Source organism: Pleurodeles waltl, chromosome 5 (genome assembly GCF_031143425.1).
Source record: "Pleurodeles waltl isolate 20211129_DDA chromosome 5, aPleWal1.hap1.20221129, whole genome shotgun sequence".
In the NCBI taxonomy this organism is placed as follows: domain Eukaryota; kingdom Metazoa; phylum Chordata; class Amphibia; order Caudata; family Salamandridae; genus Pleurodeles; species Pleurodeles waltl.
Genome location: NC_090444.1, coordinates 814,212,050 through 814,500,407, shown reverse-complemented (window position 1 = coordinate 814,500,407; position 288,358 = coordinate 814,212,050).

Below are 288,358 nucleotides of genomic sequence, written 5' to 3'. Positions count from 1 at the left end.
TTTTTTGCAATTGTTGCCCTAAGTGGGAAGCGTATGCCCAAACACGGGTCCAGTGCTCCCCATCCCACTGGAGTCAAGCTAGCCTGGATGATGAGGGGTGGTGCCCGAAACCAGGCCCATGATGCTTGTTTCCAGTTCAGGAAAGACCTGGCCTGACAATTCGGGCTGGACTGTTCCCAGGGGGACAGGGTCAAAACTGATTTGCATATGGCTAGGTCTAAACTGGAATTGCATTGGTAGCAAAAAACCAATGGATTTAGGCCCAGATCTCTGTACTGGAGGTGATTGTTTGACATTGTTCAGCATTACGTCCCTTAATTGTTCTTTTTGCAAAGGTTGCCCTAAGTGGAATGGGTATGATCAGACATGGGTCCCATGCACTCCATGCCACTGGAGCCAAGCTAACCTGGCTGATGAGTGGTGATAACCTAAAACCAGTTCTAGCATGATTATTTCCAGTACAGGGAATACCTGGCTTGGCAATTCAGGCTGGACTGTTCCCACGAAGAACAGGATCAAGACTGATTTTCATATGAATGGGTCCAAACTGGAATGGGTAGAAAAAAAATGATGGATTTAGGACCAGATCTCTATACTAAGATGAATGTTTGACATTGTTCAGCATTTCGTTCATCACTTGTTCTTTTTGAAATTGCTGCCCTAAGGGGGACATGTCTGTCCCAGGAAAGTGCTCTGACGGGACCACGTGATCACTAGCCAATGGGCTTTTGGGTCCCCTCATACCTAGTGATGAAGTTCCTGTGCTGTGTGGTATCTCGCTATCCCAGAATGCCACATTCTTGCCCCTCTTAAGATGACATGAGTCAGGAGTTTGGTAGACCACCCTAGAGGTGTGGCTGCCTGAAGGCTACATGCCCATGGTAAAATCAGTTTGGGGGTGTTTCCCCTCTCTAGCCCTGTATCCATGCTGTCTACAGGAACAAACAGCATCCTGCTTAGGGATGTTGGGTCTGGGTGGCCCTTCAAAGGTAGCTTCCCCTTAGAAGCTCACCTCTGGGCTAAACCCACAAGTGGCCATCCTGGCATAGGAGGTGACACCTCACTGCTTTTGGCACTGCTTTTGTTCTTGAGTCTGGGAGTTGTTCACACATCTCCCCAGGAGGTCAGAAAGGTGTTAGTGTATATGTGCCTTTGGGAGGCTACTTTCTAAAAGTTGCCACCTTTAATGGTGACATTAATTGTGACCCGGTCATCAGATCAACTTTAATGCCATGTTTAATTTGATATCTTACTGTTCCTAGGTAGTTAGTACCATTCAGGAGTTAGGCATGCTGGGGTGCCAGCCGGTAACCCTGTGTATGACACTAACTTTGTTGCAGTTAAGACATATTGTAAACAAATGTCTTACTTAATAAAATATAGCTCCGTTCCATATGAATCTATACTCTTTCGTATTTCGTTTGTGGAGACATAAATAATGTTTAGGGATAGAGTGGCTTTGCATTGTTTTCAATGGCAAAGTCAAACTGGAAGGCTGGGAGCCATTTTGTACCTTGTTACACGAAGAGTGGGACAACCAGTGCTGCAGCCGTGAGTGAACACTCTGTCTTACATGCCCTAGGTAGCCGGGGTATCACATAAGAGGCACTTATAAATAAGTCAGGCCTTTCCAATAGGGTGTGTGCATTCCAACATGTAATGTGTATGGGGTTAAAACACTGGCAGTAAGGTCTGGTTAGCAGGACTCAGTGGACTCTCAGATTTGAAAAACTAGCAGCATCAGTCCAGAAATGTGGAGGGTTGAACATTCAAAAAGAAGCATTTCCTTACGTAAAACGGAACCTCACCGTAACATCTTTGTTTGTTTTTAGTGAATATATATATATATATATATATATATATATATATATATATATATATATTCACTTAAAAAATCTAAGATTACAGGCACATTCTAGTTAGGTTCTGAATTTACTCTCACAAAACCTTAGAAATACAGCATTTAGTTATTTCAATTCCTCATCAATGTTAAGACTCATAGGCTGCAGTGTATTGAGGCCAATGATCAATCTTGATTCTAATCTCCTTAATTCCAGAACTCTGTTTTCTCCTCTTTCTCTGACTGGAATTCTATCCAGAACCACAAATATTACCAGATCTGTTTTCTGACCATGACATTTCTTGAAATGTCTGGCTACTGGATAAGTTTTATTATGGTGACTCTGTGACGGAGATTCATTATTCACACTTGCAGTGAGATAGATGCCTCGCCCGGCTGGAGTAATTGTTTGGACAGATTTATAAGGGGTCACGACCCTGTCTCTGTCTGCCACGATGCTGGAGAAGGACATGGCACTCCTTTTCTCTTATTGGATTTATTGATGTCCCTTGCCCGCTCTGTCTGTGATCGGTGAAGCTGATTCTGGGCAACTCGCCTCGATAAACTTTGAAGGCATGAGGAGCCTTCATTATCTTCAAACAGAAAAGTTTTTTCAAGATGCTCTGAGTATTGGTGAAAGGCAGGAGCCCTCATAGTTCAAGGATGAGGTGAGTGAGCCCTAATTACTTTGCACGTGTAAGTTTTACTTCAGAAGGGGCAGCGGATAGACACTGAATGTGTCTTATAGTGTGAAGTGGAGACCCTATAGGCAAGGGAGCCAGTCTATTGCAATTAATTGGTAGCCTACGAAAATGGTAGAATGGCAACAGTTAAAGAAGCTAAGAGACGTGAAGTGGCACATAAGCTATTTGAGAGCCTTAGTGCTCAGGAGGGGGCAGTCAATACTTTAAGCAATCATGGAAACAGTGCCTCAGGTAGTAATAATCAACAATGGTGGGACCAGTTATGGAAACACTCCAAAAAAGAGCAATCGAAATGGTGGGAAACAGAAACACTGCAAAAATATCTGGACTGTCATAGGATACCTAGAGGACTAAGGATATTCCAGGCTCCAACATCCATGAACCCTGATCCAGATCTGTTAGAAGAATGGGTAGCCAATATTCATCGATGCAATGTGAATATGCCCGATATCCTGATCAAATATGCTTGGATTGAAAGGGAATTCCTGCTCAATGAAATGAGTGAAGTGAAGACAAAGTTATGAGAGTTTTGCTCCAAAGAAGAATTTGATAAGGAAATGATGAAGATTGACAACAGTTTGGATAAAGCTGAGGAAGAAGTGAAAATAAAAAAACAACAGAAATTCTACAGAGATCAAATGGATTATGATAAGGGACAAATTCTAATTTTCTCCAAAAAATACAAACAAATAAGGGTTTCCCAACCAAAAAAAAAAAAGAAAAAGAATACATATGTCTAAATTTGACTTCTAATCAAGGAGCTGATAATTCAAATATAAAACCCACAAGTGAAGTTAACTCAGACAGTCAGAATGAGCATGAAAGTGATAACAGTGAGAGCAATATCTCGGTTCAGTCAATGTCTGGAGGAGTAAAAACTCAAATTTTAAAGGAATGTGACCTCTTGGCACAGGGCAGATTGGCAGGTCAATCAGGAAGAGGCAATCGTGGAGGTCACGGAGGAAGAAATTCATCCAGAAGAAATGAAAAGAAAAAAAAAAGTACACAGCTCCATCGGCGTTTTAACAAGGGGCCAATTGACATCGAAATGAATGAAGAACTAACTGTGGTTAATTTCTCGGACATCAAACTCACTGAGTCGTAAATTCAGGTACTTTCTCTGGGACTTTCTTTCTGTCCGACAGCCTCCTTCAATTATACTCAGTGTAGAATTTACTTTTTCTATTTCTTTAGAAAGTTAAAATTACTGAAATGATTTGCTACTACAACCCAAATGTTGGGGAAGAGTAACTGTTAGAAATGGGGTCTTTGGTTGGCAGTCAGGTTACCCCCTGTCCAAGCAAAGACCCTCACTCTAGTCAGGGTAAGTCACCCACAATCCAAATTATCCTGTGCCCACCCTCTGGTAGCTTGTCACTGAGCAGTCAGGCTTAACTTAGAAGGCAATGTGTAAAGTATTTGTGCAATAAATCATGCAATGACACAGTATAGCACCACAAAAATACACCACACAGTGTTTAGAAAAATATATAATATTTATCTGGTAAGATGCAGGTCAAAATGATGAAGATTCAATAAGTATACGTTGAAATATCACTGTAAAAATGATAATAAGTGTCTTTAGTCTTTAAAAAGCAACAAATGTCTCTTGCACGCACAAAGTACCTGGTTTGCGTTCAAATTCTCCGCAAGGGACCGCAGAGGAGGAAATGCGTGGAAAATGGGTGGATGTGCATCGATTATTCCAGCGCACACAGACAATGCATCGGTGAGTTTTCACGCAGGGCAGCCTTTGTGTCGATTTCGGGTATGTAGACTGGGATCCTCTACGGGTTGCGGGGTTTTCAGACACCCCGGGGACGATGCCATTGAAATCCTGGGCGTGCAGGACGAAGTCACAGGGGTTGCATCGATCATATAGGCGTTGTGTGGAAATTTCTGCCACACGGCAGATGCTGCGTCGATTCCCCTCAGGAAGTCGGGCTATGTCATTCCAGTTCGGTTTTGCGTCAATCTGGTGGGCAGTGTGTTGAATTTCCATTCGCAACGGCTCTCATTACAACCCTGGCGGTCGGTGTTAAAGTGGCAGTAATACTGCCAACAAGCCGGCTGTAAAAAAAATGGGATCACGACCACGGCGGAAACCGCCAATACAGCCAGCCACTTTAACACTCCGAACGCCACAGCGGTAGCAACAAACACCACGGTGGTAACCACCAACAGACAGGCAGAAGACAATGTACTGCCCACCCCATCACAACCCACCAATCCGCCAGCTTTTCCGGGGCGGTACCAACGCCATCAAAAGCACGGATGAAACAGGACTTGGAAGGGAAACCACTCACCTCTCGACACTCAACGAAGAACCAGGACGTCATGGAGCCCGAGCTGCAGGTCCTGCACATGCTGGTCTACCTCCTCATCTACCAGGAATACAAAAGGTGGCGGCGATGACCACGGTGAGTACTGCACCTAGTACACAGGGAATGGGAAGAGGAAAAAGAGAGTGACACAAACATGCAACACGCAACACATGCATCAACATTACATTTACACCCTGTAACCACTTGGAAGAACGCAAGGACCAAAGGAATTGAGTTAAACAGTGATATTTTAGAAATAGGCAGATATGTGTAATAAATAGATAAACAGTATATACAAAAATATACAATATATACATAAGACGTACATGGTCCATTCAAAATGTCCGTGGGCCACTGGGCCAAAAATCATGGGCCAATCCCACACTTGACTCCTGCCTCAAAACGGAGAGAACACTGCAGGGGCATCAGGTCGGAAATAGACAGGCACCTCAGGGGGTTGGGGAAGTGGGGGCATCTCAGCCGGAAGATGGAATAACGCCACTGGTCCTCGAGGGGGCTCCATGCCAACTGCTTGGTCCTGGTGAGTGCAAAGTCAGAGTCCCACAAGTCTTTCAAGTGGGTGGTTAGCCCACTGCTTGATCCTGGGGAGTGCAAAGCCACAGTCTCAGAAGTCTCTCAAGTGGGTGGCTTGCCCACTGCTTGGTTCTGGGGAGTGCAAAGCCACAGTTTTCCAAGTGGATGGCTGTAGGAGGCTGGCCTGGCTTGTAGTGGGTACCAGAGGTACTTACACCTTGTGCCAGGTCCAGTTATCCCTTATTAGTGTAGAAGAGGTGTTTTTAGCAGCCAAGGCTGATAGAAGGTAGCTATGGCAAAGCAGCTTAGGCTGAACTAGGAGACATGTAAAGCTCCTCCTTTACCACTGATGTCATATGCACAATATCATGAGAAAACACAATACACAGAAGTGCTAAAAATAAAGGTACTTTATTTTTATGACAATATGCCAAAAGTATCTCAGTGAGTACCCTCAGTATGAGGATAAGTTATATACACAAGATATATGTACACAGAGCAAAATTAGGTAAGTAATAGCAAGAAAAGTAATGCAAACAGTGTCGAATTACAATAGATTGCACTAGAAGCACATATGTATAGGGGCAACACAAACCATATACTCTAAAAGTGGAATGCGAACCACAAATGGACCCCAGACCTATGTGAGCTTGCAGAGGGTTGCTGGGACTGTAAGAAAACAGTGAGGGTTAGAAAAATAGCCCACCCCAAGACCCTGAAAAGTAGGTGTAAAGTGCACCTACTACCCCCTGAGAGCACAGAAGTCGTGATAGGGGGATTCTGCAGGAAGAACAAACACCAGCAATGCAACAACAGTGGATTTCCAGACCTGAGTACCTGTAAGACAAGGGGACCAAGTCCAATAGTCGCAACAGTGTCGAGAGTGGGCAGGAGCCCAGGAAATGCCAGCTGAGGGTGCAAGGAAGCTGCCACCAGATGGAAGAAGCTTGGAGTTCTGCAAGAAAGAAGAGAGCTAGGGAGTTCTCCTTTGGAAGATGGATGTCCCACGTCGCGATGAAGCTTGCAGAGGTGTTCCCACGCAGAAAGACCACAAACAAGCCTTGCTAGCTGCAAAGGTTGCAGTAAAGGTTTTTGGGTGCTGCTGTAGCCCAGGAGGGACCAGGATATCGCCACTTGGAGGAGGAGACAGAGGGGGCGCCCAGCAACTCAGGGAGCCCTCACACAAGCAGGCAGCACCCATAGAAGTACCTCAACAGGCACTTGGAAGGAAAGTGAACCGGAATCCACCCGAAGTCACAAAAGGGAGTCCCACGACTCCGGAGGACAACTCAGAAGGTTGTGCACTGCAGGAAGGAGTGTCGGGGGCCCAGGCTTGGCTGTGCACAAAGGAAATCCTGGAAGAGTGCACAGGAGCGGGAGCAGCTGCAAAACACAAGGTACCCAACAATGCAGTCTAACGTGGGGAGACAAGGACTTACCTCCACCAAACTTGAACTGAAGAGTCACTGGAATGTGGGAGTCACTTGGACAGAGTTGCTGAGTTCCAGGGACCACGCTCGTCAGGATGAGAGGGGACCCAGAGGACCAGTGATGCAGTCTTTTGCTGCCAGCGTTAGCAGGGGGAAGATTCCGTCGACCCACTGGAGATTTCTTCAGAGCTCCTGCTGCAGTGAGGAGGCAGGCTACCCCCAGAGCATGCACCACCTGGAAACAGTTGAGAAACCCGGCAGGATGAGGCGATACAAGGTTGCTAGTAGTTGTCTTGCTACTTTTTTGTGGTTTTGCAGGCGTCCTGAGCAGTCAGCGGTCGATCCTTTGGCAGAAGGTGAAGAGGGAGATGCAGAGGAACTCTGGTGAGCTCTTGCATTCGTTATCTGAAGAATTCCCCAAAGCAGAGACCCTAAATAGCCAGAAAAGGAGGTTTGGCTACCAACAAAGGAGGATTGGCTACCAAGACAGGTAAGAGCCTATCAGAAGAAGTCCCTGACGTCACCTGCTGGCACTGGCCACTCAGAGCAGTCCAGTGTGCCCCCAGCACCTCTAAATCCAAGATGGCAGAGGTCTGGGACACACTGGAGGAGCTCTGGGCACCTCCCCTGGGAGGTGCAGGTCAGGGGAGTGGTCACTCCCCTTTCCTTTGTCCAGTTTCACGCCAGAGCAGGGCTGGGGGATCCCTGAACCGGTGTAGACTGGCGTATGCAGAGATGGGCACCATCTGTGCCCATCAAAGCATTTCCAGAGGCTGGGGGAGGCTAGTCCTCCCCAGCCTTTCACCTATTTCCAAAGGGAGAGGGTGTAACACCCTCTCTCAGAGGAAATCCTTTGTTCTGCCTTCCTGGGCCAGGGCTGCCTGGACTCCAGGAGGGCAGAAACCTGTCTGAGGGGTTGGCAGCAGCAGCAGTGGAGACCCCGGAAAGGTAGTTTGGCAGTACCCGGGTACTATGCTAGAGACCCGGGGGATCATAGAATTGTCCCCCCAATGCCAGAATGCATTGGGGTGACAATTTCATGATCTTAGACATGTTACATGGCCATGTTAGGAGTTACCATTGTGACGCTATACATAGGTAGTGACCTATGTATAGTGCACACGTGTAATGGTGTCCCCGCACTCACAAAGTCTGGGGAATTTGCCCTGAACGATGTGGGGGCACCTTGGCTAGTGCCAGGGTGCCCACACACTAAGTAACTTTGCACCCAACCTTCACCAGGTGAAGGTTAGACATATAGGTGACTTATAAGTTACTTAAGTGCAGTGGTAAGTGGACATTATTTCACGCAGGCTGCCATGGTAGGCCTTTGTAAGAATTGTCAGAGCTCCCTATGGGTGGCAAAAGAAATGCTGCAGCCCATAGGGATGTCCTGGAACCCCAATACCCTGGGTACCTCAGTACCCTATACTAGGTAATTATATGGGTGTACCAGTATGCCAATGTGAATTGGTAAATGTAGTCACTAGCCTGTTAGTGACAAATTTGGAAAGCAGAGAGAGCATAACCACTGAGGTTCTGGTTAGCAGAGCTTCGGTGAGACAGTTAGGCATCACACAGGGAACACATACAGGGCACAAACGTATGAGCACTGGGGCCCTGCCTGGCAGGGTCCCAGTGACACATAGACTAAAACAACATATATACAGTGAAATATGGGGGTAACATGCCAGCCAAGATGGTACTTTCCTACAGTACCCATGTTCGGAACAGTGTACCCTGATGTGATATGTATAATTGTTAGGGGGCTGTATACTGGACCGTTTATATATCATAATAAACCCCCATGCCCCTCTTTTTTTTAAGGCGATAATACATGGCCAGCAGGAACTTTTATGCTGGGTGGAGGGTGTGGTGGCCTATTTTTTATGAGGGGTAGGACTTGTGGGAGCTGAGGGTGGAAAGGACAGGAGGGAAAAGGTTTTTTTGGGGGTATGTTGAGTTTGGGTGAGGGGTTGAGCCTGTTGGGGGAGGAGAAGGTGAGACTTTTACGCATTTTAAATCAATGGGTTTGTTTATCGTCATGCACATCTGTCTTTGCATTACTGATTTAGAATAACATCACACAGAGTTAAAGAAGAAGTGCTACCAGCACAGGGACAGTGGCTGTTCTTATCTGTGCATGTCTCATCTCAAACCAATTGTCCAATTGTGCCCATCACATTCCACTTAATATTTTCCCACCTGAGATCTCTTTCCATATGGGGTAAACTACTCCATTTAGCTTGCCTTATCCAGTCCAGAACCCCTTTGCTGACAGAGTTCTAAAACAGAATATGAGTGACTATACACAACATCCCACCATTGCTTGATGAGGCTGAGCGGCATCCACCCTCTGACTATCAATAAAACTTGTATACAATTTACTGCCCTTGTCCTACGCTCTATAAATAATAACAACAAAATATCAATATCCCATCTTCCCAAGAGTTTCTTTTTCTTACCAGAGTAGGTAACAATTAGCAACATAGGCCCTCAAAACAAACCTGGCGGTCAGTGTTAAAGCGGCGGTAATACCGCCAACAGGCCAGGCAGTTAAAAAAAATGGGATCACGCCCACGGCGGAAACCGCCAACACAGACAGCCACTTTAACATCTCAACCGCCACGGCGGTAGCAACAAACACCGCAGCAGTCACAGCCAACAGACAGGTGGAAGACAATGTACCGCCCACAGTATCAGTAGGCACCAAAACAGTCTTCGGAAGGGAAACCACTCACCTTTCGACACTCAACACAGAACCAGGACACCATGGAGCCCGAACTACAGGTCCTGCCGATGCTGGTGTGTCTGCTACTACACCAGGAACATCAAAGAAGGGAGCGGCGATGACCACGGTGAGTACTGCACCCAGCACACAGGGGAGGGGGGGAGGAAAAAGAGAGTGACACACACACGCAACACCCTCACCCCCACCCTCACCCACAACACCATACACACAAACACATGCATCAACATTACATTTACACCCCGTAACCCCCTGGAAGAACGCAAGGACAAAATGAATTGAGTTAAATCAGTGATATTTAGTAAACAACAGTGTATACAAATATTTACAATACATACAGAGGACCATACACTGTCCTTTGCAAATGTCCGTGGACCAGTGGGCCAAAAAAACAGGGGCGAAGCCCACACTTGACTCCTGCCTCAAAACGGAGAGAACACTGCAGGGGCATCAGGTTGAAAACACACAGGCACCTCAGGGGGAAGGAGAGGGGGGCACCTCAGCCGGAAGATGGTACTACGCCACTGCTCCTCGAGGGGGCAACATGCCCACTGCTTGGTCCTGGGAATTGCAAAGCCACAGTCTCTCAAGTCTCTCAAGTGGGTGCTCTACCCACTGCTTGGTCCTGGGGAGTGCAAGACCACAGTCTCTCAAGTGGGTGCTCTGCCCACTGCTTGGTCCTGGGGAGTGCAAAGCCACAGTCTCTCAAGTCTCTCAACTGGGTGGTTTGCCCACTGCTTGGTCCTGGGGAGTGCAAGGCCACAGTCTCTCAAGTGGGTGCTCTGCCCACTGCTTGGTCCTGGGGAGTGCAAAGCCACAGTCTCTCAAGTCTCTCAACTGGGTGCTCTGCCCACTGCTTGGTCTTGGGGAGTGCAAGACCACAGTCTCTCAAGTGTGTGCTCTGCCCACTGCTTGGTCCTGAGGAGTGCAAAGCCACAGTCTCTCAAGTCTCTCAACTGGGTGGTTTGCCCACTGCTTGGTCCTGGGGAGTGCAAGGCCACAGTCTCTCAAGTGGGTGCTCTGCCCACTGCTTGGTCCTGGGGAGTGTAAAGCCACAGTCTCTCAAGTCTCTCAAGTGGGTGGTTTGCCCACTGCTTGGTCCTGGGGAATGCAATGCCACAGTCTCTCAAGTGGGTGGTTTTCCCACTGCTTGGTCCTGGGGAGTGCAAGGCCACAGCCTCTCAAGTCTCTCAAGTGGGTGGTTTGCCCACTGCTTGATCCTGGGGAGTGCAAGGCCACAGTCTCTCAAGTGGGTGGTTTGCCCACTGCTTGGTCCTGGGGAGTGCAAGGCCACAGTCTCTCAAGTGGGTGACATGTTCCACTGGTTCTGGAGGGGGCTTTGTGCCCAATGTGCTTCATCCTGCCAAGGATAGGGTAAGTGGATGCATATCTCCACTGGTTCTGGAGGGGGATTTGTTCCCAGTCTGCTTCATCCTGCCAAGGAAAGTGATAGTAGATGCATATCTCCACTGGTTCTGGAGGGGCCTTGTACCCAGTGATGCTGCACCTGGAGTGTGGCAGTTCCCATTCCCTCACCTGGGTGTCTGGGCCACAAGATGTGCAGGGAAGAGGTAGCATGACACACCATGGGCGCAGAGCCACACTCCATCCTGCGGCGACGTAGGCTGCAAACTGTTGGTAGTGCCAGTGCTGGTGGTGGTGCTTCAAGTGATGGATGGCGGGTCCAGGCCACCTCCTGCATCCCTGGATGCCTGCCCACTGGGGATGCTGCTGATGACAGATGTAGTGGCACTGGCTGTGCATGAGGCGGTGCAGATGGCAGTGCAGGTGGCGGTGCTTGCGGTGGTGTCTGTGGCGGAGATGCTGCCAGTGCAGACCGTGGTGCAGGTGCTTGTAGTAGTGGAGGGAGAGACCAGGCCGTCTCCTGCAGCCTCAGACGGCTGCCCACTGGGGATGATGCTGCTGACTGTTGTTGTGGCAGCGGCGGTGCAGGTGGAGGTGCAGGGTTGTTGTGGCAGCGGCGGTGCAGGTGGAGGTGCAGGGGGCTGTGCAGGTGGCAGGGCAGATGGGGGTGCAGGTGGCAGTACCTACAGCGGTGCCTTCCGCAGTACACGTTGCTGTCCTGTCAGTATTTATGGTAGTCACCAGTCCCTCACGCGGAGTGTCCGAGTTCTGAAGTGCCTTTCCCTGGGTTTTCTTGCCCCTCCCCGCCTTGCCAGACGCTGTTGGGACCTTGGTACTGGCAGATGTAGTTTTGGAGGAGGCCTTGCTGGTTGGGTCCTGCTTTTTGGCCATGCTGCTTGCTGGCAGCCTCTTCACCTTGGCAGGTGGCGGAATGGGATGCCGTCTTGGTGTCTGAGGTACTGGCCTGGGATCTTGACACCCTGGGCTGAGAGGAAGGATGGTGAGGGGAAAGCGTAGGGAAGAGGTCAAAGTTAGCAAGGTAAAGTTTTTTAGACACACTGGGACGGGAAGATGGAGAGGGTTTTGGAGTGGAGGAAGTGGGAGTGGTTGAAGGAGGTGTCTATCTGCTGAGTTTGAGTGAAGTGCATGGGCTGGATGCCATTGTGAGGTGGATGGCTGTTGGGTGGGTGGGTGCTTGCGTTTGTGTACTTTGGGAGGAGGGGTCACTGACACACTGGGAGAGGACACAGGGGACGTGTGCATGATTGTGGGGGTGGTGACTGCTCGTGAGGGGTGTGTAGTGATGGGTGTGCTGGTGATGGATGTAGTGGATGAGGATGTAGTGCATGCAGGTGTGAGTGGAGAAGAGACTGGGAGGGGGGTGGACGAAGAGGAGGAGGGGGACACAGTGGAGGTAGTGGATGTTGATGTGTCTGCATGGGCATGGTGCTTGTGTGAGTGCCTGTGAGATGAGGTGTGGTGCTTATGTTTGCCTGAGCCACTTTTGTGTGTTGATTTGGGTGAATGCTGGTCTGAAGATGTGCTTGAGATAGGCTGGTGTTGAAGGGATTTCCGACTGGGTAGAGGAAGTGGGAAGGGGGAGGATAGACACCGGGACAATGGCTGCCATCAGTGCTGAGGCCAGAGCCTGAAATGCTCTCTGTTGGGCTGCCACGCCAGAGTGAATGCCCTCCAGGTATGCATTTGTTTGTTGCAAATTCATCTCAACACCCTGGATGGCATTCAGAATGGTTGACTGCCCAACAGTGAGGGATCTCAGGAAGTGAATAGCCTCCTTACTGAGGGCAGCAGGGCTGACTGAGGCAGGGCCTAAGGTGCCTGGGGCGAAGGAGATGCCCACCTTCCTGGGTGAGCGGGCACGGGAAACACGCTGAGGGGCTGCTGGGAGGGCAGTGCTAGTGGGGGGTGGCAGCTGTACCTGTTGTTGGGGTGGGCACAGAGATGTCCGCCACTGTCAGGGAGCTTCCATTGGAAGAGGAGTCACTGTCACTGGTCTCCCCTCCTGTCCCCGTCGTGGTGCTCCCCTCACCCTCCGTCCCACTGGTGCCTTCACCCTCAGTGGATTCGCCTTCATGGGCCATGTGGGATGCAGCTACCTCCATCGCCAGTGCCTCTGCTCCTCTGCCAGATGATGCTAATACACACAAGGACAGGGTGACAAAACAAAAAGGCGGGGAGAAACAGAGGATACACTTGGTCAATGACAGCAATACCACTACTGTTGACGTACACAACACACAGAGAGCAGCCCTATGCACTAGGCCATGCCCAACCAGTCACCAAGGTAGTCACAAGCCCATGGGTGTCAGGGAGGCCAGATCCTCGGGGCCTGCGCACGTTCCCAACATGTCCACCACTAGACAGCTCCAAAACTCTAATAGAATATATCACAGAGCCTGAGAAAGTCCGAGTGGGGGAAAAGGGGATTAGGAAAGGAACAGCTGAGAAGGAGACCTGTAGGAAGCAAAAGGGTAAACAACACAATATCACAATATAATCACATTGACTTTCACTAGACTATGGTTCTAATCATTCTCATACTGTAGCCATGGATAACCTAAGAAGTGACTATAACTAGACCTCAAGAAATCCAGGTACCTGGAACAAAATCAAGAATGGTTAATACAATGGCCCATATTTATACTTTTTGACGCAAAACTGCGCCAACGCAGTTTTGCGTCAAAAAAATTAGCGCCGGCTAACGCCATTCTGAAGCGCCATGCGGGCGCCGTATTTATTGAATGACGTTAGCCGGCGTTAGCCGCCGGCGCTGTCTGGTGTGCGTTAAAAAAAACGACATACACCAGGCAGCGCCGGCGTAGGGGGAAAATGGCGTATGGGCGTCCAGAAATGGTGCAAGTCAGGCTGAGGCAAAAAATTCGCCACAACCCGATTTGCGCCATTTTTTTACGACGCCCATCCCCCATTGAAATGACTCCTGTCTTAGCAAAGACAGGAGTCATGCCCCCTTGCCCAATGGCCATGCCCAGGGGACCTCTGTCCCCTGGGCATGGTCATTGGGCATAGTGGCATGTAGGGGGGCACAAATCAGGCCCCCCTATGCCACAAATGTTTTTTTTTTTAAATACTTACATGGACTTACCTTAATGTCCCTGGGGTGGGTCCTTCCATCCTTGGGTGTCCTCCTGGGGTGGGCAAGGGTGGCAGGGGGTGTCCCTGGGGGCTTGGGAGGGCACCTCTGGGCTCATTCTGAGCCCACAGGTCCCTTAACGCCTGCCCTGACCCAGGCGCTAAAATCCGGCGCAAATGCGGGTTTTTTAGACCCGCCCACTCCCGGGCGTCATTTTTGCCCGGGAGTATAAATACGACGCATATGCATCGCAGTCATTTTTTAAGACGGGAACGCCTACCTTGCATATCATTAACGCAAGGAAGGTGTTCACGCAAAAAAATGACGCTAACTCCATGAACTTTGGCGCTAGTCGCGTCTAACGCCAAAGTATAAATATGGAGTTAGTTTTGCGTCGAAATTGCGTAAAAAAAAACGATGCAATTTTGGCGCAAACGGAGTATAAATATGCCCCAATGTTTTACATGAGCTTTTCATGAAATATCACTTACTGTCTAGAATACCTTCTAGAATAATGTTTCAGAACAAACATTGCATTTTTACATGAGGACAAAAGCTATCTGAAACATTCCCTGGAAACAACAGGAACTGCACTAGGAACTTAGGCCCTCATTCCAACCCTGGCGGTCTATGACCGCCAGGGTGGAGGGCAACGGAAGCACCGCCAACAGGCTGGCGGTGCTTCCAGGGCCATTCTGACCGCGGCGGTAAAGCCGCGGTCAGAAAAGGGGAACCGGCGGTTTCCCGCCGGTTTTCCCCTTGCCCAGGGAATCCTCCATGGCGGCGCTGCTTGCAGCGCCGCCATGGGGATTCCGACCCCCTTCCCGCCAGCCTGTTTCTGGCGGTTTACACTGCCAGAACCAGGATGGCGGGAACGGGTGTCGTGGGGCCCCCTAACAGGGCCCCATTAAGATTTTCACTGTCTGCTTTGCAGACAGTGAAAATCGCGACGGGTGCTACTGCACCCGTCGCACCCCTGCAACTCCGCCGGCTCCATTCGGAGCCGGCTTCATTGTTGCAGGGTCTTTCCCGCTGGGCCGGCGGGCGCCCTTTTGGCGGTTGCCCGCCGGCCCAGCGGGAAAGTCGAAATGACCCCCGCGGTCTTTTGACCGCGGTGAGGTCTTTGGACGGGGTTACTTTGGCGGGCGGCCTCCGCCGCTCGCCAAAGTTAGAATGACCCCCTTAATGTGCACAAAGAAGGTCGCACTTTGAATTAAGCATCTTCACGGGAAATCAAAAAGCTCGGGATAAATGTGTGCACCTCTACAAATACTACACACCAAGGTTTTAGGTGCCATGAAATGATCGCGCACACTGTAGCTGATCTAAACATCAAGTTTTACATGTTGGAAGAGAATCGCGCACACTGCTGATTCGAACAAGAATATGCAAGTTCCATAAAATGATCGCGCAAGCTGTTGCCGCTTTGAACATCAAGGTTTACATGCGGGAAATGAATTGCGCACACTGCCGATTCGTACAAGAATATGCGAATGCCATGAAATGATCGCGCAAGCTGTGGCCGATCTGAACATCAAGGTCTACATGCGGGAAATAAATCGCACACACTGCCGATTCGAACAAGAATATGCGAATGCCATGAAAGGATCGCGCAAGCTGTTGCCGATCTGAACATCAAGGTTTACATGCGGGAAATGAATCGCTCACACTGCTGATTCGAACAAGAATATGCAAATGCCATGAAATGATCGTGCAAGCTGTTGCTGCTCTGAACATCAGGGTTTACATGGGGGAATGAATCACGCACACTGCTGATTCGAACAAGAACATGCAAATGCCATGAAATGATCGCGCAAGCTGTGGCCGATTTGAACCTCAAGGTTTACGTGAGGTTAATGAATCGCGCACACTGCTGATTCGAACAAGAGTATGCAAATGCCATCAAATGATCGCGCAAGCTGTTGCCGATCTGAACCTCAAGGTTTACATGCGGTAAATGAATAGCGCATACTGCTGATTCGAACAAGAATATGCAAATGCCATGAAATGATGCGCAAGCTGTGGCCAATCTGAACATCAAGGTTTACATGTGGGAAATGAATCGCACACCCTGTCGATTCGAACAAGAATATGCAAGTTCCATGAAATGATCGCGCAAGCTGTTGCCGCTTTGAACATCAAGGTTTACATGCGAGAAATGAATTGCGCACACTGCCGATTCGAACAAGAATATGCAAATGCCATGGAATGATCGCGCAAGCTGTGGCCGATCTGAACATCAGGGTTTACATGCGGGAAATGAATCGCGCACACTGCCGATTCGAACAAGAATATGCAAATGCCATGAAATGATCGCGCAAGCTGTTGCCGATCTGAACATCAAGGTTTACATGAGAGCAATGAATCGCTCACTCTGAAAGTTTTACGATTAGGCCCAAAACTCGAGAGTCTTTGAGAACGGGGTCGGGGGCCCAGCCCTACTTCTGCCTTACCGCCCTGCTCAAGGATCACCAATACAATGCGGGGCAGGCCTGGAATGTCAAGGTAGGCCTCTGGAACAGGAGCTCAGGAAGTTGCTGCTGTTCTGCACCGGGACCTCTGAATAGTGAGCATGTGGAGCTGGGCTGACTCCCTTATATAGAGTCTGGCCCAGCCCACAAACCACACCCAGTCATGCTGCAGGGAAAGCTTCTAGAAGGTCCTAGAAAGGGACCACACCCTAACACACTCAGTAAGCCTGCAGCAATACCTTGCAAATGAACAGGTATTGCAAACATCATTAATAGTGTTTTTCAAGGTTAAAGTCTTCAATGCAAACGGTTAACATACTGCATATAAACACAATTCATGAATTATGCTCCTGCATAAAGGCTGGGTTTTTGCATTTTTGTCACCCGAAGAGCGCGCACTGTCCTGATGTTGACAATGGGGTACAATGGCTAACACCAGCATCTGCACACCTGGCACCCACAGGACCTTGCCCAGTAGTATATACCCACTTACACCATTGGGTTTGGAGTGCTTCAGAGCCTGCACACAAGGGACCTACACTGTCATGATAGCCCTGGCCTAGGGTCACCCACAGCCCACATACACACCCCAGCTACCTCCTAAAGCGCTCAAGGTCAGGAATCAAAATCTGTACTCACCCCCTTGTGGCTGCTGTGATGCCCTCAAGCACCCATCCAACTCCAGATAGGCCACCGCCAGGATGCCGAACATCAGGGGGGACATGGTGCGACAGGCACCCCTTCCACATTGGGAGGCCAGCCCCAGCTGGGCCTCTGCCGTTTTCTTGGTCCAGTGGCACAGGTCCTCCCATCTCTTGCGGCAGTGGGTGCTTCGCCTGTGATAGACCCCCAGGGTCCGCACCTCCTTGGCGATGCCACGCCAAATACCCTTTTTCTGGTGGGCGCTGACCTAGAGGGAAAAGACAGGAGGAAAGGAAATTACTCACCCATCCAGACCGGCATACTCATTGCCCCCCAGTTCCCACCCATGCCGTGACGCACATAAACTGACCACCTCTCATGCAGCACAGAGGCCAGGACGCCTCAGCACCCCCCAACATGTGGCTTACATCCACACCACTCAAAACATGCATTGCCCACACCCCATGCTCTCAGTGTACTCACCTGTTTGTCTGAAGGATCGTAGAGTGATGTGTACTGAGGTAGGACCCCATCCACTAGTTTCTCCAACTCCTCCGCAGTGAAGGCAGGGGCCCTTTCCCCAGACACTCTAGCCATTGTCGCTTCCAGACTCAGGTCACAGCAGCACTTGCAGTGTATGTCCTCTCCTGTTGATGGTCAGGTAGCAAGTGAGTGAGTTGTTAGAAAATGTCGCTCACGTCCACGGCGGTGCGTACCGTCGGCATACATCACCATTGGCTCATGGAACCCATAGGGCTCAATGACAACCAATGCGATGTTGTGCTGCTGTCATCGACTGCCTACCGCGACGGCGCACAATGCCAGCGCACTTACCTCATTTCCACTTGTCCTTCCTCACAGGTCAGACAGGTGCCATTTCAGGGGGGCACATGGCATGGCACCTAACTGTGTCACAGCAGACATTGGCCCATCAACTGACTCTCGACTTCACATACCGCTTCTGTGACCAAACTTCAGCAACAGTTGTGCATTCAATGTGGAAAAATGACCTTCTGCTCACCGTGATCCTCCGTAGGCTAAAACCGCTTAGGCAGATGATGAGATGGCAGCATCCTTCCGTGTACAGACCCCTGGTGGACCTGTTGACAATGGAGAACAGACACATTATCATCACATACAGACTTGATTGTGCCACAAATCAAGAACTGTGTGCCGGATTGGAGTCGGACCTGATGTCAGCTATCCGCCAACCCACAGGAATCCCCCCTCTAGTGCAGGTTCTGTCAGTGGTTCATTTCAAACAACAGTGGCCATGGCATCAGGAATGTCTCAGCCAATGTTCTGCAACGTGTTGACCAGAGTGTTGTCTGCCCTGCTGAAACACATGCGCAGCTACATCGTATTCCCCCAGGTGGATAAATTGGCCACAGTGAAAGCTGACATTTATGCCCTGGGACATATACCCAACATCATTGGTGCCATAGGTGGTACACATGTGGCATTTGTTCCCCCCGGGAAATGAACAGGTTTACAGAAATAGAAAAAGCTATCACTCTCTGAATGTGCAGATGGTGTGTTTGGCGGACCAGTCAATCTCCCACGTGAATGCCAAATATCCTAGCTCTGTGCATGACGCCTATATCTTGAGGAATAGCACCATCCCTTATGTGATGGGGCAACTCCAGAGGCACCGGGTGTCGCTAATAGGTGAGCCCAAGATCCCCACCCACTATAGGAAGGTGTCTGGGTATGGGGTTGTCCCTAAGGGTTAGTGTGTGTCTAACAGTTGTCCCTCGATATTTACAGGTGACTCTGGTTACCCCAACCTCTCATGGCTACTGACCCCTGTGAGGAATCCCAGGACAAGGGCAGAGGAACGTTACAATGAGGCAGATAGGTGTACAAGGAGGATTATTGAGAGAACCTTCGGCCTCCTGAAGGCCAGGTTCCGGTGCCTCCATCTGACTGGTGGATCCCTGTACTACTCACCCAGAAGGTGTACCAGATCATCGTGGCATGCTGTATTTTGCACAACCTGGCCTTGAGACACCAGGTGCCTTTTGTGCAGGAGGATGAGCCTGGAGATGGTCTTGTGGCAGTGGTAGAGCCTGTGGACAGCGATGAAGAGGAGGCAGATGAAGAAGATGTGGACAACAGAACAAACATTCAACAGCAGTACTTCCAGTGACACACAGGTAAGAGACTGTCAGTCAAATGTACATTACAGTAACCTTTTGGACATTGTACATCGCATCCTCTTACCCATTGTCTATGGACACTGACTGTTCCTTTTGGAATCACTATTTTCAGATCTGTGTACCCATCCTGGTTACTGCTATATTTACTGCTGCCCACCAAAGGTCATCCTGTGGTATATTTCACTGAACATAGATGTTGCAATGCTTTGATAATGTTGTAATAACACATTTTTATAATCATTACACTGACCCCAGTATGGTTTCTGTTTCAAGGGTGTTTATTTTCTGTGCAAAATAGTATGGGGGTAAGTGCAAGGGGCTGGGGTGATGGTGGAGGAATGTCCAGTTAGAGTGTGGTCTCTTGGTATCACAGGTGCATTGTCCAATGGGGCATTGGAATGGGAGCAATGGCAGTTCAAGGTGGACAGGGTGAAATAGTGGGACAGAAGGGTGACAATCAGGAGAGTCTTATTTCCTGGCGGGGGTCTTGGCAATGTTCTCTGCCTTCTACCTGGATCACAGGGACCGTTTGCGGGGTGGTTCTCCTTCTGCAGGGGGTGGGGTTCTGGTGGCCTGTGGGTCCTGTGGCGGGCCTCCTGTCCACTAGCGCCGGCGGAGGTGGAAGACTGTTCCTCAGTTTGGCTAGTGTCAGGGGCCCTTTGTTGTGCCACTGCCTCCCTCATGGTCTTGCTAATGTCAGCCACCACCCCTGCAAATGGTGACCAGGATGGTGTATATTTTAGTTAGGTCCTCCCTCGATCCCCAGGTACTGTCCCTCCTGCAGCCGCTGGGTCTCCTGCAACTTCTACAGTATCTGGCCCATGGTCTCCTGGGAATGGTGGTATGCTCCCAGGATGTTTGGGAATGCCTCGTGAAGAGTGTGTTCCCTGGGCCTGTCCTCCCCTGTCGCACAGCAGTCGTTCCAGCTTCCCTGTTGTCCTGTGCCTCTGTCCCCTGAACCGTGTGCCCACTGCCACTGACCCCAGGTCCCTGATCGTCCTGTGTTTGTGGGGTTGCCTGGGGTCCCTGTAATGGTGGACACACTGCTGATTGACGTGTCCTGGGGACAGTGACATGGGCCCACTGGGTGGGTGCTGTGCTGGTGTTTCCTGAGGGGGGAGGGTCTGTGGTGGGTTGGGACTGTGGCAGAGTACCAGGGGGCCCTGATGGGCCAGGTTGGTCATCGTGATCCAGGCGTGCAGAGCTGCTGTCATCACTGTGGGCCTCTTCTGGGGGTGGGGCTGGATGTAGCTGGTACCTCCTCTCCGGTGACGTTGGGTAGGGGTCCTGTTGGGATGCAAATGCATTGTTAATGTATTTGTGTGTGCCATCTTGTGCAATGGGTGTGTTTCCCCTGTATGATTGTGCTTTCCCTGTCGGCTTGGCCTTGTGTGAGTGGTGATTTTGTGGGCTGGGTGAGTCTCTCTATTGGGCATGCTGGGATGATGGGTGTCCATGCAGGTCTGTGATGGGGGTCCATGCATTGTTGCATGCAGGGCTTGGTATTGGGATGGGTGAAGTGTGATGGTGGGGTATATGTGAGGTGTTGGAATGATGGGGGTGACGGTAGGGGTAGGAGTTTGGGATGGCATGCAGGTAGGGTGGGGGATATAATAGTTAAGACTTGCCTTACCAGAGTCCAGTCCTGCTGCTACTTTTGCGAGGCCCTCAGGATGCATGATCGCCAAGACTTGCTCCTCCCATGTTGTTGGTTGTGGGGGAGGAGGTGGGGGTTCACCGCCAGTCCTCTGTACAGCAATCTGGTGTCTTGAATCCACAGAACTTACCTTCCCCCATAGGTCGTTCCACCTCTTCCTGATGTCATCCCTAGTTCTGGGTTGCTGTCCCACGGCGTTGACCCTGTCCACGATTCTCCGCCATAGCTCCATCTTCCTTGCAATGGACGCCTGCTGCACCTGTGATCCAAATAGCTGTGGCTCTACCCGGATGATTTCCTCCACCATGACCCTTAGCTCCTCCTCTGAAAACCTGGGGTGTCTTTGGGGTACCATGGATGTGGTGTGAGTGATATGTGTGAGGATGTATGAGGTGATGTGTGGGGTGATGTGTTGGGGTGTATACTGTGATGTGTGTGGATGGTGTATGGGTGATGATGTATTGTTCCTCTGATCGAGTGGGTGCTCCTTGCTTGTCTCTCTGTGCTTGGTCTCTTTTTTTTTTATTATAAGGGGTTGTGGGTGATGTGGGTGTGTGTTTTATAGTGGTATGAGTGTGAGGGTATGGTGTGTGTATGTGTGTCAGGTGTGTGTATTTTGAATTGTCCAATGTGGTGTGGTTTTGTAAGTGTGTGTGTATTATGAGCGTGGCAGTGTGTCCCGCCAATGGTTTACCATGGTTGAAAGACCGCCGCGTTGATTTGTGGGTCGTGATACTGTGGGCGTATTCCTGTTGGCGTAATGGTGTGGGCTTTTCTATCGCCAGTTTATCACTGACCTTTGGTGTGATGGACTTGTGTGGGTGTCTGTATTGTGAAGGATCCTTATATGTGGGTCATAATACCTGTGGCAGATTACTGCTGCGATCACAGTATCTTGGCGGCCGTCGGCACGGCGGTAGACAACATTTACCGTCAGGGTTGTAATGAGGGCCATAGTGTTGAATTATTTACTAAAGTAAGCATAATGAACCCCTGAAGTCTCAAGAGGAGTCAGGAGGACTCAGTAGAAGGTTACTTCAATAGAATACATGGGGAGTAGATTGTGGAGAACAGTGCTCATTACCTATCCTTTGACATACATTGTCTCTACACTATGATTGAAGTCCCTTTTATAGATGGTAGGAGGAATGGAGTCAAAAGTCAATTTTGATGCTAAATACCTCCTTGAACAGTTGGTGTTGCTTTAACTAGATCCGTCCCACTAAGTGTGAGAACTGTGGATGGTGGAACTTAACACATAACTCATCTGATTACGCAATCTAGGGGAAAAGGGTTAGGATTTTTATGAATGATGGGTCGGAGGAATTAGAGAACCATTAGAGATAGAGAAACACACTATTCATCAAGTCAATGACATTTTAGATAATGAAAGCAAACAGTCCTTCAACCTCAAACTCCAAAGTTGTTTAAACTATTTATTACTGATGGTTTGAAAAATGCAAAATAGGGAAGACTTGCACAGTTCAAAGAATAGTTATCCTTGTAAGAGGAAAAAATATACTGTATACAAATGAATGGTGCACCTGCCTTCTCCTGACATTACCCTGCTTGGGTGGAGGGCTGAACCGCAAAGCTGGTGCACCATGGAGTATTGACCTTACACATGAAATGACCTATGAAGTGCAGAAATAAAATGTCAATATTGGAGGTTAAAGGTAAGCATGATGGTGCCTGAGAAGCAAGAGGGCATAGGCTACTGCAGGTATATGCCATTAACTAAGAAGTTTGAAGAACCAGTTTCTAACCACCAATTACAGACAACTAGTTCCATGTACGCGGCTGATCATTGTAACAATAACAGCATTTTTTCTGCATGCAGTAAGGCAGACCACAAGTTGATCACTTAATTAGAGTTTGCCATTTTGATGCAATTCATTGCATTTTCCTAATCAACTCACCTCTCGAGTTCACAGGGGTAGCCCCCTTGGAGCCGTTAAGGCAGATACTAGGCAATGTTCCTTATTCTGGTTGTTTTCAATGGTACTTTCAAATTAATTTCATCCAAAAGAGATAGATCTATAGTGTTGATAAGAAAATGGAAAAAATAGCTATTAGTAATTTTAGTTTAATCTTAGTAAAAAACTGACTGGTCTCAGAAGAACCTAGAGATGATGGACTTAAGTTACTGAAAGGAAAATGAAAACATATATATATATATATATATATATATATATACACACTATTGTCTGAAAGGCAAGCATTGATGCCGAATGATCCACCCCAAACAGTACATTATCAAGTGTAGCCGACCAGACCCTCCCATCAGCTACAACAAGATTAATTATTTATTTGGTAATACAAATTAGTGCAAGTAAGATACCTGTGTGTGGTGTCCCTAGATCTATGATTTCTCAATGGAAGCAGTACACAATATAGAGCAGTCTCAGTTTCAAATCTTTACTGACAGTTCAGAAATAGATCGAAAGAAAGGATAGGGAAAGGAGACGTCTTGTTATTCAACTTACTGTTAGGAAACAGAGGCTTGCTATTTCAGCAGACTGACTTAATTTCCTCATTTCAAAGTTGTGAGAAAGTAGCTTCTTTCTAGCATGGTTACCCCCACTTTTGGCCTGTTTGTGAGTGTGTGCCAGTGTGTTTTTATTGTCTCACTGGGATCCTGCTAGCCAGGACCCCAGTGCTCATGGTTAAAACCCTATTTGTCAGTGTGTTTTGCCTGTCTCATTGGGATCCTGCTAGCCAGGACCCCAGTGCTCATAGTTTGTGACCTAATGTGTGTGTTGTCAGTAGTGCTTAACTGTGTCAGTGAAGTTCTGCTAACCAGAATTTCAATGCCAATGCTCTCTCTGCTTCCAAATTAGTCACTATAGCTTAGTGACTTAATTTACCAATTCCAATTGGCACACTGGACCCCTCCTTATAAGTCCCTAGTATATGGTACCCAGGTACCCAGGGCATTGGGGTTCCAGGAGATCCTTATGGGCTGCAGCATTTCTTTTGCCACCCATAAGGAGCTCAGACAAATGCTTCCACAGGAATGCCACTGCAGCCTGCGTGAAATAGTGCACACACTATTTCACAGCCATTTCACTGCACTTAAGTAATTTATGAGTCACCTAACCTTAATTTACTGAAGGCTAAGTGTAAAGTTACTAAGTGTGAGGGCACCCTTGCACTAGCAAAGGTGCCCCCATGCTATCAAGGGCCAATTCCATGGACTTCGTGAGTGCGGGGACACCATTACATACGTGAACTACATATAGGTCGATACCATTATGTAGCTTCAGAATGGCAACTCCGAAAATGGCCATGTAAGGTGTCTAAGATCATGGAATTGTCCCTCATTCCAAATCTGGTATTGGGGGGGGGGGCAATCCCATGCATCCTGGGGGCTCCTCCATGGACCCCCAGTACTGCTAAACTAGCTCTCTGAGGCTTGCACTGCAGCTACAGCTGCTACCACCTCACAAAAAGAGTTCTGGCCTCCTGGGGTCTGGGCAGCTCATCGACAAAGCATTTCTTTTGGGGAGAGGGTGTTACACCCTCTCCCTTTGGAAATAGGTGTTACAGGCTTGGGAGGGGTAGCCTCCCAGAACCTCTGAAAATGCTTTGAAGGGCACAGATGGTGCCCTCTTTGCATAAGCCAGTCTACACCTGTTCTGGGACCCCCAGTCCCTGCTCTGGCACGAAACTAGACAAAGGAAAGGGGAGTGACCACTCCCCTGTCTATCACCACCCCAGGGGTGGTACCAAGAGCTCCTCCAGTGTGTCCCTGGCATTAGCCATCTTTTTTTCCAAGGTGAGGGGACACTCTGGAGATCTCTGAGTGGCCAGTGCCAGCAGGTGGTGTCAGAGACCCTCCTCATAGGTGCATACCTGCTCAGGTAGCCAATCCCCCTCTCAGGGCTATTTAGGGTCTCTCCTGTGGGTTCCTCTTTGGATTCAGCTTGCAAGTTTCCCCCAGAATCCTCTGCAAATTCTGCTTCAGCTTCTGACCGTCGGATCAACCGCAGACTGCTCCAGGAGCCGCTGTAACTGCAACTAAGTTTCCAGAAAGGCTACTGTGATGCTGCAACTTCAGCTCCAGCCAGCAACTGCAACAGATTCCAAGGTGTGCATGCTATGAGGACTCCCTGCCTTCACCCTGCACCAGAAGAACAGAAGGAATCTCCTGTGGAGTGACCGAGTCACTTCCCTGCTCCAGCAGGCACATTCTAAGATGACTACCAGTTCTCTGGGACGCCTCTCCTGGCGATGAGCGCACTTCATGGAACACAGGTGGTGGACCCCATTGACCCAGACTATCCTAAGGTCCAGCTGTCCAAATTTGGCAGCGGTAAGAGCTTGTCTTCCCGGTTTGTGACAGTACCCCTGTGCACCTCATCATCTCTAGCTCCTGAGGCCTCTGTGCACTATTTTCAAGAATCCTTCATGCACAGCATGGCCCAGGTCCCCAGCACTCTATCCAGTGACGCACAACTCGCTGATTTGTTCTCCGGCATCGTGGGACCTTCTTTTGCAGTGCTGCAGCAATCGCAATTTGCACCTTCTTTGTCCCCTTGTTCTGGGACTCTCATGGGTGTTTCCAGGTCATCTGTGGGTTCCCTCTAATGTTGGGAGCCCCCTCTCATTCCTCAGTCTGAGTTGAGGCCCCCAGGTCCCTCCTGGGTCCAGGCAGCACCATTTTGACGCAAACCGCGACATTGCTTGAACCAAGGCTTGTTGGATGAATCCAGAGCTGCAACTTGACTGCATCCAACATCTCGACTTGGGACATCTTTTGCGTCATGCAGAAACCCACAGCCATCTTTTTGGTGCTCTTCTGCAGACTTCTTCTAACCGGAGAATCCTCTTTTGCACCATCTTTTAGGTTAGCAGGGGCTCCTGTCCTTCCTGGAATCTTCTGATACTTCTGGACTTGGTCTCCTCTCCTCACAGGTCTCCAGGTCCAGGAGTCGACCAATTGTTGCTTGCAGTCTTGCTTGGTTCTTGCAGTAACTCTTATCACGACTTGTAGTGCGTCCTGAGGAAACTTTCAGTACTTCACTCCTAAATTCCTGGGCTCTGGGGTGGGGTATTTTATTCACCCTTGTGGTTTTCTTACACTCCCAGTGCCCCTCTACACACTAAACTTGCCTAGGGGGTAATTTGTGATTCGCATTCCACTTTCTTAGTATATGGTTTGTGTTTCCCCTAGGCCTATTGCATCCTATTGCATTCTATTGTATTTTCTACTGTTTGCACTATTCTGTGACTATTTACTTACCTGATTTTTGTCTCTAGTGTGTATATTGTGTATAATACTTACTTCCAGAAGGAGTATTGCCGCTAAGATATTTTTGGCCTTGTGTCACTAAAATAAAGTACCTTTATTTTTGATAACACTGAGTATTGTCTTTTATTGTGTATAAGTACTGTGTAACTATAGTGGTATTGCAGGAGCTTTGCATGTCCCCTAGTTCAGCCTAAGCTGCTCTGCTACAGCTACCTGTAGACAGCCTAAGCTGCTAGAACACTGACTACATTTCACTAATAAGGGATAACTGGACCTGGTAGAAAGTGTAAGTACCTGGAGTACCCACTACAAACCAGGCCAGCCTCCTACAAAAGTCAACAGTAGAACCAAAGGTTGAACTAGTCTTTCTCAACTCTTCTTGCTCAGTCAGCCCGGGCCATGTAATTGCTGTGTCCTCCTTGACTGACTATCTGTGCATGCATACTGGACCTCTCTATCTTAGTTTTTTATTTACAATAGGAATTGTGAGTAAGCCACGCACCAAATACAAATTAACCCGTTATGTGCCGTGGACGTAATGGTTACATCCTACAGCACAGTGCTCATCTGCCGAGGATGTAACCATTACGTCCTCGGCACTGAGCTCAGAGGGAGCTCCCTCTGTGGGCTTCCCTCCCACAACCCCAAGGAAGGGATGGAAGGGGAAGCCCTTCCCCTTCCACCCCCGACCCCCCCTGAACCCCCAGTGACGTCTGATGACGTCAGCGCACATTTGTTTTTTTGTTTTTTAGAGGTGGGGAGCAACCCCTTAGGCAAGGGTCGCTCCCCTGGGGGGCAAATTGTATTTAGGCCATTTCTGCCCCCTTGGGGGCAGATTGGCAGATTTTTGTTAGGCCAATCTGCCCCCAAGAGTGGCAGAAACCACTTAGACACCAGGGATTGGTGTGTGTGTGTATGCGTATATTTCTTTAGGGGGGCAGCCCCTTGGGCAAGGTTCGCTCCCCATGGGGGCACATTACTGTTTGCCATATCTGCCCCCAATTAGGGCATTTGGGCCTATTTGTGGAAGGCCCATCTGACCCCAAGGGGGGCAGAAAGCCCATCAGAGACCAGGGAAGTTATTTTTTCCAAACTAAGAGGGTGGGGGTATGGCCATACCCCCGCCCCAAATAAATGGGGCCAATTACCCCTGATCCACACCCCAGGGGGCAGAAAGTCTACTAGATGTCAGGGAATTAAAAAAAATATATATTGGGGTGGTAGCTATCAACCAGTATGGGCCTGGTTATGCCCCCACCCCAACTGAAGGGGGCAACAGTCTTTCAGCTCTCCCCCACACTCTAAAACATCGTATCCCACAGCAAGCAAGAAGACATTTCATTATTTGGGGTTTTTGTTTTACATTTTGCCCATGAATGCTTGGCTAACTCTCAAAATCGTCCCACTTGGAATGGTGAGGGCTGCATTTTATGGACTTTGGGACGCTGCCATGTAGACAAATCCGCAAGACCTAGACACATCTGAAAACTAAACATCTGGGTGATTCCAGGGTGGTGTTTCACATGCACCCCACACCATTTTTGTACCCACAATGCCCTGCAAACCTCCAACTTTGCTGGAAATCACACATTTTCCCCACGTTTTGTGATGGAACCTTCCAGAATCTGCAGGAATCCACAAAATTCCTACCACCCAGCATTGTCTCATCTATACCGATAAAAATTCTGCTGCACTTGCCAGCCTAAAAATGTTTTTTTGCAAACTGCCCTTTTGGACCCCATTTGCTTCCCCCTCAATATCAACATATTTTTGGCTCTTCCCTTTCACAAGCACTTGGCCCACCTACACAAATCAGCTATCATTTTTACCGGGAGAATGAGGGGAATAGTGGGTGGTATGAAATTTGTCCCAGTGCGGTGATCCCACACAGAAATGTGGGAAAAATTTGATTTTTTAGCTAAATTTGAGGTTTGCTGACAATTCTGGGTAAGAAAACATTGGGGGATCCACGCAAGTCACACCTCACTGGACTCCCTCGGTGTCTAGTTTTCAGAAATGTCTGGGCTTGGTAGGTTTCCCTAGAAGGCTGCTGAGCCCAGGTCCAAAAACGCAGGTGCCCCCCGCAAAAACAGGTAGTTTTGTATTTGATCATTTTGATGTGTCCAGATAGTGTTTTGGGGCGTTTCCTTTCGCGGGGAGTAGGCCTACCCTCACAAGTGAGGTACCATTTATATTGGGAGACTTAGAGAAACGCTTGGTGGAAGGAACTTTGTGGCTTCTCTCTGATTCCAGAACTTTCTGTCACCGAAATGAGAGAAAAAAGTGTTTTTTTGCCAAATTTGGAGGTTTGCAAAGGATTCTAGGTAACAGAACCTGTTCAGGGCCCCACAAGTCATCCCATCTTGGATTCCCCTAGGTGTCTAGTTTTCAAAACTGCGCAGGTTTGCTAGGTTTCCCTAGGTGCCGGCTGAGCTAGAGGCCAAAATCCACAGCTAGGCACTTTGCAAAAAAAAGCCCTGTTTTCTTTGTGAAAATGTGATGTGTCCACGTTGTGTTTTGGGGCTTTTGCTGTCGCAGGCGCTAGGCCTACCCCGACAAGTGAGGTACCATTTTTATTGGGAGACTTGGGGAAACTCTGGGTGGAAGGAAATTTGTGGCTCCCCTCTGATTCCAGAACTTTCTGTCACCGAAATGAGAGAAAAAAGTGTTTTTTTGGCCAAATTTTGAGGTTTGCAAAGGATTCTGGGTAACAGAACCTGGTCAGAGCCCCACAAATCACCCCCATCTTGGATTCCCGTAGGTGTTTAATTTTCAAAACTGCGCAGGTTTGCTAGGTTTGGGGCAGTTCCTGTTGCGGGGGCTAGGCCTACCCACGCAAGTGAAGTACCATTTTTATCGGGAGACATGGGGGAACACAGAATAGCAAAACAAGTGTTATTGTCCCTTGTCTTTCTATACATTTTTTCCTTTCAAATATAAGACAGTTTGTAAAAAAGACGTCTATTTGAGAAATGCCCTGTAATTCACATGCTAGTATGGGCACCCCGGAACTCATCTTGTGGCCATTTTGGAAATACAAAGGTTTTCTTGATACTTATTTGTCACTTTTTATATTTCAGCAAATGAATTGCTGTGTACCCAGTATAGAATGAAAACCCATTGCAAGGTGCAGCTCATTTATTGGCTCTGGGTACCTAGGGTTCTTGATGAACCTACAAACCCTATATATCCCTGCAACCAGAAGAGTCCAACTGACGTAACGGTATATTGCTTTAAAAAATCTGACATCGCAGGAAAATGTTGCAGAGTAAAACATGGAGAAAAATGGCTGTTCTTTTACCTTAATTTCAATATTCTTTTATTTCAGCTGTTATTTTCTGTAGGAAACACTTGTAGGACCTACACAAATGACCCCTTGGTGAATTCAGAATTTTGTCTACTTTTCAGAAATTTTTAGCTTTCTGTGATCCAGCATTGGTTTCTTACCCATTTCTGTCACTAACTGGAAGGAGGCTGAAAGCATAAAAAATAGTAAAAATGGGGGATGTCCCAGTGAAATGTCAAAATTGTGTTGAAAAATTGGGTTTTCCAATTCAAGTCTGCCTGTTCCTGAAAGCTGGGAAGATGGTGATTTTACCACCACAAACACTTTGTTGATGCCATCTTCAGGGAAAAAACCACAAGCCTTCTTCTGCAGCCCTTTTTTCCCTTTTTTTTTAAAAACAACATTTTTGCTGTATTTTGGCTAATTTCTTGGTCTCTTTCAGAGGAACCCACAAAGTCTGGGTACTTCTAGAATCCCTAGGATGTTGGGAAAAAAAAACAAATATGGCGTGGGTAGCTTATGTGAACAGAAAGTTATGAGGGCCTAAGCGCGACCTTCCCCAAACAGCCAAAAAAAGGCTCGGCACAAGAGGAGAGAAGGCCTGGCAGAGAATGGGTTAAATGTAATTAATTTTTTTAAGCAGTCCTCCTGAATGTAATGTAATTTCTGTTGTATTGTCTTAAAAGTAGAGTTTGATCTCAAACTCGGGGGGGATCATCCTTGGATGTCAATTCACCAAAATGCCCTTTGACCTCCACCTTCACTCACACACACATATTTACACATACACACAAATTCCCACTTACATACACTCTCCTATAAACACACTGTCTCCCGCAAGCACGCACACAGCATGCATTTAAAAGCATTTTTTGCTTAGCTCAGCTGCCATGGAATAGCATATTCCAGGTAATTGTACTCCATCTTCATTACACTGATAGTGAATAATAAATTATTATTCACTATTAGTGTAATAAAAAAATTGACATAAAACAAAGAGAGCAGAACCCCAACTAATGCCCATAAGGACAAGCTGCCACTGTGTTTCTGGCACTGAATTTGCCACCTCTGAGGTCAGGGGTCACAAAGGCAGTGCTAGGGGTTGCAAGGGGCATCCCAGGGATCACAGCTGCAACCCCTGGTGACCCTTAAATGACGTCTGTGGGGTCATCCAGAAGATAATCACTAAACATGAGATGTCAGACCAATTTAACTTGTCATCTTTGATTATTTCTGGAAAACTTTAAACCTTTGGCATGAAGTGTTTGTCCATTTTAATCATCACCCATCTCTCCAAAATTTGATATGAGAAACTGGTCTTTTTGACTGTGATAACTGTGCCAGCTGCACTGAAGACACTGGCTACTGGATATGCAATATACTTTATTGGAAGCCTGCTCAGCTCTTGCGGCTGTGACCTCTTGCCAAACCAGTAGCCCAATGGGCCTTGATCCAGGTACACCTCTGTTGGGTTATCCAGATAGTTGTGGACCATCTTCTGAATTGCCATTGGTGCTGCCACTTGCTGTGTCTGCACCTCTGCACTTGACTTACGTCCTGCTGAATGAAACCAACACATTGAGGAGACTGACTGTGAATTTGAATCAGTTGTTGCTGTGGGTTTTGGAGTAGCTGGTGATGGTGTTGGTTGCTACTGCAGACTCTATGAGCTAATAACACCGCCCTGTGTGGAGGTCGCTGCACTTTGAATTTGTTGTTGTACTTCTCCTAGATTAGTCGCTTTATTGGTGAGACAACTCTTGTAAAATAAGGCATCTGTTTCAGTAAACACAATGAAAGTGGACATAGCATTTTTGGATCTTGGATCCAGTATCATGGCACAGATTTAGCCTTTGGAGGACACAATCCTTTTTTGCAGCTTTTGATAAGCATTCAAGCAAAGGATTAAGCTTTCCACTAAAGGGCCTGCTTCTTATTGACATCAGTGAATGTTTGCTCCTCCGTTGTCAACTGATCCTGTTGCAGATGCACCAATGGGATTGCTTGGAACATAGTACTATCTTTCTTGCTGACTTCACATGCCATAATCTTGAAAGGAAGTAGCATTCATAGCAGGCACTCCAATAGCTCCCATTTGTCCACCTCCATTGTCATCGCTTTGGAAGTTGCATTCCCTCTCCTTTGAATTACATAATCCTTAACAGAGTTGTACTGCTCAAACAGGTGTTCCAGCATGTAGTAGGTTGAATTCCAACATATTGGCACCTTGTGTGTGAGGGCTTTTTCTGGTAGTTTATTAGCACACTGACAATCCTCAACTGCTTCTGGGCTTTGAAGGAATTATTGAAATGAGTGCATGTTCTTCAGAAGGAGGTCAGTATGTTGCTGACTACCTCTTCTTTTTTAAGAAAGTCCTGCCCAATTAAATTGATGCAATGTGCTAAACACAGGACTATCCATCATCAACAATGGCTTTCACTATGTCAGTGCCATTGGCAGGGTAAAAACTCCATTTGTGAGACTTCTGGGTTTAAGCTATTCATAAATCTTGGTATTAAACTCTTTCTCAATGTTGGTAGCTGAATGCAATTTCTTCATGGCAAACATTACAACTATTGCATGTTGCCAAACCCTGAATAGTATCATTTGCTATGAGAACAGCAGCCCAACTTTGCCTAACTCCCTCGAAAGAGAATCAGTGTGCAGTGTTGTACATGCAACATGTTGCTTGACAACTGGTCTATATGTTAGTCATGAGGTGGGTGAACTGAACAGTGCTATGCTTCCAACCAATTTCAGTACTTTAGCGTGCCGCACTGACATAGCGTACAGGCAGAATAGCTCCAGCTGGGAACCTTCTATTTTGGGCAGAAAGCCACCACAAATTCCAGGAGGTCCACTCCTTCCATAAAAGAAAATTGGAGGAGGGCAGAGGCTAACATTCTAGCCAGCTTCTTGTTGTAGAAACTGGGGTTTTCAAGGATCTGATGGCACGGCAACTACTTGGAAAGGACAGCCTGAAAAGTAGGCTGTTATTATTGTGGTACTACTGCCACAAGCAACCTAAGGATACCAGCAGGAGGTAGGCTGCTTGGGCACCTTGAGGTTAAAATTGCTATATCCCGCTGCACCTTGTGCCGTGTAAAGGTTGCTGGGGGTAAGAATTGTATACTATTTGTTAGGCTTACCGGACTACTTTGTGTGATGCTGCTGCTGGAACCCTCCTCTTCTTCTTCCATGAGACTACATTCTTCTATCAGTTCAACTGTTGGTTCTCACTCACAACCAGCAGCTATGTATTAATGTCTACATCATACATGACTGTTTGTATAACCCATTAAGTGCAGGCGCTGGCCACTGGCCGACGCCCGCACTACCTCCCTGGTGGGGGTCTCGACCTGTGGCTGACACCAGGGAGGGGGTTAAAAATTCCTCAGATGAAATGCACCTGAGAATTTTATTTTTATTTTTGTCTAGGAGATGTGGAACAACTTCCGCGTCTCCCCCGCCCCCCTCCCGCCCCTTTGTGACATCAGCGCACCACGAGGCGCGCTGACGTCACATTTTTCCCCACCGGGGCAGCAGAGGAGCAGGTAAGCGTCCTCTTAGTACTCCAGGGGGGAAAAAAGGCCAAAACAGCCTCCCCATATGCCAGGGAGGCATTGATGGAAAGGGGAGCCTCTCCCCTTTCTATCGATGCCTCCCTGGCACCGTTTCCTGGCCATGGATCGCAGTGCGGCTGCGATCAATGGCCAGGAAATGCCCCTAGACACCAGGGATCTTCTTTGGGGGGGGTCGGCCTCCTTGTACATGGGCCACCCCCAGTGGGGGCACTATTTAAAGAAAAAATAAGTTTGGGGGGATATTGCGCCCCCCAGATAAAAAAAAGGTTACATTTAAAAAGAAAAGAAAAAAAAGGTGGGGTCGGCCCTGCTAACATGGGACAACCCCTGGGGGCTCTAAAAATAATCTAGTTTTCCCTGGGGGGGGGGGGGTGATCAGGCCCGCCAGGGAATATAAAAAAAAATAGAAAATGTTGGGGGTCAGCCCTTAGGCTGACCCTCTATAGGGCCATTTTGTTTTTCATACATGTGGGCTTTGCCAAGGGAAAGCACACTTGTATGAAGAAAAAAGTTATGTAGAGAGTTAGTGTCTCTCTCTCTCTCTCTCTCTGTATATATATATATATTGGGACGGCGATGGGAAGTTGCTTTGCTCCTAGTTATGCCTGTTTGTTTATGGGATGGTGGGAAACACAATGGGTGATGACAGATGAAAAGATGAAATGGTTCCAACATATTATATTTTGGACACGATACATCGATGATATATTTATGATATGGGAAGGTCCAGAAACACTATTATATGATTTTCTAAACTCATTACCAAACAGAGACCTGAATTTACAATTCTCATTTAAAGTACACAAACAGGTGATGGAATTTTTAGACATAGAGGTCTGTGTAAAAGATGGTACATTACACACAAAACTGTTCAGGAAAAGCACATCAGGCAACAGCATTTTACATGCAACAAGCCACCACCCTCCCAATGTAAAATGGAGTATACCCTACGGGGTGTTGTTAAGAGCCAAGAGAAACTGCAGTACCCCACAAAGTTTTGAGGAAGAACAATTAAGAATGACAAAAAGATTTAGATCTAGATCTAGAGGCTATTCATACAGAGTAGTAAAGAAGGCATGTCAAAAGACAGCAGCAGTTCAAAGGGCGGAACTATTGATTCCCAAAAAGAGATGTGAAGGAACTAACACTCCAAGATTTGTGACAGTTTTTAATGCATATTCCTCAGAAGTTAAAAAGATTCTCATGAAATATTGGCATCTGATCAAGGCTGACAGAACAATTGGGCAGTTAGTTAGTCGTACTCCTTTGATAACCTATAAAAGAAGTAGTTCGCTAAGGGATATTTTGGTACACAGTTACACAAGGAAAAACAAAGAAACTTTCTTAGGCAAATATCAAGGTTTTTATAAGTGTGCTAAGTGTAAAGCCTGCAAATATAGTTCAAATCGGAAGCAATATGAGCTACCGACGGGCAGCCGAGTGAACATCAAAAAGTATATCAATTGCAATTCAGATTTTGCTGTGTATGTAATAGAGTGCCCATGCGGATTACAATATGTCGGCAGCACAATTTTTCCACTAAAAAAACGCATTCTTGAGCACTGGAGAGCAATATTGAATAAGGATGTAACGTATCCAGTAGCAAGACATTGTAATCTGGCACATGAGGGGAAAGTCGAGAAAATGAGATTTTTTGGCATAGACAGGGTCCTTGCCACTCCTAGAGGAGGGGACAGGTTAGACATGTATTGCAAGAAGGGCCAAGGAAGAAGACCGCGAAGGTTGAAACGCGTTGCCCTATGTTTCTGCTTCATGAAATTGTTTGAATAAATGAAGACCATTATATTTTTGTAAGGAGTGCCAGACTTTGATTTTTATATATTGTGTTTTTGGAGAAATATAAAATGGGTCCTGTGCCCATTAACTGAGCACCAACCTCGACAGGCGAGCCCTGGAAGGAACACAGGATTACCTTTGGCTGATATATATATATATGTATATTTATATATATATATAATGTATAAATATATGTATACATATATATGTGTATATATATATATATATATATATATATATATATATATATATATATATATTTATTTATTTTTCTTTCATATGTTGTTTTCCGGGAGCCACAATTGGCCCCCCAGGGAAACCTCACACACACACATATAAAAGTGATATCTATATATATATATATTTATATATACATGTATATATATATATATATATATATATATATATATATATATATATATATATATATGTCTGTCTTTTGTCTTGTGACAGTTGCCGTAAAGTAGCGCAGATGGTTTATTGTCCTGCTGCAAAGGATATACATTTATATGTATTTAGCTGAGTGGATTAGTAACGGCAAGTGTTACCTGCGCATTAAAACAAATGTTATGCGAGGGTGACTATGGAGATATGAGAGGCACTTTTGCTGGGTGGTACTAAGGGAATTAGAAGAGGAGGTAATGGGAGGCAGAGCACCAAAAATGACGGTCGCACTGGGTGCCACCAGTGCTAAAGGCTGTGATGATGGGTATGTGGTAAGGTGAAGGAATACATTCTTTTTTGTTTTTTTTCAGTGTTTTCAGAGAATCTGCCGAATTGGAGAAAAAGCGAAGGTAAGGTGACAACATTTCCTATTGGACACATCAAACATACCCACGAGCAATTTTGTGACTATCTGGCTTCTACATTGGCTAGTAATTTAGAGGGACAGTTTAGCCAGTAGCAGGGATGGCGTCTAGTTGGATGACTGCTGATCAAGCCCTAACTTGGATTGTGGAGGACAGTTCTGATGTAGGCTCAGAGACTGAGACAGCAGATACTGAGACTGCATTTGAGGGAGAGGACAATGGGGCAGAACCAGGGAGTGATTTTTCAGTCGTCAGAGTCCCATCCGACAACACCTCTTCCAGTGAGTCTGAAGGAGACAATGACGACAGCCGCGCTGTCCCTTCGCAAGCACATTCTGTGCAGCGGGACAACATTGGGTTAGCAGAACCCTGAGTGCAGGTGCATGCGGCTGCAGGCACAGAGAGAGTGCTCTCTTGGCAGCCCCCTATTTAGTTCAGCCCCAAATTCCACCTCTTACTGGTGACGCTGGATGTAAAGTTGATACAGCTAAATTTTTACCAGTCGACTACATCCATCTATTTTTGGATGTTGACTTCCTTCAGGAAATTGTGCAGCAAACAAATTTGCGTGCAGACCAATTTCTGTGGGAGCGTGGAGGCACTCTAGGGCCCCATTCTAGGGCACGCCAGTGGGCTCCCACTTCGCTGGCGGAGTTGAATATATTTTTGGGCCTTACGCTCAAAATGGGGTTAGTGCAGAAACCCACCTTGCTGTCCTACTGGACGACTCGCACGGTTTGGGTAACTCCCATCTTCACACCATACATGAGCAGAGATCGTTTTTTGCTACTGCAGCGCATGCTGCATTTCCATGACAATTCTGCTGCATTGCCCCGGGACCATCCAGACCATGACAGGTTGTTCAAAAATTATTTTTGTCTGCCAGGTTTCCAGAGATCTACACTCCTGGAAAGAATATAGCAGTCGATGAGTCCTTGGTCCTGTACAAAGGACGGCTGCTTTTCAGACAGTACATTGCGAGCAAGGGAGCTCGCTATGGCATAAAGCTGTATATGCTGTGTGAGAGCTCTTCTGGCTATGTGTACAGCTTGAGAGTGTATACAGGGAAGGATTCTAGCCTAAACCCTGTAGGTTGCCCTCCCACATTAGGGGTCACAGGTAAGATTGCATGGGAACTTGTCCAGCCACTTTTTCACAAAGATTATAACCTTTATGTGACAATTTCTATACAGGAGTAGAGCTGTTCAGTGAGCTCTACAAAGCTGGCACTGTGGCCTGCGGTACAGTTCGTCGTAACCGCAAAGGATTCCCGCAGGAGCTTGTTTGCAAGAAGCTTCAGAAATGAGAGAGTACTGCATTGCGTTCTAACGAACTGCTCGCAGTCAAGTTCTTGGATAGACGTGATGTATAAGTGCTCACTACAATTCATGATGAGAGCACTTCCCCCATCACGGTTTGGGGTCAGATGGCTGAAGTCCACAAGCCCATCTGTATCCTTGAATACAATAAGTACATGGGCGGAGTGGACAAGAACGACCAGGTTCTTCAACCATACAATGCATGTCGTAAAACTCGCACTTGGTACAAGAAACTGTTTACCCATCTTATTCAGATGGCAACATATAATGCGTATGTTATTTACCGTCAGACAACCACAGGAAGACTCATGACTTTCCTTGACTTCCAGTTGTCTGTAATTGAAGCAGCAGCAGCCTACACCTCATATTTTCTGGAGGATGTGGCAAGGCTGCAGGAGCAACACTTTGATGATCGCATTCCTAAAACACCCAATCATCCATGTCGTCGATGTAAAGTGTGCTCGAAGCATGGAAAGCGGCACGAGAGTCGCTATTACTATCCACAGTGTCCATCACAACCAGGCCTCTGTATCCCTAGTTGCTTTACTTGTATCATACTAAACCAAAATTCTGGGAAATCGACTGAGGTTGAGCTGCCGTTGGGTAATCCTTTCAGTGGCAGTGCATGGATACTGAACGTCCATGGGCCACTGCTTCATTAGGCAAGGAGCCACAGAATTGTACTTCATCTACTTCATCATGGACTTCCTTTTGGACTGCTTGAGAGCTAAATCCACCGTCAGAACGTGGTAGGTGTTCTGTTCAATTAACGTGCATTATATTCCCCTTACTGTATATACTAGTGGACAGAACATATGCCACATTGTCACGGAGTACCCTTTCTTGACCAGCATGTCTACCTTATTTTCAACTGTAGATACGCTCACTCAGTTCGAGGAATCACTTTGTACGGCATACTTGGAAACCCCCAACTTGCATCAACAAACTAGTATAGGTTCACTTGGCAATTATACAGGATTAGTCAGGACTCTGATGAGAACACATACATAAATGGGTAAGGAAAGCTTATGGTAGGTGTGCCTTCACAGGGATATTGCACAGGTAGAAGGCAGATATTAAAGGTAGTACAGATGTACCTCATCTACACCTATGGATTCAAACCCATTGGTGCCATCCCAGCACTGAAGGAGAATGACTTGTATAGGTCAGTGTTGGACCTGCTTTTCATGTTCATCCTCCATCAGAACTTAGTAGATGCTCAGTTTGCTGTATAAGTGCATTACAGTTACATCACTGCACATAATGTTGGCTGGGACATATGCTACGTTCTCATGGACTCCCCTGTGTGCCAAACATTACCCTTTTTCATAGCCTATGACCTTCTCTTTAGGGAACATCATGAGAAATCCCCAGCATGTCCCCCTTAGTTTCAAAGGTAGATATGCTCACTCAGTTCGAGGAATCGCTTTGTACAGCATACTCGGACACCCTCAACTTGCATCCACAAACTGGAAGGAGCTGGATTTAGCACAGTGAGTGTGTTAAAGGCACATGAAAAACATGTCTTCCTGAGCCTCAGGTGGCTGTCACAGGAGTCATTAGTAAAGGTTCATTACACATGCATTTGGTAATGTTAAGGAAGAAGGAGGCAGTTACTTGACAGGTGGTAAAATGTAGTCAAACTTATTCCGTTCTGTGGCGTGTGAATGTGATGGGCCCTTCTCTGGTAGCGGTAAGTGAATGTGAGTGCATTGATTGGTTGGATTGGGCCCGTGGCGGTGGTATGAAAAGGTTGTTTGCTGTGCGTGAATGGCGTGTGAATGGACCATAAACAGGTTGGTGCCTGAACGCTGCTTTATGGCCCACCTTCAGAAGGCTTGGTTTCAATATTCAGATATTTTGATAAGTATTCATGCTTTGAAACCATAATCTCTGGAGGTGCTAAAACCAACCAGTGTGAGTGGTGGGTTAACTTTAACAAACTAGTACCAGGGGAGTCCAAAGGTGTAGGACTTGCGTGGCTCTCACCAGTTTTCCTTCACCCAGAATCCCCTTGAAATCACAAAATGTGCTTAAAAAACACATTTGCCTTGCATTCCAATGAGCAGAAGTCCTGGATCTGCAGGGAGCCACACATTTTTTACCAGTCAGCGTTCCACTAAGTCTCCAGTGAAAAACTGCCTCACTTTAGTGAGTGGGCAAGTGACCACAACAGGGAAGTACCCAAAACGGATTGTGGAGACATTAAAATTACCTACCACAAAACAGCCTTGTTTTTTAAGACAGTCACCTAAGTATTTGGTCCTGGGCTCGGCAGCCATATAAGGAAACCTACCAAAACGTTTTATTACCCAGAATACCCTGCAAAAGTGAAATGTTGATTAAAACCACTATTTTTCCTTTCTTTTTTGATCACAGAAACTACAGGGATGTGAAGGGATCCTAAAAATTCCTACCACCCAGTGTTTCTCCACTTGTCCTGATAAAAACACAACCCCGCTAGTGTGCCTGCACCTAGTGCCTGTGTCAGGAATGGATCACTCCAGGGTTAACAGTGGCCCTCATGCAAGGACTACCATTGACCCTTGTGTGATCCATTCCTGTCACGGGCACTAGGCGTACTCACACAAGTGAGGTACCATTTTTATCGGAAGACTTGGGGAAACGCTGGGTAGGAGAAAATTTGTGGCTCCTCTCAGATTCCAGAACTTTCTGTCACCGAAATGTGAGAAAAAAGTGTTTTCTTGCCAACTTTTGAGGTTTGCAAAGGATTCTAGGAAACAGAACCTGGTGAGAGCCCCACTAGTCACCCCATCTTGGATTCCCCTAGGTGTCTAGTGTTAAAAAATGCAAAGGTTTGGTAGGTTTCCCTGGGTGGCGGCTGAGCTACAGGCCAAAATCCACAGCTGGGCACTTTGTAAAAAACAGCTCTGATTTCTTTTGGAAAATGTGATGTGTCCACGTTGTGTTTGGGGGCATTTCCGGTCGCGGGACCTAGGCCTACCCACACAAGTGAGGTACCATTTTTATTGGGAGACTTGGGGGAACGCTGGCTAGGAGGAAATCTGTGGCCCCTCCCAGATTCCAGAACTTTCTGTCACAAAATGTGGGAAAAAAGTATTTTTTTTGCCAACTTTTGAGGTTTGCAAAGGATTCTGGGTAACAGAACCTGGGGAGACCCCCACATGTCACCCCATCTTGGATTCCCCTGGGTGTCTAGTTTTAAAAAATGCACAGGTTTGGTAGGTTTCCCTAGGTGGCGGCTGAGATACAGGCCACAATCCAAACCTAGGCACTTTGTTAAAAACAGCTCTGATTTCTTTTGGAAAATGTGATGTGTCCACGTTGTGTTTTGGGGCATTTCCTGTCGCGGGCACTAGTCCTACCCACAAGTGAGGTACCATTTTTATCGGGAGACTTGGGGGAACACAGAATAGCAAAACAAGTGTTAATGCCCCTTGTCTTTCTCTACAGTTTTTCCTTCCAAATGTAAAACAGTGTGTAAAAAAAGATGTCTATTTGAGAAATTGCCTGTAATTCACATGCTAGTATAGGCACCCCGGAATTCAAAGATGTGCAAATAACCACTGCTTCTCAACACCTTAACTTGTGCCCTTTTTGGAAATACAAAGGTTTTCTTGATACCAATTTTTCACTCTTTATATTCCAGGAAATTAATTGCCGTATACCCTGTATAGAATGAAAACCTATTGCAAGGTGCTGCTCATTTATTGGCTCTGGGTACCTAGGGTTCTTGATGAACCTACAAGCCCTATATATCCCCCCAACCAGAAGAGTCCAGCAGATGTAACGGTATATTGCTTTAAAAAATCTGACATTGCAGGAAAACGTTAGAGTAAAACAGAAAGAAAAAAAAAGTTGTTTTCAGCTCTATTTCAATATTTTTTTCTTTCAGCTGTTATTTTCTGTAGGAAAACAATGTAGGATCTACACAAATGAACCCTTGATGAATTCAGAATTTTCTTTATTTTTTCAAAAATATTTAGCTTTCCAAGATCCAGCATTGGTTTCGCACCCATTTCTGTCACTAACTAGAAGAAGGCTGAAAGCACAATTTTTTTTTAAAATGGGGTATGTCTCAGAAAAATGCCAAAATTGTGTTGAAAAATATGTTTTTCTTATTCAAGTCTGCCTTTTCCTGAAAGCTGGGAAGCTGGTGATTGTAGCACCGCAAACCCTTTGTTGACACCATTTTCAGGGAAAAAAACACAAGCCTTCTTCGGCAGCCCGTTTTTCCAATTTGTTTAAAAAAAATTAAATGTTTGCTCTATTTTGGCTAATTGCTTGGTCTCCTCCTGGGGAAACCACAAACTCTGGGTACCTTTAGAATCCCTAGGATGTTGGAAAAAAAGTACACAAATTTGGCATGGATAGCTTATGTGGACACAAGGTTATGAAGGCCTAAGCGCAAACTACCCCAAATAGCCAAAAAGGGCTCAGCACGGGGGGAAAGGCCCAGCAGCTAAGAGGTTAAATGGGACAGTTGGCCTCCAGAACCTTTGTGCCCACCTGGCTTACCACGCTGAACTTGTGGCAAATGGAGCATATTGAAATTTATCCTCATGTGGGCTAAGCATAAAGAAGTCCCAAACTGTAGATGAGAGTTTGTTATTGTGTTAAAGCCTGGATTAGCTAGCTGGTTCTATTGTTTGCCTTTCTATATGACATGCCATGACTGTGGTAGGGGTGGTGGAGGTGGCGGCTTCAGGTTTCTGTGATCTTGCAAATATTGGAGTCAGCGATGTTGATGTAACCACATGCCTCAGAGCAGGTTGAGTAGAAGTGATCTGTACCTCCTCTGTGCCACCCCCCACACTGAGGATCAGTGTCTCATCATCAGCACCTTCCTTACTTGCAAGGGTTTTAGGAACCTTGCTTTTCCCTTGTCCATTAGACAGGACCAAGGTCCAATTGATATCCAGATCACCCGAAATGGGCTTGGAGAAGATGTGGAAGCACTCTTTTTTTTCCCTTGCGGGAGATCGTGAGCTGGTGGGAGAAGAGCAGTCTTCTTAACACCATCTTGCTTAGCAAGAACCTCAACCTCCTGCACTTAAGTCCAGAAGATCTGTTGCTCACTGCAGCTCCTGCTGTCCACTTTCCTGTAAAGATTCAGAGTGTGACTGAGACAGTTCCATTTCAGATTCAGTGCGCTCCATGACTACAGTGCTGAGAGACATGGCATTCTGTTTTAGTGGTCGTGGTGCTGTTGATGCAGGGGCCTCAGCCTCTTTCTGTCCAGAGAAGGCTGTAGCAGGTACATTACTTTTCCTGAAAAATGATGAGGGCTTGATGCTCGTGCTGGCAACCAACTTCTTCTCCTCTCCACAGGTCTCTTTCTTGGTAAGAACCTCCTTCTTTGGTGCCATCCTCTTAGCAGTAGAAGTTAGCACTAGGAGCAGAAGCACTTAGCAGTGGAGGAGTCAGGTGTCACTGTCAGCTTATTCCTTCACTGATTTTGTTCCGTATCACTACCATGTGTGATGTCTTCAGCTGCATTTGCAAGCAATGAAAAAAAACTGTGAAACAAGGCAATCAGAAGAATCTAGCCAATGTAACACAAGTGAAGGCATCATCACCATCATAATCATCCCAAATGCGTAACAGTAGTATACCCAAAACATGCATAAAAAATCTTTCACATGACAACATTACACAGAAAATAATAGTGTGTTCCCCTTAAGAGCCATGGAACCCCGATACGAGGCAGGTGGTGCTGCGAAAAATATAATAATTGCTGGTGCCCCATCAGGACTGATATTGACTCTATATTTCTATTTCTATTTCTATTTGGGATTTTATAAAGCCCATGGCTGCCAAAGGCTTCCCAGCGCTGCTGCAGAACCAAACAGAAAATAAGCAACCATCAAGAGCCCTATAAAGGAAAAAGAATGGTTTCCAGAGATTTCCGAAAGAAGAATTCCGATTCTACTGACTGAACTTCGGGTGGGAGTGAATTCCACAGTTGGGCTGCCCTGAGAGCAAAGGATCTACCTTCTCATCTCGATCTTTTATAGGTGGGTATGCTAATCAGGGATGCAGAGGAGGATCTGAGCCGACGTTGGGGAATATAGGGAGTGATAATCTGTTTGAGAAAGGCCAGACCTCTGTTGTGAAGGGCTCGATGAACCAGACAGGCTGTTTTAAACTTTATATGCTGTTCTACAGGTAACCAATGAAGGTGGCCAGGGCAGGTTTTGCCGAGGTATGATTCGGGGTTCCCAGCAGAAGGCAGGCAGCGGCATTCTGTATTACCTGTAGCCTCCTCAGGACATATTTAGGGGAGCTCATAAACAAAATGTTACAATAATCCAAACGAGAAAGAATTAAGGCCTGAACAATAAGCCTATTGGCTAAAAAAGGGAGGAAAGGGAAAATTTTCCTACAGGTTCTCAGTGCCCCAAAGCAAGAATAGGCTAATTTCTTTGCATGGCATTCTATAGTGAATTGAGTATCCAGCCAGAAACCCAAGCTCTTAATACTGTCTTTTGACGGGGGAAGAGTATTTAATCCTACTGACGAAAGTAAGGAGGGCTGGGAGGAAAGAGAATGTCCCACCAGCAACACCTCAGTTTTTCCATCATTTAATTTCAATTTGCTGTTCAGCATCCAACCTGCAATGTCCGAGAGACAAGAAGAGAGGACGGACGATTGTGAATTGCTGTTAGTGCAGAAAGAGAAGACCAACTGAGTATCGTGGGCATAGGAGATAAGAGATAATCCATGTGGTTCAACAGTCTTTGCCAAAGAGGCCATATTGATATTGAATAGCGTAGGACTCAACGAGGAGCCCTGTGGAACACCACATGTTAAGGAGAAAGTGTCTGAATAATGTAACTCATTTACAACTTGAAATGTCCTATGTGAAAGGAAACTTGTCAGCCATTTAAGGCATTTTTCCTCAAAGCCCATTTGAGCGACTCTGTGTAGCAGACTCTCATGATCCACTGTGTCGAATGCTGCACTCAGATCAAGAATAATAATAGCTGCATAACCGCCTCCATCTAGACGGTGTCTGGCATCTTCAGTAACAGCTAGGAGGGCCGATACTGTACTATGAAAAGGTCTAAAACCCATCTGGGTATCGTGAAGGTCGTTGTACTTTTCCAGGAAACCTGACACCTGGGAATTCACATGTTTCTCATAATTTTAGAGGCAATGGGAAGAAGGGCAATAGGTCTCAGACTCTCAAATAAAGCCGGGCCATGAGTAGGATTTTTCAGCAATGGCTTGATCACAGCATGTTTCCAGTGATGGGGAATGCAACCAGAAGTACAGCATCCATTTTAGGACATCCTCATTCCTCACTCCTCCTCCCTACTTCTCATCCCTGCTTCTCATCCATCATCCCTACTTCTCATCCATCATCCTTACTTCTCCTCCATCATCCCTACTTCTCATCCATCATATATTATCCCTACTTCTCATCCATCATCCCTACTTCTCTTCCATCATCCCTACTTCTCTTCCATCATCCCTACTTCTCATCCCTGCGTCTAATCCCTGCTTCTTATACATCATCCCTACTTCTCATCCATCATCCCTGCTTCTCTTCCTTATCCCTATTTCTCTTCCATCATCCCTACTTCTCATCCATCATACATCATCCCTACTTCTCATCCATCACCCCTACTTCTCATCCATTATCCCTGCTTCTCTTCCATCATCCCTACTTCTCATCCATCATCCCTGCTTCTCATCCATCATCCATACTCCTCATCCCTCATCCCTGCTTCTCATCCATCATACATCATCCCTACTTCTCACTTCTCATCCATCATCCCTACTTCTCATCCATCATACATCATCCCTACTTCTCGTCCATCATCCCTACTTCTCATTCATCATCCCTGCTTCTCATCCATCATACATCATCCCTACTTCTCATCCATCATCTCTACTTCTCATCCATCATCCCTGCTTCTCTTCCATCATCCCTACTCCTCACCCCTGCTTCTCATCCCTACTTCTCTTCCATCATCCCTACTTCTCACCCCTCATCCCTGCTTCTCATCCCTACTTCTCATCCATCATTCCTACTTCTCATGCCTCAGCCATCATCCCTGCTCCTCATCCATCATCCCTACTCCTCATCCCTCAGTCATACCAACACATTTTCAGTTTTGTGAAGCACACCTTCACACTGATTGGTTTGGAACAGGCAATCAGAGTTATGAGAGAGAGCTGCATTCTTACAGCTCTGCTGGTTTGGGGAATACAAGGAGCCCACAGCTAGGGCCATAAATCAGCTCTTGGAGAAAGGGTTATACAGTTCATCTACAGTTCATTGAAAATCTTTCTGGTTTCAGAAAAGAAAAAAAACAGCTCTCAGAGATAAAAACAGCCTCAGATGTAAACATGTTATTTGTTACAAATAAAAAGCAGGCTCAGATTTAAACATTTTATTTGTTACAAATAAACATGAAACCAGAAAAGGTTTGGATGAACTGGATTGCAATGTCACCAGAGTTGATTTTAAACATTTTGTTTCTAGTAAGAAAGGTTTTCGGTTGAACTGTAGATGACCTGTATAACCCTTTCTCCAAGAGCTGATATATGGCCCAGGCTGTGCACTCCTTGTATTTTCCAAACCAGCAGAGCTTTCTGCAGAGGCCTGTGCAAACAGAAAAACACTGAGTTAAATAAAATGAAATATTATGCAGCCTTGAATTCACTGGAAACAAACACACAGTTGCATTTCCTCTCCTCCCTCTTCACCCACCATGTGCAATGAGGAGGCTGTTTTTCATTGAAATAGAATGTGCTCTCTCATAATTCTGATTGGCTGTTCCCAACCAATCAGTGTGAAGGTGTGTTAAACAAAACTGAAAATGTGTTGGTATGACTGAGGGATGAGGAATGAGGAGTAGGGATGATGGATGAGGAGTAGGGATGATGGCTGAGGCATGAGAAGTAGGAATGATGGAAGATGGATGAGAAGTAGGGATGAGCAGCAGGAATGATGGAAGAGAAGTAGGAATGATGGAAGAGAAGTAGGGATGAGAGCAGGGATGAGGAGTAGGGATGATGGATGAGAAGTAGGGATGATGGATGAGAAGCAGGGATGATGGATGAGAAGTAGGGATGATGTATGATGGATGACAAGTAGGGATGATGGATGAGAAGTGAGAAGTAGGGATGATGTAAAATGGATGAGAAGCAGGGATGATGGATGAGAAGCAGGGATGGTGGATGAGAAGTAGGGGTGATGTATGATGGATGAGAAGTAGGGATGATGGATGAGAAGTAGGGATGATAGAAGAGAAGCAGGGATGATGGATGAGAAGTAGAGATGATGGCTGAGAAGCAGGGATGAGACGCAGGGATGAGAAGTAGGGATGATGGAAGAGAAGTAGGGATGATGGATGAGAAGTAGGGATGATGGAAGAGGAGCAGGGATGATGGATGAGAAGCAGGGATGAGACGCAGGGTTGAGAAGTAGGGATGATGGATGAGAAGTTGGGATGATGGAAGAGAAGCAGGGATGATGGGTGAGAAGTAGGGATGATGGATGAGAAGCAGGGATGAGACGCAGGGATGTGAAGTAGGGATGAGAAGTAGGGATGATGGAAGAGAAGTAGGGGTGATGGATGAGAAGTAGGGATAATATATGATGATGAGAAGTAGGGATGATGGATGAGAAGTAGGGATGATGGAAGAGAAGCAGGGATGATGGATGAGAAGTAGGGATGATGTATGATGGATGAGAAGTAGGGATGATGGATGAGAAGCAGGGTTGAGAAGTGGGGGTGAGGAGTGAGGAATGAGGATGTCCTAAAATGGATGCTGTACAGAAGACAAAGTATCATTAATAATCCTAGTTAGGACAGGCGTTACGGCTTTTGAGCCAGCGTAGATGGAGTCGAGGGGCTTAAAGGGGAACCCGATTTAATCAAAACGAGGTATTGATGTACCTCCTCTTCCTCAATAGGCTGAAATGTTGAAAGAGATGCACAAGGGACTGGTCCATCCAAACTCAGGATTGCATTATCTCTATGAGCCGAGTTGGACTGACTGACTGAAAGGGAGGCTTGAATGTTAAGTATCTTTTCCAAGAAAAAGCGGGCTAGTTCATTGCTGTGCTCCTTTGAGCCTATACTTGAGGCTATCCCTGATGGAACCTGAGTCATTTCTCTCACAATAGAGAAGATCTCTCTAGGGGAGCCAGAGGACTGTTCAATCTTCACTGTATAGTAAGCGGCCTGGGCCGCTTTAAGTTCTAGATGGAAGGAACAGGTATGGCTTCTATAAGCTTTTTTTAACTCGGGATCATAGGATTTCTTCCATCTTCTTCCATTCCTTTTTTAAACATAGCAGATGAGGGGAGAACCAGGGAGAGTTCTTCGACTGAATAATCTTAGTTATAGTCTTGGTTGGTAGCACTATATCTAAGGATTGAGTAATCCAGTTATCAAAATTCTCTGCGGTGTAGGACTGATCCGGAAATACAGTGGTCTGCTGATTATTAAGGGTATCTAGCCAATCATTTTTCTTTAGTTTTGACCACTGACAAAATGTACGGTGGCCTAGCGGCTGATAAACTAAAGGGAATGGGGTTTGGAGAGATAATGTAATTAAAAAATGGTCAGTCCATGATAAAGGAGGGGGGGGTCTGCTACAATATTGGAAAGATTACTGAAAACTAGATCAAGGGTATGCCCTTTGCAGTGAGTGGGACCGGAAATGAGTTGTGAGAACTCTAGTGCTGCTAGATCTCCTAATAGGCCCGTACCAGGATTACTGCCAGAGTCCTCTGCGTGTATATTGAAATCCCCTAAAATGGTGCAGTTAGAGTATTTACAGGCGTAGGCTGCTACAATCTCTGGGAAGGCCTGAAAAAACTTGCCATATGAGGCCGGAGGCTGATATATCAGGATACCCGAGCGAGTAAAGGTGGCATCTAATGCCAGATAAAATGCTAGACTTTCACAGTCTGGGATGGCTAGGGCATTTTTGGAACATTGGATTGAGTTTTTATAAATAATTCCATTCCACCTCCTCTGCCCAGTGATCTATCAAGACAAAGGAATAAATAGTTAGGGGGCAAAGACATAATCACGTCTGGGGTAGAACCCTCTAGCAGCCAGGTTTCAGTTAAAAACAAAGCATCTGGGTTACAGTCGTCAAGTAGCTAATAAATGTGCAGTTTATGGGCTGAGAGGGAGTGACAGTTTAACAACATAAGCTTGTAGGTGTGTTTCTTTTTCCTTCCTGTTTTTGAAGAAGGTCTGTGAAGACAGGGAGTTTTACCTGGATTGTAGCTGGTGGTAGATGTACTTAAATCAAGTAAGCAGTTATCTTTGATCCCTGTTGATTTATTAAAGCTTAAGAGTGCTTCCCTTTTATAAACCAGTCTAACAGGGGTTACATCAAGGGTGCTGCTATCCCCTGGACCCTGCCGGACGTGGACGGGTGCAGACGGGCTTGCCTTTGGGGTGCATTTGGCGCACCAGCGGCGTGCCTGCTGCATGCGTCCCCTGCGCTTCCGCTTGCAGTGTCTCATATGTAGTGCCGGGAGGCAGGGAGAGTGTGGGCCACTAGAGTGCTACTTTGTGCAAAATGGCAGCTCAAAATGGCAACCCCCGAGCCATCCGGAGGAAAATTGGCTGCCGGGAGCCCAAGAGTACCAGAAATAAACCTCGCCGAACGGCGAGATCAAAAGTAAAACCCTTGTTAGGGACTGCCGGCTCCATTGAACATGGGAGCCGGAGTTCAGCAAAAAAAAACGAACCACAAACCTTAAAGTATAATTCTAAAATTAGCCAAACAGTATTAAAAGAATATTTCTTCTAGCATTGTCAGAAAAATAATACATGTAAAAAGTTAAAAGAGAAAAGCGGGCATTGCGGCGATTACCTTTACTGCGGTCCTATATGGGAGGCAGGCAAACATCGAACAAAATACATTACATAATTTCTGGTGCCCCACCAGGGACCATGTGGGCTATGTGAGAGGAAGGCAAAAATTGAAAGAAATACATAAATTAATTGTAAGCGCCACACCAAACCCCATAGTTTGCTGGTGTCCCACCAGGGCCCAGGTGAACTCTATTGGAGGCAAGGGGAGGCAGGCATGCAGGCAAAACAAAATTCAAATGGTGGTTGCTACATAACCAGCAAAGAAGGAAATATAGGGAACAAAGACAAAATGGTCACTGTCACCCCACACACATACACGGGAAACACAAAATGGCCACTTCTGCATGCCCAGCAAAGATGAGGCATGGAGCACAAAGAAAACGTGGTAGTCTTTGGCATTGGCAAACACACACACTGACACAAATTGAGAAAAATACATCTAATAATTGATGGTGCCTGTGAGGATTTGGGTGTAGTATATGATATGGCTGTGGGACCTTATCATAAAATACACTCACAAAAACTATCTTGGGTCCATTAAGGCTCCATTTGCATCACCTTTAGCTCATCTCTGGGTAGCTGTGGCATTGAGGAACCAGTCTCAACAAAGGAACTCAGTGTAAATCATTTAATAGTATCAAACAATGAAACAAAAAAGTCACACAACATGAATGAACTAGGACACCAATTTATAAATATAGAGTATATTTGTAGGAATTTTTTGAGACCTTGATGAACAAACTCAACCAGAGTTCTGGAGATACAGATTTTAGAAGCTACTAATACTTTTAATTGCAACCGCAAACAAGCATTAATCAATAAAAAGTTTGGAAACTTTTGAACAGTTTGAAAGTATTTGATCGGCTATTCCAGCCCAGCTTGTGTGACCAAATCTGAAAGAATGGAGGTTTATGGGTCCGTTGAGGATACTTTGGACAGTTGTCTGTCTGGCTAAGTCTGGTTTCAAACTTTACAGGATGACCGCCACAGACTTCAATGGAGTGGTCCTGATGCTGAACACACAGGCAAAAGGATGCTCAAGGATGCTCTGGTTGAAGTGTGGTTGATGGGGGTGCTTGAGTGGTTATTCCTCGGTCCACAGGTGATGTGGGGTGACTGGCCACAGAGGTTGTAGTCCCATTGAAGTCCTCTACGTTGTAGTAGCTGGCCAGACAATACTGGGCTACTGGCCTCCTTGCACCCTAGTTGAGGCAAAATCTTAAGATAGGGGCTAGTGTCATTTGTGGCTGATGAATTCGGACTTGGATAGCACTCCCAGGTCCAGTGGACTAGGGGGAAACTTTTGGCTGTCTCAGATTTGTCTTTTTGCATGAGCAACTGGTAGTGGCAAAACATCTGCTGTGGCTACCAACTTGTCGGTTTGGGCTTCTTCAGCTCCTTGGGAGCTGGTTCCAGGGGATCAGCTGACTGATACATGGTATAACTTCTAAGATCTGTGGCCAGGAATCAACTTTTTCTCAAGCCAGGACCCAAAGACACAGTTCAAACTTCACTAGCCAAAAGTGCAGCAAGAACAGACCTACTGACGGTGCAGCCTTTCTTCGTGCAGGATCAAGGGCAGCTTGGCAGTCTTTCTTAATCCTTTCTCCAAATCCAACATAATCTGAGAGGCAGGGTGCCAGGGGTGCCATATATATCCCAGGAAAATGCCCTGAGGTAACCACACATTCACTAGCCAATGGGTTAATAGGTCCCCTCCCTTCTCATGCAATGTGTGGTATCTGACTATCTCAGCATGCACTATTCTATCCACTCTCAAGATTTTGGGACCCCTCTTCAGTCAATAGGAGCTTGGTAGCCCTAGAGGTGTAGCTCCATGAGCGCTACACATCCACAGGAAGACTGGTTTGGGGACTGCGTTTCCCTCTCTTTCCCTGTCTCCAACTTGCCTACATGGCCAAAAGGAAGTCTACTCTGGAGTGTTATAACCATTTGCCCTTCAAAGGCGGTTTCCCCTTTGAAGTACCTCTTTTGGGCTAACACTTGGAGTGGCTATTCTGGGAGAGGAGGTCACAGCTCGCTCTGTGGCAACTGCTTTTGTTCCTAAGCCTGAAAGTCATTCCCAGGTGGGCAGAAAGCTGTCTGTGTGCCAGAGCCCATGTGAGGCTACTGGACCAGCTGGGGCACGGAGTAGCGACTTTCTAAAAGTTGCACAACTTTAATTGTGACATTAAATTCGACCAAGGCATCAGATCGAGTTTAATGGCACATTTAATTTGATACCTTACAGTTCCCAGTTAGGTAGTCCCATTCAGGAGTTAGCCAGACTGGGCTGCCAGCCTGTAACCCTGCGTTAGTCAATGGGACTACTAACTTATCCCCAGCTAAATGACAATTTAGATTTGTTGGTGTTAAGACATACGAAAAATATATGTTTCAAGATATAGCTCCCTGACAGAGATCTCCATATGACTTACATAAAAAGGTTAAGGGAAGTAGTGGCTTTGCCATTAGTTGAAATGGAAAAATTGAACTAGCAGTGTAAATACTGTTCTTCTAGTCTGCAGTGGCAGGCTAGGAGCTGTTTTGTCCTTTGTCACACTCATGGTGGCATGAACAGTGATGCAGCCCTGGGTAGACCCTCTGCCTTACATGCCCTGGGTACCATGTACTAGAAACTTATAAGTAGGTCAGCACTTGCCAATTGGGAAAGCCAATTCAACATATACTTTGTGAGGGGCTAGAACACAGGCATTGAGTTCTGGTTAGCAGGCCTCAGTGCATTCTCAGAGTCGAAAAACCAACAGCATCAGTCCACAATGCAAGGGGTAAACATGCAAATAGGGGCATTCCCCTACAGTACCCCACCAGGGCCGAGGGGAGATTTTTAGGAAGTGGGGGGGAGGAGCAGCCAAAGAAAATAAAAAAAACTGAATAAAAACAACACAATACTACAGTTAGCCACAAGCACTTGCACCCTCGCCATGCAGTTTTCTCACCAATAATTTCACTGCAAATATAACAGTGATATTATCAATAATGTTAAAGAAGATGTCGCAAGTAATGTAATAACTGGGGTAACTAGCAGTGCATGGTGAGGGCGCGAGTTATAGTTACCTTAGGGCTTGAGTTATAGTTACTTGAAATAACGCTAGCTAAAATAGCTGAGTTTCCATGATTTTGTGCATGTAAAATCTGAACCTAACTATATTGTCCGTGTAACCTTTGGTTTTTATAGTGACTTTCTAAGTTTTTTTTAATTCTATTTCCTAACTGGAACATTCCTGTGACCTTTGTTTTTTAGTGAATTGCTAGTGTTTTTTTAACAATAAGTACAATACCCATTGCAATGCACGATGGGGGGTGGGGGTTGGATACAGGGCCTGGCTTGGCATTGTGCTGCCCTCACCCAAGATTGCTGCTCCACCCCCTCCTCCTTACCATCCATTGTCCAAGTCGATGACCTTGCTCCCTCAGCACAGCCCTGGGTGCCCATTGTTCTTCCACTGACCTTCCTACTTGCCCTGAACAGTTAGCTTGCAGCCCCATCCATCTCCTCCCTACCCTCTGTTGTCCGTGTGCATGCATCAGCCCCCTCCCTCCTGCCTTTCATGGTCTGATGTGCTGCCACTGCCCCCTCTCTCCTGCCCTTCATAGGCTGTTATGCTGCAAGTGTCTCTCCTGTCTGTTCGATATGGTCAGCTTGCTGCCCTTGCCTCTTTCCCCTCTGCTCTCTGTTGTCCAGGCGCAGGGCCCTGTCATCTCACTATTGCTTTCCATGGACCTTTGTGCTGCACTGCCATACCGCTTGCCCTGTGTCCTGCTGAAACCCTTGACACTTGCCCTGTAAGGCCAGTTTGGTGTCCCTACCCTTCTCCGCCCTGCCCTCTGTTATCCAAGTCCATGTCCCTACCCCATTCCTCCTGCCCTCAGTGATCCAAAGTACCATATTTGCCAACATTTTAAACTTTCTAAGAGGGAGATTTTGAAAAACAAACTTCATTCCCAATTGATTACATTGAAAAAGAGGAGAATTTAAGGCAGGAGACACAAAATAAAGCCCTTTTGGGCTTACAAACATCGGGAGTCTCCTGCCTGAATTGGGTCTGTTGGCATGTATGGTTGTACTGCCACTGCCTCTTCCTTCTGCCATCAATGGTCTGTTGTATTTCAACATCCTTTCATACATGCCCTGCATTGTTGGTTAGTTGCCCCTGCCCCCCTTTCAACCGCCTTCCATGGTCCGTTGTACTGCCACTTCCCTCTTCCCTCTGCCCAGTTTGGTCAACTTATTGCCTCTGCACCCTCCTCCCGGCCCTCAATTATCTGCACCCTCCTCCCTGCCCCTGACCTCTGCCTCCCCACACTATTCTAATGAACAACTAGATTGCTAACATTCTATATTTATTACGTAAGTGTGGCACTTCTGACATCATCTTGATGTTATCAAAACTCTAATACCTAAAGCATTTCCTTTAGAAATTATAAAAGTGAGAGGGTCTATTTCCATAGAAATTATGGTTAGTGCTCTAAAAAGCTAAGATGAGGACACATTTTCTGAGTTCTCAAATAGCGACAAAGCACTTTTAAATTATTTGCTATCTATATGTACCAAAATGAATGTGTCCATGTGTAATGATCCTCCTGTAAAGCACTCCAATACCTTCAGGCCAAGTCTGCACTATATAGAACTGCTAAAAACTAAAAAATAAAAGGCCTCATTTACAAGAATCTTATGAATTGTCATTGATCCAACAGATTTCTTGCACCTGCTGCACACCCCCTAACAACACCATGAATGCACTGTATTTACAATAAAGAGCTCTATGGCACATGTTTTCACAGGTCCATCAGGAATTCTGGCCCATCTGTTGGCGCACAACTGACACATGGCTGGAGTTGTGTTGTTAAACTGATGCAACTCAAGCAATGCGAGGAGAGTCGCATAGGAAAAAGCCCTGCATCCATTTTATACCTGCTCTGAGCAGGCCGTAAAATTTTGACGCAGTGAAGTCTTAAAATGACACAGCGAAAAGTTGTAAATTTCACGGCATCAGTTCTATGTGGCTTTTATAGAGGTAACGCCTACCCTGCATACATTATACCTGGTGCAGGTAAATGTGATGCAGGGCTTTCCAAACTGACGCATTGGGACCAATGCGTCTGTTTGTAAATATAGAGCAGTGTAGTGCACTGCTAGCGCAATCACTGCATCAAAAAAAAAGACACAACAGTGGCGCAAAGGGCTTGTGGATGAGGTCCATTGTGTTTTGCACACTTCTATCACTGGGCTATACTTGGGCTACATTAGGGTGATATGTGTGCTACACTTAGGCTCTTTTTTATCTGGTGGCCATCCTGGGAAACATATTTGTTATGAAGCTCCCTAATTTCCTTATTTACTGCAGCATCCTCAGTAGAAAATGCTTACGGTTTTCCACTTCGATTCTATCAAGATGGCATTCAGATGTGCACATTTTTGGCTTAAATTCAGAATGCTAGCACTCTAGTTGCTCATTAGAACACTGTAAGCTGTTGATCACCAAGGTATTACCTTGCAGTCTGCTGCTGGTGTTGAAAGTGCATGTTTCAGTCTGCATGCCTGAATGTTTTAATGAAATAGAAGTGAAAGATGTTTAGGAATGCTCTTAAAACATGTCCTAATTTCTCTTTCTACAGCACTTACCATAATTTCTATGAACACATGAACCCCCATCATATTGCTCTTTCTAAATTAAATGTTTTAATTTTTACCAGTTTGATTCAATCAAGATGGCTTTAGGTGTGCCACACTTTTGCATAAGTAAGACTGTTAGTGCTCTAGTTGTTCTTTAGTAGAACACAAAGGAACAACAGGATGAACCTGATGGAAGGACATGTTTTACTGAGAATGCCAGACTTCATTCTCATAAGATTGAGAAAGATAGTGTGAAGTTACCGAACATATGCTGTCATTTCAGCTTCTGGAGCACCTTCCATCACCTCTATGAGAAAATCATGAGAAAACAAGATTCATGAAATCCCAGGAGAAGGCTTTTTCGCAGGGTAAAATCACGTTAGGACACACACAATTCCTAATATTAGTATGGTATCACCAACAAATGATTTATATTGTAACTAAAATGTGTTATCACCCTTTATATGTTCTTTGTGTGACCCTCAAAACCTGCCATTCACTACAATGCAGTTTAATTAGGTGTTATCATGTCTATTGGTCCCAACTCCTCAGACTGCTGAATGGTCGAGTCGGTGGCTTTTCTTTGGAGAAATGTCTCCCGCTCTGACTCCTGGCCATATTGGCGGCATTCTCTAGCCAGTGGCACCCACCTTGCTGCAGGTGCAGTGCTGGTGCTCATCACCGGTGGGAAGGACTAGTCCTGGACCTCAGTGGCTCTCCCGCAGTTTGGTCCTTGCCAATCCATGGCCTACTGCAGTGCTGCGGGCCTTCGCAGATGGCTACATTCAACCCCTTTGCCCTTGAAGGAGGCTGCATATTATCATCACACCTAGTATTGCATGGCCACGCCCACCCCAGCCCATCTCAGAGCCTCCATGCTGTGTGTGTGCACTGCCCCTGTTTCCCAGCGGCAGTTGGCCTTGTCTATTACAGCTGACCCTGGGGGATCCCCAGTCAGGTAAGACACCACACTTGGCAACTCCTGTTCTTCACAGCAAAAGAGATGGTGCTGCTGCCCACACCGCCATAATGTCTACGCACTGGCCCATGTTGTTGGTTTTCCTCTGCGCGTGTGTGAAGCCTTCTTTGTGAAGCGACTTTTGGACAGTATTCGTGACTGGAGTTTGTCCCTCCTGCCCTGCACCGGCTATTTACACCAACCTTGGAGGGTTTTGATTCATTGCTACAGTTTTGCAGCAGCTCCCTAGGCTCAGATCTCACCCACACCCCTTCTGAGTGGCACGAGGGACACTCATAGGCTTTAGTCCCAGCCCTTGAGCCATTAGTGTTGGAAAGGTATCTCATCATAGGCAGCAAAAGAGAAGGCGAGGGTGGAATGCCTCGAAACCTATTTTGGTGCAGTGGGTTTGGACAATGACAGAAAGCACCCCATGCTCTAGTGCTGGGAGCTACCATTCACAAGATTGCAAAGGCAATAGTGGAAGCTGACCCACCCTTCACATTTACTACCCTGAAACAAGCCCTAAGAGACCCTTTTGAACCACTCACAAATCCTGATTATGAGCGATTTCTCTTGCACCAAGCCAAACAACTGCCGGAGGAATAGGTGGACTTGGCCAGTACGTACACTCTGCCAGACGCAGGTGATGAAATCAGAGCTCAATTAATTCAGGGCTGCTCTTCCGCCAAGCTAACGGAGCACATCCATTCAACTTCCAGGAATGACCATGGCCAACATGCTTACCATGGCCCGCTGTAAAGAACTGTCAAAAGCCTGTGCTGCACTCAAGGAGGCGGCCCTCCAATGACCTGTCAAATCTGTACCTGTAAACTTTGTTGCTAAAGCTAGCCTGGACAAGAAAAAGGCTCAGCCCAAGTCAGTGGCCAATCCCAAGAAGTGTCACTGATGTGGAGGCCTGAATCCACATCAAAGTGACTGTGCAGAGTACAGAAAAAGGTGCTCTGCATGTAATAAACTCAACGACTTTTCCAAAGTATGCCGCTCAAACACATTCCAGAAAGGGCAGAAGGCCAAATCTCTGAAGGCCATTGTCATCCTGGTGACCCAGGAAGATGAAGACGACATAGACGATGATGACCTTGATGGTGGAGAGCACGTCATACATGCCATGCAACCAGAGGAGTCCTACAAATGGTGCATACCGCCCTGCATGTTTACTATTGTTGGTCTTCCAAGTCTGGATTTGATTAATACATGCTCCTGCATAAACCACCCGGTGCAGACTGTCCTGCAGATACTCCTGCAACAACCTGTCCTATTCCCCAACTACACAGGTATATGCATTTGACTTGACACTGCCTCTCCCACTGGCGGATGTGTTTACAACAAGCATTACCCTTGGGGCCTGAATAACACAAACTAAAGTGTATGCCACAAAAGGAGGTTCTGGAGTAGTGATTCACTGCCAAATGGCAAAACACCTCCAACTAGTGTCTTTTGTATTCACTGTGCACTAATTCAACGTTAAAGCTCTGTTGGATAATAAGTTTGGACCGTTGTTTGAGGACATCAGTTGTCTCAACAATTGCATGATACATCTTCACATTGATACCATTCTACCAGTCACCCTGGAACACCACTGCGTGGCACTCCACCTATGCCTCATAGTTGAGAAGGAGTGCCAAAGGTTCACATAAGCTGATATTATTGAGAAAGTTGAAGGCACCACTCCATGGGGGTTCACAATAGTTGTGGCCCGAAAACCTAAACAACCCAGTGAGGTCAGAATTTGCTTGGACATGCTGTTGCCTAAGAAGAAAATCGGGTGAAAGACATTTGACACACATGGCAGATGATATCATGGCAGAAGTCATCAGATTGAGATGGTCTTCCAAAATGGACGTAAGGCATAAATTTATTATCATCAAATACTAGCGCCTGAATTCAGAGTAATCACCACTTTTTCCACCCATGTGGGTTTGCAGAGGTACAGATCCCTCAGCTTTAGGTTATCCAGTGCAGCTGAAGTATTCCAGGACACAGTCTGGGGGGTGCTAGCAGGATGTCTGAGAAGTTATCAGTGTCAGCGACGACATCTTGGTGAACACCCCACACTCAAAAAAACACCTTGAGATACGGAGGGAAACATTTCAGTGGCTGTTGCAGAAAGGACTCACTCTTCACTGTGGAAAGAATGCATTTCTTTGGGCACCTTTTCTCTTATAACGGAGTCATGCCTGATCCTCCAAAAGTCAAAGATATTAATTTAACCCCTGTCCGCACTAATGTCACAAGGATACACAGTTTTCTAGGAAAGCTGACATACTGCGGTCATTTCAAGTAGAATCTCACCGCCCTCTCTTGGCGTGTGGCACCAACCAATGAAAGGCTTTTCAAAGGACTACAGCCCATTTCAGAACACACTACCTTAACCTATTTCGATCCTCATCTTTGACGGTTCTGTAAAAAAAAAAAAAAACAATGTAGAAAGAGCCCCAATAGCCTACGCAAGTCATTCCTTGATTAACACAGAACACTGCTACTCACATGTTGAGAAGGTGGCCATAGCTATTCATTGGGGGTGCCAAAATGTTAATGTATATTTCTATTGACACCCTTTTATAGTACACTCCAACAAACCACAAGATCCTTATTCCTCTATTCACCGGGTCCACTCCCAAATTGCCTCAGATAATCGAAAAAGGATTCTCCAATTGTAAAAATACTGTTTTTCTACGGAATATTAACTGAAGACACAGAACCAAGTGAACTATCTATCCTGAAATGCTATGCCAGCCACTACTGGTGAAGAATAAGAGGTGGAGGAAATTGAAGAGTATGTAAAGTCTGTAAATGAACAGTCCCATCCAATACCAATTTCACTGGAAGAAATCGTAGATGCAACAAGAATGGATAAATGTCTCCAGTGGGCCCTATCAGCACTGACATCAGGTAATTGGAAGACGTTGACGCAAGATTTGTCCCATCAAACTGCTGAGGCACAGCAGACTCTGCTGTTGCTGCATCATGCCTGCCATGAGTTGGCGGCCTCTCCAGAAGGCTGCCTGCTGAGAGCGCCAAGTTTGGTTGAATCCTGGAACAGCAGGTGGTGGATCTAGCTCGTACTGCCCACTAAGGGATAGTTAAGACAATCCAGACTTCAAGGCAAGGTTTGGTTTGCAGGACTGGATGACTGGACTGAACAGGTCGTGCAATACTGGGATATGCCAGATGGCTGGACCAGTAGATTCACTTGCACCCATCATAATGGAAGGCATTGATCCTTTTCCATGGCATCGAGTGAGTGCTGATTTCTGAAGTTTACTTGACGGTCAGCACGTTCTGCTTGTAATGACTTTTTTTAAATATCCTGAGGTGGAGATTCTTGACTCTTTGACCACCAGTCAGACTGCACTCCGGCTGGAAAAGAAAATTGCTGGTCATGGTTTTCTGAGTGAACTCTGTATTTACAATGGGCCCCCATTTTCTAATAAGGAGTTTGCAGAGTATTTGAGATCGTGGGGCATTTCCCATTGGAAGATCACTCTCAGGTGGCCCCAGGCCAATGGAGAGGCTGAACCCAAACTTGAAATGTGCCTTATACTCGTTCCTCTGAGAGTATAGGCTTACACCACATATAACAACAAGAGTAAGTCCCAGCATGTTATGCATGAACAGGATAGTGGGTGATACTATCCCTCACATCATGGAGCCATCAGTGGCTAAGGATGTAGTGCAGATGCTGTGTGCCAACGAAATGTGCAGACCAACAAAGTATTTAAATTGCAGAAGGCCTGGCAGAGGAATCTACAAGTGGGTGATCTGGTACTCATCTGAGATCAAAATCCAGGGAGCAAGTTATGGCTACCATTTGAAGTTTATCCATGGAGGATGTGTGCTGTCTAAGGGACAATGATCACGGTAAGAAGATGTAATGATGCAATTACCAGGAAAGTGGTTTTCTTCAAACGGTACACACCACTGGGCCATGCATCGGGTGTTAATCCTCTGCAGTCTCAGGAGGGTGACACTGGAAATGAGGAAGTCATTTCATTGGATTCTACAGGAAGTCCCACAGAAAGTTCCAGGAGGCAGGTGACTGAGTCAGACATTCAGGATCTGGTCCATGAGTCACCTAGCTTACGGGAGAACAGCACTTCAGCTGATGTGGGTGAGAGTGCATGTGAAGGACACATAGCACAAAAGGGAGAGCTGAGTGAGAGCAGTTCGGTGGTCCATCAAAAGGGGATGGTTAGATATCATCTCAGACCACATTTAGGTACATCTACAAGATTCAAAGACTTTGTGCTAAACTGATCCCTACGATACATCGCTGACAAAAACTTTCAAACTGAGTCTGAATCCTGTGACCCTGGTGTTTTGCTGTCCTTACCATATTCAATGTTTGGTGTTGTTTTTCTGTTCCTTTCAGGTTTTTGTGAGTTTTTTTGCGGCCACAACAACTTGGTTGGTCTTGATCTATCAGCTATCAATAATGAACAATACATCAATCACACATTACCCTGATAACCACCATACTATATTGAAGTCAATTCAAGCATTGCAAAGTATTTTGTCTTCAGATCTCTCTCTCTCTTAGAAAAAGCTGTGGCATGTTCGGAACACATCTTCTCTATTTTAGGACATTCTAGCTCTTGGCAAAGTACCCCAAAATTATGATATGACTCACACAAATGTTATACTCACCCTGATACCTGTACATAGGAGGAAACTGTGAAAGATGTGGCTGATAATATGCTTATATTGGGACTGAAATGTACCCTGGAAAGTGTGCAGTTATGTCCCTGCCATGCGTGCCCCAAAACAAGCATCTGGTATCTCAGTTTCTGGATTTTTTTCCGGAATCTCATGCTGATCTAGTTTGTGCATGAATGCCTAGGCCTGCCCTTGCCCTTTGTTTTGCAACTGGTCCTAGAGTTGTTCTGGACCTCAAAGGCACCACCAAGTGTGTCCTCGGTAATGACAAGAACTAATGTCCCTGTCAAGTGAGTAGTGTAGTGGTGGCACCATACCATGTTCCATGTGTGAGTGGGCCTGCTAACCTGTGCCTAATGAATGGGAGCTCACTGGTTCATTCATATAAAGTTCTGCTCCTAGCAGTGAATTCAGAATTCTACCACCAAGATTCCATGAGTATGGATTTATGAATGTTTGCTAGTCAAGTGAAATATCTACTACATGAGTGCCTGAGTAAACAATAGTGGAACAGGCTGGTGGATTCCATTTTGGAAGCCCCGGACCTATTCATGTGTACAAGATGGAGGTAAGGTTACTTTCCCAGGCTGTAGAAGTGTATTGCTGACATTGTTGTTGAGAGTGGAGGAAGGGAACCCTAACACTGAAGTGGAGAAGAAATTTGATTAGGTCTTTTCTGATACAGAGAGCTGTTAAACGGTTATCCTGAAACTGCCTTTTGGTGGATGGCAGAGGTGAAAGTTTGGACTGCAGTTTCTGTTGATAGGTCTTTGAGAAGGGGTGCATCTCTTTGTCTCTCTTCCTGCTCACTATCAGGTGTGACTGTTGATAGTCAGATACAGACTGCGTATAACGTTTTGTGTCTCTGTTGTTGGTGCTCCAGCCTGGACACCAGTTTCCTGTGAAAAGCATCACTCAAGAAAAGACTAATCAGCTTCCAGACCCTAGTTCTAGCTACTAGTAACTATTTTGCATCTGATCCATGTTTTTTGTGGCAGCCTGGGGGAACCCATGAGAGGGGAGCAGATTGCCACTGCACATTGGGTGTGTGCAAAGAAAGCCTCAGGCGTATCGCATTCTTTCATAGCGACTGGGAGGGAGGAAACTATATCAGTTGCCATTACCCATAAATCATTAGCATTGTCCATGACTAATCTTGATGCACTAATGGTTGTGATGGAGGGCAATGTATCCCATCATAACATATCATAGGATTCACAAACTTCAAGTCTATAGTCTTTAGCAAGAGTAAAGATGGAAGTGCATAAAAATGTCAAAAATACAGGGCATATTTAAAGGAGAGAAATAAGTGTGTTTGGAGCTAACCTGATAAAGTATCATAAAGATGACTCATGTCAAGATAATCTTGCTGGATGGACCAAGTGTGGCAAATCCAGTCCTTCTCTGTGGTCCCTGGTATTGCCCTTGTGAATCATGTTGAAAGGTTCTGCAAGGGGATTCAACATTGAAAATATTAAAGATAAGGGGAGGGATCTACTAATTTTTGAGCAACAGAATCTTAATCATCTGCTGGAATAGGATTTAAATCAGAAACATTGGAGTTTTTGTTTTTGAAGTGAGGGTCAAACCTGACCTTTAAGGGCTCCCTTCTTTGCAAACTGCCTTTGTTTCTTCCTCCTGTTTTTGTTTGTTGTTAGCCCTATTAGTGTATTTCTTTTTACGAGTAAATATTGGGTACATATCTGGTGCATCCTTGGAGAAAGGGATGGCTGGCAATGCAGTTAGGACTCCGGAAGTTGCAAATTGGACCACAGGCAGGGAATATGGTGGCTCGTTGAACAACTTCTTCAAAGAGTAAATTACATCTTTGGTTCCTTTATTTATTTTATTGCTATTGCACTTTTTTTTATTTCAGATGCGATCCCTTCTACATGGCTTCAAATTCTCCCTCCATGTTACAGGGGGGGTTATTTTTTTTGTGGGGTATTATTTATTGGGGATAGGCTACCAGCACTTCCCTTCACTAATAATGGAAAGTGGCAGACCAGATTCAAGGGGGGCACACTGCAGGCAGGGATTTCTGTGCCACAATCATGGGTGCTCAGGTCGTTTTTCTATATTGTGCCAGGGACCATCCTATGATGTCTTTGTATACTGGGCCACGTATATCCTCTTCATCACTTGACTCCCAGTGGTGGTTATAACGAGTTGCACAGACTTCTCTGAGAGGTTAGTTTGTGGGTACACAGGCTCAGCACTCAATAACCTACTAACGGTGCAATAGTATGATTGTACAGCCCAATTATTTTGTTTTGGAAAAAGACAAATACTTTATTCTACAGCAAGTCCCAATATTATACACTACAAAATAATTTTGTAGATACCCACTATATTGGAGTCCAAGTACTTCCTGATGGGGCCCCTCTTAGGAAATCTACCCTACCCCATTCTCTAATGGTATGGGGTTTGAGTGGCATAGTCTCTACGAAAGGTGCACTTCTCCCCCTTCTCTTAGGTAATAGTCTGTACAGGCTCGGTAGACTGAATAGTATCCCTCAGATCTCTTCAGATGACAGAATGCCACAGTAGGTCATCTTCTTGCAAGCAAGTTCACCACAGTTGTGTAGGGCCATGGTCATGGCATGCAGCAGAACAGCTCAGGCTGGGCAAGCACAGGCCACTCAATGAGACCTTGAGGGCAGCGAAGGAGTGGCTGGCTTCTAAAGTGGTGCTCTTCTTGGCTCTGGTAGTTCTTGACAGAAATTGGCCTCCCGGTCTTAAAAGGCCTGATTCTTTTACTCTTGTAAGTCATACTGATTGTCGAGGTAGGGCCTCTCTGGGCTGCAGCAGTCTTGCAGTCCTATTCCCCAGCCTCAGTCCTCTGGTCACAGTGTTACATTTTCAAGTTGTGGGGCATGGTGACAAAGGTCCAGATGGGCACTTGGGCCTTCAGTGCGATGGTTGCCAAGCAATACTTTGGCATGTAGTGCCTTCAGGTGATGGTCTCGTGTTACAAGCAGCAAAGACCATTCAGCACCCTTGCGGTCAGTGCCAGTCTACCCACTCAGTCAGGACATTGGGTGTATCATGAATTGGATGACACATCTGTGCAACATTCTACTTCTGGGTGGCAGAGACTGCATGGTTACAGATTTAGAAGTACAGCATTTAATCCAACCTTAATCACAAGCACACAGCAGATGCCAGGGAGCAATATCGATCTGAGCTCCTGTCGGGCGATCTGATCAAGCACCCTTTGGCAAGTATCAAGTGTGAAAAATAATGGAGACCACTCGGGCATGCATTGGGAACTCAAAAGGACTTCAGGAACTAGCTTCCAATCTCAAGCACATCAGTCACACCTCCCAGGCAGATACTGGGCCTGATTAAGCAGTAGTCCTCTAAGTACTTTGTGGCACACCCCCTATTACATAAAAAATAATTTAAAACTGAAACAAGTGTGTTGGCAGTTCCTACTCTTATAGGAATGACAGTGGATGATGATTCTCTGTCTGCCTTTGAAGAACCCATTTGGGTCAGTTCTCTTTTTATGTGTCCTTCTCACGGTGTCTTCCAGACTCAGGGGGTCATTCCAACTTCGGCGGGCGGCGGAGGCCTCTCGCCAAAGTTCCCCCGCCAGAAGACCGCACCGCGGTCAAATACCGCGGCGGTCATTCTGACTTTCCCGCTGGGTGGGCCGGCGACCACCAAAAGGCCGCCCACCCGCCCAGCGGGAAAGACCCAGCAACGATGAAGCCGGCTCCGAATGGAGCAGGCGGAGTTCCTGGGGTGCGACGGGTGCAGTGGCACCCGTCGCGATTTTCAGTGTCTGCTAAGGAGACACTGAAAATCATTATGGGGCCCTGTTAGGGGGCCCCTGCACTGCCCATGCCAGTGGCATGGGCAGTGCAGGGGCCCCACGACACCCGTTCCCGCCATCCTGTTCCTGGCGGTAAGAACCGCCAGGAACAGGATGGCGGGAAGGGGGTCGGAATCCCCATGGCAGCGCTGCTTGCGGCGCCGCCATGGAGGATTCCTATGGCCAGGGGAAAACCGGTGGGAAACCGCCGGTTTCCCTTTTCTGACCGCGGCTTTACCGCCGCGGTCAGAATTGGCCAGGAAGCACCGCCAGCCTGTTGGCGGTGCTTCCGCGGTCGTTGGCCCTGGCGGTCCATGACCGCCAGGGTCAGAATGACCCCCTCAGTCTTTGTCTTGACTGTCAGGGTGAACAACAAAAGTCACTGAATTAATCTGCGCTTAACCCTCTGAAGCAAACCCAACCAGGTATATCCTAGAAGCACTGTGTTAAATTTTTATACAGCACACAAACAGTATTGAAGTGAAATTACAACCCAAGAAAAAATCCCACATCAATTCAGAAATAAATAAAATTACACCAAAATAAATTGAACTCAATCAGTAGAACTGTAGCTGTGAGTTTTCAGAATTTTAAGTGAAAAATAGGACCTAAAAGATCAAAGCACCAACTGCGGGTACCTGGTCATGCAAGACTGAGGCAAAGTTAAAATTTAAGGCCCATCGTGATAAAGCATAGTTCTGATACACAAGGTGAATTGGGCCCGGTCTTGGTTTACCTTTGGACATAGAAGGAACTTCTAAGAAAACTTTCTGAGAAGATAAAATTCAGCAGGGCAAGGCAGATGATGGTGTCCGAGGAAGAGGCATCATCACGGAGTCACTGGATGAAGTAACAGTGAAGATTTCTACTTTCAGACTGTCACTTTTTTGGAAGTCATAAATCTCTAGTGGGGCAAAACTGTAGGCTGTAATTGACCAGGGCTCAACTAGACCAGATACCCCTTCTGAGAGGTCCTGCTCAACAGGATTTGCTGCTTTGGAGAAGAACATTGTGGGAATTACAGCGCAGTCAGGTCAGCCGGCAATGTACCTCTGGTGGATTGGCGAACAGGTAAGTCATGGTCTCCTGTCAGTTCTCTTGCCACATTTTGGTGAAAATGTTTCTAAGTCCTATATTTCAGGTTTTGGCTGGGGGAGCACCTTTAGCACTACTTCTAAGGGTCCATGACTGATTCGACACCAATTGAGGGGCTGGGACTCAATTCAGATAGAGGTAAAGTCTAGAGTTGAAGGACGATGGAGCTTGTTATGTCCCTGTAGCTCACACAGGAGGTCAGCCAACAAACCCTTCATGTCAATCTGATAGTCCTGGGATCAATCAGAAAGGCACACCTCAAGCTGCAAGGCAGTCATCTGAGGGTAAAAAGTAGGCCTCAAGCAGCAGGGCAGTTTTTTGAAGCAAAAGACAGTTCTTCTGGGGGTCCTCCATAGGTCCAGGAGTGTACTTAAGAGGTGGTTCAGGATATCCAACATTTATACCTGGTGTTAGCTTTTGGAATAGGAGTTCCATCCTGGCCACCCACACATTTCGTGCTGGAATGTTCATTCTTTCCCCTCCCAAGGGTCCAAGTAGTTTAGGGTGATAAAAGAGTGGTGTCAAGTACCTGTGTGTATGTCTTTGAAACATAAGTGGGATTGGAAACAGCTCTGTCCCAACCACCCTGGCAGGATGGCCTATCCTGACAGCATCAAGCCCCCCTTTGTCTCATTGTCTGGGAGGAATACACAAAGGCCAACTGCCAGGCAATTCAAAGTCATGTGACCAAAGACACAATGCAGCAGAGACCAAATGGTCAGGACAAGAAAATGCCAAGTTTCCGAAAGTGACATTTTCAGAATGATGACTTAAATTCCAACTTTACCATTAAAGAGGGTTTTTAATTCTGATTCATTGAGTCCAAACTTCACATTCATTTTGTTCCCAATCAAAGGTTAGCACTTATTAAATGTAGTAAGGTAACCCACTGTTATCCAATAAGAGAAAGCAGCCTTGTAGTAACATAAAACATTTAGGAGGTTTTTTTTTACCACCTGAGTATGTAAAACTGCAAAACACATGCCCTACTTTTTCAATACAGAGCACCGTGCCCTAGGTGCTGTTTAGGGACTACTTCAAGGGTGTTGTATATGTTTGAAAAAGGGAGGGTCAGGCCTGGTTGAATAGGCAATTTAAAACCCCACTGCAAACTGTGATGGCAGGACTGAAACATATTTAAAGTTGGTGGCACAATGACTGCTGAATGGTCACTAGTAGCATTTAATTTACAGGGACTTGGTGCATGTAATACAATATACTAGGGACCTATAAAATAAATATACGATAAGGGTGAAGGCCAATTTCGCCATGTTGTAGGGAGAGAGCACAAGTACTTTAGGACTGGTTACCTGTGGTAAAATGCACAGCATCTTAAAGTCAACAAAATTGAAGTTCAGAAAGAAGGAGTGGTGAAGGCAAAACGTTTGGGGGTGACCTTGCAGAGAGGTCCAACTACAACATCCATGCTGTGTTGCACCAAAATAATAACTTGATAAGAACTGGCTAACCCCTACATCTAAAATATATGATGCTTTGGATGCTTTAACACTGTACTATACAACTTAGGCTAAAGATAGTGGCTCAGCGCTAGCCACTGGTCGATGGGGAGTCCTCCCGAGCTGTTCCTGATGTTTGACCTTCTCTGAGACCCAGCTGTTAGCTATCGATTTGCCCATCTTGGCTTGTCTGCCAGGGGTATCATAGCCCTGGGGAGCACCTCGGCTGATGAGAAAGGCCTGGGCATTGTTGTATGGAGGATGAACTAGGATCAGGTGGCAGTTTGCTGTTTTCATAGTTGTTTCTCTGGTGGTGAAGTGGGAGCTGCTACTCCCAGTGTAGAGAGAAGAGCCTTGTGGATGGCGCCCCTGGAGTTTTATTTCCTGCCTCCTGCCTCGGATACATTGTTTCTGTGGAAGGCACAAGATGGCAGGCTACAGTTCAGCTGTAGATAACTATTTTTCTGGACACATGATTGTGGTTCTGGCCAGATAAAGAGAACTGTTAGGGTTTAACTTCAAATACTCTAAACGTAGCAGTTCTCACTTAACTCTCTTCAGCGGCTGTCCGGTTAACTTTCTCCAAGATGGTGGCAAGACGTTCAGCAAAAGCTGTGGCTGGATGAACCCTTGATAGTCATTCCCTCAGCCTGCAAAGAATTGGGAGGAAGAAGCCACCTACAGGTAAAGAGGATATCAGCAAAGTGGAGACACCAGAGGAATTAGGAGCTTCCAATGGTTTATCCATATTTAGTGTCCCAAACACAGTGCTGGAGGAGGGCAATTAGAAGCAAGGTGGTAAGACTCAGGGAGCAAAGTGCAAATCACTAGTCAACATGGGCTCAGTATTACTTTCTCAGGGGGTAATTCACACTCTTATATCAACTCTCTCTCAAAGGACTATTGAGCAATACATATCTCACGGTAATACTATCTCAGTGATTGATCTGAACAAGGCAGAGCTTCCTCCCAATTTGCCTGGTAATGTTTGCTCTAAGATTCAATAGTAGCATCAAAGTGAGGAGCTGGAGCCATCAGTTCTATGTCCTGACTAACATATTTCAGGCTTATTGCTAATGAGCCTCCCACAGGATGAGTAGTTATGTTTCATCTGGGAGGTGCCAGAGCACCTGGGGACAGGGTGACCTCCATAAATGGAGCAGCCTCTGGAGCAGTCGTTTGTGAAGGGCACGGGGGAGGGGACCCCCAAGGCTGTTTAGGCCACATGATACAGCAAGGAATGACAACCTGTAAGGATGATTTGGCTTTGCCCCCCAGCTCTAGTTCACAAGAACTCCATGAGGCCTTGTACTCACTCTGTTATGTTATATGGCAGGGAGGGCCAAGGCCCAGTTGGTTCCTAGAAGGGGGGGTTCTAGTAGTGAATTAGCTAGCAGCAGGATTCCGGTGGCTGGGATTGGACACATAACAGCCACTCAATTCGAAGATCTGGACATTTTGGCCTTTGCTCAGGGGGATCTTGATAGTGCAATCTCCAAGGCAGAGGAAGAGGTGCCCTGGGATCTGGATGGCATTGAACTCACTCGTACAAGCACTTTTCCGCCAGGCAAGAATTATCCTCTTCTCCTGCAATTGCTAATATGTCTAAGGCAGCTGGCAAAGGGTTATAAGAAGCTGCCTCGGTCGACGTGGATGCTCACACATTATCTGCTATTTATGATCTTCTGCAGCAGCACAGGGAGGAGTAAAGACCAGATTATCCTGCTATGAAAACTGCACATCTAAAAACATAGGTGTTCTTGAGAAAGTTATGTAGGAACATAGATATTCTTTATTCTCGGCTTGGAAATGTAGAGGCAAGTCAGGCGCTCCCTAAAAATCTGTTACATGCAGCTCAACTCCAAGTTGGAAAGTCTTTTGTCAAAGGCAGAAGACCTTGAGAGTAGATCATGAAGAAACAGTCTACAAGTTCTGAGTGTCCCTGAGGACTCTGAAGGTGACAATACCAGAGGGTATATTGTTTTTTTAGATAAGCCTTCCCTGCTCTAAATGACAGGGATATGGACTTTATGATCCAAAGGGCACATCACTTTCCATTCCATCTGCCTAGAAAGGGGGGACCTGCCTCGTCCACTACCCCTGTGCCTTCCTCATCTAAGTTGGCAATTTCATATTGCGGCAGTTGATCTTCCAGGTGACTTGTCCTCGATCACTGGTCAGAGCCTGTGAAGTGGAGGTTTTTTGGTCTGACTTCTGCGATGAGACAATTGTACATTGGTGGGAGCTTCACAAACATATTCCAGCTTTCCAGAACATTGGAGCAGTAGTGTCTCTTACGGAGCCAACTACATTTCAGATCAAACACAAAGAAAAATTATATTTTTGCCATGATGTGGCTAAAATGGTTTAACCTATTCACAAGTGGCAGCTGCCAAAATGGCTAGCTGCCCTCGCTGGTCTTGAGTAATCTATTTGACTTGATCTATCTTTTGCTGTTTGGGCCTTTTGTTTTCCTTTTTGATTTTTGTCCTCCAAATGTTTATTCTTTTTGGGTTGCAATTGTTGAGAAAATGTATTTCTTTCAACTTTTACTTGCTTTCTCTTTTTTCTTTTTCAGCTCTTTCTTTCTTCTTCTTCTTTGCTGATTAACGGGTTTTGTAGTCTGAGCATCTTTCTTCTTTTCTCACAGCTATCAAGTGTACACTTCGTGGGGGTGGTTGGTCTCTGTAATTTATCTCTTGGTTTGGATGAGCCCAGTTGGTTGGGGGGGTGATGGCCCAGTTGATGGGATTATATCTGGGGGCATGGGCGGTCTTTTTGATGGGGATGGGCTGTGTTGTTTTTGGGTTGGGTGGGATCAAGGTCTCAATATTTCCAGGTGTGTTAACATCACACTTGAGGGTCGTGAGGGCTTGGGTTAAAAATTAGAGTACAATTTGGAACAAGTAGGTTGAATGGACAGCTTCATGGGGACCATGTTAATTGTGTAGGGGTTAGTGCTAACAGCATCTCTTCCAGGCAATGTAATAATAATGGCTAAAGGTTGTGTGGTTCATGGTCAGCACTTGCATATCCTCTCTTGGAATATTGATTGCAGAAAAGCACCCCATAACCGCAAAATAATTACGGAAGAATTACATATCTTGAAATCACATATTGTCTGCTTATAGAAAACACACCTCTCTCAGGAAGAAACTCCTCTGCTGAAAGATCTAAGTTACACAGTTTTGAGTACCTGCAGCTTCAGTCTGGCCCAAAAGGGGAGTCACCCTTCTAGTTCAGGGCAATAAGTGGGTCACAGTGAAATTAAAATCTGACGAAGGGGGTGATGGCTAATTGTAACAGTCTGGAAGCAGGACCTCTGATGTACTATCTGTATTATATATGGTCCAAATGAGGATGACCTGTCGATCTTTGATTGATTGTTGGCCAAACTTCATCAATGGCTCGAGTCTTGATGTGGTATGGGGATTTTAACATCACTCTATGTCCTGTATTAGACTCCACATACTGGGGGTTATTGAATATGGGGGGAGCCCATGCCCTTGCTCAAAGTAAAAATGGCAATTGGCCAACTTGCAAAGTGTAAAGCCTCTGGCCCAAACCAAATTCCTCTGGAATTCTACTTGGCTTTCTCATGAGTCTTAACAGCGGTCCTTTGAGATCTTTTTAACTCTTTTGACTCTTTGGGCAGGTTCCATCCTCTTGGGGCAAAACTAATATTGTAACTAAAATTGGTAATTTAAATTTGTGCTTTTATTTTTACTTTTATGTTTTAGTAGTGGGCGTTTACTTGTTTTAAGAGGAACAGGACAGGAAGGTAATTACTATGAAACTATTGGCAGATATATGTTATTTATGCTTTTATTGTAAATTATTAAACATTTTATTGATACATTCTTTAAAATCTTAAAGTCATTATTTGTCTTTAATTTCAGTTTATTTTCTAAATTATAAAATATATTTTAATTTTTAAACATTGGTTACTAATTTATATTTCTGTAGCAGGAAGTTGGGTTTGTAGGGAAATAGAGTGGGAAGTTATTATAGGTTTTAAAAATAATTTTTAGGTTGAGATACTTTTTATTATTTTATCTATTTTTAAATATTTGTTTATTTGTTATTTAACTTACTTGTTTAATTTGATTTATTTATTAATTTATTGTTTTTAATATATATTGATTACAGAGTGTTGGTAGCCACTCTGTAGTTATAGTTAGGATTCCCAGAGAAGGGAATTCTTAAATTTTTTGACTGTTAATACCTTTGTGCCCTTTTGACAAATCTCTATGATTCATTGAAAATCTATAGCTTTTTCTACATAGGCAGATGATGCACAGTTTTGTGGTGATTGGTTGAAGGGGTGCAGAGAAAAAAAGGGGGTCCCAAAACATGTTTTTTAACTGATGCCTTTTCAATAGACTTTGTTCTCATGCATAGCAGTCACACCGCCAGTCAGTTTTATTACACAAATGTAGCAGGATTATACATTATGGTGTGCAGGTGACTCTTTTTGGTATTACAGGTAAGTACAGGTAAGTTGGGGAGGTATTTTATAAGTTATAAGGCAGTTTAACTTAGTGATATCTGTGGCTGCAGTAGTTTTGTGAAATTTCATGAAAGCACCGCAGTATATGCCAATGCAAAGCATTATGTGATTGGCTAATGCCTGTCTTCACAAAAGTTAAAGGCAGCCATGTTTTTTAAGTACACTTTGTCTGTGTTGTGTTCTGCGTTAGGGCATTAGATATAGGTAAGTATTACGCTTTATATTTTTCCCTACCTGTCACCACTTTCTTAAAGTGGTAATAGGTAGAGGAAATACATTGTACTACACTATGGTGGTCATTACAACCCTGGCGGTCGGTGTTAAAGCGTCAGTAAGACCGCCAACAGGCCAGCGGTAAAAAAAATTGAATTACGACCGTGGCGGAAACCGCCAGCAAAGACAGCCACTTTAACACTCCGACCGCCACGGCGGAACAAACAAACAGAAGGCGGACACCGCCAACAGACTGGCGGGAGACAATGTACTGCCCACAGTATCATAACCGACCAATCCACCACCTTTTCCGGGGCGGATTCACAGCTAACAAAAACACGGCGGAAACAGGACTTTGAACGGAAAACGCTCACTTCTACACACCCCACGAGGAACCAGGATGCCATGGAACCCGAGCTCCACATTTTACCAGCTTTCATCTTCTTGCTCCTCTACCAGGAGCACGAACACCGGTGGCGAAGACCACGGTGAGTACTGCACCTACGACACAGGGGAGGGGGGAGGGAAAAAACTGTGACACACACACGCAACACCCTCACCCCCACCCTCACCCACGACAACACACACACTAATACATATTGATACATTACAGTTACACCCCCTAACCCCCCCGGAAGAATGCAAAGACAAAAGGAAATGAGGTGAATGATTGTAATATATTAAAATTCAGTAGTCAAATAACATACATACACTATTTACAAATATATACACCAAGAAGTTTAGTCCAAGGGATTCCAGCCTTAAAGTACGTGGACCACTGGGCCCACATAGCATGGGCCAGGCCCACACAAGATACCCGAACATGACGGAGAGAACACTGCAGGGGCATGGGATAGAAATAAAACAGGCACCTCAGGGGGAAGGGAAAGGGTGGGCACTTCAGCTGGTTGAGTGCACGACACCAAATCCACGAGGGGGCCCCATGCCCACTGTTGAATCCTGGGGAGTGCAAAGCCACAGTCTCTCAAGTCTCTACAGTGGGTGGTTTGCCCACTGCTGCATACTGGGGAGTGCAAAGCCACAGTCTCTCAAGTCTCTACAGTGGGTGGTTTGCCCACTTCTGCATCCTGGGGAGTGCAAAGCCACAGTCTCTCAAGTCTCTACAGTGGGTGGTTTGCCCACTGTGCAATCCTGGGGAGTGCAAAGCCGCAGTCTCTCAAGTCTCTACAGTGGGTGGTTTGCCCACTGCTGCATCCTGGGGAGTGCAAAGCCGCAGTCTCTCAAGTGGATAACAGTCTCCACTGGTTCTGGATGGGGCTTTGTGCCCAGAGTGCTTCATCCTGCCAAGGACAGAGGTAGTGGATGTATAGCTCCACTGGTTCCGTAGGGGGCTTGGTGCCCAGAGTGCTTCATCCTGCCAAGGACAGAGGTAGTTGATGTAAATCTCCACTGGTTCTGGAGGGGGCTTGGTGCCCAGAGTGCTTCATCCTGCTTGTGGCGGCCTCAGTAGCGTCAGTGCTTTTTGCGCTCATGGGCATGCGGTGCTTGTGGCGGTGGTGTCTTTGGCAGCGGTGCTTGTGGCGGCGGTGTCTTTGGCAGCAGTGCTAGTGGCGGTGGTGTCCTTGGCAGCGGTGCTTGTGGCGGCAGAGTCTTTGGCAGCAGTGCTTGTGGCGGCGGTGTCTTTGGCAGCGGTGCTTGTGGCGGCGGTGTCTTTGGCATCGCTTCAGCTGCTGGCGGTCCTGTCTGGGCCAGGGGAGCTGCTGCTGGCGGTCCTGTCTGGGCCAGTGGGGCTGCTGCTGGCGGTCCTGTCTGGGCCAGCAGGGCTGATGCTGGCAGTCGCCTCCTGGGCAGCGGGGCTGCTGCTGGCGGTCCTGTCTGGGCCAGCAGGGCTGATGGCGGTGGCCTCCTGGGCAGCGGGGCTGATGGTGGTTGCCTCCTGGGCAGCGGGGCTGATGCTGGCGGTCGCCTCCTGGGCAGCGGGCTGATGGCGGTCGCCTCCTGGGCAGTGGGGCTGATGGCGGTCGCCTCCTGGGCAGCAGGCTGAAGCTGGCGGTCGCCTCCTGAGCAGCGGGGCTGATGGCGGTCGCCTCCTGAGAAGCAGGGCTGATGGCAGTCGCCTCCTGGGCAGCGGGGCTCATGGCGGTCTTCTCTGCCGTGCTGATCTTCCCAGACCTGCCGGGTTTCTTGTGCCCCTTCCCCACCTTGGAAGGTGTCACAGGTGACTCCACACTCCCACCTGTACCCCTGGGAGCGGCTTTGGTGGCTGTTGTCTTCCCCCTCTCCCGCAGGGCACTGGCCAACTTTTGATGCTTGACAGGTGGGGGACTGTCCGTGCTGTGGCGCCTTGCCACACTAGCTGCCCTGCTGCCTGGTGCACTCCAGAATCCGGTGACTACTGTCACCACTGATCCCGCCGATGTTGTGGCTGAGGTGCAAGGTTGGGACCTGGAGAGTCGGGCCCTAGGAGACTAACAGGGTGGGGGAGGTGAGGGAAAGAGGTCAAGGGTGGACACGAAAAGTTTCTTGGGAACATTGGGACGGGTAGCTGGAGGGGGTTTGGGAGTGGAGGAAGAGGTTGTGGTTGTAGGAAGTGTAAGTTTGGTGACTTTGGGTGAAGGTGGATGCGCTGGAGGCTGTCGTGAGGTGGATGGCTGTTGGGTGGGTGTGTGTCTGCGTTTGTGTACCTTGGGAGGTGGCATCACAGACACACTGGGAGAGTACACAGGGGATGTGTGAATGGTAGTGGGGGTGGTGACTGCACGTGAGCGGGGTGTGGTGGTGGGTGTGCTGGTGATGGAAGTAGTGGCTGTAGATGTAGTGCATGCAGGTGTGAGTGGAGATGAGACTAGGAGGGAGGAGGGAGACGAGGAGGAGGGGAACACAGTGGAGGCAGTGGATGTTGCTATGTCTGAATGTGTGTGATACTTGCGTGAGTGCCTGTGGGATGTGTGGTGCTTATGTTTGCCAGAACTTCCTTTGTGTGTTGAGGTGTGTGCATGCTGGTCTGATCGTGTACTTGGGATAGGCTGAGGTACAGGGGATTGGGTTTGGGTAGAGGAAGTTGGAGGGGGGAGGCTAGAGAAAGGGACAATGGCTGCCATCAGTGCTAAGGCCAGAGCCTGAAATGCTCTCTGTTGGGCTGCCTGCCCAGAATCAATGCCCTCCAGGTATGCATTTGTTTGTTGCAAATGCCTCTCAACACCCTGGATGGCATTCACAATGGTAGATTGCCCAACAGTGAGGGATCTCAGGAGGTCAATAGCCTCCTTACTGAGGGCAGCAGGACTGACTGGGGCAGGGCCTGAGGTGCCTGGGGCAAAGAAGATGCACACCCTCCTGGGTGAGCGTGCACGGGGAAAAGGCTGAGGGGCTGCTGGGAGGGCGGTGCTGGTAGGCGGGGTGGCGGCAGTACCTGTAGATGTGGGGGGCACAGATGGGCCCGCCACCACAAGGGAGCTCCCATCAAAGGACGAGTCCGTATCACTGGTGTCAGCTCCTGTCCTCGCCATGGAGCTCCCCTTGCCCTCTGTCCCACTGGTGAAATCAGACTCAGTAGTATCGCCCTCCAGGGCCATGTCGGATGCAGCTCCCTCCTGCTCTGGTGCCACTGCTCCTCCGCCTGATGATGCTAATGCACACAAGAACAGGGAGGCCACAAAAAGGGGGGGATGACAGAAGAAAGACATGTTGAGTGCATGCAGTACCGCTACCGTTGGCAGACACGACAGACACAGAAGCCCCCTGCACTACACCGCGCACTTGGGGTCCACTATTCAATCTCTGGGACATTGCCTACAAGGCTATGGCCGACATCTGCACACATGGATGTCACAGGAGCCTGACTAGGTGTAGTTGGCACTGTACCCAGGTGGGGTGGGGTGCCACAGGGTCTGCCTGAAAAAGGGGACCTAACTAGCACACTCGCCCTGGCCTAGGAAAACCCACATCCCACCTCCCCCACCCAGACACCTCCACTGCACCCTGAATCAGCAGAATGAGAGTATACTCACCCCCTTGTTGCTGCTGTGATGCCCTCAAGCGCCCATGCAACTCCGGGTACGTCACCGCCAGGATCCTGAACATCAGAGGGGTCATGGTGCGACGGGCACCCCTCCCACGTTGGGAAGCCATCCCCAGCTGGGCCTCCGCCGTCTTCTTGCTCCAGCGGCGAATGTCCTCCCATCTTTTCCGTCAGTGGGTGCTCCAACTGTCATAGACCCCCAGGGTCCGGACGTCCTTGGCGATGGCACACCAGATGTCCTTCTTCTGCTGGGCACTGACCTACAGGAATTGTACAGGGGAAAAAGAGAAGTTATTACCAACTGCACCGTCACAGTCATTGGCCCGCATCCCTATCCTTGCCATGTGGCACATGCACTCACCATCGTTTCATGCATGCCTCATTCTCCCCCCATCTTTCATCCACCCCACTCCACACAGGCATTGCCCATACAGCATGCTCCCAATGTACTTACCTGTTTGTCTGGAGGACCGTAGAGTAGCGTGTACTGGTAGAGGACCCCATCCACAAGTTTCTCCAACTCCTCCGTGCTGAAGGCAGGGGCCCTTTCCCCAGACGCACGAGCCATTGTCTCTTCCAGACTGTGGTCACAGCAGCACTTGCACTGTAGGTCCTCTCCTGTCAAAGATCAGGTATCGAGTGATTGAACAGATAGAAAATGGCGGTCACGTCCGCGGCGGTGCGTACCGTCAGCGCTAGCGTACATCGTCATTGGCTCCTGGGACCCATAGGGTCCAATGTTAACCAATGCAGGATAGCGCAGCGGTCTTCGACCGCCTACCGCGACGGTGTACAACGCCAGCACAGTTACCTCACATCCCATTGTCCTACTTTACAGGTCAGGCAGCCGCCATTTCAGGGGCCCACATGGCTTTATTTTTAACTGGGTCACACATACCTAGGCCTTGCCTCAACACTCATACAGGCAAAATTTGGGTTATGAATGGTTTTCTGTGTGAGCTGTATTTACGTACCTCTGAGTTGATTGACTCTGTGCTCGCTGCTGTCCTTCATAGGCACCGTCCACTGGGACATGTGAGGCGATGGCGGCATCCTCCGGTGTACAGACCGCTGGTGGACCTGTCGACAAGGGAGGAAAGACAAGTAATCATCACCTAAAGGCTTGATCGTGCCACAATCCTGGAACTGTGTGCCCAGTTGGAGCCAGACCTGATGTCAGCTATCCGCCATCCCACAGGAATCCCCCCTCAAGTGCAGGTGCTGTCAGTACTCCATTTCCTTGCAAGTGGGTCATTTCAAACAACAGTGGCCATGGCATCAGGGATGTCCCAGCCTATGTTTTCCAACGTGTTGTCCAGAGTGTTGTTTGCCCTGCTGAAACTAATGCGGAGCTACATCGTTTTCCCTCAGGTGGAGGATTTGCCCACAGTGAAAGGTGACTTCTATGCCCTGGGACATATCCCCAACATCATAGGTGCCATTAATGGGACACATGTGGCCTTGGTCCCTCCTCCGCAGCAGTGAACAGGTGTACAGAAACTGGAAGAGTTACCATTCGATGAATGTGCAGATGGCGTGTTTGGCAGACCAGTACATCTCCCATGTTAATGCAAAATTCCCTGGCTCAGTGCATGACGCTTACATCCTGCGGAATAGCAGCATCCCTTATATGATGGGGCAACTCCAGAGGCACCATGTGTGGCTATTAGGTGAGGACATGGACCCCATACAGTGTAGATAGTTGTCTAGGTCTTAGGTTGTCCCTAAGGGTTAGTGTGTGTCTAACAGTTGTCCCTCGACATTTGCAGGTGACTCTGGCTACCCCAACCTGTCATGGCTACTGACCCCAGTGAGGAATCCCAGGACAAGGGTAGAGGAACGCTACAATGAGGCCCAAGGGTGAATTAGGAGGATTAAGGAGCGGACCTTCAGCCTACTGAAGGCCAGGTTCCGGTGCCTCCATATGACAGGTGGTTCCCTATTCTACTCACCAAAGAAGGTGTGCCAGATCATTGTGGCCTGCTGTATGCTTCACAACTTAGCTTTGCAACGACAGGTGCCTTTTCTGCAGGAGGATGGTCCAGATGGAGGTGTTGTGCCAGCTGTGGAACCTGTGGACAGCGAAGAAGAGGAAGCAAAAGAAGAAGACATCGACAACAGGAACTCTGTGATTCTGCAATACTTCCAGTGAGACAGAGGTAAGAAGACAAACCTGCCTACTACATGTACTTTAACACTACTACCTCTCTACTGTCTGTCATTTTCACCCAGTGTATGGTTACTGAGTTGTCACTTTCCCTTACAATTTCACCGATGTGGGTCCCACTGTGTGACATCTGCTTTGTTTCCTCATGGACTAGAGCTGTGTGACATAGGTATGTTGACATTACAATTGAAAGAACATTTTGTCACTGTAATTGCTAATACACTATTTCGAAATCACAGACAGACTCCAGATTGTTTTTTGCTTTAAGGGTGTTTATTTAAGTGCTCAATATTGGAGGGGGTTGTAAAATGGTGAGGGGTGATGGTGGAGAGATGTCCATGGCAGAGTCCAGTCTATTAGTCTCACAGGTGCATTGTCCAAAGGGGCATAGGAAGTGGAGCTGGGGCATGGACAGGGTGACAAAGTGGGACAAAAGGCTGACATTCAGGACGGTCTCATTTCTTGGCGGGGGTCTTGGCATTGTTCTCTGTCTTTGTCCTGGATCTCAGGAACCGTTTGCGGGGTGGTTCTCCCTCTTCAGGGGGTGGGGTGCTGGTGTGGTGGTCCTGTGGCGGTGCCTCCTGTCCACTAGTACCGGCAGAGGTGGTGGGCAGTTCATCGTCCAGGCTAGTGTCAGGGGCCCCTTGTTGTGACACAGTGTCCCTCTTGGTGTTGAGGACTTCCTTCAGCATCCCTACGATGGTGCCCAAGGTGGAATTGATGGATCTGAGTTCCTCCCTGAAGCCCAAATACTGTTACTCCTGCAGCCGCTGGATCTCCTGAAACTTGGCTAGTACCGTTGCCATCGTCTCCTGGGAATGATGGTAGGCTCCCATGATGTTGGAGAGGGCCTTGTGGAGAGGGCCTGTCCTCCCCCTGTCGCACAGCAGCCCTCCCAGTTCCCCTGTTTCCCTGGGCCTCTGTCCCTTGAACGGTGTGCCCACTGCCACTGCCCCCAGGTCCCTGTTGTTGTTGGGGTGGTGGGTTAGCCTGGGTTCCCTGTAGTGGTGGACACACTGCTGATTGACGTGTCCTGGGGACAGAGTTATCGGCCCGCTGGGTGGGTGCTCTGCTGGTGTTTCCAGAGGGGGCAAGCTCTGTAGTGGCCTGTGCCAGTGTAAGGGGAACCGACTGTCCCGAGGTCCCAGATGGGCCGGGCTGGTCGTCTAGATCCAGTTGGACAGAGCTGCTGTCATCACTGTGGGCCTCTTCTGTTGGTGGTGTGGACATGTGTGGACCCTCCTGTGCGGTGACTTAGGGGTCCTGCAGGGGTGTAAAAGCAAGATTATTGCATCTGTGTATACCATGGTGTGGAATGGGTGGGTGACCGTGTACCCCAGTGCTTGCATTCCTGTGTGGGACCTTGTGTGATGATGGTTTAGGGGGGTGTATGGGTATGTGCAGTGGCCATGCATTGGTGATGGGTGTCCATGCTTTGTTGTTGCATGCAGGGCTTGGTGTTGGGATGTGTGGTTTGTGATATTGGGACATGTGTGAGGAGTAGGAGTGATGGGGGTGAGGGCGAGGGTGGGGGTATGTGATGGCATGCAGGTAGGGTGGGGGATAAGGTAGTTAAGCTTTGACTTACCAGAGTCCATTCCTCCTGCTACTCCTTCGAGGCCCTCAGGATGCAGAATAGCCAAGACTTGCTCCTCCCATGTTGTTAGTTGTCGGGGAGGAGGTGGGTGTCCGCCGCCAGTCCTCTGAACCGCAAGGTAGTGTCTGGATACCACTGAACGCACCTTCCCCCGTAGGTCGTTCCACCTCTTCCTGATGTCATCCCTATTTCTTGGATGTTGTCCCACTGCATTGACCCTGTCCACAATTCTTCGCCATAGCTCCATCTTCCTAGCTATGGAGGTGTGCTGCACCTGTGATCCGAATAGCTGTGGCTCTTCCCGGATGATTTTCTCCACCATGACCCTGAGCTCCTCCTCAGGGAACCTGGGGTGTTTTTGCCGTGCCATGGGGTGGTGTGAGTGATGTGTGGGTTGGTGTGTGTTGTGATATGTGGGGTGATATTTAGTGGTGTGTTGTGTGAGGTGCGTGGATGTTATGTGGGTGATGGTATTGTGTGCCTGTGGATGCTATCGTTCTTCCTGGTGGTGTCTCTCTCTGGCCTTCCGTCACAATTGTTGTCGTAGGGATTTGTGGGTGATGTGGGTGTGTGTTTTGTATTGTATTGGGTGTGTGGGAGTGGTGTGTGTATGTGTATCAGGTGTGTGTATTTGGAATTGTCCAATGTGGTAGTGTTTTGTAAATGTGTGTGTATTTTGAGCGCGGTGGTGTGTACCGCCAATGGAATATCGCGGTTGAAGGACCGCCGCGTGGATTCGTGGGTCGTGATAGTGTGGGCGTATTCCTGTTGGTGTGACGGTGGAGGTTTTGTTTTCACCAGTTTATCACTGACCTTTGGTGAGGTGTGTCTGGATTTTGGCGGATTCAAGCTGTGGGTCATAATGGCTGTGGCGGGATTCCGCGGCCGCGGCAGTGTGTTGGTGGTCTTCTGCAAGGCGGTAAGTGGCTTTTACCGCCAATGTTGTAATGACCCCCTATATTCCACAAATATAGAGTACTATAGCATATTTAAAATTTGTTACATATAACTATAACTTTAACATTTTAAAGTCTGTGTAATTTAAACTTGGTTTGTATAGGAAAAACAAGTTTTCCTAACCAGCACTCAGGTTTAACCTTTGTTTTATTCTTTGAATGTCAATTTTCAAAAAAATGCATTAAAAGGAGCACAGTGTTGTAAAATCTATTGTCATACAGTGGAGTATTGTAGATTGGAATTGAGTATAGTAGAGTAGAGTGTCATAGCATATTGTACAGAGTAGTAAAGTGTTATATAGGGTAGTACCATGATGTCTCATAGCGGAGTCGAGTATCGTAGACTATAGCAGCAAGTTATTCAGTGGATTGGTGTGTTGAACAGCAGAGTAGGGTTTCATGGACTGTCATAGAGTGGAGAAGGGTGTTTTAGAGTGGAATAGGGTGAAGTAGAGTGTCAGAGAGCATAGTATCATTGAATGGAATGTCGTAGAGTACAGAAGGTGAGAGTGCCATAGAATGGAGTGTCTTGTCATATAGTGGAGAGATATATTGTAAAGAGAACTTGAATAGTGTGTCGTCAAGTGTCATACAGTGTACTACAGTGGCATAGAGTGAATGGGCATTGAGTGGAGTAGAGTGTTATGGTGTGGCATAGAGCATAGTACAGTGTTGTAGAGTGGAGCTGCATATACGGGAGTAGTGTTGGACAGTGGAGCAATGAATAGAGTATAGTACTGTGGCGTAGAGTGGGATAAAGTGCAGTAGCGTGGAGTATAGTGGAGTGGAGTACACTGCAATGGGGTGGGGTAAAGTGAAGTAAAGTGTCCTGGTGGTGTGTCATAGACTATAGTGGCGTAGAGTGCTGTAGAGTGCAGTGACATAGCATACAGTTGAGTAAAATGTCATAAAATGGGGTACCATGTTGTACAGTAGAGTGTAGTGGGGTGTCCTACATTATTGGAAAGTGATGTAGACTTCAGTAGAGTAGAGTGGCATACAGTCCAGTTGATTTTTGTAGGGTGGAGTGGTGTACAGTGCAGTGTTTTAGAGTATGGTACAGTGGATTGGCACACTGTGTTATAGAGTACAAGGACTATCAGTAGTATAGAGTGGAGTGGCGTATAGTGGAGTAGTGGAGCAGAGTGGAGTACAGAGTCAGAGTAGAGTGGAGTAAAGTGGGCTGCAGTGGCATACAAAGAGTTGTCTACAATGTAATTTAGAGAACTAAAGTAGAGTGTAGTAAGTGTTGTACAGTGGCTTACAGTAAAGGACAGTGTTGTACAGGGGAGTGAAGGGGTATACCTAGGAATCAAGCGTTGGAGAGTGGCATAAAGTGTAGTAGAGTGTTGTAGAGTACAGTAGTGTGTGAAACTGTGGCGATGTGCAGAGTGGATTGTTGTTCAGTAGTGTACGGTCAGTTAAAGTCTCGTACAGTAGAAAAGAGTGGAGTGGAGCGGTATAACGTAGTGTAGAGTAAAGTAAAATAGAGTGTATTGGTGTGTTGTGGAATAGGGTGGTATGGTGTGGAGTGTACTGGTGTAGCATGGGTAGTAAACTATTATAAATAGGAGTAGAGTCTCATACAGTATTGTGAAGGGCTGTACTGTGTAGAAAACTGTTGGTATAGTGGAAAAGAGTATTGTACATTGGATTATATAGGGATAGAGTGAAATATAGAGTTAGACAGTGAAGTCTACGTGATAGAGTGGAGTAGAATGTCCTAGAGTGCCATGAAGTGTGATAAACTTTTATGGAGTGGAGTTATATATAGTGGAGCAGAGTGTCAGACAATGGGGAGGCATAGAGTGGAGTGGCGTACACTGTAGTGGTGTAGAGTGGCTTACCATAAAGTGGAGTACCATACAGTGGAATAACATAAAGTGGAATACTGTTCAGTTGAGCGTAGAAGAGTGGACTTGCATATAGTGGAATAGTGCAGAGTGGAGTGGTGTACAGTGGAGTGGCATAGAGTGGAGTAGCGTACAGTAGGTTAGCATAGAGTGGGGTGGTATACATTGAAGTGGCATAGCACAGAGTCGAGGAAACTGTTATAAATTTGAGTGGCATCTCATACAGTAGAGCGGAGTACTATGTCGTACAGTGTTGAAAACTGTCATAGAGTGGAGTAGAGTGTCATACAATAGAGTGTACAGGCATAAAGGTGAGTGCAAATTTGGACAGTGGAATGTACTAGGATAGAGTGGAGTAGAATCTAGTAGAACAGCATAGAGTGTAGTAGACTTTTGTAGAGTGAAGTTATATATAGAGTGAAGGAGAGTACACTGGAATGGCATAGAGTGGAGTAGCGTACAGTGAAGCGCCATAACTTGAAATAATGTAGAGTGGAGTAGCTTAGACTGGGGTGGTGTACAGTGGATTGGCATACAGTTTAATAGCATATAGTGTAGTAATATACAGTGGAGTGGTGTACATTCAAGTGGTGTAGACTAGAACAGTGTATTTGGGGTTGGGTATAGTGTAACAGCATACAGTGGAATGGTGTACAGTGGAGTGGGGTAGAGTGGAATACCTTAGAGTAGAGGGGCAAATAATGAAGTTGTGTGCAGTGTAATAGCGCAGACTGGAGTGTAGTACATTGGAGTGGCATAAAGTAGACTAGCATAGAGTGGAATAGCGTAGAGTAGAATAGCGGAGGGTGGAGTGGCATATAGTGGAGTGGTGTAGACTGTAGTGGTTTACAGTGGAGTAGGTAGAGTGAAATAGCAAATAATGGAGTGGTGTAAAGTAGAGTGGCATCCAATCGACTAGTGTAGAATGGAGTGGTATAGAGTGGAGTGGTATACAGTAGGGTGGTGTAGACTGTAAAAACATATAGTGGAGTAGCATGCAATGCAGTGGCATTCAGTGAAGTGGTATGGGCTGGAGTGCTGTACACTGGAGCAGCATAAAGTGGAATAGCGTAGAGTGGAGTAGCATAGAAAGGAGTAGCATACGGTGGAGAGGCATACAGTGTGATAGTGTATAGTGTAATAGCAGACAGACATACAGTGTACACACACAACACACTACACAGTGCAGAACACATGCACTTCCTAATTCACATAAACGCCAACACCTCCCTCAGAGGAACTCTCATCTACAGACCACCAGGACCTCGCCCCCCTTCTGTGACACCATCGCTGACAACATCAGCCCTCATGCCCTCACTTCCACAGACTACATCCTCCTTGGTGACTTTAACTTTTACCTGGAGAACTCCCACGACCACAGCTCCACATTCCTTCTAGACAACCTCACTAACCTAGGACTCAAACAACTGGTCACATCACCCACCCACCCACTCAGCAGGACACACGCTAGACGCAATCTTCCCCTCGAGCAACCACAAAACCTGCACTCACACCACCAAACTCCACTGGACTGACCACCACTGCGTCCATTTCTCCTTCTCAAAACCCCCTACACATCACCACCAACACACCATACCCTACCGCATGTGGGACAAGATCCCCACAGAACACCTGAATGCTCAACTCGCTCATAACCCCCCAACGCCAACGACCCCAACATTGCTGCCCATAACCTCACACAATGGATTACAACCTGCACTGACTCACTCCCCCCTCTTAGAAGAAACATCACCACCTGCAACATCAAGAACGCCCCCTGGTTCACCACTGAAATCCAAGCCTCCAAGCGTGAATGCCGTGAAACAGAGAAAGCTTGGCGACAGGAACCCTCAACCACCAACTTCTCCACCCTCAAAACCACCATACGCAAACATCACCAACTCATACGCACCACCAAAAGGGCATACTACAAGGAACGCATAGACAGTAACTCACACAACAGCAAGGTACTCTTTACCATCATCAAAAAGCTCTCCAAACCCAAAGCCAGCAGCATTGACCCCACTCACACACAACACCCCTGTGACTCCCTCTCCAACCACTTCCACCTCAAAATGTTAGACATACACAACAGCTTCACACCACCAGCACTCACCAACTCCACCACTGACATGACCAGCAACGACTCAACCCCCCAACCTACTACACACCTGGGCCCCTACCAACGACGAAGAAACCGAAAAAACTATGAATTCCATCCACTCAGGCTCCCCCTCGGACCTCTGCCCCCACTGCATTTTCAACAAAGCCAGCCCAACCATCGCTCCCAAGCTTCGTGCCGTATCAACAGCTCTTTCCATGACGCCACCTTCCCAGACTCATGGAAGCACGCAGAAGTCACTGCACTCCTGAAAAAGCCCAAAGCAGACCCTGATGACCTCACCAACTATCGCCCAATTTCTCTTCTCCCCTTCCCCGCCAAGGTCACTGAGAAATTAGTCTCACTTCCTAGAGGAAAACAACGCACTCAACACCTCCCAGTCTGGATTCCGCAATAACCACAGCACTGAGACAGCCCTCTTTGCCTGTACTGACAACATCAGAACCAGAGTCGACAAGGGCAAGACCGTCGCACTCATACTGGACCTCTCCACTGCCTTCGATACTGTCTGCCACCAAATACTCTGCACACGCCTTCACAATGCAGGTATTCGACACAAGGCCCTGAACTGGCTTACCTCCTTCCTCATCGAAAGAACCCAGAAAGTCTGCCTACCTCCCTTCCACTCCCCAGCCACCAAGATCATCTGCGGAGTCCCCAAAGGGTCCTCCCTAAGCCCCATCCTTTTCAACATTTACATGGCCCGCTCACCAACATCCTCCGGCCACACGGAATCACCATCATATCCTACGCAGACGACACCCAGCTCGTCATCTTCCTCACCCGAAACCCTACCACTGCCAAAACCAACCTTCATGCCGGACTCCTTGACACCGCCAAATGGATGACAGCAAGCCACCTCAAGCTAAACTCCAACAAAACTGAAATCATCATCTTCGGCCCCAACAAAACAATATAGGACGACTCCTGGTGGCCCACTGCCCTAGGATTACCCCCAACACCCGCCACCCACGTAGGTAACCTCAGCATCATCTTGGATTCTTCTCTCTCCTTGACCCATCAAATCAATGGCATCACCTCCTCCTGTTTCAACACCATCTGCATGCTGCAAAAAACCTTCAAATGGATTCCCATAGAGACCAGAAAGACCATCACCCATGCACTCATCAGCAGCAGGCTAGACTACGGAATAGCCCTCTATGCTGGCGCCACAGTCAAGCTCAAGCACAAACTCCAGAGGATCCAGAACGCAGCCGCCCGCCTCATCCTGGACCTCCCACACCATGAACACATCTCCTCTCACCTCAGATCCCTTCACAGTCTTCCGATCGACAAAAGGATCATCTTCAAAGTCCTCATCCACACACACAAATCCCTCTACAACACTGGACCAGCCTACCTCAATGAAAGAGTGAACTTCCACACTCCCACTCGCCACCTCCCCTCCGCCGACCTCCGACTCGCCACAGTCCCCCACATCCAACGCGCCACCAACGGAGGGAAATCCTTCTCCTACCTCGCCCCCAAAACCTGGAATTCCCTCCCCACCAACCTCCGCAAGACTCAGGACCGCCTATCTTTCAGAAAACACCTCAAGACATGGGTTTTCAAACAGTAATCGACAGCCCCCCACCTCCTTACTCCCCCCGTGCCTTGAGACCCTTACGGATGAGTAGCGCGCTCTATAAATTTTTTGATTGATTGATTGATTGATTGGCGTCCAATGGAATAGCATAGATTGGAGTGGGGAACAGTGGACTAGATACACTGGAGTGGCATAGAGTGGAGTAGCATGCAGTGGAATAGCATAGAGTGATGTGGCTAATAGTGGAATGGTGTAGAGTGGAATATCATATACTGGAGTAGCTTTTAGCGGAGTGACATACAGTGGATTAGCATACTCTGAAGAAGCGTAGAGTGGAATTGCACACGTTAGGGTGGTGTACATGTAGAGGTGTCCAATCAAATAGTGTAGAATGAAATGGCATAGTGTGGAATGCCATACACTGGAGTGGTATAGAGTGGAGTAGCTTACAGTGGAGTGACAAACAGTGGAATAGCATACAGTGGATTGTTGTAGAGAGGAGTGGCAGAAAGTGGAATAGAGTAGGGTGGAGTGGTGTACAGTGGAGTGATATAGACTGGAGTGGTGTAGAGTGGAGGTGCATACAGTATAACAGCATAGAGTGAAGTGGCATTCAGAATAGAGAAATAGCGTAGAGTAAAGTAGCATACAGTGGAGTCTTGTACAGTGAAGAAGCATGGAGTAGAGTGGCGTAGAGTTGAATAGTCTATAATGGAGGAGTGGCTACATTGGCATGGCATATGGATGTATGTTAAATTTAACAGCAATGTAGATTAAGGTGTGCAGAGTAACGAAAAACAGAGAATTTGTTGTGCCTTGCATTTAGCCAGATTTACCAATCAATGCAGGGTCTCCCATGGTGGCCTTGTGTTGCTTTGTAAATCTGACTTAAAGTATTTCTTTGCCCATGTTAAACCATGCATGACACAAAGGTACCGCAATGCAATAATAAAGCTAGGTCTTAGTTATATTTTGGGCTGTGGTATTGTTGTGAGGACCCTTTTAGTACTTTGTTTGGTCACCCCTGTTTTAACCTAGTTTTAGAGATTATGGCCCTCATTATGACATTGGCGGTCAGGTGACCGCCACACCAGTGATGGTGGTAGCACCGTCGCAGGCTGGCGGTAATGCCTGACAAATTATGACCATAGCGGTGATCCTTCCTATATACAGCCAATGTACCACCCCAACCGCCAGTGTGGTACAACCACTGACCACAGCGGTAGCCACCTACAGGCAGGCGGAAGACAAGGATCCCCCACCATATTATGACATAGCAGACCACCAGGCTTTCCGGGGTGTTAGCACCTCCACTAAAAGCCTGGCGGAAACACATTATATAAACGGAGACACCCACCTCCAGGGACACAGACGATTCTGCGGCCGCCATGGAACCAGAACTGGAGGTCAACCTGATGCTGTACCACGCGATGCCCATCCAAGAGCACCGACGAAGACGACGACGGTGAGTACAGCCGCCTAGCACACAAGGGAGGGAGGGGAGAGTGACACACACATACACAACACACACCATACACACACACCATACATCAAGAACAATCTGCAGAGTAAATCGACTACAACAGGACCCAGGAGCAAAGAAAGCTAGGACACATACCTCTGGTCCAACCACGGTAATCATGTTGGATAACGAGATCAAATTCAAATAAATATATACATATTGTTGGACTTTTTCCCTTATGCAGGGTCATCCCCAGTCTTTTTGCCTCCTGTCTCCTATTTTTTCTGACCTATTTTTGTTGGCTTTAGAACTCTGAGCACGTTACCACTTCTAACCAGTGCTAAAGTGCATATTCTCTCTGTGTAAATTGTAAGGTTGATTAGTTTATCCATGATGGGCATATTTGATTTACTGGTAAGTCCCTAGTACAGAGTACTAGAGGTGCCCAGGGCCTGTAAATCAAATGCTACCAGTGGGCCTGCAGCACTGGTTGTGCCACCCACATTAGAGGCCTGTAAACATTGCTCAGACCTGCTACTGCAGTGTCTGTGTGTGCATTTTTAAACTGCCAATTTGACTTGGCAAGTGTACCCATTTGCCAGGCCCAAACCTTCCCTTTTCTTACAAGTAAGACACCCCTAAGGTAGGCCCTAGGTAGCCCCATGGGCAGGGTTCAGTGTATGCCTAAGGTAGGACATATACTACTGTGTTTTATATGTCCTAACACCTGAAAGGGCTGTGCCTGCCCACACACACTGTAGTCTCCAACCCCCTGGTGTGTGTCTGGGGACTGGCCTGAGCAAGGCCGGATTTTACAAACAAGAGAGCCTTTCCTTTGAAGTAAGCCTACTTCAAAGCCCACAATGGGTGTAAGAAGGGCACCCAAAACCACAGACTTTAGATCACTTCTGGACATCAAGAGGAACCTCTGCCTGTAGAAGAGCCAAAGAGCTGAGGAAAAGTGCTGCCCTGCTTGTGAAAGTGCTTTGTGGAGCTATCCTGCAGTTGCTGCTTCTGCCTGTGCCAGGGAACAAAGACTAGACTTTGTTGTGCATTCCTGCTTGTGAAGAAGTCTCCAAGAGCTTGTCCTGAGCTTTCTTCCTGTTGTTGACGTCTCAGGGCCATCAAAGACTTCTCCTGCCAGCACCTGGACTCTCTGCTGAGACTCCTGCCCTGCCAAGTGGTGCCCTATCCAGTTCCTGGGGCCTTGGAAGGTGAAGCTGGCAGACCAAGACTGAAAATCCATGCATAGACCGCTGTACAGGGAAAATTTGACGCACCTTCCAAGACGTGGCTGAGAAATGACTCGCCGCCGGCTTTGCGGCAGAAATTGACACTCCACCTGCATTGCAGCAGGAAGATTGAGGCACACAATTGGAGAAACAATGCGCAACACCAACTGACGGAGGCTGATAACATCGCAACCCACATAGCGCGGTTTTGCTGATACCATGCGGCAGGATTATGGATGCAAACCTCGCTGGGCACCAGAAAAACAACGCAAAGCCTGCCTGGACCTGAGTGCTTGCCCGTATTGATGCATTACTCTCCTGCGGAGATGAAAAACGATGCACGCTGATCCAACCGGAGGAGGAGAAACAACACACAGTCTCGCTTACGGGGGAGAAATCGACGCATCGCTACCCTTTTCCAATGCACACTCGCCCGTGTGTGTTATTTTGACACTACCCAGGTACTTTCACCGCTAAAAGTGTTTTACTGTTTTCTCAAGGATTTAAGACTCTTACTGCTTTTTAATTCCTAACTTGACTTGTATATGGAGGATTTTGTCGTTTTGGTCTTGTTTTGTTTAGATAAATATTTCCTATTTTTCTAGACCTGTGTTGTGTCATTGTGTAGTGTTCTCACTGAGTTATTATGTGTGCTGGTACAAATATTTTACACCTAGACTCTGAAGTTAAGCCTGCCTGCTCGTGCCAAGCTGCCAAGGGGGTGAGCGGGGGTTAGCTAAGGATGATTCTCCTCTACTCTGACTAGAGTGAGGGTCCTTGCTTGGACCCTGACTGCCAACCAAAGACCCCATTTCTAACACATTTCTACAGGCAGGACCATTGCCCAGTCCAAAGTTTTCAAATGCCCACAAGGCAACGTCCAAGGCCCATCTTGACTCCTGACAAACCGGGCACTCCACTGGGCAGGGACATCATGGAGATGGCAGGCAGGCACCTCAGAGGGGCAGGTTGAGGTGTATTTCTTGGGAGGGAGGTCCTTGGGCTTAGGTTTGGGAGTGAGCAGGTCCTTGCCCTTCTCTGTAAGGGCAGAGGAGTGGACTTGGGATGGGGGCCAGAGTGCCACTTTTGTTTCCCTTAGTGGCTGGGGAACTCTTAGGGGGAGGAGCAGGAGTCGAATGGGAGCTGGAGGGACTGGGCTTGTGGGGGGACTTTCCTCTTAGGGGCAGAACTGGGGAGTCGGGTAGGGGAGATGTCAAGTCAGAAAAGGAAAAGCTTCTTCGAACCAGTGGAGTGGGGTGTGGGAGGAGGAATGGGAGTGGAGGTAGAGGGAGTGGTTGTAGGAGGAGGAGGTGTGCTCGACTTGGGTGCAGGTACATGGACAGTGTGCGTGGTGGATGGCTGTTGGGTGTCTGTGTGGGAGCGTTTCTGTGTCTTTGGAGGTGGGCAGACAGGGTGGGGGAGGTTAAACAGGACATGTGGATATATGTTGTGGTGGTGTCTGCAAGTGAGGCGGGTGTGCTGCATGAGGTTTTGATGGTAGTGGTGATGATTGCGTGGGTGGCGGGTGTGTGGGGTGCATCTCAGCATGTCTGCTGTTGTGGTAACTGTGGGCAAGGATGCACAGGTAACAGGATCTAGGACTGATGATGCAGAGGTGGAGGAGGGGAAGACAATGGAAGATGTGGCTGTTGTTTATGCATCTGGTTGTTGGCTGCATGTGTGCTTGTGGAATGAGGTGTGGTGCCTGGGTTTGTCTGTGTGAGTCCTGTCTGTTGTTCTGTGTGCATACTTAAGGGCTATGGGACTGGTAACAGGTAGTTGGGGGGGGGGATGGAAGAAACAGGGACACTGGCTGCTGTCAGAGAGAAGGCCAGAGCCTGAAACGATCTCTGTAGGGCCGCCAAGCCACCATGAATGCCTTCCAGAAAGGTATTGCATTGCTGCATCTGGAATGCCAGTCCCTGGATGGCATTCACTGTGGTTCACTGCCCTAGATAGATGGATCTTAGGAGGTCAAAAGTCTCCTCACTGAGGGCAGCAGGGGTTACTGGGGCAGGGCCTGAGGTGCCTGGGGTTAAGGAGACACCCACCCTGCTGTGTGAGCGGGCACAGGCAAGGGGGTGGGGGGGTTCTAGGAGGACGGTGCTGAGATGGGGTGGCAGGAGATCTTGTAGCTGGGGGTGGTCCCGGAGGGGTCTGCCACCACAAAGGAGTTACCATCGGAGGAGGAATCAGAGTCTGTAGTCACTGCTCCAGTCTCCCCGTGGTGCTCTCCTCCCCCTCCAATTCACTGGTCCCCTTGGCATTGGTGGACTCTGCCTCCTGGGTCCTGTGGGCCACAGCTCCCTCACTGGCCGCTGCCCCTGCTCCTTTGCCAGATGATGCTAATGCACATATGGACAGGATGACAAAAGGAGAGAGTGTGGGGGAGAAAGAAAGGGAGCATAGGGTCAATCACAGCAACAACAGCACAAATGACATACACATCACAATCACTCCCTGGGACTTATATTGCACACTGTGGATCACAGTGACAAATCATTGCCTAGGTACTACAGCAGGAAGGAACCCAAACACTACCATCTGCACACCTACTGGGACCAACTAAGCCCTGTCTGCCATGGTATGCTAACTACTTAGCAATATCAAAAATGCATACCACCCTACATAGCTAAGCAGGACAACGCAGGAATGGCTAAACTGGCATGTTGGGGCATCCACTGACTATAACCTTGCACCCAAATCCCATGCAAGACAACAAAAACCAAAAATCACACACTCTGTACTCACCCCTGTGTGGCTGCTGTGCTGCCCTCAAGCGCCCATCCAACTCAGGATTGGCCACCCCCAGTATGCGGGCCATTACGGGGTCAGGCTCTGACGGGCACCCCTCCCTCTTTGGGGGGCCGTTCCCAGCTGGGCCTCCATGGTCTTCTGGGCTCAGCGTCTCAGGTCCTCCCACCGTTTCCTGTCTTGGGTGATCCACCAACTATGAACACCCAGGTTCCACACATCCTTGGCGATGGGACTCCACAACCCATTCTTCTGATGGGTGCTGACCTGCAGAGGAAACACAGACAGAAGAACACCATGAACCAGACAATCCAGCCTGTCACACAATTGGCTTACATACTACATGTGCCCCTCATCAAGCACACACATGACCCGTTTGTCTGAATTCACATTGCCTGCAGCCATAATCCCCAAATACAACACTGCTAGCCCACACAGACATCTACATGCAGCCATGTCTGATGCAACGTACCCATTATTTACTCACCTGTTGGTCTGGAGACCCATAAAACTTCCCATACAGGGGTAGGGCCCCATCCACGAGCTTCTCCAACTCCTCCAACGTGAAGGCTGGGGCCCTTTCCCTTGTTGCACGTGCCATGGCAGGTTCAAGACACAGGTCACAGCAGCACACGCAGTGGAGATGTATCACTGTGGAAAGTCAGGAATCAAGTGAAGTTGTAGAAACAAAATGGTGGTCACGTCCGCAGCGGTGAACACCGTCAGAGCCCCATGTTAGCCAATGAGGAATAGCACAATGGTGCAGACCACCTACCGCCAAGACGCCTATTGCCGGAGTAAAGAGGTCACTTCCATGTGTCCCTTCATACAAGACAGGTGGTTGCCATTTCCTACTGCTGCTACTCATTTTTTGAATTTATATGTGCGTCATTGGAGTTGCCTGTATACACCAAGACAAATCTGATGTCCAACATACATACATACATACTCTGTGTACTATGATGTTGTGTGTCCATAGGTCCTATAGTCACACCCATTTTACTTTTGGCTCACTTAGATACCAACCACTGTGGAGGAATAGAAGGATGAGGCAAGCACCTTTGTACAGACCCCTTGTGGACTTGGCTATACTGGAGGACCAGCACATCATACTAACCCTTTGTCTGGACAGGGCCACAATCACAGAGCTGTGTGCACAATTGGAGCTTGATCTGATACCTGCTATCTGTAGCATCACAGCAATTCCCCCTCTTGTGCAGGTACTGTCAGTGCTCCATTTCCTGGCAACTGGTTCTTTCCAGGTGTCGGTGGGCTTGGCAGCAGAAATGTCACAGCCAATGTTCTCGATTGCGCTTGGAAGGGTTTTGGCTGCCTTGCTCAAACACATGAGCAGCTACATCACATTCCCCCAGGTTGATGATTTGCCCACAGTGAAGGCTGGATTCTACGCCGTGGGAAGCATACCACATGTGATTGGGGCCATTGATGGGACCCATTTTGCCTTAGTCCCTCCAAGGGCAAATTAACAGGTGTACAGGAACAGGAAGAGTTTCCACTCTCTCAATGTCCAGATGGTGTGCCTTGCTGACCAGTGCATCTCCACATCACTGTCAAGTATCCTGGATCTGTGCATGATGCCTATGTTTTGAGGAACAGCAGCTTTCCACAGGTGATGGCACAACTACAGAGGCACAGAGGGGGTTATTACAACTTTGGAGGAGGTGTTAATCCGTCCCAAAAGTGATGGTAAAGTGACGGATTTACCACCAGCCGTATTACGAGTTCCATAGGATATAATGGACTCGTAATACGGCTGGTGGTATATCCGTCACTTTATCGTCACTTTTGGGACGGATTAACACCTCCTCCAAAGTTGTAATAACCCCCAGAGTGTGGATCATAGGTGAGCTTGAGTCGCCATCCAATGTATGTCAGTGTATGCCTACTGGAATCATACCCCATGCCATTGTGCATGGCTAATGTGTGTCCCTCTCTTCTTCCAGGTGACCCTGGCTACCCAAACTGGTCCTGGCTGTTTACCCCTGTTAGGAATCTGAGAACAGGGGCTGAAAATCAATACAATGATGCACATTGGCATACCAGGAGGATTGTGGAACACCCTTTCGATCTCCTGAAAGCCAGGTTCAGGTGCCTCCATTTGACAGGTGGATCCCTATGCTATTCCCCTGAGAAGGTCTGCCAGACTGTGGCGACCTGCTGCATGCTGCACAATTTGGCCCTCAGACGCTATGGCCCATATTTATACTTTTTGACGCACAACTGCGCCAACGCAGTTGTGCGTCAAAAACTTTACCACCGGCTAACGCCATTCCAACGTGCCATGCGGGCGCCTTATTTATGGAATGACATTAGCCGGCGCTGCGGACTGGTATGCGTAAAAAAAAATGACTCACACCAAGCAGCGCCGGCGTATGGGAAAATGGGGGTTGTGTGTCAAAAAATGGGGCAAGTCAGGTCTGAGGCAAAATTCAGGCCTCAAACCGGATTTGCGCCATTTTATTTGAAGCCCAACCTCCATTGACATGACTCCTGTCTTAGCAAAGACAGGAGTCATGCCCCCTTGCCCAATGGCCATGCCCAGGGGACTTATGTCCCCTGGGCATGGTCATTGGGCATAGTGGCATGTAGGGGGGCCCAAATCAGGCCCCCCATGCCACAAAAAAAATCGGAAAAAAATACTTACCCGAACCTACCTTTACTTCCCTGGTATGGGTCTCTCCATCCTTGGGTGTCCTCCTGGGGTGGGCAAGGGTGGCAGGGGGTGTCCCTGGGGGCAGGGGAGGGCACCTCTGGGCTCCATCCGAGCCCACAGGTCCCTTAACGCCTGCCCTGACCCAGGCGTTAAAAAACGGCGCCCATCAGGCCGTTTTTTAAGGCCCACCCCCTCCTGTGCGTCAAAATGACGTCAGAGTATAAATATGGGGCACAGGCCTTAAAGTCATTTTTTGGAAGGGAACGCTTACCTTGCATATAATTAACGCAAGGCTGGTTACCCCTTCCAAAAAATGACGCACATGGTGGAATTTTGACGCCCGCGGGGTCGGACGTCAAAGTATAAATATGGGGCAGGGTTTGCGCTGATTGTGCGTCGAAATTTTTGACGCACATTCGGCGCAAACAGAGTATAAATATGCCCCTATGTGCCCTGTCTGGAGGAGGAGGGGGTGACAATGCACCTGGGGCAGCAGTGGACACTGAGGACAGTGAGGAGGAGGAAGAGGAGAAGGATGTGGACAACAGGACACTATCATTCAGCAGTATTTCCAATGACACTCAGGTAAGACTGATGATCTATGCATGTCCCCATTTTAGCAAAGGGCTGTGTGGCTGTTGTGTTGTGCTGGACACTACCTTTGCATCCCAATAGACTGTCACATATGCCTTCCCTTTTTGTAGGTGTTGGTGTGGTCACAACAGTGCACTGATGTGATGTCTATTGGTCTGCTGGAACACACTTGTTGGATGGATTAACACATTACAGGGCATTTGCACAGGATAATACAGTTCAATACATGTCAATACATTCCACATTTCTCACTGATAAAGCACTATTACTCTAGTTGTGTTCAAGGGTGTTTATTTGAGTTTTACAAAAACAATGGAAAGTGTAATAAAGTGGGGTGATGTGTGGGAAAAGTCCATTGTAGTGGCCCAGCCTGTTTGTAGCACAGGTCCAGTGTCCATGGGGCCATGGGTAGAGGAGCAGTGGCAGTCCAAAGTGAACAAGGTGAATCACTGGAACACAAGGGGGACAATCTGGAGGGGCTCATTTCCTGGCGGTGGTCTTGGTCTTGGCAACTGTCTCTGGTGTCTGTCTGGGTCGCAGGGAACCTTTGCTGGGTGGTTCATCTTCTGCAGGGGGAGGGGTGCTGGGAGCCTGTGAGTCCTGTGCCAGGGCCTCCTGTCCACTAGCTGCAGCAGATGTGGAGGGCTGGACAGTAGACTGGTTGGTGGAAGGGGCCCGCTGGTGTGTTGTGTACTCATGCATGTTGTTCGTCATGTCACTCATCACCCCTGCAATGGAGGCCATAGTGGTATTCAAGGCCTGCAATTGTTGCATGGCCTCCTGGTGTTGTTCCCCTGTAGCTGCTGGTTCTCCTGCATGATGTTGAGCACTTGACCCATCCTGTCCTGTGATTGTTGGTATGCCTGTAGGACATTTGTGAGTGCCTCCTGGGTAGTCGGTTCCCTGGTCCTGGCCTCCCCCTCATCCACAGCTGTCCTCCGACTGTCCCTGGCCCCCTGTGCGCGCGTTCCCTGAATGGTGTGCCCACTCCCACATACACCAAGAAATTCATAGTCTAGCCTGTGTGGTGTTGACTTGGGTCCCTGTACAGCTGGGTACACTACTGATTGACGTGTCTTGGGGACAGAGGTTTGGGGGCATTGGCTTGCTGCTGTGGTGTTTGAGTCTGAGGGGGGTCCTGTGCTGGACTGGCTATGGGATGTGGTAGCCGATTGACCTGTGGTCCCAGATAGGGCTGGGAGTTCATCCAGATCAAGTCCTCCAGAGTTCCTGTCATCACTGAGGGAATCTTCTGATGGTGGACTGGGTTGCTGGTGCACCTGTGGGGATGTAAGTGATTTGTTAGGGTGATTGTCTGTCACATATTCCACATTTCTACCTTTCCCAATGATATTGGTGTTGTCCTCCCACCTTTGGTAGTGTAGGGTGATGGATTGTGGGATTGGGAGTTCTACATGCTGTCCATGCATTGCTGGTGGTTGTGCATGCGGTGCTCGGAGGGATGTGCTTGCAGTGGGTATGGCATGGTAATGGTGACTCACCAGTGTCCAGTCCTCCGGCTATGCCACTGAGGGCCTCAGGATACGGTATTGCCCAGACTTTCTCCTCCCATGCTGTCAACTGTGGGGGAGGGGAGGGGTCCACCGCCAGTCCTCCTGATGGCGAGCTGGTGCCTTGCTGCAATGGAATGCACCTTCCCCCGTAGGTTGTTCCACGTCTTCCGAACATCGTCCCTTGTGCGTGGGTTTGTTCCCACGCTATAACTCCATCTTCCTGGCAATGGAGATATGCTGTACCTGTGCTCCAAAAAGCTGTGGCTCTACCATGACTCTTTCATCCACCATCACCGCAACTCCTCATCAATGAAATGGGGGTGCCTTTGTGGGCACATGGGTGTTGTGTGGTGTGTGTGTTGTGTAGAGGGTATTGAGTGATGTGGTCGGGTGTGTGGTATGTGACGGATGAATGGGTAGTTGCGGTGTGTGTGTGCAGTTATCTCTGGGATTGGCCTGGCAAGGTGTGGCGGTCTTCTCCTGTTTGCAAAGGATTGTGGGTGATGTAGGGGGTGTTTTATAGTGCTGATGCTGGGTGTGTGTATTTGTGTCAGGTGTGGGTTTTTTGGACTGGCCAATGTTGTCTTGTTTTCTTTTTGGGTGGCCATTTCCACCGCAGCGGTGTGCGCCGCCAATAGTTTACCGCCGTTGAATGTCCGTGGTGATTCTTGGGTCATTATTCGGAGGGTGTTGTTTTGCTGGCGTAAAGGTATGGGTGCTAGTTCTGACAGTTTATCATGTTGGTTTTGTGTGTGTATGTCATTATCTGGCAGACGGATTTTCGCCTCTGTAGCAGTATGTTGGCAGCCATCAACACAGCGGCAATTGGAAAATACTGCCAATGTCATAATGAGGGCCTGTGTGTTTATTCACATTTTGTACACATTTTGTTTGTGTTAGCAGGATTGCTTTTAGGAAAGACTTTTATACACTTTTATCAGTTTGCTTTATTCTAGGAAAGCAAGGAACACACTGCTCATTTATTCAGTCTTTGCAATATATATAATCAGTACTCTTTGTTCAGGGTTTGGAGCGCAGTGCACACATGCTATTATGCTTTGCCCATAAGGAGACAGCTTCTATCACCAAGACACAGCATTACTTCAAAACGGTAGTCCCAATGTGGCCTGGATTATTATATAAACTGTATACTGACCCTAGGAGTATAGAAAGCATTCCGGTCATGACCATCCTGGGACATATACTGAATGATAGGCAGTTTGGCTGGTGCAGATTTTCCAGCTTCCTAAGAGGATTGCCTCCTACATGACAGGCCGATTCCCAATACTCTATCCAGGTATAGGGCTGGGGCTAATCCCTTAGATTGGGCCGGGCAGAGGGTTACAACCACTAAGCTTTTAGAGGTAGACATAGGGTTAGGTAGGAATCTCTAAAACATCTAAAACCACATGTATCGTATTGGGATTGTTCATATTTTTTACCCTGATTGTAATGTTGTTTACTGTCTTTTGTTTCATGTGCCTAATTATTGCAGCACATGCTTTATCTACTAGATTACAATTCTTTCAATAAATTTATTGAAAACTCATCTTGCATCTTGTGTCTCAACTTGGCATGCATGAATAACCGAGCGAAACGGGTATGGCCTGTTTCCATGGTTTCTCTGGGGAGTCTGAGTTTCATGTGAAATTTACCATAATCAACTTTTAACCATGTAGGTTTGGGGGTTGGGTGTGGCACTGTGAGCTAGCCAGGAGTTAGGCCTACATCTACTAAAGCTGTGGATTGCACTCAGACTGCCACATGCAGTCCTATTAAAAAGTAGGAGCTGCATAACATGGCGCCATTAACGTATCAAGGTTGGGTACTTATTTAATGGATCTCCTGAGTAGTTCTCTCTTGTTTGGCTAAGGTGACCTCTTCACTGTTATACAGAGATGTCCGTGGTATGGGGAAAATATCCTCCTCAGCTATATAGTCCATACCTATATTTGACTATAGGTTGTTCAAGCTTGAACTATTAAAAGGATGCCCCACTTGGTTTTTCAACCTCTGAATTCTGTTTTAACAACATGTTGAATCCAGTAGTTATTCCAGTAAATTGTAGACATGTTTTCACACAACATTTCCTGTTAAATGGGCTATCTAATAGAAGTAGACATATTATGTTTGTGGTTGAACCACACAAGGTGTACAGAACAGAAGTTTATTCATGGGTCAATTTTTCTGCAGTGGATGCCACTACAAATACATTCCATACATACATAGTAGCAAACACTCCACAACAATACAGAGAATACAGTTGTTTTCAAGTACCATTAACATACCAGGAACATCACAATAGGTTCCAAGGTGCCCTTCCACACATTGTTGAAAACATTAGATTGGGTCCCCTAAGTAATGACTGGGTCTCATGGACGGTTCTAGCTGCGTACATACCGTATCCAAGTATACAAAATTGAAAGGAAGTGGATTTGCACCCACTTTACAACAATCTAGTTAAATTATATGGATGCTTCATACAATTCGTAATGCGAACATAAAATACTGCACCAGCCATGGCTGCTCTAGCTGCCCAACAACAATTGGATACACCAGGGATAAACCCAGTGACTATTAATGCAATTATGGGTAAGGTTCCCTCCAAATGGGAAGAAATTCAATTTTCGATTACTGAAAAACAAATCAGCTGGAAGCAGTGTTTCCCCCATTTACAACCTACATTACCATGATAATCTGAAACAACCTGACAGGTATCAATATACTGGTATGCTCTCTTGTCATTCCTTTCAGGACTCTTCTGACAAACTGACACAGAGAGGTGCGCGGGCAGAACATGCACAAGGAGAGTATATTAAACCAAAGAAAGACTCACAGTGCTTGTGTGACATATTATTAAAAAAGGAAGCAAAACTTCCTCAAGAAAAATCCCAGTTAAAAAAGATGAAGGTTGAAAGAATTTCAGCTAAATATGCCACACATATTGAAAAAGCTACTGAGGAACAGGATGTGGGTAGTGACTCTGCTACAATGCACAGTAGTGGTCACGATAGTACGCTAAAATCTTCAAAAGTTTCTGGATTTGAGAGCAACTAACTATTACATAGAAGTTGAAATCCCAAACAGGTGAGTCGCCCCTACAGACCAAGGGCCATATTTATACTTTTTGACGTAAAACTGCGCTAACGCAGTTTTGCGTCAAACAAATTAGCGCCGGCTAACGCCATTCTGAAGCGCCATGCGGGCGCCGTATTTAATCAATGACGTTAGCCGGCGTTAGCCGCCGGCGCTGCCTGGTGTGCGTGGAAAAAAACGACGTACACCAGGCAGCGCCGGCGTAGGGGGATATGGAGCTTGGGCGCCAAAAAATGGGGCAAGTCAGGCTGAGGCAAATTTTTCGCCTCAACCCGATTTGCGCCATTTTTTTCGACTCCCAACCCCCATAGAAATGACTCCTGTCTTAGCAAAGACAGGAGTCATTCCCCCTTGCCCAATGGCCATGCCCAGGGGACTTCTGTCCCCTGGGCATGGTCATTGGGCATAGTGGCATGTAGGGGGGCACAAATCAGGCCCCCCTATGCCACAATTTTTTTTTAAAAAAATACTTACCGGAACTTACCTTAATGTCCCTGGGATGGGTCCCTCCAGCCTTGGGTGTCCTCCTGGGGTGGGCAAGGGTGACAGGGGGTGTCCCTGGGGGCATGGGAGGGCACCTCTGGGCTCCTTCCGAGCCCACAGGTCCCTTAACGCCTGCCTTGTCCAGGCGCTAAAAAACGGCGCAAAAGCGGCCGTACGTCATTTTTTTTGACCCGCCCACTCCCGGGCATGAATTTTGCCCGGGAGTGTAAATACGGCGCACATGCCTCGGAGTCAATTTTTTAGACGGGAACGCCTACCTTGCATCTCATTAACACAAAGTAGGTGTCCACGCAAAAAAATGACGCAAACTCCATGGACTTTGGCGCTAGACGCGTCTAACGCCAAAGTATAAATATGGAGTTAGTTTTGCGTCGGAATTGCGTAAAAAAAAACGACGCAATTCCGGCGCAAACAGAGTATAAATATGCCCCCAAGTTTACAAATTAAACATTCAAATTTAGGGTATCATAATACGCACAATTAAAGTAATTTTCTGGGAAAGATTAACATTTAGCCATGACAGTCTCTTGGCAGAAAAGGATTGGCAAACCAGAGTTTGTTAGATCCCTCCCGCAAGGTGAAGATGTGATTCTGCTGTCTTTCTCAGTCCTAGTTCCAGAGCAAGTAAAACAAGCCTATTCTGCAGATTGGGCACGTGCAAAAGCTCCGGTGCCGTACTGCAACCATGTTGGCTGGTATAAGGATTCTCCTTATCATGTAATATCCTTAAGGTCCAGCATGCAAATACAACACTTTACTCTATAAAACCGGAGGCAAAGGGCCTGTGAGGGAAAGTCTCTCACAGTTTGAGTACCAGGGAGTAATTGAACCATGCATATCTCCCAAGAAAAGTCCATTGTTCGCAGTAGCTTAGCCAGACCATTCTTATAGAATAGTCCTAGATTTGAGACAGTTAAACAATCATACACGCACATTTGCGATCCAAAATTCACACAGCATAGCACCAGTAAGCAGAACTGGTTGCAAAAAATATAAAACAACCTTGCACATTTCCAATGGTTTCTTCTGCCAAAACAAAGAGTCTCAAAGCAGGAATCTGACCTATTTTTCCACGTTCTGCTCCTTTTGCCCATTTTGTTGACTCCCCCATGGGTATAAGAACAGTCCAGGACAATTCTCTGCCTGTGTAACAACAATATTACATGACATTAATTCTGAGGCATTGTCCTATGTAGGTGCTTTTTAGCTGATGCAGCCAGGGTAGATCGCATTGCACTGGGATTTGCCAAAAATTGCTACAAATTCAATTTTAAGAAAGCAAAGAATGCATTCCTCCTTCCTTAGTGTCCTGTTTTGGGATATGAGCTTTCAAATGAGAAGTGTGCTACAACCACCAAATATCATCAAAACTGCAGTCCTTGTTAGGATTCTTTAACCTTGGCAGTACATACATAGATACTGAGATCATTACAAACTGACATGCTTGAAGCAAAACACCTACATACACATGAAAAAAAAAAAAAAAATCTGGTCATCAGGATAATTCCAGTGCTATTGGCTTGACCTATATCTCATTCAATTAAGGTGACACAGTGCTGAATGCATATAATAATCACATGTATTTTCCAATGCAGAAATGTGTATAAAAAATACTGACTGCAGTTCAGATGGCTGTTATCAAGGGAAGACTGTTGGCTCAGGGAAAACACATTATTGCTGTAACCCCAGTTCAGTTCCTGCCTTAGAAGCACTCACAATGACTAGTGTTTCAAATGCAATAGCCTTATATGCATGATGGAAACAATGGGTCACTTGCTTTACTGCCACTGATGTAGATTACGTGTTTGACCCCAAATTGTAGAATCAAGAATGTCTCCAATACAAACTTGAGATGCCCATGCCCACTGACAGTATGCCTTGAGATGAGTATAAACATAGTATTTACACTGATGGATCAGCGTGCTAGTGCAGGTGGTTTAATAAAAATTATTAATGAGTGTTTATGTATTCTGAATAAGTGATTTGTGTAGAAAATATAAAAACGTAGAAAAATAATGCATGCATTTGAAAATGTGATTACGAAGAGTGGCCGCCAATGTTCACAAAGTGTACTCGCTAGAGAATTAATATTATGAAATGGTGAATATATGCTTGACGAATGTAGTAGTGTGTCATGTTAAGGGTTATGCATTATACTCTAGCTTCCCTAATTGTAGGCGTTAACTTAGCGAATGTCTTGGCCTACTTGCCAGGCCTCATGTCAAAGCTGTATTTTCGTAACGTTTAATAAAATGTCCTAGAGAGTTAAACTGTGATTTCTATTGTATTGTTTAAATAAGCTCACAATGGAAGCTTTGTCATGAGAACCGACTGCTAGTAGATGCTGTTTCTGCTAATGCAACATTTTGTGTGTAATGTGTGTGAAACTGACTTTCTCAGAGGAGAACTATGGAGACACTGACTAGAGTGGAAGCTGCGACAATATTGTTACCTGACAAGCCAGATGATGAGGACATTGCAGGAAAAACCAATCAACGACATTTGAACCGAGTAATAGTAGAATTCATAGATTTGGAAGTTTAGTTTTATTGGACAAAGTGTGAACATACAATTAATTAACCAATAGGGATTTGGGAAATAGTTTTAGTAGTTTTGACTTAACGGGAATGCACGGAACGCCATTGCCCATTTTTTTTCCTGGCTGAAAGATTATTATTTTCTTGTGCATCTTGACAAGGGATGTGCTAATCTTAAATGCTTAGAGACTTTGGGGGGTCATTACAACATTGGCGGTAAAAGCCGCTTACTGCCGTGCAGAAGACTGCCAACACACCGCCGCGGCTGCGGAATTCCACCACGGTCATTATGACCCACAGCTCGGAATCCGCCAAAATTTAGACACCCATACAAGTCCGCCACACCAAATGTCAGTAATAAACTGGCAAAAACAAAACCTCCACCGTCACGACAACAGGAATACGCCCACACTATCACGACCCACAAATCCACGCGGCGGTCTTTCAACCGCGGTATTCCATTGGCAGTACACACCGCCGCGCTCAAAATTCACACACATTTACAAAACACTACCACATTGGACAATTCGAAATACACACACCTGATACACATACGCACACCACTCCCACACACCCAATACAAAATAAAACACCCACCCACATCACCCACAAACCCCTACTACCAAAAATTCCAAAAGAAGGCCAGAGAGAGACACCACAATCTACAAACAAGCATCGACAGGCACTCTACACCATCACCCACATAACATCCACGCACCTCACACAACACACCACTAAATATCACCCCACTTATCACTACACACACCACTCCACACATCACCCACACCACCCCATGGCACGGCAAAGACACCCCAGGTTCTCTGAGGAGGAGCTCAGGGTCATGGTGGAGGAAATCGTCCGGGTAGAGCCACAGCTATTCGGATCACAGGTGCAGCACACCTACATAGCTAGGAAGATGGAGCTATGGCGAAGAATAGTGGACAGGGTCAACGCAGTGGGACAGCATCCAAGAAATAGGGATGACATCAGGAAGAGGTGGAACGACCTACGGGGCAAGGTGCATTCTGTGGTCTCCAGACACCACCTTGCGGTTCAGAGGACTGGCGGCGGACTCCCACCTCCTCCCCCACAACTAACAACATGGGAGGAGCAAGTCTTGGCTATTCTGCATCCTGAGGGCCTCGCAGGAGTAACTGGAGGAATGGACTCTGGTAAGTCAAATCTTTAATACTATATCCCCCACCCTACCTGAATGCCATCACATGCCCCCACCCTCACCCTCACCCCCATCACGCCAACTCCTCACAAATGTCCCAATATCACAAAACACCCATCCCAACACCAAGCCCTACATGCAACAACAAAGCATGGATACCCATCACCAAAGCATGGCCACTGCACATACCCATACACCCCCTAAAACATCATCACTCAAGGTCCCACACAGGAATGCAAGCACTGGGGTACACGGTCACCCACCCATTGCACACCATGGCACACACAGATGCAATAATCATGCTTTTACACCCCTGCAGGACCCCTATCCAACGTCACCGGACAGGAGGGTCTAGACATGTCCACACCACCAGCAGAAGAGGCCTACAGTGATGACAGCAGCTCTGTCCAACTGGATCTAGACAACCAGCCCAGCTCATCTGGGACATCAGGACAGTCGGTTCCTCTCACACAGTCACAGGCCACCACAGAGCTTCCCCCCTCTGGAAACACCAGCACAGCACCCGCCCAGCGGGTCCATACCTCTGTCCCCAGGACACGTCAATCAGCAGTGTGTCCACCACTACAGGGAACCCAGGCTAACCCACCACCCCAACAACATCAGGGACCTTGGGGCAGTGGCAGTGGGCACACGGTTCAGGGGACAGAGGCCCAGGGAAACAGGGGAACTGGGAGGGCTGCTGTGCGACAGGAGGAGGACAGGCCCAGGGAACCCACTCTCCACGAGGCCCTCTCCAACATCATGGGAGCCTACCATCATTCCCAGGAGGCGATGGCAACGGTACTGGCCAAGTTTCAGGAGACCCAGTGGCTGCAGGAGGAACAGTATTTGGGCTTCAGGGAGGAACTCAAATCTATCAATTCCACCCTGGGCACCATCGTAGGGGTGCTGAAGGAAGTCCTCAACACCCAGAGGGACACTGTGGCACAACAAGGGTCCCCTGACACTAGCCTGGTGGATGAACTGCCCTCCACCTCCGCCGGCGCTAGTGGACAGGAGGCACCGCCACAGGACCTCCTCACCAGCACCCCACCCCCTGCAGATGGAGAACCACCCCGCAAATGGTCCCTGAGATCCAGGACAAAGACAGAGAACGATGCCAAGACCCCCGCCAAGAAATTAGACCACCCTGATTGTCATCCTTTTGTCCCACCTTGTCACCCTGTCCATCCTCAAACAGCCCCAGCTCCACTTCCTATGCATTTTGGACAATGCACCTGTGAAACAAATAGACTGGACTCTGCCATGGACATTCCTCCACCATCCCCCCTGCCCATTCTACAAAGCCCTCCACTTATTTGCACATAAATAAACACACTTCAATTACAAAACAATCTGGAGTCAGTCTGTGCTTTCACAAACGTGTGATTGCAATAACCATGGAATATAGCACTTCCTGTGCCCAGATGGGCAATGCACCTGTGAGACTAATAGACTGGACTCTGCCATGGACATTCCTCCACCATCACCACACATCATTTTACAACCCCCTCCAATATTGAGCACTTAAATAAACACCCTTAAAGCACAAAACAATCTGGAGTCTGTCTGTGATTTCGAATTAGTGTATTAGCAATTACAGTGACAAAATGCTCTTTCAAATGTAATGTCAACATACCTATGTCACACAGCTCTAGTCCATGAGGAAACAAAGCAGATGTCACACAGTGGGACCCACATCTGTGAAATCGTAAGGGAAAGTGAGAACTCAGTGACCATACTCTGGGTGAAAAGGACAGACAGTAGAGAGGTCATAGTGTTAAAGTACATGGAGCAGGCAGGTTTGTTTTCTTACCTGTGTCTCACTGGAAGTATTGCAGGATCACTGAGTTTCTGTTGTCGATGTCCTCTTCTTCTGCTTCCTCGTCTTCACTGTCCACAGGCTCCACAGCTGTCACAACACCTCCATCTGGACCATCCTCCTGCAGAAAAGGCACCTGTCGTCGCAAAGCCAAGTTGTGAAGCATACAGCAGGCTACGATGATCTGGCACACCTTCTTTGGTGAGTAGAATAGGGAACCACCTGTCATATGTAGGCACCAGAACCTAGCCTTCAGGAGGCCGAGGGTCCTCTCTATAATCCTCCTAGTTCGCCCATGGGCCTCATTGTATAGTTCCTCTGCCCTTGTCCTGGGATTCCTCACTGGGGTCAGTAGGCATGACAGGTTGGGGTAACCAGAGTCACCTGCAAATGGCGAGGGACAACTGTTAGACACACACTAACTCTTAGGTATATCCCCAGACCCAGACAACTATTCCCACTGATTACTGTACACCTGTTCACTCCTGCGGGGGGACCAAGGCCACATGTGTCCCATCAATGGCACCTATGATGTTGGGGATATGTCCCAGGGCATAGAAGTCACCTTTCACTGTAGGCAAATCCTCCACCTGAGGGAAAACGATGTAGCTCTGCATGTGTTTCAGCAGGGCAGACAACACTCTGGACAACACGTTGGAAAACATAGGCTGGGACATCCCTGATGCTGATGCTATGTCCACTGTTGTTTGAAATTACCCACTTGCAAGGAAATGGAGTACTGACAGCACCTGAACTTGAGGGGCAATTCCTGTGGGATGGCGGATAGCTGACATAAGGTCTGGCTCCAACTGGGCATACAGTTCCAGGATTGTGGCACGATGAAGCCTGTAGGTGATGATTACATGTTTTTCCTCCATTGTCGACAGGTCCACCAGCGGTCTGTACACTGGAGGATGCCGCCATCTCCTCACATGCCCCAGCGGACGGTGCCTATGGAGGAGAACAGCGAGCACAGAGTCAATCAACTCTGAGGTACGTAAACACTGCTTACTCAGAAAACTATTCATTAACCAAAATTTGCCTGTATGAGTGTTGAGCGGAGCCCTAGGTATGTGTGACGCAGGTAAAAATAAAGCCATGTGGGCCCCTGAAATGGCGGCTGCCTGACCTATAAAGTGGGACAATGGGATATGAGGTAACTGCACTGGCGTTGTACACCGTCGCGGTAAGCGGTCGAAGACTGCGGCGCAATTCTGCATTGGTTAACATTGGACCGCCACCGCCACCGCCACGGACGTGACGCCATTTTCTATCTGTTCAATCACTCGATACCTGATCTTCGACAGGAGAGGACCTACACTGCAGGTGCTGCTGTGACCTCAATCTGGAAGAGACAATGGCTCGTGCGTCTGGGGAAAGGGCCCCTGCCTTCAGCACGGAGGAGTTGGAGAAACTGGTGCATGGGGTCCTCCCCCAGTACACGCTACTCTACGGTCCTCCAGACAAACAGGTAAGTACACTGGGAGCATGCTGTATGAGCAATGCCTGTGTGGAGTGGTGTGGATGAAAGAAAGGGGGGGGAGAATGAGGCGTGCATGAATAGACGGTGAGTGCATGTGCCACATGGCAAGGGTAGGGATGCGGACCAATGACTGTGACAGTGCAGTTGGTAATAACTTCTCTTTTTCCCCTGTACAATTCCTGTAGGTCAGCGCCCACCAGAAGAAGGATATTTGGCGTGCCATCGCCAAGGACGTCCGGACCCTGGGGGTCTACCACAGACGGAGCACCCAATGCCGGAAAAGATGGGAGGACATTCGCCGCTGGAGCAAGAAGATGGCGGAGGCCCAGCTGGGGATGGCATCCCAACGTGGGAGGGGTGCCCGTCGCAGCATGACCCCCCTGATGTTCAGGATCCTGGCGATGGCGTACCCGGAGTTGGATGGGCGCTTGAGGGCATCGCAGCAGCAACAAGGGGGTGAGTACACTCTCATTCAGCTGATTCAGTGCGCATTGTAGGTGTCTGGGTGGGGGAGGTGGGCTGTGGGTTCCCCTAGGACAGGGCGAGTTTGCTAGTTAAGTCCCCTTCTTGAGGCAGACCCTGTGGCACCCCAACACACCTGGGTACAGTGCCAACTACACCTAGTCAGGCTCCTGTGACATCCATGTGTGCAGAAATCGGCCATAGCCTTGTAAGCCATGTCCCAGGGATTGAATAGTGGACACCAATTGCGTGGCGTAGTGCAGGGGGCTTCTGTGTCTGTTGTGTCCGCCAACGGTAGCGGTATTGCATGCACTCAACATGTCTTTCTTCTGTCCCCTCCCCCCTGTACTTGTGTGCATTAGCATCATTAGGCAGAGGAGCAGTGGCACCGGTGCAGGAGGGAGCTGCATCCCACATGGCCCTGGAGTGCGAGACTCCGGACTCCGAATTCACCAGTGGGACGGAGGGCGAGGGGAGCTCCACAGCGGGGACAGGAGCTTACACCTGCGATATGGACTCCTCCTCTGATGGGAGCTCCCTCTACAGGTACAGCCGCCACCCCCCTCCAGCACCGCCCTCCCAGCAGCCCTTCAGCCCTTGCCCCGTGCCCGCTTACCCAGGAGGGTGGGCATCACCTTTGCCCCAGGCACCTCAGCCCCTGCCCCGGTCACCCCTGCTGCCCTCAGTGAGGAGGCCATTGACCTCCTCAGGTCCCTCACTGTTGGGCAGTCTACCATTTTGGATGCCATCCAGGGTGTAGAGAGGCAGTTGCAACAAACCAATGCATTCCTGGAGGGCATTCAAACTCCAGAAACGTCTGCAACTAATTCAAAACGCCTCCGCCCGCCTCATCCTCAACATACCCCACAACAGCCACATCTCCGCCCACCTGAGACACCTGCACTGGCTTCCCGTCAACAAAAGGATCACCTTCCGACTCCTCACCCACGCACACAAAGCCCTCCACAACAAGGGACCCGAATACCTCAATCGCCGCCTCAGTTTCTACACACCCACCCGTCAACTTCGCTCTGCCAACCTCGCTCTCGCCGCCGTCCCTCGCATCCGCCGCACCACGGCGGGTGGGAGGTCCTTCTCATACCTGGCGGCCAAGACATGGAATTCCCTCCCCACCAACCTCAGGACCACTCCGCATTCCGGAGGCAACTCAAGACCTGGCTCTTTGAGCAGCAGTAACCCCATCCCCCTAGCGCCTTGAGACCCGCACGGGTGAGTAGCTCGCTTTATAAATGTTTATGATTTGATTTGATTTGATTCATTCTGGTCAGGCAGCCCTTCAGCGAGCTTTTCAGACTCTGGCCTCAGCACTGATGGCAGCCATTGTCCCTGTGTCTAGCCTCCCCCCTCCAACTTCCTCCACCCAGACCAACACCCCTGTACCTCAGCCTATCCCAAGCACACCATCAGACCAGCATGCACACACCTCAACACACAAAGGAAGCTCAGGCAAACATAAGCACCACACATCCCACAGGCACTCACGCAAGCATCAGACGCATGCAGACATACCAACATCCACTGCCTCCACTGTGTCCCCCTCCTCCTCATCTCCCTCCTCCCTCCCTGTCACATCTCCACACACACCTGCATGCACTACATCTTCAGCCACTACGTCCATCACCAGCACAACCACCACCACACCCCGCTCACGTGCAGTCAGCACCCCCACTCACATTCACACATCCCCTGTGTCCTCTCCCAGTGTGTCTGTGAGGCCACCTCCCAAGGCACACAAACGCAGCCACACACCCACCCAACAGCCATCCACCTCACGACAGCCTCCAGCCCATGCACCTTCACCCAAAGTCAGCAAACGTACACCTCCTACAACCACTACCTCTTCCTCCACTCCCAAACCCCCTCCATCTACCCGTCCCAGTGTTCCTAAGAAACTTTTCCTGTCCAACCTTGACCTCGTTCCCTCACCACCCCCATCCCGTCAGTCTCCTAGGGCCCGACTCTCCAGGTCCCAACCTAGCACCTCAGCCACAACATCGGCGGGACCAGTGGTGCCAGTAGTCACCGGATTATGGAGTGCACCAGGCAGCAGGGCAGCCAGTGTGGCAAGGAGCCACAGCACGGACAGTCCCCCACCTGTCAAGCATCAAAAGTTGGCCAGTACCCGGCGGGAGAGGGGGAAGACACCAGCCACCAAAGCCGCTCCCAGGGGTACAGTTGGGATTGTGGAGTCAGCTGCGACACCTTCCAAGGTGGGGAAGGGGCACAAGAAAACCAGCAAGTCTGGGAAGATCAGCACGGTGGAGAAGACCCCCATCAGCCCCGCTGCCCAGGAGGTGACCGCCAGCAGCCCCACTGCCCCAGACAGGACCGCCAGCAGCAGCCCCGCTGTCAGGAGGTGACCGCCAGCAGCCACACTGCCCCAGACAGGACCGCCAGCAGCAGCCCCACTGCCCAGGAGGCGACCGCCAGCAGCCCCACTGCCACAGACAGGACCACCAGCATCAGCCCCGCTGCCCAGGAGGTGACCGCCAGCAGCCCCACTGCCACAGACAGGACCACCAGCAGCAGCGCCGCTGCCTAGGAGGCGAACGCCAGCAGCCCCACTGCCCCAGACAGGACCGCCAGCAGCAGCCCCACTGCCCTGGACAGGACCGCCAGCAGCAGCCCCACTGCCACAGACAGGACCGCCAGCAGCTGAACCGCTGCCAAGGACACCGCCGCCACAAGCACCGCTGCCAAAGACACCGCCGCCACAAGCACCGCTGCCAAGGACACCGCCGCCACAAGCACCGCTGCCAAGGACACCGCCACCACAAGCACCGCTGCCAAAGACACCACCGCCACAAGCATCGCTGCCAAGGACACCGCCGGCACAAGCACCGCAGGCCCATGAGCGCCAAAAGCTCTGACGCTACTGAGGCCGCCACGAGCAGGATGAAGCACTCTGGGCACAAAACCCCCTCCAGAACCAGTGGAGACTTTTATCCACTACCTCTGTCCTTGGCAGAATGAAGCACTCTGGGCACAAAGCCCCCTCCAGAACCAGTGGAGATTGACATCCACTACCTCAGTCCTTGGCAGGATGAAGCACTCTGGGTACCAGGCCCCCTCCAGAACCAGTGGAGAAATGCATCCATTACCTCAGTCCTTGGGAGGATGAAGCACTCTGGGCACAAAGCCCCCTCCAGAACCTGTGGAGATTGACATCCACTACCTCAGTCCTTGGCAGGATGAAGCACTCTGGGCACCAAGCCCCCTCCAGAACCAGTGGAGATTGACATCCACTACCTCAGTGCTTGGCAGGATGAAGCACTCTGGGCACAAAGCCCCCTCCAGAACCAGTGGAGACTGTTATCCACTACCTCTGTCCTTGGCAGGATGAAGCACTCTGGGCACAAAGCCCCCTCCAGAACCAGTGGAGATTGACATCCACTACCTCAGTCATTGGCAGGATGAAGCACTCTGGGCACCAAGCCCCCTCCAGAACCAGTGGAGATTGACATCCACTACCTCAGTCCTTGGCAGGATGAAGCACTCTGGGCACCAAGCCCCCTCCAGATCCAGTGGAGATTGACATCCACTACCTCTGTCCTTGGCAGGATGAAGCACTCTGGGCACAAAGCCCCCTCCAGAACCAGTGGAGATTGACATTCATTACCTCTGTCCTTGGCAGGATGAAGCACTCTGGGCACAAGGTCCCCTCCAGAACCAGTGGAGATTGACATCCACTTGAAAGACTGTGGCTTTTCACTCCCCAGGATATAGCAGTGGGCAACCCACCCACTGTAGAGACTTGAGCGACTGTGGCTTTGCACTCCCCAGGATATAGCAGTGGGCAACCCACCCACTGGAGAGACTTGAGAGACTGTGGCTTTGCACTCCCCAGGATATGGCAGTGGGCAAACCACCCACTGTAGAGACTTGAGAGACTGTGGCTTTGCACTCCCCAGGATATGGCAGGGGGCAAACCACCCACTGTAGAGACTTGAGAGACTGTGGCTTTGCACTCCCCAGGATTGAACAGTGGGCATGGGGCCCCCTGGTGGATTTGGCGACATGCACTCAACTGGCTGAGGTGCCCACCCTTTCCCTTCCCCCTGAGGTGCCTACTTTTATTTCTATCTGATGCCCCTGCAGTGTTCTCTCCGTCTTGTTCGGGTATTGAGTGTGGGCCTCGCCCATGCCTTTTGGGCCCAGTGATCCACGGACTGTGATGGTGGAATCCCTTGGACTTGTGTTCTTGGTGTATATAATTGTATATAGTATAAATGTATATATTTGTAAATATTTTGGATGCATGCAATTGAATATATCACAATCATTTGACTCATTTCCTTTTGTCCTTGCATTCTTCCAGGGGGAGTTGGGGGGCGTAACTGTGATGTATCATGATGTATTAGCATGTGTGTTGGTGAGGGTGGGGGTGTTGCGTGTGTGTGTGTCACTGTTTTTTCCCTCCCCCCTCCCCTGTGTCATAGGCGCAGTACTCACCGTGGTCTTCGCCACCGGCGTTCGTGCTCCTGGTAGAGGAGCAGGAAGATAAAGGCTGGAAAAATCTGGAGCTCTGGTTCCGTGGCGTCCTGGTTCCTCATGGGGTGTGTAGAGGTGAGCGTTTTCCCTTCGAAGTCCTGTTTCCGCCGTGTTTTTGTTTGCGGTAAATCCGCCCCGGAAAAGGTGGCGGATTGGTGGGTTGTAATTCTGTGGGTGGTACATTGTCCTCCGCCTGTCTGTTAGCGGTGACCGCCGCTGTGTTTGTTTGTACCGCCATGGCGGTCGGAGTGTTAAAGTGGCTGTCTATGTTGGCGGTTTCCGCCACGGTCATAATTCAATTTTTTTTACCACCGGCCTGTTGGCGGTCTTAACGCCGCTTTAACACCGACCGCCAGGGTTTTAATGACCACCTTTGCGTTTTCTGAACTTTGATGCTGAATCCTGATTCCTTACTGATCGACTGATGTCCTGAGGAGGAAGACTGACTCTGCTTGCTGATCCACATTAAGGATAGGTATAATGCAATAGACTGTTGATTATGATGCATATTTTCTTTTTCTTTCTAGGTACCAGCTGCATTGTTTTGATAGAGCCATAGTTTGTGTTACTAAATTGTTTTGCATGAAGCCCAACATGCTGATGCTAATCTGGTGTCAGTTAAGGATCCTCACTAATGAAATCATGCTATATAGAGATTAATGCTTGATAAATTTCTCTGCTTGATGTATGTGATTACATTGACGCAGTTGACTTTGTTATTGATTTGCATCATAACCTTAGAATGTGTTTTAGTTCAAGCTTTGATTAGATTACGTTTCTTCCGCCGCTTTGGACAGCCAGTATTGTTTCTATTTGTGTTTCATTTGATTTTGAGATTCATCTACATGATCTTAGTATTGTTAATTTAGGGAAATAAATATTCTAATTTATTACTAAAAGGTGTGGTTATTCATGACTGAAAGGTCATGGTGCATAACAATTACTGACTCCATTGATTATTATTGTTATTGATTGCTAATAATTATTGTGTATTGGTTATTGATTATGTACTGGAGCTCTGGTAAGAACATCTTAATTGTGAGTTAAAAGGAAAATAGGCCTCCTCGCGTCCCCTTGTAAGTTTACTTATTAAGGTCAGACGTGCTAACAGCGCATCCTGCTGTAGATACCAAACATTAATACTCCCTCGCTTGTGCAGCTGTTTATGTAGTTATGGGGGATGGAGAATTCCACCCTCAACAAAACTTTAGACAGTTCCTTGGGGATTGTTTTGCAAAACTTGCTGAACTGAAGGCATTGGTTTTATCACTGGAATATATGAATCCTGAATTCCTCACACTTACTTTGTGCGATTTGTACTATTGTGTCCATTCTTTTAATGAAAAATTACATTACAGGCATAATGGATCCAGAGAATCAAAAGGAAACACCATGAAGCATAAAATGCTTTGGGGAAGGTGGCAGAGTTTAAAGTTAGACTGCTGTGGGCTTATGTGATACACACATTGAGCCATCAATGTGTTGTAGTTCACACTGTAGGGAGTTCATTGGCTGATGAAGAGGCCAACTCTGCAGTTGTTACTGCAAGTGTAGCTGTGATAACTCATTCTCACATGATGGTGGATAATGAAATATTGGCTGCTGTGAATACTTTGGCTGAAGGCTCCCCTTTACCAAAAGCATATCAAGCAAAACATTCCTACAATTTAAGTGCCCAAAACATTGTTTATGTAACATTACTAGGAGTGGGTGATTGTGTTATCTCCACCCAAGATCAGAAGCTAGAATTGACCAGAGCAGCTCATAAAGGTGTTGCCTCTGCCCATGCTGGTGTGATGGCTACTATTTCACTACTGCAAAAACGCTACTGGTGGCATGGTCTATACAAACAGACTAAACAGTATTCCTTAGCTGTGACATCTGCCAGCAAATTAAAGGTTCCACCATCAGCGCCCACTGCAGACACCCCTCTTTGTGTTCAACAAGCCTACACAGTGTGTGTACCTAGACCTTTGTGGCCCTTTAAAGTCTGATGGTGCATACAAATATATTATACTAGCAGGAGATTATTGCTCGAGATTCCCTTGGGTGTGGCCATAATGATCGGCTGATGCTCGCACTGTAATTAAAGATTTGCAAGTCTTTATCAAAAATATGCACTTGCTACATTCCATTTGGGCCATGACCCTACTTTAGCCTCCACTGCTTCCAGGGATACCATTGTTGCTCGAATGAGAATTTATCTTAAAAAACAAAAAACAAGAGGCATCTGGCAAAACAGGAACAGTATGTTTAATTAAACATTACAGCTTGGAGAGCAGTCACGGAACTGGGATCTGAGGACTGTCTCTCAATGTACATCAGACTGAAGCAGGTTTTTTATACATTTCTCTGGGTACAATAATACAATAAAATACATTCCTTTCTTGGTAAAAATGTGAACAGTTGTCATGGAGTCATAAATACAGTTCCAGATAATAAATGCAGATGAGCCTTGACATGGCGTGGACACAATATGGGCCAGCGAGTACGTGTCCAGATGTCTGGCATGAGGGACATGTGGTCACAGCGTGCACTGTGTTGAGACTGGCTAAGTGCTCTTAACTACATGTGGCATCTAACTTTATGGCGCTTTTGGGAATGCAGCATCCCCCTGGCCAGGTGTATTTTACTGGGGCCAATCTCAAGGGACCATAGTGTGTTGCTGTGTTTATCTTTAGGATCTGATTTAGGTTTTCCTGTTTGTGTGTTTGCCTGCCGGCTAAGTGTCACCCCACCTGTCAGTTATGAACCTCAGGCTTAGATCTCAGAGCCTGCCTGACCATATACCTACGTACCGATCTTGACGGAGAGTTTACAATGGGAGAATCCAATAATGATGATGCAACTTTGTTCATGTATATAAATATATAACTGTGTGCATCAACATCGATTAATCCAATATTAACATTCCCCACTTTAGTTGAATTTTCAACCACACCATCAAACCCACATGCCTTGACAGTCACATTGATAGTAGTTGGTTGTCCCACTTTCTTAGTTACTTGTACTCTACCCAATTTGGGGACTGCGGTTTTACAGTAGGAACCCCCCACTTACAGAAACCCACACAAAAACAGTAATATGACAAACATGGACAACAACTATGTGCACAATATGGTCAGCCACCGGGGATGCCAGGAAAAACAGTTTGTGAACCACTCTTGCTTTGGGGCACCTCCCTCCTCACGCATGCTGTTCTGTAGTCGGTGCAAGGCTTGAATTGCAAGTATCAATGTTCCATTGTCCATGTCATTGGCCTATATCACCTTCAGAGCTTATGCACACTGTCTGTGTCACACCCAGCAGTCCAAGTGAAAAACATCTCTTAAAACAGAGGTTTTGACTTTATATCACACCCAGGGTCTTATGTGTACCATTCATGTCACACTCAGTGGCCCAAGCGATCAACAATCCAAAAAATAGCAAACCAAATAAAACAATATTCACCTTCTCTGACGCTGGTAATCAGCAAAGGTGACTTACGTGAGTTCTGCTGGTATGCTTTTTCCTAGTTTGCATCATGCCAAATGCTAGGACTAAGGCTCTGATGTAGTCTCTTATGCTTCTGACAAAGGCTGCAGACGGACCTTTCGGCCCCGCAGATTCAGCAGAACTTTCAATCAACTGTGGCATCCGCTTACCTTTCTTGTTGTGCAATGTGAATTTGTCTGGGCGGCGTCCCCTTCCATTCAGCTCCTATCTAGCTTGTCACAGTGTTGCTCAAATGAGGATTTACCTTAAAAAAACAAGAGACAAGAGGTGCCTCGCAAAACAAGAATGGTTCATTTAATTAAACATTATGGCTGGGAGAGCAGTTACAGAACCGGAGTCTGAGGACTGTCTCTCAATGTACATCGGATTGAAGCAGGGCTGTCTACATTTCTCTGAGTATACAATAAAACAATAAAAAAACACTCATTTCTTGGTAAAAATGTGAATAGTTTCATGGAGTCATAAATATAATTCCAGATAGTAAATGAAGGTGAGCCTCGACCTGGCGTGGACATAATGTGGGCCAGTGAGTATGTGACCAGATGTCCAGCCTGAGGGGCATGTGGTCACTGCTTGTTCCGTGTGTGCTGTGTCCTGATTGGCTAAGTGTTCCTAACTACATGTGGCATCTAACTTTATGATATTATTGGGAGTGCACGTATCCCTCTAGCCATGTGTATTTTATTTGGGCCAATCTCCAGGGACTGTTGTGGTGTTGCTGTGTCTGTCTGTGGGATCTGATTTAAGTTTTCCTGCTTGTGCATTTGCCTGATGGCTAAGTGTTACCCCACCCGTGACCTATCAGTTATTAACCTCAGGATTAGGTCTCAGAGCCTGCCTGACCACTTACCTACATGCCAGGGTTGATGGATAATTCACGAAGGGGGAATCCAATAATGGTGATGCAGATGTATTCATCGACATTGATTAATCCAGTATTAACACCAAGGCAGTGTTGGGTGTGATAGTGCATTATTCTTCCTCCCTCATTACAAGGGATATTCAATAATGGATAGTAAAAACCGAGACTTCAAAAAATCCTTAACAGACAGAGTACTAGGTTCAGGCCACAGCTGGATCCACCACCCATATAGGATTCAGAGAGCATTAAAAAATGCATAGATCTTAGAGTCTGCCTGACCACATGCCTATGTGCAGGAGTCAATAGAGAGTTCACAAAGGTTGAATTCAATAATGATGATGCAACTTCATTTGTGTATATAAATGTATTGCTGTATGCCTCAACATTGATTAATCCAGTATTACCACAATGGGAGTGTTTGGTGTAGCAGTGCATTATTTTTCCCCTATCATCTTAAGGGGAATTCAATAGTGGAAAGGAAACACTGTGACTTAAAGGAATCCTTAACAGCTAGAGGACTAGGCTCAGGTCGTAGTTGGATCCATCACCTGAATAAGTTCCAGAGAGCATTAAATAATGTCTAGAAGATCTTTGGCATTCTGATGTTTGTCCCAGATCTTGATGGTCCTGGCACGTTGGCAACAGAAACTCCTTTTGACATAAATGAACGTCTCACTGTCTTACAGGAATTACAGCAGTTCTGAGATGCATGTTCTACTACACATGCCACCACTTTGGGAACGAAGGATTCACCAACATCTATCAGCTGGATTCCAAAAGTTGGGGATCTGGTTTGTGAGAGGAATGATGTGAAAAAGGAGTTTGGCTCATCATACAGAGCACCGGCGCTGGTTCTTGGGATACAAGGTACCCGAACTGTGATTCTACCACCGCTTGCTAGTTCCAAAGACAACCATTTTGTCTCCATTGATCAAATAAAGCTGCAACATGTAGCTGATCCTGCAAGGGGCATGGCCAGCTGCTGCAAGATGGCAGATGGGCTTCAGGACTGCTCTGTTGGGAGACTCATGAGCCATCAATATCTGCCACCATCAGTGCTTAAGGAGCCCCACTTTAGACAGCTCCGAGATGGGTCACTGAGGGGGCATCATTTGAGCCACTGGATGGAGCGCTTGGGGGACTGAGCACCCAGTTATGACATGGGTGACTCCTCAGACCTGCGGGGCCAGCATTGTAGCTGGTGTGGGGGAGCCCTATTTGAACTGTGATGCTGCATTGTGCACCGGCCTGCCTCCCTGCTGTACACAGAGTGAAGGGGGAGAGAACCATGTGGCGGAAAAAGGCTGAGCAAGAAGCTGGATGGCCCAGAGTGCCCAAAACCCCCAGGTGGATGTGGTACTGTGCCACCCGGGGATCTAGCTATCCTTGCCTCTGGACAGGAGGCCATACCGAGAGGAGATTACAGTAGGCGCTGGGCAGCTGAAGTGCCAAAGCTTGCCCCATGGTTGCGGCATTGGGCTGCAAGTGCCACAGGCCATCCTTCTCATTCCCCCACCTTCGCCCCACGGCCCAGACTGTGACTTGACATCGCAGAGGGGAGTGGGCTGGGAGCTCCATGCATGCACACCATATAAGCGAGTGTGACATATTTCATATTAATTATCCAGTCCATGGGGTAAAAGTGGATAAGGGCACCCCGGTGCCTTGTGGGCCCTGAAACAAGCTGCCCCACAGACGAAGCAGCACCAGACACCAGGGAGGCCTCCCTTTATCTGTACTGATAATAGACATCCCTGGTGTGACATTTGGACTGCTCATACCCTCCTGGAGTGGCAGCCTCTTAATGGCCCAGAGTAGAGGTGGGTCCTGCTGGGAGTCTTTGATGGAGTTGAGAGGAGACCTACATTAGGGTGATAAGACCATAAAGTGAAATGTAGTGCTTGTGCCCTTTTAGGCTCACCACACTAAAGGGCCCAGGATCCAGCACCTAGGGGCTGGGGTTTCCTTCCCCTGGGACTGCTTGTGCTGCCCCATGGCATAAGATCCCATCCAGTAAGAGCGAGCTGGGGGCCAGGTGCATCCACAACATCCCCACATAATATTTAATGTGACCCTCGAGTATAGAGGGGTTGGTTTACTGGCACTAGACTAATTTAATGACAGAGACTGGTTGGAGGGCTTAGAGGTGGCGTGGGACCCCAGTCACAAGAGCACCTAATTTGCTGATGCCATGAACCGCTCCGATCAAGAGTGCCCAGCAGACTCTGCAGCAATGGTCCGCACTGATAAAAAATTAGACAAAATACTGGAAGCCCTTGCAGACAGGAGGCAGGACCTGTGAGCTAGAGTGGATGCAAAAGCAATTCAGCTGGTCATTGCTGCCAGCTGAGCAGTGAAAACTGGCAGATTGCGTTACATACACCGAATGTGTGATAACTGAGCTACAACCATCAATAATGGACTTTGTAGGCCAAGTCCACTCAGTATTAAGGTTCAAGAGCTGGAATCTAGGGCAGAAGACTCAGAGGGATGATCTCAACAAAATACCCTATGCATATAGGGTTTCCCTGAGGGAGCGAATGGTGCATACCAAGTGAAATTCATTGAAACCTGGCTAAGACAAGTGACAGCTCCAGGCAAGTTGCCCCCCCCCACTTTCTAGTGGAACATGCCTATCGCATCCTGGCACAGCGACCACCAGTGGAAGGCGCCCCAGAACTGTGGGGGCATGAATAATGAATTATAAGGACAAGGACTCTGCTGCAAGTGAAACAAAGACAGCTTCACCACTCCACTATGAGAATGCCTGCATGTTCATTTTTTCAGACTGTACTCTATCTGTACAGTGTCGTAGAGCCACCTTCCTGGGAGTAAAGTACCAGTCGTGACAGGTTGGACTGAACAACTTGATGCTTTTTTCAGCTAAGCTCAAAATCATAGTAAGAAATAGGAGCTACTTATTCACTGAACCAGTGAATACATGGGATTGGGTTGAACATTCCTTTTATAAATCCTTCACTCCATCATCTCTGGCGCATCAGCCACATCTAGCCCAGCACCAACGCCATGGCAAACACACAGTCTGCAGTGTCAGGAACGATGTGGTTCGGGGGCATCAACCCCAGAACAGATAAAAAATAATGAATGCAAGCACTGTCAACTGCATCAAGCTGTGGGAGGACCAGAGGTCTCCACTGCTTCGGACAGTGTGTTGTCAACTATACTCCCTGATGTGATGCCCAGGCTGCGGATGGTTTGTTATGGGGGTCGTAGAGAGCACAGGTATGATCCATTTCAAAGGCTCATATAACATAGTGGGAGCTTGGGGCAGATGACAGAGACTGCCTCCAAATATATCTTGACTCTAATAAACACTGAGAAGAAAAGAGTGTCTGAAATAGACACACTGCTAGAGAAACGTGCAGTCTGCCCAAAAATGGTAAAGACCTTTGTCATTCTGGCTATCCCCTCCCCTGCTCCTGGGTGATCACAGTGCTTACTTGCAAGCAGTTAGCAGCATCCCATCTATGGGAACGTTTACCTGATGTTTGGGTGACCACACATACTGAGGCCGTCCTTGGAGGGGAGTTGAGGTTTCTAGTTCTGCCGTTCACAGACTCATGTAGGAGGATATTGTCTTAATCCACACAATATGTACCCCCTGAGTTTTGGCATGTGGGAGAGGCTACGCAACCCACTACACTCTGCTGCACCTACCCGTGATAGTAGTAATGTAATATTGAGAGTTAACATATTAACATGGAACGTGTGCGGTATGGGTACAACATGCAACCTACATGCAGTGCAACAATGTATTAGAAGGAGGGGTACTCAGATTGTACTGTTGCAGGAGTCACACATTGCAGGAGGAGAAGTTACTCGGTTGCAGAAGCGATGGCGGGGTTTATATTACTGCAGTACATGCTCAGGCTTCACCAGGGGGTGCTGATTTGGGTAAGGCCTGCAGTCCCTTTCTGTTATTTGACAGGGAAATAGACCTAGAGGGCTGCAATGCCTTTTTGGAAAGACAATTAGATGGTATACCTGTCCTGCTGGGAGCATACACACTCCAAATACAGCACAGTCGGCCTTCCTGTCCTGTTTGTCCGATGTGCTTACACGGTGGAAGCTCACTTTACATGAATACTTGAAGGGGACTATAATTGCATACTAGACACTCACTTGGATTGCTCCAATCCTCCCTTTCTATCCTCTCCAGTTAGGGATACTCATAGTACGACCCGGGAGCCGCATGCAGTCCTTCTGACCTTTACATGCACCCCCCTGGTGAACAGCAGCACATGGCTACTGTTTAGTTGACGGACCACAAACATTCAGAAAGGAGGGCGAGCATTTATTTGCACTTTAACTAATAGACAACATATTTTAAGGAATACCTTCATTTTTAATACATCTAGCACTAAACATTTAAAAATATGAGAAACTCACTTCAAAATCAAAAATGTGCTTTTCATTAACATGGAGTAGCTTTTTACCTCAGAACATCAGATTATGGGGGTCATTCTGACCCTGGCGGTAAAAACCGCCAGGGCCAACGACCGCGGGAGCACCGCCAACAGGCTGGCGGTGCTCCCATGGGCATTCTGACCGCGGCGGTACAGCCGTGGTCAGAAACGGAAAACCGTCGGTGCACCTCCGGTTTCCCGCTGCCCTGGGGAATCCTCCATGGCGGCGCAGCTTGCTGCGCCGCCATGGGGATTCCGAGCCCCATACCGCCATCCTGTTCCTGGCGGTTTTGGCCGCCAGGAAGAGAATGGCGGTATGGGGTGTCGTGGGGCCCCTGGGGGCCCCTGCAGTGCCCATGCCAATGGCATGGGCACTGCAGGGGCCCCCGTAACAGGGCCCCACCAAGATTTTCAGTGTCTGCCATGCAGACACGGAAAATCGCGACGGGTGCAACTGCACCCGTCGCACCCCTTCTACTCCGCCGGCTCCATTCGGAGCCGGCATCCTCATGGAAGGGTGTTTCCCGCTGGGCTGGCGGGCGGCCTTCTGGCGGTCGCCCGCCAGCCCAGCGGGAAACCCAGAATAACCGCGGCGGTCTTTTGACCGCGCAGCGGTATTCTGGCGGGCCCCGCCCGGCCGGAGGCTACCGCCGCCGGCCAGGGTCGGAATGAGGCCCTATATCCCTGCATTAAAGGACATTTATTAAAAGTAGTAATTTTCAAACATGATCCTAGAAACATTCACGCCCCCCTCCTGACAACAATACCATTAGTGAACCAAGATGTATCATTTGTCAGGTCCACCCTCTGTGTGGCCTAGGTTCTTATTATAATTGAAGCAACATTATAGTTTATTAAATGAAACACAAGAGAATGTTTTGTATGGCACACATCCTGAACTTATGTATCACACTGTTCCCATATGTGGAAACAAAGAAAAAGGAGGCAAAGTGAAATAAAATAATTGCCTAGGATCACACAACTTGGTAAGGGGGGGAAGCCAGAATTAATCCCAGGATTTCTGGTTTCACATTGTGCAATTGAGCCACTAGATTATTAGACCTTTCCTTCTTATGTTTTACATCAAAAAATAATAATTTGGGCGTGATTTAGAGTTTGGTGGATGGGCTCACTCCATCAGAAACATGCCAGATATCCCTTCTGCTGTATTATAATCCCATAATATCCTATGGGAATCATACTACAAAGTACAAGATCTTGATCAGGTTTGTTACAGAATAACCCATCTGTCAAACTCTAAATCAGGCCCTTTTTTCTTTAATTCTTGGCTTATGATGTTAGAGCATGGATGGCATATAGAAGACATAAGAAATCTCAGTTTGTTGTCCACACCATGAATATACTTCACTTCACACTACTTCCACTTTAGAGCACTCTGACCAACACCAGGCTTGCAACAATGTGGCCCTTTGGCATGCCACAGACCACACTTTTTGGCCCATGGGAAAATGTTTGTGAGAACCCATGTCCTCAGTAGTGACTGCTGCTGTCCACCTGTCCCAGTGGCTCACACACTGGTCCCTTCTGGAATGCTTGCGATCTCTCCGACCAGATGCCAGATAGTATTCCTATAACTCTCCCCGCATGATTTGTATGTGAGGCTGGACTGAATACTTTGTGACCCAGCCACAAGACTGCTGGCTGTGGGCGCGGAATATCTAGCAAAGACCTTCTCTGACCATAACCCCCTGCAGCTGCAATTAGAGTGAGGAACACCAAGACCACTGGTTCCCACCTGGGGATTGCAGTTCACTATGCTCGAAGACAAGGGCTTCCAAGATGCAAACAGCGAGACAATATCTCATTATCTAACAGAAAATGAGGGCACAGCCTCCTCCAAACTAACAGATTGGGAGGCACTAAAAGTAGTGCTCAACGAGCATTGCATCCATGGGGTGGTAGGACCAGGGAAGATCTGCAGAAAGACTTATTGTTCATCGAATCATCAGTAGGGGCTTTAAAGTCAGCAGCACAAACTGACCGTGCAAGACAGGGAGAACTGACTGAGACGCTGAGGCAGCATGCACACCTAATAGAGTAGTTACACTGTCTAGACATCAGAGCGACCCAGGCAAAGATGCATGCAGAAGTGGGTGTCATACTGGATATTGGCATGGCTCCTATGCAGCGCTCAACTAACCACACCCATCACTATGATACAGACAACCCCAACACAAGTAGTCATGAACCAAGTAGACATACACCAAGCGTTCACCACCCACTATCAATCTTTCTCTGCCCCTCCATTGTAGATTGCCTACCGGCTATACATCATTTTCTTGATACAATTACTCTAACTTCCATTCAGCTCTTGGACAGGGAAGACTTAATGCACCCATCACACTGCTGGAAATAAGGGGGGGGGGTAAAAAGGGGTGCTTTCACCCAACAGACCTCAGGATTAAAGAGATCCCAGTTGAACTCTGTAAGGCATATGAGCATCTGTTAGTCCCAAAGCCCTAGCCTCATACCGCTCATTACCTATGCTGGGATCGGATTATAAAATTTTGAGCAAAGTCATAGCGGGTTGACCATACCAGCGCATACCAAGGTTGATACACCCCAAAAAGAATGGCTTTATGCCAGGGAGATTCACCACTCTCAAAATCCGACGCTACATAAAGTGATGGAGGTCTGTCCGGTCCAGCGGCCCTATGCTGCATGCATGGTACTGGACTTGGAAAAAGTGTCTGATAGAGTAGACTGGAATTATCTATTCTCAATCCTAACCAAGTTCAGCATCTGCTGCGCAGGCTCATTCACCTATTATACTCCAAGCCCACCACCAGAGTGATGATTTGCCAATGTATTTGCCCACCATTTCCAGTGAGCAGGGTAACACGTCATGGCCATCTGCTGTCCCCACTCCTCTTTGCCCTGACAATGGAGCCACTCACACAGAGACTCCGACAGAAGGGACAGGACTGGGGCATTCAGCTGAATGGGGGAACCCACATTGTTTTCCTGTAGGCAGATGATGTTTTCATTTATATCTGTGACATCTTTGAGGGAATAGCAGACATTCAGGACATCTTACCAGAATTCTGAGATGCCTCAGGTTTGGGGGTGATCTGGGCCAAGTCCTGTTTGTATCCCTTGCACCCAAATTGTCCTCAGCAGCAGTTAGTGGTACACCACCAGCCTTTGCACTGGGTGCTCCGCACATTTCAATACCTGGGAATACACATTTATCACAAGAAGCAGGACCGAATAGATGGCAATCTCACTAAGGCCATCGCATCTCTACATCTCCAAATTGCATTTTGGAGCACGTTGCCACTTGCAGTGCAAGACTGTGTCCTTGTCAAAAGTGGTGATGCTCCCTTGCTTACTCTAATATTTTCCCAGCCCCCTGGTGCCCATCCCCAGATCAACAGTTCATTCATTGCACTCAGCCCTAGGGAACTTCTTCTGGTATGAGGGAGGGTCCGGGTTGTGCTCGTAAGTTGCAATTACCCATGGGCAAAGAGGGCCTAGAAGCCCCAAATTTTTAGCACTATTACTTAGTGGCCCAGCTACAATGGCCTGGGCGTTGGTTTAGGGGGGGTGCCTTAGTGAGGAACTGGGACTTCCCACTTCCACAAGTGCGTTAAGTGTGGTTTGATGGACCTTTCTCTCCTATGCACAACCCCCACACAACTCTAACAGGCTGATGAGGGTAGCCTGTGACAGCTTTCAATGCAGCCTGCAACTAATGCTGCAAATCCCCCAATATTCTCCTGAAATTCCAATAGACTCCATCGCCTCATTTAACAAAATGATAGCGAAGGACGGAGTCACCCTATACCCACCCAGATACACATATGCTAAGCGGTTTCCAAGATATGTGCTTTGCTGTTCGAAAGCAAAGCGGTAGCTGCTATTGCTACCGCACCTTGAGCAGCCTCATTGATATAATTGCCACACCTCCAGCTCGGGTTCTGTGTATGATTCTAGTAGATATGCCACATCTCTTTATTCTTCCATGGTCCAGAGGAGGCCCATACTTTACAGGGGCCAAAACGTGTTGAAACCTTCTATGGAGGAGTTGCTTCAAAGTGTGAATTCATTGAACAGTGGATTGGGACTCACAATTAATAATTTGAGGTCATTAATGTCCTCAGCACATGATCCTGTTTGGAACTACCTCCCTTGTGGACTGTTTTTTTCAAATAGCGACTCACAACCTTGACATTAAAACATTTTGGAAGTTTGAAGACTGTCATACTTTATTTAGCCATGAGGCTGCCTTTTTCTATGTTGTGCGTCTTACTCTATCTTATACGAGATGTTTAGGTGTTGATTTGAGGCTTGATGCAATGATTTCCTAATTTTTAAGTGGAAGATACTGTGTTATTCAAATGGATTAAAAAGTTATTTTGGTGCCGTACGACATATGGGCCCCTATACAACATTGGCGGTAAATGCCGCATACCGCCGTGCAGAGGACCACCAACACACCGTCGCGGCCGTGGAATTCCGCCACAGCTATTACGACCCACAGCTCAGAAACCGCCAAAATCTAGACACCCACACAAGTCCGCCACACCAAAAGTCAGTGATAAACTGGCGATAACAAAACCTCCACCGTCACGCCAACAGGAATACGTCAGGAATATCATGACCCATGAATCCACGTGGCGGTCTTTCAACTGCGGTATTCCATTGGCGGTACACACCGCCACGCTCAAAATACACACACATTTACAAACCACTACCACATTGAACAAATCGAAATACACACCCCTGATACACATACACACACCACTCCCACACACCCAATCCAATATAAAACACACACCCACATTACCCACAAACCCTTACTACACAAACGTTTGAAGAAGGCCAGAGAGACAGCAAAGCAAAGACAACACCAGCATACTGAGGCACACACCATCACACATACACATCCACACACAAAACACCACACACCCCTAAACATCACCCCACACATCACAGCACACACCACCGCACACATCACCCACACCACCCCATGGCACCGCAAAGACACCCCATGTTTTCTGAGGAGGAGCTCAGGGTCATGGTGGAGGAAATCATCCGGGTAGAGCTACAGCTATTCGGATCACAGGTACAGCACACCACCATATCTAGGAATATGGAGCTATGGCGCAGAATCATGGACAGGGTCAATGCAGTGGGACAGCACCCAAGAACATGGGATGACATCAGGAAGAGGTGGAACGACCTACGGGGGAAGGTGCGTTCTGTGGTCTCAAGACACCACATTGCGGTTCAGAGGGCTGGTGGCGGACTCCCACCTCCTACTCCACAACTAACAACATGGGAGGAGCAGGTCTTGGCTATACTGCATCCTGAGGGCCTCGCAGGAGTAGCTGGAGGAATGGACTCTGGTAAGTTAAATCTTTCACTACTTCATCCCCCACCCTACCTGTATGCTATCACATACCCCCACCCTCGCCCTCACCCCATCACACCAACTCTTCACATATGTCCCACTATCACAAACCACACATCCCAACACCAAGCCCTGCATGCAACAACAAAGCATGGACACCCATCACCAATGCATGTCCACTACAAATACCCCCACAGACCTCTAAACAATTATCACACAAGGTCCTACACAGGAATGGAAGCACTGTGTTACTGGGTGACCTACCCATTGCACACCATGGTACACACAGATGCAACAATCATGCCTTTACACCCCTGCACGACCCCTACCCAACGTCACTGGACAGGAGGTTCCAGACATGTCCACTCCACCCACAGAAGAGGCCTACAGTGATGACACCAGCTCTGTCCAACTGGATCTAGATGACCAGACTGGCCCATCTGGGACCTCAGGACAGTCGGTTCCCCTCACACAGTCACAGGCCACCACAGAGCCTCCCCCCTCAGGAAACACCAGCACAGCACCCACCCATCAGGTCCATACCTCTGTCCCCGTACACGTCAAGCAGCAGTGTGTCCACTACTACAGGGAACCCAGGCTAACCCACCACCCCAACAACAGCAGTGGTAGTGGGCACACGGTTGAGGGGACAGAGGCCCAGGAAAACAGGGGAACTTGGAGGGCTGCTGTGCGACAGGGGGAGGACAGGCCCAGGGAACCCACTCGCCACGAGGCCCTCTCCAACATCATGGGAGCCTACCATCATTCCCAGGAGACGATGGCAACGGTACTGGCCAAGTTTCAGGAGACCCAGTGGCTGCAGGAGGAACAGTATTTGGGGTTCAGGGAGGAACTCAAATCCATCAATACCACCCTGGGCACCATTGTAGGGGTGCTGAATGACCTTGTGAACACCAGAAGGGACACTGTGGCACAACAAGGGGCCCCTGACACTAGCCTGGATGATGAACTGCCCACCACTTCCGCCGGCGCTAGTGGACAGGAGGCACCGCCACAGGACCACAACACCAGCACCCCACCCCCTGCAGATGGAGAACCACCCCGCAAGCAGTCCCTGAGATCCAGGACAAAGACAGAGAACAATGCCAAGACCCCCGCCAAGAAATGAGACCACCCTGATTGTCATCCACTGTCCCACTTTGTCACCCTGTCCATCCTTAAACTGCCCTAGCTCCACTTCATATGCTCCTTTGGACAATGCACCTGTGAAACAAATAACTGGACTCTGCCATGGACATTCCTCCGCCATCACCCCTGACCATTTTCCAACCCCCTCCACTAATTTGCACTTAAATAAACACCCTTGAATCACAAAACAATCTGGAGTCAGTCTGTGCTTTCACAAATGTGTATTTGCTATAACTAAGGAAAATACCAATGTCCATTGTATTGTCAACATACCTATGTCACACAGCTGTAGTTCATGAGGTAACATAGCAGAGGACACACAGTGGGACCCACATCTGTGAAATCGAAAGGGAAAGTGAAAAATCAGGGTCCATACACTGGGTGAAAGTGACAGACAATTTTATCAGATGTAGGAGGCAGTGAGGTCTTCTGACCTGTGTCTCACTGGAAGTATTGATGGATCACGGTGTTTCTGTTGTCTATGTCCTCTTCTTCTGCCTCCTCTTCTTCAATGTCCACAGGCTCCACAGCTGCCACAACAGCTCCTTCAGGACCATCCTCCTGCAGAAAAGGCACCTGTCGTTGCAAAGCGAAGTTGTGCAGCATACAGCAGGCCACGATCCTCTGCCCTTGTCCTGGGATTCCTCAATGGAGTCAGTAGCCATGACAGGTTGGGGTAGCCAGAGTCACCTGCAAATGGTGAGGGACAACTGTTAGACACACACTAACCCTTAGGGACAACCCCAGACCCAGACAACTATTCACACTGTATAGGGTTTGTGCTCACCTATTAGTCATACACGGTGCCTCTGGAGATGCCCCATCACATAAGGGATGCTGCTATTCCTCAGAATAGAAGCGTCATGGACTGAGTCAGGAAACTTGGCGTTCACATGGGAGATGTACTGGTCAGCCAAACACATCATCTGCACATTCATTGAATGGTAACTCTTCCGGTTTCTGTACACCTGTTCACTCCTGCGGGGGGTACCAAGGCCACATGTGTCCCATCAATGGCAACTATGATGTTGGGGATACGTCCCAGGGCATAGAAGTCAACTTTCACTATAGGCAAATCCTCCACCTGGGGGAAAACGATGTAGCCTTGCATGTGTTTCAGCAGGGCAGACAACACTCTGGACAACACGTTAGAGAACATTGGCTGGGACATGCCTGATGCAATGGCCACTGTTGTTTGAAAGGACCCACTTGCCAGGAAATGGAGTACTGACAGGACCTGCACTAGAGGGGGGATTCCTGTGGGATGGCGCATAGCTGACATCCGGTCTGGCTCCCATTGGGCACACAGTTCATGGATTGTGGCACGATCAAGTCTGTAGGTGACTATTACATGTCGCTCTTCCATTGTCGACAGGTCCACCAGCGGTCTGTACACTGGAGGATGCTGCCATCTCCTCACCGGCCCCAGCGGATGTGCCCTATGGATGAGAACAGCAATCAGATGGTCAGTCAACACTGAGGTGCGAAATAAGCAACTTTATTGCACACATTTGTCATTCCGCTATGTGCCTGTGTTAGTGTGTATGCAAGGCCTAGATATGTGTGACGCATTTCAAATTAATGCCAGGTGGCCCCCTGAAATGGCGGCTGCCTGACCTGTAATGTGGGACAAGGGGATGTGAGGTAACTGCGCTGGTGTTGTACACCGTCGCGGTAGGCGGTCGAAGACCGCGGCACAATCCTGCATTGGTTAACATTGGACCCTATGGGTCCCAGGAGCCAATGAGGATGTACGGCGGTGGTGACGGTACGCACCGCCGCGGACGTGACCGTCATTTTCTCTCTGTTCACTCACTTGATACCTGATCTTCGACAGGAGAGGACCTACACTGCAAGTGCTGCTGTGACCTCAGTCTGGAAGAAACAATGGCGCAAGTGTCTGGGGAAAGGGCCCCTGCCTTCACATCGGAGGAGTTGGACAAACTAGCGGATGGGGTCCTCCCACAGTACACACTACTCTACGGTCCTCCAGACAAACAAGTGAGTACACTGTGAGCATGCTGTATGGGCAATGCCTGTTTGGAGTGGTGTGGATGGGAGATGGGGTGGGGGAATGAGGCGTGCATGAAACGACGGTGGTTGGATGTGCGTCCAGGGCAAGGGTGGGAACGTGGGCCAATGACTGTGATGGTCCGGACGGTTATAGTTTTTCCTTTTCCCCTGTACTATTCCTGTAGTTCAGCACCCACCAGAAGAAGGATACTTGGCGTGCCACCGCAAAGGATGTCCGGGCCCTGGGGGTCCGCCACAGACGGAGCACCCACTGCCGTAAAAGATGGGAGGACATTCGCCACTGGAGCAAGAAGACGGCGGAGGCCCAGCTGGGGATGGCCTCTCAACGTGGGACGGGTGCCCGTCGCACCATGACCCCCCCTGATGTTCCGGATCCTGGCGGTGGCCTATCCGGAGTTGGATGGGCGCTTGAGGGCATCACAGCACCCACAAGGGGGTGAGTACCGTCACATCCATCTGATTCAGCGCACATTGGAGGTGTCTGGGTGGGGGAGGTGGGCTGTGGGTTCCCCTAGGCCAGGGTGAGTTTTTTAAGCAAGGTCCCTTCGTGAGGCAGGCTATGTGGCACCCCAACCCCACCAGTGTTAAGAGCCATCTACCCCTAGTCAGGCTCCTGTGACTTCCATGTGTGCAGCAATTGCGCATAGGCCTTGTACCCCATGTCCCTGGAATTAATTAGGGAACGCTAAGTGCATGGCGTAGTGCAGAGGGCTGCTGTGTCTGTAGTGTCCGCCAACGGTAGCGGTATTGCATGCACTGAACATGTCTTACTACTTTGTTTCCCCCCCTTTTTGTGGTCTCCCTGTTCTTGTGTGCATTAGCATCATCAGGCGGAGGAGCTGTGCCACCGGAGCAGGAGGGAGCTGCATCGCACATGGCCCTGGAGGGTGAGACTACGGACTCGGAATTCACCAGTGGGACGGAGGGCGAGTGGAGCTCCACGGCAGGGACAGGAGCTGAGACCAGCCACACCGACTCCTCCTCTGATGGGAGCTCCCTTGCGGTGGTGGGCCCCTCTGTGCCCACCGCATCTACAGGTACAGCCGCCACCCCCCCTACCAGCACCACCCTCCCAGCAGCCCCTCAGCATGGGACCTGTGGCCGCTCACCAAGGAGGGTGGGCATCTCCTTCGCCCCAGGCACTTCAGCCCCTGCCCCAGTCAGCCCTGTGGCCCTCAGTGAGGAGGCCATTGACCTCCTCAGATCCGTCACTGTTGGGCAGTCTAACATTCTGAATGCCATCCAGGGTGTAGAGAGGCAGTTGCAACAGACAAATGCATACGTGGAGGGCATTCATTCTGGTCAGGCAGCCCAACAGCGAGCTTTTTAGATTTTGGCCTCAGCACTGACGGCAGCCATTGTCCCTGTGTCCAGCCTCCCCCCTCCAACTTCCTCCATCCAGACCCAATCCCCAGTACCCCACCCTATCCCAAGCACACCATCAGACCAGTATGCACACACATCAACACACAAGGGTAGCTCTGGCAAACATAAGCACCACACATCCCACAGGCACTCACAAAAGCATCATACCCATGCACACATACCAACAGCCACTGTCTCCACTGTGTCCCCCTCCTCCATGCCTCCCTCCACCCTCCCTGTAACTTCTCCACTCACACCTGCATGCACTACATCTTCAGCCACTACGTCCATCACCAGCACGCCCATCACCACACACCGCTCACGTGCACTCACCACCCCCACTACCATTCACACATCCCCTGTGTCCTCTCCCAGTGTGTCTGTGAGCCCTCCTCCCAAACTACACAAATGCAGTCACACACCCACCCAACAGCCATCCACCTCACGACAGCCCCAGCCCATGCACCTTCACCCAAAGTCAGCAAATGAACACCTCCGACAACTACTACCTCTTCCTCCACTCCTAAACCCCCTCCATCTACCCGTCCCAGTGTGTCTAAAAAACTTTCTGTCAAACCTTGACCTCTTCCCTTCACCTCCCCCACCCCTTCCGTCCCCTAGGGCCCGCCTCTCCAGGTCCCAACCCAGCACCTCAGCCACCACATCACCGGGAACAGTGGTGCCAGCAGTAACCGGCTTCTGGAGTGCCCCAAGCAGCAGGGCAGCCAGTGTCCCAAGGAGCCAGGCCAAGGACATTCCCCCACCTCCAAAACAAAAGAAGTTGCCCACAGCCCGGAGGGAAAAGGCCAAAACACCTGCCACCAAGGGCTCAGCCAGGACAACAGTTGGGAGTGGCAAGACAGCTGCGCCACCATGCAAGGTGGGGAAGAGGCAGAGAAATAAAGGAAAGTCGCCGCCAACCTGCACGGCGGACAAGACCGCCACTGGGACCGCCACATGCACCACCGCCACGGGCACCGCCGCCGAGGACACCGCCGCCAGCAGCATGCTCAGTGAGCCCCCCACCAGCACCACCGCCCAGGACACCACCGCCAGCAGCACGCTCAGTGGGCCCCCCACCAGCACCACTGCCCAATGAGCGCTGCAAGCACCGCCGCTACTGAGGCTGCTGCCAGCACCGCCAGCAGCCACACCACATCCTGTGCCAGTGGCACCACCACGGACATGGCTGCCAACCCCAGTGGTCAGTCGTACGAAGCTGGTGGTCAGTTCCAGGGGCCTGGACAGCTTCCATGTTTCCCCACCATCAGTGGAGTGTCAGATCCACTACCTCAGTCCTTGGCAGGATGAAGCACTCTGGGCACAAAGCCCCCTCCAGAACCAGTGGAGAATGACATCCACTACCTCTGTCCTTTACAGGATGAAGCACTCTGAGCACAAAGCCCCCTCCAGAACCAGTGGAGAATGACATCCACTACCTCTGTCCTTGGCAGGATGAAGTACTCTGGGCACAAAGCCCCCTCCAGAACCAGTGGAGAAAGGCACCCACTTGAGAGACTGTGGCTTTGCACTCCCCAGGATAAAGCAGTGGGCAACCCACCCACTGGACAGATATGAGAGACTGTGGGTTTGCACTCCCCAGGATAAAGCTGTGGGCAAACCACCCACTGGAGAGACTACCCACTGGAGAGACTTGAGAGACTGTGGCTTTGCACTCTCCAGGATAAAGCAGTGGGCAACCCACCCACTGGAGAGACTTGAGAGACTGTGGCTTTGCACTCCCCAGGATACATCAATGGGCATGGAGCCCCCTCGTGGAGCTGGCGTCGTGCACTCATCCGGCTGAGGTGCCCCCCCCTTCCTTTCCCCCTGAGGTGCCTGTTTTCTTTCGATCTGATGCCCCTGCAGTGTGCTCGCCATTTGGTTTGGGTATTGAGTGTGGGTCTCGCCCATGCATTTTGGGCCCAGTGGTCCACGGACTATGTAGGTGCAGTACATGGACTTGAATTCTTGTTGTACATATTTGTTAATAGTGTATATATATTTTTGATTAATGGAATTTTCCTGATTACAATCGTTCAACTCATTTCCTTTTGTCCTTGCGTTCTTCCTGGGGGGGGGGTTGGGAGTGTAAATGTAATGTTTTAGCATGTATTGGTGTGTGTGTTGTTGTGTGAGGGTGGGGGTGTTGCGTGTTGCATGTGTGTGTCACTCTCTTTTCCCTCCCCCTCCCCTGGGTTGTAGGTGCAGTACTCACCATGGTCGTCGCCGCCGTCGGTCGTGCTCCTGGTAGAGGAGCAGGAAGACAATCGCAGGGAGGATTTGGAGTTCAGGCTCCATGGCGTCCTGGTTCCTCATTGGGTGTGTAGAGGTGAGATTTTTCCCTTCCAAGTCCTGTTTCCGCCGTGTTTTTGTTTGCGTTGAATCTACCCCGGAAAATGTGGCAGATTGGCCTCTCATAATGGTGTGGGCGGTACATTGTCTTCCGTCTGTCTGTTGGCGGTGACCGCCATGCTGTTTGTTTGTACCGCTGTGGCGGTTGAAGTGTTAAAGTGACTGTCTATGTTGGCGGTTTCCGCCACGGTCATAATTCCATTTTTTTTATCGCCGGCCTGTTGGCGGTCTTACCGCCGCTTTACCACCGACCGCCAGGGTTTTAATGAGGGCCATGGTGTACTTCCAGTGAGTAATTGATGTTTTCATTGATGTATTAAGCAGTCTTGTAGATTATTCCCCATTGTATGCCATTTGTTATCTTGTTGAGAGAGGGAGGATTGGCATGGGGATGTGGGAGGCTGCAGAAGTGGGCACATTGGGGTCCCTGTTTCTGGATGGTGTAATTCTGTCATTTGGCAGACTGCAGGAGGGAAATAAACTCCCGGTGGGTCTCTTCCTGGCCCACGGCTGACTGTTAGCCAAATTAGAATGGCTATGGCACAGCACAGAACCTGTCTCACACCAACAATAACCACCAGATGTTTGGGTCATCTATTGAAGGCCCAGACATTACCAGATGTTAACCATTGGTATCTGGTGACGCAAAGTGGAGAAAAGCAGAGGCAGTGGCTTTAGAGGTGCAGAGGATGGCCACGGATTGCGCAGGATCCCCATTGTAGAGGACAGGGAGGTGCTGGGTCAGGTCCTACAAACTTACAAAGAGGAACTGAATAACTGAGCCTTGTTTAGATCCACATTTATTCTAGGCCTCTGGCTACCTAGAGATATGTCGCTTCCCTTCTCCCCTGCACCTCCCTCCCCCTCCTCCACTCCTTTCCCCTGCTCCCCTCTCCCCTCACTATTCTCTCCTACTATTCCCCACTCTGACTCAGACCACCTTCTATCTTTTCCCTGCAGCAACTTTGTACTTACCTTATAAGACTACGTGTATGCTGTTTCCGGTTATATACATCCTAACACTGAATTATAAGTCTGTTTTGTATCGTATGTAGCAACTTTATGGAAAGATGCAAAAATATCAAATATAGATGGAAAACATGCCAAACATTCAGAGTAAACTGAAAATGTAACACCACTGCATGATGTATTTTCATTGTTCAGTTGTAAAAACCAGGACCAGTGTCTCCTCTTAGTAATATTCTGCCAGAACACAAGTATAAGATATGTAAGTGCACCCCCCCTTTGTAAGTGACATAAAGATACTGATGCCATATCTATATCTATATACATGTCATGATGATGAAATGCAATAAAAATGGTTAAACAAAAATGTGGCCAATCCTGCACAGCAGACCTCGAGGATTCCTGATCCCCTCTCACCACCATACAGGAAATACCTCTACAAGCAATAAACAAAGCTGAAATTGCTTTCCCTTGGCTGGGGAGAGCGGAGAGTAAACTTTTGTTGATTCCAGTTACCACTACACATGCAAGAAATATACCAGATGTAAGTCTACAGTCTTCAACTATTTCCCAGAACAACAGAGTTGTATATGATGATCCACCATTACACATATCTACCAATTCTCTGTCTCCTGCAGAGACTGTTTCTGGATATTTTGTCAACATTGATGACTTCTCTTCAAACTCATCAACATCATCGCTTAACTGAACATGTAAGCTATTCAACTGGTTTAAACACACTTATCTGACCCATCCATGCTTCTGTTTGTGGATTACATTTACCTTGTTTTATTTCTTCCTGTGGATTGGATTTGTGATTGTCTTCTTATTCCTTATACATGAGCATTCTCTTCCTGATCACTCTGCTGTTGAACTGGTAGATGAGGTTCTAGAGACTTAGGCCCTCATTTCAACCCTGGCGGTTGGTGTTAAATTGGCAGTAATACCGCCAACAGGACGGCAGTAATTACCACCAAATTATGACCATGGCGGAAAGATCTCTGATAGACAGGCAATGTACCACACTGACTGCCAAGGCAGAAATAACAGTCACCATGGCGGTAGTCGCCTACAGTCCGGCGGAAGTCAATGTTCCATCCACTATATTGAGACACAGCAAACCGCCACTGATACCAACGACATCAAAAGCCTGGCAGAAACAGAGCTCAGAAGGGAAAGAACTCACCATTGGAGACACAGGAAAGAACCACACCGCCATGGAGCCCGAGCTGCATGTCTTCTCCATGATCTTCTCCGTGCTGCTCTACCGCAAACATCAATGCCGGCAAAGACGACGACGATGAGTACAGCCACCTAGCATACAAGGGAGGGAGGGAGGGAGGGAAGAAAACGACAGTGACACACACACGAACCACACACCCCCAAAACCATACACACAATCAGCTGCATCACAAAAGGTTTTTACCCCATAACTCCGATGAATAATGAAAGGACAAAACGATTTTGAAAAAGTTAATGTAATGAGAGCAACACATCAAGAAAAATAGATTAGGCAAGACAATAGATATATACATATGGACACAAAAAGGGACACAGCCCAGTCCACAATGTGAGTAGGCCAAATGGCCACAGGTCAAAGTCCAAGGCCACACATGTCACCTGCATCATCACAGAGAGAACACTGCAGGGGCATCAGTTGATAAATAAGCCGGCACCTCAGGGGGACGGGGGCACCTCAGCCAGGAGATGTAATGGAGGGGGCAACATGCCTTGTGCTTGATCCTGGGGAGTGCAAGGCCACAGTCTATTGAGTGGGAGACTTGCCCACTTGATCTGGAAGGGGAAACATTCCCTGTGCTTGATCCTGGAGTGTGCAAGGCCACTGTCTCTTGTGTGGGTGACTTGCCCACTTGCTCTGGAGGGGGCAGCATGCTCTGTGCTTGAACCTGGGGAGTGCAAGGTCACAGTCTCTTGAGTGGGTGACCTGCCCACTTGCTCTGGAGGGGGCAACATGCCCTGTGCTTGTTTCTGGGGAGTACAAGGCCACAGTCTCTTGAGTTGGTGACTTGCCCACTGGTTCTGGAGGGGGCCTCGTGCCCTGTGCTCTTGATCCTGGGGACTGCAAGTCACAGTGTCTCAGGTGGGTGTCATACCCACTGGATTTGCAGGGGGCAGGCCGTACAGCAGCCCATGGAGGCAGGGTCAGACACACTGGGAGAGGAGACAGGGGACGTGTGCATGGCTGTTGTGGAGGTGTCTGCCAGTGAGATGTGTGTTCTGCTTGGTGTAGTGATGATGCTGGTAGTGGATGATGATGTAGTGCATGCAGGTGTGAGTGTAGATGGAACTGGGAGGGAAGTGGAGGAGGAGGAGGGTGAGACAGTGGAAATAGTGGATGTTGGTGTGTCTGCATCTGGATGGTGTTTGTGTGAGTGCCTGTGAGTTGAAGTGTGGTGCTTGTGTTTGCCTCTATCACTCTTGTGTGTTGTCTTGTGTGCATGCTGGTCTGGCTATGTGCTTGGGATGGGTTGGTGTTGAGAATGGAACTGGGAAGAGGAAGTTGGGGGGGAGGGTAGAAACAGGGATAATGGTCAATGGCTGCACCAACACCACTGTTGGCGTACACAGCACCGTCACACACAGGAAACAGCCGTACACAATGTGCTATTGCACTACCAGAGAAATAGTTAGCAGCCAAGCCATAGGGAGGGGCACACACCGCCAAATGCAGCACATCTGGGACCCACCCAGTCCTTACAAGTTGTGGATGCCTACGAGCTAGGTAGCACAATTCTCCCTTCTGATCCCTAGCCACCAAAGGGACCTGTGCCTAAGGGGGCCCACTGACACACATCTCCCACCCGGAAACCACCCTACCATGCGTAAGTTGTAATGATGGGAACTGTACTCACCCCCTTGTGGGTGCTGTGATGCCCTCAAGTGCCCATCCAGCTCAGGATAGGCAACCGTCAGTATTCAGGCCATCGGGGGGGGGGGGTCAGGGTTCGACGGGCACCCCTTTCTCGTTGGGAGGCCATCCCCAGCTGGGCCTCCACAGTCTTCCATGCCCTGTGTCTCAGGTCCTCCCACCGTTTCCGACAGTGGATGCTCTGCCTGCAGTACACCCCCAAAGTCTGCATATCCTTGGCGATGGCATACCATATACCCTTCATTTGAAGGGTGCTCTCCTGCAGAGGAAATACACACAGGAAAATAGAATTAGTCAAACAGTCCTGCCTGTTACACTTATGGCCCACCATACCCCTTCACATCACCATTTACACACACATGGCCCAGCACACAACCAATACGCCGCCCAGGGGAAATCCACCCACCCCACTTACACGAGGCCTTCACACACACCACTCCATGCATTCATGCCACATGCATCGTGCCCACAGTGTACTCACCTGTTGGTCTGGAGGCCTATACAGCAGTCTGTACTGGGGTAGGACCCCATCCACCAGTCTCTCCAACTCCACCGAAGTGAAGGCTGGGGTCCTTTCCCCAGTCACACGGGCCATGGAAGGTTCCAGACACAGGCCACAGCAGCACATGCAGTGTAGGTCCTCTCCTGTTGAAGATCAGGTAGCAAGTGAGGGATGAAATAGAAAATGGCAGTCACGTCCGCAGTGGTGCATACCGTCACCGCCGGCATAGATCACCATTGGCCACTGTAACCTATAGGGCCCAATGTTAACCAATGAGGAGTTGCACAGTGGTTCCCGACCGCCTCCCGCAATGGCGCACAACGTCAGCGGAATGACCTCACTTCCACCTGACTCTCCACACAGGACAGGCGGACGCCATTTCAAGGGGGACAGGCCCTGTATAATTGCTGCATCACTGGTGAAATTAAGGCACACTGTACAAATAATGCTTAACCATTACAAGTTAACAGCATGCAAAGTTCTGTTGTAGCCCCACAGCTCAGTTTGTGACTGGCTCCTCACTCTTTTGCCCCATAGATTGCTACCGCTGCTGATGAATAGGAGATGGAGACATACCCCCGTGTACAGACCCCTGGTGGACTTGGCAACAATGGAGGACAGGCACATTATCCTCACCTTTAGACTTGACAGGTCCACAATCACAGAGCTGTGTGCCCAATTGGAGCCTGACCTGATATCTGCTATCTGTCACCCAACTGGGATCCCCCCTCTTGTGCAAGTTCTATCAGTGCTCTATTCCCTGGCAACTGGTTCCTATCAAGTGACAGCGGGCATGGCAGCAGGAATGTCACAGCCAATGTTCTCAATAGTGCTAACAAGAATGTTGTCTGCCCTGATTAAACACATGTGCAGCTATATTGTATTTCCCCAGGTTGAAGATTTGGCCACAGTGAAGGCCAAGTTATATGCAATGGGACATATCCCCAACATAATTGGGGCGATTGATGGAACACATATTGCATTTGTGCCCCCGTCAGAATTAACAGGTGTTAAGAAATCAGAAGAGTTTCCACTCTATAAATCTACAGATGGTGTGCTTGGCGGACCAGTACATCTCCCACGTCAATGCTAAGTATCCTGGGTTGGTGCATGATGCCTTTGTCCTGAAAAATAGCTGCATCCCAAATGTGATGGCCTATCTACAGAGGCACAGGGTGTGGCTAATAGGTGAGCCCTGGTTCCCACCCAGTATATGTTTGTGTATGGGTGTGGTGTGGGTCACATGGGACAGTGTGTGGCTAAATGTTGTCCCTCAAAATTTGCAGGTGACTCTGGTTACCCCAACCTATCATGGCTGCTGACCCCTGTGAGGAATGCCAGGACAAGGCCAGAAGAACGTTATAATGAGGCACATGGGCGAACCAGAAGGATAATAGGAAGGACCTTCGGCCTCCTGAAGGCCAGATTCCGGTGCCTCCATCTAACAGGTGGATCCATGTGCTACTCACCCAAGAAGGTCTGCCAGATAGTAGTGGCATGCTGCATGTTGCACAACCTTGCCCTGGGACGCCACATGCCTTTTCTGATGGAGGAGGAGGCTGGAGATGCCCATGTGGCATCAGTGGACCCATGGACAGTGGCGATGAGGAGGCAGAGGATGAGGATGAGGATGAGGACAACAGAACATCAGTGATCAGACAATACTTCCAATGACACACAGGTAAGACAGTGTTACGTCACACTTCAATTACATTTGTTTGAATTTCTGTGGCACTGGCATGCTGTTTTTCCCACTTCTATACCCACCTACTGTACCCTTTGGCAATTCATTTTGCAGATGTTGGAGACCTCACATATGCTCCTGGTGTGATCTCTGTAGCCAGCTACAGGTCATTAATCTATGCTCCTTTTCTGTACAGTTGAATTGCAATGTTTGCACCTGTTTAAATGAATACATACTTTTCCTTCTGCAGGGGGAGGGGTGTTGGTGGCCTGTTAGTCCTGTAGCAGGGCCTCCTGGCCACTAGCAGCAATGGAGGTGGGAGGCTATTCAGATGTCTGGCTAGTGCAGGGCCCACTGTTGTGTGACTGCCTCCCTCATAATATTGGCCATGTCTGCCAGCACCCCTGCTATGGAGATCAGGGTGTTGTTGATGGCCTGCAAGTCCTCCCTGATCCCCTTGTACTGTCCCTCCTGCAGCCACCTGTTCTCCTGCACACTGTCCAGGATCTGGCCCATTGTGTCCTGGGAATGCTGATATGCTCCCAGGATCTCTGCATGTGCCTCCTGGAGAGTCGGTTTCCTCTGCACATCCTTTTTCTTGTGCACAGCACTCCTCCCACTTTCCCTGTTGGCCTGTGCCTCCGTCCCCTGAACCGTGTGCCCACTGCCACTGACCCAAGGTCCCTTATTGTCATGGGTATGAGGTGTGCCCTGGGGACCTTGTAGAGGGGGACACACTGCTGATTGACGTGTCCTGGGGACAGAGGTATGGGTACACTGGGTGGGTGGTGTTTCCTGATGGGGGAGGCTCTGTGGTGGTGTGTGACTGGGTAACCGTCTGTCCAGAGGTTCCTGATGGGCCAGGTAGGCCATCCAGATCCTGAAGACCAGAGTTACTGTCATCACTGTGGGCCTCTTCTGTTGGGGGACTGGATATTGCTGGCACCTCCTCTCCGCTGACATTGGCTGTGGTACCTTTGGGGATGTAAATGATGTGTTATGGTTTCTGTGTCTGACATATTGTGTATCCATTACTTGCCCTCTTTGGTTGGATTTGCCCTGGCAGCTTTCGCTTGTGTACGTTGGTGTGTGGTGGGATGATTAGCTATCTATAGTGTGCATGCTTTAGTGATGAGTGCCCATGTAGGGCTGTGAGTGGTGTCCATGCATTGGTAGAGCATGCAGGGCTTGGCACTGGGATGAGTGAGATGTGATGGTGGGGTATGTGAGTAGTGGTGGAGTGATGGGAGTGAGGGTGAAGGTAAGGGTATGTGATGTCATGCAGGTAGGGGGGTAGTAGTAGTAGAGAGTTGACTTACCAGAGTCCAGTCCTCCTCCTACTCCAGCCAGGCCCTCAGGATTCAGGATTGCCAAGACTTGCTCCTCACATGCTGTTAGTTGTGGGGGATGAGGGGAGGTCAACCACCAGTCCTCTGTACAGCGAGTTGGTGTCTTCCCCCGTAGTTCCTTCCACTTCTTCCTGATGTCATCCCTAGTTCTTGGGTGCTGTTCCATGGAGTTGACCCTGTCCACGATTCTCCATCATAGCTCCATCTTCCTAGCAATGGATGTCTGCTGCACCTGTGATCCGAATAGCTGTGGCTCTACCCAGATGATTTCCTCCATCAGGACCCTTAGCTCCCCCTCTGTGAAGTGGGGGTGTCTTTGTGGTGCCATGGGTGTTGTGTGAGGTGTGTAGGTGAGGGTATGTTGGATAATGTGTTGGGGTGTGTGATGTGGGGTGAGTGAGTGGTGTATAGGTGTAAGTAGTGTGTGGCTCTAGTTGTGTGAGTGGTCTTGATGTCTCTCTGCTGCCAATGGTTTGTAATGGTAAAGGGTTATGGTAATGTGGGTGTGTGTTTTATAGTGTTGTGAGTGGGTGTGTGTGGTGTGTGTATGGGTATCAGATGTGTGTTGTTTGAATTGTCCAATGCGGTGTTGTTTTGTTTGTTTGTGTCCATTTTGAGTGCAGCGGTATGTACCGCCAATGGTTTACTGCCGTTAAATGTCGGCCATGGTGATTTGTGGGTGATAATGTGGTGGGCGTTTTTCTGTTGGCGTAACGGTGTGGGTTTTGATACCACCAGTTTATCACTGACCTTTTGGCTGGCAGATTTGTGTATGTGGCTGAATACTGTTGGATATGTCATAATATGAGGAACGGATATCCGCGGCGGTGAGTTGGCGGCAGTCAGCAAGGCGGTAAGTGGGACTTGTCATAATGAGAGCCTTAGTTGTCTTCCCGTAAGGAGATTTGTTCCTTGTGAACATTTCTGCTGTTCTGGTTCCTCATGGGATTGTTTGGAATGAAGTTCCATATGATATATTAGGCCCTACTGAAACAATTCAAATTCCATATGTTTTAAAATTTCCATGAATTTATGTCTCACAACTGGGACATAAAAACAGTTGATTCAATGCTCTCTGAGGTGAATTTTATACTGTATTTGAAAGTGAAGATATGTATGTGAATTTTGCAATTTTGGTGAAATGTTTTGCTATCATTATCATGGACATTATTACCTACATAGAGCTGGTACCCCACATGCAGTCTTTAATTATATGCAATGGGAAAATTGTCCGACTCCGTCAGTGGGGAGTTCCAAAAGATAGGTAGACAATTCATACATTTTTCTGTGCATGATGCTACCAATCCTGAGTCATATTATTTCAAATTGCAGCAACAAAAGCAAGAAAAACCTTGCTGACCGATACTAAATTAATTTTGTTAAATGTTTTGCTTCCAACTAGCTATACAGGGCTATACTTATAGGAAAAGGACAATTGATTTTACATCAGTATTGGGAATGAAAGATTGGCAAGTACAGGGCATAGATGCCTTATTGAAAACATGTTTAATCCCATTGAAGATGATTTTTCTGAACAATACTGATTAAGGAACAATTTGTCTAGGTCTAGCAAACTTCAAATATATGAATGTGCCCATTATTGCCTCAATTGAAAAGTTTTAAAAATAGCAAAAGGTTTTGAATTATACAGAAGAACAGCTCAATGGTATGGTAAAAAAGGTACATTTAATTCTACACTTTTAGGTCCCATCCTGTAGACACAAATGGTTGTCATGCATGGTTTATAAAGTCTACACAGGCTTTCAAAGCAAGCAGAAAGGCCCCTCATTATGTCAACACACAACATACTGGTAAAGTCAACACATGTAGGGCCATATTTATACTTTTTGACGCAAAACTGTGCGAACTCAGTTTTGCGTCAAAAAAGTTAACACAGGCGAACACTATTTCTTTGCGCCACCCGTGCCTCAAATTTATACTTTGGCGCACAGTGGCGCAAAGCATGGGTTAGAGTCATTTTTTTTACTCTAACCATTACACCGCATCATAAAGCAAAATGACGACGTCGCAAACCCGATATGTGCCATTTTCCACGCATTAGCGTCAAAGAGTGGCGCAAACTCAGCAAACAGTGCTAAGGAGCCCCAAAATGGATCCTAGAAGCCAGGAGAGACCCCAGGGCGACCCCAGTTGACCAGAAACCAGCCAGGAGGACACAGACAAGACCCAGGGGAGAGACAAGAAGAAAAGGAAGTGCCATTTCAGTGCAGTGGAGCATGAAATACTGGTCAGAGAGGTGACGGAGCACCAGCATCAACTTTTCGTCACCTCAAAATTGCCAATTGGGAGGAGAGAGGCAATTTGGCAACAAATTGTCAACAAGATAAACAGTGTGGCAGAAGTCTGGAGAACTGTCACAGAGTGCAAGAAACGCTGGCATAACTGCAAGCGCAGGACGAAGAAAAAATGGCAAGGGACAGGAAGGCAGCAATGCAGACTGGAGGTGGGAGTCCAGCACCGCAGGAGGCCTTGGACAAGATGGTGGCAGCCGTCATCCCAGAGGAGATCGTCACAGGAATCGCAGGACAGTGCAGACTACCAGGAAACAACACCTATGCAGGGTAAGTTGCATGGGGGAACAAAATGCCTAAATGTTAACTGCAAGCAGAGGGAGGTACATACCTACTACACAATGCATGTCAAACATGGAAATCAGGAAGTAGAAAGGGCAAAGGGGCACGGCACGGGTGCATGAACTGTGCAGGGGAATCCATGGGCACAGCACAACACCAACAACCTTTGCATGGGGGTACTCATGTAAAACTGGGCTGCTGTAACAGGACAGCTGGTATTGTCACAATGCGAACTAGGGGACAATGTCCAGTCACAGGCCATTTCCGCAAGTGGCATTTACCCTTGACAACAGTTGCCACTACCACCTGTGCTGTGTGAGCTGGTCAAGTAGCAAATGGCAGTTAGGTGCCCATGGAACAAAAAAATGGTAGAAGTATAGTTAGATCTGTACTCTAACTCTCCACATTCCCCTAATTCAGAGACTGACAGTTTTTTTGTTTCTGAGGGTGGACTAGACATTACTTCTAATCCTTACCCACACTCTGTTTTTAATCATGACAGGGGCCTGGGTTGATTAAATGCGATATTTCCAGACCTCTAGCCATTTTTATTTTCTTATACCCATATACCAATCCCACATACTAGCACTCAGCTACCGGCATTCTTTACACTCAAAAGATCTCCGGCAAAGAGCCCCCACGAGGGGCCCGTCAGGCATTGCAGTGCCGGCCTGACGGGGAGCAAAAGCCCGATGATGAAGCATGTCACTATTTGGTGAGTGAAGGCTCTTGTTCTAATAAGAGCAGACTCATAGACTCTATTACTTACTGTTTACATTTGTACTAGTCTATTGGCTGGAACTGCGTACTTTTGTTTTTTTGGTATTATGATGGGAGTACCGTACACAGGACCAACTTTTCTCTAAACACTCCCGACATATTAGCCCTTCTTTGTTTGTATTCGCCCATGGAACAAACACACCCAAAATAGAGGGTTCAGGATGACGACGTGATCAATCCCTTTCAATTCCTAACAAAGTGTAAATCCTGTCAAATGCTCATGTCTATAGGCACAATAAACATCATGTATTGTTACTTACATTATAAAGTACACAGCAGTAATGTCATACCCATGCTGGCCATTCCAGGGTCTACCCCGTGCCTGTGTTACAATAGCTGCAATGCCACCTTGCAACATCTCAACTGTCATACTGCTAAGACAACAGCATTGAGGAGGAGGACATATGTGTCTTGTTAGTGAAACACACCTTCACAGTCATAAGAGGAAATGGAACACTGCCAGGCCCATCAGTACAATCCAATGTAGCACACATTGGCAAACATCAACATGACACAATACCAATGCTGACACCTGTATCGTGTCATGACATGGTATGTACTAGGTCTCAGCAACGTATAGGTGTATGTAAAAATATCAGAGACTGGGTCAGCCCTATATTGTTATGTGTGGTGCAAGTGGCATTAGAACACTCACAGGCATTGCAAGGCCTCACCATGCTAATGGAAGTAGAGGGAGTGTTGAGTAGGACAAGAAGGTGGCAACACACAATTTGGACAGAACCTACTCCTAGAGGATGTGACACATGACAATTCCCCAAACTGCCCACACTACATGTGACATGCAAGTGGGTCATAGGCCTGTGAGAATGCTAATATTAATGACAGGAACAATGAACAGGAACCAAGATTATAATGTACCACTAATAGGAAGTCAGTGACGTCACATATCAACTGCCACAACACACACACTAATTGTACAATATCTCATTGCAGAGGACGATGGCTCTCCTGTGGATATGCCTGTCCTGGACTACCGTGATGACATGGATGACGAGCTGACAACCATTACCCAGGAAACCCTCCAAGATGTCCTTGGAACCCTCCAGGCCCCACCTTCAGTCGCAAGGAGGAGCACAGATGTAGCAACCATCACAGAGGACCCACCCACCACCCCAATAGTACAACCTGCCAGCTCAAACACAGCTGAGGACTCTGATGACACTGGTACCACCTTTGAGAGAACAATAGTGGGAGTACAGCGGGAGCTGGCCAAGGAGGTGCAGGTGGGGATGCAAAATATGGCAGCCAGCCTTGAGGGGATGCGCATGTGCATGATGTCATCCGCAGAACAGTCAGCAGCCATGCAAGTTACACAATCCCTACTGCAAGGTCTACAACAGTGTGTGAGGGAATTCACCACAGCAGTTAGGGAGTTGCCCCAACACTTAGCATCCCAAACATTTCACTGCGTGCACGACTACAATCATGACCCCCTCAGGGCCGACCTGGCTGCCTACCACAGCGATGTAGCTGCTATACTCATTAACCAGCAGCTCCTCCTTGCTGCAGTTAAGCCCTTAATAGCCCCATATTTGGCAGCTACTGGGAATCCAGAGTCCACTTCTTCAAACACTGAAGTGTGTGTTGCCCCCTAAAACCCACCACCACTAAGGGCAGAGGAAAAGACACACACATCAGAAGATGAAGACGTGGAACAGATCACCTTCAGCCATAGGAGTACCCAATAGCACCAGTCCATGCCACATGGGCACTGGTTTTCCCATATCCTGTGCTTGTTAACATGCCAGTCTTGCTACAGTTAGTAACATGCACTGTTCTCAAACACACTGTTTACCTTACCACTACAGACTGCAATTGTCTCTCACTACCCAATTGGCAATTGATGTTCCTCTGCACTGAATGACACTCCATCACAGCATTTCCAATGACATGTCGTTCACAATTGCACTTGTGTTGCGTCACAATAGAAGGCGTCACACTAACGGACTTACAATCTTGGACTATGTAAATATTGCACTACAGCATTTTAAAATAAACAGCACCTACTCAACCACTTTGTCTCTTTGTAATGTGACACATCAAATGTGTAGGAGATTTGTGATGCATGTAACATATCAATGGCCACAGAATGTCAATACAATAGTGTAGAAAGAATGTGGGCTGATATCTATGCACAAGGGTCTGGATTGTATCATCATCTGTGCTGCCTTTGGCTTATTTCTAAAATTAAAGCATCACAAACAGTATAATGCTGTGTAAAAATGTATATGTCAGGTCCAAAGTATCTACAAGATGAAACTCAATGTGGCCCACATTCCCTACAAGACGATCATTATGTATGTAACATATGACTCTAAACTTTAATCCCACACCCACACCATACAGGATGAATGGATGTGTACAGGTGTATGGACAATAACGTCACCTGGGAGTACAATGTAATAAATCATAGGTGTGAGTTATGTATACTGAACTTCATAGGATTATGACACCACTCAGTTTATCAGAGTTCACATGAACATCAGACTGCAGGCAGAAGTCCCACAGTGCCCAAGATTCCAACACAGGACTCAAACGATGACAGTTTTAAAATCACACCAACCTTTACAACACATTGGGAACCATAGTTACCTTGAGTGGTGGGTTCAATAGATGGCAGATTCATAGAGAAGTAGCTTTGTTGTAGCTTCCAATGTGACAGCTCATTTCGAAGTGGGAATAACCATGTCATGAATGGGATGTGGATGCATGATGGAACACACAGGCAAACACAAATTTGACAATGTACCCTCATGAAAAGGCCCTGATCCCCAAGCATATGACACATACTGCAAAGGAGTACATCAAACGTTATTATATATTTATGCAAGGAAACGTAAACTATGTCAAACACCTAAATTAACCTAACCTATCCTAACTATACATTACCCACAACAGCCTACTCTAATCTAACACTAAGCCCCCTAAACCCACACAAAAAAAGTATGAGGAAAGATGAGGGAGGGGACGGAATTAGGGCTGAGGAACAATAAATTCAAAGATTGGCCCCCCTCAGGATTTGCCTTATCGCTCGCAGTCTCCTGCTTTTGCGGGCCACCTCCTGCTGTAAAGTGTCCATGCGGCGCAACATACGTTCCATGTCACTTTGCAGGTTGTGGAAATCTGCCATGTCTGTTACTTCGGCTGTGGTGGTCTGAGTAGCACTTGATGTTGCTGGTGCCATGGTTGGAGGTGCAGATGGTGCTGCTGTTGGGCCTTGTGCTGACGAGGTTGAGAGACCAGCTGGAGTGGCTGTCATCCCAGTATCCACTGTGCTTTGAGTTGGTGTAGTGGCGGCTGTTGTAGCCAATGCTGGCCCTCCTTGGCTAAATGCTCTCCATGCCCCTGTGGCTCTCTCGTGACGATACCGCCTAGCCATCATACGGTACTCAGCCTCCACATCGAGGATGTGTTGGTACCGCACTGCCCGCCTCTGAAATTCACGGATTTCATTTGCATTCATGTGGGCATCTGTAAAAATAGAGACAGGCAAACATTAGTGACATCATTGTGTGATACATGTACAGATGATCATCTAACACTCCTCACAAATAGCACATGCAGTCCAAATCACAGTACAGATGACAGATTGTCCCTGAGGAATGACATGCCAACGCAGCCTACCCATCAACTATCTAACATCACAGCAATGCACAACAAGGTGTGTACTTAATTCAATGATCTGTGCATATATGTGGTGCTATTCGTCACATAACAAATGCTGCAAGTACTTAACATGTGCCAGGCCAACTAATCCCAATCTTCTGGATCAAATTCAAGGCACACAAGACCTGTGATTTGTATATGGAACTGGCAGGATGGTATGCTTTTGGTAATCATAAAGGGGCATTGTAGTTTGGCACACATGAATGCTTGAATTACATGTCTGTCATCTACACTGTGACCATCACACCTAGCTACATATATTTTCTCCCACTAAACCTGTGCCTCAGGGGGGATTGACATGCAATACATATTTTCAACCATCAAGGACAACCATGAAGCTTTGTCCAGCTGTACATGGATTTAGTCAGTCTACCACAGGTAAGGAGGCCTGCCAACTAGGATTGAGTCAACCATTGGACAATCACATCTACATTCATGTTTCTATTTGTGGACAACCATCAACATCAGATCTCACTGACACATTTCCTAAATCAACCACATTGATGCAAGCACCCATCTGGCCTTGACCTCCAAGCACGCCTATGACATTTCACTCAAGTGCCACGTAAATGGAGTACAACATGTGGAGCTAGATGCTGCGGGACAGCCACCCATACAGTCCTACATGTTCATTACTTAACAGGGATGCGCAAGCTGGTGTGTAAAACGGATGCATCACTGTTCTGTGTGCATTAGGGTATGACTTGCTGACTACATTATGACACTGGCCACCTCCAAATCAATTTTTCGTATACATGTGGCAACAAATCACCTTGTTCACCTGTCCATGCCTATTGCGCAGCACCAAAATCCCAATATATGACTCTCTTCACTGAATGTCTAACTCTTCCATGGAATACTATGTCAACCTCCAGTCAAGTCACTTATCATATCACGTGCCAGCTCATCATATCTTGTAATGAGTCCAACACCCTGGAGTCAATCGCACAGTACCTTCAAACACAACACAGAACAAACATTTTAACACTTACGGATACGTCTGGGTCCTCGAACCAAGCCACTTCACCTATTGTGTAGGGGGCTGGTCCACCTGTAAAACATGGAAGGGTGAAATGTGCTCAATGTCTTCTCACTGTACAAAAGATGGAACAACAAATCACTATGTGTGACATTTTATATGATAGAGCTGCACATCAGGCATGTAGACACCCCAACAGAAATACCACTGCAAACATGCATTGACACTGTCACTCCATTGAGTGATAGACACACATGTGCACACATGCACTGGCCCTAACAACCATGTGGTGCCAAACATGATTACTCAATTTTGTGCTCAATACATTCCAGATGGTACTCAATTTCATCTTTTGTAACTGGGAGACACATGCAATGCCACATTCCTGGTGTACTGCAATACCAGTGACTCAGGTATTGTGGCTTGTGCATCAAGGGACAATGAGTAACTGTGTGATGGTCATGTAGGTTGATTTGCTTTCAGGAATGATTGTGCTTTCAGTGGTCCATAATAGGTGTACCAGTGTTGTTTGTAGGTTACATATGTCACATTTGCCCCCTATGACCACATGATGGCAGGGATCCTGTGTGCTACTTGATGACAATGTTACACTAAACATGGATTGGCCACTTTTCTGATTCAAAACAGCAAAATGATGTATGCTGACAGTGTCTTAGCTGATCATCGTTGACAGAATGTATGGGCACAGGTGTATTCATTGCACCTGAAATGTGTTACTCTGGGCCCTGTGTACCTATATCATGTATTGTAAATCAGACATTGCCAGAATCAGCAACTTACCATTGCCAAGTTGGGTGATCAGTGGTAGTACACCCAAACTGACACTGTCCGCTAATAAAAAAAGGGGAAGCAAATGTCATACTTCTGCAATCATGATGAGGTAGGTCTCTATTTGAAAACACCTTGGGAATGGCGGCACTCACAGGAATGCTGGCCTGCTTAGCTCTGCAGACCACCATGTCTGTGACTGCCTTCATACTGAGAAGTTTACATTTGTAGAAATGCTGCAATATTTCAGCAGGGGTGTACCAAAAGTAATATAACAACCTACTTCTTCACTAAAATAGTATCATGGAAGCAGTCAGTGGTCCCTTGCACAACATCATGCTAAAAAATAGTTTGTGACCATGCGTTCACAAAGAGCAGGGATCCCATGCTGACCCTTTCACTTTAGAAAATGGGTTGGCACCAAAGTGACACAGATGGTAACTGCACTAGCTCAGTCCCAGCAATTGTGCCCAAGCAATAAATGTTGTTGGGCCCTGCTATTCAATGATAGGATTTCAATGTCTACTTCAAAATGCCACTAGATTACTCTGTTTTGTGATAATGCAATCTGGTAGCATAATGGCCTTTTTGGGTTTGGCCATGTGAATGATTATTTGTCCAGACGTAAACACACGGAAACAGTGAACTTAGGCCCAGATGTGTAATTTATTTTGTGTTGCATTTGCTTTATTTGTTGACGCAACAGCTGCGCAAATTAGCAAAATATATTTGAATGTAGCCAGTGTACGCTACTTTTGCGTCCAGAAATTACTCAAATGCAGCGCAAACAAAGTAGAAATATGGGCCTAAGATAACATTTGGCATAATGTTCATGTATAAATGTGTTACAAATGGGTATAACCATCAGCTGCCAATCAATGAGGTACATCAGTCATGATATGTGTTTGTAATATCTGTTGCCTCCTATGCTGTATGTACTTGCTTGACTTTGGGGACAATACATTTCCCCTGACTAACTATATACAGGAAAGATAGAGGACGGCTGATGAGGGCTATGTCAGATATGTTACCCCTCACATCTCATGAAATGTTGGCTACCACTTCATGGTCACTTGTGTGTATACTACCCATGAGTCAGGCATTAGAACATGCTAGATAGGTACAGTGTTTGTGACACAGAGTCTCAAATCCAATCAAAACATTGTTATGTACACGACAGTTTGACTAATGTAAATTAACTATGTTTCTCCTGTGGCTGTGGTGGACCAGCAGACCATGCTACATGTGTTCACATATTTCCAGTGGTTCATTGCACAAAAGTGTCCTGTTCAAGTGTGTGGCTATGTGTACCCTGTGTCAGTATTGGCCTCCATGGTGTAACAGTTACTTGCTGGTCTAGTCAGGAGTCTGTGGAGCCAACCCTTGAATTAACTGAGTATCCTTCAAAGCAGATTTGACCTAAAGCCAAAGATCAGGTAATGGTATACAAGGCGATAGGGCAGTTATGGTACAGCAGAAATTTCAGAAGGCTGATGACAGAACAACCTTGGTGTGGTCAAATATGTTATGGATCAGTAATGGGAAAAGAGGCAGGTTTCATAACTACATTTGTACACAGGGTAGGACTCTAAAATTCCCACCGCAACAGGGAACGTCAGTGCCTCTGTGCAGATTAATCTCACAGCTAGTCACCACACAAGCCCCAACAAAAGCTGGTGGCAGAAGGGAATCTGTGTCTCGATCGTCAGGGCACAAACATGTATTGTCCTTACATACACATTAGCAGCCCTTGTTTGTTGGGCTGGAGGCACAGTACCAAATCCAGGCATACAGCCATAGCACACTGTACTGTTTGGCACTAATGAATACATGCACAACCAGACAAGGGATGGGGGCTGGATTCGCCCCTTTGAAAACATGTCCCAGAAAAACATAAGATAAGAAAACAAATTAAACTATTCTATACATTTGAGGACGGATCGTAGACCTACCAGACGCAATACCCCAAGAGGAAATGGAGGGCATGGAAACCAACTATGAGGCATATGTAACCACAGCGAACGTCTCTGGTTAACGCAAAGACTGGAACCAGTCTGGCTAACAGGATGCAGGCCCAGTCAGGAACAAACGTGAACAAGGCAAATACACAGTGAGCAGAGTCTGTGGAAACAAAGAGCAGTTTCTGGTGTACTCTGCACTGTTACACAATCCCACAAGGGCTCTGGTACTCAAATGAATTGTACTCCAATGCACAACATGGGGAATTTAGGAAATGGCAGCTTCTAAGCAGTTCCAGGCAGCAGCAAGGGCAGGGCAGAGTCAAATGGCTCGACTGCATGAGAGTGCTCACAGGTGTGTGCAGCTTCAGTCTCTCAGAAGTCCTGGAGTTGAGAATCCAGTATACCGGCCCTTTCACATGGGAAGCAATGGATAGCAGATTACAGGTGTTACTGACTACCAGGCAGTGCATTATGGGACCTGAAGTCCATGCAGACTGATGAACTAGAACTATGGCATGCCATTCTGAAGAGGGAAGCACACAGGAGTCCTAATGGGAGTCTGGGTGAGTGTAAATGATGATTCCCAGGGTACAGATAGTCCATTTACAGTCCCCCCTAGAGACTGAAAACATGGCGGTGGCAGGACTTATTACATGGGATGGACTGCGCAGGGCATGTCTTGTGAGCAATGCTTGTCCTACCTGGGGCACTCGTGCTATCCATTTTCTGGTTTGATGCACTTCTTGTCACACATACTCCTTGCAGAGATAGCTCAGGTCACACTTACTGCTTTCAAGGGTCTGGTCATACATTCCAGTTACCAATGCAATTGCACATCCACTGCCTCATGTATGATGCACTTTTTTACCTTATGACAGATATAACTAAGTTTAATGCTGAATAACCTAAAGAATACTTACCCAGCTTAATGCAGTGGCCAAAAAGCATCACCTTTGCATCGTAATGTATAATACTGCCAAATGTAATTTAAAGCCATTGAACAGTTTTCACGTTACGTCAAATACAATATTCTATAGAAGATGCTTTGGTGGGAAAAAGTGTTTAAGGACTCCCTTTTATCTTTGCACCCCCTTAACGATTCACCAAAAAATATTACATCATCTCAAAATGTAGAAAATGATATAGGTCTGGAAGGTTTTGGACAGGCCAAACGGGTGGAAAGTTAGTAGAGAGCTAATACCAGAGGTATTGCTATCTTTGATAATACTAACTATAGGTACAAAGTGGCAATTAGATTTAGTGTGATGTCTTTTTTTATCTATTGCATTTGTTATTGGTTTACATAATCATGTGATCATAAATGTGCCTTTTAGTTTTTCACGTAGTAATTCTGAAACTTTACAAGTGCAGTCTAGTTTATTTTCTGGGCTTCCTTACTACTTTTAGTAAGTTTGTGCTACATATAAAGATCAAAGTGAATGAAAGCACATCATTATTATAAAAATTAAGATTATCATTTTTTTCCAAATTTTTAGTTATCATGTGCTGTTAAGGACGAAATGCGTTGGCTGATGTGTTTTTTATTTGCAAGGAAAACAAAATAAAAAGAAGATGATCATGTCACAACATGGACTAATTGGACTTTATTGATTTACTTTCAGTGGTGCACTATCAATATCAATATAAGTATTATTATGAGTTAATTTGAGCTGAGGATATGTGAGTTTGTTAGTTAGATTGACTAGAGTAATGGCGGGATAGAGGAGGGAAGAATCCAGAAGTGGTAATTGGGAGTTTATAGTAATAGGATGAGGCTTGGGATGAGAAATGGAGGAGGAAGGGTCTGTGGAAAAGGTTAGGGAGATCATAGTAGCATGAGGGGTTTTGGATGAGTCAAACATGAGATAAATGAGGGAGAATTTAGTAGGGTTGTTTGGGAGATGATGGTAGTAAACTGAGGTTTGGAGTAAGCTAGATGCGGTAGAGGATGGAAGAGCTTAGGCAGGGTCATTTTGGAGATGAAAGTAGTGGAATGGGTTTGGAATGAGTCAGAGTGGGGATGGAGGATAGATTGATTGAGACATAGGCCCTCATTACAACCCTGGTGGTAGATCCTGTCTTACCGCCGTGCCGAAGACCGCCAACATACCGCTGCGGACGCGTAATTCCACTACAGGTATTACTACCCACAGCTTGGATTCTGCCACAATACAGACACCCACACAAGTCTGCTACACCAAAGGTCAGTGATAAACTGGCGATAGCAAAACCCACACTGTCAAGCCAACAAGAATACGCCCACGCTATCACGACCCATGAATCAACGCAGCAGTCTTTCAACCGCTGTAAACCATTGGCGGTACACACCGCCGTGCTCAAAATACACACACATTCACAAAACACAACCACGTTGGACAATTCAAAATACACACACCTGATACACATACACACACCACACCCACACACTCACACCACTATAAAACACATACCCACATTACCCACAAACCCTTACAACTAAAAATTTGAAAGCAGGCCAGAGAGAGACACTACCTAAAACAACACCAGCATCCACAGACACACAACACCATCACTTACACAACATCCACGCACCTCAAACAACACACACCAACGCATCACCTCACACATCACAACAGACACCACATCACACATCACCACACCACATCATGGCACCTCAAAGACACCCCAGGTTCCCTGAGGAGGAGCTCAGGGTCATGGTGGAGGAAATCGTCCAGGTAGAGCCACAGGTGCAGCAGACATCCATTGCAAGGAAGATGGAACTATGGTGCAGAATTGTCGACAGGGTAAACACAGTGAGACAGCATCCAAGAACACGGGATGACATCAGGAAGAGGTGGAACGACCTACGGGGGAAGATGCGTTCCGTGGTCTCCAGACACCAGATTGGTACACAGAGGGCTGGCAGTGGACCCCAACCTCCTCCCCCACAACTAACAACATGAGAGGAGCAGGTCTTGGCAATTATGCATACTGAGGGCCTCACAGGAGTAGCAGGAGGACTGGACTCTGGTAAGGCAAATCTTTACTACCTTATCCTCCCACCCCACATGCATGCCATCACAAACTCCCACCCTTATCCACACACCCATCACCCCAACAACCCACAGATACCCCACCAACACAACCCACACATCCCAAAACCTAGCCCTGCATGTAACACCAATGCATGGACACCCATCACCCAAGCATGTCCAATACAGGGACTCACTCATGCCCCAAAATCACCAATCACACAAGGACCAAGCCAATAATGCAAGCACAGGAGTAGAGGGTCACTCACTCATTGCAGACAATGGCACACACAGATCCAATAACTATGCATTTACACCCCAACAGGACCCCTACCCAACATCGCCGGACAGGAGGTGCCAGACATATCCAGTCCCCCCACAGAAGAGGCCAGCAGCTCTGCACGCCTGGATCAAAATGACCAGCCTGGCCCATCTGGGACCTCGGGACAGACAGTTCCCTTGCCACTGTCAAAAGCCACCACAGAGCCTGCCCCTTAGGAAACACCAGCCCACCACCCACCCAGCGGGCCCATCCCTCTGTCCCCAGGACACGTCAATCAGCAGTGTGTCCACCACTACAGGGAACCCAGGCAACCTGGGGGCAGTGGCAGTGGGCACACGGTTCAGAGGACAGAGGCACAGGATAACAGGGAAACTCGGAGGACTGCTGAGCGACGGGGGGGACAGGCCCAGGGATCCGACACTCCACGAGGCACTCTCCAACATCAAGGGAGCTTACCATCATTTCCAGGAGACCATGGCAACGGTACTGGCCAAGTTTCAGGAGACCCAGCGGCTGCAGGAGGAACACTACCTTGGGATCAGGGAGGACTTGAAGTCCATTAACACCACCCTGATCACCATTGCAGGGGTGCTGGCAGACCTTCTCAACTCCAGGAGGGACACAGTGGCACAACAAGGGGCCTCTGACACTAACCTGGACGATGAACAGCCCTCCACTTCTGCCGGCGCTAGTGGACGTGGGCACCGCCACAAGAACAACAGGAGAAGAACACCCCACCCCCTGCAGATGGAGAACAACCCCGCAAACGGTCCCTGAGATCTAGAAAACAAGACAGAGAACATTGCCAAGACCCCCGTCAGGAAATGAGACCCCCTGAATGTCACCCTTCTGTCTCACTATGTCACCCTGTCCATCCTTAAACTGCCATTGCTCCACTTCCTATGCCCCTTTGAACAATGCACCTGTGAAACAAATAGACTGGCCTCTGCCATGGACATACCTCCACCATCACCCAAGCCCATTTTACAACCCCCTCCACTTATTTGCAGAGGAATAAACACACTTCAATCACAAAACAATCTGGAGTCAGTCTGTGCTTTCACAATGTGTAATTGCAATAACAATGGAATATAGCAATGTAAATTTACTTGTTCACATACCAATGTAACACAGCTGTAGGCCAGGAGTAAACAGAGCAGAGGGCACAATGTGGAACCCAGATCTGTGAAATGGAAAGTAAAAGTGACAAGTCAGGGTCCATACACTGAGTGAAAATGACAGAATTATGCTAGGTCAAACAATAGTATGAGATGTGGGAAGCAGTGACATCTTCTTACCTGTGTCTCACTGGAAGTATTGCATGATGATGTTGTTTCGGTTGTCTATATCCTCTTCTTCTGCCTCCTCTTCTTCACTGTCCACAGGCTCCACAGCTGCCACAAGACCACCTCCTGCAGAAAAGGCACTTGCCGTCGCAAAGCAAGGTTGTGCAGCATACAGTAGGCCACGATTATCTGGCACACCTTCTTCAGTGAGTAGTATAGGGAGCCACCTGTCACATGGAGGCACCAGAATCTGCCCTTCAGGAGGCCGAAGGTGCATTCGATCACTCTTCTAGTTCGCCCATGTGCCTCATTGTAGCGTTCCTCTGCCCTTGTCCTGGGATTCCTCACTGGGGTCAGTAGCCATGACAGGCCGGGGTAACCAGAGTCACCTGCAAATGTTGAGGGACAACTGTTAGACACACACTAACACTTAGGGACAGCCCCATACCCAGACACCTATGTCATCTGTATTGGGACCTTGCTCTCACCTATTAGCCACACACAGTGCCTCTGGAGTTGCCCCATCACATAAGGGATGCTGCTATTTCTCAAAATATAAGCAACATGCACAGAGCCAGGATACTTGGCATTGACATGGGAGATATACTGGTCTACCAAACACACCATCTGCCCATTCATCGAATGGTAGCTCTTCCTGTTTCTATACACCTGTTCATTCCTGGGGTGGGTACAAATGCCACATGTGTCCCATCAATGGCACCAATGATGTTGGGGATATGTCCCAGGGCATAGAAATAACCTTACACTGTGGGCAAATCCTCCACCTGAGGGAACACGATGTAGCTGTGCATGTGTTTCAGCAGGGCAGACAACACTCTGGACAACACGTTAGAGAACACTGGCTGGGACATCCCTGATGCTATGGCCACTGTTGTTTGAAAAGACCCACTTGCCAGGAAATGGAGTACAGACAGGACCTGCACTAGAGAGGGGATTCCTGTGGGATGGTGGATAGATGAAATCAGGTCTGGCTCCAACTGGGCATACACTTCTTGGATTGTTGCACGATCAAGTCTGTATGTGACTAGGATGTGTCTCGCTTCCATTGTCGACATCTCCACCAGGGGTCTGTACACTGGAGGATGCCGGCATCTCATCACCTGTCCCAGCAGACATGCCCTATGGAGGAGAACAGCGAGCAGAGAGTCATCCAACACTGAGGTATCACAATTTGTTATTTGTAGAAACGTGATGAATCCGCAATGTGCCGGTATCTGTCTATATTCCCGGCCTAGATATGTGTGACACAGTTAACATCCATCCCATGTGACCTCCTGAAATGGCAGCTGCCTGACCTATAAGGTGGGACAAGGGGACATGAGGTAACTGCACTGGCGTTGTACACCGTTGCGGTGGGCGGTCAATGACCCCGGCGCAATTCTGCACTGGTTAACATTGGGCCCTATGGGTCCCAGGAGCCAATGACGATGTACGCCGGCGGTGACGGTACACACCGCCGCGGACATGACCGCCATCTTCTGTCTGTTCCCTCACTTGATACCTGACCTTCAACAGGAGAGGACCTACACTGCAAGTGCTGCTGTTACCTGTGTCTGGAAGCGACCATGGCTCGAGTGTCTGTGGAAAGGGCCCTTGCCTTCACTTAAGGAGTTGGAGAAACTAGTGGATGGAGTCCTCCCCCAGTACACGCTACTGTACGGTCCTCCAGACAAACAGGTGAGTACACTGTGAGGATGCTGCATGGGCAATGCATGTTTTGAGTGGTGTGGATGGAAGATACATGGGGGGGCTGAAGCCTGCATGTGCGGATGGTGAGTGTATGTGCGTCAGGGCATGGGTGGGAACTGGTGGGCAATGAGTATGAAGGTCCGGACGGGTAAGTAATTTCCTTTCCCCCTGTACCATTCCTCTAGGTCAGCGCCCACCAGAAGAAGGGTATTTGGCATGCCATTGCCAAGGACGTCCGGACCCTGGGGGTCTACCACAGACAGAGCACCCACTGTCGTTAAAGATGGGAGGACCTGTTCCGCTGGACCAAGAAGACAGCATAGGCCCAGCTGGGGAAGGCCTCCTAACGTGGGAGGGGTGTCTGTCGCACCATGACCCCCCTGATGTTCCGGATACTGGCAGTGTCGTATCCGGAGTTGGATGGGCGCTTGAGGGCATCACAGCAGCCACAAGGGGGTGAGTACACTCTCATTCAGAAGAATCTGCACGCAGTGCGAGGTGTCTGGATGGGGGAGGTGGGAAGTGGGTTCCCCTAGGCCAGGGCAAACTTGTCAGGCAAGGTCCCTTGTGAGGCAGGCTATGTGGCACCCCAACCCCACCAGTGGTAAGAGACATCTACACCTAGTCAGGCTCCTGTGACTTCCAGGTGTGCAGCAAATGGTGTTAGGCCTCGTACCCCATGGTCAGCTGAAATTTCTAGTAACTGTCAGTGCATGGCGTAGTGCAAAGGGCTGCTCCATGTGTGTTGTGTCCGCCAACAGTAGTGGTGTTGCATGCACTGAACATGTCTTTCTTCTGCCTTTCCCCCCCTTTTTGTGGTCTCCCTGTTCTTGTGTGCAAAAGCATCATCAGGCGGAGGAGCATTGGCACCGGAGCAGGAGGGAGCTACAACCCACTTGGCCCTGGAGGTCGAAGCAACGGAGTCTAAAGCCACCAGTGGGATGAAGGGTGAGGGGAGCTCCACGGCGGGGACAGGAGCAGACAGCAGTGACAGCGACTTCTCTTCTGATGGGAGCTCCCTTGCGGTGGCAGGCACCTCTGTGCCCACTGCATCAACAGGTACAGCCGCCACCCCCTCACCAGCACCGCCTTCCCAGCAGCCCCTCAGCGTGTGTCCTGTGCCCGCTCACCCGGGAGGGTGAGCATCTCCTTCGCCCCAGGCACCTCAGGCCCTGCCCAGTCAGCCCTGCTGCCCTCAGTGAGGAGGCTATTGACCTCCTGAGATCCATCACTGTTGGGCAATCTACCATTGTGAATGCCATCCAGGGTGTAGAGAGGCATTTGCAACAAACAAATGCATACCTGGAGGGCATTAATTGTGGGCAGGCAGCCCATCAGAGAGCATTTCAGGCTCTGGCCTCAGCACTGATGGCAGCCATTGTCCCTGTGTCCAGCCTCCCCCCTCCAACTTCCTCCTCCCAGACCCAATCCCCTGTACCCCAGCCTATCCCAAGCACACCATCAGACCAGCATGCACACACTTCAACACACAAGAGTGGCTCCGGCAAACATAAGCACCACACATCCCACTGGCACTCACACAAGCACCATCCCCATGCAGACACAGCAACATCCACTGCCTCCACTGTGTCCCCCACCTCCACGTCCTGCTCCTTCCTCCCTGTCTCGTCTCCACTCACACCTGCATGCACTACATCCTCAGCCACTACCTCCATCACCAGCACACCCCTCTCCACACACCGCTCATGTGCAATCACCACCCCACTACCATTCGCACATCCCCTGTGTCCTCTCCCAGTGTGTCAGTGAGCCCTCCTCCCAAAGTACACAAACGCAGGCACACACCCACCCAACAGCCATCCACCTCACAACAGCCTCCGGCCCATGCACCTTCACCCAAATTCAGAAGACGAACACCTCCTACAACCACTACCGCTACCTCCACTCCCAAACTCCCACCATCTTCCCGTCCCAGTATGTCTAAAAAACTCTTCCTGTCTAACATTGACCTCTGCCCTACACCTCCCCCCATCCTTCCCCTAGGGCCAGGCGTTCCAGGTCCCAGCCCAGCACCTCAGCCACCACAACCCCAGGCACAGTGGTGCCAGCAACTGCGGGGTCATCTAGTGCGCCACCCATCAGGACTGCCAGTGTACCACGTGGTGAGGGCAAGGACATGCCACAACCTGCCAAGGTGAAAAAGGTGCCCACATCCCGGAGGAAGAAGCCGAAACTACCAGCCACCAAGGGCTCAGCAAAAATAAAAGGGGAAAGTGGCAAGACAACTGCAGCACCATCAAAGGTGGGGAAGGGCCAAAAGCAGAAGAGCAGGTCAGGAGAGGGCATGGTGGCACCGACTGAGGGACCAGTGTCACACCTTCTGTCCACGACCACGCCAACCTGTATGGCGGTGAACACCGCTAGCTGCCCGCCACCACAACCGCCACCTGCCCTGCCACATTCACCGCCCCCGGCACGTCTACAGCCTCAGCGACAGTCCCCAGCCTCTTCCCCAGTGGGCAGCCATCTGAGGCTGCAGGAGACGTCCTGCTTTGTCCCTCAGCAGGTGCTGACCCATGCACCGCCACCAGCACCGCCGCCACAGACACAGCCGCAAGCACCACCGCCACAGACAAGCACCGACCCGCGGCGTCCTCAGACACTGACACCACAGCTGACACTGCTACCATCCCCAGTGGTCAGTCGTCTGAGGCTGGGTGTGAGTTCTTGGACCCTGAGCAGCTTCCATGATACATGGCTTCCATCACTGTTTGCACCTGCAGGTGGAAGCCGAAGCCCCAGCAGTGTGGGGTATGTCGCTGCCTCCATGGCGTATCATGCTACCTGGACCTAGCCAATCTCGTGGCACGCACACCCAGGTGAGGGAATTATACCGGCCACACTGCACGTGGAGCACTCTGGGTGCCATGCCCCCTCCAGAACCAGTGGTGTATCACATCCACTACCTCAGTCCTTGGCAGGATGAAGCACTCTGGGCGCAAAGCCCCCTCCAGAACCAGTGGAGACTGTTATCCACTTGAGAGACTGTGACTTTGCACTCCCCAGGATAAAGCAGTGGGCAAACCACCCACTGGAAAGACTTGAGAGATTGTGGCTTTGCACTCCCCAGGATTGAGCAGTGGGCAAACCACCCACTGGAGAGACTTGAGAGACTGTGGCTTTGCACTCCCCAGGATAGAGCAGTGGGCAAACCATCCACTGGAGAGACTTGAGAGACTGTGGCTTTGCACTCCCCAGGATAAAGCAGTGGGCAAACCACCCACTGGAGAGACTTGAGAGACTGTGTCTTTGCACTCCCCAGGATAGAGCAGTGGGCACACCACCCACTGGAGAGACTTGAGAGACTGTGGCTTTGCACTCCCCAGGATACAGCAGTTGGCATGGAGCCCCCTCATGCAGCAGTGGCGTTGTGCATTCGTCAGGCTGAGGTGTCCCCCCTCCACCTCCCCCCTGAGGTGCCTGTGTATTTTCGATCTGATGCCCCAGCAAAGTTCTCTCCGTTTCCAGTCAGGTATCATGTATGGGCTTTTCCCATGCAGTTTGGGCCCAGTGGTCCACGGACAATAATTGGTACACTATCCGGACTTGTGTAGTTGGTGTACCTATTTGTATATACTGAATTTTGACTTTTCACTAATGGATTTTTCATGATTACAATCGCTACAATAATTTCCTTTTGACCTTGCGTTCTTCCAGGGGGTGGGGTGGTGTATATGTAATGTTGATGCATGTATTTGTGTGTATGCTGTGTGTGAGGGTAAGGGTGGGGGTGTTGCGTGTTGCACGTGTGTGTCACTCTCTTTCCTCCCCCCTCCCCTGTGTTGTAGGTGCAGTACTCACCATAGTCGCCGCCGTTCTTACTCCTGGTAGAAGAGGAGGTAAACCAACATAGGTAACACCTGAAGTTCGGGCTCCATGGCATCCTGGTTCCTCATTGGGTGTCGAGAGGTGAGTGGTTTCTCTTCTGTTTACTGTTTCCGCCGTGCTTTTGATAGCGTTGATTCCGCCCCGGAAAAGGTGGCGAATAGGCGTCTTGAAATACAGTGAGGCGGTACTTTGTCTTTCGCCTGTCTGTTGGCAGTTACCGCCGCAGTGTAAGTTTCTACCGCCGTGGTGGTCGGAGTTTTAAAGTGTCTGTCTATGTTGGCGGTTTCCGCCACGGTCGTAATCCCATTTTTTTTTTCGCCGGCCTGTTTGCGGTATTACCGCCGCATTAACACCGACCGCCAGGGTTGTAATGAGGGCCATAAAGTGATTTATTATTTTTTATGTATTTATTATTTTATTTTTATAAATATATATATAAATAGATATATATATAATTTTTTTATTTTTGTTTTTATTTATTCATTTTTTAATTTAATTTAATTATTTATAATTAGAATTTTATTATTAGTTTTTATTTTATTTATTTTTCTCTAGTACAGTAGGACTAGAGTAATAAATAAATAGACGTATAGTTGTATAAGACAGAAAGTAGCCTGTAATTTTGTGTGGAAATCCGAGGTTGGGGAAGATGTGTCACAGAGTCTTCAAGGCAGTGGTTCCCAAACATTTTCAGCCCCTGGCTCCCTTGACCTATGGGCCGTTGGATGCAGCTCCCTATAATGTTACTTTTTTTTTGTCTGGTGGGAAGATGAAAGCCCGGCCTAAGGAGTACTTCCATTTTTCTCCCTGAAAATAATTGGGCTGAAGCCAATGAAGGTATTGTGATATAACTGTAACAAAATAACAATTTAACAGTTGTTTAATTCAGCATGCATATGGCTGTTTAGTAAGGGAGCATGTTTGGCTGATTGTAACCCTAGTAAAACAGGGCTGGTTTCATTTTTTTATAGTCATAGCATAATTTGTGGCTTTCAAAATTGTGACTCTCCTGCCTGAAGCTCATCTATGGGCATGCTTGCACCAGTGAGGTGACATGTGCAGAATAAAAAACGTTTTGCACTATTGTTTAATGTCTATAATTGTACAGGACTAGATCTGCTCGTTACATCTCAAGCTATAAAATGAAACACCATCAACCATTGTCTTACTCTGACCCCATTTGTTCTCTGCACCAGAGCATTATAAATACTGTTTATTGCACACTTACAGAAATATTATTCTATTTTAAACATCGAAAAATATATTAAAGGATCTTTTGAAATGTCAGTGAATCACACCTAGTTTATGGACTGGAATCTATTTTGCTAGAAGTGTTTTTTATTTTATTTAGCTTGTTCACAGTACACTACTAGTGTGTCACCTACACATTTGTTTTACTGGCATAAGTATTTTTATGTCCTAGTTGCTACAAATATCAGCGTTATTTTTTCCCTTATTAGTATATACCTAAAACAGTAAAAGAAGACTAAAACACTTTAAAAAGTGTTCTGGAACTAAAATAACTGCCCATTGTAGACTATGCAAGCGCCATGTTTAAAATAAATGCAGATGATGTTCATCTTCTGAACAAATGGTTGTTATTGACAAGAGGGAACAAAAGTGGTGTTTACTTTCACATTAAAACTGCCAAATAGTTTAAGGTATTGATGAGATAACTTAAAGCACACTTGAGTTCCAAACCACACTACAGCAAAAGCATGACAGACTCATTATTAATTACTTTACCATCTTGTGAAAAAATATAGCAGGATGAACAAAGTGACATAAATAATGTTTTTTCAAAATGCTGGTTCTAATGAATCACAGGAGGATGAGGCTAACTTTGTTAAACTTATGTTACAGAACAACATTTCAGATCTTTAAAATACACGCATTGCAGCTGTTTAACACTTAAATTCGCTATATCATTATCCAGTGATCACTTCTAATGCAATTGTCAGCAAGTGCAGTAGTGGACATAGCGTCCCCAACCAAAACACACAGAAATGACAGACCAACTACAGTGACACCTAGTCTCCTCAATGGAGACTACAGGCAGCACTTCAATGTACTTTTCTGTTAGTGTGAGCATATGCTGAGACAGTCACAAAAGAGGCATGCAAAATAAAGTACAGTGGTTCCCAAACTGTGTGTGGTGTACCTGGTTAGTCTTGAATGTGCACTGGGGAGCCGATGCGCACAGATTGGGAACCACTGCTTCAAGGTGATGAAGCTTGATCGTGCTAATTTGTCCACTTGGGCATTCATTGTTAACTTGGAGTCCATGGTAATTCGAAGGTTTTTAACTTCCTTGAATACTTGAGGAGGTGGTCCCAGATCGTCAGGCCCCTCGCACAGTCGGTCATAATTTTTCCAGTCACCACATGTGAGCATTTCCATTTCGGAGGCATTCTGTTTGAGATGGCTCCAAGCCATCCACATATCAACAGCTCTGAGGCAGCTGAAGATTTGTGAGTTTTCAATGTCTTTGGGGCATTCCAATTTAAGGAGTATTTGTGTGTCATCTGCATAGTTGTAGCATGTAAGTTGAAAATCATTGAGCAATTCGGGAAATTACATCATGTAGATGTTGAAAAACATAGGTGAGATGATCGATCCTTTGGACCCCTGCTTTGGTGACGAGAAGGGGGGCGAGTAGATCATATTAGTTCTGTTTTGAAGGTAGGATGTAGTCCAGTCTAGAGCAGTCCTTTCTATGCTGGCTTCGATGAGTCTTTGAATTAGGGTGTCATGGTTAACAGTATCAAAGGCAGCTGAGAGGTCCAAGAGAAGTAGTGCAGCAACCTCATTGCTGTAGACTGTGTTTTTAAGATCATCCCACATTGCTGTGAGTGCCGATTCAGTGCCTCTTCCTGGGCGAAATCCAGTTTGGTCATCTGAAAGTATGGAATTATCTTCAATTAATTGTGACATCTGGGTGAATGCTGCTCTTTCTATCAGTTTGCCCAGGAAAGGTCGGTTTGTGATTGGTCTGTAGTTGTTGGGGTCCTGCAGGTCTAGGTTTGTTTTCTTTATTAACAGACGTATGTATGCCTTTTTCAGGTCTTCAGGAAAAGTTCCTGTAGTTAAGGTGTTATTGATGATTCTTCTTACAGGTGTGGCAGCAGATGTAGATGAAAGAATTATCTTAAAGATGTGTGGTGGACAAGGGTCAGAAGGGCAACCGGAAGGCCTGCTTACATTGACCAAATCCATAAATTCACCTTGTGATGTTTGTTTGAAGGCGTACAGAGGCTGGGTTTGTTAATTCTTGGAGGGAATTTAAGGAAATGGATTGGTGCTGTTGGTTTTCTTCTGTTTTAAATAGGAGTCCAATGTGTCTGCCTTGGTTGTGTAATGAGTTGGCAGTTTGTTTGTGAAATCTTGAGCAGTGGGATGACTTCCTTCCATACATTTAGGTTTTTGAAATTCATTGAGAATTTTATAAAATTCTTTAGTTGCAGATTTAGCATTTAAAATTCTGTCTTAGTAGTACCCTCTTTTAGGTTTTTGATTGATGATGTGTATATTTGATTAAGTTTGTGTAGCTGAAGTTTGTCTTGAATGTTGTTTGTTTTGATCCAGATCTGTTGGAACCTTCTGATTTGTTGCTTTATCTTTTTAAGTTCTGTATTTCTCCAAGGTGTTGGTTTTCTTTTGTCCTGTTTAGTTTTTCTGAGTGGTATCAGGATATTGAAAGCTTCCTGTAGCCACTCATGACATTTTGTAAAATAATTAATTGTATCTAGATCTGTGTTGGCTGTTAGTTGTATTTCTAAGTCTTCAAAATTGTGTTCACTCCATTGTCGCTTAACTCTTGCAAAAACAATAATAACAGTTCCCAACTCTCTAACTGGTACCCAGCTATGACAGGCTGATCCCCAACCCGCCTGCCCTGACTTTCAAAACCCTGCCCTACCCCACCCATCCTCATTATCAGGAGTCCCTTTAGATAAAAATCTGGAGCACACATTGGGGTGGATGTCGCCAGGTCGCACCCGCCAATACTCCAAACAGATCACCTTCTTGCATGTCGTTGCAACCCTTATATGTACCAGAAAGTGCGGCTTGCCATGGTGGCTGGCACATACCCCAACCCGAGAGTCCCAACCAACAGGCCACAGTACAATAATACACCAAAGCATAGACGGCACCCAGTAATACAGTCTAAGAAAACTCAACAATTGCAGTGTCCCCTCGCAACAGTATACATGTATGCTAATGAGATACCAATTGCATCCTCTATACCAGTCTGGGAATATGATCTGTGGCAGAGTGCCTTACCCCCGGCCACCATCATCAGAGAAGCAAGTAATCAGAGCCACCTGTAAGGGAAGTTAGGATAGTGAAAACAAATTATGCTGTTAAACACCTAGCTGCATTCTCTTTTCCCTGTCAAGGATTCAAGGAATCTTGATGAACGTTCATGGCAGCCCTATGTTTCAGGAATTGGGTAAGCTGTTGTGGTCAGTAAAATTATTTGCCACCCCGTCCAGCACAACTCGCAACTTAGCTGGATATAGCATACAGTAGTCCAGACCCAGTTCCCCGAATTGCTTTTCGCCAGGAGAAAAAGTCACCGAGCTTCCTGGACCTGCTGTGTAGTCAGGATAAAGGGAGATGTCAGATCCCTCATGCTGTTGTGTCTTAAGTTCCCACGCTTTTCTCAAAGCCGCATCTCTATCCCTATAGTCCAACAACTTAGCTACCTCTGGCCTCGTGGGAGCCCCAGGTGGTGGTATAGGTGCCAGTGAATGGTGTGGCTGCTCAACCACAAAAGAAATCTGAGGAAGTTTTGCAACCCAAAATCTTGGCAAGCAGCTGGTCAATGTATTGCTCCATATTGTCTATTGAGGTTGATTCAGCAACGCTGATCACGCACAGGTTGCTCCTTTGGGACCTAGCCTCTAAGTCTTCAACCTTGGCTTGAAGTGCAGTAAGTGTTTTGCCCATCGTCGACTGCTCTGCAGCTATGATGGCAGGTCCATCCTCTATGTCAGAAATTTTACGCACAGTCGTGTCAAAGCGCTCAGCATGTTTATCAAGCCTTTCCGTCATCCTGTCCATTCTAAAGGACAATTAATCTATTTTGCCGACAATTGTGGCAAGGCTTTGCTGCATCACCGTGAGGATTTGCTTGTGATTGGGCTCTGCCTCAGAGTCCATATCTTCTGCATTATGGCCAGTTTCGTCATGTCACTCCTCACGCGCCCTATGCGACTTGCGCTGTTCAAAATGGAGCTTGGCCTTGGTCTTATCTGCCTTACACATTGTGCCAGGCTTTCAATGTGATGAGAAGGGGCTGCAGGTGTTGCAGCACATACAGGGATCTTATGCCCTCATGCATTTAACGGTGAAGCACCTCCTGGGCACCCCAACCAATACTAGTGCGTTATCTAAATGTACTGTGCAACTTCATGACGGAGGAGCACCCACTCTCCCCCGCCACCTCAATGCATCGGCTATTAAGTGCTCCAGAAAAGTCAAAGAGAGGAGGGGACTCTGAGTGTGCACTTGTGAGTTTGATAATATATGATAGCAGGGCTTGCAATGACACTTAGGCCCATATTTATACTTTTTTAGTGCTGCATTTGCGTCATTTTTTTACGCAAAAGTGGTGCAAACTTACAAATTACAATTGTATTTTGTAAGTTTACGTTGCTTTTGTGTCAAAAAACGATGCAAATGTGGCACTAAAAAAGTATAAATATGGGCCTTACAGTGTATAGGGGGCCTCGGAATGTCCTCCATGGTAGGTCAGAGCAAAGTGGCAGTGAAGAAGGAGGGCACCCCCAGCCAACCACTGGACTGTTGTAAAACTGAGAGCCAAATCCATCTGCTGAGAAGGAGAAAGGGAGGTGCTCCAGTGACTCCAGTCATACAAATATGCGATGCGCTGTCTCCGCCATCATGTCGCGTACAGTGCCATTCCAGTGGGTGCACAGGATCATGCCATGTCCAGGCCCTGCCAACCGACACACCAGAGATCCGCAAGTCCCTGCGGTGCTCCGACGGCAGGCTCCTCCGCGAGCAGGCATCAGTCTCCGGTAGGCTGGCCAGCAGGCTCAGCAAACTCCAGCTCCCACCGCCGATCCCAAGAACATCTGAGGCAGCAGTGGTCACGTCCTCTGGCCTACATCCCGCCATGCTGCCTGCACCAGAATCTTGGTGATCCAGGGCATCTGACATCACCAAACCCTGCAATTGTGGGTTCACCTATGCCTCAAAAGATCTGGCGGCAGCAGGTGAATATTGCAATCCCCAAGGGGTTTCAGGATAGTTTCGGATCATGGGCGGTCAGGGGAGCACTATAAGCCCATTCCCATTTTGCAGCCCAGCAAGCCCTTCCCCCAGAACAGTTTGCTTCGCGGCTCAGAAGATACCACTGAACAGCTTGGTCCACATGAATACAGTCCATTGATGTGTCATGGCATCCCAAGATGCTGTATGCTCTATCTAAACAATGGTATAACACAATTTAAGATTTTTTTTTCAAAACCTTCGGAAACATCAAGCATCCCATCAGGCCAAAATAGTATTTTATTTGTGGGGGGCAGCAGGGAAATCGCAGATCAGTACAACAATTTGGTGTAAAAAGTAAATCATAATGTTCAACAGGAAATGCTCAAGTGTACACTTGTTCAAAAAGAGTTTTCAATATGTTTGCAAACTACGAAGAGGTGTTCGGAGTGGAATGCTTGACTGGGAATGGGTTTCCAATCTTTGTGCATTTCTGAAAGAATTTCAACCAGTCGTTAATACTGTGGAAACCTTCTAAAAAGACCTGTGTGATCATGGAGAAAGCTATTGTTTTCTTCCACAACAAGTATGCATTCAAATTCAATACTCATCAGATCAGTCCGTAGGAAAGGCATGAAAGACTTTTCTTGAAGTGAGTGCCAGGCAATTTTAAACTTGTTACTGTAACTCCTGTCACTCAATCAACATCTACCAACCAGAACTGTAGAAATTTATGAACTTGTTGTTGAACACACTACCTACACTGACTACACTGTAAAGTACCTCAGATATTACAGAAAGCATGTTAACTGTAGGAAAGTCCTCCTTTTTTCCTGGTCACCCCTAAACTATTTGGACAGATGCTGGTGGTTACTCTTGCTGTGCCCTGGGTACTGCTTACCAGTCCCAGTGCTCTGTGTAAAGTGGATATTCAAAATAGGCTAATTATAATTGGCAGTATCAACCTACCTAGACGTCCCTAGTATATGGCAGGGAATGTTGGATTAGGGACCCCAGTATAGGTAGTGCACCCAGAGATGCACTACTGAGACGCCCAGTGTAATTCTAAAGGCAGGTTTGCCTTGCTGGCACTTTTAAACTAAAGTTATTTGCAAATTTGACTTTGGAATTAAAAGTACTTCCAAAGTCTTAGACTACCTTATTTTTACACATGTCACCCCTAAGGCGTGCCCTAAATTCTCCTAGGATTGTGTGCCATGTAACTATAATCAGGGGCCTTATAAAAATTGTTTAATAAGCCCGGGTGAGGTAAAATAGCCAAATTTGTTTTTCCCTTACTGTAGTGAATGGGCTCCATACGCTAAAATGGTGAGACTTTATTTTAATATTAAATTCCCCATAGGAGCCAGATATTTTGAGTTTGGTATCAAATTAATTGTTATGTTAAATCCCACAGCTTGCCCTTGTTGAATTTAATATAACTAGTTTAGGGAAAGAGTTTTAAAACTCTACCTGAAAGTTGTCAAGTTCAGCTCTGTAGTGCCTTTCTCTGACTGGCCTCTGGCACCCTGGCTAGGCTGCCTTGATGAGGTGTGAAGTAGCCTGGGCTGAAGGAGGTGCCTGGGGGAGGATATCTGCCTCAGCTGATAGTGAAACAGGATCGGGGAGAGAAGCCAACTGGTCTTCAACGGATGTAAGGACATTTGGAGCAGCTCAGAACCTCCCCCATTTCCTGCTACCCCAAACAATTAGGTGCTCTGTTGATTAGATTAGGGGAAGGCAGGAAAGGTGTGTGTTAAGGATGTTTAGCCACACGAGTGGGTGGGCTCAGCCAGCCAGACCTAACCTCCAAAATTCAGTTTCAGCCATATTGGATGTTTTAAGGATTTTGCTCCCTGGGATTGATTTTTGCCACACTTCCCAGGAAGTGGTCATCCAAGGGGGTAGTGGCCTGTCTGTGATTGGGCAGTCCCCCCTTCTGCTTTTTACCCCAAAAGCAAGGATAAATACGGCAGAGCTGCACCCACACCTCAGATCCCTACAGGGAACAACATCAGAAGAAGAAGAACTGCCTTCCTGGACCACTGACCTGCACCTGGTCACTGCACTCTGAAGGACAGCACCAACTGCACACTTGGGCTTCACCACAAAAAGGACTTTGCTTAGCTTCAACTGGATCAAGAAGGGACTCCCTACTTTCTACAGGTAAAAACAAGCTAACCAGAATCCCCTGTAGCAAATCCTGAAGAAACTGACCAGCTAACCACTGTCATTTTGGAGTTTGAGCCAAGTGCATTCTGGGAGTTGGCGTCCTAGCCCTCAATGAGCAACTGAGAGTTTCTGGAACCTTGTGGTGAGCTGTGGACTCCTAAACGAACTTTAAAGACCTTCTGGAAGAAGATCTAGCGTTTTGGAGTAGACTGGAGAACTTTTGGTAAAATGCTCCATTAAGGGACTGACCCGCCGTCGAGAGTCAAACCGGCTTACGTTGACTGCGACCTGTCCTGGCTTGCAGGTTTGTCCCACTGAAAAGTTCCGGAGCCCCAGATTTCCAGGATGTCACTAGGGCCCCTGGAAAGGCAATCCGATGATGGTGACTCGAAATCGGCTTGTTGTGGAGGGACGTCCAACGTCAGAGAGAAAAAGCTCAAAAAATGTGACAAAGTCCGTACGTAAAAAGTTGACCTGGACATCCCACGCGGAGTATCCAAGGAGGGCTCCAGGGACGTTGGATCAAGATTCAGCTTTAGCCCGGACAAAGATTTCTGTCCTGAAAAATCATCTAAGTCCAAAGGTAGAATTCACCACTGAGGTCTCCTGCGACGCGGATCCGAAAAGGGCTGAAGGGAGGTCGGATTGGATTGGTGACTTCGCCCTGCTGAAGAAAATCTTGAAGAAAAAGAATAAGTCCGAAGGTAAACTTTTAACCGAGGCCTCTGCCTTGCTGTAACCGATCAGGGCTCTGTCACGGTCAGCCTTAAACTTTGACTTTGCCCCGGTCGAGGTGCGACCAGATATGGCAAGTGGAGCTTTTCGTTTCTAAGCACTTAAAAACATTAATTCTTTCAAAATTCACATCTCCGGTTTCCCTTATCTGATTTTATTTGTTTTGGTGTTAATTTAAATATAAAAATATGTCCTATTTTGATAAATTGGTTTGGGATTTTTAAACTGTTTCTTGTGTTTTATTTTATTACTGTTTTGTGATACTTGAATGCTTTAAACAGTTTGGCCCTCATTACGACCTCAGCAGTCTTTGGGCAAGACCGCCATGCACCGGCCGGATGATGAGTCACAAAACACAAACTGCCCAATAACAGACACAAAACCAACACCACCAGGCCAAGCCACAGCGAAAGAGTGACTGTTCATCCGTCAGCCACGCCACAGTGACACCATTCTGACCGTCATATTTAGAGGCAACCTACAGCACAGAGGTACATACACAGTGGTAAACCGTTGGCTGTTCGCACCGTTCTGGTAAGTCAACAATACCCCCCAAGCATCAATCACCCCTGCCCAGCATGCCTCCCCACCACTCTCCAACCTACTACAACCCACCCCACTGCACCCGTCCCAAACACCCCATGCCACTCCTCTGCATACCGCACCACCCCACTCCCACCATCCCTACTCACTCACTCCTCATGCACAGATGACAACCACAATGTGAAGAACCGCAGCTCCCACAATCCAGCACAACCCACACAGCAACACAACACAGACCCACTGCACAGTGGAACATTTGCATGGACAACCGTACCACAGCCCACACCTCCTGTCTGCCACAACTTTGTCCCAACACATGGCAATGACAGCAATGCCAATCACCATCCACAATGTGGCATGGGGGCCACAAGGAAACCATGACACAAACCCCTACACCAAATCAACGTCTGCAGTGCAGCAGCTGTCATTGCCATCACAGGGAAGCAAGTTGAGCCACTGCATGCATCACAAGTTTGACATAACAACTACAGTTACAGAACTAATATCTACTGTTTCTATCCACAGGTACCCCTGCCACTGCCACCATGCTGAGGATGCCAGACTCAGACAGCCCTCCCCAGGATGAAAGCCCCACTGGATGTCTGGAATGGGACGACTTGCCTGGGCAATTTTGGGCCACCGTACAGACCACCAACAGCAGACCCACCCTGGACACACCGGATGCCCAAACCCATGTGGCAAGTACACCACAGTCAGCCCCTGAACCCAAAACCTGTGCCCCAGGGACCTCACAATCAGACGTGTGCCCATAGTACAGGGGCCAGAGTCAAGGGCACACACTCCAGACAATCAAGGCCCTGCTGCTACTGGGAGTGGGCAGACTGTGCCAGGGGCACAGACACAGGGGGGCAGGGGTAGTGGGAGGGGAACTGTGGTCCAAGGCTCAGGCAGCCACACCAACTGCCTGCCCTGGAGGCCCTCAACCAAGTCCTGGGTGTATACTAGCAGACCCAGGACACAGTGGCCCACATCCTTGCTACTGTGTAGGACTCGCAGGACACCGGCACCCCTACCCCTGTAGCTGAGGAACTCCCATGCAGGCGAGGATGTCCAACTAGACATCCATCTGGACATGATGCCAAGACCACGACCACGGCCAGGAAGTGACCCTCTCCTGAACATTCTCCCTTATGTTTGACTGAGACACCCTGTTCACTGTCCACTTTCATATCTCTGTTTACCCTTGGCCAGCATACTGGACCTGGATTACCCAAAGCTGGCATCATCACTCTGATGAAGTCCGCCGCCATGATCCCACTCATCACCCCTTACATATGTCCCTCACTAATGAACACTATTGAGCACAGTTACTACCTACATCTTTATTTGTCATGAGTACAAATGGAACTGCCAATCCATGTGCAACTGGCAACCCATCGCCCAGCACATGCATGGAAAGGTGACAGAGGGGGAGCAAAATCCAGAGAGGTTGATTGTGGAGCAGCTAGTGGCTGGAGATATGTGTCAAGGGAGGCAACAGGTCAGGCAGGGACCAGAATATAGCACTACAATGTCCTGAAAGTAGAGCAAGACATGGACAACAATCACCGTAGGAGTCACAGATGCCAACTCAACACAAATGCACTGTAGGAACATGTATCCAAGGCAGATATGGCAGTCAAGTCCACAACCATTTGACCAGTGCCAACACAGAAAAACAACACATACTCACCCAATGGTCCCACCCTCATAGCACCCAGTGCCAAACCTAACTCCATACACACTGCCACCAACAACAGTGTAGCACTGCCACTTAATGTCAACTTTCAGGATAGGTACTGCACAGATGCAGCAACCCTGTGTGGCACACACATAGTACTTGAACTGGCAGCTCAGGGAACATTGTATATACACGTTGGTGGCCCTAGTGCACCAGCACAACAGCTGCCTGACTATAGGTCTGACCTGTACACTGTGAGTACCTAAGTCATGGGCACATGTGACACCCCCCCAACCCACCCAGAGTCAGAGCTGCAACCAATACCATCAGTGGTCACAGACAACAGGTGTAAGCAATTACAAGGCAGATAGTTGTAGAGAACACATACCAGACAGTTGACACATACCTGCATCTCAGTCGAAGTACTGTTGACTCAGCTCTGTCCTGGAGTCAGCTGCATCCTCATCCTCCTCCTCTTCATCACTCCCCATGTCCCCTTTATCAGCCACTGTTACAGCTACCCCTCCTCTGCATCCAGCAATGGGATGTGATGCCTCAGGACCAGATTGTGCAGCATGCAGCAGGCCACAATGATCTAGCACACCTTTTGTGGGTTGTAGAGCAGGACACCCCCAGAGATATGCAGACACCGGAATCTGACTGTGTGCTGGCGTTGTACACCGTCGCGGTGGGCGGTCAAAGACCATGGTGCAATTCTGCATTGGTTAATATTGGGCCCTATGGGTCCCAGGAGCCAATGACGATGTACGGCGGCGGTGACGGTGCGCACCGCTGAGGACGTGACTGCCATTTTCTGTCTGTTCACTCACTTGATACCTGACCTTCAACAGGAGAGGACCTACACTGCAAGTGCTGCTGTGACCTGTGTCTGGAAGCGACAAAGGCTCATGTATCTGGGGAAAGGTCCCCTGCCTTCACTTCGAGGAGTTAGAGAAGCTAGTGGATGGGGTCCTCCCCCAGTATACGCAACTGTACAGTCCTCCAGACAAACAGGTGAGTACATTGTGAGCATGCTGCATGGGCAATGCCTGTTTTGAGTGGTGTTGATGGAAGATACGTGGGTGGGGCTGAGGCCTGCATGTGCGGATGGGGAGTGTATGTGCGCCAGGGCATGGTGGGAACTGGGGGGCAATGAGAATGACGGTCCGGACGGGTAAGTAATTTCCTTTCCCCCTGTACCATTCCTCTAGGTCAGCACCTACCAGAAGAAGGGTATTTGGCGTGCCATTGCCAAGGATGTCCGGACCCTGGGGGTCTGCCGCAGATGGAGCACCCACTGCCAGAAAAGATGGGAGGACCTGCGCCACTGGAGCAAGAAGACAGCGGAGGTCAAGCTTGGGATGGCCTCCCAACGTGGGAGGGGTGCCTGTCGCACCATGACCCCCCTGATGTTCCAGATCCTGGTGGTGGCGTATGCAGAGATGGATGGGCATCACAGCAGCCAAAAGGGGGTTAGTACATTCTCATTCAGCATACTCAGCGCGCATTACGAGGTGTCTGGGTGGGGGAGGAGGGCAGTGGGTTCCCCTAGGCCAGGGCAAACTTGGTAGGCAAGGTCCCTTGTGAGGCAGGCCATGTGGCATCCGAAACCCACCAGTGGTAAGAGCCATCTACACCTAGTCAGGCTCCTGTGACTTCCAGGTGTGCAGCAATTGGTCTTAGGCCTCGTAACCCATGGTCAGCTGAAATTTCTAGGAACTGTCAGTGCATGGCATAGTGCAGAGGGCTGCTCCATGTGTGTTGTGTCCGCCAACGGTAGTGGTGTTGCATGCACTGAACATGTCTTTCTTCTGTCTCCCCCCCCTTTTTGTGGTCTCCCTGTTCTTGTGTGCAATAGCATCAGCAGGTGGAGGAGCATTGGCACCGGAGCAGGAGGGAGCTGCAACCCACTTGGCCCTGGAGGGCGAAGCAACGGAGTCTGAAGCCACCAGTGGGATGGAGGGCGAGGGGAGCTCCAGGGCGGGGACAGGAGCAGACAGCAGTGAGAGCGACTCCTCCTCTGATGGGAGCTCCCTTGCGGTAGTTAGCACCTCTGTGCCCACCGCATCAACAGGTACAGCCTCCACCCCCCCTACCAGCACTGCCCTCCCAGCAGTCCCTTAGTGTGTGTCCCGTGCCCACTCACCCAGGAGGGTGGGCATCTCCTTCGCCCCAGGCATCTCAGGCCCTTCCCCAGTCAGCCCTGCTGCCCTCAGTGAGGAGGCTATTGACCTCCTGAGATCCCTCATTGTCCCTCAACAGGGCTGCCAGTGTTCCGCGGAGAGAGGGAAAGGACATTCCGCCACCTCCAAAAGTAAAAAAGTTGCCCACATCCCGGATGGAGAAGGTGATAAACACCTGCCACTAAGGGCTCAGGCAAAACAAAAGTGGATAGTGGCAAGACAGCTGCCCCACCATCCAAGGTGGGGAAGGGCCAGAAAATCAAGGGCATGTCCACGTCGACGCCAACCTGCACGGCGGACAAGACCACCACTAGCACCGCCACCTGCACCGCCACACGCACCGCCACCAGCACCGCCACCAGCACCGCAGTCACTGAGCCCGCCACCAGCACTGCAGTCACTGAGCCCGCCACCAGCACCGATGCCACAGAGCCCGCCGCCAGCACGGCCGCCACAAAGACCGCCACCAGCACCGATGCCATAGAGCCCGACGTCAGCACCGATGCCACAGAGTCCGACGCAAGCACCGCCGCTACTGACACCGCCACCAGCACCGATGCCACTGAGGCAGCCGCAAGCACTGCCACTACTGACACTGCTGCCAGCACCGCTAGCGGCCCGCGACATCCGGAGCCAATGGCACCACCGCAGACATGGCTGCCATCCCCAGTGATCAGTCGTCTGAGGCTGGTGGTCAGTTCCAGGAGCCTGGCCAGCTTGCATGTTGCACCACCGTCAGTGGAGTATCACATCCACTACCTCAGTCCTTGGCAGGATGAAGCACTTTGGGCACCAAGCCCCCTCCAGAACTAGTCCCCTCCAGAACCAGTGGAGAAAGACATCCACTACCTCAGTCCTTGCCAGGATGAAGCACTCTGGGCACCAAGCCCCCTCCAGAACCAGTGGAGAAAGACATCCACTACCTCAGTCCTTGGCAGGATGAAACACTCTGGGCACCAAGCACCATCCAGAACCAGTGGAGAAAGACATCAACTACCTCAGTCCTTGGCAGGATGAAGCACTCTGGGCACCAAGCCCCCCTCCAGAACCAGTGGAGAAAGACATCCACTACCTCAGTCCTTGGCAGGATGAAGCACTCTGGGCACCAAGCCCCCTCCAGAACCAGTGGAGAGATGCATCCACTACCTCAGTCCTTGGCAGGATGAAGCACTATGGGCACCAAGCCCCCTCCAGAACCAGTGGAGAAAGACAGTTTAGACACACTGGGACGGGAAGATGGAGGGGGTTTGGGAGTGGAGGTAGAGGTAGTGGTTGTAGGAGGTGTACATCTGCTGAATTTGGGTGAAGGTGCATGGGCCGGAGGCTGTTGTGAGGTGGATGGCTGTTGGGTGGGTGTGTGCCTGCGTTTGTGTACTTTGGGAGGACGGCTCACTAACACACTGGGAGAGGCCACTGGGGATGTGTGAATGGTAGTGGGGGTGGTGAGTGCACGTGATCGGTGGGTGGTGATGGGCGTTCTGGTGATGGAGGCAGTGGCTGAGGATGTAGTGCATGCAGGTGTGAGTGAAGACGAGACAGGGAGGAGGACGACGTGGAGGAGGGGGACACAGTGGAGGCAGTGGATGTTGCAGTGTCTGCATGGGGATGGTGCTTGTGTGAGTGCCTGTGGGATGTGTGGTGCTTATGTTTGCCAGAGCCACCCTTGTGTGTTGATGAGTGTGCATGCTGGTCTGATGGTGTGCTTGGGATAGGCTGAGGTAAAGGGGATTGGGTCTGGGTGGAGGAAGTTGGAGGGGGGAGGCTAGACACAGGGACAATGGCTGCCATCAGTGCTGAGGCCAGAGCCTGAAATGCTCTCTGTTGGGCTGCCTGGCCAGAATGAGCGCCCTCCAGGTATGCATTTGTTTGTTGCAAATGCCTCTCGACACCCTGGATGGCATTCAGAATGGTAGACTGCCCAACAGTGATGGATCTCAGGAGGTCAATAACCTCCTCACTGAGGGCAGCAGGGCTGACTGGGGCAGGGCCTGAGGTACCTGGGGCGAAGGAGATGCCCACCCTCCTGGGTGAGCGGCCACGGGACACATGATGAGGGTCTGCTGGGAAGGCAGTGCTGGTAGGGGGGGTAGCAGCTGTACCTTTTGATGAGGGGGCACATAGGGGCCCGTCACCGCAAGGGAGCTACCATCAGAGGAAGAGTCGCTATCGCTGATGTCACCTCCTGTCCCCGCCGTGGAGCTCCCCTCACCCTCTGTCCCACTGGTGGCTTCAGACTCAGTTGTCTCGCCCTCCAGGGCCATGTGGGAAGCAGCTCCCTCATGCTCCGGTGCAACTGCTCCTCCGCCTGATAATGCTAATGCACACAAGAACAGGTAGACCACAGAAAGGGGGGGAGACAGAAGAAAGACATGTTCAGTGCATGGAATACAGCTACCGTTGGCAGACACTACAGACACAGCAGCCCTCTGCACTACGCCATGCACTTAGAGTTCCCTAATTAATTACAGGGACATGGGGTACAGGACATGGGGTACAAGGCCTATGCCTGATTGCTGCACACATGGAAGTCACAGGAGCCTGACTAGGTGTAGTTGGCTCTAACCACTGGTGGGGTTGGGGTGCCATATTGCCTGCTCACGAACGGACCTTACCTACAAAACTCGCCCTGGCCTAGGGGAACCCACAGCCCACCTCCCCCACCCAGACACTTCGTAATGCACGCAGAGTCAGATGGTGCATGCCATTTTAACTTGCTTCATGTAATCGTACATCATCATGAAAACCAAAAAGATACTACAAAATACGTGGACAAACAAGTAAACACAAGAGAATGTTAAAAAATTACCCACATTTTATATCAATATACTGCCTTCATATTTTATATTTTCTAATCTTTACGGCTCCATGCTGTATTCCTTGCACAGTGTGCAACCTGACTGCTGAGGAAGCAGTTGCATATACGTTGTATTCCTTTATTTGATACAATTTATTCAGTGAAGTCATTCACCACGGCAAGGTAAAAAACTATGTTCCATGTTCACCAGGTATTTCTCAAAGATATGCCCTCTATGCAATGTAGGAAAATTGAGAGCACATAGGAAGCAAGTCATAGGATATGGGCGCTCACAGTGAGTCAATATAATAGCATTAACATTCCAATTTTAACATGGTGCTCCTGGCAAGAGGATCTTCCTAACTCCTCTAATGTTTCCAGGGAAACTCACAATGACAAAACACAGCTGTCAGGGCACCCATGAATCTATAATTCCAAGTAAGTAATATATCAATAGTATCCATGTAGCACATACAGCCACATGTGTACAGTATGTGCTACATGGATACTGACTTCAATACTGTGTTTACTACATGAACATGGATGTCAAAGGACAATTCTGTGGTTACTATGATGAACTTTTTTGTTGAACAATAAATTGAGCTTGAAACTCTCCATGGCATTAATGCCATTATACATTACATATTGATATATTACTTACTTGGAATTATAGATTCATGGGTGCCCTGACAGCTGTGTTTTGCCTCTATGCAATGTAATTTAAAACCTTCAAGAAATAAAAATGTTAAATGTGCGTATAACCAGAGACTATGGCCCTCATTACAACATTGGAGGTAACTCCCGCTTACCGCCGAGCAGAAGACCTCCAACACACCACTACGGCGGCAGAATTCTGCTACAGCTATTATGACCCACAGGTCTGAATCTGCCAAAATCCAGACACCCACACAAGCCCGCCAAACCAAAGGTCAGTGATAAACTGGCGATAACAAAATCTCCACCGTCACGCCAACAGGAATACACCCACACTATCATGACCCATGAATCCACGTGGCGGTCTTAACACTCCAACTACCAAGGCGGTAGCAGCAAACACCACGGCGGAAGACAATGTACGGCCAACTGTATTATGAGAGGCCAATCCGCCACCTTTTCCGGGGCGGTACCAACGTCATCAAAAGCAAGGCAGAAACAGTACACTGAAGGAGAACCACCCACCTTTCGACACTCAACAAAGAACCAGGATGGCATGGAGCCTGAGTTGCAGGTCCTCCCCATGTTGGTGTATCTACTAATACACCAGGGAATAGAAAGAAGGTGGCGGCGACGACGGTGAGTACTGCACCTAGCACACAGGGGAGTGAAAAGAGAGTGACACACACTTGCGACATGTAACGCCCCACCCCTCACCCTCACCCACAACACCATACACACTAACACATCCAACAACATTACAGATACACCCCGTTAGCCCCTTGATGAACGCAAGGAGAAATGGAATTGAGTTCAATCAGTGATATTTTGGAACATGCAGATATAGCAAATTAATTTAAAAAATCAGTATATACAAATATTTACATTATGTACAGAAGGCCCTAGACTGTCCCTTGTAAATGTCCATGGACCAGTGGGCAAAACATCATGGGCAAAGCACACAATTGACTCCTGCCTCAAAACGGAGAGAACACTGCAGGGGCATCAGGTCAAAAAACACAGGCACCTCAGGGGGAAGGGGGCAGCTCAGTCGAAGATGGTACTACGCCACTGCTCCTCGAGGGGGCAACATGCCCACAGCGATGTCCTGGGGAGTGCAAAGCCACAGTCTCTCAAGTGGGTGGGTTGCCCACTGCTTGCTCCTGGGGAGTGCAAAGCCACAGTCTCACAAGTCTCTCAAGTGGGTGGGTTGCCCACTGCTTGCTCCTTGGGAGTGCAAAGCCACAGTCTCTCAAGTTGGTGGTTTCCCATTGCTTGGTCCTGGGGAGTGCAAGGCCACAGTCTCTCTAGTGGGTGGTTTGCTCACTGCTTGGTCATGGGGAATGCAAAGCCACAGTCTCTCTAGTGGGTGGTTTGCCTGCATGCCTGGTCCTTGGGAGTGCAAGGCCATAGTCTCTCAAGTGGATGGCTTCTCCACTGATTCTGGAGGGGGCTCTATGCCCAGTGAGCTTCATCCTGCCAAGGATTGGGTGAGTGGATACATCTCTCCACTGGTTCTGGAGGGGGCTTTGTGCCCAGTGTGCTTCATCCTGCCAAGGATTGGGTGAGTGTCTGCATATCTCCACTGGTTCGGGAGGGGGCATTGTGCCAAGTGATGCTGCACCTGGGGTGGGGCAGTTCCCATTCCCTCACCTGGGTGTCTGAGGCACGAGATGTGCAGGGAACAGGTAGCATGATACTCCATGGAGGCAGAGACACACTCCATCCTACGGCGACTTAGGCTGCAAACTGCTGGTAGTGCTAGTGGTGGTGCCTCATGTGGTGTGTGCAGGGTCCAGGACATCTCCTTCAGCTTCAGACGGCTGCCCACTGGGGATGCTGCTGATGTCCGATGTAGTGGCACCAGCTGGGCACCTGGCGGTGCATATGGCGGTGGCTGCGGAGGTGTCTGCGGCAGAGATGATGCCGGTGCTGCCCGTGGTGCAGGTGTCTGTAGTAGTGGAGAGAGACACCAGGCCATCTCCAGCAGCTTCAGACGGCTGACCACTGGGGAGTTTGCTGGTGACTGTCATTGTGGCAGCGGCAGTGCAAGGGGTGGTGCAGGTGACGGTGCAGGTGGCGGTGCAGGTGGCGGCGCAGGTGGCGGTCGTTGCGGCGGTGCTTACCGTGGTACAGTCTGCTGGCCTGTCAGGAGAAATGGTGGTCACCAGTCCCTCACCAGAAGGCTCCGTGCTCTGACGTGACTTTCCCTTGCTTTTGTGTCCCTTCCCCACCTTGATAGTCGCTGCTGGGACCTTGGCACTGTCCTCTTTGGTTTTGGATGAGGCGTTGCTAGGTGGTTGGTGCGTCTTTTCCCTGCTGCATGCCGGCCCCTTCTTAACTTTGGCAGGTGGTGGAATGGGGTGGTCCTTTGCATTGGTAGGTGGCACACTGGCAGCCCTGACGGTGCCCCTTTGATCCTCTCGGACTTGCAGGGACCACAGCGGATGCCGATTTTGTGACTGAGGCACTGGCCTGGGATCTAGACATCCTGGCCCTAGGGGAAGGACGGGGGGAGGTGTAGGGAAGAGGTCAACGTTAGCCAGGAAAATAAAAATCGACACACTGGGAAAGGGAAGATGGAGGGGGTGTGGGAGTGGAGGAAGAGGTAGTGGTTGTAGGAGGTGAACGTCTGCTGAGTTTGGGTGAAGATGCATGGGCTGGAGGCGGATGGCAGTTGAGTGGGTGTGTGCCTGCATTTGTGTACTTTGGGAGAAGGGCTCACAGACACACTGGGACGTGCATGGTTGTGGGGGGTGATTGCTCGTGAGGGGTGTGTTGTGATTGGCGTGCTTGTGATCGAGGCAGTGGCTGATGATGTAGTGCATGCAGGTGTGAGTCGAGAATCTACTGGGAGGGAGGTGGACGAAGAGGAGGAGGGGGACACAGTGGAGGAAGTGGATGTTGGTATGTGTGCATGGGTATGGTGCTTGTGAGTGACTGTGTGATGATGTGTGGTGCTTCTTTTTTCCTGAGACACTTTTGTGAGTTGATGTGTGTGCATGCTGGTCTGAAGGTGTGCTTGGGATAGGCTGAGGTAGAGGGGATTGGGTCTGGGTAGTGGAAGTTGGAGGGAGGAGGCTGGACACAGGGACAATGGCTGTCATCAGTGCTGAGGCCAGAGCCTGAAATGCTCTCTGTTGGGCCGCCACACCAGAATGAATGCCCTCCAAGTATTCATTTGTTTGTTATAAATGCCTCTCAACACCCTGGATGACATTCAGAATGGTTGATTGCCCAACAGTGAGGGATCTCCGGAGGTCAATAGCCTCCTCACTGAGGGCAGCAGGGCTGACTGGGGCAGGGCCTGAGGTGCCTGGGGTGAAGGCGATGCCCACCCTCCTAGGTGAGTGGGCACGGGAAACACGCTGAGGGGCTGCTGGGAGGGCAGTGCTGGTAGGGGGGTGGCAGCTATACCTGTTGATGGGGTGGGCACAGAGGTGTCTGCCACCGCCAGGGAGCTTCCATCAGAGGAGGAGTCGCTGTCACTGGTATCCCCTCCTGTCCCCGTTGTGGAGCTCCCCTCGCCCTCCATCCCACTGGTGCCTTTACCCTCAGTGGATTCACCCTCATTGGCCTTGTGGGATGCAGCTCCCTCCGTCGCCGGTGCCTCTGCTCCTCTGCCAGATGATGCTAATGCACACAAGGACAGGATGACAAAATCCTGTCCTGGGGGGATAGACACATGGTCAATGCAAGCAACACCACTACTGTTGGCGTACACAACACACACTGAGCTGCCCTATGCACTAGACCATGCCCAACCATTTACAAAGACAGTCACCAGCCCATAGGGTACAATGACTAACGCCAGCACCTGCACATCTGAAACCCACCGGACCCTGCCCAGTAGTAGTTGGCCACTTGTACCATTGGAGTAGGGGTACTTCAGAGCCTGCAAACAAGGGACCTACCCTGGCATGATCGCCCTGGCCTAGGGCCACCTACAGCCCACATCCCCCACCCAGCTACCGACCTAAAGAGTGCAAAGTCAGAATCTCTACTCATCTCCTTGTGGCTGCTGTGATGCCCTCAAGCGCCCATCCAACTCCAGATATGCCACCGCCAGAATGCGGAACATCAGGGGGGTCATGGTGCGACGGGTACCCCTTCCACGTTGGGAGGCCAGCCCCAGCTGGGCCTCCGCCGTCTTCTTGGTCCAGTGGCGCAGGTCCTCCCATCTCTTGTGGCAGTGGGTGCCCCGTCTGTGATAGACCCCCAGGATCCGCGCCTCCTTGGCAATGGCACACCAAATGCCCTTCTTCTGGTGGGCACTGACCTAGAGGGATAAGACAGCAGAAAATTTTATTACTCACCTATCCGGACCGTCATACTCATTTCCCACCAGTTCCCTCCCATACCCTGACGCACATACACTGACCGCCTCTCATGCAGCATTTAGGCCAGGACACCTTAGCACCCCCCAACATGTGGCTTACATCCACACCACTCCAAACAGGCATTGCCCACACATCATGCTCACAGTGTACTCACCTGTTTGTCTGGAGGACCGTAGATTAACGTGTACTGGGGGAGGACCCCATTCACCAGTTTCTCCAAATCCTCCGCAGTGAAGGCAGGGGCCCTTTCCCCAGACACTCCACTTCCTCTATCCATTGTCGCTTCCAGACTCAGGTCACAGCAGCACTTGCAGTGTAGGTCCTCTCCTGTTGATGGTCATGTAGCAAGTGAGTGAATAGCTAGAAAATGGCAGTGACGTCCATGGCGGTGCGTACCATCACCGCCGGCGTACATCACCATTGGCTCCTGGAACCCATAGGGCACAATGATAACCAATGCGGAGTTGCGTGGCGGCCTTTGACCGTCTACCGCGACGCTGCACAACGCCAGCACAGTTACCTCGTTTCCCCTTATCCCTCCTCACAGGTCAGGCAGACGCCATTTCAAGGGGGCACATGGCATAGCACTTAACTGCGTCACAGCACATATTGGCACATATACTGACTCTAGATTACACACACTGCTTCTGTGACATTAATGCAAACCCAGTTATGCTAACTATGTGGTAAATGACCTTCTGCTCACGGTTCTACTCCATAGGCTACACCAGCTGAGGCAGCATGTGAGATGGTGGCATCCTCCGGTGTACAGACCCCTGGTGGACCTGTCGACAATGGAGGACAGACACATTATAATCACACACAGACTTGATCGTGCCACAATCCAAGAACTGTGTGCCCAATTGGAGTCAGACCTGATGTCAGCTATCCACCGCCCCACCGGAATCCCCCATCTGGTGCAGGTCCTGTCAGTGCTCCATTTCCTGGCAAGTGGCTCCTTTAAAACTACAGTGGCCATGGCATCAAGGTTGTCTTAGCCAATGTTCTCTAACGTGTTGACCAGAGTTTTGTCTGCCCTGCTGAAACACATGTGCAGCTACATCGTGTTCCCACAGGTGGAGGATTTGGCCACAGTGAAAGCTGACTCCTATGCCCTGGGACATATCCCCAATATCATTGGTGCCATTGATGGTACACATGTGGCATTTGTCCCCCCCCGTAGAAATGAACAGGTCTACAGGAATAGAAAAAGCTATCATTCGATGAATGTGCAAATGGTGTGTTTGGCGGACCAGTACATCTCCATTGTGAATGCCAAATCCCCTGGCTCTGTGCATGACACCTATATCTTGAGAAATAGCAGCATCCCGTATGTGATGGGACAACTCCAGAGGCACGGGGTGTGGCTAATAGGTGAGCCAAGGTCCCCACACAGTATATGTAGGTGTCTGGGTATGGGGTTGTCCCTAAGGGTTAGTGAGTGTCTCACAATTGTCCCTCGATATTTACAGGTGACTCTGGTTACCCCAACCTGTCATGGCTACTGACCCCAGTGAGGAATCCCAGGACAAGGGCAGAGGAAAATTACAATGAGGCGAACAAGGAGGATTATTGAAAGGACCTTCGGCCTCCTGAAGGCCAGGCTCCGGTGCCTCCATCTGACAGGTGGATCCCTGTACTACTCACCCAAGAAGGTGTGCCAGATCATTGTGGCTTGCTGTATGTTGTACCACCTGGCATTGAGAAACCAGGTGCCTTTCCGCCTGGATGATGAGCCTGGTGATGGTCTTGTGGCAGCGGTGGAGCCTGTGGACAGTGAGGAAGAGGAGGCAGATGAAGAAAATGCGGACAACAGAACAAACATTATCCAACAGTACTTCCAGTGACACACAGGTAAGAGACTGTAACTCCTCTTCACATTTCGGTATACATTAGGACATTGTACATGGCAGCCTCTTACCCTCTGAGTATGGCCACTGACTGTTCCCTTTCGGTTTCCTTTTTCAGATCTGTGTACCCCACTATGGCTTCTGCTATGTGTACTGCTGCCCACCAACTATCATACATTGGTATAATTCAATGAACATGGACGTTGCAATGCTTTGAGAATGTTGTAAGAATACATCTTTCGAATCATTACACTGACTCCAATATCGTTTATATTTCAATGGTGTTAATTTTTTGTGCTAGATAGTATGGGGGTACATGCAAGGGGCTGGGTTGATGGTGGAGGAAGGTCTATGGTAGAGTCCAGTCTCTTGGTATCACAGGTGCATTGTCCAATGGGATATAAGAAGGGGAGTAATGGTAGTTCAAGGTAGACAGGGTGACATAGTCGGACAGAATGGTGACAATCAGGAGGTCTTGGCAATGTTCTCTTTCTACTGATCGCAGGTACCTTTTGCGGGGTGGTTTACCTTCTGCAGGGGGTGGGTTGCTGGTGGCCTGTTGGTCCTGTGGCGGGGCCTCCTGTCCACTAGCACTGGTGGAGGTGCAAGGCTGTTCATCAGTTTGGCTAGTCCAGGGGCCCTTTGTTGTGCCACTGCCTCCCTCATGGTTTTGCCCACGTCAGCCAGCACCCCTGCTATGGTGACCAGGATTGTGTAGATTTTTGTGAGGTCCTCCCTGATCCCCAGGTACTGTCCTCCTGCAGCCGCTGGGTCTCCTGCAACTTGGCCAGTACCGTGCCCATGGTCTCCCGGTAATGGTGGTATGCTCCCATAATGTTTGAGAGTGTCTCTTGGAGGGTCGGTTCCCTTGGCCTGTCCTCCCCCTGTCGCACAGCAGTCCTCCCAACTTCCCTGTTTTCCTGTGCCTCTGTCCCCTGAAACGTGTGCCCACTGCCACTGACCCCAGGTCCCTGATCGTCCTGTGTTTGTGGGGTTGCCTGGGGTCCCTCTAGTGGTGGACACATTGCTGATTGACGTGTCCTGGGGACAGTGGCATGGGCCAGCTGGGTAGGTGCTGTGGTGGTGTTTCCTGAGGGGGGCGGCTCTGTGGTGGGTTGGGACTGTGGCAGGGTAACCGACTGTCCAGAGGTTCCTGATGGGCCAGGTTGGTCATCGTGATCCAGGCTTGCAGAGATGCTGTCATCACTGTGGGCCTCTTCTGTGGGGGGGACTGGATGTAGCTGGCACCTCCTTTCCGGTGACGTTGGGTAGGGGTCCTGTTGGGATGCAAATGCATTGTTATTGTATCTGTGTCTGCCATATTGTGCAATGGGTGTGTTTCCCTTATATAATAGTGGTTTCCCTGTCGCAACGGCCTTGTGTGATTGCTGATTGTGTGGGCTGGGTGAGTCTCTCTACTGGGCGTGCTGTGGTGATGGGTGTCCATGCATTGGTGTTGCATGCAGGGCTTGGTATTGGGATGTGTGGGTTGTGATGGTGGGGTAGATGTGAGGTGATGGAGTGATGGGAGTGAGGGTACGAGAGGGGATATGTGATGGCATGCAGGTAGGGGGAGGAAGTAGTAAAGCTTTGACTTACCAGAGTCCAGTCCTCCTGCTACTCCCGCGAGACCCTCGGGATGCATGATCGCCAAGACTTGCTCCTCCCATGTTGTTAGTTCTGGGGGAGGAGGTGGGGGTCCACCGCCAGTCCTCTGTACAGCAATTTGGCGTTTTGAAACCACAGAACGCACCTTCCCCCGTAGGTCGTTCCACCTCTTCCTGATGTCATCCCTGGTTCTTGGTTGCTGTCCCATGGCGTTGACCCTGTCCACGATTCTCCGCCATAGCTCCATCTTCCTTCCAATGGATGTTTGCTGCACCTGTTATCTGAATAACTGTGGCTCTACCCGGATGATTTCCTCTACCATGACCCTTAGCTCCTCTTCAGAAAACCTGGGGTGTCTTTGAGGTGCCATGGATGTGCTGTGAGTGATATGTGTGAGGTGATGTGTGTGGTGATGTGTTGGGATGTATACTGTAATGTGCGTGGATGGTGTATGAGTGATGGTGTTCTGTGCCTCTGTTGGGTGTGTGCTGTTTGCTTGTCTCTCTGTGCTTGGTCTCTTTTTTTCGTTGAAAGGGTTGTGGGTAATGTGGGTGTGTGTTTTATAGTGTTGTGAGTGTGTGAGTGTGGTGTGTGTATGTGTGTCAGGTGTGTGTATTTTGAATTGTCCAATGTGGTGTAGTTTTATTTGAGTGTTTGTATTTTGAGCGCGGCGGTGTGTACCGCCAATGGTTTACCGCAGTTGAAAGACCGCTGCGATGATTCGTGGGTCGTGATACTGTGGGCGTCTTCCTGTTCGCGTAACACTGTGGGTTTTGCTATTGCCAGTTTATCACTGACCTTTGGTGTTGTAGACTTGTATCGGTGTCTGTATTGTGGAGGTATTCTCTATGTGGGTCATAATACCCGTGGCGGATTACCGCCGCCTCCACGCTATCTTGGCGGCTGTCGGCATGGCAGTAAGCAGGATTTACCACCAGGGTTGTAATAAGCGCCATAGTAACTACAGATTACTGTTATGATCAAACGAAGAATTTTCCACACGATGAATGTGTTCACTATGCGTTTATTTCTTCACAATACAGAGCCACCTCAAAAGAGTGATGACATCCGCCCCAACCGCCGTCTTCTCAACTCTTCACTTCGTCCGCCTCGTAATTCCCCCAACATTCCAACCTCCCGTCATTCTCCCACGAGCCCCGCATTCCACACACCAGGTTCCAAACACAACATACCATCTTCCCCTTTTTTTTTTTTTTTTTTTTTAAAACAAAAAAATACAGAGAATAAAAAACAAAATACTCACTAAAACACACAATCACGAAAGGTACAACAAAATCGAAAGAACTAGTGCTCAGGTTTTAATTTCCATGGTAAAAATCTTTCACGGGAAGATCGGCGTGGAAAGTCTACCAATCCATCTGAAGCAGCCTTATGAGAATCCACTTTATGTGAATCGTGGGCATATAAATTAAAATTCCCACCATAGCTCCTTTCTCCATCCACACTGTCATCACGCTCACTACAAGCCCCCGAATCTGAATCTTCAGAAAGTTTTACAACTTTGGATAGATTCCACCAACGACCATCACCAACCATAACTGCATTCCCATAAACTTTTCTCACTCTGACTGGATTACTGAAACAAACATCACCTTTTTTAACAGTTACACTTTTCTTTATACGCACCCAGTCTCCAGGATTAACCATACACAATTTGGTGGCTTTAATAGTATCAAATCTTCTTTTCATGCGCTCTTGTCCTGACCTCACATTTTCCCACTCAACCACACTCATACCTCCACTGGATGTTTTGTTTTTCAAATTACTCGCTAACCACGACGGGAACAGGACAGTATTAGGTTTTCGACCTCTTAGTGCCTCAAACGGTGAGATATTAGTCAATGAATGAGGTGTTGAACAATATACCCACAACATAGTGCTCACAGCCTTAGCAACGTCATAATTATTGCATCTCGCCCATTTTATACAGTCACCAACCACTCTATTCATCCTCTCAACCAAACCATTAGTTTGGGGGTGATATAAAGAACTCTTCAAATGTATAATACCAGATTGTCTTAAGAAATCTTCCATCTCAGAACTCACGAACTGTACCCCATTGTCTGAGATAATAGTTTATGGAAATCCCTCACGCATAAACACTTCTTTAAGAAACAAAACAGCATTGGACGTTGAAGGTACAGCACAAAAGCGAACTTCAGGCCATCTACTGTGATAATCCATAAGAACAAAAGCATATCGTAAGTTGTGGGGAAGAAAATTAAACGGCCCAACCATGTCTATTCCCACCTTAGACCACGGTCTTTCTGGCACTTCAATGGGATGCAAAGGTGGCGTACGTACTTTCAGACCCTTTTCCGCAGAATTGCATACCACACACCTTTTGACCACAGCATCCACCTCTTAATCCATGGAAGGCCACCAATAACTTTCCCTCAATCTCCTCTTGGTCACAGTCGCTCCAAAGTGTCCTTCATGTGCCAACTCTATCAGACCCGAACGTATGTCATAGGGAGGAATACACCTCTCACCCCTCAAAAGAATCTGATCTTCTATTGAGATTTCACTCGCAACTTTACAAAATGGTTGTAGTGGTAAAACAACATTCTTTTCTCTCGGCCAACCATTGACGACAAATTCTCTAACTTGGACCAACACTGGATCCTTCCGAAAAGCCTCTTCCCAATCAGCTTTGCTAAAGGCTTTGGACGCTGGAAGATCCACAGTGGCAACAAAACAATCCTCTCTATCATCTTCAGAGTCAAAATCATCAAAAGTCGTTACAGGAAACCTAGATAGAAAATCCGCTCTCACATTGAATTTCCCGGGCAAAAATTTGACCTCCACATCATATTTTAACAATTTAGTAGTTAGGCGGGCGATGCGTGGTGTAGTATAGTTGGTTTTATCTCCACTAATAATATAAATTAGAGGTTTATGATCTGTCACAATGACAAACCTTCTGCCCCATATATAACTCCTAAACTTTTCACTCGCCCAGACACAAGCCAATAACTCTTTCTCTATTACCGAGTAGTTCAACTCAGCTTCTCTCAATACTCTAGAGGCATAACTGATGATAGCTTCACCACATTCAGTGTCCTGCACAAGGACAGCACCCAAACCGTACTTACTAGCGTCAACCATTATTTTACACCTCAATGCTGGATCATATGGACGTAATGCCTTAGCCTTAATCATTTCAGATTTTACCAAATCAAACGTGTCCTGACACCCCGCATCCCACATAAATTCAACCCTTTCCTTCAACATATTGGATAAAGATTTCATTTTGGAAGCGTAATTAGGAATAAACCTAGAATAAAATTCGCACAACCCAACAAAAGAGCGAAGCTCGTCCTTGTTCTTTGGCTGAGGACACTCTCGAATAGCATCCACCAACCCAGGTCTCGGCTTCACCCCTTCCGCAGAAACCACATGTCCCAAAAATTCAATCTCTTTTTTCCAAAATTCACACTTGTCCTCTTTAACCACCACCCCATTCTCCTCAAAAATCCGTAAATCACACTTAAGCACAGTGTCATGTTCAAATAGCTGTTTGGCAAAAATCAACACATCGTCCTGAAATACCAGGACCCCGTCAATATCTCTAAGGAGATGTGACATGATACGCTGGAAAACTGCAGCCGCCGAGGCCAGACCAAACGGCATCCTACGAAATTGAAAAGTACCAAAAGGTGTGTTAAAGGCCGTGAGATGTCTGGAATCTTCATCAAGGACAACTTGGTGATAAGCCGACGCTAAATCAATTTTAGAAAACCATACTGCCCCATTCAATTTCTCAAGCAAATCATTGATTCTGGGTAGCGGAAAGGAGTCGACCCAAATCTCTTTGTTGAGACTCCTCAAATCAACACACAAACGCATCTCGCCATTGCGTTTGCGTGCGACGACAATGGGAGATAACCATAAGCTAGACTCAATCGGCTCAATTACACCTGACACTTGTAATTTCTCTATTTCTGACTTCAGGTCATCCCTCAAACTGAAAGGTACTGCTCTTAATTTGTGCTTAATGGGTATGGCGTCACATTTGATTTTGATACTATGTTTAAAACCTTTGATACACCCTAATTTTTTCTCAAAAACACAAGGGAACATCTTATGAAGAGTCGATAAATCAAAATCACTATGATCTTTAACTACCATCACCTGTTCCGAAGTACCTGGTCTCAGTACCATACCAAAAAGACCTTGGTGGAACCAACCTAAAATATTAAGACCCTTGACCGCCACATATACCTTTCCACAAATTTTGCACCCCTTAAACTCCAACACATCATCGATGAAACCCTCCAACTCAATCTTCCTTCCCTCATAGGAAACTGGTGCTCTGTCAGGAGGAAACAACTTCCTAGTACCCCACGTTTTCTTAAACAGGTCTGAGGTTATCATTGTGATGCGTGCCCCAGAATCCACCAGAAGATGGAGTGTTTTACCCCCCACACGAATATCCACATACGGATCCACACACTCCTCCGAATCTCCCGAAAGCACTTGTTCATCTGTGACTACCACAATCATGTCACAAAATTCATTCTCCAAACATTGAACAGACATTTCTTTGTCATCACACACACTGCTGATTTTAGCATTCTTATTTCCAGGATTCTGACACACCCTAGCGAAATGTCCTGTCCTGCCACATTTGTGACACACCACATTCTTGGCAGGACAACCTTTAGAGTCTTTTGGATGTGGAAAATTCCCACATCTAAAACATATATTGCTACGTTTGAAAAATTGATTATTGCTGGTCCTAAGATCCTTTCGAGAAGAAACAACATTGATACAAGGTTTCTCTTCTTCCTTGCGTTGAGCCGAAAGTTCCTTAAGAGAGGCTTGAGCCAGTTCAATACTCTTTGCTTGCTTAATTACATCATCAAGCAACGGATCACCCATGGTAAGAAGTCTTTGTTGGATGTGTTTATCAAAACAATTCCCTATGAGCTGGTATCTTATCAACTGATCACGAAATGTACCAAATTGACATTGTGCACACAATTTACGGAGAGCGCTGACAAACTCATCAATTGATTCACTCTGTAGCTGAACTCTCTTAAAAAATTTGTGGCGTAATACTACAATACTCGGCAGTTTATCAAATCTCAAAATAAGTTTTTTTACTGTCTCTTGATATTCGTCCAGTTCCTCTCCATCCACCACTTCGACATCTGGAAGGTGTTTCAAAGTCTCTCGTCCTTCAAAACCCAATGAGTGTAGTAATAGAAATTTTTTCCTCTCTGGTCTAAAACGTGATGCTCCAATAGCTCCTAAATAAGTTTCAAACGCATCAAACCATTGAGGCCAAGACACCGGTGGTTCACCAGGTGTGTCAAGAAATGGAGGGGGGGCAGCCACAGATTGCATAGCGTTCAGTACAAAAATATCCCAAAAATTGCCTGGATTGGAGAATGATAAAACTTGCTGCCAACCAAAAATTGGTATCAAAGATAACAAACACGTACAGGCGCAGAGGAGTAGTCACTTAAAAGTGTGTTTCACACAAATACCCTTGTTAACCAGGTTACTATGGAACGCGCTTGAACAGACTCATCCGGAAAATCTCCAATAGAGATATTGTGCACACGCACACCTTGCTCGTGAAGTACTGAGACGTGAGGCAATTCCAGCGCTGAACAGATTGAGATCTCAACTTGCGCGCAGGCTGTATTCAGTTGGGGGCCGCACAACCAATTTCTGAGGTCTCAACTCGCGCGCAGGCTGCGTTCAGTTGGGGGCCGCACATACCAATTTCTGAAAATATAGACACCAGGACGGTCGCTGCGTCAGCACATATCTCACCTTAATGGGAGAAGAAACGCTAACAGATGGTGAAGTGTCCAGCCCGAAAATGGCCGAAAATCCGAACGTGAGTTCCGAGGTGGCTCTTCAAGTACCACTCGTCGCCAAAATATGTTATGATCAAACGAAGAATTTTCCACACGATGAATGTGTTCACTATGCGTTTATTTCTTCACGATACAGAGCCACCTCAAAAGAGTGCTGACATCCGCCCCAACCGCCGTCTTCTCAACTCTTCACTTCGTCCGCCTCGTCATTCCCCCAACATTCCAACCTCCCGTCATTCTCCCACGAGCCCCGCATTCCACACACCAGGTTCCAAACACAACAATTGTTAACATAAAAAACATAGAATTTCACAGGGAAGTTATAGTTAGAAAATAATATTTAAAAAACATAGAAATTCACTCAAAAAAACAAAGGTTACAGGGACATTATTGTTGGATTCACATTTTACCAATACAACCCCACAGAAATTCAGCAGTTATAGCTATGGTTATCTCAAGTAATACATGCACAGTTTTCTTGTCAATAATTTTACTTTAAATTTTGCTGTGATATTATCAATGAGGTCACAGAAGATGTTATGAGTGATGTAATATGTAGGGTAGTTAGCAGTGCAGATATAGTTACCCAAGGGCACTTACTTGTATCAGCTGAATTTCTATGGTTTTGTGCGAGTAAAATGTGAACGTAAATACAACGCCCCTGTAACCTTTTGTTTTTTAAGTGAGTAGTTATATAGATATATATATATATAAAGATATAGATAGATATATATCACAGAGTGGCGGTAGCCAATCTGCATTTATAGTTAGGTAGGTAGTTATAGTTAGGACCTAGTTTCCATAGAAAAAGTGTTTTATGTTTTGCCAATAACTTTAGCACCACTTAACGAATTCTCATACATTTTTTAAAATTAATAAGACAGTTGGTTCATCTGCTGATTTGAAAGTTTCTGGGTGATTTGTCAAACATGGGGTGAAAAAACAGGGTCCTAAAGCGTGTTTTCCTCATGCGTTTTCACATGGGGTCTTTAGACACCCCTGAACGGAATTACACCAAATTTGGCAGGAAGCTAGAGCTTTGTGCGCAGACTGTGCTTTTTGTGATTTGGTGTAAATCTGTTCAGTAGTTTAGGAGATATTAAAGGTTGAAAAACTATAAATATCTAGGGATGCGGAGGATCTGCAGAACCCAGAGATCTCATGCTGAGATCTGATTGCCTGCCAACACTTCAACTAGGAAGTGTTGGCAGCCATTTTGGGGCCCAACTTCAGCTGAGTCCCAAATATAAAAGCAAAAAAAAGAAAACGATCCAGGGTAGGAATACCCTGAGCCCTTAGGCTTGGTTCCCACAGGCTTTTTTACATTCTGGGCAAAATCTGTGACAGGATCTGTGAATTTGGCAGAGAATAAAAAAATTAAGTCTTCTGCTAGGAGAGAGATTTATAATGATGTGGGGGTCTGCGTGGCCCCCATTCTGGCCCATATACAGTCCCAGGGACCACAACCTCCCTGAGGTAAGCCCGTGCAATAGAGAGAAGGGGGGCATGTAGCCCCCCTCCTAGAGCCATTAATGGCCTTGGGGACCACCACCCCCCAGGTCACCTGCCCTCACGAGGTAGATGTTTGATTTTGCTGGGCGGAAGCTGACAGCTCCTTCCAAGCAAAAGCAAATATAACTTCATTCCCAGCAAGTGGAAGCGTTAAAAAGGCTCCCATTTGCTGGGAGCAGAGTTTTCAGCTCTTTTCCTGCCTGCAGACATGCGGGGAAGGAAAGAGATAAAAGTATCTCTCCCACACACAGGGAGCTGCATTTTGAGCAGATCCCTGCATCCAAGAGTAATGACGGTTTCTACAGGAGACAGGAGCCGGTTGAAACCCTGGTGTCCTTGAGGCTCCCCAGCAGTCCCCATCAAAAACAACAGGGTGCTCTGGGTGGGGCCAGGACACCCAGGATGACGTGGCCAGGCCCGGGCCAAAATCAGTCTAGGGAGAGGGTCTGCATGGCCCTCCTCCCATTTGAAATAATAAAAATCAAAATAAGCCTGGGAAGGTGGTGTCCCCTGGAACCTGGAGAGGTTTGCATGCCCCCTGCAATTATTTGATATTAGTTGCCCTAGCAGGTAGTGGTCCCTGGGGCCCATATGATCCATACTGCCCCCTCTTATATTTATTTAATGTAACCCAAGGGAGGTGGTGGTCCCCAGGGTGTAGGGGGTTCCCATTGCTACAAGGACATTACAGTTAGGCTCATATTTTATACTTACAAAACCTTAGAAATTCACCAGTTTTAGTTAGAGTTGCCTCTACTACCTATAAATTGTGCCCTAAGATAACTATAACTTGCGCCCCCGTTATGCACAGAGTTTTCAGCAAAACTTTTACTACAAATATAACATTGATATTATCAACGATGCAATCAAATATGTCATAAGTGCAACAGTTTGTGGGTACTTACCAGTGCATGGCGAAGGCACAAGTAATAGTTACCTTAGGGCACAAGTCAATATTCATTGAGATAATTCTAACTATAACTGGCAAAATTCAATGGTTTTGTAAGTTTAAAATGTGAGCCTAACTATAATGTCCCTGTAACCTTTGTTTTCTTTATTGAATTTCTATGTTTTTCTAATTCTATTTCCTAACCATAACGTCCTTGTAACCTCTGTTTTTTTCAGTGAATTTCTATGTTTTTTTTAATGTATAGTAATTTTCATAACTATGCGTTAATCCAGTTACTCCAACGGCCAGGCCCTGTGGCCAACCCCATATATCCACCTAACCATGCACGGCCTTCAACCGTGTGCAGTGGATGTTGCCCGCAAGACCTGGCCTGCAGCCAGACCCTGCTGCCAACTTCCCTAACCACCCAACCAGATGCTGCTCATTGCCCTTTGGCCATGCATGGCGGGAGTTGTCCGGAGCCTCTCTGGGTGTGAGAATAGGTGTGAAGGGGGTACATGGGGGTGAGAGTGGCTGTCAGATTGTCTGTCTGGGTGTGAGAGTGCGTACATCAGAGTTTCAGTATATGTGTGGGTTTGTGAAGGGCGCATAAGGGTGTCAGTGGGTCTGTGAGTGAGAGTGTGACAGACTGAGTAGCTGTGTGAGTGGGTGTATAACTGTCTGAGTGTGTCTGTTAGTGGGTGCGTGAGTGTCTGACTGGGCTGTGAGTGAGTGCCTGAAGGTCTGAGTGGGTCTGTGAGTGGGTGTGTGATTGCCTGAGTGGGTCTGTGAGTGGGTGCAGGAGTGTCTGAGTGGGTCTGTGAGAAGGAGAAATTGACTGAAAGAGAGACAGAAAGAGAGAAAGAAAGTGAAGGAGAGAGATAGAGTTTTTTTAGGGTTTGATGTCTGATATACTTACAATGACATGTTTGTGTACAATTTAAAATCAAAAATATATTTATTATTTTAAAAAAGAATATATTTTTTTTTAAATGAATCCAACTGGACTTAAACCCCCAATCCTCAGTGTGAAGGTCAGCAACCTTCACGTTGAGCTAGGTGTTTTCTTTTCGTATTTGTTACCCTTTATGGGCTATCTGGGACCATAAGCAAGGCCTCAAGGGCTCCCCTGCGGTCCATATATATATATAGACCTCCAAGCGATAGGCACCTAAAGACAATGTCATCCACAATCAAAGATGGAGACAATGGCATACACACAGAAATGGGGAGACTCTGGCATGCAAACTAGACAAAGGACACATAGAGGCACACATATACTGGGACAGGGAGACATTGATGTGCACACTATTAAAGGACACTGTAGAGGGACATGTAAACACTGGGAAACACAGTGACAGGGCGATGCAGGCACAAACACTAGGATAGTGAGAAAAATTCACCAACACGCTTTCACAAACTTGATGCAATAGACAGGCACAGGCCTTTATCAAGACAACCAGTGTCGAACAACAGGATAGAGAGGTGCATACACTGACATAATCTCTGTTGCATGACAGTAACACATAGGGGGTCATTATGAGTGTGGCATTACAACCCTGGTGGTCCGACTGTCAGGGAACTGTCAGATCCAGCAGGATCATGGATCCCGGTGGCCTGTTGCCGGAGATTGTAATTTGCCTGGGCAGCATTGCATGCAGCGCTGCCCTGCGGATTACTGCTTTGTTCTCCGCCAGCCTTTTAATGGCAGTAACAAAGCCATGAAAAGGCTGGCAGAGAACAGGTGGAGGGGGCTCCCCTCTGCAGGACCATTGCAGTGTTCACTGTCTGCTTTGCAGTGAACATTGTGAGGGTGCTGGTGAACCCTGCTGGCTACAGCATTGCAGCTGCCACGATTACGAGCCCGAGGCAATGCTGTAGCCTCTTTCCCACAAGGCTGACAGGCAGGAAACCCGTAATGACTCGAGTGGGGAGGTCGATGCATAGACGGTGGCCACCTTGTCAGGAGTTTGGCAGGCGGACTTTCCCATCCGCCAAGCTCATAATGACCCTCATAGTTCTGACTCATTCAACCACATTACTTGAACCTCCTCCAACAGTTTCCAAAAGCAAACACATTATCCAACACAGAGTAGGGCTTCCGCCAGAAAAACATTTGTTTTATTTAAAAAATTGCATTCTTTATATTTGGCTCACTCATATATTTTTGTTCTACAAAATTGCAGTGGAGATTTAAGCATACAGCCTAACCAAATGGATGAATAGTCAGTAAACAATATATGTTTTTAATTATGAATTGTGCTTTTGGGGAGCTCAAATCGTTAACTGCATGCTGGTCAAACATGCCTACCAATATTATGAACTGGAAAGGAGGTACATGTTAAAATATTTACTTACTATTCAATGCATAATCTTGTAGCTGGATGAATTTCAAAAGTGAGATAAAAAGGATTACATAAAAATGACCTTTGAAAAGTGAGCAATAATTTGGGATATCCCTCTCAGTCTTTTTAGCACATTTCACATTGCCAACTGGGGTCTACCTAGCTTGAAAAGAATCATGTGGAAAACTTGTGTAAGGGGTATGCTGGTAGAGTGTGGGAGAATTGAAGACTTCACTAAGCTGTATATTTTTAGAGTGGGAGGGTAGAAGGTGTGAAATTGAGATGAGGGAAACAGCAGGGTGTGACAGTGCCTGTTGTACGAGAAGCTTCCTCCTGCTGCTGTACACACTCTGTTGTCAGGCTGATAGGTATACTTTCTGAAGATGAATGGAGGAGGAGAGATAAGGAGGCTGGGAAGTGACTGATTGTTAATTGCATAAGCAGAGAGAAAAAAAGGTAAGATTTCACAGGGGGGATAGTGAAAAAGATATTACCCGCAGAAATCTAAAGCTGCAGGACTCCAGGATGTTGCTTCGTTTATCAGGAAAGTGTAAGAGCCTAGTGTGAGAAAACAGGACAGATCACAGAGGCCCCCTGACTTTTTGCCCCCATTTTTCACTGTTTGCTGGTGTTTTCCTGACTCTAATGGTGCCCTGGGTACTGCTAACCAGTCCCCGGGCCTGTGCTCTGTGTAAAATTAGTACACAAATTAAGCTAATTATAATTGGCTAAGTCAACCTACCCATAAGTCCCAAGCATATGGCAGGGCATGTAGGTTTAGGGCCCCCGGCATAGGTGGTGCCAGCATACGTGCCCTGCTGAGGTGCCCAGTGTCATTTTAAAGGCAGGCCTGCCTTGCTGGCTGCTTTTAAATTAAACTTACATGCAAATTCAAGTTTGGAATTAAAAGTAGTTCCAAAGTCTTAAACTACCTTATTTTTACCAATAAGTCACCCCTAAGGTGTGCCCTGTGTGCCCCTAGGGCTAGGTGCCATGTAACTATAAGCAGGGACCTTATAAATATAGTTTTATAAGCCCGGGTGAGCCAAATTTGTTTTTCCCTCATAGTAGTGAATGGCCTCCATAGGCTAGAATGGGGATACTTTATTGTAATTTCTAAAGTCCCCTTAAGTATCAGATACCTTAAGTTTGGCATCAAAAACATTTTTATAATAAATCCCACAACTTACAATTGTTGGATTTAATATAACTTGTTCAGGTAAAGAGTTTTAAACTACACCGCGAAAGCCCTCGGTGGAGATTTTTACCTTCGGACTTAGGCCCTGATTAATAATTTTTGGTGCAAAACTGTGCTACTGCAGGTTTGCACCAAAAAGTTTAGCACTGGCTTGCACCATTTCTGTGCACCAGCCGGGCACCATATTTATAGAATGGTGCAAGCCAATGCAAAGGGTAGGCTAGTGTAAAAAAAAATGACGTTAGTTGGGTGGGGCTGGCGGTATGGAAGAAGGGGGTTTAGCACCAAAAAATGACATTAGGCAGGTTAGAGTAAAAAAAAGTCTCTAACCTGCTTAGAGTTATTTTCTGATGCAAAACCATTCATACCACATGCCTCTTGCCTTAGAAAAGACAGGAGTCGTGCCCACCACCCCAATGGCCAGCACGGGGGCCCAGGGTCCCCTGGGCATGGCCCTTGCACCCTGTGCCATGTATGGGAGCCCATTTCAGGACCCCATATGGCACTTTAAAAAATGAAATGCAATACTTACCTATACTTACCTGGGATGGGGTCCCCCCATCCTCCTGGAAATAGGCCCACAGGTCCACCAACACCTGCCCTGACCCAGGCGTGCTTTGCCCCATTTTGTGACCCCTCCTCCCTCCTGTGCGTGATTTTAGCACGGGAGTGTAAATATGGCGTTAAGCCCACAGAGTCATTTTTTGCACGGGAACGCCTACCTTGCATCTCATTAAAGCAAGGTAGGTTTCCACTTCCAAAAAATGACTTTAACTCCATAAATTGGGCGCTAGAGGGGTCTAGCACCAAAGTATAAATATAGAGTTCATTTTGCACTGAATTAGAGTAAAATAAATGATGCTAATTCGGTGCAAACAGAGTATAAATATGCCCCCTAGTGTCAAATGTCCAGGTCATGACAACGAAAGAGCCATCTCTTTTTGCAGTTTAACTCAACTGTTCAACATGAGCTGGGAAATTCAGAGTGTTAAATCTGCTCCAAACTGTGTTCCTGTTATTTCTTTGCAAGGTTTGCTATTTAACTGGAATATAATGTACTACACTATGTTGTTTGATGGCTTATGTCTACTTTCTTAATAGATTTGTCAGTGAATGGTTCATTTCTTTGCAATTGCATCTTGAGTGCATGTTTAGTTATATCAGTAAAAAAAACAAAGATATAACTTTATTTATTCTTTAGCTTCAAACAAAGGTTAAAGTGGACACAAATATGCATTTCTAAATTATAAAAATATATAAATTTAAAGATGTTGCATACATTTTAAATTTAAGGTTTAATTATAACTCAAAGATTTCTAATGTTTGGGTATTTTACATTTAGTTTGTACAGAAAGAATAAAGAAAGTTGTCCTAAATATAACAAAGTTTTACCCTTTATTTTTCATTGAATTCCATTTCTTTTTTATTTTTAATAAAACGTGTTTTGAAATTGTAGAGTTTACTGTCATGGAGGGGAGTGTTATTAGGTGGCGTGTATTACAGTACAGTGGACTAGAGTGCCATAAAATGTATTGTCGTAGACAAGAGTATATTATTTCAGAGTGGAGTAGAGTGAAGTAGAATACAGTGGAGTGGTAGACACTGGAATAGTGTACAGTGGAGTTGCAGTGGCATAGAGTGGAGTGTCACGGTGGCATGGAGTAGAGTAGAAAGTGTACAGAAGAGTAGCATACAGTAGAGTGGTGTAGAATGGAGTCAGGTACAATGTGGTGGTGTAAAATGGATTAGGGTAGACTGGAGTGGCATAGAGTAGAGTGGTGTACAGTGTATTGGTGTAGAGTGTAGTGTAGTAGAGTTGAATACTTATAGTGGAGTGTTGTAAAGTGGAGCAGAGTAGACTATAGTGGGGTAGACTGTAAAGGCGTACAGTGTAATAGTTTACTGTGGAGTGGCATAGATTGCTTTATAGTGGAGTGTCGTACATTAGAAAAGGATAGAGTAGGGTAGAGTGGATTGATGAAGAGTGGAGTGGCGTGCAGTAGAATGGCATTGAATGGAGTGATGTACAGTGTAATCGTGTACAGTGCTTTGTCGTAGAGAGGAGTGGCATGAAGTGGAGTGGCGTACTGTGGAATAGCTTATATTAGAATGGCATAGAGTAGAATAGCCTACACTAGAATAGTGTAGAGTGTTGGTGTATTATTTAGTAGCATACAGTGGAGGGGTGTGCACTGGAGTGTCGTACAGTTGAGTAGCACACAGTTCAAGAGTTTACAGTAGAGTGGTGTATAGTGCAGTGACATACACTGGAATGTGTTAGAGTAGAGCACCATATAGCTGAATAGCGCAGAGTAGAGTGGCACATAGTGGAGTGTTGTAGAATGGACTGACGTATAATGGAGTGAGGTACAGTATACTTTGGAACAGTATAGAGAGGAGTGGTGTAGAGTGGAGTGGCATACTCTGGAGTGGCTTAGATGGGAATAGTGGAGTGGGGTAGAACTGAGTGTCATAAAGTGGAGTGGTGTAGATTGGAGGAGTGTGAATGTAGTGGTATAGAATGGACTGTTATAGAGTGGAATACTGTAGAGTGAAGCATTGGACTGGGCTATAGTATAGTGGGGTAGACTGTAGTGGCATACAGTGAAGTAACATACAGCAGAGTGGTGTAGAGTGCATAAGTTAACTGTTACTGGCAGACAATGTAGTGACAGAATGGAGTGACATATTGTGGTACAGCTTAAAGTAGAGTGGCATAGAATGAAGTGCTGTGTAGGGGAATAACATAGCTGTAGTAGAGTAGCGTAGATAGGTGTAGAGTGCAGGGGAATACAGTGGAGTGGTGCAGAATGGAGCGATGTACAGTGTAACAACACATAGTGCATTGTTATAGAGTGGAGTGGCATAAAGTGGAGTGGTGTGGAGTGTTGTAAAGTGGAGTGTTGTAAAATGGAGTTGAGTATATAAGAGTGCTTTAGAGTGGAGTGGCACAGAATGGAATAAGATAGAGTGGAATGGTTTACAGAACAGTTTTGTACAGTGGAGTGGCATAGACTGAAGTGTTGTACAGTAGAGTGGAGTGAGGTACAGTATAGTGGCTTATAGTAAAATAGTATAGACTGGACTGTTATAGAGTAGAGTGGCCTACAGTGTAGTGGCATAGAGTGGAGTATCAGAATGGAATACCTTAGAGTGGACTGTTATAGATAAAGTGAATCTGAGTACAGTGGAGTGGGGTACAGTGTAGTGGGGTATAGTGTAGTGGGGTACAGTGTAATAGCATATTATGGAGTACCGTAGAGGGGCGTGATGTAGAGTGGAGTGGCGTACAGTGGAATAGCATAGAGTGGAGTGGCGTATAGTGGATGAGTGTACAGTGGAGTGGTGTAGAGTGAGATAACATTGAGTGTTATTGGTATAGAGTGGAGTGGCATGTAGTGGAATAGCATAGAATAGAGTAGCGTAAAGTGGAGTATGATTCAGTGGAATAGCATAGAGTGTAGTACAGTAGAGTGGATTGAGGTAGATTAGAGTGGTGTAGAATGTTGTACCATAGAATAGAGTGATGAGTAGTGTAATAGCATACAGTGGATTGTCATAGAGTGGAGTGGGATATAGTGACATGGTGTAAAGTACAGTGGGCGTACAGAGGAATAGCGGAAAGTGCAGTGGTGTACACTGAAATGGCATACAGTGCAGTGGAAAAGAGTGGAATTGCAGAGAGTATGGTTCATGGAGTGGAGTTGCATACAGTAGAACAGCATATAGAGGAGTAGCATAGAGTGAATGGTGTGCAGTGATTGGCATGCACTGGTGTGTCATAAAATGGAATGGCATTGAGTTCAGTAGTGTACATTGTGATGGTGTGGAGTGGAACAGTGTGCAGTGGATTAGAGTGGAATGGCGTATAGTGGAGTGACATAGAGTGTAATAGCGTAGAATGAAGTGGCATTGATTGGAGCGTCATAGAGAACGGTGGCATACAATGGAGTGTGGTAATTGAAAGTGATATAGCTTGAAATTGTCCTAACGGATGTAGATGTAATGTGTCAGAAAAATGTTATCTGGTGTAAATAGTAGGTTTTGGTAGTATGTGTGAAAATTATAAGTAGTTTTAAAGTTATAATTTTTAAAATACTTAGTAAGATATTTTGTGCAGTGGTATACCAAAGTATACTGTTGTACATGTGTATAATAAGGCAGTATGTAATTGGCTAATGTCTGTGTTTACTAAAGGTAAAAGGCATTCATATAGTTTTCAGCACATTTTGTCTGCATTCTACGTTGTGCTGCAAGTAGTAGGTTTTATTGTTGATTCTTACCTATTACTTCTTTTTAAAGTGTTAATAGGTAGAGAAATGTATTTATAAATGTCAATCTAATTTTACAACAGCTATGGGAGAACTGTGTATTTTAAAAAAAAAATGAGTAGCACAATAATTTGTATGTATTACTGTGGCACTTCATAGACTTTTAACTGAAGATTTAAATAAGTATAAAATGGAGAATACCTTGTAGTACCCTATATTTGTCAAATATAGGACACTACTGTATATTTGTAATTATTTACTACTTTTTATTTATTTATTTTTGGTACGCCTGAAGAAGTAATGCAGTACTCCATACAATGTTTTTTAAATATATAGAAAATCATTAATAGTTTTCCCTACCTATCGCCACTTTAAGTAGTAAAAGGTAGGGGGAAAATGTCAAACCTAATACTGACATACATCGAAGAACAACTACCTAAAAACAACATCACTGACTTTAACTTTTGTAAATGCAGTCATTAGCCAATCATATAAGGACTTGTAATCGCTATTTACCATTGTATGTCTGCGAAATGCTGTGAAATGTTGCAAAAATACTGCTGCCACTGATAGCACTAGGTTAAAATGCCTAATAACTTAAAAACACACTTACCTTACTTATCTGTATGCTCATAAGGATCATCTGTGCACCATAATATCTATTCCTGCCAAATTGTCATGTAAACCTGTTCAACCATTTTCACGCCACATGAGATACAACAGTCTATGGGAAATGCATTGGTGGAAACATGCATTTTGGGACACCCCCACCTTTGATCTTTGCAATCGACCAATCATTGGAAAACTTTGCATCATCTGCCAAAGTAGAAGGAAGAATAGGTCTATAAAGTTTTGTGGGGATTCGTCAAACTGGTGCAAAGTTATTAGCAACTGAAATTCAGAGGAATTCCTTTACCTGCTCACTGGTTGGATGGCTCCTCTGATTCCTCTGCTTGCTTTGGCGGAACTTTTGTTTAAGTGCTCCATGACAGTATGTGTGTTTTTCAGTTCTCTGACTCATGTGCTCTTTTGCCCCCTGCAGGCTGCTCTCTCGCCCTGTCACTTCTCTCTACCATGCACACTTGCGCTGCTCTCTCTGCATCATATTGCTGTTACCCAGCTCACTATGTTCCTTCACCCTGCCACACCTTCCTAATCCGCTCACCAGTTTTCATTGTTTTTATTTTTTATAAAAGAGCTTTCATGCTATTCTTTTAACCGCTTCTGGGCCTTGGACGAGATGATCTTGTCCAAGGCTACAGTTCCCCTGTGCCTTGGACGAGATCACCTCGTCCAAGGCACAGGGGAACTTGGGGGAGCGCTAGCGCGCCCCCCCGTGCACCCCCCTCTCCCCCCAAGGCGGGGATGGAAGGGGAAGACCTTCCCCTTCCACCCCCGACCCCCCCCCTGCAATCCGATGACGTCAGCGCGCCGACGTCATCTAGTGTTGCCGGGCGCGCTGGAAGCCATTTGCTTACAGCGCGCGAGCAGGAAAGGACGAAAAGGTGAGTCCTTTCCGTTTTTGGGGGGTGGGAGGGGGGGGTGAAAACAGACTCGGGGAAAGGAAGGGGTTTTTCCTTTCCCCCTGTGCCTGTTTTCACAAGATTCCTGCTCCACGATCGCGGGCAGGAATCTCCACTAGACCCCAGGGATTTTTTCAATTAGGTTTCTTTTGGGGGCGACTCCTTGGGCAAGGGTCGCCCCCCTGGGGGGCAATTTTTGTCAGTATTTCGCCCCTCCCTGGGGGCAGATCCGCCGATTTTTCGGCGGATCTGCCCCCAGGGGGGGGGGCGAAAACCACTAGACTCCAGGGATTTTGTTTTTATTGTGTTTTTTGGGGGTGACCCCTTGGGCAAGGGTTGCCCCCCCCGGGTCAATTTTTTTAGTGTTTCGACCCACCCTGGGGGCAGATCGCCTTTTTTTCAGCCGATCTGCCCCCGGGGGGGGCGAAATCCACTAGACACCAGGGATTTATTTTTATTGTAAAGTTTCTTTTGGGGGCGACCCCTTGGGCAAGGGTCGCCCCACTGGGGGGCTATTTTTTTTAGTATTTCGCCCCCCCCCCCCCGGGGGCAGATTGCCAATTTTTGGGCTGATCTGCAGCCAAAGGGGGGGGGGGGGGGCGAAATCCACTAGACACCAGGGATTTTGTTTTTATTGTTTATTTTGGGGGCAACCCCTTGGGCAAGGGTCGCTCCCCTGGGGGGCTATTTTTTTTTTTCTGTTTCGGCCCCCCGATGGCAGACCAGCCATTTTTTGGACGATCTGGCACCCGGGGGGGGGGGGGTGGAAGCACACTAGGCGCCAGGGATTGTGTGGTGTGTGTGTGTGTGGTGTGTGTTTGGGGGCACCCCTTGGGAAACGGTCGCCCCCCTAAAGTGGGGAAAGTTCATATTGGCCATCTCTGCCCCTATTTTTGTAGGCCCATCTGCCCCCAAGGAGGGCAGAAACCACCAATACGGCAGGGATTTTTTTATTTTGTTTTGTGTTGTGCTGGGGGTGCCCCATTTGGGAAGGGTCGCCCCCTAAAGGGGGCACAGAGGTGTTGCCCATTTCTGCCCCCCTTGGGGGCAGATTGGCCAATTTTTTTACGCCCATCTACCCCCGAGGGGGGCAGGATCCACTTAGGTACCAGGGACAACTTCTAAGTTCTTGGAGGTGGGGTGTTTGTCAACTGGCGAAGTATTTGTATTTGTGATTATAACAATTTATTTCTTCTTTTTCTTCTAGTTCAACGCTTTTGCTTCCTTTGCTGTGGATCCTTGCGATTTTAGCAGTAGTTGTCCTGCGGTTTGCATAGTTGCATGTTTTAGGTAAGTGAAAGCAATTCACTCCAAAGGAGTATTGTTGACATGCATGAATGACATGTTTGTAGGTGGTGTACTAAATGCAGTATTGTGTGTTTGACATTGTCCTTAGATTTGAGCACAGTGATGTTTGTTTTGTCATATGTCTAATTAGCTTTTTTCTTTTTAGTGGGATATCATTGGTGATTGCTGTGTCTGTGCAGAGTAGTTGCTTTGTGAGTAGCTTTTTCAGGCAAGTGAGTGGTATAGTTTTTTGTAGTACATAACTCTTTGTGATAAAGCTACACTTTGTTTATTACTTATTTTAGTGCTAGTTGTTGTTGGTAATCCATTTGTTGTTAGGATCATGGCTAGCCGCAAAGTGACCGCTCAGCAGGTTGTTCGCATGCTCTTTGAGTCGTCTTCAGACCATGATTACGACACTGACTCTGCATCTGAGGCAGAGGAGGAAGCAGGAGATTCTAGAAGTGAGTTTTCTGTCCGAGAGTATTCTTCTGATGAGGAAGCTACTCTCAGTGCAGATGAAGGGCCTGTGTTAGAGGAGGACATTGATGTGCCAAGAGTGCAGCAGCCTGGGGCTGAAGGGTTTCCCATTAGAAGAACTGACACCTGGATTGCCCCAAACATGGAGCAGCCACAGTTACCTGCATTTACTGGTCTCCCAGGGTGTAGAGTTAATACGGAAAACTTTTTGCCTGTCCATTTCTTTCACTTGTTTATGGACGATGTATTTTTGGAAGAGATTGTGGAGCAGACAAATGTGTATGCAGAGCAATATTTGCGGGACAACGCTGCCAGACTTAAGCCTCAGTTTAGAGCTACTCAGTGGGTTCCCACATATCTGGAAGAGATGAAAAGGTTTTTAGGTTTGTCTTTTTTGAGGGGGTTGATCAGGAAGCTGTCACTGGCTTCTTATTGGTCTACTAGTCCCTTGATGGCAACTGCTATATTTCCTGCAACTATGACACGTAATCGGTATTTGCTTCTTCTTCGTATGCTGCATTTTGTAGACAATGCTTTAGCCTTGCCACGAGATCACCATGATTGTGACCGCCTTTTTAAGATTAGGCCTGTCCTTGATCATTTTGTGGATCGGTTTTCAGAGGTCTATGTTCCAGGCAAAGAGATAAGTGTGGACGAGTCTTTGGTCCTTTTCAAGGGGCGTTTAGTTTTTAAGCAGTACATTCCTAGTAAGAGGGCACGGTATGGGATTAAATTGTATCTGCTGTCAGAAAGCAGTACAGGGTATGTGTATAATTTCCGGGTCTACACTGGTAGGGATTCCAGTATTGACCCTCCTGGTTGTCCGGCCACTTTTGGAGTTAGCGAAAAAATTGTGTGGGAACTTGCTAGACGGCTGTTTAACAAAGGTCACCATTTGTACGTAGATAATTTCTACACTGGAGTGCAGTTGTTCAAGGAGTTGTTTAGGGTGGACACTGTTGCTTGTGTCACAATCCGTTCTAACCGGAAAGGCTATCCAAGGGAGCTTGTCTGTAAAAAACTTGAGAGGGGACAGTGCAGTGCCTTGCGGAATAATGATATGCTAGCTCTGAAATTTTCAGACAGGAGGGATGTGTACATGCTATTGACCATCCATGATGAGAGTACTTCCCCTGTGGCTGTTTGGGGTCAGGTTGCGGAAGTGCGCAAACCTGCGTGCATTTTGGACTACAATAGGCACATGGGTGGTGTTGATAGAGTAGATCAGAGGTTGGAACCTTACACTGCTCTTCGTAAGTCTTATGTGTGGTATAAAAAGTTGGCCCTACATTTATTTCATTTGGCAACTTTTAATGCCTTTATTGTATACAAGGATTGTTCACCTGAGTCAAGGATGACATTTGTTAAATTTCAGGAGTCGGTGATGGAAAGCCTTATTGTGGTGGAACCGGCAAGAGTTCCTAGAGTAGAAGTGGTGAAGGATGTGGCTAGATTGAAAGATCGGCACTTTCCAGATCACATTCCTCCCACTCCCAAAAAAGACATGCCCACAAAGAAATGTAGAGTATGTGCCCGGAGATCAATCCGGAGGGAGAGCCGGATGTACTGCCCCGAATGCCCTTCAAAGCCTGGGCTGTGTGTGCCCAGCTGTTTTAGAAGTTACCACACAAGGAAAAACTTTTGGGAAATACCGTGAGCGTAAGCTGTCTGGTTTATATTTTCATATGTTTCACGGTTGGCATCTCTGTCATGTACTTAGTTAGAGCTTTTGTGTTTGTAGTTTTGTGCTTATTTTATAATTAGTGGTTTCTTTGTTGTTTATAAACAAAAAAAGTGATGGCGGTGTGCGTGGGGGGGCGCTTGGGTGGCGGTGTGCGTGGGGTGGCGCTTGGCTGGCGGTGTGCGTGGGGTGGCGCTTGGCTGGCGGTGTGCTTGGGGTGGGGCTTGGCTGGTGGTGTGCATGGGGTGGCGCTTGGCTGGCGGTGTGCGTGGGGTGGCGTTTGGCTGGCGGTGTGCTTGGGGTGGTGCTTGGCTGGCGGTGTCCTTGGTGTGGCGCTTGGCTGGCGGTGTGCGTGGGGCGGCACTTGGCTGGAGGTGCCAGCCAAACGGCAGTCCACACTCACATCAGCTAGTGTGATTCTTGTATTAGGCATGTGGGCGTATGTAAGTGATGGGCCCTTGAGTGGCGCGGTCTGTCGATGTGAGTGTTGTAATGTGCTGGACCCGTGGCTGGCGGTGTGAATGGTCTTGTGCGTGTCATGTATGAAAGGTGTGTGAATGGACTGTAAAGCGGTTGGTGCCTTGTCGCGGCTTTACAGCTCACGAGCTGTGAGTCATTGGTTCAGTTTTTTGCCTTTCAGTTATTAGCAGTGCATTTCATTTTTGTGAAATCTCTTGTTAATAAAATTTGATCCACTGAACCATCACTCACCCTCGTGCCAAATCCAACCAGTATGTGTGCTAAAAATGACAAAACCTGCTCCGCTGTAATCAGGTGTCGCAGCACACCTGTGACAAGCTAGGTGCCTCGGGTGGGACCCCGATGATGAAGCATGCCACCAACTTGGTTGGTGGGTGATGGGTCTTCTTCTCATAACCTAAGTGTGTTTCTTTTCACAATTTTAGTGTTTGGCACATCACAGACGTATGTGCACACATCAAAATGATATATTACCAAAATACCTGTGTTTGGGGGGGAGGGCCCACCTATGTTTTTGGTCCTGGGTGCGGCCTTCATCTAGGGAAACCTACAAAACCCAGACATTTTTTAAAACTAGACACCCCAGGGAGTCCAGGGAGGTGTGGCTTGCGTGGCTCCCCCAACATTTTCTTACCCAGACTCCTCTGTAAACCTCAAAATTTGCATAAAAAAGCATATTTTCCTGACTTTTCTTAGTAGGATCACCGCTCCAGCACAAAAGTCCTACTCCCCAGTTTTCCCCTCAGTCTCCCAAGTAAAATGACACCTCACTTATGTGGGTCACCAAAGCAGAGTCCGTCTAAAGATGTATAAAAGAATATGCCCTTATAAACTCGCTGTGCTATCCCGTCTATCTCTTCAAGTTTTGGGCCTTATTCTGTTGCAGGCACCGGGCCCACCCACACAAGTGAGGTATCATTTTTATCGGGAGACTTGGGGGAACGCTGGGTGGAAGGAAATTTGTGGCTCCTCTCAGATTCCAGAACTTTCTGTCACCGAAATGAGAGGAAAGGGTGTTTTTTTAGCCAAATTTTGAGGTTTGTAAAGGGTTCTGGGTAACAGAACCTGGTCCGAGCCCCACAAGTCACCCCATCTTGGATTCCCCTAGGTCTCTAGTTTTAAAAAATGCACAGGGTTGGTAGGTTTCCCTAGGTGCCGGCTGAGCTGCAGGCCAAAATCCACAGGAAGGCACTGCTTTCTTTAAAAAAATGGGATGTGTCCACGTTGCGCTTTGGGGCATTTCCTGTCGCGGGCGCTAGGCCTACCCACACAAGTGAGGTATCATTTTTATCGGGAGACTTGGGGGAACGCTGGGTGGAAGGAAATTTGTGGCTCCTTTCAGATTCCAGAACTTTCTGCCACAGAAATGTGAGGAACATGTGTTTTTTTAGCCAAATTTTGAGGTTTGCAAAGGATTCTGGGTAACAGAACCTGGTCCGAGCCCCACAAGTCACCCCATCTTGGATTCCCCTAGGTCTCTAGTTTTCAGAAATGCACAGGTTTGGTAGGTTTCCCTAGGTGCCGGCTGAGCTAGAGGCCAAAATATACAGGTAGGCACTTCGCAAAAATCACCTCTGTTTTCTTCCAAAAAAATGGGATGTGTCCACGTTGCGCTTTGGGACGTTTCTTGTCGCGGGCGCTAGGCCTACCCACACAAGTGAGGTATCATTTTTATTGGGAGACTTGGGGGAACGCTGGGTGGAAGGAAATTTGTGGCTCCTCTCAGATTCCAGAACTTTCTGCCACAGAAATGTGAGGAACGTGTTTTTTTAGCCAAATTTTGAGGTTTGCAAAGGATTCTGGGTAACAGAACCTGGTCCGAGCCCCACAAGTCACCCCATCTTGGATTCCCCTAGGTCTCTAGTTTTAAAAAATGCACAGGGTTGGTAGGTTTCCCTAGGTGCCGGCTGAGCTGCAGGCCAAAATCCACAGGAAGGCACTGCTTTCTTTAAAAAAATGGGATGTGTCCACGTTGCGCTTTGGGGCATTTCCTGTAGCGGGCGCTAGGCCTACCCACACAAGTGAGGTATCATTTTTATCGGGAGACTTGGGGGAACGCTGGGTGGAAGGAAATTTGTGGCTCCTCTCAGATTCCAGAACTTTCTGCCACAGAAATGTGAGGAACATGTGTTTTTTTAGCCAAATTTTGAGGTTTGCAAAGGATTCTGGGTAACAGAACCTGGTCCGAGCCCCACAAGTCACCCCATCTTGGATTCCCCTAGGTCTCTAGTTTTCAGAAATGCACAGGTTTGGTAGGTTTCCCTAGGTGCCGGCTGAGCTAGAGGCCAAAATATACAGGTAGGCACCTCGCAAAAATCACCTCTGTTTTCTTCCAAAAAAATGGGATGTGTCCACGTTGCGCTTTGGGACGTTTCTTGTCGCGGGCGCTAGGCCTACCCACACAAGTGAGGTATCATTTTTATCTGGAGACTTGGGGGAACGCTGGGTGGAAGGAAATTTGTGGCTCCTGTCAGATTCCAGAACTTTCTGCCACAGAAATGTGAGGAATGTGTTTTTTTAGCCAAATTTTGAGGTTTGCAAAGGATTCTGGGTAACAGAACCTGGTCCGAGCCCCACAAGTCACCCCATCTTGGATTCCCCTAGGTCTCTAGTTTTCAGAAATGCACAGGTTTGGTAGGTTTCCCTAGGTGCCGGCTGAGCTAGAGTCCAAAATCTACAGGTAGGCACTTCGCAAAAATCACCTCTGTTTTCTTTAAAAAAAAATGGGATGTGTCCACGTTGCGCTTTGGGGCGTTTCCTGTCGCGGGCGCTAGGCCTACCCACACAAGTGAGGTATCATTTTTATCGGGAGACTTGGGGGAACGCTGGGTGGAAGGACATTTGTGGCTCCTCTCAGATTCCAGAACTTTCTGCCACAGAAATGTGAGGAACATGTGTTTTTTAGACAAATTTTGAGGTTTGCAAAGGATTCTGGGTAACAGAACCTGGTCCGAGCCCCACAAGTCACCCCATCTTGGATTCCCCTAGGTCTCTAGTTTTCTGAAATGCACAGGTTTGGTAGGTTTCTCTAGGTGCCGGCTGAGCTAGGGGCCAAAATCTACAGGTAGGCACTTCGCAAAAAACACCTCTGTTTTCTTTCAAAAATTTGGATGTGTCCACGTTGCGTTTTGGGGCGTTTCCTGTCGCGGGCGCTAGGCCTACCCACACAAGTGAGGTATCATTTTTATCAGGAGACTTGGGGGAACGCTGGGTGGAAGGAAATTTGTGGCTCCTCACAGATTCCAGAACTTTCTGCCACAGAAATGTGAGGAAAATTTGTTTTTTTAGCCAAATTTTGAGGTTTGCAAAGGATTCTGGGTAACAGAACCTGGTCCGAGCCCCACAAGTCACCCCATCTTGGATTCCCCTAGGTCTCTAGTTTTCAGAAATGCACAGGTTTGGTAGGTTTCCCTAGGTGCCGGCTGAGCTAGAGGCCAAAATCTACAGGTAGGCACTTCGCAAAAATCACCTCTGTTTTCTTTAAAAAAATTGGATGTGTCCACGTTGCGCTTTGGGGCGTTTCCTGTCGCGGGCACTAGGCCTACCCACACAAGTGAGGTATCATTTTTATCGGGAGACTTGGGGGAACGCTGGGTGGAAGGAAATTTGTGGCTCCTCTCAGATTCCAGAACTTTCTGCCACAGAAATGTGAGGAACATGTGTTTTTTTAGCCAAATTTTGAGGTTTGCAAAGGATTCTGGGGAACAGAACCTGGTCCGAGCCCCACATGTTACCCCATCTTGGATTCCCCTAGGTCTCTAGTTTTCAGAAATGTACAGGTTTGGTAGGTTTCCCTAGGTGCCGGCTGAGCTAGAGGCCAAAATATACAGGTAGGCACTTCGCAAAAATCACCTCTGTTTTCTTCCAAAAAAATGGGATGTGTCCACGTTGCGCTTTGGGACGTTTCTTGTCGCGGGCGCTAGGCCTACCCACACAAGTGAGGTATCATTTTTATTGGGAGACTTGGGGGAACGCTGGGTGGAAGGAAATTTGTGGCTCCTCTCAGATTCCAGAACTTTCTGCCACAGAAATGTGAGGAACGTGTTTTTTTAGCCAAATTCTGAGGTTTGCAAAGGATTCTGGGTAACAGAACCTGGTCCGAGCCCCACAAGTCACCCCATCTTGGATTCCCCTAGGTCTCTAGTTTTAAAAAATGCACAGGGTTGGTAGGTTTCCCTAGGTGCCGGCTGAGCTGCAGGCCAAAATCCACAGGAAGGCACTGCTTTCTTTAAAAAAATGGGATGTGTCCACGTTGCGCTTTGGGGCATTTCCTGTAGCGGGCGCTAGGCCTACCCACACAAGTGAGGTATCATTTTTATCGGGAGACTTGGGGGAACGCTGGGTGGAAGGAAATTTGTGGCTCCTCTCAGATTCCAGAACTTTCTGCCACAGAAATGTGAGGAACATGTGTTTTTTTAGCCAAATTTTGAGGTTTGCAAAGGATTCTGGGTAACAGAACCTGGTCCGAGCCCCACAAGTCACCCCATCTTGGATTCCCCTAGGTCTCTAGTTTTCAGAAATGCACAGGTTTGGTAGGTTTCCCTAGGTGCCGGCTGAGCTAGAGGCCAAAATATACAGGTAGGCACTTCGCAAAAATCACCTCTGTTTTCTTCCAAAAAAATGGGATGTGTCCACGTTGCGCTTTGGGACGTTTCTTGTCGCGGGCGCTAGGCCTACCCACACAAGTGAGGTATCATTTTTATCGGGAGACTTGGGGGAATGCTGGGTGGAAGGAAATTTGTGGCTCCTCTCAGATTCCAGAACTTTCTGCCACAGAAATGTGAGGAATGTGTTTTTTTAGCCAAATTTTGAGGTTTGCAAAGGATTCTGGGTAACAGAACCTGGTCCGAGCCCCACAAGTCACCCCATCTTGGATTCCCCTAGGTCTCTAGTTTTCAGAAATGCACAGGTTTGGTAGGTTTCCCTAGGTGCCGGCTGAGCTAGAGTCCAAAATCTACAGGTAGGCACTTCGCAAAAATCACCTCTGTTTTATTTAAAAAAAAATGGGATGTGTCCACGTTGCGTTTTGGGGCGTTTCCTGTCGCGGGCGCTAGGCCTACCCACACAAGTGAGGTATCATTTTTATCAGGAGACTTGGGGGAACGCTGGGTGGAAGGAAATTTGTGGCTCCTCTCAGATTCCAGAACTTTCTGCCACAGAAATGTGAGGAATGTGTTTTTTTAGCCAAATTTTGAGGTTTGCAAAGGATTCTGGGTAACAGAACCTGGTCCGAGCCCCACAAGTCACCCCATCTTGGATTCCCCTAGGTCTCTAGTTTTCAGAAATGCACAGGTTTGGTAGGTTTCCCTAGTTGCCGGCTGAGCTAGAGTCCAAAATCTACAGGTAGGCACTTCGGAAAAATCACCTCTGTTTTCTTTAAAAAAAAATGGGATGTGTCCACGTTGCGCTTTGGGGCGTTTCCTGTCGCGGGCGCTAGGCCTACCCACACAAGTGAGGTATCATTTTTATCGGGAGACTTGGGGGAACGCTGGGTGGAAGGACATTTGTGGCTCCTCTCAGATTCCAGAACTTTCTGCCACAGAAATGTGAGGAACATGTGTTTTTTAGACAAATTTTGAGGTTTGCAAAGGATTCTGGGTAACAGAACCTGGTCCGAGCCCCACAAGTCACCCCATCTTGGATTCCCCTAGGTCTCTAGTTTTCTGAAATGCACAGGTTTGGTAGGTTTCTCTAGGTGCCGGCTGAGCTAGGGGCCAAAATCTACAGGAGGGCACTTCGCAAAAAACACCTCTGTTTTCTTTCAAAAATTTGGATGTGTCCACGTTGCGTTTTGGGGCGTTTCCTGTCGCGGGCGCTAGGCCTACCCACACAAGTGAGGTATCATTTTTATCGGGAGACTTGGGGGAACGCTGGGTGGAAGGACATTTGTGGCTCCTCTCAGATTCCAGAACTTTCTGCCACAGAAATGTGAGGAATGTGTTTTTTTAGCCAAATTTTGAGGTTTGCAAAGGATTCTGGGTAACAGAACCTGGTCCGAGCCCCACAAGTCACCCCATCTTGGATTCCCCTAGGTCTCTAGTTTTCAGAAATGCACAGGTTTGGTAGGTTTCCCTAGTTGCCGGCTGAGCTAGAGTCCAAAATCTACAGGTAGGCACTTCGGAAAAATCACCTCTGTTTTCTTTAAAAAAAAATGGGATGTGTCCACGTTGCGCTTTGGGGCGTTTCCTGTCGCGGGCGCTAGGCCTACCCACACAAGTGAGGTATCATTTTTATCGGGAGACTTGGGGGAACGCTGGGTGGAAGGACATTTGTGGCTCCTCTCAGATTCCAGAACTTTCTGCCACAGAAATGTGAGGAACATGTGTTTTTTAGACAAATTTTGAGGTTTGCAAAGGATTCTGGGTAACAGAACCTGGTCCGAGCCCCACAAGTCACCCATCTTGGATTCCCCTAGGTCTCTAGTTTTCTGAAATGCACAGGTTTGGTAGGTTTCTCTAGGTGCCGGCTGAGCTAGGGGCCAAAATCTACAGGTAGGCACTTCGCAAAAAACACCTCTGTTTTCTTTCAAAAATTTGGATGTGTCCACGTTGCGTTTTGGGGCGTTTCCTGTCGCGGGCGCTAGGCCTACCCACACAAGTGAGGTATCATTTTTATCAGGAGACTTGGGGGAACGCTGGGTGGAAGGAAATTTGTGGCTCCTCACAGATTCCAGAACTTTCTGCCACAGAAATGTGAGGAAAATTTGTTTTTTTAGCCAAATTTTGAGGTTTGCAAAGGATTCTGGGTAACAGAACCTGGTCCGAGCCCCACAAGTCACCCCATCTTGGATTCCCCTAGGTCTCTAGTTTTCAGAAATGCACAGGTTTGGTAGGTTTCCCTAGGTGCCGGCTGAGCTAGAGGCCAAAATCTACAGGTAGGCACTTCGCAAAAATCACCTCTGTTTTCTTTCAAAAAATTGGATGTGTCCACGTTGCGCTTTGGGGCGTTTCCTGTTGCGGGCGCTAGGGCTACCCACACAAGAGAGGTATCATTTTTATCGGGAGACTTGGGGGAACGCTGGGTGGAAGGAAATTTGTGGCTCCTCTCAGATTCCAGAACTTTCTGCCACAGAAATGTGAGGAACATGTGTTTTTTTAGCCAAATTTTGAGGTTTGCAAAGGATTCTGGGTAACAGAACCTGGTCCGAGCCCCACAAGTCACCCCATCTTGGATTCCCCTAGGTCTCTAGTTTTCAGAAATGCACAGGTTTGGTAGGTTTCCCTAGGTGCCGGCTGAGCTAGAGTCCAAAATCTACATGTAGGCACTTCGCAAAAATCACCTCTGTTTTCTTTCAAAAAAATGGGATGTGTCCACGTTGCGCTTTGGGGCGTTTCCTGTCGCGGGCGCTAGGCCTACCCACACAAGTGAGGTATCATTTTTATCAGGAGACTTGGGGGAACGCTGGGTGGAAGGACATTTGTGGCTCCTCTCAGATTCCAGAACTTTCTGCCACAGAAATGTGAGGAACATGTGTTTTTTAGACAAATTTTGAGGTTTGCAAAGGATTCTGGGTAACAGAACCTGGTCCGAGCCCCACAAGTCACCCCATCTTGGATTCCCCTAGGTCTCTAGTTTTCTGAAATGCACAGGTTTGGTAGGTTTCTCTAGGTGCCGGCTGAGCTAGGGGCCAAAATCTACAGGTAGGCACTTCGCAAAAAACACCTCTGTTTTCTTTCAAAAATTTGGATGTGTCCACGTTGCGTTTTGGGGCGTTTCCTGTCGCGGGCGCTAGGCCTACCCACACAAGTGAGGTATCATTTTTATCAGGAGACTTGGGGGAACGCTGGGTGGAAGGAAATTTGTGGCTCCTCACAGATTCCAGAACTTTCTGCCACAGAAATGTGAGGAAAATTTTTTTTTTTAGCCAAATTTTGAGGTTTGCAAAGGATTCTGGGTAACAGAACCTGGTCCGAGCCCCACAAGTCACCCCATCTTGGATTCCCCTAGGTCTCTAGTTTTCAGAAATGCACAGGTTTGGTAGGTTTCCCTAGGTGCCGGCTGAGCTAGAGGCCAAAATCTACAGGTAGGCACTTCGCAAAAATCACCTCTGTTTTTTTTAAAAAAATTGGATGTGTCCACGTTGCGCTTTGGGGCGTTTCCTGTCGTGGGCGCTAGGCCTACCCACACAAGTGAGGTATAATTTTTATCAGGAGACTTGGGGGAACGCTGGGTGGAAGGAAATTTGTGGCTCCTCTCAGATTCCAGAACTTTCTGCCACAGAAATGTGAGGAACATGTGTTTTTTTAGCCAAATTTTGAGGTTTGCAAAGGATTCTGGGTAACAGAACCTGGTCCGGGCCCCACAAGTCACCCCATCTTGGATTCCCCTAGGTCTCTAGTTTTCAGAAATGCACAGGTTTGGTAGATTTCCCTAGGTGCCGGCTGAGCTAGAGGCCAAAATCTACAGGTAGGCAATTCGCAAAAATCACCTCTGTTTTCTTTCAAAAAATTGGATGTGTCCACGTTGCGCTTTGGGGCGTTTCCTGTTGCGGGCGCTAGGGCTACCCACACAAGAGAGGTATCATTTTTATCGGGAGACTTGGGGGAACGCTGGGTGGAAGGAAATTTGTGGCTCCTCTCAGATTCCAGAACTTTCTGCCACAGAAATGTGAGGAACATGTGTTTTTTTAGCCAAATTTTGAGGTTTGCAAAGGATTCTGGGTAACAGAACCTGGTCCGAGCCCCACAAGTCACCCCATCTTGGATTCCCCTAGGTCTCTAGTTTTCAGAAATGCACAGGTTTGGTAGGTTTCCCTAGGTGCCGGCTGAGCTAGAGTCCAAAATCTACATGTAGGCACTTCGCAAAAATCACCTCTGTTTTCTTTCAAAAAAATGGGATGTGTCCACGTTGCGCTTTGGGGCGTTTCCTGTCGCGGGCGCTAGGCCTACCCACACAAGTGAGGTATCATTTTTATCAGGAGACTTGGGGGAACGCTGGGTGGAAGGAAATTTGTGGCTCCTCACAGATTCCAGAACTTTCTGCAACAGAAATGTGAGGAACATGTGTTTTTTTAGCCAAATTTTGAGGTTTGCAAAGGATTCTGGGTAACAGAACCTGGTCCGAGCCCCACAAGTCACCCCATCTTGGATTCCCCTAGGTCTCTAGTTTTCAGAAATGCACAGGTTTGGTAGGTGTCCCTAGGTGCCGGCTGAGCTAGAGGCCAAAATCTACAGGTAGGCACTTTGCAAAAATCACCTCTGTTTTCTTTCAAAAATTGGATGTGTCCATGTTGCGCTTTGGGGCGTTTCCTGTCGCGGGCGCTAGGCCTACCCACACAAGTGAGGTATCATTTTTATCGGGAGACTTGGGGGAACGCTGGGTGGAAGGAAATTTGTTGCTCCTCTCAGATTCCAGAACTTTCTGCCACAGAAATGTGAGGAACATGTGTTTTTTTTGCCAAATTTTGAGGTTTGCAAAGGATTCTGGGTAACAGAACCTAGTCCGAGCCCCACAAGTCACCCCATCTTGGATTCCCCTAGGTCTCTAGTTTTCAGAAATGCACAGGTTTGGTAGGTTTCCCTAGGTGCCGGCTGAGCTAGAGTCCAAAATCTACAGGTAGGCACTTCGCAAAAATCACCTCTGTTTTCTTTCAAAAAAATTGGATGTGTCCACGTTGCGCTTTGGGGCGTTTCCTGTCGCGGGCACTAGGCCCACCCACACAAGTGAGGTATCATTTTTATCGGGAGACTTGGGGGACCGCTGGGTGGAAGGAAATTTGTGGCTCCTCTCAGATTCCAGAACTTTCTGCCACAGAAATGTGAGGAACATGTGTTTTTTTAGCCAAATTTTGAGGTTTGCAAAGGATTCTGGGTAACAGAACCTGGTCCGAGCCCCACAAGTCACCCCATCTTGGATTCCCCTAGGTCTCTAGTTTTCAGAAATGCACAGGTTTGGTAGATTTCCCTAGGTGCCGGCTGAGCTAGAGTCCAAAATCTACAGGTAGGCACTTCGCAAAAATCACCTCTGTTTTCTTTCAAAAAATTGGATGTGTCCACGTTGCGCTTTGGGGTGTTTCCTGTTGCGGGCGCTAGGCCTACCCACACAAGAGAGGTATCATTTTTATCGGGAGACTTGGGGGAACGCTGGGTGGAAGGAAATTTGTGGCTCCTCTCAGATTCCAGAACTTTCTGCCACAGAAATGTGAGGAACATGTGTTTTTTTAGCCAAATTTTGAGGTTTGCAAAGGATTCTGGGTAACAGAACCTGGTCGGAGCCCCACAAGTCACCCCATCTTGGATTCCCCTAGGTCTCTAGTTTTCAGAAATGCACAGGTTTGGTAGGTTTCCCTAGGTGCCGGGTAAGCTAGAGGCCAAAATCTACAGGTAGGCACTTCGCAAAAATCATCTCTGTATTCTTTAAAAAAATTGGATGTGTCCACATTTCGCTTTGGGGCGTTTCCTGTCGTGGGCGCTAGGCCTACCCACACAAGTGAGGTATCATTTTTATCGGGAGACTTGGGGGAACGCTGGGTGGAAGGAAATTTGTGGCTCCTCTCAGGTTCCAGAACTTTCTGCCACAGAAATGTGAGGAGCATGTGTTTTTTTAGCCAAATTTTGAGGTTTGCAAAGGATTCTGGGTAACAGAACCTAGTCCGAGCCCCACAAGTCACCCCATCTTGGATTCCCCTAGGTCTCTAGTTTTCAGAAATGCACAGGTTTGGTAGGTTTCCCTAGGTGCCGGCTGAGCTAGAGGCCAAAATCTACAGGTAGGTACTTCGCAAAAATCACCTCTGTTTTCTTTAAAAAAATTGGATGTGTCCACGTTGCGCTTTGGGGCGTTTCCTGTCGCGGGCGCTAGGCCTACCCACACAAGAGAGGTATCATTTTTGTCGGGAGACTTGGGGGAACGCTGGGTGGAAGGAAATTTGTGGCTCCTCTCAGATTCCAGAACTTTCTGCCACAGAAATGTGAGGAACATGTGTTTTTTTTGCCAAATTTTGAGGTTTGCAAAGGATTCTGGGTAACAGAACCTAGTCCGAGCCCCACAAGTCACCCCATCTTGGATTCCCCTAGGTCTCTAGTTTTCAGAAATGCACAGGTTTGGTAGGTTTCCCTAGGTGCCGGCTGAGCTAGAGTCCAAAATCTACAGGTAGGCACTTCGCAAAAATCACCTCTGTTTTCTTTCAAAAAAATTGGATGTGTCCACGTTGCGCTTTGGGGCGTTTCCTGTCGCGGGCACTAGGCCCACCCACACAAGTGAGGTATCATTTTTATCGGGAGACTTGGGGGACCGCTGGGTGGAAGGAAATTTGTGGCTCCTCTCAGATTCCAGAACTTTCTGCCACAGAAATGTGAGGAACATGTGTTTTTTTAGCCAAATTTTGAGGTTTGCAAAGGATTCTGGGTAACAGAACCTAGTCCGAGCCCCACAAGTCACCCCATCTTGGATTCCCCTAGGTCTCTAGTTTTCAGAAATGCACAGGTTTGGTAGGTTTCCCTAGGTGCCGGCTGAGCTAGAGTCCAAAATCTACAGGTAGGCACTTCGCAAAAATCACCTCTGTTTTCTTTAAAAAAAATTGGATGTGTCCACGTTGCGCTTTGGGGCGTTTCCTGTCGCGGGCACTAGGCCCACCCACACAAGTGAGGTATCATTTTTATCGGGAGACTTGGGGGACCGCTGGGTGGAAGGAAATTTGTGGCTCCTCTCAGATTCCAGAACTTTCTGCCACAGAAATGTGAGGAACATGTGTTTTTTTAGCCAAATTTTGAGGTTTGCAAAGGATTCTGGGTAACAGAACCTGGTCCGAGCCCCACAAGTCACCCCATCTTGGATTCCCCTAGGTCTCTAGTTTTCAGAAATGCACAGGTTTGGTAGATTTCCCTAGGTGCCGGCTGAGCTAGAGTCCAAAATCTACAGGTAGGCACTTCGCAAAAATCACCTCTGTTTTCTTTCAAAAAATTGGATGTGTCCACGTTGCGCTTTGGGGCGTTTCCTGTTGCGGGCGCTAGGCCTACCCACACAAGAGAGGTATAATTTTTATCGGGAGACTTGGGGGAACGCTGGGTGGAAGGAAATTTGTGGCTCCTCTCAGATTCCAGAACTTTCTGCCACAGAAATGTGAGGAACATGTGTTTTTTTAGCCAAATTTTGAGGTTTGCAAAGGATTCTGGGTAACAGAACCTGGTCGGAGCCCCACAAGTCACCCCATCTTGGATTCCCCTAGGTCTCTAGTTTTCAGAAATGCACAGGTTTGGTAGGTTTCCCTAGGTGCCGGGTAAGCTAGAGGCCAAAATCTACAGGTAGGCACTTCGCAAAAATCACCTCTGTATTCTTTAAAAAAATTGGATGTGTCCACATTTCGCTTTGGGGCGTTTCCTGTCGTGGGCGCTAGGCCTACCCACACAAGTGAGGTATCATTTTTATCGGGAGACTTGGGGGAACGCTGGGTGGAAGGAAATTTGTGGCTCCTCTCAGGTTCCAGAACTTTCTGCCACAGAAATGTGAGGAACATGTGTTTTTTTAGCCAAATTTTGAGGTTTGCAAAGGATTCTGGGTAACAGAACCTGGTCCGAGCCCCACAAGTCACCCCATCTTGGATTCCCCTAGGTGTCTAGTTTTCAGAAATGCACAGGTTTGGTAGGTTTCCCTAGGTGCCGGATGAGCTAGAGGCCAAAATCTACAGGTAGGCACTTCGCAAAAATCACCTCTGTTTTCTTTTAAAAAAAATGGGATGTGTCCACGTTGCGCTTTGGGGCGTTTCCTGTCGCGGGCGCTAGGCCTACCCACACAAGTGAGGTATCATTTTTATCGGGAGACTTGGGGGAACGCTGGGTGGAAGGAAATTTGTGGCTCCTCTCAGATTCCAGAACTTTCTGCCACAGAAATGTGAGGAAGATGTGTTTTTTTAGCCAAATGTTGAGGTTTGCAAAGGATTCTGGGTAACAGAACCTGGTCCGAGCCCCACAAGTCACCCCATCTTGGATTCCCCTAGGTCTCTAGTTTTCAGAAATGCACAGGTTTGGTAGGTTTCCCTAGGTGCCGGTTGAGCTAGAGGCCAAAATCTACAGGTAGGCACTTCGCAAAAATGACCTCTGTTTTCTTTAAAAAAAATGGGATGTGTCTACGTTGCGCTTTGGGGCGTTTCCTGTCGCGGGCGCTAGGCCTACCCACACAAGTGAGGTATCATTTTTATCGGGAGACTTGGGGGAACGCTGGGTGGAAGGAAATTTGTGGCTCCTCTCAGATTCCAGAACTTTCTGCCACAGAAATGTGAGGAACGTGTGTTTTTTTAGCCAAATTCTGAGGTTTGCAAAGGATTCTGGGTAACAGAACCTGGTCCGAGCCCCACAAGTCCCCCCCATCTTGGATTCCCCTAGGTCTCTAGTTTTCAGAAATGCACAGGTTTGGTAGATTTCCCTAGGTGCCGGCTGAGCTAGAGGCCAAAATCTACAGGTAGGTACTTCGCAAAAATCACCTCTGTTTTCTTCCAAAAAAATGGGATGTGTCCACGTTGCGCTTTGGGACGTTTCCTGTCGCGGGCGCTAGGCCTACCCACACAAGAGAGGTATCATTTTTATCGGGAGACTTGGGGGAACGCTGGGTGGAAGGAAATTTGTGGCTCCTCTCAGATTCCAGAACTTTCTGCCACAGAAATGTGAGGAACATGTGTTTTTTTAGCCAAATTTTGAGGTTTGCAAAGGATTCTGGGTAATAGAAACTGGTCCGAGCCCCACAAGTCACCCCATCTTGGATTCCCCTAGGTCTCTAGTTTTCAGAAATGCACAGGTTTGGTAGGTTTCCCTAGGTGCCGGCTGAGCTAGAGGCCAAAATCTACAGGTAAGCACTTTGCAAAAATCACCTCTGTTTTCTTTAAAAAAATTGGATGTGTCCATGTTGCGCTTTGGGGCGTTTCCTGTCGCGGGCGCTAGGCCTACCCACACAAGTGAGGTATCATTTTTATCGGGAGACTTGGGGGAACGCTGGGTGGAAGGAAATTTGTTGCTCCTCTCAGATTCCAGAACTTTCTGCCACAGAAATGTGAGGAACATGTGGTTTTTTTGCCAAATTTTGAGGTTTGCAAAGGATTCTGGGTAACAGAACCTAGTCCGAGCCCCACAAGTCACCCCATCTTGGATTCCCCTAGGTCTCTAGTTTTCAGAAATGCACAGGTTTGGTAGGTTTCCCTAGGTGCCGGCTGAGCTAGAGTCCAAAATCTACAGGTAGGCACTTCGCAAAAATCACCTCTGTTTTCTTTAAAAAAAATTGGATGTGTCCACGTTGCGCTTTGGGGCGTTTCCTGTCGCGGGCACTAGGCCCACCCACACAAGTGAGGTATCATTTTTATCGGGAGACTTGGGGGACCGCTGGGTGGAAGGAAATTTGTGGCTCCTCTCAGATTCCAGAACTTTCTGCCACAGAAATGTGAGGAACATGTGTTTTTTAGACAAATTTTGAGGTTTGCAAAGGATTCTGGGTAACAGAACCTGGTCCGAGCCCCACAAGTCACCCATCTTGGATTCCCCTAGGTCTCTAGTTTTCTGAAATGCACAGGTTTGGTAGGTTTCTCTAGGTGCCGGCTGAGCTAGGGGCCAAAATCTACAGGTAGGCACTTCGCAAAAAACACCTCTGTTTTCTTTCAAAAATTTGGATGTGTCCACGTTGCGTTTTGGGGCGTTTCCTGTCGCGGGCGCTAGGCCTACCCACACAAGTGAGGTATCATTTTTATCAGGAGACTTGGGGGAACGCTGGGTGGAAGGAAATTCGTGGCTCCTCACAGATTCCAGAACTTTCTGCCACAGAAATGTGAGGAAAATTTGTTTTTTTAGCCAAATTTTGAGGTTTGCAAAGGATTCTGGGTAACAGAACCTGGTCCGAGCCCCACAAGTCACCCCATCTTGGATTCCCCTAGGTCTCTAGTTTTCAGAAATGCACAGGTTTGGTAGGTTTCCCTAGGTGCCGGCTGAGCTAGAGGCCAAAATCTACAGGTAGGCACTTCGCAAAAATCACCTCTGTTTTTTTTTAAAAAATTGGATCTGTCCACGTTGCGCTTTGGGGCGTTTCCTGTCGTGGGCGCTAGGCCTACCCACACAAGTGAGGTATAATTTTTATCAGGAGACTTGGGGGAACGCTGGGTGGAAGGAAATTTGTGGCTCCTCTCAGATTCCAGAACTTTCTGCCACAGAAATGTGAGGAACATGTGTTTTTTTAGCCAAATTTTGAGGTTTGCAAAGGATTCTGGGTAACAGAACCTGGTCCGGGCCCCACAAGTCACCCCATCTTGGATTCCCCTAGGTCTCTAGTTTTCAGAAATGCACAGGTTTGGTAGATTTCCCTAGGTGCCGGCTGAGCTAGAGGCCAAAATCTACAGGTAGGCACTTCGCAAAAATCACCTCTGTTTTCTTTCAAAAAATTGGATGTGTCCACGTTGCGCTTTGGGGCGTTTCCTGTTGCGGGCGCTAGGGCTACCCACACAAGAGAGGTATCATTTTTATCGGGAGACTTGGGGGAACGCTGGGTGGAAGGAAATTTGTGGCTCCTCTCAGATTCCAGAACTTTCTGCCACAGAAATGTGAGGAACATGTGTTTTTTTAGCCAAATTTTGAGGTTTGCAAAGGATTCTGGGTAACAGAACCTAGTCCGAGCCCCACAAGTCACCCCATCTTGGATTCCCCTAGGTCTCTAGTTTTCAGAAATGCACAGGTTTGGTAGATTTCCCTAGGTGCCGGCTGAGCTAGAGTCCAAAATCTACAGGTAGGCACTTCGCAAAAATCACCTCTGTTTTCTTTCAAAAAATTGGATGTGTCCACGTTGCGCTTTGGGGCGTTTCCTGTTGCGGGCGCTAGGCCTACCCACACAAGAGAGGTATAATTTTTATCGGGAGACTTGGGGGAACGCTGGGTGGAAGGAAATTTGTGGCTCCTCTCAGATTCCAGAACTTTCTGCCACAGAAATGTGAGGAACATGTGTTTTTTTAGCCAAATTTTGAGGTTTGCAAAGGATTCTGGGTAACAGAACCTGGTCGGAGCCCCACAAGTCACCCCATCTTGGATTCCCCTAGGTCTCTAGTTTTCAGAAATGCACAGGTTTGGTAGGTTTCCCTAGGTGCCGGGTAAGCTAGAGGCCAAAATCTACAGGTAGGCACTTCGCAAAAATCACCTCTGTATTCTTTAAAAAAATTGGATGTGTCCACATTTCGCTTTGGGGCGTTTCCTGTCGTGGGCGCTAGGCCTACCCACACAAGTGAGGTATCATTTTTATCGGGAGACTTGGGGGAACGCTGGGTGGAAGGAAATTTGTGGCTCCTCTCAGGTTCCAGAACTTTCTGCCACAGAAATGTGAGGAACATGTGTTTTTTTAGCCAAATTTTGAGGTTTGCAAAGGATTCTGGGTAACAGAACCTGGTCCGAGCCCCACAAGTCACCCCATCTTGGATTCCCCTAGGTGTCTAGTTTTCAGAAATGCACAGGTTTGGTAGGTTTCCCTAGGTGCCGGATGAGCTAGAGGCCAAAATCTACAGGTAGGCACTTCGCAAAAATCACCTCTGTTTTCTTTTAAAAAAAATGGGATGTGTCCACGTTGCGCTTTGGGGCGTTTCCTGTCGCGGGCGCTAGGCCTACCCACACAAGTGAGGTATCATTTTTATCGGGAGACTTGGGGGAACGCTGGGTGGAAGGAAATTTGTGGCTCCTCTCAGATTCCAGAACTTTCTGCCACAGAAATTTGAGGAAGATGTGTTTTTTTAGCCAAATGTTGAGGTTTGCAAAGGATTCTGGGTAACAGAACCTGGTCCGAGCCCCACAAGTCACCCCATCTTGGATTCCCCTAGGTCTCTAGTTTTCAGAAATGCACAGGTTTGGTAGGTTTCCCTAGGTGCCGGTTGAGCTAGAGGCCAAAATCTACAGGTAGGCACTTCGCAAAAATGACCTCTGTTTTCTTTAAAAAAAATGGGATGTGTCCACGTTGCGCTTTGGGGCGTTTCCTGTCGCGGGCGCTAGGCCTACCCACACAAGTGAGGTATCATTTTTATCGGGAGACTTGGGGGAACGCTGGGTGGAAGGAAATTTGTGGCTCCTCTCAGATTCCAGAACTTTCTGCCACAGAAATGTGAGGAACATGTGTTTTTTTAGCCAAATTCTGAGGTTTGCAAAGGATTCTGGGTAACAGAACCTGGTCCGAGCCCCACAAGTCCCCCCCATCTTGGATTCCCCTAGGTCTCTAGTTTTCAGAAATGCACAGGTTTGGTAGATTTCCCTAGGTGCCGGCTGAGCTAGAGGCCAAAATCTACAGGTAGGTACTTCGCAAAAATCACCTCTGTTTTCTTCCAAAAAAATGGGATGTGTCCACGTTGCGCTTTGGGACGTTTCCTGTCGCGGGCGCTAGGCCTACCCAGACAAGAGAGGTATCATTTTTATCGGGAGACTTGGGGGAACGCTGGGTGGAAGGAAATTTGTGGCTCCTCTCAGATTCCAGAACTTTCTGCCACAGAAATGTGAGGAACATGTGTTTTTTTAGCCAAATTTTGAGGTTTGCAAAGGATTCTGGGTAATAGAAACTGGTCCGAGCCCCACAAGTCACCCCATCTTGGATTCCCCTAGGTCTCTAGTTTTCAGAAATGCACATGTTTGGTAGGTTTCCCTAGGTGCCGGCTGAGCTAGAGGCCAAAATCTACAGGTAGGCACTTTGCAAAAATCACCTCTGTTTTCTTTAAAAAAATTGGATGTGTCCATGTTGCGCTTTGGGGCGTTTCCTGTCGCGGGCGCTAGGCCTACCCACACAAGTGAGGTATCATTTTTATCGGGAGACTTGGGGGAACGCTGGGTGGAAGGAAATTTGTTGCTCCTCTCAGATTCCAGAACTTTCTGCCACAGAAATGTGAGGAACATGTGGTTTTTTTTGCCAAATTTTGAGGTTTGCAAAGGATTCTGGGTAACAGAACCTAGTCCGAGCCCCACAAGTCACCCCATCTTGGATTCCCCTAGGTCTCTAGTTTTCAGAAATGCACAGGTTTGGTAGGTTTCCCTAGGTGCCGGCTGAGCTAGAGTCCAAAATCTACAGGTAGGCACTTCGCAAAAATCACCTCTGTTTTCTTTCAAAAAAATTGGATGTGTCCACGTTGCGCTTTGGGGCGTTTCCTGTCGCGGGCACTAGGCCCACCCACACAAGTGAGGTATCATTTTTATCGGGAGACTTGGGGGACCGCTGGGTGGAAGGAAATTTGTGGCTCCTCTCAGATTCCAGAACTTTCTGCCACAGAAATGTGAGGAACATGTGTTTTTTTAGCCAAATTTTGAGGTTTGCAAAGGATTCTGGGTAACAGAACCTGGTCCGAGCCCCACAAGTCACCCCATCTTGGATTCCCCTAGGTCTCTAGTTTTCAGAAATGCACAGGTTTGGTAGATTTCCCTAGGTGCCGGCTGAGCTAGAGTCCAAAATCTACAGGTAGGCACTTCGCAAAAATCACCTCTGTTTTCTTTCAAAAAATTGGATGTGTCCACGTTGCGCTTTGGGGTGTTTCCTGTTGCGGGCGCTAGGCCTACCCACACAAGAGAGGTATCATTTTTATCGGGAGACTTGGGGGAACGCTGGGTGGAAGGAAATTTGTGGCTCCTCTCAGATTCCAGAACTTTCTGCCACAGAAATGTGAGGAACATGTGTTTTTTTAGCCAAATTTTGAGGTTTGCAAAGGATTCTGGGTAACAGAACCTGGTCGGAGCCCCACAAGTCACCCCATCTTGGATTCCCCTAGGTCTCTAGTTTTCAGAAATGCACAGGTTTGGTAGGTTTCCCTAGGTGCCGGGTAAGCTAGAGGCCAAAATCTACAGGTAGGCACTTCGCAAAAATCATCTCTGTATTCTTTAAAAAAATTGGATGTGTCCACATTTCGCTTTGGGGCGTTTCCTGTCGTGGGCGCTAGGCCTACCCACACAAGTGAGGTATCATTTTTATCGGGAGACTTGGGGGAACGCTGGGTGGAAGGAAATTTGTGGCTCCTCTCAGGTTCCAGAACTTTCTGCCACAGAAATGTGAGGAGCATGTGTTTTTTTAGCCAAATTTTGAGGTTTGCAAAGGATTCTGGGTAACAGAACCTAGTCCGAGCCCCACAAGTCACCCCATCTTGGATTCCCCTAGGTCTCTAGTTTTCAGAAATGCACAGGTTTGGTAGGTTTCCCTAGGTGCCGGCTGAGCTAGAGGCCAAAATCTACAGGTAGGTACTTCGCAAAAATCACCTCTGTTTTCTTTAAAAAAATTGGATGTGTCCACGTTGCGCTTTGGGGCGTTTCCTGTCGCGGGCGCTAGGCCTACCCACACAAGAGAGGTATCATTTTTGTCGGGAGACTTGGGGGAACGCTGGGTGGAAGGAAATTTGTGGCTCCTCTCAGATTCCAGAACTTTCTGCCACAGAAATGTGAGGAACATGTGTTTTTTTAGCCAAATTTTGAGGTTTGCAAAGGATTCTGGGTAACAGAACCTGGTCCGAGCCCCACAAGTCACCCCATCTTGGATTCCCCTAGGTCTCTAGTTTTCAGAAATGCACAGGTTTGGTAGGTTTCCCTAGGTGCCGGCTGAGCTAGAGTCCAAAATCTACATGTAGGCACTTCGCAAAAATCACCTCTGTTTTCTTTCAAAAAAATGGGATGTGTCCACGTTGCGCTTTGGGGCGTTTCCTGTCGCGGGCGCTAGGCCTACCCACACAAGTGAGGTATCATTTTTATCAGGAGACTTGGGGGAACGCTGGGTGGAAGGAAATTTGTGGCTCCTCACAGATTCCAGAACTTTCTGCAACAGAAATGTGAGGAACATGTGTTTTTTTAGCCAAATTTTGAGGTTTGCAAAGGATTCTGGGTAACAGAACCTGGTCCGAGCCCCACAAGTCACCCCATCTTGGATTCCCCTAGGTCTCTAGTTTTCAGAAATGCACAGGTTTGGTAGGTTTCCCTAGGTGCCGGCTGAGCTAGAGGCCAAAATCTACAGGTAGGCACTTTGCAAAAATCACCTCTGTTTTCTTTCAAAAATTGGATGTGTCCATGTTGCGCTTTGGGGCGTTTCCTGTCGCGGGCGCTAGGCCTACCCACACAAGTGAGGTATCATTTTTATCGGGAGACTTGGGGGAACGCTGGGTGGAAGGAAATTTGTTGCTCCTCTCAGATTCCAGAACTTTCTGCCACAGAAATGTGAGGAACATGTGGTTTTTTTGCCAAATTTTGAGGTTTGCAAAGGATTCTGGGTAACAGAACCTAGTCCGAGCCCCACAAGTCACCCCATCTTGGATTCCCCTAGGTCTCTAGTTTTCAGAAATGCACAGGTTTGGTAGGTTTCCCTAGGTGCCGGCTGAGCTAGAGTCCAAAATCTACAGGTAGGCACTTCGCAAAAATCACCTCTGTTTTCTTTCAAAAAAATTGGATGTGTCCACGTTGCGCTTTGGGGCGTTTCCTGTCGCGGGCACTAGGCCCACCCACACAAGTGAGGTATCATTTTTATCGGGAGACTTGGGGGACCGCTGGGTGGAAGGAAATTTGTGGCTCCTCTCAGATTCCAGAACTTTCTGCCACAGAAATGTGAGGAACATGTGTTTTTTTAGCCAAATTTTGAGGTTTGCAAAGGATTCTGGGTAACAGAACCTGGTCCGAGCCCCACAAGTCACCCCATCTTGGATTCCCCTAGGTCTCTAGTTTTCAGAAATGCACAGGTTTGGTAGATTTCCCTAGGTGCCGGCTGAGCTAGAGTCCAAAATCTACAGGTAGGCACTTCGCAAAAATCACCTCTGTTTTCTTTCAAAAAATTGGATGTGTCCACGTTGCGCTTTGGGGTGTTTCCTGTTGCGGGCGCTAGGCCTACCCACACAAGAGAGGTATCATTTTTATCGGGAGACTTGGGGGAACGCTGGGTGGAAGGAAATTTGTGGCTCCTCTCAGATTCCAGAACTTTCTGCCACAGAAATGTGAGGAACATGTGTTTTTTTAGCCAAATTTTGAGGTTTGCAAAGGATTCTGGGTAACAGAACCTGGTCGGAGCCCCACAAGTCACCCCATCTTGGATTCCCCTAGGTCTCTAGTTTTCAGAAATGCACAGGTTTGGTAGGTTTCCCTAGGTGCCGGGTAAGCTAGAGGCCAAAATCTACAGGTAGGCACTTCGCAAAAATCATCTCTGTATTCTTTAAAAAAATTGGATGTGTCCACATTTCGCTTTGGGGCGTTTCCTGTCGTGGGCGCTAGGCCTACCCACACAAGTGAGGTATCATTTTTATCGGGAGACTTGGGGGAACGCTGGGTGGAAGGAAATTTGTGGCTCCTCTCAGGTTCCAGAACTTTCTGCCACAGAAATGTGAGGAGCATGTGTTTTTTTAGCCAAATTTTGAGGTTTGCAAAGGATTCTGGGTAACAGAACCTAGTCCGAGCCCCACAAGTCACCCCATCTTGGATTCCCCTAGGTCTCTAGTTTTCAGAAATGCACAGGTTTGGTAGGTTTCCCTAGGTGCCGGCTGAGCTAGAGGCCAAAATCTACAGGTAGGTACTTCGCAAAAATCACCTCTGTTTTCTTTAAAAAAATTGGATGTGTCCACGTTGCGCTTTGGGGCGTTTCCTGTCGCGGGCGCTAGGCCTACCCACACAAGAGAGGTATCATTTTTGTCGGGAGACTTGGGGGAACGCTGGGTGGAAGGAAATTTGTGGCTCCTCTCAGATTCCAGAACTTTCTGCCACAGAAATGTGAGGAACATGTGTTTTTTTTTGCCAAATTTTGAGGTTTGCAAAGGATTCTGGGTAACAGAACCTAGTCCGAGCCCCACAAGTCACCCCATCTTGGATTCCCCTAGGTCTCTAGTTTTCAGAAATGCACAGGTTTGGTAGGTTTCCCTAGGTGCCGGCTGAGCTAGAGTCCAAAATCTACAGGTAGGCACTTCGCAAAAATCACCTCTGTTTTCTTTCAAAAAAATTGGATGTGTCCACGTTGCGCTTTGGGGCGTTTCCTGTCGCGGGCACTAGGCCCACCCACACAAGTGAGGTATCATTTTTATCGGGAGACTTGGGGGACCGCTGGGTGGAAGGAAATTTGTGGCTCCTCTCAGATTCCAGAACTTTCTGCCACAGAAATGTGAGGAACATGTGTTTTTTTAGCCAAATTTTGAGGTTTGCAAAGGATTCTGGGTAACAGAACCTAGTCCGAGCCCCACAAGTCACCCCATCTTGGATTCCCCTAAGTCTCTAGTTTTCAGAAATGCACAGGTTTGGTAGGTTTCCCTAGGTGCCGGCTGAGCTAGAGTCCAAAATCTACAGGTAGGCACTTCGCAAAAATCACCTCTGTTTTCTTTAAAAAAAATTGGATGTGTCCACGTTGCGCTTTGGGGCGTTTCCTGTCGCGGGCACTAGGCCCACCCACACAAGTGAGGTATCATTTTTATCGGGAGACTTGGGGGACCGCTGGGTGGAAGGAAATTTGTGGCTCCTCTCAGATTCCAGAACTTTCTGCCACAGAAATGTGAGGAACATGTGTTTTTTTAGCCAAATTTTGAGGTTTGCAAAGGATTCTGGGTAACAGAACCTGGTCCGAGCCCCACAAGTCACCCCATCTTGGATTCCCCTAGGTCTCTAGTTTTCAGAAATGCACAGGTTTGGTAGATTTCCCTAGGTGCCGGCTGAGCTAGAGTCCAAAATCTACAGGTAGGCACTTCGCAAAAATCACCTCTGTTTTCTTTAAAAAAATTGGATGTGTCCACGTTGCGCTTTGGGGCGTTTCCTGTTGCGGGCGCTAGGCCTACCCACACAAGAGAGGTATCATTTTTATCGGGAGACTTGGGGGAACGCTGGGTGGAAGGAAATTTGTGGCTCCTCTCAGATTCCAGAACTTTCTGCCACAGAAATGTGAGGAACATGTGTTTTTTTAGCCAAATTTTGAGGTTTGCAAAGGATTCTGGGTAACAGAACCTGGTCGGAGCCCCACAAGTCACCCCATCTTGGATTCCCCTAGGTCTCTAGTTTTCAGAAATGCACAGGTTTGGTAGGTTTCCCTAGGTGCCGGGTAAGCTAGAGGCCAAAATCTACAGGTAGGCACTTCGCAAAAATCACCTCTGTATTCTTTAAAAAAATTGGATGTGTCCACATTTCGCTTTGGGGCGTTTCCTGTCGTGGGCGCTAGGCCTACCCACACAAGTGAGGTATCATTTTTATCGGGAGACTTGGGGGAACGCTGGGTGGAAGGAAATTTGTGGCTCCTCTCAGGTTCCAGAACTTTCTGCCACAGAAATGTGAGGAACATGTGTTTTTTTAGCCAAATTTTGAGGTTTGCAAAGGATTCTGGGTAACAGAACCTGGTCCGAGCCCCACAAGTCACCCCATCTTGGATTCCCCTAGGTGTCTAGTTTTCAGAAATGCACAGGTTTGGTAGGTTTCCCTAGGTGCCGGATGAGCTAGAGGCCAAAATCTACAGGTAGGCACTTCGCAAAAATCACCTCTGTTTTCTTTTAAAAAAAATGGGATGTGTCCACGTTGCGCTTTGGGGCGTTTCCTGTCGCGGGCGCTAGGCCTACCCACACAAGTGAGGTATCATTTTTATCGGGAGACTTGGGGGAACGCTGGGTGGAAGGAAATTTGTGGCTCCTCTCAGATTCCAGAACTTTCTGCCACAGAAATGTGAGGAAGATGTGTTTTTTTAGCCAAATGTTGAGGTTTGCAAAGGATTCTGGGTAACAGAACCTGGTCCGAGCCCCACAAGTCACCCCATCTTGGATTCCCCTAGGTCTCTAGTTTTCAGAAATGCACAGGTTTGGTAGGTTTCCCTAGGTGCCGGTTGAGCTAGAGGCCAAAATCTACAGGTAGGCACTTCGCAAAAATGACCTCTGTTTTCTTTAAAAAAAATGGGATGTGTCCACGTTGCGCTTTGGGGCGTTTCCTGTCGCGGGCGCTAGGCCTACCCACACAAGTGAGGTATCATTTTTATCGGGAGACTTGGGGGAACGCTGGGTGGAAGGAAATTTGTGGCTCCTCTCAGATTCCAGAACTTTCTGCCACAGAAATGTGAGGAACATGTGTTTTTTTAGCCAAATTCTGAGGTTTGCAAAGGATTCTGGGTAACAGAACCTGGTCCGAGCCCCACAAGTCCCCCCCATCTTGGATTCCCCTAGGTCTCTAGTTTTCAGAAATGCACAGGTTTGGTAGATTTCCCTAGGTGCCGGCTGAGCTAGAGGCCAAAATCTACAGGTAGGTACTTCGGAAAAATCACCTCTGTTTTCTTCCAAAAAAATGGGATGTGTCCACGTTGCGCTTTGGGACGTTTCCTGTCGCGGGCGCTAGGCCTACCCAGACAAGAGAGGTATCATTTTTATCGGGAGACTTGGGGGAACGCTGGGTGGAAGGAAATTTGTGGCTCCTCTCAGATTCCAGAACTTTCTGCCACAGAAATGTGAGGAACATGTGTTTTTTTAGCCACATTTTGAGGTTTGCAAAGGATTCTGGGTAATAGAAACTGGTCCGAGCCCCACAAGTCACCCCATCTTGGATTCCCCTAGGTCTCTAGTTTTCAGAAATGCACAGGTTTGGTAGGTTTCCCTAGGTGCCGGCTGAGCTAGAGGCCAAAATCTACAGGTAGGCACTTTGCAAAAATCACCTCTGTTTTCTTTAAAAAAATTGGATGTGTCCATGTTGCGCTTTGGGGCGTTTCCTGTCGCGGGCGCTAGGCCTACCCACACAAGTGAGGTATCATTTATATCGGGAGACTTGGGGGAACGCTGGGTGGAAGGAAATTTGTTGCTCCTCTCAGATTCCAGAACTTTCTGCCACAGAAATGTGAGGAACATGTGGTTTTTTTGCCAAATTTTGAGGTTTGCAAAGGATTCTGGGTAACAGAACCTAGTCCGAGCCCCACAAGTCACCCCATCTTGGATTCCCCTAGGTCTCTAGTTTTCAGAAATGCACAGGTTTGGTAGGTTTCCCTAGGTGCCGGCTGAGCTAGAGTCCAAAATCTACAGGTAGGCACTTCGCAAAAATCACCTCTGTTTTCTTTCAAAAAAATTGGATGTGTCCACGTTGCGCTTTGGGGCGTTTCCTGTCGCGGGCACTAGGCCCACCCACACAAGTGAGGTATCATTTTTATCGGGAGACTTGGGGGACCGCTGGGTGGAAGGAAATTTGTGGCTCCTCTCAGATTCCAGAACTTTCTGCCACAGAAATGTGAGGAACATGTGTTTTTTTAGCCAAATTTTGAGGTTTGCAAAGGATTCTGGGTAACAGAACCTGGTCCGAGCCCCACAAGTCACCCCATCTTGGATTCCCCTAGGTCTCTAGTTTTCAGAAATGCACAGGTTTGGTAGATTTCCCTAGGTGCCGGCTGAGCTAGAGTCCAAAATCTACAGGTAGGCACTTCGCAAAAATCACCTCTGTTTTCTTTCAAAAAATTGGATGTGTCCACGTTGCGCTTTGGGGTGTTTCCTGTTGCGGGCGCTAGGCCTACCCACACAAGAGAGGTATCATTTTTATCGGGAGACTTGGGGGAACGCTGGGTGGAAGGAAATTTGTGGCTCCTCTCAGATTCCAGAACTTTCTGCCACAGAAATGTGAGGAACATGTGTTTTTTTAGCCAAATTTTGAGGTTTGCAAAGGATTCTGGGTAACAGAACCTGGTCGGAGCCCCACAAGTCACCCCATCTTGGATTCCCCTAGGTCTCTAGTTTTCAGAAATGCACAGGTTTGGTAGGTTTCCCTAGGTGCCGGGTAAGCTAGAGGCCAAAATCTACAGGTAGGCACTTCGCAAAAATCATCTCTGTATTCTTTAAAAAAATTGGATGTGTCCACATTTCGCTTTGGGGCGTTTCCTGTCGTGGGCGCTAGGCCTACCCACACAAGTGAGGTATCATTTTTATCGGGAGACTTGGGGGAACGCTGGGTGGAAGGAAATTTGTGGCTCCTCTCAGGTTCCAGAACTTTCTGCCACAGAAATGTGAGGAGCATGTGTTTTTTTAGCCAAATTTTGAGGTTTGCAAAGGATTCTGGGTAACAGAACCTAGTCCGAGCCCCACAAGTCACCCCATCTTGGATTCCCCTAGGTCTCTAGTTTTCAGAAATGCACAGGTTTGGTAGGTTTCCCTAGGTGCCGGCTGAGCTAGAGGCCAAAATCTACAGGTAGGTACTTCGCAAAAATCACCTCTGTTTTCTTTAAAAAAATTGGATGTGTCCACGTTGCGCTTTGGGGCGTTTCCTGTCGCGGGCGCTAGGCCTACCCACACAAGAGAGGTATCATTTTTGTCGGGAGACTTGGGGGAACGCTGGGTGGAAGGAAATTTGTGGCTCCTCTCAGATTCCAGAACTTTCTGCCACAGAAATGTGAGGAACATGTGTTTTTTTTGCCAAATTTTGAGGTTTGCAAAGGATTCTGGGTAACAGAACCTAGTCCGAGCCCCACAAGTCACCCCATCTTGGATTCCTCTAGGTCTCTAGTTTTCAGAAATGCACAGGTTTGGTAGGTTTCCCTAGGTGCCGGCTGAGCTAGAGTCCAAAATCTACAGGTAGGCACTTCGCAAAAATCACCTCTGTTTTCTTTCAAAAAAATTGGATGTGTCCACGTTGCGCTTTGGGGCGTTTCCTGTCGCGGGCACTAGGCCCACCCACACAAGTGAGGTATCATTTTTATCGGGAGACTTGGGGGACCGCTGGGTGGAAGGAAATTTGTGGCTCCTCTCAGATTCCAGAACTTTCTGCCACAGAAATGTGAGGAACATGTGTTTTTTTAGCCAAATTTTGAGGTTTGCAAAGGATTCTGGGTAACAGAACCTAGTCCGAGCCCCACAAGTCACCCCATCTTGGATTCCCCTAGGTCTCTAGTTTTCAGAAATGCACAGGTTTGGTAGGTTTCCCTAGGTGCCGGCTGAGCTAGAGTCCAAAATCTACAGGTAGGCACTTCGCAAAAATCACCTCTGTTTTCTTTAAAAAAAATTGGATGTGTCCACGTTGCGCTTTGGGGCGTTTCCTGTCGCGGGCACTAGGCCCACCCACACAAGTGAGGTATCATTTTTATCGGGAGACTTGGGGGACCGCTGGGTGGAAGGAAATTTGTGGCTCCTCTCAGATTCCAGAACTTTCTGCCACAGAAATGTGAGGAACATGTGTTTTTTTAGCCAAATTTTGAGGTTTGCAAAGGATTCTGGGTAACAGAACCTGGTCCGAGCCCCACAAGTCACCCCATCTTGGATTCCCCTAGGTCTCTAGTTTTCAGAAATGCACAGGTTTGGTAGATTTCCCTAGGTGCCGGCTGAGCTAGAGTCCAAAATCTACAGGTAGGCACTTCGCAAAAATCACCTCTGTTTTCTTTCAAAAAATTGGATGTGTCCACGTTGCGCTTTGGGGCGTTTCCTGTTGCGGGCGCTAGGCCTACCCACACAAGAGAGGTATCATTTTTATCGGGAGACTTGGGGGAACGCTGGGTGGAAGGAAATTTGTGGCTCCTCTCAGATTCCAGAACTTTCTGCCACAGAAATGTGAGGAACATGTGTTTTTTTAGCCAAATTTTGAGGTTTGCAAAGGATTCTGGGTAACAGAACCTGGTCGGAGCCCCACAAGTCACCCCATCTTGGATTCCCCTAGGTCTCTAGTTTTCAGAAATGCACAGGTTTGGTAGGTTTCCCTAGGTGCCGGGTAAGCTAGAGGCCAAAATCTACAGGTAGGCACTTCGCAAAAATCACCTCTGTATTCTTTAAAAAAATTGGATGTGTCCACATTTCGCTTTGGGGCGTTTCCTGTCGTGGGCGCTAGGCCTACCCACACAAGTGAGGTATCATTTTTATCGGGAGACTTGGGGGAACGCTGGGTGGAAGGAAATTTGTGGCTCCTCTCAGGTTCCAGAACTTTCTGCCACAGAAATGTGAGGAACATGTGTTTTTTTAGCCAAATTTTGAGGTTTGCAAAGGATTCTGGGTAACAGAACCTGGTCCGAGCCCCACAAGTCACCCCATCTTGGATTCCCCTAGGTGTCTAGTTTTCAGAAATGCACAGGTTTGGTAGGTTTCCCTAGGTGCCGGATGAGCTAGAGGCCAAAATCTACAGGTAGGCACTTCGCAAAAATCACCTCTGTTTTCTTTTAAAAAAAATGGGATGTGTCCACGTTGCGCTTTGGGGCGTTTCCTGTCGCGGGCGCTAGGCCTACCCACACAAGTGAGGTATCATTTTTATCGGGAGACTTGGGGGAACGCTGGGTGGAAGGAAATTTGTGGCTCCTCTCAGATTCCAGAACTTTCTGCCACAGAAATGTGAGGAAGATGTGTTTTTTTAGCCAAATGTTGAGGTTTGCAAAGGATTCTGGGTAACAGAACCTGGTCCGAGCCCCACAAGTCACCCCATCTTGGATTCCCCTAGGTCTCTAGTTTTCAGAAATGCACAGGTTTGGAAGGTTTCCCTAGGTGCCGGTTGAGCTAGAGGCCAAAATCTACAGGTAGGCACTTCGCAAAAATGACCTCTGTTTTCTTTAAAAAAAATGGGATGTGTCCACGTTGCGCTTTGGGGCGTTTCCTGTCGCGGGCGCTAGGCCTACCCACACAAGTGAGGTATCATTTTTATCGGGAGACTTGGGGGAACGCTGGGTGGAAGGAAATTTGTGGCTCCTCTCAGATTCCAGAACTTTCTGCCACAGAAATGTGAGGAACATGTGTTTTTTTAGCCAAATTCTGAGGTTTGCAAAGGATTCTGGGTAACAGAACCTGGTCCGAGCCCCACAAGTCCCCCCCATCTTGGATTCCCCTAGGTCTCTAGTTTTCAGAAATGCACAGGTTTGGTAGATTTCCCTAGGTGCCGGCTGAGCTAGAGGCCAAAATCTACAGGTAGGTACTTCGCAAAAATCACCTCTGTTTTCTTCCAAAAAAATGGGATGGGTCCACGTTGCGCTTTGGGACGTTTCCTGTCGCGGGCGCTAGGCCTACCCACACAAGAGAGGTATCATTTTTATCGGGAGACTTGGGGGAACGCTGGGTGGAAGGAAATTTGTGGCTCCTCTCAGATTCCAGAACTTTCTGCCACAGAAATGTGAGGAACATGTGTTTTTTTAGCCAAATTTTGAGGTTTGCAAAGGATTCTGGGTAATAGAAACTGGTCCGAGCCCCACAAGTCACCCCATCTTGGATTCCCCTAGGTCTCTAGTTTTCAGAAATGCACAGGTTTGGTAGGTTTCCCTAGGTGCCGGCTGAGCTAGAGGCCAAAATCTACAGGTAGGCACTTTGCAAAAATCACCTCTGTTTTCTTTAAAAAAATTGGATGTGTCCATGTTGCGCTTTGGGGCATTTCCTGTCGCGGGCGCTAGGCCTACCCACACAAGTGAGGTATCATTTTTATCGGGAGACTTGGGGGAACGCTGGGTGGAAGGAAATTTGTTGCTCCTCTCAGATTCCAGAACTTTCTGCCACAGAAATGTGAGGAACATGTGTTTTTTTTGCCAAATTTTGAGGTTTGCAAAGGATTCTGGGTAACAGAACCTAGTCCGAGCCCCACAAGTCACCCCATCTTGGATTCCCCTAGGTCTCTAGTTTTCAGAAATGCACAGGTTTGGTAGGTTTCCCTAGGTGCCGGCTGAGCTAGAGTCCAAAATCTACAGGTAGGCACTTCGCAAAAATCACTTCTGTTTTCTTTCAAAAAAATTGGATGTGTCCACGTTGCGCTTTGGGGCGTTTCCTGTCGCGGGCACTAGGCCCACCCACACAAGTGAGGTATCATTTTTATCGGGAGACTTGGGGGACCGCTGGGTGGAAGGAAATTTGTGGCTCCTCTCAGATTCCAGAACTTTCTGCCACAGAAATGTGAGGAACATGTGTTTTTTTAGCCAAATTTTGAGGTTTGCAAAGGATTCTGGGTAACAGAACCTGGTCCGAGCCCCACAAGTCACCCCATCTTGGATTCCCCTAGGTCTCTAGTTTTCAGAAATGCACAGGTTTGGTAGATTTCCCTAGGTGCCGGCTGAGCTAGAGTCCAAAATCTACAGGTAGGCACTTCGCAAAAATCACCTCTGTTTTCTTTCAAAAAATTGGATGTGTCCACGTTGCGCTTTGGGGTGTTTCCTGTTGCGGGCGCTAGGCCTACCCACACAAGAGAGGTATCATTTTTATCGGGAGACTTGGGGGAACGCTGGGTGAAAGGAAATTTGTGGCTCCTCTCAGATTCCAGAACTTTCTGCCACAGAAATGTGAGGAACATGTGTTTTTTTAGCCAAATTTTGAGGTTTGCAAAGGATTCTGGGTAACAGAACCTGGTCGGAGCCCCACAAGTCACCCCATCTTGGATTCCCCTAGGTCTCTAGTTTTCAGAAATGCACAGGTTTGGTAGGTTTCCCTAGGTGCCGGGTAAGCTAGAGGCCAAAATCTACAGGTAGGCACTTCGCAAAAATCATCTCTGTATTCTTTAAAAAAATTGGATGTGTCCACATTTCGCTTTGGGGCGTTTCCTGTCGTGGGCGCTAGGCCTACCCACACAAGTGAGGTATCATTTTTATCGGGAGACTTGGGGGAACGCTGGGTGGAAGGAAATTTGTGGCTCCTCTCAGGTTCCAGAACTTTCTGCCACAGAAATGTGAGGAGCATGTGTTTTTTTAGCCAAATTTTGAGGTTTGCAAAGGATTCTGGGTAACAGAACCTAGTCCGAGCCCCACAAGTCACCCCATCTTGGATTCCCCTAGGTCTCTAGTTTTCAGAAATGCACAGGTTTGGTAGGTTTCCCTAGGTGCCGGCTGAGCTAGAGGCCAAAATCTACAGGTAGGTACTTCGCAAAAATCACCTCTGTTTTCTTTAAAAAAATTGGATGTGTCCACGTTGCGCTTTGGGGCGTTTCCTGTCGCGGGCGCTAGGCCTACCCACACAAGAGAGGTATCATTTTTGTCGGGAGACTTGGGGGAACGCTGGGTGGAAGGAAATTTGTGGCTCCTCTCAGATTCCAGAACTTTCTGCCACAGAAATGTGAGGAACATGTGTTTTTTTTGCCAAATTTTGAGGTTTGCAAAGGATTCTGGGTAACAGAACCTAGTCCGAGCCCCACAAGTCACCCCATCTTGGATTCCCCTAGGTCTCTAGTTTTCAGAAATGCACAGGTTTGGTAGGTTTCCCTAGGTGCCGGCTGAGCTAGAGTACAAAATCTACAGGTAGGCACTTCGCAAAAATCACCTCTGTATTCTTTAAAAAAAATTGGATGTGTCCACGTTGCGCTTTGGGGCGTTTCCTGTCGCGGGCACTAGGCCCACCCACACAAGTGAGGTATCATTTTTATCGGGAGACTTGGGGGACCGCTGGGTGGAAGGAAATTTGTGGCTCCTCTCAGATTCCAGAACTTTCTGCCACAGAAATGTGAGGAACATGTGTTTTTTTTAGCCAAATTTTGAGGTTTGCAAAGGATTCTGGGTAACAGAACCTGGTCCGAGCCCCACAAGTCACCCCATCTTGGATTCCCCTAGGTCTCTAGTTTTCAGAAATGCACAGGTTTGGTAGATTTCCCTAGGTGCCGGCTGAGCTAGAGTCCAAAATCTACAGGTAGGCACTTCGCAAAAATCACCTCTGTTTTCTTTCAAAAAATTGGATGTGTCCACGTTGCGCTTTGGTGCGTTTCCTGTTGCGGGCGCTAGGCCTACCCACACAAGAGAGGTATCATTTTTATCGGGAGACTTGGGGGAACGCTGGGTGGAAGGAAATTTGTGGCTCCTCTCAGATTCCAGAACTTTTTGCCACAGAAATGTGAGGAACATGTGTTTTTTTAGCCAAATTTTGAGGTTTGCAAAGGATTCTGGGTAACAGAACCTGGTCGGAGCCCCACAAGTCACCCCATCTTGGATTCCCCTAGGTCTCTAGTTTTCAGAAATGCACAGGTTTGGTAGGTTTCCCTAGGTGCCGGGTAAGCTAGAGGCCAAAATCTACAGGTAGGCACTTCGCAAAAATCACCTCTGTATTCTTTAAAAAAATTGGATGTGTCCACATTTCGCTTTGGGGCGTTTCCTGTCGTGGGCGCTAGGCCTACCCACACAAGTGAGGTATCATTTTTATCGGGAGACTTGGGGGAACGCTGGGTGGAAGGAAATTTGTGGCTCCTCTCAGGTTCCAGAACTTTCTGCCACAGAAATGTGAGGAACATGTGTTTTTTTAGCCAAATTTTGAGGTTTGCAAAGGATTCTGGGTAACAGAACCTGGTCCGAGCCCCACAAGTCACCCCATCTTGGATTCCCCTAGGTGTCTAGTTTTCAGAAATGCACAGGTTTGGTAGGTTTCCCTAGGTGCCGGGTAAGCTAGAGGCCAAAATCTACAGGTAGGCACTTCGCAAAAATCACCTCTGTATTCTTTAAAAAAATTGGATGTGTCCACATTTCGCTTTGGGGCGTTTCCTGTCGTGGGCGCTAGGCCTACCCACACAAGTGAGGTATCATTTTTATCGGGAGACTTGGGGGAACGCTGGGTGGAAGGAAATTTGTGGCTCCTCTCAGGTTCCAGAACTTTCTGCCACAGAAATGTGAGGAACATGTGTTTTTTTAGCCAAATTTTGAGGTTTGCAAAGGATTCTGGGTAACAGAACCTGGTCCGAGCCCCACAAGTCACCCCATCTTGGATTCCCCTAGGTGTCTAGTTTTCAGAAATGCACAGGTTTGGTAGGTTTCCCTAGGTGCCGGATGAGCTAGAGGCCAAAATCTACAGGTAGGCACTTCGCAAAAATCACCTCTGTTTTCTTTTAAAAAAATGGGATGTGTCCACGTTGCGCTTTGGGGCGTTTCCTGTCGCGGGCGCTAGGCCTACCCACACAAGTGAGGTATCATTTTTATCGGGAGACTTGGGGGACCGCTGGGTGGAAGGAAATTTGTGGCTCCTCTCAGATTCCAGAACTTTCTGCCACAGAAATGTGAGGAACATGTGTTTTTTTAGCCAAATTTTGAGGTTTGCAAAGGATTCTGGGTAACAGAACCTGGTCCGAGCCCCACAAGTCACCCCATCTTGGATTCCCCTAGGTCTCTAGTTTTCAGAAATGCACAGGTTTGGTAGATTTCCCTAGGTGCCGGCTGAGCTAGAGTCCAAAATCTACAGGTAGGCACTTCGCAAAAATCACCTCTGTTTTCTTTCAAAAAATTGGATGTGTCCACGTTGCGCTTTGGGGTGTTTCCTGTTGCGGGCGCTAGGCCTACCCACACAAGAGAGGTATCATTTTTATCGGGAGACTTGGGGGAACGCTGGGTGGAAGGAAATTTGTGGCTCCTCTCAGATTCCAGAACTTTCTGCCACAGAAATGTGAGGAGCATGTGTTTTTTTAGCCAAATTTTGAGGTTTGCAAAGGATTCTGGGTAACAGAACCTAGTCCGAGCCCCACAAGTCACCCCATCTTGGATTCCCCTAGGTCTCTAGTTTTCAGAAATGCACAGGTTTGGTAGGTTTCCCTAGGTGCCGGCTGAGCTAGAGACCAAAATCTACAGGTAGGTACTTCGCAAAAATCACCTCTGTTTTCTTTCAAAAAATTGGATGTGTCCACGTTGCGCTTTGGGGCGTTTCCTGTCGCGGGCGCTAGGCCTACCCACACAAGAGAGGTATCATTTTTGTCGGGAGACTTGGGGGAACGCTGGGTGGAAGGAAATTTGTGGCTCCTCTCAGATTCCAGAACTTTCTGCCACAGAAATGTGAGGAACATGTGTTTTTTTTGCCAAATTTTGAGGTTTGCAAAGGATTCTGGGTAACAGAACCTAGTCCGAGCCCCACAAGTCACCCCATCTTGGATTCCCGTAGGTCTCTAGTTTTCAGAAATGCACAGGTTTGGTAGGTTTCCCTAGGTGCCGGCTGAGCTAGAGTCCAAAATCTACAGGTAGGCACTTCGCAAAAATCACCTCTGTTTTCTTTCAAAAAAATTGGATGTGTCCACGTTGCGCTTTGGGGCGTTTCCTGTCGCGGGCACTAGGCCCACCCACACAAGTGAGGTATCATTTTTATCGGGAGACTTGGGGGACCGCTGGGTGGAAGGAAATTTGTGGCTCCTCTCAGATTCCAGAACTTTCTGCCACAGAAATGTGAGGAACATGTGTTTTTTTTAGCCAAATTTTGAGGTTTGCAAAGGATTCTGGGTAACAGAACCTGGTCCGAGCCCCACAAGTCACCCCATCTTGGATTCCCCTAGGTCTCTAGTTTTCAGAAATGCACAGGTTTGGTAGATTTCCCTAGGTGCCGGCTGAGCTAGAGTCCAAAATCTACAGGTAGGCACTTCGCAAAAATCACCTCTGTTTTCTTTCAAAAAATTGGATGTGTCCACGTTGCGCTTTGGGGCGTTTCCTGTTGCGGGCGCTAGGCCTACCCACACAAGAGAGGTATCATTTTTATCGGGAGACTTGGGGGAAAGCTGGGTGGAAGGAAATTTGTGGCTCCTCTCAGATTCCAGAACTTTCTGCCACAGAAATGTGAGGAACATGTGTTTTTTTAGCCAAATGTTGAGGTTTGCAAAGGATTCTGGGTAACAGAACCTGGTCGGAGCCCCACAAGTCACCCCATCTTGGATTCCCCTAGGTCTCTAGTTTTCAGAAATGCACAGGTTTGGTAGGTTTCCCTAGGTGCCGGGTAAGCTAGAGGCCAAAATCTACAGGTAGGCACTTCGCAAAAATCACCTCTGTATTCTTTAAAAAAATTGGATGTGTCCACATTTCGCTTTGGGGCGTTTCCTGTCGTGGGCGCTAGGCCTACCCACACAAGTGAGGTATCATTTTTATCGGGAGACTTGGGGGAACGCTGGGTGGAAGGAAATTTGTGGCTCCTCTCAGGTTCCAGAACTTTCTGCCACAGAAATGTGAGGAACATGTGTTTTTTTAGCCAAATTTTGAGGTTTGCAAAGGATTCTGGGTAACAGAACCTGGTCCGAGCCCCACAAGTCACCCCATCTTGGATTCCCCTAGGTGTCTAGTTTTCAGAAATGCACAGGTTTGGTAGGTTTCCCTAGGTGCCGGATGAGCTAGAGGCCAAAATCTACAGGTAGGCACTTCGCAAAAATCACCTCTGTTTTCTTTTAAAAAAATGGGATGTGTCCACGTTGCGCTTTGGGGCGTTTCCTGTCGCGGGCGCTAGGCCTACCCACACAAGTGAGGTATCATTTTTATCGGGAGACTTGGGGGAACGCTGGGTGGAAGGAAATTTGTGGCTCCTCTCAGATTCCAGAACTTTCTGCCACAGAAATGTGAGGAAGATGTGTTTTTTTAGCCAAATGTTGAGGTTTGCAAAGGATTCTGGGTAACAGAACCTGGTCCGAGCCCCACAAGTCACCCCATCTTGGATTCCCCTAGGTCTCTAGTTTTCAGAAATGCACAGGTTTGGTAGGTTTCCCTAGGTGCCGGTTGAGCTAGAGGCCAAAATCTACAGGTAGGCACTCCGCAAAAATCACCTCTGTTTTCTTTAAAAAAAATGGGATGTGTCCAGGTTGCGCTTTGGGGCGTTTCCTGTCGCGGGCGCTAGGCCTACCCACACAAGAGAGGTATCATTTTTATCAGGAGACTTGGGGGAACGCTGGGTGGAAGGAAATTTGTGGCTCCTCTCAGATTCCAGAACTTTCTGCCACAGAAATGTGAGGAACATGTGTTTTTTTAGCCAAATTCTGAGGTTTGCAAAGGATTCTGGGTAACAGAACCTGGTCCGAGCCCCACAAGTCCCCCCATCTTGGATTCCCCTAGGTCTCTAGTTTTCAGAAATGCACAGGTTTGGTAGATTTCCCTAGGTGCCGGCTGAGCTAGAGGCCAAAACCTACAGGTAGGCACTTCGCAAAAATCACCTCTGTTTTCTTCCAAAAAAATGGGATGTGTCCACGTTGCGCTTTGGGACGTTTCCTGTCGCGGGCGCTAGGCCTACCCACACAAGAGAGGTATCATTTTTATCGGGAGACTTGGGGGAACGCTGGGTGGAAGGAAATTTGTAGCTCCTCTCAGATTCCAGAACTTTCTGCCACAGAAATGTGAGGAACATGTGTTTTTTTAGCCAAATTTTGAGGTTTGCAAAGGATTCTGGGTAATAGAAACTGGTCCGAGCCCCACAAGTCACCCCATCTTGGATTCCCCTAGGTCTCTAGTTTTCAGAAATGCACAGGTTTGGTAGGTTTCCCTAGGTGCCGGCTGAGCTAGAGGCCAAAATCTACAGGTAGGCACTTTTGCAAAAATCACCTCTGTTTTCTTTAAAAAAATTGGATGTGTCCACGTTGCGCTTTGGGGCATTTCCTGTCGCGGGCGCTAGGCCTACCCACACAAGTGAGGTATCATTTTTATCGGGAGACTTGGGGGAACGCTGGGTGGAAGGAAATTTGTGGCTCCTCTCAGATTCCAGAACTTTCTGCCACAGAAATGTGAGGAACATGTGTTTTTTTAGCCAAATTTTGAGGTTTGCAAAGGATTCTGGGTAACAGAACCTGATCCGAGCCCCACAAGTCAGCCCATCTTGGATTCCCCTAGGTCTCTAGTTTTCAGAAATGCACAGGTTTGGTAGGTTTCCCTAGGTGCCGGCTGAGCTAGAGTCCAAAATCTACATGTAGGCACTTCGCAAAAATCACCTCTGTTTTCTTTCAAAAAAATGGGATGTGTCCACGTTGCGCTTTGGGGCGTTTCCTGTCGCGGGCGCTAGGCCTACCCACACAAGTGAGGTATCATTTTTATCAGGAGACTTGGGGGAACGCTGGGTGGAAGGAAATTTGTGGCTCCTCACAGATTCCAGAACTTTCTGCAACAGAAATGTGAGGAACATGTGTTTTTTTAGCCAAATTTTGAGGTTTGCAAAGGATTCTGGGTAACAGAACCTGGTCCGAGCCCCACAAGTCACCCCATCTTGGATTCCCCTAGGTCTCTAGTTTTCAGAAATGCACAGGTTTGGTAGGTTTCCCTAGGTGCCGGCTGAGCTAGAGGCCAAAATCTAAAGGTAGGCACTTTGCAAAAATCACCTCTGTTTTCTTTAAAAAAATTGGATGTGTCCATGTTGCGCTTTGGGGCGTTTCCTGTCGCGGGCGCTAGGCCTACCCACACAAGTGAGGTATCATTTTTATCGGGAGACTTGGGGGAACGCTGGGTGGAAGGAAATTTGTGGCTCCTCTCAGATTCCAGAACTTTCTGCCACAGAAATGTGAGGAACATGTGGTTTTTTTGCCAAATTTTGAGGTTTGCAAAGGATTCTGGGTAACAGAACCTAGTCCGAGCCCCACAAGTCACCCCATATTGGATTCCCCTAGGTCTCTAGTTTTCAGAAATGCACAGGTTTGGTAGGTTTCCCTAGGTGCCGGCTGAGCTAGAGTCCAAAATTTACAGGTAGGCACTTCGCAAAAATCATCTCTGTTTTCTTTCAAAAAAATTGGATGTGTCCACGTTGCGCTTTGGGGCGTTTCCTGTCCCGGGCACTAGGCCCACCCACACAAGTGAGATATCATTTTTATCGGGAGACTTGGGGGACCGCTGGGTGGAAGGAAATTTGTGGCTCCTCTCAGATTCCAGAACTTTCTGCCACAGAAATGTGAGGAACATGTGTTTTTTTAGCCAAATTTTGAGGTTTGCAAAGGATTCTGGGTAACAGAACCTGGTCCGAGCCCCACAAGTCACCCCATCTTGGATTCCCCTAGGTCTCTAGTTTTCAGAAATGCACAGGTTTGGTAGATTTCCCTAGGTGCCGGCTGAGCTAGAGTCCAAAATCTACAGGTAGGCACTTCGCAAAAATCACCTCTGTTTTCTTTCAAAAAATTGGATGTGTCCACTTTGCGCTTTGGGGTGTTTCCTGTTGCGGGCGCTAGGCCTACCCACACAAGAGAGGTATCATTTTTATCGGGAGACTTGGGGGAACGCTGGGTGGAAGGAAATTTGTGGCTCCTCTCAGATTCCAGAACTTTCTGCCACAGAAATGTGAGGAACATGTGTTTTTTTAGCCAAATTTTGAGGTTTGCAAAGGATTCTGGGTAACAGAACCTGGTCGGAGCCCCACAAGTCACCCCATCTTGGATTCCCCTAGGTCTCTAGTTTTCAGAAATGCACAGGTTTGGTAGGTTTCCCTAGGTGCCGGGTAAGCTAGAGGCCAAAATCTACAGGTAGGCACTTCGCAAAAATCACCTCTGTATTCTTTAAAAAAATTGGATGTGTCCACATTTCGCTTTGGGGCGTTTCCTGTCGTGGGCGCTAGGCCTACCCACACAAGTGAGGTATCATTTTTATCGGGAGACTTGGGGGAACGCTGGGTGGAAGGAAATTTGTGGCTCCTCTCAAGTTCCAGAACTTTCTGCCACAGAAATGTGAGGAACATGTGTTTTTTTAGCCAAATTTTGAGGTTTGCAAAGGATTCTGGGTAAAAGAACCTAGTCCGAGCCCCACAAGTCACCCCATCTTGGATTCCCCTAGGTCTCTAGTTTTCAGAAATGCACAGGTTTGGAAGGTTTCCCTAGGTGCCGGCTGAGCTAGAGGCCAAAATCTACAGGTAGGTACTTCGCAAAAATCACCTCTGTTTTCTTTCAAAAAATTGGATGTGTCCACGTTGCGCTTTGGGGGACTTTCCTGTCGCGGGCGCTAGGCCTACCCACACAAGAGAGGTATCATTTTTATCGGGAGACTTGGGGGAACGCTGGGTGGAAGGAAATTTGTGGCTCCTCTCAGATTCCAGAACTTTCTGCCACAGAAATGTGAGGAACATGTGTTTTTTTTGCCAAATTTTGAGGTTTGCAAAGGATTCTGGGTAATAGAACCTAGTCCGAGCCCCACAAGTCACCCCATCTTGGATTCCCGTAGGTCTCTAGTTTTCAGAAATGCACAGGTTTGGTAGGTTTCCCTAGGTGCCGGCTGAGCTAGAGTCCAAAATCTACAGGTAGGCACTTCGCAAAAATCACCTCTGTTTTCTTTCAAAAAAATTGGATGTGTCCACGTTGCGCTTTGGGGCGTTTCCTGTCGCGGGCACTAGGCCCACCCACACAAGTGAGGTATCATTTTTATCGGGAGACTTGGGGGACCGCTGGGTGGAAGGAAATTTGTGGCTCCTCTCAGATTCCAGAACTTTCTGCCACAGAAATGTGAGGAACATGTGTTTTTTTAGCCAAATTTTGAGGTTTGCAAAGCATTCTGGGTAACAGAACCTGGTCCGAGCCCCACAAGTCACCCCATCTTGGATTCCCCTAGGTCTCTAGTTTTCAGAAATGCACAGGTTTGGTAGATTTCCCTAGGTGCCGGCTGAGCTAGAGTCCAAAATCTACAGGTAGGCACTTCGCAAAAATCACCTCTGTTTTCTTTCAAAAAATTGGATGTGTCCACGTTGCGCTTTGGGGCGTTTCCTGTTGCGGGCGCTAGGCCTACCCACACAAGAGAGGTATCATTTTTATCGGGAGACTTGGGGGAACGCTGGGTGGAAGGAAATTTGTGGCTCCTCTCAGATTCCAGAACTTTCTGCCACAGAAATGTAAGGAACATGTGTTTTTTTAGCCAAATTTTGAGGTTTGCAAAGGATTCTGGGTAACAGAACCTGGTCGGAGTCCCACAAGTCACCCCATCTTGGATTCCCCTAGGTCTCTAGTTTTCAGAAATGCACAGGTTTGGTAGGTTTCCCTAGCTGCCGGCTGAGCTAGAGTCCAAAATCTACAGGTAGGCACTTCGCAAAAATCACCTCTGTTTTCTTTAAAAAAATTGGATGTGTCCACATTTCGCTTTGGGGCGTTTCCTGTCGTGGGCGCTAGGCCTACCCACACAAGTGAGGTATCATTTTTATCGGGAGACTTGGGGGAACGCTGGGTGGAAGGAAATTTGTGGCTCCTCTCAGATTCCAGAACTTTCTGCCACAGAAATGTGAGGAACATGTGTTTTTTTAGCCAAATTTTGAGGTTTGCAAAGGATTCTGGGTAACAGAACCTAGTCCGAGCCCCACAAGTCACCCCATCTTGGATTCCCCTAGGTCTCTAGTTTTCAGAAATGCACAGGTTTGGTAGGTTTCCCTAGGTGCCGGCTGAGCTAGAGTCCAAAATCTACAGGTAGGCACTTCGCAAAAATCACCTCTGTTTTCTTTAAAAAAATTGGATGTGTCCACATTTCGCTTTGGGGCGTTTCCTGTCGTGGGCGCTAGGCCTACCCACACAAGTGAGGTATCATTTTTATCGGGTGACTTGGGGGAACGCTGGGTGGAAGGAAATTTGTGGCTCCTCTCAGATTCCAGAACTTTCTGCCACAGAAATGTGAGGAACATGTGTTTTTTTAGCCAAATTTTGAGGTTTGCAAAGGATTCTGGGTAACAGAACCTGGTCCGAGCCCCACAAGTCACCCCATCTTGGATTCCCCTAGGTCTCTAGTTTTCAGAAATGCACAGGTTTGGTAGGTTTCCCTAGCTGCCGGCTGAGCTAGAGTCCAAAATCTACAGGTAGGCACTTCGCAAAAATCACCTCTGTTTTCTTTAAAAAAATTGGATGTGTCCACATTTCGCTTTGGGGCGTTTCCTGTCGTGGGCGCTAGGCCTACCCACACAAGTGAGGTATCATTTTTATCGGGAGACTTGGGGGAACGCTGGGTGGAAGGAAATTTGTGGCTCCTCTCAGATTCCAGAACTTTCTGCCACAGAAATGTGAGGAACATGTGTTTTTTTAGCCAAATTTTGAGGTTTGCAAAGGATTCTGGGTAACAGAACCTGGTCCGAGCCCCACAAGTCACCCCATCTTGGATTCCCCTAGGTCTCTAGTTTTCAGAAATGCACAGGTTTGGTAGGTTTCCCTAGGTGCCGGCTGAGCTAGAGTCCAAAATCTACAGGTAGGCACTTCGCAAAAATCACCTCTGTTTTCTTTCAAAAAATTGGATGTGTCCACTTTGCGCTTTGGGGTGTTTCCTGTTGCGGGCGCTAGGCCTACCCACACAAGAGAGGTATCATTTTTATCGGGAGACTTGGGGGAACGCTGGGTGGAAGGAAATTTGTGGCTCCTCTCAGATTCCAGAACTTTCTGCCACAGAAATGTGAGGAACATGTGTTTTTTTAGCCAAATTTTGAGGTTTGCAAAGGATTCTGGGTAACAGAACCTGGTCGGAGCCCCACAAGTCACCCCATCTTGGATTCCCCTAGGTCTCTAGTTTTCAGAAATGCACAGGTTTGGTAGGTTTCCCTAGGTGCCGGGTAAGCTAGAGGCCAAAATCTACAGGTAGGCACTTCGCAAAAATCACCTCTGTATTCTTTAAAAAAATTGGATGTGTCCACATTTCGCTTTGGGGCGTTTCCTGTCGTGGGCGCTAGGCCTACCCACACAAGTGAGGTATCATTTTTATCGGGAGACTTGGGGGAACGCTGGGTGGAAGGAAATTTGTGGCTCCTCTCAGGTTCCAGAACTTTCTGCCACAGAAATGTGAGGAACATGTGTTTTTTTAGCCAAATTTTGAGGTTTGCAAAGGATTCTGGGTAACAGAACCTAGTCCGAGCCCCACAAGTCACCCCATCTTGGATTCCCCTAGGTCTCTAGTTTTCAGAAATGCACAGGTTTGGAAGGTTTCCCTAGGTGCCGGCTGAGCTAGAGGCCAAAATCTACAGGTAGGTACTTCGCAAAAATCACCTCTGTTTTCTTTCAAAAAATTGGATGTGTCCACGTTGCGCTTTGGGGGACTTTCCTGTCGCGGGCGCTAGGCCTACCCACACAAGAGAGGTATCATTTTTATCGGGAGACTTGGGGGAACGCTGGGTGGAAGGAAATTTGTGGCTCCTCTCAGATTCCAGAACTTTCTGCCACAGAAATGTGAGGAACATGTGTTTTTTTTGCCAAATTTTGAGGTTTGCAAAGGATTCTGGGTAATAGAACCTAGTCCGAGCCCCACAAGTCACCCCATCTTGGATTCCCGTAGGTCTCTAGTTTTCAGAAATGCACAGGTTTGGTAGGTTTCCCTAGGTGCCGGCTGAGCTAGAGTCCAAAATCTACAGGTAGGCACTTCGCAAAAATCACCTCTGTTTTCTTTCAAAAAAATTGGATGTGTCCACGTTGCGCTTTGGGGCGTTTCCTGTCGCGGGCACTAGGCCCACCCACACAAGTGAGGTATCATTTTTATCGGGAGACTTGGGGGACCGCTGGGTGGAAGGAAATTTGTGGCTCCTCTCAGATTCCAGAACTTTCTGCCACAGAAATGTGAGGAACATGTGTTTTTTTAGCCAAATTTTGAGGTTTGCAAAGCATTCTGGGTAACAGAACCTGGTCCGAGCCCCACAAGTCACCCCATCTTGGATTCCCCTAGGTCTCTAGTTTTCAGAAATGCACAGGTTTGGTAGATTTCCCTAGGTGCCGGCTGAGCTAGAGTCCAAAATCTACAGGTAGGCACTTCGCAAAAATCACCTCTGTTTTCTTTCAAAAAATTGGATGTGTCCACGTTGCGCTTTGGGGCGTTTCCTGTTGCGGGCGCTAGGCCTACCCACACAAGAGAGGTATCATTTTTATCGGGAGACTTGGGGGAACGCTGGGTGGAAGGAAATTTGTGGCTCCTCTCAGATTCCAGAACTTTCTGCCACAGAAATGTGAGGAACATGTGTTTTTTTAGCCAAATTTTGAGGTTTGCAAAGGATTCTGGGTAACAGAACCTGGTCGGAGCCCCACAAGTCACCCCATCTTGGATTCCCCTAGGTCTCTAGTTTTCAGAAATGCACAGGTTTGGTAGGTTTCCCTAGGTGCCGGGTAAGCTAGAGGCCAAAATATACAGGTAGGCACTTCGCAAAAATCACCTCTGTATTCTTTAAAAAAATTGGATGTGTCCACATTTCGCTTTGGGGCGTTTCCTGTCGTGGGCGCTAGGCCTACCCACACAAGTGAGGTATCATTTTTATCGGGAGACTTGGGGGAACGCTGGGTGGAAGGAAATTTGTGGCTCCTCTCAGATTCCAGAACTTTCTGCCACAGAAATGTGAGGAACATGTGTTTTTTTAGCCAAATTTTGAGGTTTGCAAAGGATTCTGGGTAACAGAACCTGGTCCGAGCCCCACAAGTCACCCCATCTTGGATTCCCCTAGGTCTCTAGTTTTCAGAAATGCACAGGTTTGGTAGGTTTCCCTAGGTGCCGGCTGAGCTAGAGTCCAAAATCTACAGGTAGGCACTTCGCAAAAATCACCTCTGTTTTCTTTCAAAAAAATGGGATGAGTCCACGTTGCGCTTTGGGGCGTTTCCTGTCGCGGGCGGTAGGCCTACCCACACAAGTGAGGTATCATTTTTATCGGGAGACTTGGGGGAACGCTGGGTGGAAGGTAATTTGTGGCTCCTCTCAGATTCCAGAACTTTCTGCCACAGAAATATGAGGAACATGTGTTTTTTTAGCCAAATTTTGAGGTTTGCAAAGGATTCTGGATAACAGAACCTGGTCCGAGCCCCACAAGTCACCCCATCTTGGATTCCCCTAGGTCTCTAGTTTTCAGAAATGCACAGGTTTGGTAGGTTTCCCTAGGTGCCGGCTGAGCTAGAGGCCAAAATCTACAGGTAGGCACTTCGCAAAAATCACCTCTGTTTTCTTCCCAAAAAATGGGATGTGTCCACGTTGCGCTTTGGGACGTTTCCTGTCGCGGGCGCTAGGCCTACCCACACAAGTGAGGTATCATTTTTATCGGGAGACTTGGGGGAACGCTGGGTGGAAGGAAATTTGTGGCTCCTCTCAGATTCCAGAACTTTCTGCCACAGAAATGTGAGGAACAAGTGTTTTTTTAGCCAAATTTTGAGGTTTGCAAAGGATTCTTGGTAACAGAACCTGGTCCGAGCCCCACAAGTCACCCCATCTTGGATTCCCCTAGGACTCTAGTTTTCAGAAATGCACAGGTTTGGTAGGTTTCCCTAGGTGCCGGTTGAGCTAGAGGCCAAAATCTACAGGTAGGCACTTCGCAAAAATCACCTCTGTTGTCTTTTAAAAAAATGGGATGTGTCCACGTTGCGCTTTGGGGCGTTTCCTGTCGCGGGCGCTAGGCCTACCCACACAAGTGAGGTATCATTTTTATCGGGAGACTTGGGGGAACGCTGGGTGGAAGGAAATTTGTGGCTCCTCTCAGATTCCAGAACTTTCTGCCACAGAAATGTGAGGAACATGTGTTTTTTTAGCCACATTTTGAGGTTTGCAAAGGATTCTGGGTAACAGAACCTGGTCCGAGCCCCACAAGTCACCCCATCTTGGATTCCCCTAGGTCTCTAGTTTTCAGAAATGCACAGGTTTGGTAGGTTTCCCTAGGTGCCGGTTGAGCTAGAGGCCAAAATCTACAGGTAGGCACTTCGCAAAAATCACCTCTGTTTTCTTTAAAAAAATGGGATGTGTCCACGTTGCGCTTTGGGGCGTTTCCTGTCGCGGGCGCTAGGCCTACCCACACAAGTGAGGTATCATTTTTATCGGGAGACTTGGGGGAACGCTGGGTGGAAGGAAATTTGTGGCTCCTCTCAGATTCCAGAACTTTCTGCCACAGAAATGTGAGGAACATGTGTTTTTTTAGCCAAATTTTGAGGTTTGCAAAGGCTTCTGGGTAACAGAACCTGGTCCGAGCCCCACAAGTCACCCCATCTTGGATTCCCCTAGGTCTCTAGTTTTCAGGAATGCACAGGTTTAGTAGATTTCCCTAGGTGCCGGCTGAGCTAGAGGCCAAAATCTACAGGTAGGCACTTCGCAAAAATCACCTCTGTTTTCTTCCAAAAAAATGGGATGTGTCCACGTTGCGCTTTGGGACGTTTCCTGTCGCGGGTGCTAGGCCTACCCACACAAGAGAGGTATCATTTTTATCGGGAGACTTGGGGGAACGCTGGGTGGAAGGAAATTTGTGGCTCCTCTCAGATTCCAGAACTTTCTGCCACAGAAATGTGAGGAACATGTGTTTTTTTAGCCAAATTTTGAGGTTTGCAAAGGATTCTGAGTAATAGAACCTGGTCCGAGCCCCACAAGTCACCCCATCTCTGATTCCCCTAGGTCTCTAGTTTTCAGAAATGCACAGGTTTGGTAGGTTTCCCTAGGTGCCGGTTGAGCTAGAGGCCAAAATCTACAGGTAGGCACTTCGCAAAAATCACCTCTGTTGTCTTTAAAAAAAATGGGATGTGTCCACGTTGCGCTTTGGGGCGTTTCCTGTCGCGGGCGCTAGGCCTACCCACACAAGTGAGGTATCATTTTTATCGGGAGACTTGGGGGAACGCTGGGTGGAAGGAAATTTGTGGCTCCTCTCAGATTCCAGAACTTTCTGCCACAGAAATGTGAGGAACATGTGTTTTTTTAGCCACATTTTGAGGTTTGCAAAGGATTCTGGGTAACAGAACCTGGTCCGAGCCCCACAAGTCACCCCATCTTGGATTCCCCTAGGTCTCTAGTTTTCAGAAATGCACAGGTTTGGTAGGTTTCCCTAGGTGCCGGTTGAGCTAGAGGCCAAAATCTACAGGTAGGCACTTCGCAAAAATCACCTCTGTTTTCTTTAAAAAAATGGGATGTGTCCACGTTGCGCTTTGGGGCGTTTCCTGTCGCGGGCGCTAGGCCTACCCACACAAGTGAGGTATCATTTTTATCGGGAGACTTGGGGGAACGCTGGGTGGAAGGAAATTTGTGGCTCCTCTCAGATTCCAGAACTTTCTGCCACAGAAATGTGAGGAACATGTGTTTTTTTAGCCAAATTTTGAGGTTTGCAAAGGATTCTGGGTAACAGAACCTGGTCCGAGCCCCACAAGTCACCCCATCTTGGATTCCCCTAGGTCTCTAGTTTTCAGGAATGCACAGGTTTAGTAGATTTCCCTAGGGGCCGGCTGAGCTAGAGGCCAAAATCTACAGGTAGGCACTTCGCAAAAATCACCTCTGTTTTCTTCCAAAAAAATGGGATGTGTCCACGTTGCGCTTTGGGACGTTTCCTGTCGCGGGTGCTAGGCCTACCCACACAAGAGAGGTATCATTTTTATCGGGAGACTTGGGGGAACGCTAGGTGGAAGGAAATTTGTGGCTCCTCTCAGATTCCAGAACTTTCTGCCACAGAAATGTGAGGAACATGTGTTTTTTTAGCCAAATTTTGAGGTTTGCAAAGGATTCTGAGTAATAGAACCTGGTCCGAGCCCCACAAGTCACCCCATCTCTGATTCCCCTAGGTCTCTAGTTTTCAGAAATGCACAGGTTTGGTAGGTTTCCCTAGGTGCCGGCTGAGCTAGAGGCCAAAATCTACAGGTAGGCACTTTTGCAAAAATCACCTCTGTTTTCTTTAAAAAAAATGGATGTGTCCACGTTGCGCTTTGGGGCGTTTCCTGTCGCGGGCGCTAGGCCTACCCACACAAGTGAGGTATCATTTTTATCGGGAGACTTGGGGGAACGCTGGGTGGAAGGAAATTTGTGGCTCCTCTCAGATTCCAGAACTTTCTGCCACAGAAATGTGAGGAACATGTGTTTTTTTAGCCAAATTTTGAGGTTTGCAAAGGATTCTGGGTAACAGAACCTGGTCCGAGCCCCACAAGTCACCCCATCTTGGATTCCCCTAGGTCTCTAGTTTTCAGAAATGCACAGGTTTGGTAGGTTTCCCTAGGTGCCGGCTGAGCTAGAGTCCAAAATCTACAGGTAGGCACTTCGCAAAAATCACCTCTGTTTTCTTTCAAAAAAATGGGATTTGTCCACGTTGCGCTTTGGGGCGTTTCCTGTCGCGGGCGCTAGGCCTACCCACACAAGTGAGGTATCATTTTTATCGGGAGACTTGGGGGAACGCTGGGTGGAAGGAAATTTGTCGCTCCTCTCAGATTCCAGTACTTTCTGCCACAGAAATGTGAGGAACATGTCTTTTTTTAGCCAAATTTTGAGGTTTGCAAAGGATTCTGGGTAACAGAACCTGGTCCGAGCCCCACAAGTCACCCCATCTTGGATTCCCCTAGGTCTCTAGTTTTCAGAAATGCACAGGTTTGGTAGGTTTCCCTAGGTGCCGGCTGAGCTAGAGGCCAAAATCTACAGGTAGGCACATCGCAAAAATCACCTCTGTTTTCTTTAAAAAAAATGGGATGTGTCCACGTTGCGCTTTGGGACGTTTCCTGTCGCGGGCGCTAGGCCTACCCACACAAGTGAGGTATCATTTTTATCGGGAGACTTTGGGGAACGCTGGGTGGAAGGAAATTCGTGGCTCCTCTCAGATTCCAGAACTTTCTGCCACAGAAATGTGAGGAACATGTGTTTTTTTAGCCAAATTTTGAGGTTTGCAAAGGATTCTGGCTAACAGAACCTGGTCCGAGCTCCACAAGTCACCCCATCTTGGATTCCCCTAGGTCTCTAGTTTTCAGAAATGCACAGGTTTGGTAGGTTTCCCTAGGTGCCGGCTGAGCTAGAGGCCAAAATCTACAGGTAGGCACATCGCAAAAATCACCTCTGTTTCCTTTAAAAAAAATGGGATGTGTCCACGTTGCGCTTTGGGACGTTTCCTGTCGCGGGCGCTAGGCCTACCCACACAAGTGAGGTATCATTTTTATCGGGAGACTTGGGGGAACGCTGGGTGGAAGGAAATTCGTGGCTCCTCTCAGATTCCAGAACTTTCTGCCACAGAAATGTGAGGAACATGTGTTTTTTTAGCCAAATTTTGAGGTTTGCAAAGGATTCTGGCTAACAGAACCTGGTCCGAGCTCCACAAGTCACCCCATCTTGGATTCCCCTAGGTCTCTAGTTTTCAGAAATGCACAGGTTTGGTAGGTTTCCCTAGGTGCCGGCTGAGCTAGAGGCCAAAATCTACAGGTAGGTACTTCGCAAAAATCACCTCTGTTTTCTTTAAAAAAATTGGATGTGTCCACGTTGCGCTTTGGGGCGTTTCCTGTCGCGGGCGCTAGGCCTACCCACACAAGAGAGGTATCATTTCTATAGGGAGACTGGGTGGAAGGAAATTTGTGGCTCCTCTCAGATTCCAGAAGTTTCTGCCACAGAAATGTGAGGAACATGTGTTTTTTTAGCCAAATTTTGAGGTTTGCAAAGGATTCTTGGTAATAGAACCTGGTCGGAGCCCCACAAGTCACCCCATCTTGGATTCCCCTAGGTCTCTAGTTTTCAGAAAGGCACAGGTTTGGTAGGTTTCCCTAGGTGCCGGCTGAGCTAGAGGCCAAAATCTACAGGTAGGCATTTCGCAAAAAACACCTCTGTTTTCTTTCAAACAATTGGATGTGTCCACTTTGCGCTTTGGGGTGTTTCCTGTCGCGGGCGCTACGCCTACCCACACAAGTGAGGTATCATTTTTATCGGGAGACTTGCGGGAACGCTGGGTGGAAGGACATTTGTGGCTCCTCTCAGATTCCAGAACTTTCTGCCACAGAAATGTGAGGAACATGTGTTTTTTTAGCCAAATTTTGAGGTTTGCAAAGGATTCTGGGTAACAGAACCTGGTCCGAGCCCCACAAGTCACCCCATCTTGGATTCCCCTAGGTCTCTAGTTTTCCGAAATGCACAGGTTTGGTAGGTTTCCCTAGGTGCCGGCTGAGCTAGAGTCCAAAATCTACAGGTAGGCACTTCGCAAAAATCACCTCTGTTTTCTTTAAAAAAAATGGGATGTGTCCACGTTGCACTTTGGGGCGTTTCCTGTCGCGGGCGCTAGGCCTACCCACACAAGTGAGGTATCATTTTTATCGGGAGACTTGGGGGAACGCTGGGTGGAAGGAAATTTGTGGCTCCTCTCAGATTCCAGAACTTTCTGCCACAGAAATGTGAGGAACATGTGTTTTTTTAGCCACATTTTGAGGTTTGCAAAGGATTCTGGGTAACAGAACCTGGTCCGAGCCCCACAAGTCACCCCATCTTGGATTCCCCTAGGTCTCTAGTTTTCAGAAATGCACAGGTTTGGTAGGTTTCCCTAGGTGCCGGTTGAGCTAGAGGCCAAAATCTACAGGTAGGCACTTCGCAAAAATCACCTCTGTTTTCTTTAAAAAAATGGGATGTGTCCACGTTGCGCTTTGGGGCGTTTCCTGTCGCGGGCGCTAGGCCTACCCACACAAGTGAGGTATCATTTTTATCGGGAGACTTGGGGGAACGCTGGGTGGAAGGAAATTTGTGGCTCCTCTCAGATTCCAGAACTTTCTGCCACAGAAATGTGAGGAACATGTGTTTTTTTAGCCAAATTTTGAGGTTTGCAAAGGCTTCTGGGTAACAGAACCTGGTCCGAGCCCCACAAGTCACCCCATCTTGGATTCCCCTAGGTCTCTAGTTTTCAGGAATGCACAGGTTTAGTAGATTTCCCTAGGTGCCGGCTGAGCTTGAGGCCAAAATCTACAGGTAGGCACTTCGCAAAAATCACCTCTGTTTTCTTCCAAAAAAATGGGATGTGTCCACATTGCGCTTTGGGACGTTTCCTGTCACGGGTGCTAGGCCTACCCACACAAGAGAGGTATCATTTTTATCGGGAGACTTGGGGGAACGCTGGGTGGAAGGAAATTTGTGGCTCCTCTCAGATTCCAGAACTTTCTGCCACAGAAATGTGAGGAACATGTGTTTTTTTAGCCAAATTTTGAGGTTTGCAAAGGATTCTGAGTAATAGAACCTGGTCCGAGCCCCACAAGTCACCCCATCTCTGATTCCCCTAGGTCTCTAGTTTTCAGAAATGCACAGGTTTGGTAGGTTTCCCTAGGTGCCGGTTGAGTTAGAGGCCAAAATCTACAGGTAGGCACTTCGCAAAAATCACCTCTGTTGTCTTTAAAAAAAATGGGATGTGTCCACGTTGCGCTTTGGGGCGTTTCCTGTCGCGGGCGCTAGGCCTACCCACACAAGTGAGGTATCATTTTTATCGGGAGACTTGGGGGAACGCTGGGTGGAAGGAAATTCGTGGCTCCTCTCAGATTCCAGAACTTTCTGCCACAGAAATGTGAGGAACATGTGTTTTTTTAGCCAAATGTTGAGGTTTGCAAAGGATTCTGGCTAACAGAACCTGGTCCGAGCTCCACAAGTCACCCCATCTTGGATTCCCCTAGGTCTCTAGTTTTCAGAAATGCACAGGTTTGGTAGGTTTCCCTAGGTGCCGGCTGAGCTAGAGGCCAAAATCTACAGGTAGGTACTTCGCAAAAATCACCTCTGTTTTCTTTAAAAAAATTGGATGTGTCCACGTTGCGCTTTGGGGCGTTTCCTGTCGCGGGCGCTAGGCCTACCCACACAAGAGAGGTATCATTTCTATAGGGAGACTGGGTGGAAGGAAATTTGTGGCTCCTCTCAGATTCCAGAAGTTTCTGCCACAGAAATGTGAGGAACATGTGTTTTTTTAGCCAAATTTTGAGGTTTGCAAAGGATTCTTGGTAATAGAACCTGGTCGGAGCCCCACAAGTCACCCCATCTTGGATTCCCCTAGGTCTCTAGTTTTCAGAAAGGCACAGGTTTGGTAGGTTTCCCTAGGTGCCGGCTGAGCTAGAGGCCAAAATCTACAGGTAGGCATTTCGCAAAAAACACCTCTGTTTTCTTTCAAACAATTGGATGTGTCCACTTTGCGCTTTGGGGTGTTTCCTGTCGCGGGCGCTACGCCTACCCACACAAGTGAGGTATCATTTTTATCGGGAGACTTGCGGGAACGCTGGGTGGAAGGACATTTGTGGCTCCTCTCAGATTCCAGAACTTTCTGCCACAGAAATGTGAGGAACATGTGTTTTTTTAGCCAAATTTTGAGGTTTGCAAAGGATTCTGGGTAACAGAACCTGGTCCGAGCCCCACAAGTCACCCCATCTTGGATTCCCCTAGGTCTCTAGTTTTCCGAAATGCACAGGTTTGGTAGGTTTCCCTAGGTGCCGGCTGAGCTAGAGTCCAAAATCTACAGGTAGGCACTTCGCAAAAATCACCTCTGTTTTCTTTAAAAAAAATGGGATGTGTCCACGTTGCACTTTGGGGCGTTTCCTGTCGCGGGCGCTAGGCCTACCCACACAAGTGAGGTATCATTTTTATCGGGAGACTTGGGGGAACGCTGGGTGGAAGGAAATTTGTGGCTCCTCTCAGATTCCAGAACTTTCTGCCACAGAAATGTGAGGAACATGTGTTTTTTTAGCCACATTTTGAGGTTTGCAAAGGATTCTGGGTAACAGAACCTGGTCCGAGCCCCACAAGTCACCCCATCTTGGATTCCCCTAGGTCTCTAGTTTTCAGAAATGCACAGGTTTGGTAGGTTTCCCTAGGTGCCGGTTGAGCTAGAGGCCAAAATCTACAGGTAGGCACTTCGCAAAAATCACCTCTGTTTTCTTTAAAAAAATGGGATGTGTCCACGTTGCGCTTTGGGGCGTTTCCTGTCGCGGGCGCTAGGCCTACCCACACAAGTGAGGTATCATTTTTATCGGGAGACTTGGGGGAACGCTGGGTGGAAGGAAATTTGTGGCTCCTCCCAGATTCCAGAACTTTCTGCCACAGAAATGTGAGGAACATGTGTTTTTTTAGCCAAATTTTGAGGTTTGCAAAGGCTTCTGGGTAACAGAACCTGGTCCGAGCCCCACAAGTCACCCCATCTTGGATTCCCCTAGGTCTCTAGTTTTCAGGAATGCACAGGTTTAGTAGATTTCCCTAGGTGCCGGCTGAGCTAGAGGCCAAAATCTACAGGTAGGCACTTCGCAAAAATCACCTCTGTTTTCTTCCAAAAAAATGGGATGTGTCCACGTTGCGCTTTGGGACGTTTCCTGTCGCGGGTGCTAGGCCTACCCACACAAGAGAGGTATCATTTTTATCGGGAGACTTGGGGGAACGCTGGGTGGAAGGAAATTTGTGGCTCCTCTCAGATTCCAGAACTTTCTGCCACAGAAATGTGAGGAACATGTGTTTTTTTAGCCAAATTTTGAGGTTTGCAAAGGATTCTGAGTAATAGAACCTGGTCCGAGCCCCACAAGTCACCCCATCTCTGATTCCCCTAGGTCTCTAGTTTTCAGAAATGCACAGGTTTGGTAGGTTTCCCTAGGTGCCGGTTGAGCTAGAGGCCAAAATCTACAGGTAGGCACTTCGCAAAAATCACCTCTGTTGTCTTTAAAAAAAATGGGATGTGTCCACGTTGCGCTTTGGGGCGTTTCCTGTCGCGGGCACTAGGCCTACCCACACAAGTGAGGTATCATTTTTATCGGGAGACTTGGGGGAACGCTGGGTGGAAGGAAATTTGTGGCTCCTCTCAGATTCCAGAACTTTCTGCCACAGAAATGTGAGGAACATGTGTTTTTTTAGCCACATTTTGAGGTTTGCAAAGGATTCTGGGTAACAGAACCTGGTCCGAGCCCCACAAGTCACCCCATCTTGGATTCCCCTAGGTCTCTAATTTTCAGAAATGCACAGGTTTGGTAGGTTTCCCTAGGTGCCGGTTGAGCTAGAGGCCAAAATCTACAGGTAGGCACTTCGCAAAAATCACCTCTGTTTTCTTTAAAAAAATGGGATGTGTCCACGTTGCGCTTTGGGGCGTTTCCTGTCGCGGGCGCTAGGCCTACCCACACAAGTGAGGTATCATTTTTATCGGGAGACTTGGGGGAACGCTGGGTGGAAGGAAATTTGTGGCTCCTCTCAGATTCCAGAACTTTCTGCCACAGAAATGTGAGGAACATGTGTTTTTTTAGCCAAATTTTGAGGTTTGCAAAGGATTCTGGGTAACAGAACCTGGTCCGAGCCCCACAAGTCACCCCATCTTGGATTCCCCTAGGTCTCTAGTTTTCAGGAATGCACAGGTTTAGTAGATTTCCCTAGGGGCCGGCTGAGCTAGAGGCCAAAATCTACAGGTAGGCACTTCGCAAAAATCACCTCTGTTTTCTTCCAAAAAAATGGGATGTGTCCACGTTGCGCTTTGGGACGTTTCCTGTCGCGGGTGCTAGGCCTACCCACACAAGAGAGGTATCATTTTTATCGGGAGACTTGGGGGAACGCTAGGTGGAAGGAAATTTGTGGCTCCTCTCAGATTCCAGAACTTTCTGCCACAGAAATGTGAGGAACATGTGTTTTTTTAGCCAAATTTTGAGGTTTGCAAAGGATTCTGAGTAATAGAACCTGGTCCGAGCCCCACAAGTCACCCCATCTCTGATTCCCCTAGGTCTCTAGTTTTCAGAAATGCACAGGTTTGGTAGGTTTCCCTAGGTGCCGACTGAGCTAGAGGCCAAAATCTACAGGTAGGCACTTTTGCAAAAATCACCTCTGTTTTCTTTAAAAAAAATGGATGTGTCCACGTTGCGCTTTGGGGCGTTTCCTGTCGCGGGCGCTAGGCCTACCCACACAAGTGAGGTATCATTTTTATCGGGAGACTTGGGGGAACGCTGGGTGGAAGGAAATTTGTGGCTCCTCTCAGATTCCAGAACTTTCTGCCACAGAAATGTGAGGAACATGTGTTTTTTTAGCCAAATTTTGAGGTTTGCAAAGGATTCTGGGTAACAGAACCTGGTCCGAGCCCCACAAGTCACCCCATCTTGGATTCCCCTAGGTCTCTAGTTTTCAGAAATGCACAGGTTTGGTAGGTTTCCCTAGGTGCCGGCTGAGCTAGAGTCCAAAATCTACAGGTAGGCACTTCGCAAAAATCACCTCTGTTTTCTTTCAAAAAAATGGGATTTGTCCACGTTGCGCTTTGGGGCGTTTCCTGTCGCGGGCGCTAGGCCTACCCACACAAGTGAGGTATCATTTTTATCGGGAGACTTGGGGGAACGCTGGGTGGAAGGAAATTTGTCGCTCCTCTCAGATTCCAGTACTTTCTGCCACAGAAATGTGAGGAACATGTCTTTTTTTAGCCAAATTTTGAGGTTTGCAAAGGATTCTGGGTAACAGAACCTGGTCCGAGCCCCACAAGTCACCCCATCTTGGATTCCCCTAGGTCTCTAGTTTTCAGAAATGCACAGGTTTGGTAGGTTTCCCTAGGTGCCGGCTGAGCTAGAGGCCAAAATCTACAGGTAGGCACATCGCAAAAATCACCTCTGTTTTCTTTCAAAAAAATGGGATGTGTCCACGTTGCGCTTTGGGACGTTTCCTGTCGCGGGCGCTAGGCCTACCCACACAAGTGAGGTATCATTTTTATCGGGAGACTTTGGGGAACGCTGGGTGGAAGGAAATTCGTGGCTCCTCTCAGATTCCAGAACTTTCTGCCACAGAAATGTGAGGAACATGTGTTTTTTTAGCCAAAGTTTGAGGTTTGCAAAGGATTCTGGCTAACAGAACCTGGTCCGAGCTCCACAAGTCACCCCATCTTGGATTCCCCTAGGTCTCTAGTTTTCAGAAATGCACAGGTTTGGTAGGTTTCCCTAGGTGCCGGCTGAGCTAGAGGCCAAAATCTACAGGTAGGCACATCGCAAAAATCACCTCTGTTTCCTTTCAAAAAAATGGGATGTGTCCACGTTGCGCTTTGGGACGTTTCCTGTCGCGGGCGCTAGGCCTACCCACACAAGTGAGGTATCATTTTTATCGGGAGACTTGGGGGAACGCTAGTGGAAGGAAATTCGTGGCTCCTCTCAGATTCCAGAACTTTCTGCCACAGAAATGTGAGGAACATGTATTTTTTTAGCCAAATTTTGAGGTTTGCAAAGGATTCTGGCTAACAGAACCTGGTCCGAGCTCCACAAGTCACCCCATCTTGGATTCCCCTAGGTCTCTAGTTTTCAGAAATGCACAGGTTTGGTAGGTTTCCCTAGGTGCCGGCTGAGCTAGAGGCCAAAATCTACAGGTAGGTACTTCGCAAAAATCACCTCTGTTTTCTTTAAAAAAATTGGATGTGTCCACGTTGCGCTTTGGGGCGTTTCCTGTCGCGGGCGCTAGGCCTACCCACACAAGAGAGGTATCATTTCTATAGGGAGACTGGGTGGAAGGAAATTTGTGGCTCCTCTCAGATTCCAGAAGTTTCTGCCACAGAAATGTGAGGAACATGTGTTTTTTTAGCCAAATTTTGAGGTTTGCAAAGGATTCTTGGTAATAGAACCTGGTCGGAGCCCCACAAGTCACCCCATCTTGGATTCCCCTAGGTCTCTAGTTTTCAGAAAGGCACAGGTTTGGTAGGTTTCCCTAGGTGCCGGCTGAGCTAGAGGCCAAAATCTACAGGTAGGCATTTCGCAAAAAACACCTCTGTTTTCTTTCAAACAATTGGATGTGTCCACTTTGCGCTTTGGGGTGTTTCCTGTCGCGGGCGCTACGCCTACCCACACAAGTGAGGTATCATTTTTATCGGGAGACTTGCGGGAACGCTGGGTGGAAGGACATTTGTGGCTCCTCTCAGATTCCAGAACTTTCTGCCACAGAAATGTGAGGAACATGTGTTTTTTTAGCCATATTTTGAGGTTTGCAAAGGATTCTGGGTAACAGAACCTGGTCCGAGCCCCACAAGTCACCCCATCTTGGATTCCCCTAGGTCTCTAGTTTTCCGAAATGCACAGGTTTGGTAGGTTTCCCTAGGTGCCGGCTGAGCTAGAGTCCAAAATCTACAGGTAGGCACTTCGCAAAAATCACCTCTGTTTTATTTAAAAAAAATGGGATGTGTCCACGTTGCACTTTGGGGCGTTTCCTGTCGCGGGCGCTAGGCCTACCCACACAAGTGAGGTATCATTTTTATCGGGAGACTTGGGGGAACGCTGGGTGGAAGGAAATTTGTGGCTCCTCTCAGATTCCAGAACTTTCTGCCACAGAAATGTGAGGAACATGTGTTTTTTTAGCCAAATTTTGAGGTTTGCAAAGGATTCTTGGTAATAGAACCTGGTCGGAGCCCCACAAGTCACCCCATCTTGGATTCCCCTAGGTCTCTAGTTTTCAGAAATGCACAGGTTTGGTAGGTTTCCCTAGGTGCCGGCTGAGCTAGAGGCCAAAATCTACAGGTAGGCATTTTGCAAAAAACACCTCTGTTTTCTTTCAAACAATTGGATGTGTCCACGTTGCGCTTTGGGGTGTTTCCTGTCGCGGGCACTAGGCTTACCCACACAAGTGAGGTATCATTTTTATCGGGAGACTTGCGGGAACGCTGGGTGGAAGGAAATTTGTGGCTCCTCTCAGATTCCAGAACTTTCTGCCACAGAAATGTGAGGAACATGTTTTTTTTAGCCAAATTTTGAGGTTTGCAAAGTATTCTGGGTAACAGAACCTGGTCCGAGCCCCACAAGTCACCCCATCTTGGATTCCCCTAGGTCTCTAGTTTTCAGAAATGCACAGGTTTGGTAGGTTTCCCTAGGTGCCGGCTGAGCTAGAGGCCAAAATCTACAGGTAGGCACTTCGCAAAAAACACCTCTGTTTTCTTTCAAAAAATTGGATGTGTCCACGTTGCGCTTTGGGGTGTTTCCTGTCGCGGGCGCTAGGCCTACCCACACAAGTGAGGTATCATTTTTATCGGGAGACTTGCGGGAACGCTGGGTGGAAGGAAATTTGTGGCTCCTCTCAGATTCCAGAACTTTCTGCCACAGAAATGTGAGGAACATGTTTTTTTTAGCCACATTTTGAGGTTTGCAAAGGATTCTGTGTAACAGAACCTGGTCCGAGCCCCACAAGTCACCTCATCTTGGATTCCCCTAGGTCTCTAGTTTTCAGAAATGCACAGGTTTGGTAGGTTTCCCTAGGTGCCGGCTGAGCTAGAGGCCAAAATCTACAGGTAGGCACTTCGCAAAAAAACACCTCTGTTTTCTTTCAAAAAATTGGATGTGTCCACGTTGCGCTTTGGGGCGTTTCCTGTCGCGGGCGCTAGGCCTACCCACACAAGAGAGGTATCATTTTTATCGGGAGACTGGGTGGAAGGAAATTTTTGGCTCCTCTCAGATTCCAGAACTTTCTGCCACAGAAATGTGAGGAACATGTGTTTTTTTAGCCAAATTTTGAGGTTTGCAAAGGATTCTGGGTAACAGAACCTGGTCCGAGCCCCACAAGTCACCCCATCTTGGATTCCCCTAGGTCTCTAGTTTTCAGAAATGCACAGGTTTGGTAGGTTTCCCTAGGTGCCGGCTGAGCTACAGTCCAAAATCTACAGGTAGGCACTTCGCAAAAATCACCTCTGTTTTCTTTAAAAAAAATGGGATGTGTCCACGTTGCGCTTTGGGGCGTTTCCTGTCGCGGGCGCTAGGCCTACCCACACAAGTGAGGTATCATTTTTGTCGGGAGACTTGGGGGAACGCTGGGTGGAAGGAAATTCGTGGCTCCTCTCAGATTCCAGAACTTTCTGCCACAGAAATGTGAGGAACATGTGTTTTTTTAGCCAAATTTTGAGGTTTGCAAAGGATTCTGGCTAACAGAACCTGGTCCGAGCCCCACAAGTCACCCCATCTTGGATTCCCCTAGGTCTCTAGTTTTCAGAAATGCACAGGTTTGGTAGGTTTCCCTAGGTGCCGGCTGAGCTAGAGGCCAAAATCTACAGGTAGGTACTTCGCAAAAATCACCTCTGTTTTCTTTCAAAAAATTGGATGTGTCCACGTTGCGCTTTGGGGCGTTTCCTGTCGCGGGCGCTAGGCCTACCCACACAAGAGAGGTATCATTTCTATCGGGAGACTGGGTGGAAGGAAATTTGTGGCTCCTCTCAGATTCCAGAACTTTCTGCCACAGAAATGTGAGGAACATGTGTTTTTTTAGCCAAATTTTGAGGTTTGCAAAGGATTCTTGGTAATAGAACCTGGTCGGAGCCCCACAAGTCACCCCATCTTGGATTCCCCTAGGTCTCTAGTTTTCAGAAAGGCACAGGTTTGGTAGGTTTCCCTAGGTGCCGGCTGAGCTAGAGGCCAAAATCTACAGGTAGGCATTTCGCAAAAAACACCTCTGTTTTCTTTCAAACAATTGGATGTGTCCACTTTGCGCTTTGGGGTGTTTCCTGTCGCGGGCGCTACGCCTACCCACACAAGTGAGGTATCATTTTTATCGGGAGACTTGCGGGAACGCTGGGTGGAAGGAAATTTGTGGCTCCTCTCAGATTCCAGAACTTTCTGCCACAGAAATGTGAGGAACATGTGTTTTTTTAGCCAAATTTTGAGGTTTGCAAAGGATTCTGGGTAACAGAACCTGGTCCGAGCCCCACAAGTCACCCCATCTTGGATTCCCCTAGGTCTCTAGTTTTCAGAAATGCACAGGTTTGGTAGGTTTCCCTAGGTGCCGGCTGAGCTAGAGTCCAAAATCTACAGGTAGGCACTTCGCAAAAATCACCTCTGTTTTCTTTAAAAAAAATGGGATGTGTCCACGTTGCACTTTGGGGCGTTTCCTGTCGCGGGCGCTAGGCCTACCCACACAAGTGAGGTATCATTTTTATCGGGAGACTTGGGGGAACGCTGGGTGGAAGGAAATTCGTGGCTCCTCTCAGATTCCAGAACTTTCTGCCACAGAAATGTGAGGAACATGTGTTTTTTTAGCCAAATTTTGAGGTTTGCAAAGGATTCTGGCTAACAGAACCTGGTCCGAGCTCCACAAGTCACCCCATCTTGGATTCCCCTAGGTCTCTAGTTTTCAGAAATGCACAGGTTTGGTAGGTTTCCCTAGGTGCCGGCTGAGCTAGAGGCCAAAATCTACAGGTAGGCACTTTTGCAAAAATCACCTCTGTTTTCTTTAAAAAAATTGGATGTGTCCACGTTGCGCTTTGGGGCGTTTCCTGTCGAGGGCGCTAGGCCTACCCACACAAGTGAGGTATCATTTTTATCGGGAGACTTGGGGGAACGCTGGGTGGAAGGAAATTCGTGGCTCCTCTCAGATTCCAGAACTTTCTGCCACAGAAATGTGAGGAACATGTGTTTTTTTAGCCAAATTTTGAGGTTTGCAAAGGATTCTTGGTAATAGAACCTGGTCGGAGCCCCACAAGTCACCCCATCTTGGATTCCGCTAGGTCTCTAGTTTTCAGAAATGCACAGGTTTGGTAGGTTTCCCTAGGTGCCGGCTGATCTAGAGGCCAAAATCTACAGGTAGGCATTTCGCAAAAAACACCTCTGTTTTCTTTCAAACAATTGGATGTGTCCACGTTGCGCTTTGGGGTGTTCCCTGTCGCGGGCGCTAGGCCTACCCACACAAGTGAGGTATCATTTTTATCGGCAGACTTGCGGGAACGCTGGTTGGAAGGAAATTTGTGGCTCCTCTCAGATTCCAGAACTTTCTGCCACAGAAATGTGAGGAACATGTGTTTTTTTAGCCAAATTTTGAGGTTTGCAAAGGATTCTGGGTAACAGAACCTGGTCCGAGCCAAACAAGTCACCCCATCTTGGATTCCCCTAGGTCTCTAGTTTTCAGAAATGCACAGGTTTGGTAGGTTTCCCTAGGTGCCGGCTGAGCTAGAGGCCAAAATCTACAGGTAGGCACTTAGCAAAAATCACCTCTGTTTTCTTTAAAAAAAATGGGATGTGTCCACGTCGCGCTTTGGGGCGTTTCCTGTCGCGGGCGCTAGGCCTACCCACACAAGTGAGGTATCATTTTTATCGGGAGACTTGGGGGAACGCTGGGTGGAAGGAAATTCGTGGCTCTTCTCAGATTCCAGAACTTTCTGCCACAGAAATGTGAGGAACATGTGTTTTTTTAGCCAAATTTTGAGGTTTGCAAAGGATTCTGGCTAACAGAACCTGGTCCGAGCCCCACAAGTCACCCCATCTTGGATTCCCCTAGGTCTCTAGTTTTCAGAAATGCACAGGTTTGGTAGGTTTCCCTAGGTGCCGGCTGAGCTAGAGGCCAAAATCTACAGGTAGGTACTTCGCAAAAATCACCTCTGTTTTCTTTAAAAAAATTGGATGTGTCCACGTTGCGCTTTGGGGCGTTTCCTGTCGCGGGCGCTAGGCCTACCCACACAAGAGAGGTATCATTTCTATAGGGAGACTGGGTGGAAGGAAATTTGTGGCTCCTCTCAGATTCCAGAAGTTTCTGCCACAGAAATGTGAGGAACATGTGTTTTTTTAGCCAAATTTTGAGGTTTGCAAAGGATTCTTGGTAATAGAACCTGGTCGGAGCCCCACAAGTCACCCCATCTTGGATTCCCCTAGGTCTCTAGTTTTCAGAAAGGCACAGGTTTGGTAGGTTTCCCTAGGTGCCGGCTGAGCTAGAGGCCAAAATCTACAGGTAGGCATTTCGCAAAAAACACCTCTGTTTTCTTTCAAACAATTGGATGTGTCCACGTTGCGCTTTGGGGTGTTTCCTGTCGCGGGCGCTAGGCCTACCCACACAAGTGAGGTATCATTTTTATCGGGAGACTTGCGGGAACGCTGGGTGGAAGGAAATTTGTGGCTCCTCTCAGATTCCAGAACTTTCTGCCACAGAAATGTGAGGAACATGTGTTTTTTTAGCCAAATTTTGAGGTTTGCAAAGGATTCTGGGTAACAGAACCTGGTCCGAGCCCCACAAGTCACCCCATCTTGGATTCCCCTAGGTCTCTAGTTTTCCGAAATGCACAGGTTTGGTAGGTTTCCCTAGGTGCCGGCTGAGCTAGAGTCCAAAATCTACAGGTAGGCACTTCGCAAAAATCACCTCTGTTTTCTTTAAAAAAAATGGGATGTGTCCACGTTGCGCTTTGGGGCGTTTCCTGTCGCGGGCGCTAGGCCTACCCACACAAGTGAGGTATCATTTTTATCGGGAGACTTGGGGGAACGCTGGGTGGAAGGAAATTCGTGGCTCCTCTCAGATTCCAGAACTTTCTGCCACAGAAATGTGAGGAACATGTGTTTTTTTAGCCAAATTTTGAGGTTTGCAAAGGATTCTGGCTAACAGAACCTGGTCCGAGCCCCACAAGTCACCCCATCTTGGATTCCCCTAGGTCTCTAGTTTTCAGAAATGCACAGGTTTGGTAGGATTCCCTAGGTGCCGGCTGAGCTAGAGGCCAAAATCTACAGGTAGGTACTTCGCAAAAATCACCTCTGTTTTCTTTCAAAAAATTGGATGTGTCCACGTTGCGCTTTGGGGCGTTTCCTGTCGCGGGCGCTAGGCCTACCCACACAAGAGAGGTATCATTTCTATCGGGAGACTGGGTGGAAGGAAATTTGTGGCTCCTCTCAGATTCCAGAACTTTCTGCCACAGAAATGTGAGGAACATGTGTTTTTTTAGCCAAATTTTGAGGTTTGCAAAGGATTCTTGGTAATAGAACCTGGTCGGAGCCCCACAAGTCACCCCATCTTGGATTCCCCTAGGTCTCTAGTTTTCAGAAATGCACAGGTTTGGTAGGTTTCCCTAGGTGCCGGCTGAGCTAGAGGCCAAAATCTACAGGTAGGCATTTTGCAAAAAACACCTCTGTTTTCTTTCAAACAATTGGATGTGTCCACGTTGCGCTTTGGGGTGTTTCCTGTCGCGGGCGCTAGGCCTACCCACACAAGTGAGGTATCATTTTTATCGGGAGACTTGCGGGAACGCTGGGTGGAAGGAAATTTGTGGCTCCTCTCAGATTCCAGAACTTTCTGCCACAGAAATGTGAGGAACATGTTTTTTTTAGCCAAATTTTGAGGTTTGCAAAGGATTCTGGGTAACAGAACCTGGTCCGAGCCCCACAAGTCACCCCATCTTGGATTCCCCTAGGTCTCTAGTTTTCAGAAATGCACAGGTTTGGTAGGTTTCCCTAGGTGCCGGCTGAGCTAGAGGCCAAAATCTACAGGTAGGCACTTCGCAAAAAACACCTCTGTTTTCTTTCAAAAAATTGGATGTGTCCACGTTGCGCTTTGGGGTGTTTCCTGTCGCGGGCGCTAGGCCTACCCACACAAGTGAGGTATCATTTTTATTGGGAGACTTGCGGGAACGCTGGGTGGAAGGAAATTTGTGGCTCCTCTCAGATTCCAGAACTTTCTGCCACAGAAATGTGAGGAACATGTTTTTTTTAGCCACATTTTGAGGTTTGCAAAGGATTCTGGGTAACAGAACCTGGTCCGAGCCCCACAAGTCACCTCATCTTGGATTCCCCTAGGTCTCTAGTTTTCAGAAATGCACAGGTTTGGTAGGTTTCCCTAGGTGCCGGCTGAGCTAGAGGCCAAAATCTACAGGTAGGCACTTCGCAAAAAACACCTCTGTTTTCTTTCAAAAAATTGGATGTGTCCACGTTGCGCTTTGGGGCGTTTCCTGTCGCGGGCGCTAGGCCTACCCACACAAGAGAGGTATCATTTTTATCGGGAGACTGGGTGGAAGGAAATTTTTGGCTCCTCTCAGATTCCAGAACTTTCTGCCACAGAAATGTGAGGAACATGTGTTTTTTTAGCCAAATTTTGAGGTTTGCAAAGGATTCTGGGTAACAGAACCTGGTCCGAGCCCCACAAGTCACCCCATCTTGGATTCCCCTAGGTCTCTAGTTTTCAGAAATGCACAGGTTTGGTAGGTTTCCCTAGGTGCCGGCTGAGCTAGAGTCCAAAATCTACAGGTAGGCACTTCGCAAAAATCACCTCTGTTTTCTTTAAAAAAAATGGGATGTGTCCACGTTGCGCTTTGGGGCGTTTCCTGTCGCGGGCGCTAGGCCTACCCACACAAGTGAGGTATCATTTTTGTCGGGAGACTTGGGGGAACGCTGGGTGGAAGGAAATTCGTGGCTCCTCTCAGATTCCAGAACTTTCTGCCACAGAAATGTGAGGAACATGGGTTTTTTTAGCCAAATTTTGAGGTTTGCAAAGGATTCTGGCTAACAGAACCTGGTCTGAGCCCCACAAGTCACCCCATCTTGGATTCCCCTAGGTCTCTAGTTTTCAGAAATGCACAGGTTTGGTAGGTTTCCCTAGGTGCCGGCTGAGCTAGAGGCCAAAATCTACAGGTAGGTACTTCGCAAAAATCACCTCTGTTTTCTTTAAAAAAATTGGATGTGTCCACGTTGCACTTTGGGGCGTTTCCTGTCGCGGGCGCTAGGCCTACCCACACAAGAGAGGTATCATTTCTATCGGGAGACTGGGTGGACGGAAATTTGTGGCTCCTCTCAGATTCCAGAACTTTCTGCCACAGAAATGTGAGGAACATGTGTTTTTTTAGCCAAATTTTGAGGTTTGCAAAGGATTCTTGGTAATAGAACCTGGTCGGAGCCCCACAAGTCACCCCATCTTGGATTCCCCTAGGTCTCTAGTTTTCAGAAATGCAGAGGTTTGGTAGGTTTCCCTAGGTGCCGGCTGAGCTAGAGGCCAAAATCTACAGGTAGGCATTTCGCAAAAAACACCTCTGTTTTCTTTCAAACAATTGGATGTGTCCACGTTGCGCTTTGGGGTGTTTCCTGTCGCGGGCGCTAGGCCTACCCACACAAGTGAGGTATCATTTTTATCGGGAGACTTGCGGGAACGCTGGGTGGAAGGAAATTTGTGGCTCCTCTCAGATTCCAGAACTTTCTGCCACAGAAATGTGAGGAACATGTGTTTTTTTAGCCAAATTTTGAGGTTTGCAAAGGATTCTGGGTAACAGAACCTGGTCTGAGCCCCACAAGTCACCCCATCTTGGATTCCCCTAGGTCTCTAGTTTTCCGAAATGCACAGGTTTGGTAGGTTTCCCTAGGTGCCGGCTGAGCTAGAGTCCAAAATCTACAGGTAGGCACTTCGCAAAAATCACCTCTGTTTTCTTTAAAAAAAATGGGATGTGTCCACGTTGCGCTTTGGGGCGTTTCCTGTCGCGGGCGCTAGGCCTACCCACACAAGTGAGGTATCATTTTTATCGGGAGACTTGGGGGAACGCTGGGTGGAAGGAAATTCGTGGCTCCTCTCAGATTCCAGAACTTTCTGCCACAGAAATGTGAGGAACATGTGTTTTTTTAGCCAAATTTTGAGGTTTGCAAAGGATTCTGGCTAACAGAACGTGGTCCGAGCCCCACAAGTCACCCCATCTTGGATTCCCCTAGGTCTCTAGTTTTCAGAAATGCACAGGTTTGGTAGGTTTCCCTAGGTGCCGGCTGAGCTAGAGGCCAAAATCTACAGGTAGGTACTTCGCAAAAATCACCTGTTTTCTTTCAAAAAATTGGATGTGTCCACGTTGCGCTTTGGGGCGTTTCCTGTCGCGGGCGCTAGGCCTACCCACACAAGAGAGGTATCATTTTTATCGGGAGACTTGGGGGAACGCTGGGTGGAAGGAAATTCGTGGCTCCTCTCAGATTCCAGAACTTTCTGCCACAGAAATGTGAGGAACATGTGTTTTTTTAGCCAAATTTTGAGGTTTGCAAAGGATTCTTGGTAATAGAACCTGGTCGGAGCCCCACAAGTCACCCCATCTTGGATTCCCCTAGGTCTCTAGTTTTCAGAAATGCAGAGGTTTGGTAGGTTTCCCTAGGTGCCGACTGAGCTAGAGGCCAAAATCTACAGGTAGGCATTTCGCAAAAAACACCTCTGTTTTCTTTCAAACAATTGGATGTGTCCACGTTGCGCTTTGGGGTGTTTCCTGTCGCGGGCGCTAGGCCTACCCACACAAGTGAGGTATCATTTTTATCGGGAGACTTGCGGGAACGCTGGGTGGAAGGAAATTTGTGGCTCCTCTCAGATTCCAGAACTTTCTGCCACAGAAATGTGAGGAACATGTGTTTTTTTAGCCAAATTTTGAGGTTTGCAAAGGATTCTGGGTAACAGAACCTGGTCCGAGCCCCACAAGTCACCCCATCTTGGATTCCCCTAGGTCTCTAGTTTTCCGAAATGCACAGGTTTGGTAGGTTTCCCTAGGTGCCGGCTGAGCTAGAGTCCAAAATCTACAGGTAGGCACTTCGCAAAAATCACCTCTGTTTTCTTTAAAAAAAATGGGATGTGTCCACGTTGCGCTTTGGGGCGTTTCCTGTCGCGGGCGCTAGGCCTACCCACACAAGTGAGGTATCATTTTTATCGGGAGACTTGGGGGAACGCTGGGTGGAAGGAAATTCGTGGCTCCTCTCAGATTCCAGAACTTTCTGCCACAGAAATGTGAGGAACATGTGTTTTTTTAGCCAAATTTTGAGGTTTGCAAAGGATTCTGGCTAACAGAACGTGGTCCGAGCCCCACAAGTCACCCCATCTTGGATTCCCCTAGGTCTCTAGTTTTCAGAAATGCACAGGTTTGGTAGGTTTCCCTAGGTGCCGGCTGAGCTAGAGGCCAAAATCTACAGGTAGGTACTTCGCAAAAATCACCTGTTTTCTTTCAAAAAATTGGATGTGTCCACGTTGCGCTTTGGGGCGTTTCCTGTCGCGGGCGCTAGGCCTACCCACACAAGAGAGGTATCATTTCTATCGGGAGACTGGGTGGAAGGAAATTTGTGGCTCCTCTCAGATTCCAGAACTTTCTGCCACAGAAATGTGAGGAACATGTGTTTTTTTAGCCAAATTTTGAGGTTTGCAAAGGATTCTTGGTAATAGAACCTGGTCGGAGCCCCACAAGTCACCCCATCTTGGATTCCCCTAGGTCTCTAGTTTTCAGAAATGCACAGGTTTGGTACGTTTCCCTAGGTGCCGGCTGAGCTAGAGGCCAAAATCTACAGGTAGGTACTTCGCAAAAATCACCTGTTTTCTTTCAAAAAATTGGATGTGTCCACGTTGCGCTTTGGGGCGTTTCCTGTCGCGGGCGCTAGGCCTACCCACACAAGAGAGGTATCATTTCTATCGGGAGACTGGGTGGAAGGAAATTTGTGGCTCCTCTCAGATTCCAGAACTTTCTGCCACAGAAATGTGAGGAACATGTGTTTTTTTAGCCAAATTTTGAGGTTTGCAAAGGATTCTTGGTAATAGAACCTGGTCGGAGCCCCACAAGTCACCCCATCTTGGATTCCCCTAGGTCTCTAGTTTTCAGAAATGCACAGGTTTGGTACGTTTCCCTAGGTGCCGGCTGAGCTAGAGGCCAAAATCTACAGGTAGGCATTTTGCAAAAAACACCTCTGTTTTCTTTCAAACAATTGGATGTGTCCACGTTGCGCTTTGGGGTGTTTCCTGTCGCGGGCGCTAGGCCTACCCACACAAGTGAGGTATCATTTTTATCGGGAGACTTGCGGGAACGCTGGGTGGAAGGAAATTTGTGGCTCCTCTCAGATTCCAGAACTTTCTGCCACAGAAATGTGAGGAACATGTTTTTTTTAGCCAAATTTTGAGGTTTGCAAAGGATTCTGGGTAACAGAACCTGGTCCGAGCCCCACAAGTCACCCCATCTTGGATTCCCCTAGGTCTCTAGTTTTCAGAAATGCACAGGTTTGGTAGGTTTCCCTAGGTGCCGGCTGAGCTAGAGGCCAAAATCTACAGGTAGGCACTTCGCAAAAAACACCTCTGTTTTCTTTCAAAAAATTGGATGTGTCCACGTTGCGCTTTGGGGTGTTTCCTGTCGCGGGCGCTAGGCCTACCCACACAAGTGAGGTATCATTTTTATCGGGAGACTTGCGGGAACGCTGGGTGGAAGGAAATTTGTGGCTCCTCTCAGATTCCAGAACTTTCTGCCACAGAAATGTGAGGAACATGTTTTTTTTAGCCACATTTTGAGGTTTGCAAAGGATTCTGGGTAACAGAACCTGGTCCGAGCCCAACAAGTCACCTCATCTTGGATTCCCCTAGGTCTCTAGTTTTCAGAAATGCACAGGTTTGGTAGGTTTCCCTAGGTGCCGGCTGAGCTAGAGGCCAAAATCTACAGGTAGGCACTTCGCAAAAAACACCTCTGTTTTCTTTCAAAAAATTGGATGTGTCCACGTTGCGCTTTGGGGCGTTTCCTGTCGCGGGCGCTAGGCCTACCCACACAAGAGAGGTATCATTTTTATCGGGAGACTGGGTGGAAGGACATTTTTGTCTCCTCTCAGATTCCAGAACTTTCTGCCACAGAAATGTGAGGAACATGTGTTTTTTTAGCCAAATTTTGAGGTTTGCAAAGGATTCTGGGTAACAGAACCTGGTCCGAGCCCCACAAGTCACCCCATCTTGGATTCCCCTAGGTCTCTAGTTTTCAGAAATGCACAGGTTTGGTAGGTTTCCCTAGGTGCCGGCTGAGCTAGAGTCCAAAATCTACAGGTAGGCACTTCGCAAAAATCACCTCTGTTTTCTTTAAAAAAAATGGGATGTGTCCACGTTGCGCTTTGGGGCGTTTCCTGTCGCGGGCGCTAGGCCTACCCACACAAGTGAGGTATCATTTTTGTCGGGAGACTTGGGGGAACGCTGGGTGGAAGGAAATTCGTGGCTCCTCTCAGATTCCAGAACTTTCTGCCACAGAAATGTGAGGAACATGTGTTTTTTTAGCCACATTTTGAGGTTTGCAAAGGATTCTGGCTAACAGAACCTGGTCCGAGCCCCACAAGTCACCCCATCTTGGATTCCCCTAGGTCTCTAGTTTTCAGAAATGCACAGGTTTGGTAGGTTTCCATAGGTGCCGGCTGAGCTAGAGGCCAAAATCTACAGGTAGGTACTTCGCAAAAATCACCTCTGTTTTCTTTAAAAAAATTGGATGTGTCCACGTTGCGCTTTGGGGCGTTTCCTGTCACGGGCGCTAGGCCTACCCACACAAGAGAGGTATCATTTCTATTGGGAGACTGGGTGGAAGGAAATTTGTGGCTCCTCTCAGATTCCAGAACTTTCTGCCACAGAAATGTGAGGAACATGTGTTTTTTTAGCCAAATTTTGAGGTTTGCAAAGGATTCTTGGTAATAGAACCTGGTCGGAGCCCCACAAGTCACCCCATCTTGGATTCCCCTAGGTCTCTAGTTTTCAGAAATGCACAGGTTTGGTAGGTTTCCCTAGGTGCCGGCTGAGCTAGAGGCCAAAATCTACAGGTAGGCATTTCGCAAAAAACACCTCTGTTTTCTTTCAAACAATTGGATGTGTCCACGTTGCGCTTTGGGGTGTTTCCTGTCGCGGGCGCTAGGCCTACCCACACAAGTGAGGTATCATTTTTATCGGGAGACTTGCGGGAACGCTGGGTGGAAGGAAATTTGTGGCTCCTCTCAGATTCCAGAACTTTCTGCCACAGAAATGTGAGGAACATGTGTTTTTTTAGCCAAATTTTGAGGTTTGCAAAGGATTCTTGGTAATAGAACCTGGTCGGAGCCCCACAAGTCACCCCATCTTGGATTCCCCTAGGTCTCTAGTTTTCAGAAATGCACAGGTTTGGTAGGTTTCCCTAGGTGCCGGCTGAGCTAGAGTCCAAAATCTACAGGTAGGCACTTCGCAAAAATCACCTCTGTTTTCTTTTTAAAAAATGGATGTGTCCACGTTGCGCTTTGGGGCGTTTCCTGTCGCGGGCGCTAGGCCTACCCACATAAGTGAGGTATCATTTTTATCGGGAGACTTGGGGGAACGCTGGGTGGAAGGTAATTTGTGGCTCCTCTCAGATTCCAGAACTTTCTGCCACAGAAATGTGAGGAACATGTGTTTTTTTATCCAAATTTTGAGGTTTGCAAAGGATTCTGGGTAACAGAACCTGGTCCGAGCCCCACAAGTCACCCCATCTTGGATTCCCCTAGGTCTCTAGTTTTCAGAACTGCACAGGTTTGGTAGGTTTCCCTAGGTGCCGGCTGAGCTAGAGGCCAAAATCTACAGGTAGGCACTTCGCAAAAATCACCTCTGTTTTCTTCCAAAAAAATGGGATGTGTCCACGTTGCGCTTTGGGACGTTTCCTGTCGCGGGCGCTAGCCCTACCCACACAAGTGAGGTATCATTTTTATCGGGAGACTTGGGGGAACGCTGGGTGGAAGGAAATTTGTGGCTCCTCTCAGATTCCAGAACTTTCTGCCACAGAAATGTGAGGAACATGTGTTTTTTTAGCCAAATTTTGAGGTTTGCAAAGGATTCTGGGTAACAGAACCTGGTCCGAGCCCCACAAGTCACCCCATCTTGGATTCCCCTAGGTCTCTAGATTTCAGAAATGCACAGGTTTGGTAGGTTTCCCTAGGTGCCGGCTGAGCTAGAGGCCAAAATCTACAGGTAGGCACTTCCCAAAAATCACCTCTGTTTTCTTTCAAAATATTGGATATGTCCACGTTGCGCTTTGGGGCGTTTCCTGTCGCGGGCGCTAGGCCTACCCACACAAGAGAGGTATCATTTTTATCGGGAGACTGGGTGGAAGGAAATTTTTGGCTCCTCTCAGATTCCAGAACTTTCTGCCACAGAAATGTGAGGAACATGTGTTTTTTTAGCCAAATTTTGAGGTTTGCAAAGGATTCTTGGTAATAGAACCTGGTCGGAGCCCCACAAGTCACCCCATCTTGGATTCCCCTAGGTCTCTAGTTTTCAGAAATGCACAGGTTTGGTAGGTTTCCCTAGGTGCCGGCTGAGCTAGAGGCCAAAATCTACAGGTAGGCACTTCGCAAAAAACACCTCTGTTTTCTTTCAAAAAATTGGATGTGTCCACGTTGCGCTTTGGGGTGTTTACTGTCGCGGGCGCTAGTCCTACCCACACAAGTGAGGTATCATTTTTATAGGTAGACTTGGGGGAACGCTGGGTGGAAGGAAATTTGTGGCTCCTCTCAGATTCCAGAACTTTGTGCCACAGAAATGTGAGGAACATGTGCATTTTTAGCCAAATTTTGAGGTTTGCAAAGGATTCTGGGTAACAGAACCTGGTCCGAGCCCCACAAGTCACCCCATCTTGGATTCCCCTAGGTCTCTAGTTTTCAGAAATGCACAGGTTTGGTAGGTTTCCCTAGGTGCCGGCTGAGCTAGAGGCCAAAATCTACAGGTAGGCACTTTGCAAAAATCACCTCTGTTTTCTTCCAAAAAAATGGGATGTGTCCACGTTGCGCTTTGGGGCGTTTCCTGTCACTGGCGCTAGGCCTACCCACACAAGTGAGGTATCATTTTTATCGGGAGACTTGGGGGAACGCTGGGTGGAAGGAAATTTGTGGCTCCTCTCAGATTCCAGAACTTTCTGCCACAGAAATGTGAGGAACATGTGTTTTTTTAGCCACATTTTGAGGTTTGCAAAGGATTCTGGGTAACAGAACCTGGTCCGAGCCCCACAAGTCACCCCATCTTGGATTCCCCTAGGTCTCTAGTTTTCAGAAATGCACAGGTTTGGTAGGTTTCCCTAGGTGCCGGTTGAGCTAGAGGCCAAAATCTACAGGTAGGCACTTCGCAAAAATCACCTCTGTTTTCTTTAAAAAAATGGGATGTGTCCACGTTGCGCTTTGGGGCGTTTCCTGTCGCGGGCGCTAGGCCTACCCACACAAGTGAGGTATCATTTTTATCGGGAGACTTGGGGGAACGCTGGGTGGAAGGAAATTTGTGGCTCCTCTCAGATTCCAGAACTTTCTGCCACAGAAATGTGAGGAACATGTGTTTTTTTAGCCAAATTTTGAGGTTTGCAAAGGATTCTGGGTAACAGAACCTGGTCCGAGCCCCACAAGTCACCCTATCTTGGATTCCCCTAGGTCTCTAGTTTTCAAGAATGCACAGGTTTAGTAGATTTCCCTAGGTGCCGGCTGAGCTAGAGGCCAAAATCTACAGGTAGGCACTTCGCAAAAATCACCTCTGTTGTCTTCCAAAAAAATGGGATGTGTCCACGTTGCGCTTTGGGACGTTTCCTGTCGCGGGTGCTAGGCCTACCCACACAAGAGAGGTATCATTTTTATCGGGAGACTTGGGGGAACGCTGGGTGGAAGGAAATTTGTGGCTCCTCTCAGATTCCAGAACTTTCTGCCACAGAAATGTGAGGAACATGTGTTTTTTTAGCCAAATTTTGAGGTTTGCAAAGGATTCTGGGTAATAGAACCTGGTCCGAGCCCCACAAGTCACCCCATCTCTGATTCCCCTAGGTCTCTAGTTTTCAGAAATGCACAGGTTTGGTATGTTTCCCTAGGTGCCGGCTGAGCTAGAGGCCAAAATCTACAGGTAGGCATTTTTGCAAAAATCACCTCTGTTTTCTTTAAAAAAATTGGATGTGTCCACGTTGCGCTTTGGGGCGTTTCCTGTCGCGGGCGCTAGGCCTACCCACACAAGTGAGGTATCATTTTTATCGGGAGACTTGGGGGAACGCTGGGTGGAAGGAAATTTGTGGCTCCTCTCAGATTCCAGAACTTTCTGCCACAGAAATGTGAGGAACATGTGTTTTTTTAGCCAAATTTTGAGGTTTGCAAAGGATTCTGGGTAACAGAACCTGGTACGAGCCCCACAAGTCACCCCATCTTGGATTCCCCTAGGTCTCTAGTTTTCAGAAATGCACAGGTTTAGTAGGTTTCCCTAGGTGCCGGCTGAGCTAGAGTCCAAAATCTACAGGTAGGCACTTCGCAAAAATCACCTCTGTTTTCTTTCAAAAAAATGGGATGTGTCCACGTTGCGCTTTGGGGCGTTTCCTGTCGCGGGCGCTAGGCCTACCCACACAAGTGAGGTATCATTTTTATCGGGAGACTTGGGGGAACGCTGGGTGGAAGGAAATTTGTGGCTCCTCTCAGATTCCAGAACTTTCTGCCACAGAAATGTGAGGAACATGTGTTTTTTTAGCCAAATTTTGAGGTTTGCAAAGGATTCTGGGTAACAGAACCTGGTCCGAGCCCCACAAGTCACCCTATCTTGGATTCCCCTAGGTCTCTAGTTTTCAGGAATGCACAGGTTTAGTAGATTTCCCTAGGTGCCGGCTGAGCTAGAGTCCAAAATCTACAGGTAGGCACTTCGCAAAAATCACCTCTGTTTTCTTTCAAAAAAATGGGATGTGTCCACGTTGCGCTTTGGGGCGTTTCCTGTCGCGGCGCTAGGCCTACCCACACAAGTGAGGTATCATTTTTATCGGGAGACTTGGGGGAACGCTGGGTGGAAGGAAATTCGTGGCTCCTCTCAGATTCCAGAACTTTCTGCCACAGAAATGTGAGGAACATGTGCTTTTTTAGCCAAATTTTGAGGTTTGCAAAGGATTCTGGGTAACAGAACCTGGTCCGAGCCCCACAAGTCACCCCATCTTGGATTCCCCTAGGTCTCTAGTTTTCAGAAATGCACAGGTTTGGTAGGTTTCCCTAGGTGCCGGCTGAGCTAGAGGCCAAAATCTACAGGTAGGCACTTTGCAAAAATCACCTCTGTTTTCTTCCAAAAAAATGGGATGTGTCCACGTTGCGCTTTGGGGCGTTTCCTGTCACGGGCGCTAGGCCTACCCACACAAGTGAGGTATCATTTTTATCGGGAGACTTGGGGGAACGCTGGGTGGAAGGAAATTTGTGGCTCCTCTCAGATTCCAGAACTTTCTGCCACAGAAATGTGAGGAACATGTGTTTTTTTAGCCACATTTTGAGGTTTGCAAAGGATTCTGGGTAACAGAACCTGGTCCGAGCCCCACAAGTCACCCCATCTTGGATTCCCCTAGGTCTCTAGTTTTCAGAAATGCACAGGTTTGGTAGGTTTCCCTAGGTGCCGGTTGAGCTAGAGGCCAAAATCTACAGGTAGGCACTTCGCAAAAATCACCTCTGTTTTCTTGAAAAAAATGGGATGTGTCCACGTTGCGCTTTGGGGCGTTTCCTGTCGCGGGCGCTAGGCCTACCCACACAAGTGAGGTATCATTTTTATCGGGAGACTTGGGGGAACGCTGGGTGGAAGGAAATTTGTGGCTCCTCTCAGATTCCAGAACTTTCTGCCACAGAAATGTGAGGAACATGTGTTTTTTTAGCCAAATTTTGAGGTTTGCAAAGGATTCTGGGTAACAGAACCTGGTCCGAGCCCCACAAGTCACCCTATCTTGGATTCCCCTAGGTCTCTAGTTTTCAGGAATGCACAGGTTTAGTAGATTTCCCTAGGTGCCGGCTGAGCTAGAGGCCAAAATCTACAGGTAGGCACTTCGCAAAAATCACCTCTGTTGTCTTCCAAAAAAATGGGATGTGTCCACGTTGCGCTTTGGGACGTTTCCTGTCGCGGGTGCTAGGCCTACCCACACAAGAGAGGTATCATTTTTATCGGGAGACTTGGGGGAACGCTGGGTGGAAGGAAATTTGTGGCTCCTCTCAGATTCCAGAACTTTCTGCCACAGAAATGTGAGGAACATGTGTTTTTTTAGCCAAATTTTGAGGTTTGCAAAGGATTCTGGGTAATAGAACCTGGTCCGAGCCCCACAAGTCACCCCATCTCTGATTCCCCTAGGTCTCTAGTTTTCAGAAATGCACAGGTTTGGTAGGTTTCCCTAGGTGCCGGCTGAGCTAGAGGCCAAAATCTACAGGTAGGCACTTTTGCAAAAATCACCTCTGTTTTCTTTAAAAAAATTGGATGTGTCCACGTTGCGCTTTGGGGCGTTTCCTGTCGCGGGCGCTAGGCCTACCCACACAAGTGAGGTATCATTTTTATCGGGAGACTTGGGGGAACGCTGGGTGGAAGGAAATTTGTGGCTCCTCTCAGATTCCAGAACTTTCTGCCACAGAAATGTGAGGAACATGTGTTTTTTTAGCCAAATTTTGAGGTTTGCAAAGGATTCTGGGTAACAGAACCTGGTCCGAGCCCCACAAGTCACCCCATCTTGGATTCCCCTAGGTCTCTAGTTTTCAGAAATGCACAGGTTTAGTAGGTTTCCCTAGGTGCCGGCTGAGCTAGAGTCCAAAATCTACAGGTAGGCACTTCGCAAAAATCACCTCTGTTTTCTTTCAAAAAAATGGGATGTGTCCACGTTGCGCTTTGGGGCGTTTCCTGTCGCGGGCGCTAGGCCTACCCACACAAGTGAGGTATCATTTTTATCGGGAGACTTGGGGGAACGCTGGGTGGAAGGAAATTTGTGGCTCCTCTCAGATTCCAGAACTTTCTGCCACAGAAATGTGAGGAACATGTGTTTTTTTAGCCAAATTTTGAGGTTTGCAAAGGATTCTGGGTAACAGAACCTGGTCCGAGCCCCACAAGTCACCCTATCTTGGATTCCCCTAGGTCTCTAGTTTTCAGGAATGCACAGGTTTAGTAGATTTCCCTAGGTGCCGGCTGAGCTAGAGTCCAAAATCTACAGGTAGGCACTTCGCAAAAATCACCTCTGTTTTCTTTAAAAAAAATGGGATGTGTCCACGTTGCGCTTTGGGGCGTTTCCTGTCGCGGGCGCTAGGCCTACCCACACAAGTGAGGTATCATTTTTATCGGGAGACTTGGGGGAACGCTGGGTGGAAGGAAATTCGTGGCTCCTCTCAGATTCCAGAACTTTCTGCCACAGAAATGTGAGGAACATGTTTTTTTTAGCCAAATTTTGAGGTTTGCAAAGGATTCTGGCTAACAGAACCTGGTCCGAGCCCCACAAGTCACCCCATCTTGGATTCCCCTAGGTCTCTAGTTTTCAGAAATGCACAGGTTTGGTAGGTTTCCATAGGTGCCGGCTGAGCTAGAGGCCAAAATCTACAGGTAGGTACTTCGCAAAAATCACCTCTGTTTTCTTTAAAAAAATTGGATGTGTCCACGTTGCGCTTTGGGGCGTTTCCTGTCACGGGCGCTAGGCCTACCCACACAAGAGAGGTATCATTTCTATTGGGAGACTGGGTGGAAGGAAATTTGTGGCTCCTCTCAGATTCCAGAACTTTCTGCCACAGAAATGTGAGGAACATGTGTTTTTTTAGCCAAATTTTGAGGTTTGCAAAGGATTCTTGGTAATAGAACCTGGTCGGAGCCCCACAAGTCACCCCATCTTGGATTCCCCTAGGTCTCTAGTTTTCAGAAATGCACAGGTTTGGTAGGTTTCCCTAGGTGCCGGCTGAGCTAGAGGCCAAAATCTACAGGTAGGCATTTCGCAAAAAACACCTCTGTTTTCTTTCAAACAATTGGATGTGTCCACGTTGCGCTTTGGGGTGTTTCCTGTCGCGGGCGCTAGGCCTACCCACACAAGTGAGGTATCATTTTTATCGGGAGACTTGCGGGAACGCTGGGTGGAAGGAAATTTGTGGCTCCTCTCAGATTCCAGAACTTTCTGCCACAGAAATGTGAGGAACATGTGTTTTTTTAGCCAAATTTTGAGGTTTGCAAAGGATTCTTGGTAATAGAACCTGGTCGGAGCCCCACAAGTCACCCCATCTTGGATTCCCCTAGGTCTCTAGTTTTCAGAAATGCACAGGTTTGGTAGGTTTCCCTAGGTGCCGGCTGAGCTAGAGTCCAAAATCTACAGGTAGGCACTTCGCAAAAATCACCTCTGTTTTCTTTTTAAAAAATGGATGTGTCCACGTTGCGCTTTGGGGCGTTTCCTGTCGCGGGCGCTAGGCCTACCCACATAAGTGAGGTATCATTTTTATCGGGAGACTTGGGGGAACGCTGGGTGGAAGGTAATTTGTGGCTCCTCTCAGATTCCAGAACTTTCTGCCACAGAAATGTGAGGAACATGTGTTTTTTTATCCAAATTTTGAGGTTTGCAAAGGATTCTGGGTAACAGAACCTGGTCCGAGCCCCACAAGTCACCCCATCTTGGATTCCCCTAGGTCTCTAGTTTTCAGAACTGCACAGGTTTGGTAGGTTTCCCTAGGTGCCGGCTGAGCTAGAGGCCAAAATCTACAGGTAGGCACTTCGCAAAAATCACCTCTGTTTTCTTCCAAAAAAATGGGATGTGTCCACGTTGCGCTTTGGGACGTTTCCTGTCGCGGGCGCTAGCCCTACCCACACAAGTGAGGTATCATTTTTATCGGGAGACTTGGGGGAACGCTGGGTGGAAGGAAATTTGTGGCTCCTCTCAGATTCCAGAACTTTCTGCCACAGAAATGTGAGGAACATGTGTTTTTTTAGCCAAATTTTGAGGTTTGCAAAGGATTCTGGGTAACAGAACCTGGTCCGAGCCCCACAAGTCACCCCATCTTGGATTCCCCTAGGTCTCTAGATTTCAGAAATGCACAGGTTTGGTAGGTTTCCCTAGGTGCCGGCTGAGCTAGAGGCCAAAATCTACAGGTAGGCACTTCCCAAAAATCACCTCTGTTTTCTTTCAAAATATTGGATATGTCCACGTTGCGCTTTGGGGCGTTTCCTGTCGCGGGCGCTAGGCCTACCCACACAAGAGAGGTATCATTTTTATCGGGAGACTGGGTGGAAGGAAATTTTTGGCTCCTCTCAGATTCCAGAACTTTCTGCCACAGAAATGTGAGGAACATGTGTTTTTTTAGCCAAATTTTGAGGTTTGCAAAGGATTCTGGGTAATAGAACCTGGTCCGAGCCCCACAAGTCACCCCATCTCTGATTCCCCTAGGTCTCTAGTTTTCAGAAATGCACAGGTTTGGTAGGTTTCCCTAGGTGCCGGCTGAGCTAGAGGCCAAAATCTACAGGTAGGCACTTTTGCAAAAATCACCTCTGTTTTCTTTAAAAAAATTGGATGTGTCCACGTTGCGCTTTGGGGCGTTTCCTGTCGCGGGCGCTAGGCCTACCCACACAAGTGAGGTATCATTTTTATCGGGAGACTTGGGGGAACGCTGGGTGGAAGGAAATTTGTGGCTCCTCTCAGATTCCAGAACTTTCTGCCACAGAAATGTGAGGAACATGTGTTTTTTTAGCCAAATTTTGAGGTTTGCAAAGGATTCTGGGTAACAGAACCTGGTCCGAGCCCCACAAGTCACCCCATCTTGGATTCCCCTAGGTCTCTAGTTTTCAGAAATGCACAGGTTTAGTAGGTTTCCCTAGGTGCCGGCTGAGCTAGAGTCCAAAATCTACAGGTAGGCACTTCGCAAAAATCACCTCTGTTTTCTTTCAAAAAAATGGGATGTGTCCACGTTGCGCTTTGGGGCGTTTCCTGTCGCGGGCGCTAGGCCTACCCACACAAGTGAGGTATCATTTTTATCGGGAGACTTGGGGGAACGCTGGGTGGAAGGAAATTTGTGGCTCCTCTCAGATTCCAGAACTTTCTGCCACAGAAATGTGAGGAACATGTGTTTTTTTAGCCAAATTTTGAGGTTTGCAAAGGATTCTGGGTAACAGAACCTGGTCCGAGCCCCACAAGTCACCCTATCTTGGATTCCCCTAGGTCTCTAGTTTTCAGGAATGCACAGGTTTAGTAGATTTCCCTAGGTGCCGGCTGAGCTAGAGTCCAAAATCTACAGGTAGGCACTTCGCAAAAATCACCTCTGTTTTCTTTAAAAAAAATGGGATGTGTCCACGTTGCGCTTTGGGGCGTTTCCTGTCGCGGGCGCTAGGCCTACCCACACAAGTGAGGTATCATTTTTATCGGGAGACTTGGGGGAACGCTGGGTGGAAGGAAATTCGTGGCTCCTCTCAGATTCCAGAACTTTCTGCCACAGAAATGTGAGGAACATGTTTTTTTTAGCCAAATTTTGAGGTTTGCAAAGGATTCTGGCTAACAGAACCTGGTCCGAGCCCCACAAGTCACCCCATCTTGGATTCCCCTAGGTCTCTAGTTTTCAGAAATGCACAGGTTTGGTAGGTTTCCATAGGTGCCGGCTGAGCTAGAGGCCAAAATCTACAGGTAGGTACTTCGCAAAAATCACCTCTGTTTTCTTTAAAAAAATTGGATGTGTCCACGTTGCGCTTTGGGGCGTTTCCTGTCACGGGCGCTAGGCCTACCCACACAAGAGAGGTATCATTTCTATTGGGAGACTGGGTGGAAGGAAATTTGTGGCTCCTCTCAGATTCCAGAACTTTCTGCCACAGAAATGTGAGGAACATGTGTTTTTTTAGCCAAATTTTGAGGTTTGCAAAGGATTCTTGGTAATAGAACCTGGTCGGAGCCCCACAAGTCACCCCATCTTGGATTCCCCTAGGTCTCTAGTTTTCAGAAATGCACAGGTTTGGTAGGTTTCCCTAGGTGCCGGCTGAGCTAGAGGCCAAAATCTACAGGTAGGCATTTCGCAAAAAACACCTCTGTTTTCTTTCAAACAATTGGATGTGTCCACGTTGCGCTTTGGGGTGTTTCCTGTCGCGGGCGCTAGGCCTACCCACACAAGTGAGGTATCATTTTTATCGGGAGACTTGCGGGAACGCTGGGTGGAAGGAAATTTGTGGCTCCTCTCAGATTCCAGAACTTTCTGCCACAGAAATGTGAGGAACATGTGTTTTTTTAGCCAAATTTTGAGGTTTGCAAAGGATTCTTGGTAATAGAACCTGGTCGGAGCCCCACAAGTCACCCCATCTTGGATTCCCCTAGGTCTCTAGTTTTCAGAAATGCACAGGTTTGGTAGGTTTCCCTAGGTGCCGGCTGAGCTAGAGTCCAAAATCTACAGGTAGGCACTTCGCAAAAATCACCTCTGTTTTCTTTTTAAAAAATGGATGTGTCCACGTTGCGCTTTGGGGCGTTTCCTGTCGCGGGCGCTAGGCCTACCCACATAAGTGAGGTATCATTTTTATCGGGAGACTTGGGGGAACGCTGGGTGGAAGGTAATTTGTGGCTCCTCTCAGATTCCAGAACTTTCTGCCACAGAAATGTGAGGAACATGTGTTTTTTTATCCAAATTTTGAGGTTTGCAAAGGATTCTGGGTAACAGAACCTGGTCCGAGCCCCACAAGTCACCCCATCTTGGATTCCCCTAGGTCTCTAGTTTTCAGAACTGCACAGGTTTGGTAGGTTTCCCTAGGTGCCGGCTGAGCTAGAGGCCAAAATCTACAGGTAGGCACTTCGCAAAAATCACCTCTGTTTTCTTCCAAAAAAATGGGATGTGTCCACGTTGCGCTTTGGGACGTTTCCTGTCGCGGGCGCTAGCCCTACCCACACAAGTGAGGTATCATTTTTATCGGGAGACTTGGGGGAACGCTGGGTGGAAGGAAATTTGTGGCTCCTCTCAGATTCCAGAACTTTCTGCCACAGAAATGTGAGGAACATGTGTTTTTTTAGCCAAATTTTGAGGTTTGCAAAGGATTCTGGGTAACAGAACCTGGTCCGAGCCCCACAAGTCACCCCATCTTGGATTCCCCTAGGTCTCTAGATTTCAGAAATGCACAGGTTTGGTAGGTTTCCCTAGGTGCCGGCTGAGCTAGAGGCCAAAATCTACAGGTAGGCACTTCCCAAAAATCACCTCTGTTTTCTTTCAAAATATTGGATATGTCCACGTTGCGCTTTGGGGCGTTTCCTGTCGCGGGCGCTAGGCCTACCCACACAAGAGAGGTATCATTTTTATCGGGAGACTGGGTGGAAGGAAATTTTTGGCTCCTCTCAGATTCCAGAACTTTCTGCCACAGAAATGTGAGGAACATGTGTTTTTTTAGCCAAATTTTGAGGTTTGCAAAGGATTCTGGGTAATAGAACCTGGTCCGAGCCCCACAAGTCACCCCATCTCTGATTCCCCTAGGTCTCTAGTTTTCAGAAATGCACAGGTTTGGTAGGTTTCCCTAGGTGCCGGCTGAGCTAGAGGCCAAAATCTACAGGTAGGCACTTTTGCAAAAATCACCTCTGTTTTCTTTAAAAAAATTGGATGTGTCCACGTTGCGCTTTGGGGCGTTTCCTGTCGCGGGCGCTAGGCCTACCCACACAAGTGAGGTATCATTTTTATCGGGAGACTTGGGGGAACGCTGGGTGGAAGGAAATTTGTGGCTCCTCTCAGATTCCAGAACTTTCTGCCACAGAAATGTGAGGAACATGTGTTTTTTTAGCCAAATTTTGAGGTTTGCAAAGGATTCTGGGTAACAGAACCTGGTCCGAGCCCCACAAGTCACCCCATCTTGGATTCCCCTAGGTCTCTAGTTTTCAGAAATGCACAGGTTTAGTAGGTTTCCCTAGGTGCCGGCTGAGCTAGAGTCCAAAATCTACAGGTAGGCACTTCGCAAAAATCACCTCTGTTTTCTTTCAAAAAAATGGGATGTGTCCACGTTGCGCTTTGGGGCGTTTCCTGTCGCGGGCGCTAGGCCTACCCACACAAGTGAGGTATCATTTTTATCGGGAGACTTGGGGGAACGCTGGGTGGAAGGAAATTTGTGGCTCCTCTCAGATTCCAGAACTTTCTGCCACAGAAATGTGAGGAACATGTGTTTTTTTAGCCAAATTTTGAGGTTTGCAAAGGATTCTGGGTAACAGAACCTGGTCCGAGCCCCACAAGTCACCCTATCTTGGATTCCCCTAGGTCTCTAGTTTTCAGGAATGCACAGGTTTAGTAGATTTCCCTAGGTGCCGGCTGAGCTAGAGTCCAAAATCTACAGGTAGGCACTTCGCAAAAATCACCTCTGTTTTCTTTAAAAAAAATGGGATGTGTCCACGTTGCGCTTTGGGGCGTTTCCTGTCGCGGGCGCTAGGCCTACCCACACAAGTGAGGTATCATTTTTATCGGGAGACTTGGGGGAACGCTGGGTGGAAGGAAATTCGTGGCTCCTCTCAGATTCCAGAACTTTCTGCCACAGAAATGTGAGGAACATGTTTTTTTTAGCCAAATTTTGAGGTTTGCAAAGGATTCTGGCTAACAGAACCTGGTCCGAGCCCCACAAGTCACCCCATCTTGGATTCCCCTAGGTCTCTAGTTTTCAGAAATGCACAGGTTTGGTAGGTTTCCATAGGTGCCGGCTGAGCTAGAGGCCAAAATCTACAGGTAGGTACTTCGCAAAAATCACCTCTGTTTTCTTTAAAAAAATTGGATGTGTCCACGTTGCGCTTTGGGGCGTTTCCTGTCACGGGCGCTAGGCCTACCCACACAAGAGAGGTATCATTTCTATTGGGAGACTGGGTGGAAGGAAATTTGTGGCTCCTCTCAGATTCCAGAACTTTCTGCCACAGAAATGTGAGGAACATGTGTTTTTTTAGCCAAATTTTGAGGTTTGCAAAGGATTCTTGGTAATAGAACCTGGTCGGAGCCCCACAAGTCACCCCATCTTGGATTCCCCTAGGTCTCTAGTTTTCAGAAATGCACAGGTTTGGTAGGTTTCCCTAGGTGCCGGCTGAGCTAGAGGCCAAAATCTACAGGTAGGCATTTCGCAAAAAACACCTCTGTTTTCTTTCAAACAATTGGATGTGTCCACGTTGCGCTTTGGGGTGTTTCCTGTCGCGGGCGCTAGGCCTACCCACACAAGTGAGGTATCATTTTTATCGGGAGACTTGCGGGAACGCTGGGTGGAAGGAAATTTGTGGCTCCTCTCAGATTCCAGAACTTTCTGCCACAGAAATGTGAGGAACATGTGTTTTTTTAGCCAAATTTTGAGGTTTGCAAAGGATTCTTGGTAATAGAACCTGGTCGGAGCCCCACAAGTCACCCCATCTTGGATTCCCCTAGGTCTCTAGTTTTCAGAAATGCACAGGTTTGGTAGGTTTCCCTAGGTGCCGGCTGAGCTAGAGTCCAAAATCTACAGGTAGGCACTTCGCAAAAATCACCTCTGTTTTCTTTTTAAAAAATGGATGTGTCCACGTTGCGCTTTGGGGCGTTTCCTGTCGCGGGCGCTAGGCCTACCCACATAAGTGAGGTATCATTTTTATCGGGAGACTTGGGGGAACGCTGGGTGGAAGGTAATTTGTGGCTCCTCTCAGATTCCAGAACTTTCTGCCACAGAAATGTGAGGAACATGTGTTTTTTTATCCAAATTTTGAGGTTTGCAAAGGATTCTGGGTAACAGAACCTGGTCCGAGCCCCACAAGTCACCCCATCTTGGATTCCCCTAGGTCTCTAGTTTTCAGAACTGCACAGGTTTGGTAGGTTTCCCTAGGTGCCGGCTGAGCTAGAGGCCAAAATCTACAGGTAGGCACTTCGCAAAAATCACCTCTGTTTTCTTCCAAAAAAATGGGATGTGTCCACGTTGCGCTTTGGGACGTTTCCTGTCGCGGGCGCTAGCCCTACCCACACAAGTGAGGTATCATTTTTATCGGGAGACTTGGGGGAACGCTGGGTGGAAGGAAATTTGTGGCTCCTCTCAGATTCCAGAACTTTCTGCCACAGAAATGTGAGGAACATGTGTTTTTTTAGCCAAATTTTGAGGTTTGCAAAGGATTCTGGGTAACAGAACCTGGTCCGAGCCCCACAAGTCACCCCATCTTGGATTCCCCTAGGTCTCTAGATTTCAGAAATGCAC